Source organism: Saccopteryx leptura, chromosome 2, assembly GCF_036850995.1.
Source record: "Saccopteryx leptura isolate mSacLep1 chromosome 2, mSacLep1_pri_phased_curated, whole genome shotgun sequence".
Taxonomy (NCBI): Eukaryota; Metazoa; Chordata; class Mammalia; order Chiroptera; family Emballonuridae; genus Saccopteryx; species Saccopteryx leptura.
In genome coordinates, this window is record NC_089504.1 from 283,209,669 (window position 1) to 283,494,649 (window position 284,981).

Here is a 284,981-nt window from a genome sequence, read left to right on the forward strand (position 1 = left end):
GAGTAAAGAGATTAAATTAGAGAGGATGTGTTACAAGGTTCTCTTCTGTCTGCCCCTTTTCTACACCCCTCCCCAAGAATATGGGGAGAAGGTATCTGGGAATGCCCCTTGCTTTTTCTAAAAATGACACAAGATATCCACCTTTCTTATACTTATTTAAGAGGTCTGTACAAGGGAGCTGAAGTCCAAGTTTATCTGTGCTGTGTGTTTCATTTGTGGGGAGGTGGAGTGAGGATGTACCACTGTGTCTGACTCCAGATCGCCCAGATATTTAAACTATGAGAAGCCAGCCTGATCTCTTGCTTCTCTCTGCACACTGTGGACTCCGGCTGTGTATCCCAATCGCCGCTCTCCACCCCTCTCTCCACAGTGTGCTTATGCCGGGTGTGGTAGGTAGGTCAGGTCTGGCGCCCACGCGCGCAGCAACGTACCGAGCGAGAATGGGGATCTGCTGATGCTCAAGGAAGAATTGGTTTGGTCTCAGTCTGAGTCGCAGAGGAATCTCCTAAGGAACATTTGCTTGTTGGAACCGAGGGGAGGTCAGCTAAACAAGGGAAATCAGGATTGCAGCCTCTAGGTTTATGTGTGCATGGTTGGGGGAACGTTGGTGTCCGACGCCCCCACCCGCAGAGACTAGGCTATAAATAGCAAGGCAGAGCTCCGCCTTTCACACTCCCACCCACCCCACCCCAGCTTCTCTCCTCCCCAGCCGGCCCTGTGCCCAGGGCGCTCCGGGAGGAGGGACCAGGATCCGGTGCCCGGGCGCAGATACTGACACCAAGGGAATCAGGTGCCCCCCCACACACACGCCATGTGGGCTCCCGGGAACCTGGCTCCACCACCCCGGCTGCCTGTTGGCCCTGGCCTCAGTCCTGGCTGGGCGGAAATTCTGCGGACATTCAGGTATTTATTTGGGTGCACAGATTGGGAGGGGAAAGCGCCAGGAGTGATGGGGGCCATAGCAGGGGCAAAAGGAACCCCTGATTCACACACACACACTCGTTTTAGGTCACAAATGCAAGCTGCTTCCCTCTTCCCATTTAATTTATGGGGCTGTGGCAACCTAAAAGAGGTTAAGAATAGGAATATGAGTGTGAATGTATGGGTGCATGTGCGTGGGTGGGTGGCGTTCAGCATCCTAGAAAGGGGTATTCCAAGTGCGGATAAGAAAAGGGGGATGCTGGAAAGGTCCTGATAAGCCGTGGGGTGAGGGTGGGGATGCGGATATCTCTGAGCGTGCACGTACGCATTTGCACGCGCGCTCGTCCTTTAATGCGGGTGCACCCTTCCTACCTCCTCAGGCATGCTCTTGGGGGGAGGACGTGACTCAAGGCAAGAGTTAGAGAAAAAACTGTGTGCCGTGTCTCCCCTTCCCCAACCCAGGTCTTTCCACCGGTGCCTCAATTTCCCTGCCTGAATTCGTCAGTAACATCTCATTTTCTCGCAAGGATTGGCTTCGCCACTGAGCCCTCAGGCCTCTTCCAGCCACCACCCCACACCCCTAGCTTTCCTCAGCAGGTCCCAGTCCCGGCTCCATCAGTACTCTCACCCCTGCCGCAGCTATGCTGCACACCGAGGGTCACGCTCTTCTTCGAGCTGTGGGTCAGGGTAAACTACGCTTGGCCCGTTTGCTCCTGGAGGGGGGCGCCTACGTGAATGAGGGTGATGCCCAGGGGGAGACTGCGTTAATGGCAGCTTGTCGGGCCCGCTACGACGACCCCCAGAACAAGGCGCGCATGGTACGCTACCTCTTGGAGCAAGGCGCAGACCCCAACATCGCAGACCGCCTAGGGCGCACCGCGCTCATGCACGCTTGCGCTGGGGGTGGGGGCGCTGCAGTGGCCTCACTGCTCCTTGCCCACGGCGCAGACCCCTCAGTCCGAGATCACACAGGCGCCTCAGCGCTTGTCCACGCCCTGGACCGCGGGGACCGCGAGACCCTTGCCACGCTGCTGGACGCCTGCAAAGCCAAGGGTACGGAGGTCATCATCATCACTACCGACACTTCGCCCTCAGGCACCAAGAAGACCCGGCAGTATCTTAATTCCCCACCGTCCCCAGGGGTGGAGGACCCTACTCCCGCTCCTCCTAGCCCGGGGGTCTGCACGTCGCCTTCGGAAATCCAACTGCAAACTGCCGGAGAAAAACGAGGATTGTTGTCCCCTCGCGCCCAGGAAGAAGAGGAGAAACGAGACGTATTTGAATTCCCTCTTCCTAAGCCCCTTGATGACCCTTCCCCTTCTGAACCGCTCCCCAAACCACCCCGTCACCCTCCAAAACCACTCAAAAGGCTCAACTCCGAACCCTGGGGCCTAGTGGCTCCTCCTCAACCGGTCCCACCCGCGGAAGGTAGGCTGGGGATAGAGCGCCTGACCGCAGAATTCAACGGCCTGACCCTGACCGGCCGACCCCGTCTTTCCAGACGTCATAGTACCGAGGGCCCGGAGGAACCGCCCCCGTGGGCCGAGAAAGTGACAATTGGGGGTCCCCTCTCTCGCCGAAACACCGCGCCAGAAGCTCAGGAGTCTGGTCTCCCTTCAGGGTTTAGGCAGAAACTGAGCCGCATGGAGCCGGTGGAGCTCGACACCCCCGTAAGTCTTTGCCCTGACTCGCCGGAGTGCAGCCGCCGGTCCCTGGAGCGCCGCCGCTACAGCGCCTCCCCGCTGACTCTCCCTCTGGCCGGCTCCGCAGCCTCCCCGCGCCAGTCCCAGGAAAGTCTGCCTGGGGCTGTGTCTCCGCTAAGTGGGCGGAGGCGGAATCCGGGGCTGCTGGAGCGGAGGGGCTCGGGAACGTTGCTTCTGGACCACATCTCACAAACGCGACCGGGTTTCCTGCCCCCGCTCAACGTCAGCCCCCACCCTCCCATCCCCGACATTCGCCCTCAACCCGGAGGTAGGGCGCCTTCGCTGCCCGCCCCTCCCCAGGCGGGGGCGCCAGGCTCTCCCAGGACCAAGCGCAAATTGGTGAGGCGCCACTCGATGCAGACTGAGCAGATCCGCCTGCTAGGGGGCCTCCAGAGTCTAGGCGGACCAGGGGAGCCAGGGCGCTGAGAAGAGTGAGAGGAGCCAGGAGGGTGGGGATCAGGACCTTGATGGGACGGGTGAGAAAACCAGCTCTCTCACACACACACCACGAACATAAGGGTCTTTGGCATGTGCTCCTGGGCACAGTACACGAACATACAGGCAAATGTGTCCACAAGCACAGTTATTCTTATTCGCAGGGAAGGGTAAGTACTCTATTTACTGGGCATATAGATACATGCATTCATGCCCTGGTCACTTCACATGCATATGAGAATTACTTGTGTCTCCAGAGGTACAGCACACACAGGGCTATTTGTGCCAGGGCTCCAAATGGGTCTGAAACTCACTTGTGTTTGTTCAGAAGCAGTAGGGAACCCCTACTTATGGGTAGTCTCCAATCTCTGCCTTCCTAAAGAAGCAATCCCTAGCTTTCCATGTATGCCCTGCAACACAGCCTGCTCATGATTTTGCACACTCTATACTCTTCCTGAATATGTCACCTGGTTCTGTAGGTCTTGCTTCTTTCTCCACGCCTGGCTCCTTGTTCAGTCTCTGCTTAGAGTCCTAACCATTGTTCAAGATATCACCTTCACTCTCCTCGAGTGTTTCCTGCAGCAATCCCCAGCCTCAGTTCTATTGCTGCCCTTCTTGCTCTAAGCTTTACTTCTCAACTTCCTGCTTTTTGTTTCCACCCTGTTCCCCCAAACAATACAACAGGTTGTCTCATTTTCCCAGTGGGGGGGAGGGGCATGGGCTCTAACTGCTCTTCTCTCTCTCTGAGTCTATGAATACCCCCATGGGTAGAAGTGGGAGTAACTCCAAATCACTCTTCTCGCCACTTGACATATCAAATAAATGTGTTCAAAAGTCTCCCTTTTGTCTCTCCTGCCAAGGGGTGTGGGGAATGAGGAATGGGGAGGGAGGTTGATGCTAACTATAGCTGTAATGATTTAGGCGATACTTAGAGGTTCTACCTACCTTCTTTTCAGGAGTCCAACTGACCAACTGTGGTTGTAGAAGAAAAGGCAAGTAAGTGTCCTGTGTCCTCAAAGTTTTAAGGCATTTGACATGCTTTCATTTCCCCCAGTCTCCCCTATATCCATCCTCAAATTCTTTAACTTAAGAATCCTACAAAGAGTTCCTACCTCCACCATCAGCAGATATATCCCAGTAGATTAACTGTGTCTTTTCCGCCAGACCAGGTGGTGGTGCAGTGGATAGAGCATCAGCCTGGGATGCTAAGGACACAGGTTCTGGCCTGAGGTTGCTAGCTTGAAGCCCAGGGTCTCTGGCTGGAGCCCAAGGTCCCTGCAAGGGGTCACTAGCTTGGCTGGAGTGCTCCCTCCCCACCCCCATCAAGGCACCTATGAGATGGATGAACAACTAAGGTGCCACAACTATAAGTTGATGCTTCTCATTTCCCCTCTCTTCTTGTCTTAAAAAAAAAAAAAAATCCCTTTTTCAAGATTTCTATATCTTGACCACTCACAGGTTTTCTTCTGGTTTCTGACTTGCACCTCTCTGGGTGCATTTCATTCATTTTCTTCTACTTCTGGCTTCTATTTCCCCATTAGTTTAACTACAGTAGAGTAAAAATGGCATGATGATCAACTGACAAAGGGTGTGTTGTGTGTCTGTAAGAGTTCTTAGAGGAGCCCAGCCCAACAGGTTCTATGAACAAGGGTACCTGTCTTAATCTGCTCTCTGGACCTCTAGTTTGGTGGTTTTCTACATATATTCTAACTCTTCCTCACTGTAATAGGAAGTAAGGGAGTAGCCCATTCTACTCTTTCTTACTCCTCCAACTTAGAATAGGTGAGATCAGAAAATTACCTGACAATGTTGGTATAATGAAAAGATCAAAATATTGAGAATCAGAAGACTTATTATGTCTGAACCCCCACCCTTTGCTATCTCTTCACTATTTAATTTTGGGCAATTTATCTAGATTCTCTGTGTTTCCTTATTAGTAAAATAGTAAATTTAATGATTGTGATTATTATTATTTTTTGACAGAGACAGAGCGAGAGTCAGAGAGAGGGACAGATAGGGACAGGCAGACAGGAAGGGAGAAATGAGAAGCATCCATTCTTTGTTGCAGCACCTTAATTGTTCATTGATTGTGTTCTCATAGGTGCTGTGACTGGGGTGGGGTGGGGTGGAGTCTACAGCAGAGCAAGTGACTCCTTGCTCAGGCCAGCAACCTTTGGGCTCAGAGACCATGGCGTCATGTTCATGATCCCACACTCAAGCCAGTGACCCCACCTTCAAGCTGGTGTGCTCAAGCTGGTGACCTCAGGGCTTCGAACCCAGCTCCGTGTCCCAGTCCAACACTCTATCCATGGTGCCACCGCCTGGTCAGGCGTGATTATGATTATTAAATAAGACAATGAACTAAGTATATTGCATAGTGTCTGGCATATAGTAAATATTTTCTCATTAAATGTCTGTATCTTCCCTAGCTTTTTTTTTTCTTTCTGAAGTTGGAAACAGGGAGGCAGTCAGACAGACTCCCGCATACGCCCGACAGGGATCCACCCGGCATGCCCACCAGGGGGCAATGCTCTGCCCATCTGGGGTGTTGCTCTGTTGCAACCAGAGCCATTCTAGCACCTGAGGCAGAGGCCATGGAGCCATCCTCAGCGCCCAGGCCAACTTTGCTCCAATGGAGCCTCGGTTGCAGGAGGGGAAGAGAGAGACAGAGAGGAAGGAGAGGGGGAGGGGTGGAGAAGCAGATGGGCGCTTCTCCTGTGTGCCCTGCCGGGAATTGAACCCTGGACTCCTGCATGCCAGGCCAACGCTCTATCACTGAGCCAACCGGCCAGGGCCTGTATCTTCCCTAGTATTTTTAGCTTCTCCACCAATTGCATGTTTGTTTGGTTTTTTGTTTTGTTTGAGAGAGAGTAAGGGAGATGAGAAGCATCAACTTGTAGTTGTGGCACTTCAGTTGTTCATTGATTTCTTCTCATACGTGCCTTGAGGGGGTGGGGGGCGGTGCTCCAGCCCAGCAGTGACCCCTTGCTCAAACCAGTGACCTTGGGATCACGATTCCACGCTCAAGCCCGCCACCTTGGGGTTTTGAACCTGGGACCTCAGCATCCCAGGTCGACACTCCACGTACTGAGCCACTACTGATCAGGCTTTTTAAAAAAATAAAATATTTAAATGTTTATTTATTTACTTTTAAGAGAGTAAGGGAGAGAGCAAGAGAGAGACAGGAACATCAATCTGTTCCTGTATGTGCCCTGACCGGGGATGGAACCAGCACCCTCTGTGCTTCTGGAGGATGCTTAAACAACCCAGCTATCCCGTCAGGGCTGTATGTAATCTTGAACAAGTCACATCACTTCTCTGAGAGTTTTCGCATCTATATTTATAAAATGTATTCAGATAAATGATCTCTAAATATCCTCTCACTCTGTCTATAATTCTTCCAGCCTTGCTTCCAGGCCAATGCCCCCCAAGCCTCTCTCCAGGAATCTGGCTGGAGATGCGCCCTTGATAAGCTTCTCTTCTATAGAAGAGATGGCTTTTTTCTCTTTGCAGTTGGGTGTTCAGAACCTCCGCCCTCCTCAATAATTTCCCTACGGCAGAGCTGGAGCCCGCCAGCTCCCGCCCCCTGTCTGGTGATTGGCATAAAACCCGGCTCATCCCCGCCCCCGCTTGACTGACTGGTAGGCTTCGGCACCGCCTTTCAGTCCCTGGGCTCTAGCTGGAGGGGGTGGTTGGGACCGTTAGCTCGCCAAGCTGGCAGGCTCTGGCCCACTACTCCGCTGGCGGCACGGATGGAGACGATGCGAGCGCAGCGGCTGCAGCCGGGAGTGAGCATCAACGGGAGGGGCACTCTGCGAGCATTGCGGCCCGGAGTGACTGGGGCCGCCGCTGTCCCCGCCACACCCTCTGTAGGCTCCCAGCCGGCCCCTCCGCCCCCCGCACCGCCCCCGCCGCCCTTGCTCCTGTCCGGGGCCCCTGGGCTGCCACTGCCCCCCGGTGCCGCCGGCAGTCCGGCGGTGCTGCGGGAGGCTGTGGAGGCCGTGGTGAGGAGCTTCGCCAAGCACACGCAGGGCTATGGCCGAGGTGAGTCTGCGGGTCTGGCCTCCTGCGGGGCACCCTCTGTACCCGAGCCTTGCTCCCACAGTCCTCTGGATCGCTTTTCCTGGCTCAGAGCCCTCACATGCATTTCCTTTTGGGGAGTTTCCTTCTGGGCTACACATACACGCATACGCACACACTCATATACCTGTTTTAGCTTCCCACTCCTCCCCTTTATTGAGTTACTACTATATTCTCCAAGGACCCATTTTTACAGATACAACCCTCTTTTCTTCCCAACCTTTTCTTCAGAAATAGAATTCCTCCTGTTGCTTAACGTCTTCACATCTCTCTGCCTTTTTAAGGACGGGTCCCCATTGTGTAGGAAGATTATCCTTTAACTTCAAGACGTTTCTCAACCATTCGCTCTCAGTCTTCTGTGATCTCAGCAATTCCTGGACTCCCCTGTAAATTAACTCCATCTCCTTGACTTCTTAATTCTTTACTTATTGTCACTCTAAGTAAAACTGGGGAATTCTATAGCGCCTTCACAAGTTACTTATAATAACTGTGCTTTTCAATATGGACCCATACCATTGAGCTCACACCAGCTTCCTGTGGCTTAAAAAGACGCTCTTGTGTCTTTTTTAGTATGGAGACTTTTGAGTCTGGCCTAGCTGTCTGACTTTGTTTTCCTGGCCTTTGCCCAGGAACTGAGGATAAATCTCAGGAATCCCAGGCCTTGGCTCTTTCAATGTTAAATTCTGTGGAAATGAGCTAGGCAGAAATCCAATTTGTTAGAAATCTTCATCTTAAAGATACCTAAATTCTAGAGTTCTGAGAAGGGGAATGTGAGGATTTTCTTTGTTTTTGTTTAACCAGGGTAGAATTTCCTGAGTTTCAGCTCTAGATTTATAGTGTAACAAGGAATATATAGAGTGAAAGGTGTGGGATACAAAATTTAGAACTGGAATTTCTGAGACATCACTTTTCTCTGGTTGGCCAGGCCCTGCTGAAATTGGAAGTGACTAAATCTTTAACTTTCTAGTTTAATAATAATGCAGAAAAATGTTGCATGGATTTCTTATAGATAGTAAGGAGGTTGTTTCTCTCCCTAAGAAAGTATAGTGAAAAGAGCACACATGGGGTTTTGAGTCAGATAAATTTGGGTTAAATCTCAGATTAAATTTCTGTCACAATGTCTGCTATGTTTTGGAGGAAGTGGTTTAACCTCACTGAGCTCCAGTTATAATGTGGATTAAATGAGATATTGCACCTGACATATAATGGATACTGAAAAATGATGAGTATTGTCTCAAATTTATTGGTTCATATTTCTGGGAAGAACATGTCTCCTTTTCTCTTAAATCCTGACAGTGTAAACCTAAAAAGATTCCTATGAAAATAGATTTTTAGATTCATTTCATTATGTGTGCCTAAGGATATATTTATTGTACCATCAGTTTCCCTTTGTTCTTCAACATTTTGAATTCCTACCATGGGGCAGGCACTCTGCTAGGTGCTGGGATACAAATACATATAGTTCTGAAATTCATCATGAGGGAATATAGTTTTTTCTAGTTTAATTATTACATTTAACAGGACTATGTGATGGAACTGCCATCAGCCATTGTCCTGCTGCTTCAGGTCTCTTTATGATGAGACCAAAAGGTCTATCTCCTATGTCTGAGCATAGGAGTAGCCAGGACCAGGTCACTCTAAATCTGAATCCTTCCTCTTGGAAACTTATAGGCATTTATTAAAATTGTAGAGGAGTGTATCCTTTTTCCTTGTCTGTGTTACCTGGAAGGCCCCTGATTTGGCTAAACTAAGTATCCTGTAAAAACTTTTTCATTTCCTTAGAAAGGATGAGGGAACAAGGGGATAGTACTGTCAAAGAACAGTTAGTCAGGCTCCAGATTCTGTAGCAATTCTCTCTTCTAACCTTCTTACCTTCCACCACAGTCCTCATTATTTTTCAATTTCTCATTTCCAGTTTGGGTGTCCAGCCAGTATTTTGGGAGAGTTTGGCAGATAGTTCAGCTTCAGGCAAGCAGAATCTTGGCTGATTTGGCTCAGAAGTACTTCACCACATGGAATCACTTAATCGGCTTCAATTAATAGGCAAAGCTGCCATTGGCATGTACCCCCATAACCTTGTGACTGATGGCATGGTATTTGGGGCTGGCTCTATTCCTACGAATATAATTTACTTTGGCTTTTGCCCAGACCGTTCCCCTATCTAGCAGTGCTTTACTGCATCATCTTCAATTCGCTTCCTTCATTTTCGTCTGACTGCTCCAAAGTCACCTTTTCCAGTCATGGTCTTTAGGTTTACCTTCACACATGTAGGATCTCAGCATTTATAAAAAAAAAACAACAAATGAACAAATAAAAACTCATCTGTAATTTCACCTTTTTGTCCTATATCCTTCCCACCCCTAAATCCCTGCTCACGATACACACATAGCTCAGTATTCTGTAGGATCTTAGTTTGTAGTGCATAAGATTTGGAATTAGAGAACTTGGCCCTGTTAAACAGTGGCTGTGTGATCTTGGATAAATTGCTTAACCTCTCTAGGCCTCATCTGTTCCATTTGTTTTTCTAACGAATATTGATCACCAGATACATTGATGAACAGTACTCAGTCTCTATCTTCATGGAGTTCAAAGTCCACTTTACAGAACACGTGCAAGAACTAATGGTAAAATAAAGCAGGATAGTACAGTAGAGAGTTGGCTTTGGAAGCAAACAAACCTTGATTCTAAATCCTGGTTGGACCACTGTGGCCTGTTTTTTAGCTTGTTCACTTTTTGTAAAATGAATATTATAATACCTATCCTGATGATAGTTTTATGTGAGATAATGAATATAAGGCATGCAACAGTACTCAGTGAGTGGTTGCTATTGTTATGCATTTGGAAATGCTTTGAAAATTGTGCATACAATAGGTATTTTAGCATTATCATTTCCTTTGCCTCCCTTTTCCACATGGCATTCATAGTTTCCTTCTTGTAATGTTTGACAGCTGACAATCTCTAAACTGGCATGATCGACTGAATGACTTTCCTTGCTAGGAAACTGATGCATCGCTCTCTTTAAACCAATTTTTTTTAATTAATGCTCTCTCTTTATATCACGATATGGTTACATGATTAGACCTTCTGCCCAGCTTTCTACTAGATTGAACAAGCTAATCTTGTGTGATATTTTCTGTTTAGTTCCTTTTCCTCAGAATCCAAATAGCTTGTTTGCCTATAAGTGACCATGGAATTAAATTAATTGGTCTGAATATTTCCAACTTTTAGAATGGTACATCCTTTATCAGTTTCCTGTAGTTGCTCTAACAAATTATCCTAAACTTGGTGGCTTAAATCAACAGAAGTATATTCTCTCACAATTCTGGAGGCCAAAAGTCCAAAATCCTTATCAGTGGGACAAAAATCATGATGTCAGCAGGTCTCTACACCCTCCAGAGGCTCTAGTTCAGGGGTCCCCAAACTACAGCCAGCAGTCTGCATGCAGCCCCCTGAGGCCATTTATCTGGCCCCGCCGCACTTCCAGAAGGGGCACCTCTTTCATTGGCGGTCAGAGGAGCACAGGATGCATCCTGTGGTGGCGCCGCAAAGCGCTGCATCGCTCACATACAGTACTACTTTCGGTGACGTGGGACGCACGCGTCATGGCTCCGCACGTCATATCACTTGTTATGGCTAGCAGTGACAAATATGGAACCGGACATTGATCTCATTAGCCAAAAGCAGGCCCATAGTTCCCATTGAAATGCTGGTCAGTTTGTTGATTTAAATTTACTTGTTCTTTATTTTAAATATTGTATCTGTTCCCATTTTTTTTACTTTAAAATAAGATATGTGCAGTTTGCATAGGGATTTGTTTATAGTTTTTTTTTATAGTCCGGCCCTCTAACGGTCTGAGGGACAGTGAACTGGCCCCTTGTGTAAAAAGTTTGGGGACCCCTGCTCTAGTGGATAATCTGTTTCCTTGCCTCTGCCTATTCCTGGTGGCTGCCAGCATATCTTGGCTTGTGACTGCATCACTCCAATCTCTGCCTTCATGGTCACACTGCCTTTTCCTCTTCTGTCTTTCATCAAATATACATCCCTAAGAACATTTGTGATTGTATTTAGAGTTCACCTCGATAATCCAGGATAATCGCCTCATTTTAAGATCGTTAATCACATCTACAAAGTCTTTGCCACATAAGGTAACATTCACAGGCTCCAAGGATTAGGACATGAACATCTTGGCAAGGGGCATTATTCAGCCTACCACAGTCCTCTCCCAAAGTCACTGTAACTTTGCAATCTCCCCTCCTTCCAAAGAATCTATGCATTGTGGGCTATTCAAGAGTACCCTCTACAAACTGAAATAGGGAATGTCAGGTGAAATATTGTTCACCAGCTTCCCTCTCTTCAGACCAGCCTATTTTTGCCATCTTTAATCAGGAAGAATCTTCTCACTCACCTCTCAATTTTATTATCTATTTATTATTTATTCATCCATGTTCCCCCACCATAAAATTATATTTATTTTTATGACATAAAAGTTTTACTGTCATTTCCTGTGTTTTAATATTTTTACTCTAGTGGATATGTAATCTGTACCTCTTATCCCACTTAGATATTCATCTAATATTTTATTTCCTAAAGCAAAACAAAAATTCTTTTTGTTGTTGTTGCTATTCAACATCGTGATACAAGTAATTAAATACTTCTCACAATCTTGGTTGTTCTTCCCCCTTTCTGCCCAGCATCCATCAGTGACTTCCAAAAAGCAACTGTAGCTATCAGCTGTGTATATCTCAGTCACTGCTACACTCCCATCTCACTGTTTTTAACCATTCTTATTTAAACCATTACATCCATAGTTCCTCACTGAAAATCTTCTTTTTTTTTTTTAGTTTTATAAATAAATTTTTATTTTAATGGGGTGACATCAATAAATCAGGGTACATATATTCAAAGAAAACATGTCCAGGTTATCTTGTCATTCAATTCTGTTGCATATCCATCACCCAGAGTCAGATTGTCCTCCGTCACCCTCTATCTAGTTTTCTTTGTGCCCCTCCCCCACCTCCTCCCCCTCTCCCTTCTTCCCTCCCCCCCCCCCTAACCACCACACTCTTGTCCATGTCTCTTAGTCTCGTTTTTATGTCCCACCAATGTATGGAATCCTGCAGTTCTTGTTTTTTTCTGATTTACTTATTTCACTCCGTATAATGTTATCAAGATCCCACCATTTTGTTGTAAGTGATCCTATGTCATCATTTCTTATGGCTGAATAGCATACCAAGGTGTATATGTGCCACAGCTTCTTTATCCAGTCTTCTATTTTTTTTTACAGTGATTAAAGCCTTTAAGCAAACTCTTGGCCAATACAGCAAGAATCCATAAAAGAGTAGTGTCCTTAACATGTTCACCAAGTTCAAGTTGGCCCCAACACCATGCCAAATCCCTGAAAAATGCAACCCAACCCCAGTTCAGTCTGTTATGAGCTGTTGCAAGGAGCAGGAGTCCAGGAAAAGTCCACATCCAGGAAAAGTCCGCATGGCACTGGAATTGTTGTCACAATTCTATACTTTGCAGCTCACGTCCAAGTCCCAGTAACCACTGCTTCTAGCTCGTAATGATTCAGGTAGACTGGAAAAGCCATCTGCAGCATGTGTGGAGATGGAGCTTCTGTTCTCCTCTGCCTGGAGAGATGAGACCAGGTTGCTTTTCCCTGGAGCTCTGCGACTGTGGCATGGTAAAGAGAACCTTGGGATACACTAAGCTGGGTGGCAAAGGTAGATTCATAATAGAAGTTGGCAAAAGGGGGAAAGAGAGCTCTAAATTAGGAGTAGGTCCCAGCCTGAAATATGAGTGGGGCATTGAGGTAGGAGGAATAAAGGAAACACTATATATTAAACAAAGCAGCAGAAAATAGGACTATCAACACGCACAATAGAGATCTTCGAGGGAAGAATAAAAAACCTTACTATTCAGGCAAGACATAGTTAAGTGGCCCTTGTGCAAATGAGATCAGTTTACCTGCTTCTTGGAAGAAATACCCTAGGCTTGTCCACAGTGTCATAGATGGGGCCGACGGCCCTGGGCACCTTCAGCCTTCAGTGGCAAACCCCAGCATTCTGGGCAAGGTTAGGTCATAGGTGGCTGAAGCAGGGCTGGAAGAGACTGAACCCTCCCTTAGAGGAGCGAGGGGGAAGCCTACCTTCCAGTATCCCTGTTTCCTCACAGCAGAGGCATGTAAGTCTGGAAGGCTTTAGCTCAATGACCTTCCTTTCCACTATTGAAGCAGGACCCAGATGGCATCCTATGAGACCCCTTTGGAGCGTTGGAGCCTTTAAGTGCGTATCCTAAAAGCTGGTAGTTCCCCTGATCTCTATTGGGCTTTTTCTGCCTCTTGGTATCTTAAAGGCCATGCTCAGAAGATCTCGCTGAGGGGTTTGAGCATCCCCATCCGCCTATATAAATCTTTTCCATATATCTGGAGCTATTTGGAAAAAGACAAAACAGTGTTATTAGCTGGATCAAATAAAGAAGGTAGTAGTTTGCAGGAGAAAAAGATTTGGCGTCTCCTGTTCATCAGCATTCAAAAGAAATTAAAATTTTTTTTAAGTAAAAAGCATGATATGGTAGACCCATAGGAGTTCCAGGATATGACTCCCCCCTTTTAAATTTTTTTAAATTGACCTTAAAATATTTGCTGGGTACACTTTAATAATACCTTGACTTTAAAGATTGTAAGAAATACACATAATTCAAAAGGTTTGACAAAATACAATAAATGCTTTTGCTCCATATGCAGGAGCATTGTCAGTTTAACCAGTTTAGGAAATCCAATAGAAGAGGAGTGCATACAGACAATGGGCTATAACATGCTTAGCAACCTCTCCTGTTCTGACAGAGGTTATATAAATCCAGAATATGTATTCACTGTAATGTGGACATAGGACTGTTTGCCAAATGAAGGTATATGAGTAACCTCCATTTGCCAAAGTTGTCCTGGTATGGGTCCTTGAGGGTTAACTCCAAATGAAGGGGCAGATTGTAGTATAGGACCCCTTGGACAGGATTTCCCAATCTGCCGTGCTGCTTCCCGATAAAGTTGAAACTGTTTACACAGGGCTGCAGCATTCTGGGGATGAATAGTATGAGACTGAATTGCTCGATCTGTCATGGTTGCTCCAAATAATTTTCTTTTGGGTAGCTTGATCAACAAGGGCATTCGTAGGCCCTGGCCGGTTGGCTCAGTGGTATAGTGTCGGCCCGGCGTGCAGGAGTCCCAGGCTCGCTTCCCGGCCTGGGACTCACTGACAATCTTATAAAAACTATGGACACCCCCCCCCCACACACACACACATAAATACACATATGGGCACACACACATAATTTTCCTGCAGTTTTAGGGGACTTTTGAACCACCATGAAGCTTAACCATGAACAGGACCTTAGCCCCTGGGTTAAAATTCTCAAATTGAAAAACACTGATCTCAGGATATCTACATTCATGCCCCCAATTCTGCCACAGCTATGTGACCTCAGGCAAGTCACTTAACCTTCCTAAAGTCCATTTCTAAAAATAAATGAGTCTATGAGCATTTTCAAATGCAGATCACAATTAACTGTTTTTTTCCTGAGTGCTTGCCCAGTTTCCCATTTCATATTCACATTTATGAAATAAAGCTTCCTATTTCTTTTGGCTTATAATCATTAAAAAATAGTACTGGCCTGACCTGTGGTGGCGCAGTGGCTAAGGATCGGCCTGGAATGCTGAGGTTGCTAGTTTGAAACCCTGGGCTTGCCTGGTCAAGGCACATATGGGAAGCAACTACTACAACTACTATTATGAGTTGATGCTTCCTGCTTCTCCCTGCTCCCCTCTATCTAAAAATCAGTGAATAAAATTTTTTTTAAAACTTTAAAAAATAAATAGTCCTGTACTCTATTCCAAGAAGGATTTAACTGAATATAAAATGAATATGTTATTTTTAATAGGACCTTCCCCCTTGTGGGGCTCTCCTCCCCTTCATTTTATTTCAATATTCTCCCTGTTGTTTGCAAGTAAGGAGAGTTGTCATCCAGAGCATTCTGTTAAATTGTCTCAGAGAGGGAACTGGGCCTGAAAAGATCTCAATGGAAAGAACAAAGATGGCTACGCGTTTTTGGCAGCAGTGACCTTTGAAGAGCCCTTGACAAAACTAAGAGTGGGAAAGAGAGTTTCCTTTTCATGCTGTCTTTTAATGGAAGAATGAACATTCTGAAAAGTCATTTAAAGATAGGGTACTAGAAAAGAGCTTATACTGCTTTTCAAACTCTGGCTGGCACATGGAGTGCTTGCTTCAGTTATAGAGCCCGTGAGATAACAGTTAATTATTGGCCACTAGATTTTTAACTCCTTGCTGGCACAGAATGTGTATTGTGTTTGAATCCCTAATACCTAAAATAGAGTGTGCATCTATTACATGCTTAAATTTTTGCTTAACATATGTGTGGCAGCTATGAAAATGGTGGCTAATGTGTGCTGTTCATATCTCCTGCTGCAAGGAACATAACTGACTGACAGCCTTAAGCGGCTGTCCGCTAGGCGCACTGCATTTGCACTGAGTCTACATATCCTGTAGGCTGCTCCCAATTAGTGACTGAGCACAGCAGGGGTACTAACTCTGAGCACAGCTGTGGGACTCCTTTGGCTTAAAGACTTCCCACTGGCCTGGCCAACCCTTTCTTAGAGCTGTGCTGCAGTCTCTCATATCCAAACCTCCTTCCTCCCCTTTCTCAGAACTTCAGCATGATCCAAAGGCTCTACCTTCTTCTACTTCCTCCCCAATAAATCTCTTGCATGTCTGCCCCATCCTGATGTCCTCCCCTTGGCAGACCTGAACTAACACAATATAAAAAAATGAATGACAGAGGATGTATTATAGAATTGTACCTCTGAAACCTATATAATTTTATTAGCCAATGTCACCCCAATAAATCCAATTAAAAATAAGAATGAATGAGTCCTTGTTGTAACTGAGAGTAGAGAGTGGCCATATTGGAAGATATTGGAGAATGTTTGTGATGATTTGTTATTATGAGGTTTTAGTTAAAGCCATTTGAATGTTTGAACCCTAGAGTTAAAGTGATCCTTTCCAAAATCAAACTGATCTCATCCCTCCTTCCATTTAAAACCCTTCAAAGGCTTTCCATTGCCTTAGGATAAAGCCAATACTCTATCATGATCTGAAGAACCAACCTGGTTTGAAACCTGCATCCTGCATTATGCTTCCCCTTGCTCTCTTTTCTAGACACACTAGTCCCTTTATTCACCATAGTCCCTGCTGCTCTAGAGCCTTTGTACATGCAGTTCCTTCTGCTCAGAGCACTAGTCTTTCACCTTTTTGCCTAGTTAATTCATACTTATATCAGAGTTTAAATATCTCCTCATCAGCATAGTTTCTTAACTAGCTCAGATGTTCCTACAACATTTTCCACCATTGATACCTCCTGTTTTTGAGAGAGAGAGAGAGAAGCAGGGAGAGAACATTGAGCTGCTCCTGTATGTGCCCTGACTGGGGAATCGAACCAGCAACCTCTGTGCTCCAGGGCTACGCCCTAACCAACCTATCTGGCCAGGGCTTAATTCTTTTATTGGTTGATTTTTAGAGAGACAGAGAGAGAAAGGGAGAGAGAGGGAAGGGGAAAAGGAAGCATTCATTTGTTATTCCACTCAGTTGTACATTCATTGGTTGCTTCCTGTGTGTGCCCTGATGGGCGATCAAACCCACAACTTTATTGTTTTGGGAGGGCATGCTTAACTGACTGAGCTAATCAGTGGGGGCCCACCTAACTCTCCTTTATAGCACTTATCACATTGGCTATTTTTCATTTGTTTGAAACTATTTGGTTACTATCTCTCTCCCTGTTTAGACTGTAAGCTACATAAGGAAAAGGAACAGTATATGGTTTTTCTATATATTTTAGCCTAGCATCCAGCACAGAGTCCAGCACAGAGTAGGTACTCAATACGTATGTGTGGAATAATTGAAGACAAGTGTTGGGGGATGAGAGCAACTGTTCTGGAACACAGTGGCTGTTCTGGAGTTTGATTTTACCCTATTTATAGCTAATTAGTTAGTTGGTTACTGTTTCATGGATGCTGGCAGAAGTCAAGAAATCCTGGGTCAGAGAAAAAGAACTTTATTACTCATAGCATAGCAAGTAGCATGAGCATAATGTTTGCCTCAGTTTCCCTTGCCTCCAAAGTCCAACATGGAAGGCTTATTCTTTGTCCCATAGAAAGATATCTCATCTATCAAGTTTTCTTGTTACAAACATAATCCTGAGAAATGGCCTAAGTAAAGAGCAGTCAGGCCTGACCGGTGATGGTGCAGGGGAGGCACAGTGGATAAAGCGTTGACCTGGGATGCTGAGGTCCCAGGTGTGAGACCCCAAGGTTGTTGGCTTCAACACGGGCTCATCCAGCTTGAGTGCAGGCTCACCATTTTGAGTGTAGGGTCGCTGGCTTGGGCAGCTTAAGCATGTGATTATCGATATGATCCCATGGTTACTGGCTTGAACCCAACGTCACTGGTTTGAGCAAGGGGTCACTGGCTCAGCTGGGGCTGGAGCCCTTGGTCAAGTCACATGTGAGATGCAATCAATGAACAACTAAAGTGATTCAATTACAAGTTGATGCTTCTCATTTCCCTTTCTCTATCTTAAAATAAAACAAAACAAAATAAAATAAAGCAGTCAGGGCTTTGAAATCTTGGCATACCCAGTGAGAGTGAAAGAAGGCCCTGCTGGTTGGCTAGGTGGATAGAGCATCAGCCCAGCATGTGGACATCCATTCCATCCCCAGTCAGGGCATACAAGAGAAGTGACCATCTGCTTCTCTTCTCCTCCTTCTCCCTCTCTGTTTTCTCTTTTCCTCTCCCAGCCAGTGGCTTGGCTGGTTTGAGTGTTGGCCCTGGGATAGCTCGGCTGCTCCAAGTATCAGCCTCAGGCGCTGAGGATAGCTTGGTTGATTTGAGCATTGGACCCAGACAAGGGTTGCCGGGTGGATCTGGTCAGGGTGCATGTGGGAGTCTGTCTATCTCTTCTCTTCTCACTTTAAAAGAAAAGAGAGAGAAAGATTTAAAGAGATTGCAAGAGACCTATGGAGGAGTATCTCCCAATATAGTTTCTACAAAAATTATTTATTTCTAGGGAAAACCTAAAGAAGAGAAATTCATTTCTCTCTTTCTCTCTCTCTCTCTCTCATATATGTACACATACATATATACATACATACATATTATATATACATAATATACACATAGCATTCCAGAATGGAAGAAGCTGGCCATGGGTTTGCTTGCCAAAGCATAGGCTTGAGAATGGCTAATCTGACTATATTTCCTTGAATGGCAGTGTTACCTAATGGTTAAGAACATTGACTGCAACCAAAACTTCCTCAGTTTGAATTCTTGCTGTGCTGCTTTCTAGATATTACAGCCTTGGGCAAGTTATTTATCTTCTCTGTATCTCATTCCCCTCATTTGTGAAATGGAGGTAATAAAAGTACCTGCCTCATAAGGTTGCTGTGATTAAATGGATAAAGCATTTAGAAATGGGTGACATACAGCAAGTGTTCAGTAAATGTTAACACTTATTATTGTGATGGTTATAATAATTCTAGGGCAGCTGACCAATTGTGGAATAATCTATATATTTGCATTTCATCAGGCAGTGATAATGGCCTGCTGACCTTGGAAACTGCCTTCAATAATTAAGTTAATCTTTGGTGTCTAGAACTAATCAAAATGTGAACTAGAAAGGTGGGGGAGGAAGGCAGACATAATCTGGTCTTCTTACACAAATGGACTTAATCACAGTCTAAGTTTATTAATTTCTAAATGCTTTTAAATGGTGATATGTAGGGAGCTAAGGAGGGTAGACTCTTAAGATAGGTACAGGTTACAGATACTCTATTGAAGCAGGGGGTCATGTGGAATTGTCCTCACTGCTACACTTAATTACTTCTCTTTTTGTAGTGAACGTGGTGGAGGCACTTCAGGAATTCTGGCAAATGAAGCAGTCCCGTGGGGCTGACTTGAAGAATGGGGCTCTAGTGGTTTATGAAATGGTTCCCTCCAACACCCCTCCCTATGTCTGCTATGTTACCCTGCCTGGAGGAAGTTGCTTTGGGAGTTTCCAGGTAAGAGCTGTAAAGCAGCAGTAGCAAAGATAATTGCTTAGATGTTAGTAAAGGCTTGTCCCAGCACTTTGGCCATTAAATCTCTGTTTGAAATCCCATATTTGAGGACCTGAACCAATTCTTGACAAGTCATTCTGGTAAGCATCTGAGACTCATCTGACCACAAGAGAACCTCAGCAGCATGCTTTTCTTTTTCGCCTGCAAAAACTCAAATCCACTTTGAATTTGAACAGTGATAAAAATGCCCTTACTCAGTATTTCACACTACCAACACCTAACCACCCATGTTCATATTTTGATCTGGTTTTCTGACTTCCTGCCATCTCTTTTTGAGAACATAGAATAATATTCCTTGCCCCAAGTATGTTTTCATAGGCATTTGCTAAGGAAAGCAATATTTGAATGGGAAGGAACTCTGAATGGTGAAAATATTCATATAAGAGCTAAAGATTTAAATTTTCATTTCTTTGTTTGCCAGCGGGGTAATTCAGGTCACCTCTCTGGGCCTCAGTTTCCCCATCTGTAAAATGAAGGAGATAGGTTATATTATTTCTAACGTCTTTCTAGTACTAGCATTCTACAGTTATATGAAAGACCTGTAACATGATGAAAAGAGTGGTTGCTATTATAGGGTAATGAGAAATTTGACTAGTGTAAATATTATCATCAAAGATGGATTCTTTAAGATCTGGAAACAGCCCAAGTGTCCGTCAGAGGATGAGTGGATTAAAAAGCTTTGGTACATATATACTATGGAATACTACTCAGCCATAAGAAATGATGACATCGGATCATTTACAATAACATGGATGGACCTTGATAACATTATACGGAGTGAAATAAGTAAATCAGAAAAAAACCTAAGAACTATATGAATCCATACATAGAAGGGACATAAAAATGACACTCAGAGACATGAACAAGAATGTGATGGAAACAGGGAGGGGGGGAGGGGGGATGGGGTGAAGAAGGAGAGAGGGGTTGGGGGAGGGGAGGGGCACAAAGAAAACCAGATAGAAGGTGACAGAAGACAATTTAGCTTTGGGCGAGGGAGATATAGCACAATCAAATGTCAAAATAATCTAGAGATATTTTCTCTCAACATATGTACCCTGATTTATCAATGTCACTGCATTAAATTTAATAAAAAAAAAAAGATGGATTCTTTATATTGCAGATAGGAAGGTGGCCCTCTGAAATGTTAACTTAGAATCTGGATAGGAATTTAGTAAAGAGAATAGACACTTCTGTTCTGTTTTCCATTTGGATTGTATGAGCCTTATACAAAGTTATAACCTCTACTCTGTTCTTCCATAACATCTTGAACTTCTCCTATCACATCACTTATCATGACATATCATAATTATCTCTTCCAGTGGATGATACTCCATGGAGGCAGAGACAGTGTGTGTCTTCTTCCTTGTTCAGTTTTAAATTCCTACCCCCAGACTTAGCAGCCAGCACAGAGTAGGCGCTTAGTAAGTCTGTTACATGAATGAGTGCCAATGCAGTTCAGTTCCTGCCTCAAACTGAAACAGTCCTCAGGAAGCTTCACTTAAAATTAGATGATGGCCCAGGCCAGTTGGCTCAGTGGATAGAGCATTGGCCCGCTGTGTAGAAGTCGTGGGTTCATTCCCTGGTCATGGCAAATGAGAAGCGACCATCTGCTTCTCTTCCCTTCCTTCTCCCCCTTCTCTCTCTATCTTCCCCTCTTATAGCCAGTGGCTTGACTGGTTTGAATGTCAGCCCTGGGTGCAGAAGACAGCTCGGCTGATTCAAGCATCGGCCCCAGATAGGTTGCCAGGTGGATCCCAGTCAGGGCACATGCAGGAGTCTGTCTATCTCCCCTCTTCTCACTTAAAAATAAATAAATAAATAAATAAATAAATAAATAAATAAATAAATAAAATTAGATGACTAAATTCTTTCCCTCAGAACCCCCAGCCATTTCAGAGAAATAAATTTGTGCTCAGGATGACTGTTTATACTTTCTCTTCTACAGAATAAGATCTTTCCTTTCCTTCTCCTACCTTATCATATAGCTGAATAAGGATTTATTTTTTTTTTAGTGAGAGACACACAGGAAGGGAGCGAGATGAGAAGCATCAACTTGTCATTGTGTCACTTTTGTTGTTCATTGATTGCTTCTCATACATGCCTTGGCCATGCAGAAGCAAGCTCCGGCTGAGCCAGTGACCCCTTGCTCAATCCAGTGACTTTTGGACTCATGTCTACGGAGCCATGTCTGTGATCCCACACTTAAGCCAGCAGCCCCATGCTCAAGCTAGTAAGCCTGTGCTCAAGCTGGTGATCTAAAGGTTTCAAACCTGGGACCTCAGCATCCCAGGTCAATGCTCTATCCACTGCACCACCACCAGTCAGGCAGGATTTGATTATTTTATGATGATTCCCAAAGCTAGACCATTGTAGTAATTTGATTTCTCTTATTTTCTGAAAGAGCACAATTATCAGTTGTGGCCCCTTTTATTTTATTTTATTTTTAAATTTTTTTTCTGAAGTTGGAAACAGGGAGGCAGTCAGACAGACTCCCGCATGCACAGGACCGGGATCCACCCAGCATCTGGGGTGTTGCTCTGTTGCAACCAGGGCCATTCTAGTGCCTGAGGCAGAGGCCACAGAGCCATCCTCAGCGCCCGGGCCAACTTTGCTCCAGTGGAGCCTTGGCTGCAGGAGGGTAAGAGAGAGAGAGGAAGGAGAGGGGGAGGGGTGGAGAAGCAGATGGGCGCTTCTCCTGTGTGCCCTGGCCAGGAATTGAACACGGGACTCCTGCACGCCAGGCTGAGCCAACTGGCTAGGGCCAGTTGTGGCCCCTTTTAGCTTATCTGTTTTATAGGCACTTTGGCAGATGAAATTTCTTCCATTGATTTTCTTCATAGATGACTTTTCAGGAACAGCTCTAGACAGTAGAATGGGCAGCAGGCTAATAAATACAGAAGTAAAAACAGAGAAATTGAAGAAAACAAGAAGACTTAGGGTTAATGTACCAAGTTCTATATGCTGCCTCAGAAAGACCTGTCAGCTAAAGGAAATTGGGAATTATTGATAAAGGATGGTTAAATAGCAAACATATCCTCATCTAATTTTTAAATCATTTTCTTCCTTTCCTCTAATCCTAATCATAAATGACAAAGGGCACATTTGCCTTTGGAGCAGCCAGTGAAGATGAATCATAAAGGAATACTACAGTGACTAGAGGTCTTAAGTTGAATGATTTAAGACTTCTGAAAATCAGACTGTTCTAGAATACATTTTACATGTTGGATATGATGTAAAAAAACAAATTTTTAATTTTTCTTTGCTTTCCTCAGGTCAGCTTTCCTTCTCCGAGCCATCTCACTTTTCCTTGTTTCCACTGGGGAAAAAGGCAACTACAAATTCCTTCTTTAGACCTTACACTCTGTTCAGAGATAGCTCCTTGATTCATACATTATTGGGGGAACTGCCAGCTCACAGTTAAAATGGAAGGCGAAGAATCCCTATTGAGAGCTTCTCAGAGACACTAGAGGTCTCTGCAGAAGCAGCCTAGACACAGCTTTGCTCTAATCTTAGGTTATCTAGAGATGAAAAAAATCTTGCCTGTCTACAGAACAAGAGAACAAGATACAGATTTCCAGCAAGCTGGCCAGAATCTGCCTTTTGAGTAATTAAGTCCACTGACAGTTTAAACAGTGATATTTTTCACATCCAGTGATTATATGTTGGCTTCAGCAGCCTTCCTCATCCTGCATTCAATTTGGTATGATCTACAGCCATCTCTAGTTCTTTAATGACTTCAGGATGTTAAATCAAAATTATGTTTCCAAATGCCCCACTATTTTACAATAAAAACTTTGGAGAGAATGTTGAACGAACTGATTTATCCAGAGTGTTTTCTGTCCCAAGCATTTCCCTCCCATTGTTCCTTCTCTCTCTCAGATGCACATATACACATTTTCTTTCTCTCCACCCTGCCTAGTTTTGCCCCACAAAAGCTGAAGCCCGGCGGAGTGCTGCAAAGATTGCACTAATGAACTCTGTGTTTAATGAACATCCTTCCAGAAGAATCACAGATGAGTTCATTGAGAAGAGTGTCTCCGAGGCCCTGGCATCTTTCAATGTAAGTTACTTGGCAGGAAGGAGAGTGGGAGATGGGAGAACTGGTTGGTTGAGAATTTTTGTATATTATGGGAAACAGGGCATGAATTCTTGTTTTATTTCCTGTCTATATCTCTGTTCAGTTTTTATCTCTGTCAATCTGTTTTTAAAACTGGTTTTTAGAAAGCGATAGATATAGAAAGAGAAACATCAATTTGTTGTTCCACTTATTCATGCATCATTGGTTGATTTTTGTATTTGCCCTGATTGGGGATTGAACCCATAACCTTGGAGTATCTGGATAACACTCCAACTGAGCTACCTTGCCAGGGCTCTATCAATCTTTTATATTACATACTGCATATGTCTCAGTCTCTAAATCTATATGTGTGTTTATGTTTTTATTGCTATTTTGTTTCTTTGGTATATAGAAACCTTCATGTTGCTTTGGTATGTAGAAACCTTTAATTCAAGACTTATGAAGTTGTGTGTGTGTGTGTGTGTGTGTGTGTGTGTGTGTGTGTAAACAGAATTACCTCCTTTCTGTTCCTAAGCAAGCTTGGTCTCTACTTTTTTTTTTTTTTTTAATGTTTACTTATTCATTTTAGTGAGAGAGGAAGGGAGAGAAAGACAGGAACATTGATCTGTTCCTGTATGTGCCCTGACTGGGGATTGAACCAGCAACCTCTGTGCTTCGGATGATGCTCCAACCAACCGAGCTATCTTGCCAGGGCTAGAGATATTTCAAAACAAAAACTGAGTTTGAATTTTTTCCCCCAATTTTGGTTTTAGACTTTAGTCCTTTCTTCTTTCACTGTTCTTTTTATATGACTTTTTCTTTTATTGTCACTTGTCTCCTGCCTCCATTATTTTATACTCTTAATAAAGAACACTTTATAATACAGTGTCTTGGCTTTTTTTTTCCTTTCTAGGAGTTGGGAGGATAACCTATTTACTCTTTTTTAAAAAGAACATTTGTCCTTTCAAAAGATGATGATGATGATAACCAGAGCTAATCCTAATTATTTATTTTGTGCCAGGGTCTGTTCTAGGGATTTATATGTATTACTGTATATCTCATTTGATCTTAACAATAATTCTGTGAGATATATGTACTACTATTACCACTGTTTTACAGATGAGGAAACTAAAAACACAAAAGTGAAGTTTTTCCTAAAGTAATAGAGCTAGTAAGTAGTATAGCCAAGACTGGAACCCAAGACAACTTACAGACTTCTCTAGCTTTGGGTACATCTTAGAAGTTAACACTGCCTTCTTCCTCCCTTCCACAAGTTCACTGACAGTGTGATAAAGTAAGACCAATTTTCTGTTTATATCCTCTTTGCACTTAAGATGTAATTACTAATCTGCTTCAGTTGTCTGTTTTGTGGATTAGTGTTGAACACTTTAAATCAGGGGTCTCAAACTCAACTCAGCATGTGGGCCACAGAGCAAGATCACAGCCATTAGGCAGGCCGCACTAGGTCTACAAAAGGCAACTGTTACACAACACTTTTCTCACTGCAGTTGAAAACAAAAAAAAAAACCAGTACAACAAGCACAATCGTACATGCAGTTTACTCAGTGTCACAAAACAACCAGAAACTGTAGTTCGCATCACAACTGCTGTTAACTAAGCTAATATCTAGCTAGGATGTTAGAGAAATGAAAAATACAAGTAGGCCCCTAGGCTTACTTAATTTTATCCAAAATATTTTGAACTTTGTGGATTAGTCTGCGGGCCGCACAAAATTGTTTGGCGGGCCGCATGTGGCCCGCGGGCCGCGAGTTTGAGACCCCTGCTTTAAATCATAAGTTGGCTTCCCTCTGTTACCTAAGATCCATCTGTTTATCACCCATTTCTCTTTGCCCCAGTCAGCTGTATTTGTGGGGAATAAAAATTTTTTATATTAATCAAAGCCAATTTAAATTAATAAAGTAATTTGTCACTAATGCATTATAAAACAAAATATTAGTCATGGATTATAGAAAGCAGTGGTTGTGAACATGGGCTCTGATTCTTGTTTTAAAATTATGATTCTACTAACTATGCGACTTTGAGCAAATTACTTAAGTCTCAGTTTCTTCATCTGTAAAACAGATAACAGTTATGGTTATCACTTAGGATTATTGGATAAAAAATAATATATTCAAACACTGAGCACATGTTATCTATTTAAATTCTTCTGAGTGCAAGTAATAGAAAATATCACTTCAGTCCTGGCCAGTTGGCTTAGTGGTAGAGCGTCAGCCCAGATGTCCTAGGTTCAATCCCCAGTCACAGCACACCGGCGAAATGCCCATCTGCTTCTCCACCACTCCCCCTGCTCTCTCTCTCCCATAGCCATGGCTTAATTGGTTCTAGTGCACTGGCCCCAGGTGCTGAGGATGGCTCCAATGGAGCCTCTGCCTCAGATGCTAAAAATAGCTAGGTTGGGATCATAGCCCCTGGTGGGCCGAGCATTGACCCCAGATAGGGGATGCTGGGTGGATCCCGGTCTGGGCACATGTGGGAGTTTGTCTTTCTATCTCCCCTCCTCTAACTTGGAAAAGAAGGGAAAAAAATAGAAAATATCACTTCAAACTAACTTTTGGCTAAATCAGGGCTCTTCTCTATGTCTCAATGTTCTCGAGGTTCTCCTTTTCTAAAATAGGAGAAATCAGATTACCTTCCTGTCACCTGAATTAAACTGTGTGTTAACTTTGGAGTCCTCTAGGTCTGTGCTGATCAGCAGAATAGCCACAAGCCACAGGTAGTTATTGAGCACTTAAAATGTGTACTATGAATTGTGATGTGCTATAAATAGAAGACACCAGATTTTGAAACCTTAGCACAAGAAAAAGAAAAATATTTCAGTAATAATTTTTATACTAATTATAGTTGAAATAATATTTTGAATATATTAGGTTAAATAAAATATGCTATTAAAATTAATATATTTTATATTATATTTCTATTGGACAGTGTTGCTTAAAGTAATAATTCTTATTGAAAATCTTTATGTGTCTGTTACCAGGGCAACAGGGAGGAAGCTGACAACCCAAATACAGGGATTGGTGCCTTCCGATTCATGTTGGAATCCAACAAGGGCAAGTCAATGTTGGAGTTCCAGGTACTATTCTATTTCATTCCCTGGCTCTAATAGCCTGTGAGTGTCTGTATGCTCACACTAATCCCTAACATATTGATACTCAACTGGAAAGAAAGGAAGAACAGGAGGTTAGAATGTTTTTCAAAATATAAATACCTTTCTTCCCCCAAGGGCATATCAGAGTTGGTAAGAGATGCTTCGACAAATACATGTTGTAAAAGGTTACCCGTGTAATTCTGATGCAACCTCCCAATATAAAATCAATATCCTAGCACTTCATATTTTCTTCCCCCAGGAGCTAATGACAGTTTTTCAACTGCTGCACTGGAACGGCAGCCTTAAGGCCATGAGGGAAAGACAGTGCTCTCGGCAGGTAAGAGATCCTGCGGGTGAGGAGAGTTGCAGAGGTACTATTTTGAGAGTTGCACAGGACTAATTAGGCCTATGGACAGAGGCAGAGTAAGGTTGGTTGCGGTCCTGGGTGCAGAAGAAAATACTAGGCCCCTTAAAAAAAGAGAGACAAGGGAAATAAAAATACATGTTAACCATATTTTTAAATAAAAAACATTATGTACTATTAATGTTAAAATTGCACATATGAAACCAAACTTGGTGTCATTAGAAAAAGTGTAGAGTTGGGGTTTTGTGGGGCCCTTCAGAAGTTAGGGCCCAGGGCATGCACCCGGTTCGCCCGCCATTAAATCCACCTCTGCCAGTGGATACCAGGCTGTGAGTACTGAAAGCCTTACTTAAAGTGCCCTCTTCACTATTATCTTTCTTAAGTAATTCTTAGCTGTGATTTCTTTGCCTGCCTTGCTTCCCTCACCAGGAAGTTTCCCTTTTCACTTAAGAATCTTCTTAGGTGCCAGACCAGCGGTGGTGCAGTGGATAGAGCTTTGACCTGGGACACTAACGTCCCAGGTTCAAAACGCTGAAGTAGCCAGATTGAGCACAGGAGCATCAACATGATCTCAAGGTTGCTAGCTTGAGCCCAAAAGTTTCTGGTCTGAAGCCCAAGGTCGCTGGCTTGGCTTGAGCCCCCATCCCTGCCCCTAGTCAAGGCACATATGAAAAGCAACCAGTGAACAACTAAAGTGACGTAACTATGAGTTGATGCTTCTCATCTCTCCCTTCCTGTCTCTCTCTCTCAGAAAAAGAAAAAAAATCATTTTAGGGGACTTATGTGCTGCCTTCAGTTAGAACTCCAAGGTTAACACTTCCTAGTCCCAGTTGGGTCAATGTGGTATGAACCTTTACCTTATCCATGACCTTCACATTCCTCTCCTCCTCTAGGAAGTATTGGCTCACTATTCACACCGGGCCCTGGATGATGATATTCGCCACCAAATGGCATTGGACTGGGTGAGCCGAGAGCAGAGTGTGCCAGGGGCACTGTCTAGAGAGCTGGCCTCTACTGAGCGGGAGCTGGATGAAGCCCGGCTGGCGGGCAAGGAGCTGCGCTTCCACAAGGAGAAGAAAGATATTCTCATGCTGGCTGCTGGGCAGCTGGGCAATATGCATTCTTCCAACTGCTAGGCATCTACCCACATATTTCCCATCCTCTCCAGGCCCTTTTTAATATTTTCTTTCAAAGATTTAGTATGATTTCTGTACATACTTTCTCAATTTTATACTTTAAAATATAGTTATATATATGTATAAATTCTACACTTAGATTCCTTTTTTGCTAAGAGATCCCTTTTCTTCTAGAGTTTGGATGTAGTTTCATTTGAAACATCTCCATTTCACTTTACAAAGAGCAGGCTGTCTTTGGAGATTTTTTGGCTTTTACACTTCCAGTAACTCTGTGTAGTCATTTCAGTAGCATAAGATGATTAAGTGTTCATGTCTTCTTTTAAAATAACAGGGAGCTTGAATAAGGACTCTGTATCCACCCCCCATGCCTCCTTTCTCTTAGATTCAGACAGGTTATGAGCATGAGGATTTTGGCTTTGGTTTATCTTGAGCTGGGCCTACTTGGTACCTAGTTTTTCCTCCAGTAATAATATTTTCTAACCTATACCACTCTTCCTCACCACTATCTTACTCCACCTCTGACTCCAATTGGCACTAGGTAAGAAGTGGAGATCTGGTTTCCCATTTTTTAAAAAAATTTTGACCCTGGCTGGTTGGCTCAGTGGTAGAGCATTGGCTTGGCATGTGGATGTCCCAGCTTCGCTTTCCAGTCATGGCACACAGGAGAAGTGACCATCTGTTTCTACCCCCCCCCTTCTCCTCCCGCAGCCAGTGGCTCAATTTATTTGAGCATGGCCCTGGGCACTGAGGATAGCTCTATCAGAGTGCAACAGCCTCAGGTGCTAAAAATAGTTTAGTACTTGAGCATTGGCCCCAGACAGGGTTGCCGGGTGGATCCCAGTTGGGGCGTATGCAGGAATCTGCCTAACTACATCCCCTCCTCTCACCTAAATTTTTTTTAATGTTTATTTTATTGATTTTATAGAGGGAGGAAGGGAAAGAGAGACGGGAACATCAATCTGTTCCTATATATGCTCTGACAGGGGATTGAACTGGCAACCTCTGTGCTTCAGGATGATGCTTTAACCAACTGATCTATCCAGCCAGGGCTGGTTTCTCATTTTTAAAGTCATTCCTAAAAAAGTTCCCAGGAACAAGAGAGGAATTATAAACACAATTCACAAGGATTTTGTCATCTAAATTGCTTCTCAAGTGTTGATACCATACCACAGTCCAGATTTCTGGATGTACTCTGCAGAAGGAGTTAGGGTTGAAGTTGCTTATCTTTGAATATTCTCTTTTCAGTCCTGCTCCTCTGTTCCCCTAACTTAGTCAAGCCCTATATTTAGACCTTCCTTCCTGCAGAGATTGGTAGAAGGTAAAACATATTTCCCTCCTCTCCTATTATTTGGCTCTTTGGATAAATTATTTGTCCTATTTGGTAAGGGCCATGTTCCTCTCACTGCCACAAAGTTGCTGCTACATACCTTAGATTCACATTTGTTTTCTCTGTTTTCTTTCTTCTTTCTCCACATTATTACAGCATGAGTTGATCAGGTAAATTAGATGAGACATTGGCATTATGGCGCTTCCTAACTGGAACCCTGGGAGACTGGAGGAAGGGAAAGAAAATCAGTGATCAGCTATGTATGTTTTTAATACTGTTCCCTTTCCCCACCTCTCTCCTCGGTGGAATAGGAGAGAAATGATATGGAGTACAGGTAAAGCATTCATCTTTGGGAGAAGTTTTTGTAGGTGTTTCTAAGATAGATTTTTCCCTTGTTTCTGTAGTCTTCTAACTCAGTGCACTTTCTAAACTGAGCTTGGGAAGTTTAATGTTTCTACAGTTAGACTTTCAATTTAATGATTATACACTTTACTTTCAGAAATACATTAGAAAACAGGCCACAATTTTCTCTTTTGGATCAGATAGGGACAAGGTGAAAGTCAGCTTTCTTCCTTTTGAAATCATCTTGGTAACTAGTATATATAGGATCAAAGGTAAAGAATCTAGCAATAAATGTATCAGTGCTTGAAGGGACTTCCTTGAATTCTCCAAGCTCCTTCTCTATATTCAGTGAAGTACATGTAGGGTTGGAGCAGAGGCTCCTACATTAAACAACAGGTGTGTCTATTTAGTTTTTATTTATAATCCAGAAATCATAAACCCTTATTTCTCCTATGCTTCTTTCTCTGGGAAGTGTTAAGGGGTGTGAGTTGTGGGAAGAACTTGTCTTTGTACCTCCTGGATTTACTATTTTTTTCAAATACCAACCAGTAAGATCCCAAAGAACTTGAGAAAAATTGTTTCCTGATCTGTACACTTTTGATGTTAAAGATTTTACTTATCTTTTTAGTCCTTTCTATATATTTTATATGTATAATTTTATACAATTAAAAAAGGATGTTTGTCTGTTGTGCCAGCTTGACTTTTTGAGACTTCGGTATCAGAGGAGCAATAAAATGACCCCTTATTTTACATATATATACTAAAAATAATTTTATTAGTGTTTTTTGGGAGGTAGAAATAGGATTGTACTCCTGGGGCAAAGAATTCTACCTCCCCTTCTCCAGACATTTGAGAAGCCTGGATTTTGTCCTAATTCCTTCTCCTCAAGTTCCAACCAGTTCACTTTGCAATCTCACCCACTATGGTGGTCTCAACTCTATCATACATTCAATTCTCAAATCTATTCTTCTCCCCTGACCTGTTTAGAGCTTTCACATCTATATTTCTTTTTTTTTCTTAAGTAAGAAGCAGGGAAGCAGAGAGAATCCCACATGCACCCCAACTGGGATCCACCCAGCAAGCCCCCTATGGGGTGATGCTCTGCCCATCTGGGGCAGTTGTTTCCATTGCTTGGTGACTGAGCTATTTTTAGTGCCTGAGGCAAAGCCATAGAGCCATCCTCCGTACCAGAGGCCAACTTGCTCCAATTGAGCTATGGCTGCCAGAGGGGAAGAGATAGAAAGGAGAGGGGAAAGCATGGAGAAGCACATGGTCCCTTCTCCTGTGTGCCCTCACCGGAATTGTACTTGAGACATCACACACTGGGCTGACGCTCTACCACTGAGCCAAACAGCCAGGGCCCATCTATATTTCCACATACTGGACATCACTGTCTGATTGACACAAGTTCTTTGAACTCACATGTCCAAAATAAAACCCATTTCTCCATACATGCTCCTCTTTGATGCCCCAGATGTTATTAGAATCTACCCATGTACCTAAGCTATTGTAGAACCTGAAATCCATCCTCAACTCTTCCTTCCCACATCTAATCAGTAGTATTTATATCATATATAAACTTCCTAATCTATTTTGTCTATATTTACTGCCTTAGTTCAGTCATTTTCATCTCTTGACTGCATGTAAGGCCAGGTGCTGCCATCATGGCCATTCACATGCAGGTTCCCATTGGATTTGGGCAGACGGTAAAGAAATGGCAGAGTCGGAGGATGGTGGGCAATCCTATTTATTGGTGTCTCACCAAGACAGGCAAACCACAAAAGAAGACAAGGGAAAAGCAGAAAACCAGCTTTTCCCATGAAGGGAAAGGGATCAGGGAAGCCCCTGCAATCGTGATAGCAGGAGCTCTGTGTGCCAGCTCCTGGTCTGTCCCACTTTATAGTGTAGAAAACCAAAAACTCTTAATCCAATATACAAACAAGGAAGTCTCTGATACAAAGTCACTTATCCGAGGCATAATTGGATTCCTCATGAGAGTGCACCACCCAGATCATACAATCAGTCAAGGGTGTGGGGAAAAGCCCAGTCTTAAAACTAAACCCTAGGCTACAATGACCCTGCCTGCCCACAGCCCGTCCCCCACACCCAACACAAATCACAAGCGAGCAAACACATATATCATATTTACAAACTCGTTTGACCAACACTGCATCACTGCAATAGCTTCCTGACTGATCTTTGCCTTCATTATTTTTGTTTGTTTAAGTGAAAGAAGAGGAGAGAGTGAGACAGGCTCCCTTGTGGGACCGGGATCCACCTGACAACCCCCATCTGGAGCCGATGCTCCAATCAACCAAGCTATCCTCAATGCCTGAGGCCAATACTCTGACCAACTGAGCTATCCTCAGTGCCCAGGGCTAAGGCTTGAATCAATCAAGCCACTGGTTGAAAGAGGGAAAGAGAAAGGGGAGAGGAAGGCGAAGAGAAGCAGATGGTCGCTTCTCATGTGTGCCCTGACTGGGGATCGAACCCAGGACATCTGCATGCTGGGCGGACACTCTATCCATTGAGTCAACCAGCCTAGGTCTCTGCCTTCATTTTTTACATTTTTTACTATCATGTTTCTTTCTAAAATATTTAATAACTATACCACTCCCTTGCTTAAACTATCACTTAGCTATCTTACCGTTAGCAGCATTTCCCAGTTTTATATGTGAACCCTTGGTATTAACTGTGATGACTATTGATGATTGATTAGCAAATATTTTCCACTTTTACTCTTTATACCATTATCTGAATTTGAGTATAAGAATATAGGTTTTTCATTATGGCAGTGATATTAAGTTTAGTGTAAGTCTGTTTAAAAAGTCAGTCTATTTAAGGAAAAATACTAATAAAAATAGTATGGGGGCTATTTGCAAATGTTAAAAATCATGAGTACGCCAATACTTGATGCACAGAAATTTCTTGCCTACAGGATAGGTTCTAAATTCCTCAGCATGACATATAATTTGGCCCTAAACTATATTTCCGCTTTATTTCCTAAGTCACACAGCATCAGTCATATAGAATTTGTCATTATGATAATTTAGTCATTCAGTAAGTATATACCAGATGTCTACTATGAGCCAGGCACTTGTCGAAACTTTGCAGATATAGTTTTAAATATGAGTCTCTGCCATAATGATTACATGAGAGAAACAGGTATTAAACAAGTTAGGAAGTAAGCAAGCTGATTCAAGTTTCAGATTTAAGTTCTATGCAGGAATAAACTTCGTGAAAGGAGGATAGAGAAGAGCCCTTTGGGTGACAGTAAGTATTTTAGGGAGACCTAAAGTATGGAGTTGAACTAGCCATGTGAAGAGTTCGAGTAAGAGCATCAGGAGCAGAAAGCTGCGAAAGTCCAGAGACAGGAAAGAGTACAATACAACACACAACGTAACGGAGGGAAAGTGTAGGGAGGACCTGAGCTTAACCTGTGAGAAAAGTAATGGGCGTGAAAGGTTGGAGACATGCAGGGCAGGCTGTGAATTTAAATGTTATTCAAAGTGCAAAGATACATCAAGGAAGAGAGGTTACTGATTTTTTAAAACAAACAACGACACTACCTACTGAGGAGAGTGAATTAGTGTCTCCTACTTTCAACATAATGCCTCGTCTGGGAAACGACCCGGCCTTAAAGGCCCAGTGCAGACAGAAGCCTCCTTAGCACGGACCCTACTCCCATTCACACTAAAACTCGGCTTTGTGCTGCATACCGCTTTGTGATAGCAATGATCCCTTTCATCTGTATTGATAAGTGATTGTTGGGAATACATTTTCCTTGTATTGCTAGCACCTCCCCTAATATTAAAACATGTATAAGCAAGCATTCAAAATTGTTTGATTAAAAAATTAGGAAGTGAACTTGCAGGCTACTATTGTTTCAGGCCTACTTCAGAATTCCAGGATTTGGGGGTAACCCCTAGGTTTTTAAATGTGAAATACCGTAACATCCTCCAAGAATCTAAACCTCCCATTTTGTTTAAAGCCATGACTTTTTTTTTTTTTTTTTTAACTTCCAGAGGTGCTGGAAAAGTTTAGTTCATTTTAAAAAGAAAAAAAAAGTTCGTATCTGTCTCACCAAAAGAGTTCTTTAAGAGAGAAATTCGGTGCTGCGTTATGATCCAACTCTTTGAGCCAGCATTGCTGTCTGCACTACTTTTTTGATGCTTACATACAGACCCGGCTGCTCCTCAGAACAGGGTACAGGCCTGGAAGTTTTGAGAAAAACTTTCTTCAACTTCCACTTTCCAGTGTGGGGTGAAAAAAGATGGCAGTCCTCTACCAAACAAATTTGGCTGTGCTTTCCTGTCAGTTATTTCGCCCTAGATAAGAGGAAGCCAATGAATACGCCGAGCCCTAACGTGTCCCTCCCAGCGTGGATACTTTCAATTCACTACCTACTCAAGATGGCTACAGGAACACTTCCGGCTCTTCCCGGACTAGGCCCGCCTCTATTGCGTATTTTCTTCGCGCCGAGGACGTGACTTAGAGTAAGCTTTTGATTGGTCAACTTGACTGGAGACCTTTTCCCTCCGCGACAGTTACCGGGTTGCTTAGTTTCTGAGCAGCACCGGGGAGAGTTACAACGGAGGCAAGATGGCGGATGTGCTGGATCTTCATGAGGCCGGAGGCGAGGACTTCGCCATGGATGAGGATGGGGACGGTGAGGACAGTGGAGGCGGCTGCGGGAAGCGGGGAAGGTGCGAAAGAAGGGCGTAATGGAAACATAATTTCCCGGCAGGGAGGATGGGAGCCGAGGAATCGGGTTACAGTTGGGCTAAAGACTCCGCCCCTGTTCGGAGGCATGGGGGCGGGCCCGACGGGACTTGGAAGGTACTGGGAGTGGGAACGAGACAGTTGTTATAAATGTTATTTTATTCTTTCACTTATGGGGTTACAGAGAGCATCCACAAACTGAAAGAAAAAGCCAAGAAGCGGAAGGGCCGCGGTTTTGGCTCCGGTGAGTGTGGGGAAAATGGGGTCTGAAACTTCTGAAACTACTGGTTTTCAAGTTCTCATTCAGATTTATGGGTAACAGGGGGAGCCGGGGAATTCTGGTGATCTCGTCTATGTTTCCTAGAAGAGGGGTCCCGAGCGCGGATGCGCGAGGATTATGACAGCGTGGAGCAGGATGGAGATGAGCCTGGACCACAGCGCTGTAAGTAACATGGAGCCTGCAGGTGTCCGTTTCTGCAGAGAAATCCGGTAGGAAGGGGTCGGAGGTAGCTTAACCGGTCTCCGGAATGTTCACTCTGTTCCTGTAATCTTGCTTCAGATTTTTCTCTAATGTGCTCAGACAACCTCCCTCCCTTCCCCAATAGCTGTTGAAGGCTGGATTCTCTTTGTCACTGGAGTCCATGAGGAAGCCACCGAAGAAGACATCCATGACAAATTTGCAGAGTATGGGGAAATAAAAAACATCCACCTGAACCTGGACAGGCGTACAGGATACCTGAAGGTATCCCAAGTTATACATTACCTCTTTCCCTATAACCCTTAGCCAGCGTGGGTAGAGTTCCTGTGTTTGCTGTGGTTGGCCTTGAGCAAAGCCAAAATAAAAGGACATTGAAAATTAATTTTGTTAGACACAGCAGAGGCAGACAGAAACAGACAAACGTGTTGTATATACAGGAGGTATCTGTGGAGTACATTCATTGTTTAAAGTTGATAGATTTTCCTTTTTGAGTAGAAAATAGCTTGGTGGAACAGGAAGGTTTTGATATCTATCTTTTCACTTGCTTTAGGGGTATACTCTAGTTGAGTATGAAACGTACAAGGAGGCCCAAGCTGCTATGGAGGGCCTCAATGGCCAGGATTTAATGGGACAGCCAATCAGTGTGGACTGGTGTTTTGTTCGGGGTCCACCCAAGGGCAAGAGGAGGTAAAGTAGAGTGGCAAACACATTATCTTGGTGAAGGAAATACTAGCAAAACAGAAAAGGACATTGTATTATGTCCCTCTGATGGACTTCTCTTTATTTTTCTTGTTCCTAGAGGTGGCCGAAGACGCAGCAGGAGTCCAGACCGGAGGCGTCGTTGATGACAGGTCCTTTATTGTACAGGTGTTCTCTCCAGAGATCCCATTTGACCGTGCGGCCTTGAAAAAATAGGGCTGGGGTAGAACTCACTGTTTATATTTAATCTTTTACTCTGTTGCTTAGTGGGGTTTTGTTTTGTTATGAATAAATGTCTCGTTTTTGTTTTTTACATTTAAAATTATTTTCCTGCTCTAAATTACAAGCTCTGAAGTACAATTTACAGTAAGGCAACACTGGTCACTGTGAAGATACTTCTCCCAATAACTGAATTCTATGTGTGTATCTACATTACACATAGACTCAAGTCTCGAAGCCTCAAGATAGAAACACCTCTTACTTCTTAGTATTTCTCTTTTTTTTTTTGGAAGCTAAGGGAATGGGTAGAAGTGAGATGTTTTCAGGATATTAAGAAATAATTATTCTGTTCCTATGTAATCTGTCTTGAGCAAATGGATGTTACAGGCATGTTTCCTTTGTTTCTTCTGCCCTTACTGTCACATTTGTTTATACCTCCAGCTGTCTAAGGGCTTAAATCTCCTTGTGGATTATTCTCCCAAATCCTCCTTCCCTGAAGGAGCCTATACACCAGTGGTAGTCAACCTGGCCCCTACCGCCCACTAGCGGGCTTCCAGCTTTCATGGTGGGCAGTAGTAGAGCAACCAAAGTATAAATTAAAAAATAGATTTAACTATAGTAAGTTGTTTTATAAAGATTTATTCTGCCAAACTTAGTGAAAATCCAACATAAAGTACTTGGTAAGTAATTATTGTTATATGCTTTAACTTGCTGTAACTCTGCTTTATAAATTTTATAAAGTTACTTCCCTACTTTATGTCACCATTACTGTGGAACCAGTGAGCGGTTAGAAAATTTTAGTACTAACAGAGATACAAAAGGGCAGTAGGTGTAAGAAGGTTGACTGCCCCTGCTATACACAGTTCTTGGTACCCACTTAATCAGCCAAGCGTGAAGGCCTCCTTAAGCTGATCCCGGGGAGCATTGATGAGGCCAAAGAAGAAGAGTATGTGGTTGAGGCTGGGAGGGACTCAGCCTGGTGGAGAGAACCAGTACCAGAGACAAAGCGGGTAGTAAGGTGTCCAGCAGAGGACAGAGGTGAGCAAAACAAGCGGGGCAGGCACAAGGTATACGGACAAACATAGGGATGACTGTCTAAGGAACAGTGACAGGCAAATTCACTGCCAGGGGCTGGCCATTTAGAAAATATACTGAAATTCAAAACCATCCAGCTCCTGACCTGAGTATAGGGTGAACTGATGGGCTGGCAGTGAGATGGGACTCCTTCCTCCTCTGAGGAAGAGAATTCTGCAAACCCTGTTCTTCCCAGCTTGGGTCTGTGTGCTCACCTCCCTCTAGGAATTATAACAAACATGTCAGAGAAAGGTTTTGATTGAAATTTGAAGCTACTAAGTCTACTTGAAGACTTTGTGGTGTCCCTCCTGACCAGTTGGTGGCACAGTAGACAGAGTGTTGACCTGGGACACTGAGGACTCAGGTTTGAAACCCTGAGGTCCAGCTTGAGCATAGTGTCGCCGGCTTAAGCCCAAAGGTTGCAAAACCTAAGGTCACTGGCTTGAGCAAGAGATCACTGGCTTGTTTACAGCCTCCCAGTCAAAGCACGTATGAGAAGCAATAAACTAAGAGTGCTGCAACTACAAGTTGATGCTTCTCATCTCTCCCCCACCCCTCTCAAAAAAAACCCAAAAAACTTCTTGGTGTCCAAAGAGTAAAGGAGAATACTAATCATCTTTCTCGTTAATCCTTGCCCAGGTAACTCAATTTCAAACTATGGCTAGAAGTTGGATAGAATTGAAGGCATTCAAAGAAATTATGTGCAGTGTCAGGTACTAGAAACATAGTATCTCACTTTTGGTTTGTTAGGTAGCTATCAGATAAATGAGGCTGGAGGCAATAGTTTTAGGGTATGGATTAGGATGTAGGGATTGAGATCTCACCTTCCTTGTGGGGGACTAGACACACTGAAGACAATGTGGCTATAGCAGATGGTCATGGCAGTAGAATGGGCAGCAGAGGGTGAAGAGGTTATAGATGGTCTCTTGCCCTTGAGCCTTGAAGCTGTCTTTGGAGCCTGGGCCAGTTTTGCAGATGGTATGGAACAGGAACAGCTGGAGTGGGATAGAGGAATATTACAAGTGGTCCCATTCCACCTTCCCTCAACCTACACACCAGTGTCACACCGTCATGGTGCCAATATTTAAAAGGTTAAAAATGTATCTTGAAAAAACCACTATATTCCCCTTAGAGCTAACCATTAAGTTTGTTAACTCCTGAAACTTCAACATTTAAACAATTCTGCCTTTTCAAGTACTATTCTAAACATTATACTTTATAAAAGGATATCTCGACCACCTCATCAACATTTTTAGCTGAAATGATTTTCCTGATGTTTGTGATTAATTCTGTGGGAAAAAATCTTGTGTAAAATTGGTGCTGCTAAAATTTCAAGCCATTTTGCAGCCACTCTGAAGTGATCTTTAGTAATAATAGTCTTATGTGCAATAACTACAATGGTGAATAAAAGAAATAACATTTTCCAAATGCTATTGGCTGCCCCTCCCCCCTGCTGATTTTTTGGGTTGAATCGGTGTTTTTCAAGTTTGACCTTCAGGGTTAGTATCTTGGTTCAGGTCAGGTAGATTGAGACACTATTAGTTTGATAAAAGGAAAGCTCTGTAGGTATCAGATTCCTAGATATAAGGCATTTATTTGGAAGAGTAATTTCAGCAGGTATGAGGAACTTTTAGGAAAGGTAGATAATATCAGCCATAGACATAAAACTTTATGAACTGTTTGGAGTTATGATGAGGCTATGCTGAGCTAGTTGGACATTGGTCATTCCTCCCTCCCTTCCCCCATTTTTTTAAAATTTATTTATTGAGTTTAGAGTAAAATTCATTTGTTTCTGTATTTATTTATGCCATCATTGGTTAATTCTTTTGTGTGCCCTGATCAGGGATTAAACCTGCAACCTCAGCATGACCACTGAGCACCTGACCAGGGCCACTCTTCCCCTATCTTGAGTCTGTATATTTCTGGGCATTTGGGGTTGAAGAGGGGGGTTGCACTATTCCTAGAAATACTTGACACTGTGAGAAGGGTTTTATAAAACAGGTCAGTCTCCTGCACTTAAGTTTGATCCATAACCTGCCTCTCATTTCCCTATTTTATATGAAATATACCACCTAAAAACCTTTTTACTACTTCAGAAACTTGAGCTTACAAACTAATTTCTAACTATCCCAGTATTTATTCATCACACTAACACTACACCTTGAATTCTTTTTGACACTGGTATTTTAAATACAATATGTGGGTAATGCAGAATTATGCAAGAAGTGCTAATTTGGAACCAAAATGTACCACCTTTTTTGCACATCTAGTTTGCCAGTGAAGCAAATGGAGATTGCAATTCCTTTCAGGTCAGGCTGTAAGAAAAAATGAAATTCACTTATGTCATCATCTTTTGGCCCAAGGGTTTCAAGTGATATAGCTAAAGTCATATAGCTAGTTAGTGGTAGAGTCTAGACTAAAGTAAAACAGGCAAACAGTGCAAGAAAACAGGCTTCTGACTCCAAGTCCACGCCTACAATTTGCTTCATACAGACAGACCCATCTGTAATTTCTTTTACACTGAGGCAACAAGCTACTTTTTAAATTGTGGGGTAGCAGAGATCCTGTTTGTAACAAACTATTGGAAGATAATATATGTAGACCTAGAACTGTAGTCAGACTAACTTTTGCTTGTTATATTTCTTTTTACTTAATTGACGTATTGATTTTAGAGAGTAAGGGAGAGAAAGAAAGAGACAAACATCAATGTGTTTCTGTATGTGCCTTGACTGGGGATCAAACCTACAACCTCTGCTCTAACCAAAAACTGGCCAGGGCTGGCAGTTTTTGTTTGTTTTTGAGAGAGGCAGAGAGAGAGAGGAACATCAAGCTGCTCCTGTATGTGTCCTGGTCAGGGAATCGAACGGGCAGCCTCCATGCTCTGAGATGATGCTCCAACCAACCAAGCTATCCAGCCAGGGCTAAATTTTTAGAGACAGGAGGAGGAAGGGAAGCCCACTCATTTGTAATCCTACATTCATTAGTTGCTTCCTGTGTGTGCCCCCTAACTGGGAATTGAACCTGCAACGTTGTCATTTCGGAATGATGCTCTTAACGAACTGAGCCATCAGCCAGGGCCAGTTACATTTCTAATATTCAAGGGTATAAGGATGAAATCTTTGATTCTATAATTCATATCATTCGAGAGATTGAAAGTTTAGCCTCCTTCTAAACCTAGTCCTCGTCTCAGAGATGCTGCTCTACCTTTCCTACTTCTCCATCCCCTATGGTGGTAGTGGGTATTTTTATTTTTATTTACGTATTTTTTTTTTAAATTTTATTTATTTTTTACAGAGACAGAGAGTGAGTCAGAGAGAAGGATAGACAGGGACAGACAGACAGGAATGGAGAGAGATGAGAAGCATCAATCATTAGTTTTTCATTGCGCGTTGCAACACCTTAGTTGTTCATTGATGTGTCTTGACCGTGGGCTTTCAGCAGACCGAGTAACCCCTTGCTGGAGCCAGCGACTTTGGGTTCAAGCTAGTGGGCTTTTTGCTCAAACCAGATGAGCCTGCGCTCAAGCTGGCAACCTCGGGGACTCGAACCTGGGTCCTCTGCATCCCAGTCCGACGCTCTATCCACTGCGCCACCGCCTGGTCAGGCCGTTTTTTGTTTTTTTTTACAGAGGCAGAGATAGGGACAGACAGGAACGGAGAGAGATGAGAAGCATCAATCAGTTGCGTGTTGCGACTTCGTAGTTGTTCATTGATCGCTTTCTCACATGTGCCTTGCCCACGGGCCTTCAGCAGACTGAGTAACCCCCTGCTGGAGCCAGCGACCTTGGGTCCAAGCTGGTGAGCTCTTTTCTCAAGCCAGATGAGCCCGCGCTCAAGCTGGTGACCTCGGGGTCTCGAACCTGGGTCCTTCCGCATCCCAGTCTGACGCTGTATCCACTGCGCCACCACCTGGTCAGGCTTTTATTTACGTATTTTATTTTTTATTATTGTTTTTCTGAAGTGAGATGCAGGGAGGCAGAGACTTCGCATGAACCCAACTGGGATCCACCTGGCATGCCCACTAGGGGGCGATGCCCTGTCCATCTGGGGCATTTCTTCATTGCAACCAGAGCCATTCTAGCACCTGAGGTAGAGGCCATGGAGCCATCCTTAGTGCCCAGGCCAACTTTGCTCCAAATGGAGCCTTGGCTGCAGGAAAAGAGAAAGAGAGAAAGTAGAGGGTAAGGGTAGAGAAGCAGATGGGTGCTTCTCCTGTGTGCCCTGGCCAGGAATCGAACGCAGGACTTCCACATGCCAGGCTGATGCTCTACCACTGAGCCAACTGGCTAGAGCAGGTAGTGAGTATTTTTAAATGTTTTAATTGACTTGAAAGAGAGGAACACTGAATTGTTACACTTACTTATGCATTCATTAGTTCTTGTATGTGCCCTGACCAGGGATCCAACCTGCAACCTTGGCTTAATCAGGACAATGCTCTAACCAACTGCTTCATATTTAACTTTTTTCTATGTTCGAGTTCATTTTTATGTTGAGATTTGATATACTGGTATTCAAGTTTAGATGCTTTTTTTTTTCTTCCAGTTTTGACACCCATTTCACAATAAAACAAGTTTAAAATACAATTCTGATTATGTCCCTCTCCACTTTGTACTATAGTCTCTCTCTACTGCCCTGAGGGTAAAATAAAAATTAATATTTGTAATTTGGCTCTTCCCCTCTAGGTTCATCATTCACCATTTTCTAGCCCTTGCCTTTAGCTGCAACCACTTTGAGATCCACTGCCCTCCCCAACATTACTCCTGCTTTAACTTGTCTAACACCTGCCTTTCAAGAATCAAATTTTAACATCTTTAGGAAGCTTTCCCTGCCAAGAGTCGGTCAAACACTCATCATTGTTCTTTACCTCCTGCATAAAATTGACTGTACAGTGTTTACTAATTTATCTCCTGTACTAGTCTATAATTTTTAAATTGATTTGAGAGGAGAAAACAATGATTTGTTCCACTTTTTTATGCATTCATTGGTTGATTCTTCTATTTTCCCACATTGGAGTTTGAACCTGCAACCTTGGTGTATTGGAATGATGCTATGCTGAAACCAACCTAGCTTACCTTGTCAAGGCAGTCTGTAAATTTCTTGAAGTCAGGACTTGGTTGCTCTTTCCTTGGTAGAGCATTTGGGTGTATCTGAGGATGATGTACATTATTTTTTAAATTGATGAATGAATGTACCACAAAGTTTTAACCAAAGCCCCTGGCTTCACTGTTTTAATAGGTCTTCATATATGTTTAATAGGTCTTCATATATGTTCTGAAGCAAGATAGAACTGGGAGGATGCAAAGAAGGGGGAGCTTTAAATGTAAAAGCTAAAGGAAAAGGTGTAGGTAAAAAGGGTACTGCTTAAGAGAGAGGCTCTTAGCAGAAAAATTAACACGCAATGATCTTAACATGCAAAAGAATATCAGTTCCCCTGGGATTAATGGCTGACCACAACCAACCGCACCCTTTAATGGCTTACGTTAAGTACCCAAATTCTTGTCCAGTCTATCCTTGAGACCAGACAAGTCACTCACCTAGGGCAAGGCAAGCAAAACTTAAGTCCACAAGCTGCCTCCAGAAGTATGCTTACAGCTGAGTTAGGGTCCAAGCGCGTGGAATACTGCTGCCTGACAGTCTCGCCCAATGAGCAGAGGCAGGAAAGCTCGGCATACACGGTTATTAGTTTCAGGAACGTGAGTGTTAGATATGCGATGTCCTTGGCCAGCCATTGAACAATGATGTTCCAGTTGGCATCTAGGGGCATAACTACAAAAGTGACAAGTCGAGAGCTGTTAAATGGGCAGATGGTCCGTTCTGGAGAAGGGCGGAGCTGGCTGCCTTGCAACTCTGTCACTGACCACAGTATGGCCAGGTACACTCCTGCCTAAGAAACAAACAACACAGTGGTCACTACCACTTGGACCCTGGCTGCAGCTGAGAAGGAGGATGGCTCTGAGACCTCCATCTCCACTCCTGATCCTTCCCGGGCCGCCTCCCACGCCGCTGACCTCCAAGGGTTGCCTTGCCTGCAGACATGGTTGGTGACTTGGAAGGGAAAGAGATGGGTGTGTGTGTGTGTGTGTGTGTGTGTGTGAAGAAGTTAGCTTCAGCTACTAAATCTTCGCTCCCCTTTTTTAGTACGTGGAGCTGGTTATTGCGAATTTCATCCACACCTATCCAAACTGGTTCCTGCAGAAAACGGGGATCTGGTGCTGGCCCCTACTTCAATTGACTTAGTCCTTGGAGCCCTGGACTACCCTCGAGTGCGCGCGCGCGCCCGTGTGTGTGTGTTGTGAGAGTTCTGCTGGACCCACCCGGTGGGGTTGGGGGAGATCCTAATTGAACACCTGCAGCGAGATTTTCGGGCGCCTTCTCGCCCCGCCCCTCTTCAGCAAGCCCCGCCCTTGGGCCCCAATATTTAAATCAATGTGCGGTTGGAGGCGTGCTTAAGTAATAGAGAACCTCTGACAAGACGACGCTTTGACGGAAACACACATGAAAGCAGGCAGGTGTAGGCTCAGAGACAAGTGGTTCTTGTTCTGAAATTCCGTTTCAGGGGCTGGCTACACTCGCTTTTTCTTGATGATGTTTGTCCCTTACGAAGCACCGTTGAGTCGTCCGGGAGGCGTGGCGTAGGGCGGGAGCAAAATTGCGGAGCTTCGGCTGCCGCTGTCATGGATTCCTGGGTCCGCTTCAGTGCTCAGAGCCAGGCTCGGGAGCGGCTGTGTAGGTGCGGCCCAAATAGGAATGGGGGGGGGGGAGGGCGCGCAGATGAAGACCCTTGTGAGGCTAGGTCAGTTCACACTACGGGGGTCAAAAAGGGTCAACTCGGGCTACGGGGGCCCGGACGGACCGCGAGGCGCTAATTTGAGCCGGTTGTGAGATGATTCGTTCCTGCTCACGGGAAAGATGGTGAAACTGAGGCACGAGAGGGCCAGCAGGGTGGACGCTCAAGATTGTCTTGTCCACATAAGACCTTCCATACTGAGCAGTAGTGGATGAGGAGCGTTTGCCCCGCGGTGGGTAGGGATCCGGATTCTGTCCTCATATCTGAGGAGTTGTTCCAAGTTTCCGTGTCTCCTTACCCTCCTGTCACCAGGGAACTCCTCTACCTCTGTCCTGTCTTCTGGCCTCAGTTCATTCAAGGGCCTTGAAATATCTTAGTTCACCTATTCTGAAGAATAATCTTCCCTCCAGCTGTCCCTCAGCCCTTCACAGATCACAGACCTGCTCTCGCTGATTTGCTTGTCACGGATCCCTACTGCCTTGACCTCTTCAGCCCTCAGCATTGTCAAATCTCTAATTTTCTCAACTCTAAGTAGTGCTCCCCACCGCATTCTAGGCTCCTTTTTATCTTTATGCCTTTCCCTTGCCCTGGCCCGAAGGAGAAATGGTGAGTTATGGACATAAGAGAAAGGGAAGGGTCGCAACCTGGGAAAAGGGGAAGGTGATACTTGCCTTTCCGGGGACATTTTTGAGGGGTAGGTTGGGTGTCTCCATTTTACCTTGGCTGTCTTCTCCTCCAGGGCTGCCCAGTATGCCTGCTGCCTTCTTGGCCATGCACTGCAGAAACATGGGGCCAGTCCTGAGTTACAGAAACAGATTCGACAATTGGAAGGTCATCTGAGCCTAGGAAGAAAGCGTAAGTAACTGTGCCTTAGCCTTTATTACCCCAACACTTTCTCCATCCCCAGCTCTTTTTAAAAATTGTTTGTTACTGTTTCTGTCACTCAACTTTCACCCTCTTGCTTTTTATCTCTCTGGGTCTTGTTCTCTGTTTTCCTCTTTAATTCCAAATCTTTGCTTTTTCTTGATGATCCCCACAAGTTCTTCGCCTGGGTAACTCAGCAGATGCCCTTGAGTCAGCCAAACGAGCCGTACACCTATCAGATGTTGTCCTAAGATTCTGCATTACTGTTAGTCACCTCAATCGAGCCTTGTACTTCGCCTGTGACAATGTCCTGTGGGCTGGAAAGTCTGGACTAGCTCCCCGTGTGGATCAGGAGAAGTGGGCCCAGCGTTCATTCAGGTTTGATATCCTTTTATTCTGCAGGACCTTTTATATTCTCCATACTGCATAGTTTGCCTTTTATGAGAGAAAGATCTCTGAGTCTTTAGAGAATACATACCTTTTAATTAATCACTTGGCTTCCAATCTTCATTTAGATCTTAAATTATTAGAGAATAAGGAATGGAGGCAAATGGAAAACAAATGCTCTTCCATAATGAATGACTAAGATTGGGAAAGATATATTGCTTTAATTCAGTTTCCATTTATATCATGTTACTGATTTTCAACCTTTTTCGTCTCATGGAACACATGCACTAATTACTAAAATTCTGCAGCACACTAAAAAATATATTTTTTGCTGATATGACAAAAATAATAGGTATAATTTTGATTCATTCATACTGGATGGCTATACTGTTGTGTTGGCTTTTGCTACTTTATTATTTGACAATCTAAGGGAAAAGAGGTCAGTGTTCCCTGACTAAATAGGCAGGTATTGCATGTTTTAAAAATTCTTGTGGCACACTGGTTGAAAATTGCTGCCATGGGTTATTTCTCTCACTGCCTGCTCATGCAGTCATTTTAAAATTATTTAGTAGGTGCTTACTATGTTCCAGGGAATAAAGCAAAGAGCCAAACAGATATGGCTCCTGTTACCATGAAGCTCCTAGTCTAGTGGAATAGTCTTATATTAAAATAAATAAACACCAAACCAAGTATTTGAAAAAGTACTAGTTGTTATGAGATATATAAGAATAGGAGCTAATTTAGATCAAAAGATCAGGAAAGGGCCTTTGAGAAAGTAATACTTTAGTTCAGACCTGAAGTCTGAGGCCTTGGCAGGTTGGTTTATATTAGAGTATCAGCCTAGCGTGTGGAAATCCCAGGTTTGATTCCTAGTCAGGGCACATGGGAGAAGTAACCATCTGCTTCTCCACCTTCACACTCCCCCACACACACTTCCCCTCCTGCAACCATGGCTCAAATGGTTTGAGCAAAGTTGGTCCGAGGTGCTGTTGATGGCTCCATGGCCTCATCTCAGATGCTAAAATAGCTCAGTTGCTGAACAACGGAGCAGCAGCCCAGATGGGCAGAGCATCACCTGGTAGGGGACTTGCCAGAGGGATCCCAGTCGGGCACATGTGATAGTCTGTCACTACCTCCCTGCCTCTCATTTAATTAAAAAAAAAAAAGAGAGAGAGTGTAGAACTTAGACAAAGCAAACCGTAGCAGAGAAGATCTTTGCAAACAGAAAATAGCATGTTCTAAGGCCTTGAACCAAGAAAGTCTTTGGGGAATTAGAAAAATAAAAGAAAACCAGTATAATAGATAGTACTGAGTATAGGGCATACGTTCAAACGAGTGATAGAGGTCATATCACTCAGGAAAGACCTTTTAGACAATGATAAAATTTCTTGTTTAGGTTTTTCTTTTTTCTTTTTCAGGGACAGAGAGAGTCAGAGAGAGGGATAGATAGGGACAGACAGACAGGAACAGAGAGAGATGAGAAGCATCAATCATCAGTTTTTCGTTGTGACACCTTAGTTGTTCATTGATTGCTTTCTCATATGTGCCTTGACCACAGGCCTTCAGCAGACAGAGTAACCCCTTGCTTGAGCCAGCGACCTTGGGTCCAATCTGGTGAGCTTTTTGCTCAAGCCAGATGAGCCCGCGCTCAAGCTGGTGACCTCAGGGTCTCGAACCTGGGTCCTTCCGCATCCCAATCTGATGCTCTATCCACTGCGCCACCGCCTGGTCAGGCTCTTGTTTAGTTTTTTAAAATATTTTATCCTAAGTACAGTGGGTTCTGAGTAGGGATGTGGCATGATTCAAATTGTATTTAAAGAAGAACTCTCTTGCTGCATTGTGGAAAGTGGATTGCAGTAGGGCAAAAGAGGAGAATATGCCCTAATCTGGCCAAGAGATGTTGTTGGCTTAGATTAAGGAGCTGGCTAGTAATGCAGGTGGAGAAAAATATGATTTATGAATAAAATTATCTGTATATATATATCTGTATTTCTTGTTTTGCTATGATTTTCTTTGTTCTTTTAGATTATATTTCCATCTTTCTTCCCCCTGCCTTCTTTTTCAAGTTAGAGGAGGGGAGATAGAGGGAGACTCCCACATGCACCCTGACCAGGATCCACCTGGCAACCCCTGTCTAGGGTCAATATTCTGCCTATCTGGGGCCATGCTCGCAACTGAGCTATTTTTAGTGCCTGAGGCTGAGACTCCACAGAGCCATCCTCAGCACCTGGGGTTGATGCGCTGGAACCAATTGAGCCATGGTGGTGGGAGGAGAAGAGAGAGAGAAAGAGAGGGGAGGGGGAGGGATGGAGAAGCAGATGGTTGCTTCTCCTGTGTGCTCTGACCAGGAATCAAACCTGGGACTTCCACAAGCTGGACTGACGCTCTACCACTGAGCCAACTGGCCAGGGCCAAGCCTAGGGTTTTGAACTGGCAACCTCAGCATTCCAGGTTGATGCTTTATCCACTGTGCCACCACAGGTCAGGCTTAAAGGATTGGATTTAAATTACCTATCATTTGACTCTCTGAAACAACTGAAGTTTGGTCTTTTAAAATATTCATATTACTGTAGTTCAAGATGAATGTGTGTGTGCTAATGGGGAGAAGTGAAATTTGAGATGAGTCTTAAGGTATATATAAACATATTAGTTACAGAAAGGTGGGAGGACATTTCTAATAGAGGGATGCTAACAGTCACTTCTGGTGTTCTAATGTGTAATGTTTTGCATTACAGGGAAAAGAATGAGTGTTCTGTTGGGTATACATCCCCTTACTGATTCTTCTGTCCTGTATATCTCAGGTACTATTTGTTTTCCCTCATCATGAATTTGAGCCGTGATGCTTATGAGATTCGCCTTCTGATGGAACAAGAATCTGCAGCTTATAGCCGACGACAAAAGGGCTCTGGAGGAGGAGTCCCAGGAGGAATTGAAACTGGTGGCTCTGGGGGTCCAGGGACTCCAGAAGGAGGCCTGCCCCAACTAGCACTGAAGCTTCAGCTCCGAGTCCTGCTCCTAGCTCGGGTCCTCCGGAGTCATCCACCCCTTCTGCTGGATGTAGTCAGAAATGCCTGTGATCTGTTCATTCCACTGGACAAACTAGGCCTCTGGCGCTGCGGCCCTGGGATTGTGGGGCTTTGTGGCCTTGTGTCCTCCATCCTGTCTATTCTCACCCTAATCTACCCTTGGCTACGACTCAAGCCCTGATATTCTGATACTGAATAAGGAGGGGACCCGTATTGGTAAGATGGAATCTCAGATTGTCCCCAATGTACCAGCCTCATCCTAACTCTACTCCTTGGTTAAAGTGAAAATCAGAGGTTTAGGGGTAGAGGGAGGAGCTTTGGGAAAGATGAGGTGAGGAAAGGTGATTTATATAGTCAATAGGATGATTCTGATGTTCAGATCTTTTGTTCTTTTCTTCATTGCATTGTCTGTATCTCTTGACTCTTAACTTTTCTCTCTTTAAGTCTTATTTAAGATTCTGTCTCTCTCTCTTTTGCCTTCTCATTCCCCTGTTCTAGGAATTTAATCAGCAGCAAAATTACTTTTTCATAGTGGATGTGGAAGGTGTGGTCTGTAAGATTATAATCGCCTTCTTTTTCCTCTCAAAGGTGGCTTGTGGCAGATTTTATCCCCTTCAGACTCCAAATTATAATTTTAAAGACTTTATGTCCCAGTGACTCTTACCTCATTCAGCAGAAGTGGTTTGATGCTTCCTCTTCCTCCCTTAAGTCTACCTCACCAGCCTCCCTCATGACTTGGCCCTTACCCTTCCCTCTCCTCACATCTGCAGGTTTCTGCTTACGCTGTGATTTCAGGGCTTTGTTCATAGCCTGTTCTTACCCCTTCTTTGCCTGTCTATAATGATGCCATGTCTAACATCTTGCTGTAAATATTGTACAATGATTCTGTTTAAATAGTTAGGGCCTATACCCACAATGGAGAGTAAGCCTTAATGGTCAGCAAATTAAAGATCAGTTTGCTCATTGATGTTTGGTCTGGTCTTATGTGTTCTTGGCATCTGAGGGCCATATTTCTATCACTGTTGTTTGGATTTTCTGTGGTATTAGCTACTGCATCATTACCCACAGACTTTTATTGAGCATGTAAGCTACGCAGGACATAATACTAGGTGGTAGAGATTCAAAAAGCTTAACTCCATGGTCCCAACTTCAGACACTTACAGCCTAGTTAAGAAGATTGAATTCTGATGTTAAAGTAATTATACTGGTTCCACAAAGCACATCCCATATCAGTTCATATTTTATAGTCTCTCCAAAAACTATAGTAATGCCACAAAGCAGCATAGACTAAGAGTCACAAACAGAATTAAGTAGAGTGGGCTGGTAAGACTTATTCATGTTGGGGCTCCCCTTGGTGGATGAGGAAATAAAAACACTGTTACCAGTTCTTTTATTTTTTTCATATCTCAGGTTGAGATAAATAAGATTAGGAAATGAAAAGTATCTATCTTCCACTTCTACTTTTATTTCCAAGCCCAGATGATGCCTCCAGGGGGCAGCACCAAGGCAGAGAGCTAGACTAAGGTCACTTAGTCCTTTCCTCTGTCCGGGGCTCCCCACAGTTCCCCACCATCACTCCTCCCATTCCTTCCAACTTTATTTTTAGCTGGCAGTGGGAGGGGGCAGGATGGGAGGGAAACTAAAGAAAACAGAAAAGGAGAGGGACAGAGGCACAGAGGACTTCTCACACGGACAGAGAACAGCCAGGCATGGAGCTGCCCCTCATCCCTCACCTGTTCCTGTCCCTGATGTACCTGACAGGTGAGGGAGATTAACTTCTTGGTTTCTGATGGGAATTGAAGATACATGGGTTGTCTGGCATTGGCACCTCAGGGTTAAAATTCTTTGAGAGTTCGGGTGAGAGGTTAACACTGAGCCTCCGTTTCCAGTGTGTGTTGGTGTGTGCGTTTGCATGTTTGTATTTTTATGCCCATACCGTATGACTGCTTCAGTATTGAGACTGTCAGGGCCTTGTGTAAGAGTTGTGTCCAATTATCTAAAATCAGTGTCCTGAGCCCTGGAGAAGTGAGGGGGCCAAAAAGAAACATGATGTGACCGTCCATGTGGTTAATCTGATTCCTGTTACCCCCTCCCTACCTCTCTCCCTACCCTTGGTGGTCTCTGGGGCTTGAGGCATAACTGACTAACTGTGTGGTCTGAACTTTGGGATCATCTAACCAATGAGCTACAGTTCCTAGTCATACAGCCCTGCCAGTTTCCTGGATTCAAAAAGGCTCACATACAAAACACCTTTTTGAAAATGAGCATGGTTTGAGACAGAGCTATAGCCATTTGTGGTAATGGTAGTGGGGTAGCCCAGGAGGGGATTGCTTGAAAGAAAGAAGCAAGACACAGTCAGGGAAAGAGCCATGGAAAAGACCAGAGGCTTGGAACTTTTTCTCACCAATGCCCTATAATCTTCGTTTCCTAAAATACCAGCTCTGATTTTAAAGGGATGGGAGGGAAGAATTAGCCAGGACATGATTGGGGGTGGGGTCTTTAGAGTGTGTCAAGAGTTAAGAAAGAGATTCAAGTAGGCAGGGGGCAGTTGGGAGGGTGGGTGTGTTTAGAAAGGAAGCTGGGTGTGGGAAACTAGGATGAGGGGACCCTTGCTAAGGGTAAATGGTAAACTGTGTGTGTGGGCAGGCAAGTGGCCCCACCCAGTTAATTGCCACTGAGGTTTTCAGGGCTGAAATCAACCAGAGACTAGACATTGGAGAATGCATGTGAGCATGTAACAATGATACTGGGAGTCAAGAAGAGGAAGACCCAGACATTCAGTGTCCCTTCATTTCCTGTTCTTACGGTCCTGGTTTTGGAGAATTTGAAAGAAATCGTTGTTCTGGGGCTGCAGACAGTCTCTCTCCATCTTTTGACTCTAGCAGCTTCGAGAGGAGGATGTGTAGGAGGAATGATGTGGAAAAGAGGAACTTGACCCAGACATGTCTGTAAATGAGATTTCGGGGGTTGGAATGGGAATACAGCTGTGCACTAACATGGAAGAGGGCCACAGGCTAGATAGCTGGACCCAAATTTAGGAAGGAAATCATCTTTGCCTGCAGCTTCGAGTACATGACATTGACAGAGGCCAGGATAGCTTATAAGAAATAGACTGATATCAAAACATTTCCTTCACAGCTTCTTTCTGGTTGTGCCTCTCTAGGCATTCATTAGCCTCTCTGCTTCCTGCTAACTTTATGATCCTGGCCTCCCAGGTCTCTCCTCCCCCTTTAACCTGGATGTTCATCACCCACGCCTATTCCCAGGGCCACCCGAGGCTGAATTTGGATACAGTGTCTTACAACATGTTGGGGCTGGACAGCGATGGTGAGGAGGAAACCAGAGGATCGTGGAAGTAGGACTGTGATAGAGCTGTTAAAGGGGAGGCAAGATAGATGGGAGTCGACACTATTCTGGTCTTGTGGAAGTGGCTGGAACTCTAGATTTGCCACCCCAATGCACTTTCCCTCGGGCCCATCTCAAAGGTCATGTTCACACTATGTTGATATTCATATCCTCTCCCAGGATACTGGTGGGTGCTCCGTGGGATGGGCCTTCAGGTGACCGAAGGGGAGATGTTTACCGCTGCCCTGTAGGGGGCTCTCCCAATGCCTCATGCGCCAAGGGCCACTTGGGTAAGAAGATGCCTCCCTCTTCCACTCCTAACCCCTAACCTTTACATACTAATAATTTTGACCCTTTATACCTCACCTTCAGCCCCATAACCCACATACTCCCTGTCCCTAACTTGATCCTGATTTCTTCTTATACTCTTCCAAATTCCCAAAATCACTCTGAACTCAAGCACCTCATCTGTCACCCTATGATCTCATTCTCTTCCACCCCCTCCAACCAGGTGACCATCCACTGGGAAATTCATCTCATCCTGCTGTGAATATGCACTTGGGGATGTCTCTACTGGAGACTGATGATGATGGGGGATTCATGGTGAGCTAAGAAAAGGGTTGTGGCAGGGCCTCTGAAGGTTTGTGACAAAGAACAGTATGGTAAGGGAACCTGATCTAGATGGCAGGGTCAAGGAATTTAAAACCCTAGAAAGTAAGGAGGGGAATCTCAGGAGTGCTCTCAATGCCTCCTTGTACTAGGGGCATGTTCTAAGGGTGCCCTCCCAACTTGGGAGTAAATATCGTCCCCACCTGTCCCCAGGCCTGTGCCCCTCTCTGGTCTCGCGCTTGTGGTTCCTCTGTCTTCAGTTCTGGGATATGCGCTCATGTAGATGCTTCATTCCGGCCCCAAGGAAGCCTGGCACCCACTGCACAACGTAAGCGGAAGAGCCTGAGGATGTAGTCCTCAACTGGGTGCAGGGTGGAAAAAGATGGGGCGTTGGGATTTGATGATTGACAGGGGGCCTGCATGACCACCTTCATTGCTACCTAATGTACCTACATAAACTCCATGTTTCCTAACAGATCAGAATTCAGACTCGGCCTTGGCCGGGTAGCTCAGCTGGTTGGAGTGTTGTCCCTGTTATATGCCAGGGTTGCAGATTTGAGCCCTGGTCAGGGCACATACAAGAGTCAACTGTGAATGCATAAATGGGTGTAATGACAAATCGATGTTTTTCTCTCTTTCTCTAAAAATCAATAAATTAAAAAAAAATTTAATTAAAAAAAAATTCAGACTCTACCAGGGCATTAACGCTCCATGAACTGATTAAACCAACTTCAAAAATTCAAGTCTCACTATATCCCTGCAAACCCCTTGGCTGCAGCATTTACCTCATCTTTCTCCAATGTGTCATCTGTTTTTTGTTTTTGTTCTTGTTTTTTTTGGTAATCAAATTTTATTTAAAGTGAAGATAACACTCTATTTCAATATAGGAGGAAAAGCTGGCTGCTTTAAACTTACTGAGATATATGTTGCTTTCCAAAACAGTTCCTAAATATGAGTAATCTAAGGCATTTTCATATTTGAGTAGATTCAGTTCTTCTACCATAGAACCTAGTCCAGCATAAAATTATGTTAAATCCTTAATATGCTAAGAAAGAGGTTTGGTTAAATAAACATACTCATAATCTGGCTTTTGTGGTATAAATATGTCCTGGGTATCATCTTCCATATGTTGCAGTTCAACATAGAGGTCTGCAGTTCCATTTGCATTAAACTTTCCTTGAATATTTTGGCTGTACTGCTGAAGACGTTTCCATAAATCATTATAAAGGCGCAATAATTTAGGGTATTCTCCTTCAAATGCCTGTTTCAAAAGCATAGAAGAATTTGTTGCCATTTGAAATTGGGAATAAAGTGCTTGAGTAATTGAATTCCAAAATGTGTATAAAATTTCAGGCTGTCCATCCTTAACTATTTCTTCAGTGAAAAAAATGTGAGAAACAGGATCTCTCTTCTTGGTTAATATTTTCTGTAGATGTTGCACCTGTCCACAAACAGTACGAATCTGATCCCCTAGTTTCTCAAAGTTGGTCCAGAGGGAAGCACGAAATGCAGCCGGGTGTCCGGGGGCTGGCGTGTGGAGTGTCCTGGTCCCCCTCTGTTCCCCATCTCCTTCTCTCTGCAGAAACTCTGCACAAACTGGTTTCTCCTTCAGCACTCCGCCATCTTGGCTGCTTCTCCTCTCCTCCATGTGGCCTTTCTCTGCTCTCCTCCTGTTTTTTGTTTGTTTGTTTTTTGTATTTTTCTGAAGCTGGAAACGGGGAGAGACAGTCAGACAGACTCCCGCATGCGCCCAACCGGGATCCACCCGGCACGCCCACCAGGGGGCGACGCTCTGTTGCGACCAGAGCCACTCTAGCGCCTGGGGCAGAGGCCAAGGAGCCATCCCCAGCGCCCGGGCCATCTTTGCTCCAATGGAGCCTCGGCTGCGGGAGGGGAAGAGAGAGACAGAGAGGAAGGAGATGGGGAGGGGTGGAGAAGCAGATGGGCGCTTCTCCTGTGTGCCCTGGCCCGGGACTTCTGCACGCCAGGCCGACGCTCTACCACTGAGCCAACCGGCCAGGGCGTGTCATCTGTTTTTATACCTCCATCTCTTTTGTTTAAAGAGTTCTCCACCCAAGTGCCTATTTTTTTTTATTGTTTGTTTGTTTTTAGACTTTATCAATTTTGGGAGAGAGTGAGAGGGAGAAAGAGAAGGAGAGTGAGAAGTGGGGTGGGTGGGGGGAGCAGGAAGCATCTATTTGTAGTAGTTGCTTCCTGTATGTGCCTTGACCGGGCAAGCCCAGGGATTTGAACCGGCGATTTCAGTGTTGCAGGTCGACATGTGATCCACTGCGCCACCACAGGTCAGGCCCAAGTGCCTATTCTTACATTCTGTCTTTGAACATCTTCAATCTTCAATATCTTCTCAGTTGCTGCCTCCTTTGATTTTCCCATCGTTAGAACTGACCCTCTTTTGTTCTCCCACAGCATAAAGTAGTGCTGTGTTTCTACCTAGTGCTTAATTCCCCCCCCCCTTTTTTTAGTAAATTGCATATATGCTTATCTTTTGTTCATTATTTCTACATTTACCCAGGGCATATCAGATTACCTTTCTTGCATGTCAGAAGTACCTAATAAATGTTTAAATTGAATGTGGCCTCCTGTGATCTCTTCCCTTGTTGCCCCCATGCCCCAATATCCTGTACCCCTCTGCTCTCCATCACCACACCCCTCCTCCTAGGCTGCCCCACATACATGGATGTTGTCATCGTCTTGGATGGCTCCAACAGCATCTACCCCTGGTCTGAAGTTCAGACTTTCCTACGAAGACTAGTAGGAAGACTGTTTATTGATCCAGAACAGATACAGGTAAGAGAAGGCAATAAGGAGGAGCTTGGAGGAGAGAGACAAGAAGAGAGGAGATAAATGTAGGTAGCATCTTTGGTAGTATCCAGATGCTCATCTTCCCTCCTTCATGTACTTTCTTCTCACTCCCTGCCTTCATACACCCATTTCATTTGACTGTATACTTTATTATCAGGTGGGACTGGTACAGTATGGTGAGAGCCCTATACATGAGTGGTCCCTGGGAGATTTCCGAACCAAAGAAGAAGTGGTGAGAGCAGCAAGGAACCTGAGCCGGCGGGAGGGAAGAGAAACAAAGACTGCTCAAGCAATAATGGTGGCCTGGTAAGGCACTGGGAAGGGAATGTGGGAGGCCAGAGTGAGAAGGGTCTAGAAGGGTTAGGGGAGGGTTTAGAGCAGGGGTCGGGAATCTTTTTGGCTGAGAGAGCCATGAACGCCATATATATGTATGTATATATATATATATATATATATTTTTTTTTTTTTTTTTGTATTTTTCTGAAGCTGGAAATGGGGAGGCAGTCAGACAGACTCCCACATGTGCCCAACCGGGATCCACCTGGCATGCCCACCAGGGGGCAATGCTCTGCCCATCCAGGGCGTCGCTCTGTCGTGACCAGAGACACTTGAGCGCCTGAGGCAGAGACCAAGGAGCCATCCCCAGCGCCCGGGCCATCTTTTGCTCCAATGGAGCCTCGGCTGCGGGAGGGGACGAGAGAGACAGAGGAAGGAGAGGAGGAGGGGTGGAGAAGCAGATGGGCGCTTCTCCTGTGTGTCCTGGCCAGGAATCAAACCCGGGACTTCCGCACGCCAGGCCGATGCTCTACCACTGAGCCAACCGGCCAGGGCCAGCGCCACATATTTTAAAATGTAATTCTTTGAAAGCCATACAACGACTCGTGTACTTTATGCATTATCCAATAAAAATTTGGTGTTATCCCGGAGGACAGCTGTGATTGGCTCCAGCCACTTGCAACCATGAACATGAGCGGTAGAAAATGAATAGATTGTAACACATGAGAATGTTTTGTATTTTTAACGTTATTTTTTTTATTATTAAATATTTGTCTGCAAGCCAGATGCAGCCATCAAAAGAGCCACATCTGGCTCACGAGCCATAGGTTCCCGACCCCTAGTTTAGAGTGAAGCATGCACATCAGTAGATGCTGCTTCTTTTATCTCTGCAAATAGAACACTCTCTTTCTCTCTCTCTCCCTCCCTCCCTCCTTCCACTCCCATTTGATCTTGGCCCTTAGATTCTCTACCACTCATGTTCTAACGCACTTTCTAAACACAATTCAAACTCATCCCGGGAAGACTAGCCTGATGTGACCATCCTTCTTTATTCTATATTCCCTTAGTATTTGTCAAGGAATTAGTGCACTTTATACTTACTTGCTTTTATGATATGCTGCTCTGTATGTTCTCTGTATGCTCTATGATATTCAAGCATTTGAGCTTTAACTGTGTGACAGCTCCACGTTAGACACTGTTGGGGGGATGGTCTAAAAGACAAGATGCCTGACCTTGAGGAACTGCCGACACTGTCAAATTCCATGTGTGTGTATCTGTGTACATCTGATCACCCCTCTTTTCTCTCTCTTTTCAGCACAGAAGGATTCAGTCAGTCCCGTGGTGGCCGACCAGAGGCTGCCAGGCTTCTAGTGGTTGTCACTGACGGAGAATCACATGATGGAGAGGAGCTTCCCGCAGCACTGAAGACCTGTGAGGCTGGAAGAGTGACACGCTATGGGATTGCGGTGAGACTCTACTCTGGATCTGGAAGGATGTGGGGGAGAGGGTGATATTAAGAACTGGAAACTTGTGCCTGACCAGGCGATGGTGCAGTGGATAGTATGTCAGACTGGGATGCAGAGGACCCAGGTTCGAAACCCCAAGGGTGATATTAAGAACTGGAAACTTGTGCCTGACCAGGCGATGGCGCAGTGGATAGTGTGTCAGACTGGGATGCAGAGGACCCAGGTTCGAAACCCCGAGGTCGCCAGCTTGAGCGCAGCTCATCTGGCTTGAGCGTGGGCTCACCAACTTGAGCACAGGGTCGCTGGCTTGAATGTGGGATCATAGACATGACCCCCTAGTTGCTGGCTTGAGTCCAAAGGTCACTGGCTTGAAGCCCAAGGTTGCTGGCTTGAGCAAGGGGTCACTCGCTCTGCTATAGCCCCCTGGTCAAGGCACGTTTGAGAAAGCAATCACTGAACAACTAAGGAGCTGCAATGAATTGATGTTTCTCATCTCTCTCCCTTCCTGTCTGTCTGTTCCTATCTGTCCCTCTCTCTGACTCTCTGTCTATCTCTGTCAAAAAAAAATAAAAAAAAATAACTCAGAACTTGATAAAAATGGTCATGAACCACTTCTAGTCAGCCACATTACCCTTCCTTCACTTCAGTTGGCCATGTTCTGTACCAGCTCTGAATATCTCACTCCACACAGCTTACAGATCCTACCTTGATCTCCTGATTCCAGGTCCTCGGTCACTACCTCCGGCGGCAGCGAGACCCTAGCTCTTTCCTCCGGGAGATCAGAGCCATCGCCAGTGATCCAGATGAGAGATTCTTCTTCAACGTCACAGATGAAGCTGCACTGACTGACATCGTAGACGCCCTGGGAGACCGGATTTTTGGCCTTGAGGGTAATGATTACCCTTGAAGAAATGGAGGACTGGGTAGGGGGAGTTCTGGAGTGTAGGTAGGGTTTGGAATGAGTTCAGTAGGCTCAAAGGGAAAACTGCCTTCCCTGATGTTGCCTCAATGTTTCCTCATGCTCAAGGGTCCCATGGAGAAAACGAAAGCTCCTTTGGTCTGGAAATGTCTCAGATTGGCTTCTCTACTCATCGGTTAAAGGTTGGACAGTCTGACCCCTCCATCACCCTTCTTAACCTCTGACTCCTTCCAAGCTCTGACTCAGATAACTTCAACCCAGGGCTCTTCTGTATTTCTCCTTTAACCAATTCTGACCTGCTCATGTCTTTCAAACTGACCCAGCATACCTTCAGTGACCCTGGTCCTCTTACTGCTGGAGAGTTTTGGGTTTTTTTTAAATAATCTTTTTACCTATTGATTTTTAGAGAGAAAGAGGAAGGGGATGAGAGAGAAACATCAATTTGTTTTCCACTTATTTGTGCATTCATTGGGTGATTCTTGTATGTGCCCTGACCAGGGCTTGAACCTGCAACCTTGGCATATGGGGATGACACTCCCGGTCAAGGCAAGAGCTTTTTTTTTTTTTTCTTATTCCCTATTGTCTTTTCAGTGACTATCTGGTTCTCCCCTATAGGATGGCATCCTCTTTGGGATGGTGGGGGCCTATGACTGGGGGGGCTCAGTGTTGTTATGGCTTAAAGAAGGTCACCGGCTTTCCCCCCCACGGATGGCCCTGGAAGATGAGTTTCCCCCTGCGTTGCAGAACCATGCGGCCTACCTGGGTGAGTAGCGGAGAGCTGTGGAGGGCTGGGAGGTGGGGCAGTGCTTTCCCAGTCTGGGGTATGATGTACTACTCCCTCTTAACATATGCATTTTCTGACTGATCTCCTGTTTCAGGGGACCCTCCCACTCCGACCCCATCTTCTTTTCCTTTTACCCCTTATTCCTTGCTCACTTCTAGGTTACTCTGTTTCCTCCATGTTTTTGCGGGGTGGACGACGCCTCTTTCTCTCAGGGGCTCCTCGGTTTAGACATCGAGGAAAGATCATCGCCTTCCAGCTTAAGAAAGATGGGACTGTGAGGGTTGCGCAGAGCTTTCAGGGGGAGCAGGTAGGGTAGATGGGACCCTTGTATTCCAATGGGAATCCAGTTTGTAGGGGAAGAGAGGGGTCTAAAAGGTCTGTGCTGAATTCTGGTTGGCAGAGGCTGTCAGGGCTGTGAGGATCATACTGACAGGCTGGTTGGTGCCTCCCTCTTGTTCACAATCACCTTCCCTTTTCTCTGGGATCACCACTCCCCACCGCTCCCCAGATTGGCTCATACTTTGGCAGTGAGCTCTGCCCATTGGATACAGATGGGGATGGAACAACTGATGTCCTACTTGTGGCTGCCCCCATGTTCCTTGGTCCCCAGAACAAGGAGACAGGACGTGTTTATGTGTATCTGGTGGGTCAGGTGAGACTTATTGGGAGCCCCTAGAACTTGATTGTAGGTGGTAGAGGGAAGGAGGGAGAACGGGAAGGCACATATATATTTGAGGACTGGCTGAGAGGTCGGGACTCTCAGATCACCTCTCTTTTCTCCACCTCCACCAGCGGTCCTTACTAACACTCCAGGGAACACTTCAGCCAGTTCCGCCCCAGGATGCTCGGTTTGGATTTGCCATGGGTGCTCTTCCTGATCTGAACCAAGATGGTTTTGCTGATGTGGCTGTGGGAGCACCCCTGGAGGATGAGCACCATGGGGCACTGTACCTGTATCATGGTACCCAGAGTGGAGTCAGGCCCCATCCTGCCCAGGTCAGGAGTGCCCAAATAAGGCAGGGGCATGGTGGGAGGAAGGCAAAGGGAGATGTGTTCTTTGCTTATCATTGCTCCCCGGGACTTGAGATCCAAACTGAACAAATGCTTTTTTATCAGTACAGTAGTCCCCTCTTACCCACGGGGGGTATTTCCAAGATCCCCAGAGGATGCCTAAACTGCAGATAGTACCAGACTATATAAATACTGTGTTATGCATTTGTTCCTGTATATGCATACCTATGATAAAATTTAATTTATAAATTAGGCACTGTTAGAACAATTATAAGAATATATTATAATAAAAGTTATATGAATGCGGCATTATTAAATAAAATAAGGGTTACTAGAACACAGCAGGGTGACACCTCAGCAGTTGGTCGGAGAGCTGAGATGGCTGCTCAGTGACTGACAGTGGGGGGCACACACAGTGCGGGGACAGTGGACACAGGGATGCTTCCTGTCCCAGGCGGGACAGAGTGGGGCATCTTCAGAGTCCACCCACCTACTCAGAATGGCACACAGTTTAAAATTTATGAATTTTTCATTAAATATTTTTAGACCAGGATTGACTATGGGGAACAGTGGAAGGTGAAACCATAGATAAGGGGGGAGGACTGTGGTTAAAAAGTTGAGTTGGGGGGTAGGATACAAGTTGCTGTACTAGGGTCTCCTGAATACAGGCAAAGTTATTTCTTCCCATGCCTGATCAGAGAATTAGGAGCCATGTGGGAGGTCTGGGAAATCAGGTGCCTGAGTCCCCACCATCTCCCCTCTCTTCCTTCCAGCGGATTGCTGCTATCTCCATGCCACAGGCTCTCAACTACTTTGGTCGAAGTGTGGATGGCCGGTTAGATCTGGATGGAGATGACTTGGTAGATGTGGCTGTGGGTGCCCAAGGGGCAGCCGTCCTGCTCAGGTGTGTGGTGTCCCATCCTAGGTAATAGTGGACAACATAACAAAGCTGTTAAAAGCAAGGGATTTGGAGTCACGGGACTTAGATATGGATTTTTGATCAACTTATTCTGTGTCTCGATTTCCTAGTTTTTGTTTTTGGGGTTTTGTTTTGTTTTTTGTATTTTTCTGAAGTTGGAAACGGGGAGGCAGTCAGACAGACTCCTGCATGCGCCCGACCGGGATCCACCCGGCACGCCCACCAGGGGGCGATGCTCTGCCCATCTGAGGCATTGCTCTGTTGTGACCAAAGCCATTCTAGTGCCTGAGGCAGAGGCCATGGAGCCATCCCCAGCGCCCGGGCCAATTTTGCTCCAATGGAGCCTCAGCTGCAGGAGGGGAAGAGAGAGACAGAGAGGAAGGGGGGGAGGGGGGGAGCAGCAGATGGGCGCTTCTCCTGTGTGCTCTGGCTGGGAATCGAACCCGGGACTCCTGCACGCCAGGCCGACACTCTACCACTGAGCCAACCGGCCAGGGCCTCGTTTTCCTAGTTTTTAAAGTGGGAATAATAATAGTATCTACCTTATAGGCTTATTGTGAAGATTAAATGAGATAATCTATGTAAAGATCTAATACAGTGCCTAACACATAGCAAGTACTTATTAAATGTAAGCTGTTATCTCACTTATGTCAGCAGACTCAGGGGAGGCTGGCACAGGCACCCTAGCCCTTCGTTCCTTCCTTTGACTTCAAGGAGGCAAACACTGGGAAGTGCCTTTTTCAAGGGTTTTCCTCCTGATACTAGAATTTCTTTCTTTTTCTTTTTCTTTTTTCTTTCCCTCCCTCCCTTCCTTCCTTCCTCCCTCCCTCCCTCCCTCCCTCCCTCCCTTCCTTTTCTTTCTTTCTTTCTTTCTTTCTTTCTTTCTTTCTTTCTTTCTTTCTTTCTTTCTTTCTTTCTTTCTTTCTTTCTTTCTTTCTTTCTTTCTTTCTTTCTTTCCCCTCCTTCCTTCCTTCTTTCCTTCCTACCTTCCTTTCTTTTTTTTTTTTTAAAGAGAGGAAGGGAGGGAGAGAGAAACATCAATTTGTTGTTCCATTTATTTATGTATTCATTGGTTGATTCTTGTATGTGCCCTGACTGAGGATTGAACCTGCAATCTTGGCGTATGGCGATGCTCTAACCAGCAGAGCTACCCAGCCAGGGCTACTGCTAGAATTTTTTTTTAACTTATTGGAATGACATTGGGTCACAAAACCATACAGGTTTCAAGTGTATAACAGGGGTCCCCAAACTTTTTACACAGAGGGCCAGTTCACTGTCCCTCAGACCGTTGGAGGGCCGCCACATACAGTGCTCCTCTCACTGACCACCAATGAAAGAGGTGGCCCTTCCGGAAGTGCGGTGGGGGGCCGGATAAATGGCCTCAGGGGGCTGCATGCGGCCCACGGGGCCGTAGTTTGGGGATGCCTGTGCTAGAATTTCTTTCCCACCCCATTCCTAGCTCCCGACCCATTGTCCACCTGGCCCCTTCACTGGATGTGACCCCACCAGCCATCAGTGTGGTTCAGCAGGACTGCATGCGGAGAGGCCAGGGGGCAGCCTGCCTGTCTGCAGCCCTTTGCTTCCAAGTGACCTCCCACACTCCTGGCCGCTGGGATCACCGATTCTGTGAGTGACTACAGTACTAGGCAACCCTCCACCCCTTGCCTGCTTTGGTCTCTGGACCCTCTCCAGCCTCACTTTTCCTGGCCCATTCAGATATGAGGTTTACAGCATCACTGGATGAGTGGACAGCTGGGGCTCGAGCAGCGTTTGACGGCTCTGGCCAGAGGCTGTCCCCTAGGCGGCTCCGACTCAATGTGGGGAATGTCACCTGTGAGCAGCTGCACTTTCATGTGCTGGTGAGGAGGGGATAGGAACTGCTTTGCATCAGGGCCTGGGGCTGAGGGGAAGGCTGGATAAAAGGAGGGATTTCTGCTGGATTTTCAGAAATTCAGACTTTGGGGTCAGGATGCTCTGGGTTTGAATCCTAACTTTGCCATTTATCATCTGTGCAATCTGGAAAGTCTTGTAACCTACAAACCTCAGTTTACTTGCCTGCAAAGTGGGAGATAATAATAAATGCGTCATAGGAGCTGTATTAGAAATAAATGTGATAGTATTGATAAAAGCTTAGGACAGAGCCCACCACACAGAAAGTACTTAGTAAATGATCATTATAACTATCACATTCTGCCAGAGGCCTGGGTTGTACAACTAACTGTGGCTTCCCATGATCTTTTTCTCTGGTTTCTCTCAGGATACATCAGATTACCTCCGGCCAGTAGCCTTGACTGTGACCTTTGCTTTGGACAATACCACAAGTCCAGGACCTGTGCTGGATGAGGGCTCACCGACCTCTATACGAAAGCTGGTCAGCAGTACCAAGCCCTGCCCTGCCCCTGGATCCCAGCACTGTCCTGCTCAGTGGATTCAAGAGAAAGGGGAGGGAGGAGACCTGAGATCACAGTGAAGTCTGACCTGGGAACCCACTCTTCTCTTTCCATTTTTCTTTTACTCCATTCTTCTTGCTTTCCTCTCAGCCCTTAGCCCCTTCTCTCTCCTCTAGATCCCCTTCTCAAAGGACTGTGGCCCTGACAATGAATGTGTCACAGACCTGGTACTTCAAGCTAATATGGACATCAGAGGCTCCAGGTGGGATGGACATGAACTGGTCCAACCAGGGTGGCCCAAGCCAGACTGGAAGGGCCTAGAAGGGAACTGGAGGGTTGCTCCTTACCCAGGAAAACAGAAGTGGGGCTTTTGGTATTCCCTCAAATCCCTAGTTCTCCCTTATCCACCACTCCTAGGAAGGATCCATTCGTGGTTCAAGGTGGTCGGCAGAAAGTGCTGGTGTCAGCAACTCTGGAGAACAGGAAGGAAAATGCCTACAACACTAGCCTGAGCCTCAGCTTTTCTAGAAACCTGCACCTGGCCAGCTTCATCCTTCAGGTACCCGTGGCGGAGGGGTTTTAGGAGGGGTCAGAGAAGAAGGAAGAAGAAGATTGGGGTACTGTCCTCAGCTCTGAGGGGCTCTAGAAAAGGGCTCAGTGTTCAGAGGCTGCAGGCAGGAGAGCAGTTGCAGTCCCAGCTCCAGCTGCCACCCCCACCTCTCTGCTCCCAGAGGGACAGGCCAGTGAAGGTGGAATGTGCAGCCCCTCTGCCCCATGCCCACTTCTGCAGCGTGGGACATCCTGTCTTTCAGGCTGGCGCCAAGGTAAGCTGGGGCCCAGCATGAGGAAGGGGCTCTGAGAGCGCAGGGGCTGGAATCCGCAGGGCCTGGCAGCTTGGAGAGAGGCACACAAGGGCTCCTCTTCCTCTGTAGCTGTCCCTTGAATAGGAATCTACCATGACACTATGTCTCCTGCCTCCAGGTGACCTTTCTGCTAGAGTTTGAGTTTAGCTGCTCCTCCCTCCTGAGCCAGGTCCTTGTGAGGCTGAGTGCCACCAGGTAAGAACAAAGGGAACCTCTCCCGGCCCTCTCTCACTGGGGCGTGGTAGTTGTGGTGATGTGTGTGTGGGGGGGAGGGGAATAAATAGCACTGACCCCTCTACTCCCGAGAGGGGTGTCTGGGAAGGGGTGTGAGCCTCTCCCCACGGCTCTGCAGCAACAGCCTGGAGAGAAATGGGACCCTTCAGGATAACACGGCCCAGACCTCAGCCTACATCCAGTATGAACCTCATCTCCTCCTCTCTAGGTACGGCTCAGTTCCCCTCTGGGGCCCCCACCCCCACTCCGACCCCAGACTCACACTCTTTACATGTCTGCCTTTCCTTCCATGTGCTTCCGGGTTTCCCCAAACCCCAACCACTGGGACCGCTTCATCTTTTTGCACTCAATTCCACTCATGAGAAATGTTTTCTTTTAAGCATTTTACTTTCTCCCTAGGTATTAAGCTTTGCTGGGCCCTCGGGATTAGAACAAGGTTAGGGGGTTATGGGATATGGCAATAGAGTTTGTTAATCTGTGTCATGTCCCATTTCTGTCTTCTCTGTGTACCCCCATCTCTTTACCCGTGTGTTGTCTTGGCCTTCCCTAAATATATATATATATGCTGACCATATGCCTCTGTGTCTGTGTCATGACTGTGACCATGTACTTCCTGACTTGGTGTCCACACAGTGAGTCCACTCTGCACCGCTATGAGGTTCATCCATATGGGACCCTCCCAGTGGGTCCTGGCCCTGAATTCAAAACCACTCTTAGGGTGAGAAGCCGGAGGGGCATTCATATGAGCAGGGGGAGGGGGAGGCATCCTGGGAAAGGATGGGAGAGTCTTTCTTAGATGTGAGTCGTAACTAGGATAAAGGAACACAGACGAGGGTCTTCTGTCTCCTGCTTCTTCCCATTTCCAATTCTCCTTTCAGGTTCAGAACCTTGGCTGCTATGTGGTCAGTGGCCTCATCATCTCAGCCTTCCTTCCAGCTGTGGCCCATGGGGGCAATTACTTTCTGTCACTGTCTCAACTCATCACTAACAATGTGAGTCTCGGCTAGGGGTATGTAAAGCCCTGCCACCTTGATCCGGTGGGCTCACCAGTTCCTTATCTGCTGGGTCACTGCTCTCAGGGCTCTTCCTCTGGGGGAACTTTCTTTTGCATTTGTGGCTTCTTTGAGAAGAAAGAGATTACCCCACTACAAGAGTGGATAGAAAGCTGTGGCCCGATAACTTGGTTGGTTGGAGCTTCATCCCAAAGCACAGAGGTTGCTGGTTTGATGATCCCGTCAGGGCACGTACAGGAACAGCTCTGTTTCCGTCTCTCTGCCTTTCTTTCACATACACACAAAAAAGTGTGGATAGTATGCTGTTGCTCAGCCTGAGCGGCTGGCCTCTCACTCCCAAGAGTCCCTCAAGTTCAATCTTCCTCCAGGCAAGCTGCACAGTGCAGAACCTGACTGAGCTGCCAGGGCCCCCTGTTTATCCAGAGGAGCTTCAGCACACGAGCAGACTGGTATGAGTCACAAGAATGTGAAAAATATGTCCAGAGTAGGAGCAGTAGAGTTTGGAGCCTTGGGACTGGGATAAAACATAGATCGGGAAGTGGGGGATCTTTCCACCCCAGGTCCTAATCTGTCTCTCTCTCTCTTCTGGTAGAACGGGAGCAATACTCGGTGTCAGGTCGTGAGGTGCCGCCTCGGGCAGCTTGCGAAGGGGACCGAGGTCTCTGTTGGACTACTGAGACTGGTTCACAATGAATTTTTCCGGAGGGTAAACCTTTCATTTCCTACTACTCTCCCCTTCTGCTCCTGTCTGGAATTGACCATAGGCTTTAGAGGTAAACAGACCCATGTTCAAGTTCCACTTTGCCTCTTACTAGCTGTTGTACCTTAAGCAAATTATTTCATCTCTCTAAGCTTCTTTCTTCTCACTCTAAAATGGGGGTGATAATACCTACTTTAAGTGGTTGCTGTAAAGAATAAGTGAATAATGATGTGGACTCACTAAAAGAAGTTATTATCCTCCATTTATCATCCCTTAGTGCTATACCAATAATCAATCAATTTTGATAGGATACTTAAATTCAATCAATTTATAATCTATCAAGTGCCTACTAGGAGACACTGAGACCATCCCAACATTTAGCACCATACTTAACTCATTGTAGTGACTCAATACATTTTTGTTAAATGAATAAATAGTTGATATTACATGCAAGATATATATTATAAGGTGTTTAGAAGCAAGATTATATAATGGGAAGATCTAGACTTTCTAAAGTTCTCTAAAGCTAGGGAGATAACATTGAACTTAATATGATTGGCAGTTAGTAGTCAGTGCGAATTCCTGAGCAGGGAGATGACATTTTAATTATAACAGCTATTTGGTACTAGGGGCTTTTAACTGTGTTAAATAACACAATATCCTTGGGAGGTAGGCATATGTTTTAGGGAAGTTACCTCTCTAAGTCTGGTTCTCTCTGTATCTCTCTTTGATATCCTTTTTTCACTCATTCATCTATTCTTTTAACAAAGATTTATTGAGAAACCACTAGGTACTTGGCACTGTGCTAGGTACTAGACATTAGTATAAGACATAGCCCTTGATTTCAAGTATCTTAGAATTCAGTGGTGAAACACAGAAATGTGAACAGAATATTATAACCTTATCAGAGGTGGTGAGAGTTAGAAGGAAACACTCCCTAATTCCCAGAGGAGATGACATCTAAACTTCCACCTAAAGGAGGGGTAGGGTTAGCGAAAGAAAGGGAAGTTGAACGCATTTCAGGTAGGAGAGACAATATAACAGAAGACCAGTGGCTTCTTCTAATACCCTTCTTCTCTTTCTGCTTGGTCTCCAACCTTTTCTCCTGGTCTTGAGGGTCCTGAAAGTTGTGTCTCTGAGCCTCATCTTTGCTATTGGGGCTCCACAACCTAATGATGGCTCACTTTAAATGTCTACCTGTCCACTTGTTCCACAGGCCAAATTCAAGTCTCTGACAGTGGTCAGCACCTTCGAGCTGGGAACTGAGGAAGATAGTGTCCTACAGCTGTCTGAAGCTTCCCGTTGGAGTGAGGTGGGCTGGAGGCTGAGTTTGAGAGCTATGAAAATAGTGAGGGTGGAGTGGGGTAAGGACACCTGTGGGCTTTTTTTTTTTTTCCAGAACAGAAGTGTCTTCATTAGACTGCAATCTGGGAGTCAGAAGTGATAAATCAGAATGCTAGGATCCCGCTGCCTCCATTCCTGCCTCAGTTTCAGGCCTTTGCTATCATGTGGGGTGAGGCTGGCTGGATGAAAGGGTGCAGCTAAAAAATACAGCTCTCTGCCCCCTACAGAGCCTCTTGGAGGTGGTTCAGAGCCGCCCTGTCCTCGTCTCCCTGTGGATCCTTATTGGCAGTGTCCTGGGAGGGCTGCTGCTGCTTGCTTTCCTGGTCTTCTGCCTCTGGAAGGTAAGCACAGCTTTAGTTGGAAGTATGAGGCATGGTGCCCATGAGTTGAGGGATCCTTGGTTATAGCAGGGAAAACTGGGTTTGTGCTAGACAGGCTGTTGGTGTCGTGCCTGGGTCTCCTTCCCTGTACTCCACAAACACTGGTTGAATTAAACTAAGCCAAACAAAATAAGTTTGAACTTCATGTTTGGAAGCAGAACAAAAGTGAAAGCTTCAGATATGTCTGAGGGCTGCTGGCAAGATCCCCAGGCAGGGCATTTGACAATAACTCTTATCTCTGTCTCTATAGCTTGGCTTCTTTGCCCGTAAGAAGATCCCTGAGGAAGAAAACAGAGAAGAGAAATTGGATCAACAAATGTAGAATAAAGTCCTAGAAAGTCCTCCCTGGAAGCTTCTCCAAAAGACTTGCAGAAAACCCGGGGCTTAGGGGCTCAGATGGGACAAGAATAAGCCTCTGGACTGTCTCCCCAGACCTGAACCCTGACTTGACTTTTGAGTCATGAGGAAGCTGCTGGCAAGAGATGAGGCCTTACCTCAGACAAGAAGGGCTGGCACCCAAACTAGGACCACTCCCACTGTCTGCTTTCCTCCTTAGGATCCTGGTTCTACAGCCAACACTGGGGCCTTTTTCCCTATCCTCAGGAACCAAGAATTTTTTTTTGTCGAGGTCTCTGACTCCTTTCAGATTCCCTCTACATCCTCCTTCACAATTTAGAAAGGGTATATCTTCCTCTGTTACCTGCCTCTCACCTCCTGCCTACTCTCCACTCCACAGGAGGGAGCTGACGTTGGCTTGAAAGAAGTAAAGTCAACATCTGCTGTTTTCCTCTGAAGTCTGGTGATTCAGAAAGCCAGTTGGGGAGAGTCAACAGGAAAAAAGGAGGGAGGAGGAAAAGCCACAAGAGACATTCTGTACAATTCCAAGGAACAGAGAAGCCTTTAGACAGGCAACTGCCATCCCCCTGAAACCTGAGACTTCGTGGTACACTTGCCCGCCCTCAGGTGCTGCTAAAACAGAGCAGCCCCAGGCCTGCTGGGAGTGAGTTTCCCAACTCGCACCATTACCAGGGAGCAAAGCCAGGCGCCGGATTCTCTGGAGCCAGAGGCCCCCAGGTGGCTAGAGCTGGAATAGCAGAGAAGACTGGCTACCCCAGACAGTATTTTCTCCTTTCTCCAGCCTCACACACTCTTGAGCTCTCTATAGACTACAGAGAAGGGAAAAGATTGCTGCTGGATGATGGGAAACCCTTTCACCTTATCAGCTTTCAGGAGCAGCAGCCCCATGGAGTCTGAACGAGGGGGTACTGCACTAAGGAGGAAGTTGAAGTGAGTGGCAGGAGGTCTCTGGGGAGGAAGCCTTTCCTTGCGCAGCCCTGGTTGTTTAGCACAAATAGCTCCTAGGTAAATGTTTCTGGGGCAACTCCAGTCATACTTTGTATGGCCTCTCTGGTCAAATCACTTTTCCAGACCCTATCTGATGTTTACTAGAAATTCTCAAGTTCATTTCTATCTCTGGATCACCCTCACCGCCTCCCATTGTTTGGTCATGGACAGTAAAGAGAATTTGATTCTCATCAACAACTGGGTAACTTACATTTCTTTCTAACCAACACCTTGGATACCAAAGTCAGTTACTGGTCTCCAAAGTGCAGTACCCATGTAGAGCTGAGAAGAGAGGAGACCCGACCAGGCATCTGGCCAGCAGACACAGAACCTGTCCTCCAGGACTGTTCTTGAGGCCCCTACTTAATTTTGGCATGTCTCTGGCCTTTTGCAGAAGGCATTATCTCTGTGTCCTAGCATAGTGGACAGTATATCAGATGGCCGGAACAAATAAAGTTCAGTGTCAAATGACTTCTTGCTCTGAGTTCCCTAGGATATGGACTGCTCAGGAATGGTCAGAAGTGATTCTTGGTTCCCCTGAAGTAAGACCTTATAAGATTGAGTTCCTGGAAGGCAAAGTTATAAAATTATTTGAAATGTTTTCTGTGACTCTGTCCCACTGGCAATGTGCTCTAACCTCCTGAGTAAAATATGTAGGCTTGGGAAGTACAGAGGCCTAGATTGTTGAAACCCCATGTCTGCCATTTATTAGCTATGTGGCCTTGGGCAACTCATAGCTACCCTAAGGCTCAGATACAACAATAGGCTGTGTAACACAATAGTTAAGAATGAAAACAGGCCCTGGCCAGCTAGCTTAGTTGGTTAATGGCATCGTCCCAATACACCAAGGTGACTGGGTTTGATCCCCAGTCAGGACACATACAAGACTCAACCAATGAATGTATTAATAAGTGGGACAACAAATAGATGTTTTTCTCTCTCTCTTCCCCTTTCTCTAAAATCAATAAAATAAATTTTAAAAAACCCTGACCAGGCGGTGGCGCAGTGAATAGAGTGTTGGACTGGGATGTGGAAGACCCAGGTTCGAGACCCGGAGGTCGCCAGCTTGAGCGTGAGCTCATCTGGTTTGAGCAAAGCTCACCAACTTGGACCCAAGGTCGCTGGCTCAAGCAAGGGGTCTGCTGAAGGCCCGTGGTCAAGGCACGTATGAGAAAGCAATCAATGAACATCTAAGGTGTCACAATGCGCAACGAAAAACTGATGATCAATGCTTCTCATCTCTCCGTTTCTGTCTGTCTGTCCCTGTCTGTCCCTCTCTCTGACTCTCTCTCTCTGTCTCTGTAAATAATAATAATAATAATAATAATAATAATTAAAAAAATAAATTTAAAAAGAAAAGATGAGTTTAAGTATAAGCTATACTACTTGAAACTTGTTTGACCTTGAATAGATTAAATTTTTAGCCTGGTCAGGTGGTGGTACAGTGGATAGAGTATTGGCCTGAGATGCTAAGGACTCAGGTTCAAAACCTTGAGGTCACCAGTTTGAACGCAGACTCATCCAGCTTGAGTGCAGGGTTGCTGGCTTTAGCGTAGGATCATAGACATGAACCCATGGTCTCTGGCTTGAGCCCAATGTTGTTGGCTTGAGCAAAGGATCACTGGCTCGGCTGGAGCCCCCCAACCCTCAGTCAAGGCACATATGAGAAAGCAATCAATGAACAACTAAGGTGCTGCAATAAAGAACTGATACTTATCATCTCTCTCCCTTCCTGTCTGTCTGTCCCCCCCATCCAAGCTAAACAAACAAAAAAAATTATTTATTGCAGGAAGAGGCCCTGGCTGGTTGGTTCAGTGGTAGAATGTCAACCTGGCATGTGGATGTCCAGGTTCAATTCTGGTCTGGGAACACAGGAGAAGAGACCCTCTGCTTCTCCCCCTTCTCTCTCTTTCTCTTACCCTCCCACAGCCATCCATTGGTTCAAGTGCATTGGCCCTGGTCACTGAGAATGGCTCCTTGGAGTCTCCACCTCAGGCACTAAAAATAGTTTGGTTGCGAGCATCGCCCCAGATTAGCAGAGCATTGCCCCCAGACAAGGGTTGCCAGGTGGATCCCAGTTGGGGTGCATGTGGGAGTCTGTCTCTTTATCTCCCCTCCTCTCACATGGAAAAGAAAAAAAAATTAATAAAGAAGGAGATAGAAAAACATCAATTTATTGTTTCACCTATCCATGCATTCATTGCTTGATGTTTGTATGTGCCCCAACAAGGATTGAGCCTGCAATCTTTGCATATTGGGATGATGCTCCAATAGCTGAGCTACCCAACCAGAGCAACCCTGAACAGATTTAACTTAGCTCTAAGTCTTGGCTTAATTTTGTCTTTAAACTTACAAGGTTTGTGGGGAATAAATGAGATAATTCAAGTAAAGTGAGCCTATGGTTAGTCCTCATAAATGATCACTACTGTTTTTTTTTATTATTGTTGTTGTCTTTTGTATTTTTCTGAAGTGAGAAGAGGGGAGATAGAGAGACTCCCACATGCGCCCAACCAGGATCCACCTGGCATGCCCACTAGGGGGCGATGCTCTGCCCATCTGGGATATTGCTGCTTTGCAACCGGAGCCATTCTAGCACCTGAGGGGAGTCCATGGAGCCATCCTCAGCACCTGGGGCCAACTTTGCTCCAATGGAGCCATGGCTGCGAGAAGGGAAGAGAGAGAGAAAGGAGGTGGGGGGAAAGGTGGAGAAGCAGATGGGCTTCTCTTGTGTGCCCTGACCAGGAATCAAACCCAGAACTTTCACAATGGTCACTATTGTTATAAAAACATTTTGTTATTAAATAATGTCAATATAGGTAGTTAGTATTAATAAAGGAAGGTAGCAAAGGGAATCAGACATTAAAAAGCCTGCTTCAGCCTGACCAGGTGGTGGTGCAGTGGATAGAGCGTCGAACTGGGATGTGGAAGGACCCAGGTTCGAGACCCCGAGGTCTCCAGCTTGAGCGCGGGTTCATCTGGTTTGAGCAAAAAGCTCACCAGCTTGGACCCAAGGTCGCTGGCTCTACAAGGGGTTCCTCGGTCTGCTGAAGGCCCGTGGTCAAGGCACATATGAGAAAGCAATCAATGTACAACTAAGGTGTCGCCACGAAAAACTGATGATTGATGCTTCTCATCTCTCTCCATTCCTGTCTGTCTGTCCCTATCTATCCCTCTCTCTGACTCTGTTAAAAAATAAATAAATAGCCTGACCTGTGGTGGCGCAGTGGGTAAAAGCGTCGACCTGGAAAGCTGAGGTCGCCAGTTCAAATCCCCCGGCTTGCCTGGTCGAGGCACATATGGGGGTTGATGCTTCCTGCTCCTCCCTCTGTTCTTTCTATCTCTTTCCTCTCTCTGTCTCTTTCTCTCTGTGTGTCTCCTCTCTCTAAAAAGATGAATAAATAAAGTGTAAAAAAATAAATAAATTGTAAAAAAAAAATTATAAATAAATAAATAAATAAAACTGTCTTTAAAAAAAAAAGTCTGCTTCAGTAGGAAGCTACAGCTTTATAGCCTCCCCTGGGGACTTCTGCATTCTCCACTCTTAGACCTAATCCCTGAAGGGGGCAGAAAAAAATTGTTACTGGTCATTATCCAGGAAGAAATAAAAACAGAAGGAGAAAGTTCTCTGCAGGGTGCATGCCCTGTAGAAGTCAAGATGGTGCAGTGGGAAGTAAGCATCTGCACGGTAGGAACTACAATAAGGACCATAAGGGACACAGAACCCTGGGAAATCTAGGAAGAGGATTGGTTAGGGGGAGGACCCAATGCAAGCCCACAAAAGTTTGGAAACCTGATTGGCTCGTTTGAAAGGGATTCTGGTCCTTCCCAAGCCCGAGATAACATAATCAGAGCCTAATAAAGCTCTCCCTTGCTAGCTCACTCTCTCTCTCATTGAGTAACACATTCTTGCCCCTTGTGCTCTCGCATTCTTTCTCTATAGCAATCATGTGGCTCTAGGTGCTGCTCAGTCTCCCAGCACCAGCCTGGATATGGCAATGCAGCTCTAGCTAAAGTGCAGCCAGGAATAGAGACTGCCTCGTCTGACAGGAACAAAAGCTGAACTGGACTAGGCTTTGCCATGCACTGAACCAATGGCACATAGTTTGTGGCCCCTGGCTTTGTTCAGGGCCTGAATAAGACAAGGTTGGACTTCTTTCACAGTGAAATTGAGCTGAAACTGGGACCGTCCTTTGTGTTTGCTCCAGCTTCAATAAACCTTATTCTCCCATATATGGATTCCCGAAATGGTTTCCTCATGACCCTGTGAAAAACCCCATTTCCACTGACAATACTACCATGTATTGTGAAGATAGAATATCTTGAAGCATCAGGTAATGCTCCTGATCTGGTGACTCACATCCCCTTCACAGACCCTGAAGATTTGTTTCTTTTATGTGTTATTGTCTCCTCCCACTAACTCTTTTTTTAAATTTATATTTTATTTATTGATTTTTAGAGAGAGAGGAAAGAAGAGAGAAACATCATTCTGTTATTCCATTTATTTATGCATTTGTTGGTTGATTCTTGTATGTACCCTGATCTCAGGATCAAACTGCAACCTTGGCATATTGGGACAATGCTCTAACCAACTGCTCAGCTCTAGATTTTTGGTTTTATTACTCCCTGCTTCCACTAACTCTTTTTTTTTATTTTTTATTTTATTTTATTTATTCATTTTTAGAGAGGAGAGAGAGCGAGGGAGAGAGACAGAGAGAGAGAAGGGGGGAGGAGCTGGAAGCATCAACTCCCATATGTGCCTTGACCAGGCAAGCCCAGGGTTTCGAACCGGCAACCTCAGCATTTCCAGGTCTACGCTTTATCCACTGCGCCACCACAGGTCAGGCGCTTCCACTAACTCTTATCCTGTGCCTCATCCCCTTTGAAATAAACCCCTATTCTCACTAAGGTGATAATTAGCTAATTAAGTTAAGATTGTAATGGTAGAAATCAAATCTATTTTATTTCTTTAGACACCCAGGGTTCTTCTAATACCCTACCCTAATACCCTCTGCCTCTGTTACCTAACCCTGAGAATGGTGGCCAATCTGGCCTATTAGGCAGAGACAACTTTTTTTTCTAAATTTTGTTTTTCTTTTCCAAGTAAGGGGAGGGGAGATAGACAGACTCCCACATGTGCCCTGACCAGGATCCATCCGGCAACCCCTGTCTGGGGCCGATGCTCTGCTCATCTGAGAGCCATGCTTGCAACTGAGCTATTTTAGTGCCTGAGGTAGAGGCTCCACAGAGCCATCCTCAGCACCCAGGGTTGATGCTCTGGAACCAATTGAGCCATGACTTCAGGAGGGGAAGAGAGAGAGAAAGAGAGGGAAGGAAGAGGGTGAGAGGTAGAGAAGCATATAGGAGCTTCTCCTGTGTGCCCTGACAGAGAATCGGAAGCAAGACATCTACATACTGGGGAAATGCTCTACCGCTGAGCCAACCAACTAAATTTTAAAAGTTTATTTTACTGATTTTAGAGAGAGAGAGAGAAACATCAATTTGTTGTTCCACTTATCCATGCATTCATTGGTTGATTCACTGGTTGATTGTATGTGCCCTGACCAGAGATCAAACATATAACCTTGGTGAATGGGGACAATGCTTCTTTAACCAACAAAGCCAGGGCAGGGACAACTATTTTGTGGCAAGCTGGGGAGTTATTTTGTGACAGGAGGAGTCTATGGTGGCCCTCAGTGCACTTTATATAGTCAATAGCTTAATCAACCTTTATGGAGCATACTGTTTATGGTGCTGGGACTAAGGCCATGGTTGTTTTGACAGATTTCCCCTTTTTATTCCAGTCAACCCCAAAAGGGAGATGGATTTCCTTGAGGACTGGGTCATCTAATTCTTTATCCATATGATTAAAAGAGCACTTTTAGTATTTTTATCCACATGGAGATCCCTTTGCTCTCTCTTCCTCAGTTCCAGAATGGACTTTCTTTTTTTCTTTTTTCTTTTTCAGAATGGGACTTTCTCTAACTCCAACATATTCTTCAATAAGTCTGTTATCTCTTTCTTTGGAACCAAGCCAGTTTGAGAAACTATAGAAACTACAGGCTCTCTCGAGACACATGTGTGTTCCTTCCTTCTCAATGCTGCACCCTCATTTCTTCATTCATTCAATCATCAGACATTAAGCACCTAATATATGCCAGGCAATGAGAATAATATAAAATAGAATTTCTACCATCAAAGAACCCAGTCTAGTTGGGAAAACAGACATGTAAACAAATACTAGAAAATACAGAGAGGTGGCTGCTATAGACATAGCAGAATTACGATTGTATCATACACTATTTGGCACACTTTATTTGGGTGCGTGCGAGAGTGGCAGTGTTGTAAAGGAAAAACTTTACAGAAAAAAAACAAAACACATTTGGCTTGAGGGACCACCAAGTGTGAGAGGAGGCACTTCCAGGAGGATTAATCACCAGTCGGCAAGGAAATTAAATTAGAATAGCCTGAACATTGAGCTGCAATGTAGTGGGAGATGAGACTGCAGAAGGTTGGGTGCAGCTCCTGATGAACTTTATAAACCACGTTAAGCACTTTGAGCTGTATCCAGTAGGCTTTCTTCACTTGATCTTAGTCAGAAGGCCCAGAAGCAGTCCAGTAGGCTTTCTTATGCGTTTGAATCGGTATGCTCTGGCCACTTGGTGGAGAAAAAGGGAAAAGACAGGTAGACCAGTTGGCTAGGACTGACTGACTGACTGACTGACTGACTAAAACTGTTCAAGCTAGAATTGTTGGGTCTGAAATTAACAGGCAGTAGAATTTTTTTTTTTAAAGAATGCGGGATACTTAAAATAAAAATTCTCTCCTCTCTCTGCTCTTTTCTAACGTACAGGTGCTTAAGGAGGTAAAACCTGATGAGGGGAGGTAAATCCCCTTTCCCTCAAGTTTTGTTCTGAGGTTGGGGTGAGTCACCATCCACACTACGAAATCTCCTGCCATTTCCAAACTCTTCTCTTCAAATCCTTTTTTGTGCCTGGGTTTTTTTTTTGTTTTTTTTTCTGAAGCTGGAAACGGGGAGAGACAGCCAGACAGACTCCCGCATGCGCCCGACCGGGATCCACCCGGCACGCCCACCAGGGGCAACGCTCTGCCCACCAGGGGGCGATGCTCTGCCCCTCCGGGCGTCGCTCTGACGCGACCAGAGCCACTCCAGCGCCTGGGGCAGAGGCCAAGGAGCCATCCCCAGCGCCCGCGCCATCCCTGCTCCAATGGAGCCTCGGCTGCGGGAGGGGAAGAGAGAGACAGAGAGGAAGGAGGGGGGGTGGAGAAGCAAATGGGCGCTTCTCCTATGTGCCCTGGCCGGGAATCGAACCCGGGTCCCCCGCACACCAACGCTCCACCGCTGAGCCAACCGGCCAGGGCCTGTGCCTGGGTTTTTGGCCGGGGAATAGGGGGAGGAAGCAGGACTAATCAAGTTGGCGAAAGGTTTCTGGATATAATGAAAGCGTCGTCACCAGTGGTTAAATGCGACAGTAGGAAAGAGCCAAGCTCAGGTAGAGAAGCAGAGGCCTGCGATCTCCTGCGGCGGAAGCTCAAAGGGGCGGGGATAAAGCGGGGTTTGGGGCGGGGCTTCCACCTGGACCGGCGGGGAGGGGCGGGGCCGGAGGAGGAGTTTGAGCCGAAGCCGACCGGTTTCCTTCTACAGTTAAACTTGTAGGGGCTGAGGGTGGGTTCGGTTTGGGAGAAGGAGGTTTGAGTCCAAGCCCAAGTCGTAGCCAAAGGCTGCCAGCTTTTTGCCTCTGCAACGGAGGAGTTGGGCAGGGCCAGGGGCGGAGTTTTAAGCCCAGTCCCTAGATTCTTGTCTCTTTTTGAGTGGGGCGGGCCCAGGGCGGGGGAGGGCGGGACCGGCTCTGCTTTTTGACAGCTTTCTCCTGCACAGCGACAACTGGGTTCGGTGGGTTCGGGAATTGCGGCCCCTTTCTCCGCGCGTCTCCGTCCCCCCGATAGCTCTGGCCATGAAGCGCATCTTCTCCTGTTCCAGCTCACAGGTGGCGGTAGGTACCAAAATGTCTGGGAGAATGGCCATGGGGCTAGGGTCCAAGCCCTGTGGTGACAGAAATCCTGAATCCCACCCCCATGCACCATTTGCCTTTTCTCTTTATTGATCTTTCCAGCTCTTCTGCTCCCACAATGCAGTCAGCCAGTCCTGCCTTCCTCAAGACCCCGTCCCTCAGCCTCTGACTAAACTCTGACTTTCCTTGGCCCTATCTATCTTGTCCTCCTGTCATCTACAGCTCCAACTTCTGATGTGTTCCCTGCAGTCCTTCCCTCCTCCTGAAGGCCCTGTCTTCTACTTTTGCTCTGTCTCTCAGTAATGAACCATCACCCTCAAACATCTGCCCTGTCCCCAGCCTTTCTCAGCCCAAAGTTCCATTTTGTCTCCCAAGTTCTGCCCCACGGTCTCATTTTCCAGGTCTTCCCCTCCAATATGGTTCTATTCTTGCTGTTTCCTCTCAGCCCAACAAGAATTCCTAGCCTCGTACCAGCCCCTAACCTGTCTTCGTCGAGTCTTCTCCATCCTTGCCCCTATCTCACCCCATGCGACTTCCACTCCCATTCTCTCATCAATACCACTGGCTCTCAGACATCACTCCAAACCTCTTTCTAATTGGTGCTCCCACGATAGTAGACTTCTCCTACTCTTCCCTTCAACCTCTTCCCCTCTCTGCCCAATGGTTGTTCAATCCCACTTTCCCCACTTTTGCCCAGACCTACCTGCTCTCTGTGAGTTAATCTTGCAGTCTGGCCAGCCTGACAGGCACTGTCAGAGAAGGTACAGTTAGTTGCCTGGCTGCTTCCCATGGATCTAGGTAAGTTACCTGCAAAATTCATCCTGACCAGTTTTTGGTCAGCAGATTGGTTCTTGGGCTAGTCAAAGCCTTCTTCTGCCTGCTTCTCACCAGAGAGTTCCTTCATTCTAAACCCCCACCCAGTTGTGTAGGGCTTATACTGTCTGCTTCCTTCAACTGAGTTGGGGAAATGTGGTAGTGAGAAGAGAAGAGGAGAGTGAACTCACTCTGAGAGTTCCCAGAAGAAGTCATCTACTCTCCATATTCTCCCAGAACAAAACACAAAGAAGAAGATTACAGAAGGTGGTGGCTTAGGAAGTTTAGTATAGTTCCTTCTCTGAAGCTCTCTTACAGAGAGACCTCCTAACTGGGGATTACATTTTCTCTGGAGATTGGAATTATGGCTAATTTAGAAGTGAAGTTGCTGCCTGACCTGTGGTGGCACAATGGATAAAGCATTGACCTGGAACACGGAGGTCGCCATTTCAAAACTCCAGGCTTGCCTGATCAAGGCACATAGGAGAAGCAACTCTGTACTACAAATTAATGTTTTCTCCTCCCCCCTCACTTTCTCTCACTCTCGCTCTAAAAAATAAATTAAGAAAAAAAGGAGTGAAGTTGCCAACTACCTGTTGTAATACTGCTTAGCCTAACCTGACTTAGTCATGCCATTCACAAGCAAACATGAGAAATGTTTAGTGCACTCTGCATGGGCAGGCCACAGAAGCCTGGAGGCGAGCTATGAGGCAATAGCAGAAACTCTGTTGAGTCCTGTTCTTATCCCACTTACATTTGCTTCTCCACTTAATATCTACACACTGATCAACCAATCAAAAGGCATTCACCAAATGACTATTATGGGTACCAGAAATGGAGGGTGCTCAGACTCTGTCTTAACTCATAGTTTTTTATTTTTATTCACATAGACTCTTCCCACTTACTGAAAGTCCTCCACATTGCCCTTCCCTTTCAGGTTTGTGGAGTCTGCATGCTCCTTAAGAATGGGGAAACTATTTCATTCTTTCTGATTCTCCAATGCTTGCTCAATGCCTCCTTCCCAAATTACTGGAGTAAGCAATGAGTTGGATGTTGGAATTTGAAAGTATTCCTCTATCCTTTTTCATCCCATCTCTACAAAGGTTTGGCCATGAACACTTTCTACCCATTCTAAAGGCTTAGTATAACAAGATTATAGGAAGTACATTGGGTGGATTTAGAACTAACTAGCTGGAAAGAAAACTTTTCTCAGTCAGAGTGGGATCACAAAAAGCTTGATACTAGGCCAGTTTCAATTGCAAATTGTTTCCTAAAAAAACTTTCTCATTCTTCTTATAATACATTCCTCCACTCCCTGAGTAGCTAACCACTCTAGACCTGTTTGTCAGAAAAGTAGTGTGACATCCTTCCTGGCCACTCCCACAACCTGGCTTCCCAGTCATACTAGAAGTTTGCCCCTGTCCATTGCCACTCCTACCTCTGAGTCCAGGATCAGAGAGCCCTGTACTCTCAGACTGAGATAAGGACTGAACAATCAGTGATCATTTTTAAATTAATCTAAATTATCCAGAATATAGGAAATTCAAAAAACAGACAAAAGCCCAGCTCTTATCATCTCATTTTATTTTAGTCAAGTAGACAATATCTTTGAGGGTGTCTTACATATTAGGTTACTCTGCTTTTATAGGAGATAGACCAGAAAACTAGCTTTAAACAGTTGGAACTGAATCAATTGCATTTAAAAAAAATTTGAGAGTCAGCCTGTGGTGGCACAGTGGATAAAGCCTCGACCTGGAATGCTGAGGTCACCGGTTTGAAACTCTGGGCTTGTCTGGTCACGGCACATATGGGAGTTGATGCTTCCTGCACCTTCTCCTCCTTCTCTCTCTCTCTCTCTCTCTCTCTCTCTCTCTCTCTCCTCTCTAAAATGAATAAATAAAATTTTTTTTTAGCCCTGGCCGGTTGGCTCAGTGGTAGAGCGTCAGCCTGGCATGCGGGAGTCCCGGTTCGATTCCCGGCCAGGACACACAGGAGAAGCGCCCATCTGCTTCTCCACCCCTCCCCCTCTCCTTCCTCTCTGTCTCTCTCTTCCCCTCCCGCAGCCAAGGCTCCATTGGAGCAGCGTTTGCCCGGGCGCTGGGGATGGCTCTGTGGCCTCTGCCTCAGGCGCTAGAATGGCTCTGATTGTAGCAGAGCGACGCCCCAAGATGGGCAGAGCATCGCCCCTGTGGGCGGGCCGGGTGGATCCCAGTTGGGCGCATGCGGGAGTCTGTCTGACTGCCTCCCCCGTTTCCAACTTCAGAGAAATACAAAAAAGAAAAAAAAATTTTTTAATTGAAAATATATAAAAAATTGAGAATCAGCACCTGGTTCTTTCAGTACAACCGTTTCCATTCACCTGTCCTACAGTAGTAGCTACTCTTCCTCTACTGTTGGTGTGTTCCATCTTGATAGGAAGCTTATAGGCACACAGCCAGAGGTAAAGAGCAGCTGCAGTTACTTTTGCAAAGGTCCCGTAATTTTTTTTAAGTTGATTGTAGAGAGGAAGGGAATGAGAGAGACATCAATTTGTTGTTCCACTCTGCATTCATTGGCTGATTTTTTCTTTTTTCCCACTGGTTGATTCTTGTATGTGTCATAACCTGGGATCAAACCAAGCACCTTGGCATATTGTGACAACACTCTAACTTACTGGGCTACCCAGCCAGGGCAAAGGTCTCCTAATCTTAATTACAGAAATATAAAGCTTACTTTTGTATTTGAGTCTGCTGATTAATTTGATAATTGCTCCCTTAAGGCTGTGATGGTAATCCAGTACCTCCTTCCTGAGGTGCTAGGTGAGCAATGGACTGGATCTTGGAATTTAGAAACATCTCTCTTTATTTAGCCTAGTTCTGCAAAGATTTGGTCATGAAGAATTTCCTCCTATTCTAAATTCTTCTTAGTATAACAAGACTATAGGAAATAAATTGGGCAGATTTAGATCTAGCTAGTAAGAAAAGTATTGGCTTTGGCTGGTTGGCTCAGTGGTAGAGCATTGGCCCAGTGTGTGGATGTCCTGGGTTTGATTCCCGGTCAGGGCACACAGAAGAAACTCCCATCTGCTTCTCCACCCCTTCCCCTTCCCTCTCTTGCTCTCTCTTCCCCTCCCACAACCACGGCTTTATTGGTTCCAGCACATCAACCTCGGGCACTGAGGATGGCTTCATGGAGCCTCTGCTTCAGGTGCTAAAAATAGCTGGGTTGCCAGCATGGCCCCAGATGGGGGTTGCTGGATGGATCCTGGTCGGGGCACGTGCAAGAGTCTGTCTATCTCCCCTCCTCTCACTTGGAAAATAAGGGGGGAGGGAGGAAATAAAAGTATTTGCTCTTCTAGGAGTTACCATCTATATACAGTCTGACTGTTGTTAAGCATTGGCAGATATAAGCAAGATCCCTGCCTCTTACTTCCCCATATGGAGAATCCTGAGACCAGAAATATCCATAATGTGCCCAACAAGGTAGAAAGAATGGGTTTTGGAACTAACATTTATCGTGTACCGATTGTGTGACAGACACAGTGCCAGGTGCTTTATATGATGTTATATCATTAAAAAATTGATGTTCAGAGAAGTTGTTACATTCTGAATTGACAAGGATAAAAAGTGTTAGAATCAGAATTTTAAAAAGAGGAGTTCACACTGAGGTCAGCTGATGGCAGTGTTCTGTGCTGGAGTCATAGTTCTAGCCCTCTGCTTTTCTGAGGGTGAGCTGGCACCCAAGAGACATTGGATAATGCGTTCTTTTATCTCAGTCTGTTGGTATGTGGAGCTTATTTTGTACTTTGAAAATTAACCTGTTTGAAGATTCTTCATGCAGAAAAGTAGCATCTGAGAGTGGGCAGGCTTTGCCCTGGAGGCAATCTTCAGACTGTTTATTTGAAAATAAGTAAAATGTCTCCCATTGCTCTGTAGTAGTGTGGTCTGGTGGTAAGAACTAGGACTGGGCGTCTTGTGGCATGGGTTCTAATCTCAATTTGTCCACCATTTTGTAGTGTGTCTGCACAGTTATTTCACCTCAGTGTGCTTCAGTTACTTCTTCTGTCAAAGAGATAAAATAATATCAGCCCTAACTACTTTTACAGGGATGTTGAGAGGCTAATTGAAATAGTACTTGAAAGAGCTATAAGGAATTACAAGTGCTGTACTGGAGTCTTACCTCAGAATCCATTTACCCTCGATAATTTTATGGTTGAAACATTTAAAATCTTAACTGTTTTTGATGAATAATTTGCTCTGGATATGTAAACAATATTTAAAAATGAGTTATTTGGCTTCCATTGGCCCTATATATTTCCACCTCCTTGCATAGCCTCTTCCTGGTGGAGATTATACCTCATAAAATGCAATGTGCCACCACCAATACCCTGCCACTTCCTGTTTTGTTGTAAGGATACCCTACACTTGTATAGCTCTTCACAGTTTACAAAGAGATTTTATATACATCGGTTCATTTAATACAACATGATGAGGTACTTATTATTTCCCATATTTTATAGATGAGGAAACAGGTTAGAGGTGTTTAATGGCTTACTTTAGGTCACATAGCTGAGAAAGTAGTTGAACCAGACCCTGAACTCAGGCCTGCTGACAAAATTCCTCTGGGGCCCTTTCCAGCATATCACAAATTTTTGCATCATATTTTTCCTTTCCTTTTCCTTCTCTGGGTCAAATCAGGCTTTTCTGTGCTTTCAGTTCTGGTGTTTTAGTTTTTGTTTAGGTGAGAGGAGAGGAGATAGTGAGGCAGACTCCCCTATGCACTCTGACCAGGATCCATCTGGGCAACCCCACCTGGGGCCAATATTCAAGTACCAAGCTATTTTTATGAGGCTGTCATACTTGGACCAACTGAGCTATTCTCAGTACCCAGAGCCACACTCAAACCAATCAAGCCACTGGCTGCAAGAGGAGAAGAAAGAGAGAAGGGGAAAGGGAAGGGGAGAGAAGCAGATGGTTGCTTCTCCTGTGTGCCCTGACTAGGAATCAAACCCAGGACATCCATATGCCGGGCATATGCTCTATCCAGAGCCAATGGCCAGGGCTAGTCCTGGTGTTTTTACACAGCTCTCTCTTTCACGCCCTGTGATACGTCAATTATTGTAATTAGCCCACCACCAGAAAAAGTCAAGCTGGAATTATAGAACAAAGGATTCCCAGGTGTGGCTTTTGTCTGGGACAGCTGCTCCCTGCCAGGAAAAGAATGGGGAGTGGAGGGAGGAGAATGGGAGAGGCCACTTGCTGCCTCCTCAAACCTACCTAGGAATCTATATTTGCCTTTTGGCTGTTGCCATGAAAGAGAAGAGCAACTAGGTAATGGGCAAAGATATGAGATGGAAAAACAGAAACTGTGCTTCTCCTCCCAGTTTTTGGACCCATAGCCGATGAGTAGAGATGGTATGGCTAGGTTTTTGGACTCCTGGCTGTGACATGAAGCTAGGTGCCTTGATTTCTCAAATATCTGAAGACACAAAGCAGAGCAGCATGGGAAGCTGAGAGGCAATGGGAGCCCAATTAGGAGTGGTGAGTTTGGTTCAGTTTGCTCCAGCAAGACCTAGAGATCAAAAGGGAAAGGAGTCATGGCTAAGATTGCTCTGAGGTTGTGCACCTAACAACAATAATCATAACAATGATTAAAAAGACATCTGAGCCCTGGCCGGTTGGCTCAGTGGTAGAGCGTTGGCCTGGCGTGCAGAAGTCCCAGGTTCGATTCCCGGCCAGGGCACACAGGAGAAGCGCCCATCGGCTTCTCCACCCCTCCCCCTCTCCTTCCTTTCTGTCTCTCTCTTCCCCTCCCGCAGCCGAGGCTCCACTGGAGCAAAGATGGCCCGGGCGCTGGGGATGGCTCCTCGGCCTCTCTCTGCCCCAGGCGCTAGAGTGGCTCTGGTCGCAACAGAGCGACGCCCCCTGGTGGGCAGAGCGTTGCACCCTGGTGGGCGTGCCGGGTGGATCCTGGTCGGGCACATGCGGGAGTCTGTCTGACTGTCTCTTCCCGTTTCCGGCTTCAGAAAAAAAAAATAATAAATAAATAAATAAATAAATAAAAAGACATCTGAGGCCCGGGCTGGGTAGCTCAGTTGGTTAGAGCATCATCCTGATGCACCAAGATTGTAAATTCAATCCAGTGGTGGGATTCAAATTTAACAACCTGTTCTCTGCCCAAATGACCCTTTTAAGTATAAAAAAATGATATACCAAAAGGTAGTTTATTAGTTCATGTATTTAATACTTAAATAAGAACAATAAAAGAGGTACACTAGAACTAGAATCTATAAAAACTAGATTGTTATAAGAGTTTTAAAATATTACTGAAAAAATATTAAATAATACCTGACCAAAAACAATAAAACTGTTATTTAAGATATTTCTATATTGCTTCTTGACTGGTGTTCTCACTTGCAATTTTTTTCACCTATGGACAGAATGAACATTACTATGGGTGCTTAGAATACGCTGTTGCGCAAATGAACATTAAAAAGAGTAAGGAATGTAAATCTGTGATTTCCACATTGGGCGGCTGCCCAGGCACCAACCTTATAGAGAACCCTGACTACAAGTGCCATTTTAACAAATGGTTTGCCGAACTCAACAAAAAAATTAGGTATCTGCTGAACTGGTGCGAACCGGTTAAATCCCACCACCGGTTCAATCTCTCTGATCAGGGCACATACAAGAATCAACCAATAGGTGCACGAATAAGTGGAATAACAGATTGACATTTCTCTCTCACTCTTCCTCTCTCTCTCTAAAATCAATTAAAGAAAAAGACATTTGAAGTACTCTTTGTCCAGCAATCAAAAATGATCTTTAACTCAGTAGTCCAAGCACCTTTTCATTCAGGGCTGGCAATAACCAGAAGTAGTTCTTGGTGGCAAATGAATTGGTGACTGTGTAACTGTTCCAACTAAGAAGGACTAAATGATTTAGGCTAACTTGTGAAACATTGTTGTCAGGGTTGTCCCTTTCCCCTTGCTTGGAATCTTCTTGACCACCTTCTTCTTCTTCTTCTTCTTCTTCTTCTTCTTCTTCTTCTTCTTCTTCTTCTTCTTCTTCTTCTTCTTCTTCTTCTTCTTCTTCTTCTTCTTCTTCTTCTTCTTCTTCTTCTTCTTCTTTAGAGAGAGAGAGAGAGAGAGAGGAAGGGAGAGAGAGACAGGAGCATGGAGCTGCTCCTGTATGTGCCCTGCTCGGGTAATCGAACCAGCAATGTCTGCATTCCTGAATGGCCCTCCAACCGACCAAGCTATCAGGCCAGGACTTAATTTCTTTTTATTTTTGAAGAGACAGAGAGAGGAAGGGAGAGAGGAAAGGGGGAAGGGAAGCATTCATTTGTTTCACTCAGTTGTGCACTCATTGACTGCTTCCCATGTCCTCCCTGACCAGGATTGAACCTGCAACCTTGTTTTGGGACAATGCTCTTAACCAACTGAGCCAAGAAGCCAAGGTCTTTTTTTTTTCTTTAGAGGTTTTATTTATTGACTTTAGAGAGATGAGAGAGAGAGAGAGAGAGAGAGAGAGAGAGAGAGAGAGAGAGAAAGAGAAAGGGAGGAGCAGGAAGCATCAACCCGCAGTTGCTTCTCTGTGTGCCTTGACCAGGCAAGCCCAGGGTTTTGAATCAGTAACCTCAGCATTCCAGGTCGATGTGCTATCCACTGTGCCACCACAGGTCAGGCCCATTTCTGCCATTTTTTTTCTCCACCCCACCCTTACCTAATTCATACAATTTGTGGCTCTGGACCAGATAGAGAGATGGAACCGCCGTGATCAGAAGCTGCTGGAGGCCGTGCAGCAGGGGGACGTGGGACGTGTGGCTGCCCTGGCCTCCAGAACGTCTGCCCGACCCACCAAGCTAGACTTGAATGGCCAGTCCCCGTAAGTCCTCCTGACCCCACCTCTGGTATGTGGTTCCCTTTGAAAGCTCCAAACCCCAACATAATATAGGACCAGGGGATGCCTACAACTTCAGAGCCCTTTTTGTCTTACTAAATCTTTGCTATGTATCAAGTGCTGCACAAAGGGAGGGAGAAAGATATTGTCCCTGAGCTCCATCCACCTCACAATCCAGATCGACAAAATGACCAAAAACGGACATAAAGCCCATGAAACAAACAGAAAACTGATACATACTCTAAAAAGAGTATTTCTTCATTGCACAAAGAGGAGGAATTTTCCTAGCATGTGCTTAGGAAGTTCAGAATGAAGTGGTAGCCACGCGAGTCACAAGGCTGGAAGGAGTGAATAGGACAAGAAGGGGCTCCAGCCAAGCCAGCGACCCCTTGCTCAAGTCAGCCTTCACATGTCCAGCCCTCCGTTCTGGTCTGGCTGACTCTTTCTGTGACACTTCCTGACACCCCTGCAACAGTCTGAGATTGCTTGAAACTTGTAGCTCTTATTTTGGTGTTTGCTTCCAACTTCTTCTGACTTTATGACAGTAGGCCATACAGCTTCTCTTTCTCAGAAAGTCAGGCCAGGGTAACTTCCGTCTCTGCTTTTGGGATTGGCTTTGGGGTTAAGGAGCAGAGCAGGCAGTGATTATTAAGATTTTCCCTTTCCTCATCCCCTGGTCCTTTCATCTTTCTGCCTCGTGGTCTTGATTCCGGCAGGTTTCATCTGGCAGCCTCCAAAGGCCTGACAGAATGTCTGACTATACTGCTGGCAAATGGGGCTGACATCAATAGCAAGAATGAGGACGGTGAGTTAGACTGAGCCCTGGACCGTGCTGCTTGCTTTTCATCTACAGCAGCAGTGGGGGCCAGTGCTGGCCAGCCCCCTGCTTCTCTCCTTATAAATTCTGGCCAGCATTCTTCCAGGGGCTGCCCTTCCTGTAAGCTGGGTGTATTTTACCCACTTTCCACCTCTACCACAGGTACCAAGCACTTGGGGAACAGGAATTTCTGGCCCCAGAAAGCTGGGAGCTTCTCTCTCTGATCTTCCTCTGATTATCTGTGTGTCTCTTGCCTTCCCTCCCTGTGAGTCATTGAAATGCATGGGGCCACCTACCTCCCCTCTCCGCCTCTTTCTCTTTCCAGGAAGCACCGCCCTGCACTTGGCCACCATCTCCTGCCAGCCACAATGTGTAAAAGTCTTGCTCCAGGTAAAAGAAACCTTGATACTACTCCTGTGAAGGGAAGAAGTGGACCTAGAGTTTCCTAATTTTGTCTCAGTCACAAGCAATATTTGATGAAATATACCCTTCTTGTCCCCTATAAGAGAGCTGGTAATAATTTATTCATTAATTCACAGGTATTTATTTAACACCTACTATGTGCAGGCATCACACCTAATGCTGCTCTTGAGTGGGTAGAGTTGCAGGGGATGGACTGCCCATCAGTCAATATGCATATATTGAGCTCTGCCATTGGCAGAGCCACTTCAGGGACTAACTGCTGTGGTGATGATGGGCAGGCAGAAGGAGGACAGAGGTTTTCAAATTAAACCAAAATCCTACTGTCTGTTTTTGCAGTGTTTGTAGTCTAGAAGCACAAAGAGATGTATAATTAAAATGACACGTGGATAGTTTATAAATAAGTCTATAATACAAAAGCCACAGTTCAACAGGCCATCAGGCAAATGGCTGTTCTGCTTTTGTTCTTCCTAGCCCTTTCCAAGTTTCCTAATTATGATCCTAAAGTACCAGACATGGACTCAGGTATTATTTTCCTTAACGTGTTTATTTATCCATAATCTGATTTTTTTAGGCCCTAGGTTTATGAACCAGGGTTGAAATTCAAGGCTGCCTATCATCTGTAAGAAATGGATTGGGCTTGCCCAGCAGTTGGACAAAGCCATAGTCCTCCTACCCCTCCCCATAGAAATCTGGAAGTTGAGACCCAACAGCAGGTGTGGGATGAAAACTTTTTGTTTTAATGCCTTGACTGGAGGGGTTCCAGCCAAGCCAGCGACCCCTTGTTCAAGCCATCGATCTTGGGTTCAAGCCAGTGGCCTTGGGCTTTAAGTCAGTGACCTTTGGGTTCAAGCCAGCAACCATGGGATCATTTTAATGATACCACACTCAAACAGGTGACCCCACACTCAAGCTGGTAAGCCTGTGCTCAAGCCAGCAACCTCAGAGTTTCAAACCTGGGTCCTCAGTATCTCAGGTGGACACTCTATCTCCTGTGCCACCACTGGCCAGGCAGGATGAACACTTTAATGCCATATTCCATGCTGCTTCCCTTTGTGGCTCTTTATAGCATGGTGCCAATGAAGATGCTGTGGATGCAGAAAATCGTAGTCCATTGCACTGGGCAGGTGTGTACCAGGGGAGTGGCGGGAAGCAGGCCTATAGGGACTATAGGGTAGGGAAGGAGGGGAGGATAACATTGGCGATAAGGGCAGAGCTGATTACTAAAATGGTTGGAGAGGATGTAGGGTTAGAGTCTGACTAGGTGTACTTCCTGCTTCCACTTAACCCAGTCATCCCTCAACCCTCCCCAGCCTCCTCTGGCTGTGCCTCAAGTGTACTCCTGCTGTGTGACCATGAAGCCTTCCTGGATGTCCTGGATAATGTGAGTATCAGCTGGACCCCTGGGCAGTGCCCTACACAGAGAGTCTGCTGCTCTCTCTGAACTTGGTTGGCAAAGTTCTGTGACCAGGGGTTGTGCAGCACAGCCCCCCTCTTCCTCTTCCTCCCCCCCACCCCCCCGCTGCTCCTCCTCTTCCTCACAGAGGGGTTAAGCCTTATCTTCTGGAGAGCTTCTAACTTTGCAGAAAAGGAATATTCAGTCCAAGACTAGGTGTTTTCTGAAGAGGTGTGGGGAGAGGGGAGCTGGTAGGCTTGTGTCAAACTCATGGCTCCCTGGCTCCCTGGCTCCCTGGCTCCCTGGCTCCCCTGGCTTCTCATGAACCCTCTTCCCACAACCTGCGCAGGATGGACGCACACCCTTGATGATTGCCTCTCTCGGTGGTCACGCAGCCGTCTGCTCACAGCTACTGCAGAGAGGTGCCCGAGTTAATGTCACAGACAAGGATGACAAGTGAGCCTTCCTCTTCTTCCCACCCCAAATCCAGACCCTGACCAATCTAGGAAGCAGCCACTGTGTGTGTGTGTGTGTGTGTGTGTGTGTGTGTGTGTGTGTGTGTGTAAGAAGGTGAGTTGGTCTCTGTCTTCTCAGCCTCCTTTCTTCTGAGTGGCAGCTCTGCCTGCAGCTCCACTGCTTTCCTCCTGGGAAGTTGAGAAAAATATCTTTACCTTTTTTATTCAGCTGCTGCCACCAGCATTGTCCTAATGTAGATGAATGCAGAAGTCAAGTCAGTACCTCTGGATGCATTCATTTAATTTACTGGTTTTCAAACTATTGTTGCAGTGGAATCTTTTTGGGATAAAGGATTTATGAAGAAAAAAGAATTTATGCAGTAATTTAATATATAAAGCAGAGGAAAATGAAGCCCTTTCCATTGGTCCCCTGCTTTCTGATGTTGCAGCTCCAAGGAATGACATTTGAAAAGTTCTGGTTTGGCCTAATGCTTTGTCTTTGGCTAGTGTTGGTCCATGGTTCTCCTGCCTACACTAAATAAGGGCTGATCCTGTGAGTGGAAGTGGAATTTCTGGAACCAGGACTCCTGGATTCCAAAGGGAAAGCTGATGCTCAGATCTGTCCTAACCCACAGATCGGCTCTGATCCTGGCCTGTGAGAAAGGCAGCGCTGAAGTGGCCGAACTGCTCCTGAGCCACGGAGCCGATGTGGGGGCGGTAGACAGCACAGGGCATGATGCTCTGTATTATGGTCTGCGCACACAAGACGAGGCACTGTGGAAGCTGCTCCAGCAGGCCCTGAACTGGCGGCAGGGAGGTAAAGCCACTTCCCTTTTGACTTCAAGATGCCCCTTGATAGCTCAAAGAAGTGTTTTTTTGTTTGTTTTTGTTTTTTGCGTGCGTGCGCTTGCGAGAGAGAGACAGAGAGAGCCAGAGACAGACAGACAGATAGGAAGGAAGAGATATGAAAAACATCAACTCATAGTTGCAGCAGCTTAGTTGTTCATTGATTGCTTTCTCATATGTGCCTTGACCAGGGGGTCCCAGCTGAGCCAGTAACCTTTGGGCTCAAGCAGCTGGCGACCTCAGCGTTTCAGACCTGACTCCTTAACGTCCCAGCCCAATGCTTTATCCACTGTGTTACCACCTGGTCAGGAAAAGAAGGTTCTTAGAATCACATTTGTGACCCTGGCCAGTTGGCTCAGTGGTAGAGCATTGGGCTGGCATGTGGGAGCGCTGAGTTCGATTCCTGGTCAGGGCACACGGAAGAAGCTACCATCTGCTTCTCCACCTCTCCCCCTCCTCACTTCGCCTGGCACAGCCATGGCTTGAATGGTTCTAGCAAAGTTGGCCACTGAGGATGACTCCACGGCCTCACCTCAGGCGCTAAAATAGCTCAGTTGCTGAACAACAGAGCAGCAACCCAGACAGGCAGAGCATTGCTTGGTACAGGTTGCTGAGTGGATCCCAGCTCAGAGCACATGTGGGAGTGTGTCTCTGCCTCCTCACCTACCAGTTATTTTTTTTAAAAATCACATTTGTTTCCACAAAAATAATCTGCCTGAAAAATAATAGCCACTTTATGCAAGAGTTTATTATTTATTACTGCTACTATGAGCTGACCCCAAATTCCCAAAGCACAGTCACAAAGTTCCATAAGGAAGCCTTGTCTCTTACTAAAGGAAACTCTGGCTAGTACTATCGCTAGCATTTCTGTGTCATAATTGTACTTCTCTTTGTGTAGTTGCTGGTCAATCTCTTTCTGCACATCTAGACATAAACCCTTCAGATGACAGACCATTTCTGTTTTGTTCACCACTGATGTTCTGGTGCCTATAACAGTGCCTAGCATGATGTCCATAAAGTGAGTGGACAAAATGAATGAGCTGGCACATTTCTGGGTTAAGGAACCAAAGATTGAACAGGGGTGGCTCCCAGGTCCAGGAAGACATGTGTGGTAAGGGTTATGATACTGAGGGGTCACTCCTCTCAGTGAGAATCTGAAGAAAGAGAATGGGCTAGAAGCATCTGGGACCTATCTCTGCTCTCATTTTCCTCATGTCTTTTCATATAGGTCAGGGGCGAGTTCATCACTCAGACGTTACTTCAAAGGTAAGACCCTAAGCGCCTCCCCTTCTGACCCACCTCAGCCCACCCCACTGGGATATCTCCCAAGTACTGATCCATGGGGGCGTCAAGACAGTCTAAAAGAAGAAAAGCTGTTTAATTAAAAATATATTTTTTAAAAATAAAAGAAGGAAAGCCCTTGGTCTAGGATAGCTATCTGGCTTTACTTCACTGTTCTGTTTTCTACACAGGCATCTCCATCTGAACCGCAGGTGGGTTCTCCACCTAAAAGCTCGTGGAGAGCAGAGCCTGAGGAGGAGCAGAAGGAAGGAGAGCATGAAGACGCGTGCTCAGACGTGTGGAGGTGGAAGTATGAAGAGGAGCAAAGGAAAGTTTCTCAGTTGGAGCAGGAGCTGGTGCAAAAGACAGAAAAGTATACAGCTCAAGCCGCAGCCTACCAGGGCCTGGAGAACCAGATTCACGAACAGGTGCAGGAGCTGGGGCTCCTCCTCTCCCAAGAGCCCAGTGCTCCTGGAGGGCAGGGTTCTAGTATCTGTCTTGGAAGAGACGGCAAGAAGCAGGGTTGTCCCTTGGACCTGCTGGCTGAACACATACAAGAGCTAAAGAAACAGCAGCAGCAGGCAGTAGCATCAGCTGCAACCTCAGCCAACCTATTATCAGCTCCCCAGAAGACTGAGGAGTCAGCCCCAGGGAAGGTTCATTGTGAAGTCCAAGGGCAGTCCCAACCAGAAGAACAGGGGCCACCCCAGAGCTCAATGTCTGAGATCATGGGAAAAGCCCCAGGACAGCATCTGACCAGCAATGGTGGACAGGCCCTTGGCCCTGATGATAATGACCAGCTGCATGCTGGCCAGAAGGAGAAGCCACAGGCCCCAAGGGCGGAACCAACAAACACAGTGGCTGAATCAGTGGGCACAGCAGCCATGAACCAGCTCCTGCTACAACTGAGCAAAGAGCTGGCTGCAGTGTGGAGAGAAAAGGATGCTGCGCTGGGGGTTTTGTCAAGACAGGACCTGGAGGGAGCTTTGGGGAGATCCAGGGCTGAGGCTGCGGCAGCTGCTTGGGAAAAGATGGAGGCCAGGTTGGAGCAGGTGCTGGTGAGACTAAATCGAGCAAAGGTGGGCCTACAAGGGAAACCTGTGGGCCTTGCCCAGGAGCCCAGAGAAGGGGTCCCAAAGGCAGGCTCAGAAACCATCACCAAAGAGGATGAAGGGAAGGAGAAAAAGGCTCCTGGGGCCCACGGGGAGCCTTTAGGGGTCTCTGGCAGGGAACAGGTACCTGGAGGAGGACTGACAAAAGGACCCCTGGAGAAGGAGGTATTAGCACTGAAATTGAGCAACAGTAACTTGCTAGAGGAGCTGAGGGGGCTGGGCTGGGAGCGGCAGCGGTTGCAAGGGGAACTGCAGTCCCTGAGTCAGCGGCTGCACCGGGAGTTTGTGCCTAAGCCAGAGGCGCAGGTCCAGCTCCAGCAGTTGCACCAGAGTGTGGGGCTGCTCACAGATGAACTTGCCTTGGAGAAGAAGGCCACTGAGAAGTTGCAGAGACGCCTGGCCTCCCAGAGCAGTGGCCTCCAAGGGCTGTGGAACTGCCTGCCCCCAGACCTGGTGGGCAAGAGGAATGCCCGGGGCACAGCTACCGAGCTGGTGGAGGAGCTGCAGGCCGGTATTAGCACCCTGGTAGCCAGGCATCGCGAGGCCCAGCAGGTGATGGCTAGGCTGAAGGAGGAAAACCAGCGGCTGCAGGGACCCCCCGCCCCCCGTGGAGAGCCAGGCAACTCCTCAAAGATGCCAGCAGCCCCTGAAGTGGCTGCTTTAGAGCAAGACCTGGGGAAACTGGAGGAAGAGCTGCGGGCTGTTCAGGCCACAATGAGAGGGAAGAGCCAGGAGATCGGGAAGCTGAAGAAGCTGCTCTACCAGGCAACTGAAGAAGTGGCTGAGCTGAGGGCCCGGGAGGCGGCCAGCCTGCGGCAGCATGAGAAAACTCGGGGCTCACTGGTGGCCCAGGACCAGGCTTGGAACCAGGAGATAAAGGCTCTGCTAGAAAAGTATGACACCGCCTGCCGGGAAATAGGCCGGCTGCAGGAGGCTGTGACTGAGGAGCGCTGCAGGAGCGGGGATCTGGCTGCCCGGGCCACAGAGCAGGAGCGCCAGGCCAGCAAGATGCGCAGGCGCTCAGAGCAGTTTGAGAAAACAGTGGAGCTACTGAAAGAGAAGATGGAGCATCTTTTGGGGGCTTGCCAGGACAAGGAGGCCAAGGTGATCAAATCAGGCAGTGGTGGGGAGGACTAGGGATGGTTTCTGTGTGTTTAGGAATTTGCAATCCTGCATCTACCTGTAGTTAGTCTGATTAATACTCCCCAAACAGAACAGTCATTTGCAAGGACCACACTATATGCTCTGGGTCTGAGATGATTTGGGGTTAAGGTTGCAAGTGAGGTATAAATAGAAGACAGAGGAGGCTTAGGTATTAAAATTTGGGACCTGTATTCAGAAGCAGTGTGGTCAAGACTACCACCCCTGGAGTACCATAGTTTATTAGCATTTTGACTTAAATTATGTATTAGCCTGAAACAGGTCTGTTAATACAGTGAGTTGCTGTGGTTTTGCTAGGGTTCTGAGAGGCTGACTGACTAGGCTACAGGTCTACTTTTATCCTCCCACTTCAATCAAAGTAGGTTCTACAAAAGATTTCTATTGGCAAAGAGAGCACCAGTGCAAAGGAAAATGTTTGAAAACCACCGTGTTAGATACTTGAATTTCCTAATGATTGCTCCAAAAGTGAATGTAAGTCTACATGTTTCAATATGGATGTTTTGGCCCTGGCTGGTTGGTTCAGTGGTAGAGTGTCGGCCCAGTGTATAGCTGTCCCAGGTTCGAATCCTAGTCAGAGCACACAGAAGAAGCAACCATCTGCTTCTCCACCCTCCCCCTTTCTCTCTCTCTCTTCCCCTCTTGCAGCCATGGCTCGATTGGAGCAAGTTGGCCCCAGGTGCTGAGGATGGTTCCTTGCCTCAAGTGGCAAAATAGCTCAGTTGCCAAGCAACAGAGCAATGGTCCTACGTGGGCAGAGCATCGCCCCAGTAGGAGGCTTGCTGGGTGGATTCCGGTCAGGGCATATGCAAGAGTCTGTCTCTCTGCCTCCCTGCTTCTCACTTAAGAAAAAGAAAAGAAAAAGAAGATGCATGTTTTATGAATTCTAAAAAAAAAAAAAAAAAAAATTGCAAATAATTTTAATAATTCTAAAATGTTACCTGTGAAATAAATTTAGACTTCTTATTCAAATTTGTGTGTACATGATTAAATTTAGAATGATTAAAAAATATAGGGAGCATATGTTTTACCTAATAGATAGTGCATAAAAATAGAAGGAATGTTATACAGAATAGGAATCAGTGTGAGGTGTGGCTAATTAAAGAAAGAAGAATTCTTTGTTGATGCTGAAGAAGAATAGGAAAGAGATCAAATGGGCAAAAGAAAATAGTGTATGGATGTTAAACTGAGATCCTCTGAATTTTGATTTCAAAACTTACTGATTGAACTTGGGTGAGTTATCTAAGCCTCCAAGTCTCCACACCTCAGTTTTTCATCTATAAGATGAGGCTAATAATAGGGTTGTTGTGCGGATTACATTAAATAAAATATTATATTTAAAATACTCAGAATAATTTTTTTGAAAATGATTAAGTACTCAAAGTTAGCAATTATTATTATTATTATTATTATTATTATTATTATTATTGAGAGTAGGGGAGGCAGAGGGACACACTCCTGCATGTGCTCCTACTGGGATCCACCTGGCAAGCCCCCTAAGGTGAATGCTCTGCCCATCTGGAGCATTGCTCTATTGCTCGGCAACTGAGCTATTTTGAGTGCTTGAGGCAGAGGCCACAAAGCTATCCTCAGCACATGGGGCCAACTTGCTCAAACCATCAAGCTATGGCTGCAGGAGAGGGAGATAGAGAGAGAGAGAGAAAGAAAGGAGGGGAGTGGTGGAGATGGTTGTTTCTCCTATGTGCTTGACTGGGACTTGAACCTGGGACATCCACATGCCGGGCTGACACTACCACTGAGCCAACCAGCCAGGGCCAAAGTGAGCTATTTCTTATTATTTTTACTACCTCCATTCTATTATGCTGGTTATTATTAACCACACTTGTTGCTTAGCCTCACAAACCACCAGAATTCATCTCCATTTTGTTCAGCGGTTATCAGTCAGAAGTAGGTGAGGATCTAGTGCAGAGTTAAAAGCATGGGCTGTGAATTCAAAGAAATCTTGATTCAAGTCGTATGTCATCAACTTATTAGCTATAAGATTTACACAAATCACTTAACTCAGCCTCCTTAGCTACAAAATGTGAACAATAATACTTCCTTTAGAAAAGTATTGTTCTTCTCAGAACAGAAAGAGTTGTTTTGAATATTAAATGAGGCAGGTATGTAAAAGCATCTGGCACATACTACAAACTCAGAAGGAAGCTGACCTTGATCCTGGCTAGTGGGAGGGTGGGAAATGACTTGGACTTCACTGGTTACCTTCCCTTCCCTTTGGTTTAAGATCAAGGAATTGTTGAAGAAGCTGGAACAGCTTTCAAAGGAAGTCCTAGTAATTCGGGAAGAAAATGCTCATCTTACCCTGAAGCTGCAGGTATGTTTTGGCCCTCAGGGAAATGGACACAGCTAGAGAAGAGGGTGGACAGTGAAAATGATGTGTATGTGGGAGAGATTCTGGGAATTGCAGAGACCTGTTCAAGCAGTGGTCCAGGCTGGGCCAGAGATAGGCCAAAGGAGACTATCTGGCCCAACTGACCACTTAATTTTATTGTTTCTCATGCTTGGAGGATCAGGGTGACTATGGAGGGTAGGCACACAACCCCCATTGATGTTCATTCGCAGGATTCCCAGAAGAACCATGAAGAGATCATCTCTACCTATAGGAACCATCTGCTAAATGCTGCTCAGGTGAGTGTAGGGGGAGAGAGAGAGAGAAAATTGAGCAGGGCAATTGCATTTAGGGTTCCTTCTCTTACCTACACATTTTTATCATTTCTCAGAAAGCTAGACTTTATATCAGTGTTTTTCAACTGCCCGTCCATGGACTGGTGCTGTTCTACCAGAAACTTTGTGCCTGTCTGTGGAAGAGTTAACCACTCTGATGTTGTAGCAAGATTATAGACCCAATGATCTTAGTTGAATTCACTTCTGCTCAGAGTCATTTCTGCTTTAGTGGTCCCCAAAATAATTCTCCTATTTTTACTGGTCCCCAACAGAAAAAAGGTTGAAAACCTCTGCTTTAGATGTTCCAATGACAGGTCTTGATTTCATGAGGTACATCAAGAGAAATTGTAAAAAAAAAAAAAAAAAAAAAAAAAAAAAAATGAAAGAGAGAGAGAGAGAGAGAGAGAGAGAGAGAGAATGTGCTTGAATGTGAGGGGAGAGAGGTGTTTGCCTCTTCTTTTCAATTTCCTGATCTACTCCTGTAAAGCCTTTTCCTGTCCCTTATGTCCTTTCTCATTTCTCTCCTGAGCCAACTCATTCCTCACCAAGTGAGGCCAGGTGGGTGGTTTGTTCTTCTATTAAGAATAATAATAAGCTCTGCCCGGATAACTCAGTTGGTTAGAGCATCCTCCTGATATGCAAAGGTTGTGAGTTTGATTCTTGGTCAGGGCACATACAGGAACTGATATGTGTTTCTGTCTCTGTCTCTCTTTCAAATTAGTAATAATAAAAAAGAATAATAATAACTACAAAGAATCAAACACTTTTTGTGTACCAGGTATTTTGCTTTGCTACAGACTCAGAGTTGTAACACTCACAGCAATACTGAAAGGTATATAACATCATTATCTTCCTTGAAAAGATTAGGAAACAACCATGGAGAAGTTAAATACTGTAAGCAAACAGCATTCCACCATACCGCAGAGCCTCTCCCTCACCTGTTTCTTCCCATTTTCTGTTCTTCATCTCCCTTTATGCCACCCACAGGGCTACATGGAACAAGATGTATACAATATACTCCTGCGAGTCCTCAGCATGCAGGAGTGAGGCAGTGTGGGCTCTGAGGGGTCGTTCCTCCCATGTGAGTTGTGGGCTGGCTGACAAGGGAAGGAGCTTGGAGAAAGATGGCTTGAGGATGGCAATTGGAGTCTCCTTCTGCTCCAAATGGTGGCTGACATTGGGGGATTTTGTAAGCATTAGCAAGCTTAACTGAGAACCCACAATATGGGGAATCACTGGGTGGAGTCAGGAATCAGTGAGTAAGTAGACTAACGGGGCTGACATGGGGTGGAGACTGAAGAAAGGAATTAGTTGAGTGTCTCTTTCATGATCTGTGATAAAGAGATACCAGTGAACAATTAGTAATGGGATAGTGGTACGAAGTTGTTTCCTAGAGTAGGACTCTACAAACTCCAGAATCTCTCCTTGACTTTCACACCATTCATTCAAAGAGTAGTCTTCTCCCATTTTTCTCCCACCCCTATGTTGATAGACATTTTCTCTAGTCCAGATAGGTGAGGATCCCCTTTAGCATCTTGGCATGGGGGGGGGGACAGGATATGGAAGCATGTGCATTTCACCCTTGAATTTCTTCTTTCAGGGAATAAGAGCATCCCTGGTTGCCAGAGGCTCCATCAGGCTGTACTGGGTGGGGATTTGGCTAATAGGGATGGTGTGGGTAGAGCTTCACCTGACATTATGGATCCAGACCTGAGAACCTGAACTCTGGAATCAGCATGAGGTGATACGGATGGAAACCAGTTCTGTGGGAAATAAAGCAGGAGGCAATATGATATTGGGTGTCATCATGTTTTCAGTTTAAAGGGATGTGGGAGGCAGGGAGAAATCTTTTTCATTCCTCTTTCATCACAGCTGGCTCCATAAGCAAGCAGCTTTCAAACTTTGATTATGATCTATAGTAAGAAATATGTTTGACATCGTTTGTGGACATACCTAAAACAGCATGTACTCTTACTATTTCTATTCTAGTGTATTCTCTGCTATCATACTCCACTGAAAAAATATTGGTCACTAATGGGTCAAGACCCCAGTTTGAAACATAGCCCTCTGTGAAAATGGGGATTGACATTTTTCCTTTCTCTTTCACAAATCTGTCTCCTATGGACTTATGCAGCTCTAGTTATTTTTCCCCACCTTGGGACTCCCAAGTCTACTATTTAAGGAGGAGATATTGAGAGACGTGGATTTTTGTTGACAAGTACAATCTTTTTTTTTTTTTTTTTTTTTAATTCAGTGAGAGGAAGGGAGGCAGAAACAGACTCCAGCATGTGCCCTGATGGGGATCCACCTGGCAAGTCCACTAGGGGGCAATGCATTGCTCCATTGCTCAGCAACCAAGCTCTTCTTAGAGCCTGAGGCGGAGGCCATGGAGCCATTCTCAGCACCTGGGGTCAACTCGATCCAATTGAGCCATGGCTGCAGGATGAGAAGAGAGAGAAACAAGAGGGGGAAGGGTGGAGAAGCAGATGGGCCCTTCTCCTGAGTGCCCTGACTGGGAATAAAATGTGGGACATCCATATGCTGGGCTGATGATCCACCACTGAGCCAACTAGCCAGGGCCTAAAATATTCTATCATGTGTTAAACCGTGTGTTTAGATTTGAAGCACATGATCTCATGTGGTTAGTATTCTTTGTCCCAAGAACAAAAAAAAAGGGATGAAAAGTTTGATTCCAGGGAAAGGAGTGAGGGACACTCACAATTGGCTTTTCTGCTCCAGTTCTGTTCACAGACTGAAAAAAATGTATTTGTCTTGGCCACTTTCCATGGATCTCCTCTCCCTCCTGTCTGTCCATCATCCAGACTATGTGAGAGCGAGGCAGTGAAGCCCTCTAAAATTACACATGGATCCCTCCCTATTCCTTCTCTCAGCCTGCTCCTGCTGAGTTATGCTGGGTCAGTGGACAGTGATTTGGCAGTGAAGAAACTGACCAGGTTGAGAAAAGAGTGGAGAGGTGCCGTCATGGAAGACAGGGGGCCGCACAAGAGCTGCAGAGTCTGGCTCCAGGCTTTGGCCAGGAAAAGATCAGTGTAGACCAGATCCTAGAAAATTAAGCAGAAGGAACCTTTCTTCTTTTCCCTGTTCTCAGAGTTACCAAAGAATGTAAACATACTTTTATATTTCTTATTACATATGGGATGTGGAGTGGGAAAAATGAAGAAACTGAGAGAAGGGTCCACAGAGGGGGAGATCATTTGACTAAGTTCAAGTATGAGTCAGGAAACAGCTTTGGTAATGGCAGCTGGATTTTTGGCTTCTTATGGGGCTCCCAGTTTATTCCAGGATGGCTGAGCTATAAAATGGTCAGTGATATTAAGGTTAACACAAAAGTGGAACCTTGCTAAGCCCCTGGTCTTCCCAATCTCCCTCTATCTAACCTCATAAACTATCTCAACAATCCAAGTCCTGAAATTCTTTTTTTTTTTAAATTTTTTCATTGATTTGAGATTGAGAGAGGAGGGGGGAGAGAGAGAGAGAAAGAGAGAGAGAGAGAGAGAAGCGTCAACTCATTGTTCCACTTAGTTGTGCATTCATTGATTGCTTTTTCTATAGGCCCCAATCAGGGATCAAACCTATGACCTTGGCATACCAGGATGACGCTTTATCCACTGAGCCACCTGGCCAGGACTAAAATTCTTGATTTAATAAATCTTTCCCAAAGTAAATGTAGTCTTAATATTCTCCCATCCTTTCTGGGATTTCCATTTAATAAGGCTTCAGTTTCACATCCCCCTCGTTCCCCAATCTTTGGATGTAGGAGTTTATGGGTGAAGCTTGGTAGGCCATGATGGGGTTCAAATTGTCTTTGAATGCTCTCAATATGGAACTAGGTCCTAATTTGCAGTTTTCCTCCTTTTTATAGTAACATTAATTTATTAAACTGATATTTAAAGAGTCTGCTATGGATCCTGGCCTGTTAGCTCAGTCAATTAGACTAGTGTCATCCTGAAACACCAAGGTTGCAGGTTCGATCCCCAGTCAGGGCACAGAGAGGAAATGACCAATGAATGCACAACTAAGTAGAACAACAAATGAATACTTCTCGCTCTCTCTCTCCCTTCCTCTTTCTGTCTCTCTAAAATCATCAATAAATTAAAAAAAGAAGAAAATTAAAAAAAGTCTATTATGTGACAGGTACTGGTGATAGAGAGTGAACAGCATCAAAGAGGTTCTTGTCCTCACAGAGCTTGCGTTTAGAATCAGATTCAGATGTCCTGGTTCTTAGCCACCTATGAAAGGAGATTCCTCCTTTATGAAATCACTGGGAATCAAGATGAGGTTAACTTTCTTTTTTAAAAAATATTTTTAAAGTTTTAATGAGATCTAATTTATTTTAATGAGTGTACAATTTGGTAAGTTTTGACATACATATATACCCAAGAAATCATCACACAATCTAGGTAATGAACATATCCATCATTCCCCTCATGTCTATTTTTTAAATCCTCCTTCCCTTGAAATCACTGAAAATTCTAGAAGATACACATTAGTCCATAGTAACTTTTTTCTTTCTTTTTTAAAATTAAATGAGAGGCAGGGAGGCAGAGAGACAGATTCCTGCATGCACCCTGACTGGGATCCATCTGGCAAGACCCCTACCTGGTCATGCTCTGCCCATCTGGAGCAGCTGTTTTGTTGCTCAGCAACGGATCTATTTTAGCACCTGAGGTGAGGCCATGCAGCCATCCTCAGTGCCTGGGCAAATTTGCTGGAACCACTGGAGCCATGGCCGTGGGAGGGGAAGAAAGAGAGAGAGAAAGAGAGAGAGAGAGAGAGAAGGAGGAGGGAGATGTAGAGAAGCAGATGGTTGCTTTTTCTATGTGCCCTGACTGGGAATCAAACCTGGGACTTCCACACGCCAGGCCAACACTCTACCACTGAGCCAAAAGGCCAGGATCAGCCCATAGTAACTTTTGATCTAGAGGAATGAACAAAACAAAAAAATGAGCTCATAGCCTGATGAAGACTCAGTTTTTGGCGTGAGCGATTAGATTTAGGAACCAAATGATTGAGCTTGAGTTTAGCTAGAAGTCCTATCATTGCTGGCAGCAAAAGAGCAAAGAAAGAACCCAAGTGCCAGGAGAATGTGGACATCTTCCCTAGGGACAAAATCCACAAAGTAGTTGGGCATGGTCTAGTTTTATAGGTACTTAGGAAGGTAGGCTGGCACCTTCAGGTCTATGGCTTGGGTGGGGTCTCACGGGGAGGAGTACACTGAATGTTTAAGCTAGATGAGAGAATTACTTGTCTTTCTTTTTACAGAGACAGAGAGAGAGAGTCAGAGAGAGGGATAGATAGGGACAGACAGACAGGAACGAAGAGAGAAGTATCAATCATTAGTTTTTTGTTGTGACACCTTAGTTGTTCATTGATTGCTTTCTTATATGTGCCTTGACCGTGGGGCTACAGCAGACCGAATAACCCCTTGCTCGAGCCAGCGACCTTGGGTCCAAGCTGGTGAGCTTTGCTCAAGCCAGATGAGCCCAAGCTCAAGCTGGCGACCTCGGGAGTCTCGAACCTGGGTCCTCCACATCCCAGTCCGAAGTTCTATCCACTGCGCCACTGCCTGGTCAGGCTGTATTATTTCTTAAAGAACTCTTTTTGTATGCTGATTATAGGTTTAACTGTCTTATTACTGCTGATAGCCTGAGGACTCTCGCAAGGCTTTTATGTTCTCAGCATCTAACAATCTCTGAACAGCATTGAAATATTTATTGACCAAATACATTATCATTTAGGTCCCAGCCAATTAACTATAAAATGCTATATTTGCAGTGAGTACCTGGTTTGGGTAAACTGCCCTCCAAATTGGTGCTTTCATGAGACCTGCATGTAAGTGATTTAGCTAGGTTGATAATGAGTGCCAAGGCTGTGGAAGAAGTAAGTAGTTCAGAGAGGCAGAAAGATGCCTTTTGGTGGTGGTTGGGGGGATGATGGAGAGGTGAGAAAACTTAACGCTGTTCACCTTCAGCAATACCAAAGGTGTGGGATCTCTGGTGTCTTTGGGGTAGAGACCACAGATAGAGTCTTAGGCAGTGTTGGGATTTAGTCGGTTCGCATCGGTTCGGCAGAACTGATACTCAATTTTTTGTTGAGTTCGGGGAACTGGTTGTTAAAATGGCACTTGTGGTCAGGGTTCTCTTCAAGGTGGGCACCTAGGCAGCCGCCCAAAGTGGAAATCACAAGTTTACATTCCTTACTCATTTTTAACGTTCATCTGTGCAACAGCATATTCTAAGCACCTGTGGTAATGTTCATTCCGTCCATAGGTGAAAAAAATTGCAACTGAGGACGCTAATCAAGAAACAATATTGAAATATCTTAAATAAGTTTCATTGTTTTTTGTCAGGTATTATTTAATATTTTTCATTATTTTAAAACTCATAATCTAGTTTTGTGTACCTCTTTTATTGTTCTTATTTAAGTATTAAATACATGAAATAACAAACTACCTTTCGGTATATCATTTTTTTATACTTACAACAGTCATTAGGGAGAAGAACCGGTTGTTAAATACTTGAATCTCACCACTGGGCTTAGGTATGCTTTGGACTCTAGCAGCCCCCTCACCCCAATGTCTTATCTAAGTAGGAACCTCTTTATGCAAATCCCTGGTCCACACTCTCATTTCGAGCATGTATCCACCCTAACCCCGTACACCAGCGCAAGGGGTTAGAGCAGTAAACAGACTGCTGAAATCCAAGAATGTCCTCTCTCCAGACTCACTCACTGGAGGAGTTAACTTTCCCAGCGCCTGACTCCGGGCCCCGCCCCTTCCCGCCCCAGGCCCCGCCCCTCCCTCTACTTTGCGGTCCCCGCGGCTCACTCCGAGTGGGCGGCCCCAGCCCCTTCCTTAGGCCAGGCGGAGCTTCGGCCCAGGGGGAGCTGCGGCTGCAGAGTCCGGTTGAGGGACTGACCTTCAGCCTTGCAGCCTGAAGGAGCTGTGCTGGGCCCCTCCCCCACCTCCTCAGCCCACCCTCTGAACGCTTTCCGGGGTCCCGCAACCGTGCTGGTAAGTCACGCTTTCCGCACCAAACTTTTAGGCTGCCAAGTTGGAGTCCTCCGGCGGGAACAGGAGCTACACTGTAGTTATTGGTGGTGGTTGGGGCCCAGGGCAGGGGGGTAGAGGGGGGGAGGGGATGAAGGATTGAGACTAGCCGTCTTCAAATAAACTCTTCACAGTTCCATAGCTTCCTGAAAATGGATCGGATCTCACCCATTTCCCAAGACGGTAAAACTCTTGATTTTAGATGGTTAAACTTGTAAGAGGAAAGGAACTTCGCTCCCTCTCCCCCATTTCTCTTAGATTTAGCAGTTCTCGATACTTTTCCCTCTGTATTTCAAGTCTCTTTGGCTCCCTAATAGTTCCTCACTCCTAACTCCAGCGTGGCAAAGCCCCCCCCTCCCCAGGCACCTCTGGCCACCTCTTCCTAACCCCTGGGAGCGCCGCGATTTTCGGGCGGCACACTTCTTCCGTGCCCAGGCGTCTCGCATCCCGGCCAAAGCAGGGCGGGGGCCGGGTCGGGAGTGGTGGGCGGGGCCGAGGCTGGTTCTCTACCAGAGCCAGGCGGGCGGGGCCGGGAAGGGGAGGTGTAGGGGCCGGGCGGGGCGGAGCAGGCGGCAATTTGCGGCCGGCGCCGGGTGGTGAGTTGTGCGCCGGTCCCTGAGCCTGAGCTCAGGCTCGCGCTCCTGCGATGTCTCAAGATGGCGGAGCTGGGCGAATTAAAGGTACTGGCCCCCTTCCCCATCCCTATCTGGTCGGAGCCCGTCGTTCTGCCGAGTCAGGGAAGCGACGGAGACTGGGTGCTGAGGGCAAGGGAGGGGCTGTAGACGTGGCGGGGACCGGCTGCGGGGGGTGGGAAAGTGGTGGCGGTGGGCGAGGAAGGGGCTGCGGCGGCGCTCCGGGGGCGGGGCCGCGGGGCCACTGGAGGGGTGGGGCCGAGGGGGAATTGCAGCTGTTGGGAGCCGAGGCGCTGGGGGCGGGGACGCGGGGTAAAAGTCGGATTTGGTAGTGGAAGCAGATGTAGGTGTAGGGCCGGGGCAAAGCGGCTGTAGAGGCATAGGGACGAGTAGGTCAAGGCCAAGAGATGCGACAGTAGGGGGCAATGTATGGATGGGACTGGGGGGCTGACGAAGAGGAGGCTCCGTTGGGAAATGCCGCTGAGAGGTAGAGGCTTTGAGGCTGCTGTTTGGATCACAGCCTCGGGAAGTACCAGTGGGCGACTGAGGTCTAGGGGGCGGGGCTGTGCGGGCCTGGATCCGAGGGGCGGGAGGCGGGGCAGGAGCATCCTGCAGCCCTGAGGAAGGTCCGCTTCAGTGAGTCGGTATGTTTGGGCAGAGAACGCGTGTGAAACTATGGAATAGGAAGACGGAAGTTCTTGACGAAGCTAGTGGGGAAATAAAGAACAGACAGAAAATAAGGATGGGCAGAAAGGTTGAGGAACAAGGTGTGTTTTTTTTATTTTATTTTAATTTGATTTATTTTAGAGAGAGAGAGGAAGAGAAAGCATTCATTTGTCGTTCCACTTAGTTATGCATTCACTGGTCTCTATGTGCCCTGACTGGAGATCAAACCCTCAGTCTTGGTGCTTTGGGAGGACGCTCCAGCTTACTGAGCTAAATGGCTGTCCAGAGCCAGTTTATTATTTTTTTAATTAAAAAAAAATACTGATTTTAGAGAGAGAGCATAACATCGTTTTGTTGTTCTACTTATTTATGTATTCACTGGTTGACTCTTCCATGTGCTCTGACCAAGGATTGAACCTGAAACCTTGGTGTATGGGGAGGATGCTACCTGCTTAGTTGGGATGTTTTTCGTCATAGCCCTCAAAAGGGCCTGAAGCCATAAAGCCTCCTATAAGAGGAAGAATTGTGGAGGGTTAGCAAGGCCTGCCCCTGGCAGGGTCTCCTAGAGATTCACAGAAGGGATTATGCTTAACCACTTTGCCTCAGGTTTTGGTCTTGTTTTGCTCTCAGAAAAGTGGGACTGCCTGACCTGTGGCATCACTGTGGATAAAACATCCACCTGGAATGCTGAGGTCACAGTTCGAAATCCTGGGCTTGCCCAGTCAAGACACATATGAGAGACAACTATGAGTTGATGCTTCCTGCTCCCCTGTCCCTACCTTTCTCTCTCTCCTGGCTCTAAAATCAATAAATAAAATCTTATTTAAAAAAAGAAAAAGAAAAGTAGGACCGAGGAAGGGTGGTTATGTAAATGACATTGAGAAAGTATTTGGGGGAGTTATAAGCATTGAACCTGACCTGAAAATCCTGTCCACAAAACGTTCAGAAGCTTGGCAAAAATAGCAGAGGTGGATTGAGGTATTGGGAGCTGTGGGCCATGGGGCACAGTCCTCCAGCCACCTGGTCTTTTCTTCCCTGTGGGCTGACTGGCCTGACATCTCTTCTTCCCTTCCTCCTGTCTCCTATCCTCTTTCCAGGAGACTGGGATGGATCTGAGTCTGAAAAAGAGCAAGAGAGGAAATAAGCAGCATAAAGGAGAGTCTAGGCTGCAGGCAGGGATGGAGGTAGGAGGCTGTAGTGGGCTCAGAGGTGTGCCTGAGGATGGCTTGTTGTCTGCACCCTCCGCTTGGTCAACTTACAGGCATGGGGAGATAGGGTTGCTCAAGCTCTGAGGGTAGTGGTAAGGTGGACCTGAGTGTTGCTAAAGTGAGATTGAGATGTCCCTTTGGCCAGTTTGGCTCTCTTGCTGTCAACTACTAGCTGAAAAGCATCTTTTTGATCAATGCTGGAAAGAAAGAGGCATTACCTATCTGGTAGCGCAGCTCTAGTGTCCTTGGCAGGACAGGCCTGAGGTATGATTCTCAAGCTTCTTTGTTCTCCACAGCATATGGTGATGAGTTTCCGGGTGTCTGAGCTCCAGGTGCTCCTTGGCTTTGCTGGCCGGAACAAGAGCGGACGGAAACACGAACTCCTGGCCAAGGCCCTGCACCTCCTCAAGTCTAGCTGTGCCCCCAGTGTTCAGATGAAGATCAAAGAACTTTACCGCCGACGCTTTCCCCGGAAGACAATGGGGCTCTCTGATCTCTCCCTGCTCTCTTTGCCTCCTGGAACCCCTCCTGGAGGCTCCCCTGGTCCTCTAGCTCCCATCCCCTCGGCTCTCTTGGGCCCTGGCACACTGCTGGGCCCCAAGCGTGAAGTGGACATGCACCCCCCTCTGCCCCAGCCTGTACACCCTGATGTCACCATGAAACCATTGCCCTTCTATGAAGTCTATGGGGAGCTTATCCGGCCCACCACCCTTGGTATGGATCTTTGTGGTCCCTCAGTCTTCCTGGATTCCATACCTCTTCCCCAAGCCTACCCTAGGCTTTAGTCCTTTGGGATCATCAGCCTGGGATGGGGCAACTTCTGTGGCTGAGAATAACTGCCCCTTTGTGTCCTTAGCATCCACCTCTAGCCAGCGATTTGAGGAAGCTCACTTTACTTTTGCGCTCACACCCCAGCAAGTGCAGCAGATCCTCACATCCAGGTACAGCTCCTCAGTCCTATTGCGTCATCCTAGGGTGGTTACCTCTGGACTCTGCTCTCTGACTTCTCTTTTGCCCTGCTTTCTTTCCTGTCCATTCTCCTGCATCTGTGTGTCTTTCATCCTCTTGTATGTCTCTTTGCAATCCTCTGGACATCTAGCCTTCTGTGTCTCTGTCTGTTCATTCCTGGCCCTGGGGGCCATATATTGACGCCTCTTTCTCTCCCTCCCTGTTATAGAGAGGTTCTACCAGGAGCCAAATGTGATTATACAATACAGGTGCAGCTAAGGTGAGTTGATCTTTCCTCTCTCCCTGCCAGGCTCCCTTTGGTGATGGTAATGAACTAAGGGTATGACATATACTTCTAGGATATATCACTGCTCTTCCACGTGCACCCAACCCTGAGACTTTTGTTGGATGCTGGAGGATTGAGCTCAAGAAACTGCTCCCATCCTTTTATCTTCTGATCTCTTCCTAGGTTCTGTCTCTGTGAGACCAGCTGCCCCCAGGAAGATTATTTCCCCCCCAACCTGTTTGTCAAGGTCAATGGGAAACTGTGCCCCCTGCCGGTAAATGTTCTTCCCTTCTTCTGGCAGTAACCTGTTCTGTTTCTGTTTCTAAATGTTAACTACAAACCTGTAATGAAAGAGACATGCCTAGTACAGTGCTTGGTACGTAGTAGGTGCTGTTTACTTAACAAATCAACATAATCCAGAGAGTTCTAAGATAGTGCTGAGCAAGAGTTCTGTCAGAACCCAGAGCAGTGATGTTAGTTCAACTCAGATGTTCAGGGAAGGCTTCTCAGAAGTGATGACTCTAGAAATGAGAGTTGGACCAAGTTGGATCTCCCTGTTCTTCTTCCTCCAGAACTCAGTGGGTGGGTTCCTGTTTCACTGGTCAGTGAATAAGCTCTCCTTTTTGCCCAGCAATGAACCCCACATACAACAGTGTTCCAGTTTTGTGAATCACTGAATGGGCCCCCATGTCCTTGGTCAATGAGCAGCTGGCCTTCCCTCCAGGAAGTGGGTATAACATGAGACAAGATGTCTTGACCAATCCCTCTCTTCCCCAGGGTTACCTTCCCCCTACCAAGAGTGGGGCTGAGCCCAAGAGGCCCAGCCGCCCCATCAACATCACACCCCTGGCCCGCCTCTCGGCCACTGTTCCCAACACCATCGTGGTCAACTGGTCGTCTGAGTTTGGACGGGTAAGCATGACTGAGTCAGGAAGGGTGGAGAAGCCTGCAGTGCAGGGAGTGGGGAGGAATCAAGTGTATTGGGTTTGGGAAACATCTTCCTCTTTATGGGTCTCTGCTTTAACCTGTTGTCTCCGGTCTTCAAGAGACAAAGGGTCGGGGATTGCTGTGCAAAGCAGAGGCTGATTGTCTCCCTCCTACTTCCACGTAGAATTACTCCTTGTCTGTGTACCTGGTGAGGCAGTTGACTGCAGGGACCCTTCTACAAAAACTCAGAGCAAAGGGCATCCGGAACCCAGACCACTCCCGTGCACTGAGTGAGTAACATCCTGCCTCTCTTTCCTACTCTGATCTAGATCCAGGTCTTCCTGGCCCTCTTAGGACAGTTTACCTCATCTCTCACATTAACCTCAACTGTCTCCTTACCCTCTTTACCAGTCTTAGTGGTTGTGAAAGTTGGACCACTCCCAGGTACTGAGTGACACCCTTACATTCCCAATTATACATCTGCTTTGCACCTTCCAAACCCTATCTCTGGCTCCTCTGGAATATGGGTTCTCCAGATTGGAAGGAATCTCAAGGATCATCTACTCCAACCCTTTTGTGATGCTTCAATTCCCACTAGGTCATGTCTGCCCAAATGTCATCCAGCTGTATTTAAGCATCTTCAGGGGTCGGGAAATCTCCCCCACCCATGCACTCACCCACCCAGCCTTCCTGATCCTGACCCCAGACCACACCCATGTGACAGCCCACTGGACCCCGAAGGCTATTTACCTGGCCACCTCTCGGCCAGAGGCATATGCTTCTGACCTTACCACCTTCCAGGCATACTCTCCAGCTTTGCTGACCCCGTGGCTCTGGTTTCACTCTTGTTTCAGTCAAGGAGAAATTGACCGCTGACCCAGACAGTGAGGTGGCCACTACAAGTCTTCGGGTGTCACTCATGTGCCCGGTGGGTACAAGGGAGAAGAGAAGGGGGAGGTGTGCTGGGTTAAACCTCTGAACTCAGGAGGGCTCCTAGGGCTACTAGAGGGAGGTTTTCTGGAGACCCTGACCAGGGACCTCATCTCTCCTCAGCTAGGGAAGATGCGCCTGACTGTCCCTTGTCGTGCCCTCACCTGCGCCCACCTACAGAGCTTCGATGCTGCCCTGTATCTACAGATGAATGAGAAGAAGCCCACATGGACATGTCCTGTGTGTGACAAGAAGGCTCCCTATGAATCTCTTATCATTGATGGGTAGGCCCATTCTGCCGTTTTACCTAGGACAGTTACTCTCTTTAGGACACACACATACTCGTGTGTGTGTGTGTGTGTGTGTGTGTGTGTGTGTGTGTGTAGATATGTATATATGTGTGTATTATACATATGTGTGTATATATATGTATTATACACACATACTCTATCCCCTTTTGTAATATATATATATTTCCAACATTGAGGACTTACTGTATACTAGACATGGTGCTAAGCACTTTGCATGCTCTATCTCATTGAGTCCTCATAACTCTGTGACATAGGTACTGTCCTTACGAGTGTGGAAACAGACCTAGAGAGATTTTTTTACCCAAAGCTATATTGTTACTAAGTGGCAGAGCCACTATATCGAACTGTTATATTGCTAATAAGAACTACATAAGTTCTAGCTGAGGTAGCAATAAAGTTCCTTTGAGGGCCTGGGTGTGCTCATTTGAGTAGTCCTATCCTCCTTCCAGAGCCTACATTATGGTTCTTGTTCCAGGTGCGCTTTTTTTTTTTTTTTTTTTTTACAGAGAGAGAGAGAGAGAGAGGGATAGAAGAGGGATAGACAGGGACAGACAGACAGGAACGGAGAGATGAGAGGCATCAATCATTAGTTTTTCGTTGCGCATTGCAACACCTTAACTGTTCATTGATTGCTCTCCCATACGTGCCTTGACCGCGGGCCTTCAGCAGACCGAGTAACCCCTTGCTAGAGCCAGCGACCTTGGGTTCAAGCTGGTGAGCTTTTGCTCAAACCAGATGAGCCCGCACTCAAACTGGTGACCTCGGGGTCTCGAACCTGGGTCCTCTGCTTCCCAGTCCGATGCTCTATCCACTGTGCCACTGCCCGGTCAGGCCAGGTGCGCTTTTAAAGATGGTTTGAGTTCTGTGGAGATGCAGAACTGTCTCTGCTTCTTGTTTTGTCCCTAGTACTACATGAAATAGGTCCTTAGAACATATTTATTTTAACACTTAGCATTTAAAGTTTGCAAAGCTCTTTTACGTACTGTATTTGATTCTAACAACAATTCAGTTCAGTAGGGTGGATAATATTCCTGTTTGACAGATGAGGAGACAGAGGTTCAGGAACATGACTAGCAAATTCCCTGGCTACTGTCTCTGCCATCTCCCAGCCCCATGCATTCCCTTCTTTCCCCTCCCCCAGCTTATTCATGGAGATTCTTAATTCATGCTCGGATTGTGATGAGATCCAATTCATGGAAGATGGATCCTGGTGCCCAATGAAACCCAAGAAGGAGGCATCTGAGGTTTGCCCCCCGCCAGGGTATGGGCTGGATGGTGAGTGATCCTTTGTCCCCTAGCAGAGCCGATTCTTGAATGGCCTCTTTTCTGAGACATAGTCTTCTTACCACCCATAGGCCTCCAGTACAACCCAGTCCAAGAGGGCAATTCATCAGAGAGTAAGAAGAAGGTTGAAGTTATTGATCTGACAATAGAAAGCTCATCAGATGAGGAGGACTTGCCCCCAACCAAAAAGCACTGTCCTGTCACCTCAGCTGCCATCCCGGCCCTACCTGGAAGCAAAGGGTATGAGGAAATAGGCCGAGTCTGTAGCAGAAGGGACAGAGGAAAAAGGAAAGCTTTCTGGTCATTGGCAAGCCTTGCTGCAGAGAGGGGACGGGGAGGCTGAGCTGGGTGAGGGCGTCTGTGACTTGCTGGCTGCCCTAGCTCCTGTCTCTCTTCACAGAGTCCTGACATCTGGTCACCAGCCGTCTTCGGTGCTACGGAGCCCTGCTGTGGGCACGTTGGGTGGGGATTTCCTTTCCAGTCTCCCACTACATGAGTACCCACCTGCTTTCCCACTGGGGGCAGACATCCAAGGTAGGGCACTGACCACAAAGCAGGGCCCTGCACTGCCATGTCCTCCCCAGAACAGATCAGAATTCCTGTTCCTTTTCAAAGCTTTCTGGCCTTCTTTGCAAAGGGCCACAACCCAGGGACTTCTTTTGTTTATTTTTGGTGGTGAAGGGGACAGGAGGTTGATTTTAATTTTTTTCTCACCAGGTTTAGATTTATTTTCTTTCCTTCAGACTGAAAGTCAGGTAAGTGCTCTCTTCTCCTAGGAAGATCTCAGATTCTGAAGCTTTCTTATTAGGCTCTAAGGGGCACCCTCCCTCTCTCATTTTCCCTGGAGACCGAAATCTGCTCCTCTGTGAGGGAAGAGGGGATGGTGCAGGCAATTTATTTCCCTCTGAGGCCCCACTTGTACTTCCTCAAATTCTTACCTTATGTCTTCCTTGATCCCTGGTACTGTTTTGTTTCCAGAGATTTTAGCGCAGTTCTGATCACCCCCCACACTCATGTGCACTTGAGCACCATGCCTGCCCCAGCCGGACATTCCACACATTTCAGACTCCTGGGGCCAAGAAACTAGCAAGCTGGAATCAGGGTAGAGTGTGGGGAAGTAGGGAAACAATCAGAGGCTTTCCTGCTTTTCAGATAATTCCTTGGGATCTAGAGGGGCTGATTTATCCCAGTGACATTTCTGAAATGAGTGATGGGAAGGCAGGTAAAGAAAGGATAAATCTTAAACTGTGCCCTTTATTCCTCCCAGCACTATGGCCCCTCCGTCATCACTTCGCTAGATGAACAGGATGCTCTTGGCCATTTCTTCCAGTATCGAGGTACCCCTTCCCACTTCCTGAGCCCATTAACCCCCACATTGGGGAGCTCTCACTGCAGCACCACTCCAGCGCCCCCTCCTGGCCATGTCAGTAGCATTGTGGCTCCTGGGGTGGCCTTGAGGGAGGGGCATGGAGGATCCTTACCCCCAGGTCCCTCTTTGACTGGCTGCCGGCCAGACATCATTTCCCTGGACTGAGTCCCCTGGATTATGGAACCTTCACTGTCTTCCAACGCTGAGCAAGTATGCTGCGGAGCCCACACCCCGGAACACTGACACCTCAGGGTGGCTCTGGCCAAAGGCCTGAAAGACCTTCGTGGACACTTGTATTTGGCCTCATCTCTGTCTGAGAAGGCCAGCACCCAGAGGGTTAATGTAACTTTTTTTGAAGACATTTGGGTTCTATTTTTCAAAGTGTTCTTTCGATGGCTGGCGTGTCCTTTGGGTATGTTAACCTAGGCAGTAGGAGGCAAAGGGGATGGGATGTGAGTAGGGGGAAGACTGAATTTTCAGCCTTGACTCTCTAGTGTCATGAGGGAGGTGCCCTTCGGTCGTCCCCAGATGCCCTCGCTTCCATTCCCCAGACCGATGGCTCAGTTCTTCCCCATAGCCATTGTCTCTTCGTGTCCATTCCATTCTCTTTGGCTAGACAGGTGGAGAAACAGAGACAGATGGACACGTGGACAGAAAACTATATTTTGGGTTACAGATTTTTTGTACATAAATAAGGAAAACCAAAATACATCCAAAGAGGACTTCCCCTGCCGCTTCCTTCCCAGTATGCCTGAAGAGGAGATGAGGCCTTAGCCCTGACCCCCAGGGGTTTGGGAACAGGGCCTGGCCTATTGCCTGGGGCTCTATTTATATATTTAAATTCACAATGTTTCTTATGCTGACCAGCCCAGGGCCTGAGCTAAAGGCCCATGGCCCGGTGGTAAGGTCTGGCTCAATCTGCACCTTTCCTGGGAGGTGGGAAGATGCTTGTGCTCTCCCCGATCTCCTTTTTTAGGCTTCTTCAGGGCCTAGGACCTCTGTTGTAATTTTACTTTTTATTTCCAAAGTTGTATCAAAGTTCTTACCCATAATAAAGGTTGTGAATCTTCTGTTGTCGTGGAGGTGGGCTGGGAAGGGAATTATGCACTTGGCTTTCCAGATCCCTGGTGTTCCTTCCAGGGATCACCAAAGGAAGGTGTCCATGTTCTGTCCTTCCTTTGTAGGCCCAGGGTCCACGTAAGCTGCAGTTCCTCATGGTGGTGGGATCAAACAGGATTTCCAAGAGCAGTTGTTCTTCCGCACCAACCCATGCCCTCAAAAACACGAGTGCCTTTAGCCCAAGGTTGTGGAGCACTCCCCATCCTTCTTCACCCTTATCTGCCCAGATGTTACAGCCAGAGCACAAGGGCAAACTTAGTCCCAGTGCTTGACCTTCTGCAGTGGTGTGGGCATTTGCAAGGCCACAGGTTGAGCTCTTCTATCCTCTGGTTCCACTCACTGCATGATAACTCCTGTCTGGGTTGTCCTGTGGTTTAGCTCACTCGCATATCCATTAGGTCCTCTAATCCTCCCAGCCACCCCAGGAGAGGGGTAGGTGGGTGTTTAGCTCATTTTAAACCCAGGTCTCAGGTCAAACAGAGCAGGAACACTTGGAGTCTGATGGAGTGCTTTTGATGTCATGCGCTCTCTTCATTATCACTTACCAACTCGCTCCCTAAATCTCGTCCACCACTCAGATCACCTCCTGCCCCTGGGAGAAGATGGCAACTGAAACTTCTGAATGTGTATGTGTTGGTGTGTTAGAGGGTCAGGGAGAAGCCCTAATAGGACAGAGGGTGGTAGGTCCTGGCACAGATGTCTGGGTGTCTCTTTGTCATCTTCTGTGACAGCCACTGCAGCTGCTACACCTGGCCATATGAAGGCTCCTCATCTCACTTGGGTTTGGTTGGATCCAGGTTTGGGGCCAGACATGTTGATCCCTTTTTTATCATGACTTCTCTCAGGAGGCCTGTTCTGATCACAGCCTATCCACAGGTGGAATGGAGAGAAACTTGGGGCACGGAGGAAGGCTATTGGAATTCCCCGACTTTGCCCTCCCTGACCTTAGTCACAGTCAGAACCAGTCTTTTAGGGCCTCCTGAGCCCCCACATCGTTCCTCCACTTCTAGCCCTAACTGCAGCTACTGCTGTGACTCCTGGCAGACCACAAGTAGATAGAGAATAATGTGATGGTGTTTTGAGAAGAATCGAGCTCGGCTTAGCAGGGTAGGAAGACTGAGAAAATGGCAAAAATGAGAACTTCCTGTCTCTTTGAGACTTCATAAATAGAGCTGAGGAAGGGAAAGTAGGGGTGGTGTAGGAGGGACACAGGTTTGTCATGGGCTTGGGAACTCCAAACCACCCGTCTTCATTGTTCTCCCTGTGACCAGGTAAGGCTGATCTGTGGGTTTGGTGGGGTAAAGGTTGTTGAGGGTTCTTGGTTAAACAGGGACCTTTCCCAAGTCCCTATCTCACCTCCCATAATCCCAGAGGGACCTAAGAAACCTGGCCCTGGGGCAGTGGTATTTCATTCTCCCAAAGCTCTCAACGCCCTTCGTCCAACAGTTGGCAGTGATAAAGGGCAAGTCAGAGAGACCAGTGCCTAACCTCTAAGTCCTTTGCCCATCCCTCAGGCCACACCACGGTGGTCCCAGATAGGTCTGTGGGTTCTGTGTACCCATCTGCAACAACAGTGGGCCACTATGAGTGGTGGTGGTCTTCACCAGGGACCCCCACTATTTACATTGCCCCCTCAGGCGGGCACAGATGAACTTGCAGCCTTTTGTGACAGGACTACATTTCTGGGCCTACTCAGCCCTTGAGACTGGGAATAGCCTAGCTGGGTGAAGAGCAAGTTTCTTCCCTAGAATGGGGGCCTTGTCCTCTGGTTGCTCACCTCGGGGTACCCAGAGACTGGGGGGAAGTTCTGAGGGTGTGTATCTTCAGGCTAACAAGACAGTCTGGTCGCTGGCCTGCAGGACAGCCACACCCAGATCCACACCTGGATTTGTGGGCCGCTCGATTCCCAGAGGCTTGGGATGCTGGTCCAGGGCTGAAAAAGGGGGTTGCTGCTTGAATTAAGGTTGCAGCAGCGGCGCTGAGCTTTCAAGTCGGGCAACATCAGCACGATGTGGGAGGAGGTTGAATCGGGCAACTACCCAGTCCCCAAGCCTTTGCAACCAGTTCTCACCAGGTCCAAGGCCCAGGCCACACTTCCAGCCTTTCACTCCCCACCTCTGGAGCCCTCCTCCCAACCTGAAGTGGCCCTGGCTGAGGCACCTGGGAATGGCCTGAGATAAGGAGCTGTTCTAGCTGCATGCCTGCAGTGTGCAGGCCATGGCTCAAACCCCGCCTGGGGGCCCAGGAGGCCACACACACTGTGCTGGAAGTTCATGGACTCCAGGCCAGGGGGGAGCAACAGCACCTGCGCTGCAGCCACACTGGTTCTAGTTCAGAGTCCCGGTTGGCGCCCCCTGGTGGCCCAGCTGCACCTCCCCTCGGCTGGCAGGGACGGAAAGAAGCCAGGCTTCCTGACCTCCTTGGGAATTTAGGCATAATATTTGGTAATGACCCATGGGTGTAATGTTAAAAAATGACAAATGAGGGCACCTCTAAATCTTCAGCTCCTCTTTTCTTCCCATCTCTTTTTAGGGCAATTATCCCCAGACTGAATGATTTCCCACCAGCCATGGGCTGAACTGTATGCACCCCTCCACAACACACTGCACACCTGTTATAGTAGGTATCACCCGAAATTAGTTACATTTGTCTCCTAAAAAGACCCACGCAACATTTTTTACCTTTCTTTTGCCTCAATTCTGGCAAGACGCACGTCTTTTTTTTCTAGTCATTTCCTATTTGCAGTTCCCCCCAACACCAGGCTCTGCTTTCCTGTGGGATCCTTTCCCTTTTCCATCTGGCAAATCCTCTTTCAAACCACTGATCAAGTGTCACTTTTTCTATGGCCATTCCCCCATGACCTCTCTGTACATTATACTTTCCAGTATAGTCCCCAATACATCTTTGTACTTACTTGTCTCCTCCCACTAGGCTGTATGATCAAGGTGTAGTCATCTTTGTGTCTCTAAGGTCTGGCTTAGTACTGGGTATATAATAGGTGCTCCATAAATGATAGTGAGTAGCCTGAAGGTTGTCTTTGTATGTTATACCTAGTACAATGGCTAGCAATTAATCCACACTCAAATGTTTAACGAATGAGAACCAACATTGGTAAGGAAACTGAAGAGATTATAAAGCAACACTTAACTACTTTAAATGAACTGATGGTGCTGTGACAAATTACATCAACTATTTTAATCATGATACTGAGATAGAAAACAGAATAGCCACTTTTAAGGAGCTATGGAGAAGAGGAAGGCAGTGATTTATTGAGTCTTTACCATATGTTGGACATTGTGCCAAGTGTTTTACATGCATAATTTCAGACGTGCTAGAAGCCTAGAGCTGGCAAATGTGGCTTCTATCCATAGATTCTAGAGTGACTGCTTGGGCCAATCCACCTGCTAGTCCTGAAAATAGCATTTTCCCCTAGGAAGAAGTTTCTTCCACTGCCAAGGATGTTCAAACAGTTTGGGCTGACTTCTTAGTGGGAACTGCTGCATGTGATAGATGATTATTCTAGTTGATTTTAACTTTTTCTCTTTTTTTAAGCGAGAGAGAAGGGAGAGAGATGAGAAGCATCAACTCACAGTTGCAGCACTTTGGTTGTTCACTGATTGCTTCTCATATGTGTCTTGACTGGGGAGGAAGGGCTCCAGCCACGCCAGTGACCTTGGGGTCATGTCTGTGTCCCACGTTCAAGCCAGTGACCCTGTGCTCAAGCTGTTGAGCCTGTGCTTAAGCTGAATGAGCCTGTGCTCAAGCCAATGACCTCAGGGTTTCAAACCTGGGTCCTTAGCATCCCAGGTCGATGTTCTATCCACTCTGCCACCACTGGCCAGGCTTAACTTTCTCTTCCACAAGGGGAGAATGTAACAATGGGTCAAAGACAGGATCAACAAATTTTAAAAATATGACAAACTCTTTCTGGTACATTCTAGGACGTAGGGATAGAGAGTTTCAGTACAAGAATCTATAACTTATCCCACTGCAAAGAATGCATCCAGGCACCTCCTTTATTTTTCCTTCCAATCCCTCCAGATCTTTGAGGAAAACTCTTCTTCAGGGTCATTGTCTCTTCATGGTGCTTTCTATGTATGACTCCAGCAAGAAGATAGTTTCATCCACCTGGATCTCACTGGCATCCAACCTGAATGAAAAAGTAAAAAGTATTTGCTCAGACTGAACATTTATTAGCATATTTATGATAAGAGGCTGGGCTGGGTGTGGCCAAGGAGAATTACTTTGTTACCCTTGAGAATAATGAGTAGAAGCAGACCCAAAAGATCGTTCTCCCATTTATTGGCATCTTTTAAATGCCCGGCACTGTGGCAATTGCTGAGGATTCCAAAAGTATACCCTCCATCCTAAGAAAAGTTCAAGCTTGAATTTGTAACCAGGAGAAAGAACAGCACATGTAAATGCAGAGGTGTAAAGGGACCCAGTGTGTTTTAAAATAGAGGTTGAGAGTAGCTGAGGCTAAAGTGAGTAGTAATTAGGAACAGAAGGGAACTTCAGCATAATTGAAACCATCTTATGAAAACCTCACAGCTAACATACTTAATGGTAAAAGACTGAAAACTTCTCCTGAAGATCAGGAACAAGTCAAGGACCTCTGCTTTTCACTTCCATTCAACCTTTTACTGGAGACTGTAGCCAGGACGATTAGGTAAGAAAAAGAAATAAAAGTCATTTTGGTTGACATGATCCTATATAGAGAAAAGTCTCAGGGTCTGCAAAAATACTACTAGAGTCAACAAACAAATTTTTATAAGTTGCAGGATATAAAATCAAAACACAAAAATTAATTTTATCCCTATACATGACAATTAATTCAAAAATGAAATTAGAAAACAAAATAGCATCAAAAGAGAATAAAATACTTAGGAATAAATTTAACAAAAGAAGTGCAGGACATGAACATAAAAAACTATAAAACATTGTTGAAAGAAATTAAAGAAGACCTAAATAAATGGAAAGGCCTCCCATGGTCGTCGGTTGGAAGATTTAATATTGTTAATATGGCAATACTCGCCCTGGCCAGCTGGCTCAGTGGTAGAGCATCCGCCTGGCGTGCAGGAGTCCCGGGTTCGATTCCCGGCCAGGGCACACAGGAGAGGTGCCCATCTGTTTCTCCACCCCTCCCCCTCTCCTTCCTCTCTGTCTCTCTCTTCCCCTCCTGCAGCCAAGGCTCCATTAGAGCAAAGATTGCCTGGGCGCTGGGGATGGCTCTGTGGCCTCTGCCTCATGCGCTAGAATGGCTCTGGATGCAACAGAGCGACGCCCCAGATGGGTAGAGCATCGCCCCCTGGTGGGCATGCCGGGTGGATCCCAGTCGGGCGCATGTGGGAGTCTGTCTGACTGCCTCCCTGTTTCCAGCTTCGGAAAAATGAAAAAAAATAAAATAAAATAAAGTAGTAAGTGATTCCCTGACCAGATAGCTCAGCTGGTTAAAGCAGTGGTCCCCAACCCCTGAACCAGTACCGGTCCGTAGGCCATTTGGTACCGGTCCTCAGAGAAAGAATTAATAACTTCATTATTTCCGTTTTATTTATATTTAAGTCTAAACGATATTTTATTCTTAAAAAATGACCAGATTCCCTCTGTTACATCTGTCTAAGACTCACTCTTGACGCTTGTCTTGTAAGTTTGACAATTATAATTTTATTTTGTGCATTTATCTGTCCCAACCTAAAGGCCGGTCCGTGAAAATATTTTCTGACATTAAACTGGTCCGTGGCCCAAAAAAGGTTGGGGACCACTGGGTTATAGCGTCATCCTGAAACTCAGGGGTTGCTGGTTTGATCCCCAGTTAGGGCACATACAGGAATAGATCCATGTTCGTCTCCTTTTTCTCCCTCTCTCTAAAATCACTAATATAAACATTTATTAAAAAAACTTTTAAGCCTGACCAGGTGGTGGCGCAGTGAATAGAGAGTCGGACTGGGATGCGGAAGGACCCAGGTTAGAGATCCTGAGGTCACTAGCTTGAGCGTGGGCTCATCTGGCTTGAGCAAAAAAAAAAAAAAAAAAAAAAGCGCTCACCACCTTGGACCCAAGGTTACTGGCTCGAGCAAGAGGTTACTCAGTCTACTGAAGGCCCGTAGTCAAGGCACATATGAGAAAGCAATCAATGAACAACTAAGGCACCGCAACAAAAAACTGATGATTGATGCTTCTCATCTCTCTCCGTTCCTGTCTGTCTGTTCCTATCTATCCCTCTCTCTGACTCTCTCTCTGTACCTGTAAAAAAACAAAAACAAACAAAAAAACTTAAAAAAAAAATGATGTAGGAGAGTGGAATTATCAATCATTTTATTTTTTTCTTTTTGAGAGAACAGGAAGAGACAGAGGAACGTGGAGCTGCTCCTGTATGTGCCCTGACTGGGGAACTGAACCAGCACCTCCATACTCTGGGAAGACTGGAGCTATCTGGCCAGGGCTTAATTTTGGTTTTTTTTTTTTTTTTTTTTTTTAAGAGACAGAGGAAGAGAGAGGGGGGAGGGGGAAGGAAGCATCATTTATTGTTCCACTCAGTTGTGCATTCACTGGTTGCTTCCCGTGTGTGTCCTGATGGCAGATTGAACCCACACCCTTCTTTCCAGATGATGCTCTTTGCCAACTGACTAACCCATCAGGGCCCAATCATTTAATTAAATTAATTAATTTAAAGATTTAATTCATTTTAGAGGAGCGGGGGTGGGGGGGAGCAGGAAGTATCAACTCCCGTATGTGCCTTGACCAGGCAAACACCAGGTTCCAAATTGGCAACCTCAGCATTCCAGGTCAACGTCTTATCCACTGTGCCACCACAGGTCAGGCTATTCATTTATTAAACTTCTTTTTTTCTTCTTTTCCAAGTAAGAGAAGGGGAGGTAGACTCTGGCATTTGCCCTGTGATCCACCCCGCAACCCCATCTGGGGCCAATGCTCTGTCCATCTGAGGCCATGCTCCCAACTGAGCTATTTTTCCTGCCTGAGGCGGAGGCTCCAACAGAGCCACTCTCTCAGTACCTGGGCTGATGCGCTTGATGTGCTTGAACCACTCTAGCCATGGCTGCAGGAGGGGGAGATAAAGAGACAGAGAAAGAGAAGGGGTGCAGAAGCAGATGGTCACTTCTCCTGTGTGCCCTGACTGGGAACTGAACCCAGGACATCCACACTGCAGGCCAATGCTCTGCCACTAAGACAACCAGCCAGGGCCTCCAATCATTTTAAAGATAATAACTTTGAGAGCAGCAGAAGAGATGATTTGAAGGGGGCGGTGATTTTGAAGATCTAGGAAAGAAGGGGTGATGGTCTACACGGGGACCAAGATGAAAGGCCAGATTTGAGACATTACTGAAGTCAAGTCAACCATATAGTTAACCAAACCATGTGGTGAGTGAAAAGCGGAGGATGTCTTCAGGGTTTTCAGCTTAGGGAAATAGGTGGATTAAATTCTGTTAATTGAGCTGTAAAAGAGAATAGTGACTTTAGTGTTGCCTTGTGTTAACTTGGAGGGGTGGATCTGTCTGGAAGATATTTTGAAAAATAGGTTTGAAGTATATGATGCTTACTTGTTGACATTACGTTTTAGAGTCTCTAGCTGCTGGCGTTCAGGGGCTGTGATCATCTCTTCTATTTCTTGTAGTTGTGCCTCCTCTGCACCTGTAGCTTGCATAGATGCAATGATGGCTTCTACCCTCTGGGACTTTTCTAGTAGACGCCTGTCAGACAAACACAACTGAGGTTTGTATCCTAGCCACGGTCTTTTATCCATTAACCGTGGAGCATAACCATTACCACGTTCATGGTCAACGTGGATAATGTCACCCTCCAAGGACATTTTTTTATAAACTTAATTAGAAATGTGACTTCACTCTTATTGGTGCCAATTTGCACATTTCTCATGAATTCAATCTATAAAATTATTCCACTGGGGGTTCATTAGAAAAGTGTAAACTAATCCGTGATTTATGCCAACCTAAGCCAATAATTCATCGAAGCCAGATTGGTTATTGTCTCTATTGGTTTCTGTTTCTATAGAAAATTTCCCCTCAAGTCTCTGACCCTGAAAAAATGAGATTACTAAATTAAAATGCTACTCACTTGTTTTCTTTGGTTTCAAACTGCCTCCTTTCTATCAGGTTGGCTATGCTCTGAGGAGACACAAGGAAGAAAAAAAAATGCACATATTTCTATTTAAGCTCTGGTAAAATGGCTAAAGGGGTCCTGAAGGGAAGCCTAGTCTGTGTGGAGGGACTAGAGAGAAGGTCCGCAGGAGTTACCTTGTAGCACCTGTGAAGCAACATTCGAACAGCTGACAGGATGTTCACAGTATATAAATAGAAGGTCCTGGAGGGGGCATGATCTGGTGTTTTGGGAATTTCCTACTTGTCCATAGAAAGAAAAATCAGAGAAATTATACTGTATTTTAGAACAAGCAAAGTAAACATGTCCTGTCTGAAGCTACTACGCCCTCCTTTTCTCTTATACCTTCCTCTTCCCCAGTCATTCAGCATCTGTGTTTATGGCAAAATCTGCCACAAGTAGAACTGGGCTACCTTGTTTTTTCCACTTGACTGTCAAAGCCCTGAGTGTAGAAGAGAATGCAACTAACATTTACTGAGCAACTCTTATGTGCCAGGTAGATCGTATTTGATGAGCTTTACCACAAACTACATTATTGTTATTACCACCATTCGTTGCAATTTTAAGATGAGAAATATGATGGGTAATTTGCTCAGCATAACTAGGTAACAGGCAGAACTGTGATTCTAACTCCAAAATCCAATCACTTTCCTCAAAAGAGTCTACTACATGGCTCTGCACATAGTGAGAACTCAGTAGATGTTGTTGCTAGATTTAGTCTATAATAAACTTAAGGTTCAAGGAAAGGACAAAACACAGGGACGAGGAGCTAAAACAAAAGGGTGAGGTTATTTCTTGGCTGTATCTCTTTTTTAGTAAGCCAGTTAAAGCTCCACAATTAGCTTTCAAATGCTTGCTATGTCTTTATTAATTTTTTTTTCTGTCTCAGAGCTGGATAGTTTGCTTGGGCTTCAGGATGCATGCCTCATCAGGAGTTTCTCTCACTCAAGGCCGGCTCTGTTGGTGGATGATTATTACACCCCTGGTTACCTGGAGTGATATGAAATTTTCTGACAGCATCTTATAAAGCATATCCTTTGCTTCCTTTGCTGGAATCATTGCAAAGTCTTCTACCTGCTTCTGCTCCAGGTGTTTCTTTTGCAAAACCAGACGAAATATTCTGGCACAGTGAGACCCAAATCTAGAAAGGAATGAAGAAATCAAGTGGCATGCCAACATAGATCAGCCTTAGGTCCTAGTCACAGATGGTGGCTGCTCTGTTTCCATGTGTGGAGCCAGGACCAGAGAGGAACAGCACTCAGAGAATTCTTTCATAACTCCAGACTGATAATGGTACTGCTAATCATAAGTTAGTCACCAACAGCTAACACACCTGAGTGCCTCAGTTCCTGTCCTGGTAAGTAAAAGCTTTAGGAAGGCCAGTAAATTGGCATCATTGGGAATTAAGCAGGAAGGTATTTGGGGTGAAGAAAAGTAGTAGATGGAATCCAGTGGAAAATGGGGCAAGATATGCCAAGGCATGCCTATGCTGGTTGCTTACATAATTATCAAATTACTCACACAAATGAGGCATGGAAAAGAAGTGTCTGACCTAATGTCAATCAGATGACCCCCTTACCTCTCCTGTACAACCGACTCCAGGGTGGCTGTGGCTAGGGATCCGAGCGCCTTATGCAGGTCTTTATGTAGAGGATTAAGGTCACTCAGTAATGTTTTGGCCTGGTCATTGTGACCTTAATTTTATTCCTAAGTCTCTAATTTAAAACTAAATGTGTTATTTGTTTTTTACATTGATCACATTTATGGTAAATAAATATTTTAAAACCTCAACTATGGTGTTTAAGTCATAATTTAGCTTAACTAAAATTTGGTTAATTAAAAGTCCTTTGCCTGACCAGGCGGTGGTGCAGTGGATAGTGTCGGACTGCGATGCAGAACGACTCAGGTTCGAGACCCCAAGGTTGCTGGCACGAGCAAGGGTTACTCAGTCTGCTGAAGACCCGCGGTCAAGGCACATATGAGAAAGCAATCAATGAACTAAGGTGTCACAAAGCACAACGAAAAACTAATGATTGATGCTTCTCATCTCTCTGTCCCTGTCTATCCCTCTCTCTGACTGTTAAAAAAAAAAAAGTCCCTTTTACTTCTTTATCATCAATGTATTAGTTATATTTTCTAGCTTATTTAGTATACTAAATGCTATCAAATCTTTTATAAGTCACCACTCTCTTTCACAGTTTGGCTGCCTGAATGTAGGAAATAACTGGTAAGGATACTGATGACATACATTCCTCCACCACTGTCTCCAGACTTTCCAACAAACTCTAACTATTAAAAAAAGAGAGAGAGAATGTTAACTGAGTAGGAAAACCAGTGATTCTGTTTCCAAAGTAGCAATCTGGCCAAAGAGTCTGTAGAAGGCAACCCTCCTATCAGATGATGGTAGAGAAATTGTCTGAGTTGGCTAGGGAGATAATGAAGCTTTAGGGAGAATACCAAGTATCAATGGCAGAAATAAATAGTAAACATAGCAGAAAAAAGAAACAACAAAAAAGCAAAAACATACTTACTGGATCATCTGCCAACAGAGTAAGATACTGATCAAGAACTTGCTTAGAGATATTATAGCCAACAGGTAGGGATCTGAAGATCTATGGAGCAAAAAGAGACAGTGAAAATAGGTTTGGGAACTTAGAACTGCTGACATTAACTTGATAAAGATGTTTTAATTTTAGTATCATAGTATAAAAATTTCCAAAAATATAGCAATAAGAGTAAAAATCTAAAAATGATCCAAATGTCCAATAATACAAAATTAAAATAAAGTACAGCATAACCATTAAGTGGAATATGATATAGTCATTATAAAGAATATAAGACAAAGCCTTGGCTGGATAACTCGGTTAGAGCATTGTCCTGATAAGCAAAGGTTGTGGGTTTGATCCCTGGTCAGGGCATATACAGGAACAGATCAATGTTTCTGTCTGTCTCTCTCCTTCCCCCTCTCTCAAATCAATAATAATAAAAAAGACATCTATAACAGACACGAAAAGGTTTACATTATGCTGGCATATGAAAAATGCAATTTAGAACAAAATATCGAGTATAATCCATTATTTTTTGTTTAAAAATATACATAGATCTATGGATATGTGAGATGGTACATAAAAATGATCTGAATAAAAACACATACCAAACTATTAACAAGGATCTCTGGAATTGGGATAATGCAAAACTATATATTTAAATTGAGATATGTTACATACTGTATACAGAAGCACAGATCTTAATGGTTTAATTTGATGAGTATTGAAAATTGTATACACCCATAACAAGATATAGAACATGACCAGCATTCCTGAAACTTTGGGGAACTACAACTTTATTTTTTATTGAGTTGAGAGAGAGATAGGGAGACATCGATTTGTTTTACTTATTTATGCATTCATTGGTTGATTCTTGTACATGCCCTGACTGGGAATCAAATCTGGGACCCTGGTATATCAGGACCAACTAAGCTAACCAGCCAGGTGAACTACAACTTTTAAAAAATTATACATTTTGCCCTGGCCGGTTGGCTCAGCGGTAGAGCGTCGGCCTAGCGTGCGGAGGACCCGGGTTCGATTCCCGGCCAGGGCACACAGGAGAAGTGCCCATTTGCTTCTCCACCCCTCCGCCGCGCTTTCCTCTCTGTCTCTCTCTTCCCCTCCCGCAGCCAAGGATCCATTGGAGCAAAGATGGCCTGGGCGCTGGGGATGGCTCTGTGGCCTCTGCCTCAGGCGCTAGAGTGGCTCTGGTCGCAACATGGCGACGCCCAGGATGGGCAGAGCATCGCCCCCTGGTGGGCAGAGCTTCGCTCCTGGTGGGCGTGCCGGGTGGATCCCGGTCGGGCGCATGCGGGAGTCTATCAGACTGTCTCTCCCTGTTTCCAGCTTCAGAAAAATGAAAAAAAAAAAAATATATATATATACATTTTAATGTTGTTTGAATATAGGTCATGTAATTATTTTTGTCCTGAGAAAAAAACTTACATTTAATTTTTTATGCAAGTTAAAATTTTTTTATATAAACAATATAAAAGTTTATGCCCTGGCCAGATAGCTTGGTTGGTTAGAGCATCATTCTGATATGCAAAGGTTGCTAGTTTGATCCCCATTCAAGGCACATAAAGAAACAGACTGATGTTTCTGTCTGTGTCTCTCTCTCTCTTCTTTCTCTAAAATCAATGAAACTAACAAAGAAAACCCACAAAAAGATTAGTAAGTATATTTTATATAAATAATTATGAAAGAAACAGAATATAAACATTGATATATTAAATATTAATATTTTAAGAAACAAATACAGCAAAACAAACTTAAAATGTACAAAATTAATATATTATAAGAAACAATTATAAGGAGCCAAATGATGCCCTGAGCACCAAAGCTCTCAGATTCCAAATAGTGCATTCTTAGCATAGGAATAGCTTATACTAAGAGAGTGGTTGAGGCTTTTAAAGGCTGGATCCCAAGAGACCAAATAGTTTAGTACCTACTACCTGAAGATAATCCGTGTCTCACCTCAAACAACAAAGACTCTTTCTTTCAAGGCTCGAACTTCAACCTAATCCCATGCTGTATGTATAATTACATTATAATATTCAAGGGCCTGTTAGAAAAGTATTTTAACATTAAACTCACCTCATTAGAAGACAATGGCTGGGTGAACGGGGCACTAGAGGGAGTGGTGATCTCACTCATCCGGAGCATGGTCCTCACGATCTCGCTGCTGGTCTGGATTTAAAAAGTGAACTTGAATTCAGCATCTATTCTGCTATGCTGGCTCTGGCTAAATGTCAATGGGCACATCTGGCAAATAAGAATGCTGCCGATGGCTACCATCCTACCCACTTAGATATCACCTGGTCCATCCTGTTGGCAATTGCGCTGACAATGGCTTGGTCTCGGAAGTGCTGGTGGAATCTATCAAGGTTGGCTTGCCAATAAATTCCATCGTCTGGAATGGGCTGAGCAAAAGAAAAGGATTAGAGAGAAACACCTAGATGCCATGAAGAGTTTCCTGGTGAGGAGCGTGGACTGGATCACCATTTCTTTTCCTACACAATAGCAAAAAATTGGCTGCAGAAAAATGCATCCAGTCATGTGGACTAGTGCCTCAGTAAATTCATAGTCTCAAACTTCAAACTGACTCTCTAAGCCACCTCCAATCTTTTTCTATTTTAACTCTTCTCCAGTATCTTCAATCTCTCACTTAACCCAAACTTATCACTCTCAGCAGATGACCTCGCATCTTATTTCAGAGAAAACAGAAGCCGTTAGGCCAGAACTCATTCAACTTTGTGCACACATCACATTTCTTTTTTTAAAAAAAATTTACTTTTATCCCAGTGGAAAAAGTCCTCCCTCCCTCCCTCCCTCCCTTCCTTATTTTTTAGTGAGAGGAGAGGAAGCAGAGACAGTCTCCCACATGTGCCCCAACTGGGATCCACCCGGCAAGCCCACTAGGAGGCGATGCTCTGCCCATCTGGGGCTGTTGCTCCATTGCAACTGGAGCCATTTTTCTTAGCTCCTGAGGCAGAGGTCATGGAACCATCCTCAGCACCTGGGGCCAACTCACTCAAGAGCCATGGCTGCAGGAGGGGAGGAGACGAGAGGGAGATATGAGAGGGAGAGAGAGAGAGAGAAGTGAGAGGGGGAGGGGTGGAGAAGGAGATGGGCACTTCTCCTGTGTGCCCTGACCTGACCAGGAATCAAATCTGGGACATCCAATGAGCCAACACTCTACCACTGACCCAACTGGCCAGGGCAAAAAGTTCCTCCTTTTCCGTAAGGTTAATACCTACACCGGTATGCTAGATCTTAGCCTCTCCTGCGTTCTCAGGCACCCAGCTCAGTTTTCCCTCCTCTCTAAATCTTCAGCCTCTCTTTCCCATCAGCCTTTACCTTGTCCAAATCTCTTCTACTCTAAAATAATTCTTCAACACTGTGCCTTTTCTCCTTTTCATTTTTGACATAACCAAGGTTCTCAAAGAGTTGACCATCCCAGCTGTATCCCCATCCACAGATGTACTCAATCCATTTCCACCACTGTACTGAAATGCCAGGTACCTTAGGACCTCCTTGTTGCTAAGTTCAAAGAATACTTTCCAGGTCTGATCTTTTTTGAACTTCCTGAAGCTTATGACATGGTTGGACATATCTTCCTTCTTAACTCCATGTAGCCTCTTGGATTTTATGACACCATTCTTTCTTGGTGCTCCTTCTAACTATTCTGACTGCTCTTTCGCAGTCTGTACAGATTCCTTTTCCAGATGCCACCTATAAATACTGGTGTTACTCAGGGTCCAGTCCATAGTCATCTTTTCTTTTTACTTTACATATTCTACCTAGGTGATTTTACCTGCTCTCAAGGTTTTAACTATTGATGCACTTAGAACTCTATCAAACTCTAGATGCATAAACTCAACTGCCAATATGACACTGTGCCTGTTCCCCGGGTACAAAGTTTTTTGCTACAACCAACCCAATTTCTTCAGCTAGAAACCTGAGTATCAGCCCTTGTTCTCCCTCATCTACCATCCAATTACCAAGTTCTATCTAGTCTTTATAGTTATCAAATGTCTACTTTTCTTGACCTTGACTGTTATCTTATTTCGGGCTCTAATTATGGTTCACCTGGGTTACTACAATAGCCTCCTAACTAGTTTTCATTTTCCTTTTTAATACTGAGGATGCTATAAAAAGAGTAATTGGGTTTTCTGCTTTTAATCTTGCTCCTTTTATAGCATTCTCCTCATTACTCAGAGAGCTGTGCTTAACCTTTTTGGGGTCACAATATCCTTGAATTTTTCTACAAAAAATGCATATGCACAAATACAGCTGGACTCCTTAAAATCTATCCAAGGAGTTGTATCAGTTGTGAACCACTATACTATAGTAATCTTTTAAAAAGTAAACTGAGCCATTTCATTCCCCTGCTTAAAATCTATCAGTGGTTCCACCTGGCCTTCAGGATAAAGTCCGTAACTCTTAATCAAAAAATATGTAATGAGCCTGAACAGGCAGCGGCACAGTGGATAGAATGTTGGCCTGAGATGCTGGGGACCCAGGTTTGAACCTCCGAGGTCACCAGCTTGAGTGTAGGCTCATACAGCTGAGCAAAGGTCTCCAGCTTGAGCAAGGGATCATAGACATGACCCCATGGTCGCTAGCTTGAGCCCAAAGGTTGCTGGCTTGAAGCCCAAGGTTGCTGGTTTGAGCAAGGGGTCACTGGCTCAGTTGGAATGCACCCCCCAACCCCATCAAGGCACACACAGGAGAGCAATTAATGAACTAAGGTGCTGCAACTATGAGCTGATGCTTCTCGGCTTTCTCTCTTCCTGTCTGTCTGTCCCTGTCTGCTATCCCCCCTGCTCTCTCATTTAAAAAAAAAAATGTAATGAGCCACAACCAGTTAGTTCAGTTGGTAGAGCATTGTCCTGAAATGCCAAGGTTGTGGGTTCGACCCCTGGTCGAGGCACACACAGGAAGCAACCATGAATGCACAACTAAATGGAACAACAAATGAATGCCTCTCTCTCTCTCTAAAAATCAACTAGAAAAAATTTATTATGTCTTGCTAGTATTCCAAGTGCCAGGGTCAAGATCTTGGCCCTAGCCAACTCAGCGGTAGAGTATCAACCTGGTGTGTGGAAGTCCCAGGTTCAATTCCCAGTCAGGACACACAGGAAAAGCGACCATCTGATTCTTCTATCCTCCCCCTTCTTTCTCTTTCTCTCCCTTCTTCATTCCTGCTGCCATGGCTTGATTGATTTCAGTGCATTAGCCTTGGGCACTGAGGAAGGCTCAGTGGAGCCTCTGCCTCAGGCGCTAAAAATAGTTCAGTTGTGAGCATAGGCCACAGATGGGCAGAGCATCAGCCCAAGATGGATGTTGCCGGGTGGATCCTGGTTGGGGTGCATATAGGAGTCTATCTCCCCTCCTCTCATATAAAAAATAATTAAAAAACAAAACAAAACAAAACAGAATATGACTATCAAGGAGTTTACAGTCTACTGAGACTATAAAAACAAACACAAATAAAAAATAATTTCAGCTATTTCTTTTTTTATTTTTTTATTTTTTTATTTTTCTTAAGCTAGAAACGGGGAGAGACAGTCAGACAGACTCCCGCATGCGCCCGACCGGGATCCACCCGGCCCGCCCACCAGGGGCAACGCTCTGCCCACCAGGGGGCGATGCTCTGCCCCTCCGGGGCGTCGCTCTGCCGCAACCAGAGCCACTCTGGCGCCTGGGGCAGAGGCCAAGGAGCCATCCCCAGCGCCCAGGCCATCTTTGCTCCAATGGAGCCTTGGCTGTGGGAGGGGAAGAGAGAGACAGAGAGGAAGGAGGGGGCGGGGTGGAGAAGCAAATGGGCGCTTCTCCTGTGTGCCCTGGCCGGGAATTGAACCCGGGTCCCCCGCACGCCAGGCCAACGCTCTACCATTGAGCCAACAGGCCAGGGCCAATTTCAGCTATTTCTAAAGGCTGTGAAGATGAAATGGAAAAATGTGGTAGTGACTCAGGTAGAGGCTTGGCAATGATGTGTGATCTGTAAGAAAATAGCATTTGAGCTGAGATCTGAATGATTAAAGAGGCAACTACGTGAAGATCTGTAGGAAAAGCATTTGAAGCAGAAAAAGTACTAAAAGCAAAAGACTGAAGACTGGAAAGAGTTTGACATGTTTGAGAAATGGAAAGAAAGAAGCTGGAACATAGTGAACAATAGGAAGAGTGGAACGGAGCTAAGCTAGGATAGCCTTGTCCCTAGCAGGTCATACAAAGACCCTGCTCATACAGGCTTAATAATCCATAGTCGAGACTTGGATTTCTTCTTAGAATAATGGGAAACTATTAAAGGAGTCTAGGTCAGTGATATGTTGGAATTAAAAAAAAAACCTTAGAAAATAATTTTGGCTCTTAAGTATGTAAGAATGTAGGTGGAGAGACCATTTAGGACAGTATTGGCAAAATGTTGACTAGAGATGATAGTGGTTTGGACTAGGATGATAGCAGTGGAAACGATGAAAAATAGCTGTAGTTTAGGTAATTTTGTAAATTGGGCTGACAGGTTTTACTGGGAGATTAGATGGTTCATAGGATTTTGGCCTGAGCAAATGGTGGTGTTCTAGGTGGTGTCCTTTACTGAGATGAGGAAAGTTGAGAGTCAGTATTTGGGTGGGGGAAAACAATTATTCTGTTTCAGCCATACTAAATTTGAGAGGCTTATTACACATCTTTATAGAGATGCTGAGAAGGCATTTGAAGATAAAAACTCAGGCTTACATATATCTTTCCAGACTCATTTCTCACCATGGGCTCCCTTGGGTATCTGTGTTACCACTAGACTGAGTACCAAACTTTCTCTAGGCCCCCTTTCTTCGCATAAGCTGCTACCTCCATCCAACAAGTGAAGTAAGTTAAGCCTCAGACGGGAGACAGCAATGAAGTTCACTGTTAGTCTATTGCTGGCCAATACTTAACGAAGTTCATAATCCTACTACTTCTCAATTCAGGAACCTTTATTTCTTTTTTATTTCTTTTTTTAAATAGAGAGGCAGGGAAACAGAGACTGGAACAATGGGCTGCTCTTGTATGTGCCCTGACCAGGGAATCAAACCAACAACCTCTGTGCTCCGGGACGATGCTCCAACCGAGCTATCCAGCCCCGGCCCTCAACCCAGGAACCTTGAAAGCTTATCTTAAGAGTTTATCTTAGTACTCTTTCTGGTTTGCTTCAGGGTGAGGACTCCTAATCAAAAAGCCCCATTACCTCTTTGTTATCTGCGGTGTGTTTTGTTCTCTTGGCCTTGGGCTCCCCCATAGCGTCTTCCTCGGATGATCTCCTCCTTTTACCTTTCCCTGCCAAATAAACAGATGGAACAGTTAGGCTACATCTATCTCCTATGATGACAGGAAATGAACAGACAGGAGAGCACGCGTCTCCCTATCCCAAAGACATCTGTAGCTACCTCTCGCTTAAGAGTTGCTCAGCAGATGGAGTAGCTACAAGAAGCTCAGGTAAATGATAAACTTATCTGAAATTCAACATGTTAAAAAGAAATTCATAATCTTAATCCCTCAAACTGCTCCTGTTCTAATGTTCCCTTTCAGTGAATGGCACCATCATCTTCCCACATACATATATCAGACATATAGATGTCATTCTTGATACCTGTCTCCCTTACAACTTCTATGTCGAATTTGTTAGTGGTTTGTCTATATTTACCTTTGCCCCATCCTTTTTATACACAGAAAAATCTTTTATTTTTTTAAATTTTTAATTTTTAAAAAATTTTATTTCTTCATTTTTAGAGAGGAGAGAGGGAGAGAGACAGAGAGGGAGAGAGAGTAGAGACAGAGAGAGAAGGGGGGAGGAGCAGGAAGCATCAACTCTCATATGTGCCTTGACCAGGCAAGCCCAGGGTTTCGAACCGGCGACCTCAGCATTTCCAGGTCGAGGCTTTATCCACACTGCGCCACCACAGGTCAGGCCAGAAAAATCTTTTAAAATGCAAATTAGATTATGTCACATTGTTGGTTACATTCCTTTAGTGGTGTTCCTTTGCTCTTAGGATAAAGAATAGACACTTTATGAGGTCTTGTATGATCTAGTCTCTGCCTATCTCCCTAACCCTATTCTCATGGCTCTCTTTTCTTTGCTCACCATACTTTAACTGACTTTTCACTTTCTCAAATACCCTACTTTTTCTCTCTCACTACATACTATTTCCTTTGCCAAAAATGCTTATCCTCTGTACCCCTTCATACCTTATCTTATTAGTTTTTTTTTGGTTTTTGTTTTTTTTTGTATTTTTCTGAAGCTGGAAACAGGGAGAGACCGGGATCCACCCGGCATGCCCACCAGGGGGCGATGCTCTGCCCCCCTGGGGTGTTGCTCTGTTGCGACCAGAGCCATTCGAGCGCCTGGGGCAGAGGCCAAGGAGCCATCCCCAGCGCCCGGGCCATCTTTGCTCCAATGGAGCCTCGCTGCAGGAGGGAAAGAGAGAGACAGAGAGGAAGGAGAGGGGGAGGGGTGGAGAAGCAGATGGGCACTTCTCCTGTGTGCCCTGGCCGGGAATCGAACCCGGGACTCCCGCACGCCAGGCCGACGCTCTACCACTGAGCCAACCGGCCAGGGCCTCCTTATCTTACTAGTTGACTCCTATTTCTGCTTCAAATCTTAGCTCAACTATCATTTTCTCATATGTGCCTTGACTGGGAAAGCCCGGGGCTTTGAACTGGCAACCTCAGTGTTCCAGGTCAACACTCTATCAACTGCACCATCACAGGTCAGGCTCAAGTACCATTTTCTCAAAGAAGCATGTGCCCCAAACCTCCAGACAACCAGTTCCTTGTTATATATTTTCAAAACACCTCACACTTTTCCTTTATAGTACTTATCACAGTTTGTTAGTTATATATCTATGGGGTTATTTAATTTATGTTGTCTCCTGTTCTAGCCTTAAGACCCATAAAGGCAGGGACCACAATGGTTTTTCATATTTTATACCACAGTATCTGGCACAGAATAAATACTTGGTAAGTGTATTGACTTTATTCATTCATTTAACAATCACTGAGGAAGAATCCACAATTAAAGCAAATCACAGTTCCAGGGATCAAAATTCCTTACCTATTAAGCTCAGTTTTGGAACTAGGTACATGTCCTTTTCATTGATGACAAGAGTGGGGGCAGGTGGTGGTGGACCAGGATCTGAATTCTCAGTGGCAGGCACCAGTGGGCAACGTTGCACAAAGTGTGTGTCTGCTAGTCGCACAAATGCACTTGCTACCTCAGCATAGTCCATGGTTTTGCCATCTGTACAACAGGAGAAAAGAAGCAGGTGAGATGGCCTAGGATAGCCAAGGGTCCCCCCCTGCTAACAGCTGTTGCTAGAGTACTAACCCTCCATAGTTTCTGTAAGCCGGTCTGCCACTTTCTTCACGAGAGCTGACATTGTCATTTTGCCATTCAACAGTAGTTCCTCAACAATCAGCTCTCCAGTGTCACTGTACAGTGTTTTGGCAGTATAGATGTAACGGGGGTACCTGAGCATTCGTAACACCTGGCTGCACTGCGCTTCATACTCTACCATACCACGTTTGTGCACTTGATATATCACCAGGTTATGTTGGAGGAGGACACAAAGGGCTTTTTTTACCTAGATAAGATACAAAAGAAAGAGAGGAATGATCTGAAGATATAGCTCATTATTTCTGACAATTTTTGCCCAACAGTTTACTAAATGTCAGGAGATGGCTGGATAAGAATCTCTGTGTTGGCTCTGGCTGGTTAAATCAGGTTAGAGCATCATCCTGAAACACCATGGTTGTGGGTTCAGTCCCTGGTCAGGGTACATACAGGAAGAGACCAATGAGCACACAACAAGTGAATGCTTCTCTCTCTCCCCCTCCCATCTCTCTAAAATCAATCACTAAAAAGATTATTAAAAAAAGAATCTCTGTACTGCCTTCCTCCTTCCATTGGAATAGCTGATCAGAATTACACATCAATGGAAAAAATCTGAAAGATTCCTTGCTATGATGCTCATATTTCCGCTAATCTTTATCTTTCAAAGCACAATATACTTTAGTCCAGTGGTCCCCAACCTTTTTTGGGCCATGGACTGGTTTAATGTCAGAAAATATTTTCACGGATCGGCCTTTAGGGTAGGACGGATAAATGTATCATGTGACTGAGATAAGCATCAAGAGTGAGTCTTAGACGGATGTAACAGAGGGAATCTGGTCATTTTTAAAAAATAAAACATCGTTCAGACTTAAATATAAATAAAACAGAAATAATGTAAGTTATTTATTCTTTCTCTGCAGACCGGTACCGGTCCGTGGCCCGGGGGTTGAGGACCACTGCTTTAGTCCCTTCTATTATTCTCAGTCCTTAAAGGTAGTACTGAGATTCATAGACTCATTATGAATAAATGAGGTACAGCCTGACCAGGCGGTGGCACAGTGGATAGAGCACTGGACTGGGACGCAGAGGACCCAGGTTTGAAATCCTGAGGTCGCTGGCTTGAGTGCGGGTTCATCCGGTTTGAGCACGGGCTCACCAGCTTGAGCGCAGGGTCGCTGGCTTGAGCAAGGGGTCACTTGCTTGAGCAAGGGGTCACTTGCTCTGCTGTAGCCCCCCCAGTCAAGGCACATATGAGAAAGCAATCAATGAACAACTAGGAGCCACAAGAAAGAATTGATGCTTCTCATCTCTCTCCCTTCCTGTCTGTCCCTCTCTCCGTCTTTAACAATAAATAAATAAATAAATAAATAAATAAATAAATAAATAAGGTATAGCAAAAGAAGGGCAAACATTTGCCTAAGTAGCAACGATAAGCCAGGAACACTGAGAAGCAGAATCTTGGGGCACACGTCTCATCTTCTTTCCCTATTAATAACACTGTTTTGATCCTAGAGCAGGCTTTCTCCCTTTCTATTTCACAGGGTGAGGAATAACAATATTCAAAGGTAGGTAAAGCAATTAATGAAAATAAAGTCAAATTACAATCGTCCAAACATACCTGATCCAATGATGTTCCTGTATCATGGGCAATTACTCTTAGTGGTTGGCTGCCAGTTCTGATTAGGTGGACTCCAATTTTTTCTACGATCTCTCCAAAATGCTCTTGCAGCAACAAAGAACACAATTTAATTTCTGCTTGAGTCATTGTACTAAGAAATCTCAGAGCTAGAATAAAACAACAACAAAAAAACTATATGACGGAAAGTATTTATGGTGAGTGTAGAGCTGCTGAGTATAAATTCATGCACTTCATGGAGGACAATTTGACATTATATATCAATAGCCTTAAAATCTTGCATATCTTCAATCTAATAATTTCGTTTTGGATACTCTGATCTAAGGAAATAATTTTAAAATATCATTGTAGTTCTCTTTGGAATACTATCATATACTGGGAAAAACCTAATGTCTAACAAGCATTCATTCAATAAGTTATGGTATACCTATACAATAGAATACTACTCCAACACTTAAAATTATGTATAATGCCCTGGCCGGATAGCTCAGTTGGTTGGAGCCTCGGTCTCATACACAAGGTTGCAGGTTCCATCCCCTGGTCAGGGCACCAGAAAAAGAGCTTGGTCCTGACTCTTTATTCCCTGCAAGTAGGCTCTCTCGTTCTTTGGGCCAGAGACAGGACTGCTCCGTCCTGTTTTGTCACTAACCTCTGGGTTACTGCAGTCTAACGCCGCCAAGTTCCCCACGGCTGCTTCGTGCGGAGTCGCCAAACAGAGAAGAAGCAGAACTCTCCAGCCTTTCTCGCAAGATGGACAAGGAAGACCGGAAAAAGGAAAAATCATGTGCCGCTCTACCCCAGAGTTTCGGTAGTTTCCGGGGACGCTCTTTCTTTCTTCTCGTTGGGAAGTTGGAGGACCGACGAGGAGTTGGTGGAGGAGCTGCGAGCCGACTCTCCTTGTACCTCTTTTGATGCTGGAGGCGGGCCTTGGGGTCGTAGTCTGCGCCGCCGCCTCTTTGGGCCCGGCTGACTCACGTGACTGGCGCGGGCTCCGAAGCGGCGGGCTGCATTGAGGAAGAAGCAGCGGCAGCAGAGAGGGCGGCTACAGCTGGGAGGTAGTGGCCTGGCGAGGAACACAGGCCGGCTGCCCTCTCGGACCGCCGCGACGGAAGAGAAAAATGGCGGAAGCCTCGGCGGCCGGGACGGGCGCAGGCGCCACTGTCGCCGCACACCGGTTTTTCTGCCACTTTTGCAAGGGCGAGGTCAGCCCCAAACTACCGGTAAGAGCCCCGTGTCCCCTGCATTCAGACGTTTGCGCGGATTCTTCGTCCTGAAGACCCGGAATGGGTTTTAAGCTTCCCGCACACCCCAAAAATCGGTCCTAAATACTGCCATCCACTGCTCTCTGGTCGCTGGCCCCAGACCCCGGTGTCCGGCCCTGGTTCCCTCAACTCCCTCGGTGCCTCCGCACTTTCCCCGCTCCGCGGACGTTCCACCTACTCCTTACTCCCTCTCCTCTCTTTACATGCCCCCCCCCCCCATCTTTTTTCTTCTATAACAGGTTCTCTCCTGATAACTCTCTCCTCAATTCTCTTTCACTCTTCACCTTGGCTCCTATTCATGATGACCACCCCCACCACTACTACGACGCTCTTTCCGCTGTTGCTTTTCACCTTCCTCTATTTCCTTTTCCACTTTTCACCAGACACCTCCCTCCCCCAATCTCAGTGACTCAAAATAGTAGATTGATGAGGACGGTTTCTATTCGGTTGTCTGGGAAGGAGGAACATGGAAAGAGAGGGCTGGGAGGTAGCTGGGACGGAGGGGGATTTTGTGCCTCAGTGTTTTCCAGGGTTCTTGTGAATGTGAAAACAGCGATGTGCTAATGACTTGTAGACTGCCTGCTCTCTCTACCACTAATTGAAGGAAACAGCTTTGGGAAGAAGACAGAACGTGTTGTTTCAACTTGGTTATTTTGGTTGTCGTATTGCCAGGGTCTAAAGCGCCATCTCCCTTACCAACCTCCCTCCCTCCCTCATTCTGTCTCTTCACTTAATGAAAAGATCCAGGACAGTATGCTGGGAACTGCATCCTCTGACAGAGTAATTGGTTTTCACCAGCTTCTGACAGACTGTCTGTTAGTCCCTAGGGAGGTAGTGCTGTGGTTGTAAAGCGCTCCTGCCGCATGCTAGCAAAACCCTGAAGCTGTTTTGGGTTGGGTTATGGTTTCTGCAGGGAGACCCACCCTGGAGATTGTTAATACTGCAGGAAGACCCACCCCAGAGAATGTTATTCCTTTGGCCAGCCATCTTTAGAATTAGTTATGATTGTTCTACTTTAGAAGTATAAAGGTTCAGTCTTAAGATAGGATGGCTACCTATCTTAACTCTAGTATCTCAGAAACAATCTAAGAGAAAGCCTACTGAAGTATGGATGTGTCTTCTTAGAAACACAAATGGAGTCCCATGAATAAGCACTTAAAGGGCATTTATCACCTAAAAGTTGTGCTTTTTCAGGCTTTATTGGTATTTTCTTTCCTTTCTACTTGCCCCAACTCCAGATTCACAGTTTCATTTTATGGAACAAAACTTGAATTTGCACAACTGAAATTCTTTTTAAAAGAAAAGGTTTATTATTAGGCCATTGCTGGGCAATAAGAAGACTGGTTATGAGGCATGGAGTCTAAATCCCAAGCTTGGTAGGAAAGACAAGATGTCTGTCGTCTCAGAGTTTGCAAAGGTTTTTATCCATCAAGAAAGGTATAGGTCGACCGAAAGAATTTGCATTAGCTATAGGCAAAGACGTGGTAGAAGGTGAAGTGGGGCCAGGTCTGGGGTAGGCATAGAGTCCACAAAAAGAAATGTCACTTCCTGTAGGTTGGCTGTGGGCAGTAGTCAGGAAAGCCCACGTGTAAACAGGAAGCGGGGTCTCTTGGAGTTCTATGATGCTTTGGTAGGATAATCTGTGAAAATAGCCACCTGGAAATTAATCTGTAGTTCCAGCAGGGAATGGAAGGAATGTGAGCAGTCTTTTGGCAGAGCTGGTCCACAGCTATTAACAGGTTAATCATTCTGTCTCTTTCTTTCACTCTCTAGCCTTTGTAATTTTAATTTAGAACATCTCAGAATTTTTTCCTGTCGTTGTATATGTTACCTAGTTTTGCTTACCTATTCGTGCCCTTGTGCGTTTTGTGCCATATTTCAGTGCAGAGAAAAGCAGGTGCTTTTTCTTCCAGTGGACATCAGAGCCCCCAGGCCTCTCTTACCACAGAGAAGGAGTCCAGAATTTGTTCACTGTGTGTGTGATCATGTTGAAGAATGTCGTGCCTTGTTGAACATTGAAGCCTTAGCTCTCTGGTCTGTTTTTTCCTCCTGGAATGTAAAGCTCTTTTTAAATTATAGTTGGCATATGATATTATATTAGTATCAGGTGTATAGCATAGTGATTTGACATTTATATACCTTACAAAATGGTCCCATGGAAAGTCCAGTATACATCTGTCAGTGTATTTAGCTCTTCTGGCCTTTTAAGTCATTTACTTTTTGCCTTAAACAATCATAAAACAGTCTGACTTTGCAGAACTTATTTTATGTTTTATTTTTACCACCTGAAGTCCTCACTGCAAAGTCCTCTTGAAAAGGGATAATTTGAAAGGCTTAGATGTTTTTCTAAGCTTTAGTTTGATGCCCTGGGGCATCACATTATCTGTGATGCCTGATTTGTAAATTAAAGTGTATCACATGTCACAATTAAATATGACAGAGTACTTATACATACATACAAGGTTTTTCGCTTGATGTCCTGAAGGCAATACCTAGGAATATGGTTCCTGCTCTTAAGGAACTCACAATTTTGTTGGAAAGACAAGACAAACATGGAAAAGTTAATGTAAGGTGAATGAAGATAAATAATATGTGTGTTAGAATTCAGAGAAAGGGAGATATGACAGCATTGTTGAGGTCACGGAAACGTAAGATGGATTTAAATTGAGTTCCTCAGAACAGATAGAATCAGATCAGGAGAAGAGCATAGGCTGAGGCAGGAAAGGAAGAATGCATTGAGAAAGAAGGGAGAAACATTTAGTAAATCGTTGTGCATTTTTAGGAAAAGATGCGATGAGGTCGGGGTAAAGCTTTTACTCATAGAAAAGCCAGTGAGTTTCATGATCATTTCTATGTATATCCTTAACCCAGGTTGTAATCTTGAAAATGCTGGTTGTCAGAATGACCAGGTCAGTAAGTGGCTGATTTAGTATGAATCTGTCTCTGCTACAGGAAAACTAACTCAAACACTGGTAAGTCAGTAATATGATTTTCTGAGGATACCATAAATCTCCAAGTTACAAACATTGACATATAACACATATTTATGAACAGTGCGCCATAAGGACTATTTTTTTCTTAAAGATTTTATTTATTGATTTTTAGAGAGAGAGAAAGAGAGAAAGGGGGTGGGGCAGTGGGAAGCATCAACTTGTAGTAATTGTTTTCCGTCTGTGCCTTGACAGGGGATTCGAACTGGTGACCTCAGCATTCCAGGTTGATGCTTTATCCACTGTACCTCCACAGGTCAGACCGTAAAGGCTGTTACTAATCAATTGCAGTTGGACATCATTGAAAATGATAATAGAGTTACTCTACTCTCATGGCAAAGAATTAACCAATGAAGATCTTATGGAACCAGAGCAGATGGTAGCATTTAGGGAAGAAAACAGAGACCTAGAAACTGCAGAACTGGAAAAGTTTTCTAAAAATGAGTTAGCTGTTGCTTTTTGTCTCATGGAATCAGTAATGGCAAAGTTGGAGGAGCAAGATCCTGATACAGAGAGGTTCACCAAAGTTGACCATACAGTTACTGAAGGCCTGAGATTGCTACAGGGCCATTTATGATGAGAAAAAGAAAACCTCTTGCCTGACCAGGTAGTGGCGCAGTGGATAGAGTGTTGGAATGGGACGCGGAGGACCTGGGTTCGAGACCCCGAGGTCGCCAGCTTGAGCGTGGGCTCATCGGGTTTGAGCAGGGCTCACCAGCTTGAGCCTAAGGTTGCTGGCTCAAGCAAGGGGTCACTCGTTCTGCTGTAGCCCCCTGTTCAAGGCACATAAGAGAAATCAATCAATGGAAAACTAAGGAACCATAACGAAGAATTGATGTTTCTCATCTCTCTCCCTTCCTGTCTTTCTGTCCCTGTCTGTCGCTCTCTCTGACTCTCTCTGTCTCTGCCACAAAAAGGAAAGAAAAAGAAAAGCTCTGACCTCATCAGTAGTGGTGCAGTGAATAGAGTGTCGACCTAGGATGTTTAAGTCCCAGGTTTGAAATCCATAGGTCATCGGCTTGAGCGTGGGATCATCTGGCTTGAGCACAGGGTCATGGGTTTGAGTGTGGGATCATTGGCATGATCCCATGGTTGCTGACTTGAACAAGGGGTCACTGGCTTGGCTGGAACCACATGGTCAAAGCACATGTGTGAAGCAATCAATGAACAACTAAAGGGATTAAAGTGCTGCAACTATGAGTTGGTACTTCTCATCTCACTATCCCCCCCCAAAAAAAAGAAAAAAGAAAGGAAAGAGAGGAAGACAGAAAAGAAGAGCTCTGTACTGTATAAACCTCCGTTGATGCCTATTTCAAGAAACTGACTTCAGCAGAATCAAACCCTGACTCTTAACACCAGGCCCATCCACTCCAAGTCCATCATCTTCTGCATTATCCACTATGTTTAAGATTGTATTTGAAAATGCTTAAGTATTTATATGCATAGAAAGGTAAAAATAAATACTATGTTAAGACAAACATCTAAGTTACATTTAATAGGTAAATGTACCTTTTCCAACTTATATACAAATTCAACTTAAGAACAAACCTACAGAACCTGGGGACTGCCTGTAGCTAGATGCAGCTTATCATGATTAAAGTTTTTCTTTGTCTTGACCTATTTTACATTTTTTTTAAGTGAGAGGAAGGGAAATAGACAGATTCCTGCACGTGCCTGGGCTGGGATCTACCCAGTAGCGTCTGCAGCGTCCGTGTGTGGCTGATGCTTGAATCAACTGAGCTATCCTCAGCACCCAGGGGCTTCGATACTCTAACCAAGTCACAGGTTGTGCGAAGGGATGAGAGAGAGAAAAGGGGGAGAGAAAGGGGAAAAGAAGCAAATGGTCACTTCTCATGTGTGCCCTGACCAGGGATCGAATCTGGAATGTCGGCATGCTGGGCCGAGGCTCTATTCACGGAGCCAACCAGCCAGGGAACTATGTTGCATCTTAAGATAGTACTTACTCTACGCAAGTTTGATCACAGGAACCATCAACCAAGAGTGCTGTCCTCTCTGAACACCTCAAGCTGAGTATTGAGTTTTATATCATCTTTTAATGAGCTATTGCTAGATAGGTAGCGTTCTTTATCCAATCAGTGGGAAGGACTGCTTCACAGCTGCCTAATCTCTTGCCAATTCATTCATTACATTAGCAGAGTCATACTTATGTTTATTAGGGTAGAATTTTAAACCTTTTATTTTTCCCCCTATCTCTAGGATGTAGCATTTCTTGATACGTTTGAAGTGTGTGAAACAATAGCAATAGCTTACCCAATGTTCGCCCTGGAAGTAGCCTTAAATTTTTATCGTTTTTCTTGTTGGTCCTACTATAAAAGATTCACAGGCCCACCTAACTTTAGTGTCTGTATAAAAGAAACAGTTTTGGCTATAACTTCTAAGAGTGATTGGAATATGCCTAAAGCTATATAAATTAAGCCACTTTTGGTTGAGTTAATTTGGTAAACTGACACTCCTTACTGCTAATCTTGACCTATCCATTTTAATTTTGTGTGTCTTTGGTTTGGATCCTCTCGGATAAAGAATAAAACGTTTGACCTGTGATAGCACAGTGGATAAAGCATCAGTTTGGAGTGCTAAGGTCGCCCTTTCGAAACCCTAGCTTGCCTGGTCAAGGCACATACAGGAAGCAACCATGAGTTGATGCTCTTGTTCCCCCACCATCATCCCTTTTTTTTTTTTTTTAATTAATTTATTTTTTACAGAGAGTGAGTCAGAGAGAGGGATAGACAGGGACAGACAGACAGTAACGGAGAGAGATGAGAAGCATCAATCATTAGTTTTTCATTGCACGTTGCAATGAAACATCTTAGTTGTTCATTGATTGCTCTCTCATATGTGCCTTGACTGCGGGCCTTCAGCAGACTGAGTAACCCCTTGCTGGAGCCAGCGACCTTAGATTCAAGCTGGTGGGCTTTTTGCTCAAACCAGATGAGCCCGCACTCAAGCTGGCGACCTCGGGGTCTCGAACCTGAGTCCTCTGCGTCCCAATTCGACGCTCTATCCACTGTGCCACCGCCTGGTCAGGACATCATCCCTTTTCTCTCCCTCTCATTCTCTCCCTCCCCTCTCTATTAAAAAAAAAAAAAATTAAAAAAAAATTTTTATTTAGAAAAGACATTATGAAATGTGGGGAAGCCATGATGGCACTTTTAAAATGAAGACATATTCAATGGTACTGTTACCTATTAGGTTTCAAAAAAGAATCTCCATTCTATAAGTGACTATTGGTATGGAAATGTCTTTTTCTATTTAAGACTGTTTCCCTAGTTACAGTGAAAATAAATTCAGTATAGTTTATTGAGTACTAAACTTGGATTTTAAAATAAGTTTTGGTTATACAGTCTGAAACCCCAGGGTTTAAACTTTATATATGATGTAGTAAATGTATGTTTTTTGGTCGTCAGATGATAGAATAAATTAAGTAACTTAAAACTATTTTCAAAACATTAAAAACTTCAAGCTCACCTGACTATCCTGTTGAGAGACAATGTGAAATCAAAACTGATGTGAGTTACTATGCTACATTGAGGGCTGACTGGGTAGTACCACAGAGGGCTGTGTCATAGAATGTAAAAGTGTCATTGCATCCCCGTACTACCCTCCACCGTCTTTAAAATCAAGACCAGGGAATATTAATTACTGAAGCTGAATCTGGTTGTCATCATTAAACAGGTGAGATAAGTTATATATAGACTATTTTTGAATGAAGGTTGTTTTTTTTTTTAATTTATTGATTTTAGAAAGAGAGGAAGGGAGAGAGAGAGAGAGACAGGGAGACAGGAACATACATCTGTTCCTGTATGTGCCCTGACCCGGGCTTGAACCGGCAGCCTCTGCCCTTTGGGGCAAGGCTCTAACCAACCGGGCTGTCCAGCCAGGGCTGATGAGGGTAGTTCTTTAGGTGCTTTATGAAGATTAGAGTATTCAAATCCAGGTAAGAGACCCGTCTAATTAAGGACTGCTAGTGTATTGCTTACTTGTGAGATTTTGTTAAGGAACTAGCAGGCTTTCTCCCTCTCCCATCTGCTTATTATATCACCTTCTTTGATCTAATAAAATGTTAACCTTATCAATAATTAATGTTTTCTAGTTTAGCTTTTAATCAGATGCTCCTCAAGTTGTTATTATGCTATACTTGCAGTGGCTCTAATACAGGAAAACTTTTATAACCACCCTATAATAGTAGCTAAAAAGTAGATTTCTTAAAGATTTTGTCTTTCTTAAAGCTCTAGATTCACTAACCTTGCTTTTTAAGTTGCATGATTCTGTCCTGGCAGCTCAGTTTGTTAGAATGTTGTCCCAATACACCAAGGTTGAGGGTTTGATCCCCATTCAGGGTGTATACAATGAATACATGGAACAACAAATGCATGTTTCTCTCTGTCTGTCTCTGTGTTTCTCTCTACATCTCTCCCTTTCTTTTTTTTTTTTTTTTTTTTTTTTTGTATTTTTCTGAAGCTGGAAACGGGGAGAGACAGACAGACTCCCGCATGCGCTCGACCGGGATCCACCCGGCACGCCCACTAGGGGCGATGCTCTGCCCCCCAGGGGGTGATGCTCTGCCCCTCCGGGGCGTCGCTCTGCCACTCTAGTGCCTGGGGCAGATGCCAAGGAGCCATCCTTTGCTCCAATGGAGCCTTGGCTGCGGGAGGGGAAGAGAGAGACAGAGAGGAAGGGGGGGGTGGAGAAGCAAATGGGCGCTTCTCCTATGTGCCCTGGCCGGGAATCGAACCCGGGTCCCCTGCACGCCAGGCTGACGCTCTACCAACTGGCCAGGGCCTACATCTCCCCCTTTCTTTCCCTCTCTCTCCCTTTCTTTAAAATCAGTAAATAAAAATTATTTTTTTTAAGTTTCATGATTCTTAGGAAGACCTAGAGCTGCATCTAAGTAAGTTAATATGTTTAACTGGGGGAAGGAATTCAGTAATTTGAGATGGGTTTGAGATGTCTTTTTTTTTAAAGATTGTATTTACTGATTTTATGGGGGGAGGGCGAGAAGTATCCACTCATAGTTGCTTTACTTTTTAGTTCATTGCTTGCTTGTATGGTCCTTGACCAGGCCACTGAGGGCTTTGAACCAGGGAGCTCAGTGTTTCAGGTCAATGCTCTATGTACTGTGCCACTCACTACAGGTCAGGTTGAGAGGTCTTAATTACTAGATTATCTTAAATTGTGCTTTTGGTGACTTATCAGTTAAAGAGTCTACTTGATTATCTGGCACTGATCTGGTTCTATATAGCAGTTGCTTTTTAGAAATATTTCTTGAATGAATTAGTAATTTAATGAAATCTATCCTTTGTAATTCTTTTTTTAAAAAAGTGGCTTTAGTGTTGTGAGATCTAAATGGTGTCAGTGGTACAAAATGTAGGTCCTACTACATGAAGTTTGAATATACAGTGTTAGTAAGTATATTCCCTGCAATAATCTAGGAATAAGAAATATGTATTCTTATGGGTAGAAGGCTTGTTCTAGTCTTAATTTGACTGGTAGACATGTATATACGTACTGGGGAAATCTGTGGGACTTTTTCAGTATGGGGAAGAATAAAATCTTAAAATTAAACTCACTGAAGGTGAATTTCTTATATTTTTTGGGGGAAGTACTGATTGGATGCTTAAACTGTTTCTTTATGTTATTAGTTGGCTTTTTATAGCCTTTATTTACATTTAGGGAGAGGTCTTTCAGATGACCATCTTAGACTAGGAAAGGAGGTATGGATTGCTTATTCTCTGTAGTCAATTTAGAAGGGGTCCAATAAGAAAGAAGTTTGTAAATACTTATATCTTCTTGACCTCTCCACAGCTTAATAATAAACAACATGGCCTTGGCCGATTGGCTTAGTGGTAGAGCGTTGGCCTGGTGTGAAGGAGTCCCGGGTTCGATTCCCGGCCAGGGCACACAGGAGAAGCGCCCATCTGCTTCTCCACCTCTCCCCCTCTCCTTCCTCTCTCTCTCTTCCCCTCCCGCAGCTGAGGCTCCATTGGAGCAGAGTTGACCCGGGCACTGAGGATGGCTCCATGGCCTCTGCCTCAGGCACTAGAATGGCTCTGGTTGCAACAGAGCAACGCCCCAGATGGGCAGAGCATTGCCCCCTGGTGGGCATGCCGAGTGGATCCGGGTCGGGTGATGCCGGAGTCTGACTGCTTCCCCGTTTCCAACTTCAGGAAAAAAAAAAGTGTAGCTATCTCTAGATCAGAGTGAATGCTTTTTTGTCCATTGTAGGCCTGAACTTGTTTAAAATGGTAGGGAAAGACTTTCAGAGTAAACACACTGGCTGCAAGCTTTGGAACTAATCATAAGTTCTCATTTTACAGCTGTTACCAGCCCTTTCTATAGGTGGTTTTATTAATTTTATTATATATATAAATGTTAGAGTACTGTGGGAAAAAATGTTTTATTTTAATCTTTAAACAAATTATTGAATTTTTCAAGAGCCTCAGTTTTTCTTTTCTATAAAATTAGACAGGTTTTTTGTTTGTTTTTTTTACAGAGACAGAGAGAGTCAGAGAGAGGGATAGATAGGGACAGACAGGAACGGAGAGAGATGAGAAGCATCAATCATCAGTTTTTCGTTGCGCATTGTGACACCTTAGTTGTTCATTGATTGCTTTCTCATATGTGCCTTGACCGCGGGCCTTCAGCAGACCGAGTAACCCCTTGCTCGAGCCAGTGACCTTGGGTCCAAACTGGTGAGCTTTTGTTCAAACCAGATGAGCCCATGCTCAAGCTGGCGACCTCGGGGGCTTGAACCTGGGTCTTCTGCATCCCAGTCCGATGCTCTATCCACTGTGCCACCGCCTGGTCAGGCTAGACAGTTAGTTATGTTTATTACTATCTATGGCAGGGGTCCCCAAACTACGGCCGCGGACCACATGCGGCCCCCTGTGGCCATTTATCCGCCCCGCTGCACTTCCGGAAGGGGCACCTCTTTCATTGGTGGTCAGTGAGAATACTGTATGTGGTGGCACCGCAAAGTGCAGCGTTGCTCACGTACAGTACTACTTCCGGTGACGCAGGAATGCTCGTGTCACAGCTCCGGAAGCACGTTATATCACTTGTTACGGATAGCAGTGACAAATATGGAACTGGATATTGACCATCTCATTAGCCAGAAGCAGGCCCATAGTTACCATTGAAATACTGGTCAGTTTGTTGATTTAAATTTACTTGTTCTTTATTTTATTTTATTTTATTTATTTATTTTTTTGTATTTTTCTGAAGCTGGAAACGGGGAGAGACAGTCAGACAGACTCCTGCATGCGCCCGACAGGGATCCACCAGGCACGCCCACCAGGGGCGATGCTCTGCCCCTCCGGGGCGTTGCTCTGCCGCGACCAGAGCCACTCTAACGCCTGGGGCAGAGGCCAAGGAGCCATCCCCAGCGCCCGGGCCATCTTTGCTCCAATGGAGCCTTTGCTGCGGGAGGGGAAGAGAGAGACAGAGAGGAAGGAGGGGGGGGTGGAGAAGCAAATGGGCGCTTCTCCTATGTGCCCTGGCCGGGAATCGAACCCGGGTCCCCCGCATGCCAGGCCGACGCTCTACCGCTGAGCCAACCGGCCAGGGCTCTACTTGTTCTTTATTTTAAATATTGTATTTGTTCCCGTTTTGTTTTTTTACTTTAAATTTTTTTTTTTTTTTACTTTTATTAATTTTTAGAGAGGAGAGAGAATGAGAGAGAGAGAGAGAGAAAGGGGAGGGAGGAGCAGGAAGCATAAACTCTCATATGTGCCTTGATCAGGCAAGCCCAGGGTTTTGAACTGACAACCTCAGCATTCCAGGTCGACGCTTTATCCACTGCGCCACCACAGGTCAGGCCTGTTTTTTTACTTGAAAATAAGATATGTGCAGTGTGCATAGGGATTTGTTCATAGTGTTTTTTATAGTCCGGCCCTCCAACGGTCTGAGGGACAGTGAACTGGCCCCCTGTGTAAAAAGTTTGGGGACCCTTGATCTATGGCTTAGTGATTTGACCTTTTGGGTACTTTTGGATTTTACATAAGGGAATTTTGATCTGTAGTTCACTGAATTATTCTTACTGGATTTTTTTTTTTTTCCAGTGAGAGACCGACAGAAAGAAAGAGATGAGAAGCATCAATTCTTGTTGCAACAATTTAGTTGTTCATTGATTGCTTTCTCATATGTTCCTTGACCAGGGGGCTCCAGCCAAGCCAGTGACCCCTAGCTCAAGTCAGAGACCTTGGGCGTTCTCAGCGTCCAAGGCCAGTGCTCTATGCTACCATCTGGTCAAGCCCTTACTGGGATTTAAATTTTACTTCTGAAATGAATCTCTTCATGAGTTATAAACTATATTCTCTTGTTTTGTTGTAAGTAACAGTTTTGAGAATGTTAAGATTAAGGACATCATAATGCAAAACAATATATATATATTTTTTGACAGACAGAGAGAGGGACAGATAAGGACAGACAGATAGGAAGGGAGAGAGATGAGAAGCATCAATTCTTGCGGTAATTTAGTTGTTTATTGATTGCTTTCTCATATGTGCCTTGATGGGGGGTTGGCTAGAGCAGACCGAGTGACCCCTTGCTCAAGCCAGTGACCATGGTGTCATATCTATGATCCCACATGAAGCCAGTAACCCTGCGCTCAAGCTGGTGACCTTGGGGTTTCAGATCTGGGTCCTCCGCATCCCAGTTCCATGCTCTATCCACTGCGCCACCACCTGGTCAGGCCAAAGCAATATATTCTTAATGCTGGTAATGTTGATTGAATAAATTAAAACCTCAGTTTTTGGAAGACTTGGGTTTCAGTGACAGGTAAATTTGACCTGGGGATAATTTCCTCTTCAAGGACTGTTTTATAAATATCTGTCTTTGTTTTATTCTTAAATTAATTAACTCATTATATTTTTACTTTGTAATGGTCAGTTTGTATTTGACCTTTCCTGGCCTGAATGTCCCTGAGGTAAATTAGAGCATACTTTTTTTTTAAGCTGGTGAGGGAAGGGAGAGACAGACTGAAAGGGAAAGAGATGAGAAGCATCAACTCATCTCATAGTTGTGTCTCTTTAGTTGTTCAATGACTGCTTCTCATATGTACCTTGATGAGGGTGGGAGGGTGACTCCAGCTGAGCTAGTCATCCCTTGCTCAAGCCAGCAACCTTGGGCTCAATCCAATGACCTTAGGCTTCAAATTAGAGGCCATGGGATCATGTGTATGACCCCACACTCAAGCTGGCAACCACACGCTCAAGCCAGTGAGCTTGTACTCAGGCCAGATGAACCTGCATTCAAGCCAGCAACTTCAGGGTTTTGAACTTGGGACCTCAGCGTCCCAGGTCAGTGCTCTATCTTCTGTGTCACCACTGGTCAGGTTAGATTATACTTTTAAAGTTTTCTTACCTTATTGTCAGAAAGTCTACTAGAATTCCAAATATTATATGATTTACATCAGAGGTTCTGGGATTGCTCTGTGGGCACATGGTAGAAAGGACAGCACTGGCCCCAGCCTGTAGCTCAGGAAATAGAGTGTTAGCCCGGTGTATGGACCTGAGTTCGATTCCTGGTCAGGGCACACAAGAGAAGTGACTATTTATTTGCTTCTCTCCCCCACCCTCCACTCCCCCTTCTTTCTCTCTTTTCCTCCTGCAGTCAGTGGCTTGATTGGTTCGAATGTGGCTCCAGAGGCTGAGAATGACTTGGTTGGTCCCAGCGCATCAGCCTCAGGTGCTAAAACTAGCTCGGTACTAGAGTATCAGCCCCAGGTGGGGTTGCCAGGTGGATCTTGGTTAGGGTGCGATGGGAGTCTGTCTTACTGTCTCCCCTCCTTTCACTTAAAAAAAAAAAAAGGACATCACTAAATTATTTAAAAGTCTCTTATTTAATTTAATCTAAAGTCCTGTTCTTTATTCTTTTGTTTTAAACTGATTCTTTGACATGAAATGATGCTTATTGGTTGGTGATTTATAAAAAATATTTTAATTTGACAAAATAAAATTGACAATATTATGTGGGTTCCTAATTTTTTAATTTTATAATTTAGCTAGTATATGGAATCTAAAAGTCTGGAAATCAGTAGTCTCCTATAATGACACAGAATAGCATATTAATAGTTCTAAAAAAAGCATTTAAAAAAGTAATATGCTTAATAGTTTAATTCAGCTTTTCCCAGATTATTTATTTATTTATTTATTTTCTGAAAGGTCACTGATTAATAAAGATCTTATAGAATGTGGCTTGAGAAATGCTCCTCATTCAAATTTCTCAGAGGAATTTATTAGAGTATGTAAATTGTTGAAAACTGGTTATGTTCCAGGCACTATTTCATTGATGAAGTGACTTGCACAACATCATGCAACTGGTTTGTTACTCTGTGTTTCCACTCTAGTTTTGTTTAACTTCAGGTTTATTGCTTTTGACCACTTAGGCAGTTCTGAAGCATTGCTCATCCTTACTTAGAGGAATTAAGATTGGGATATTCAGAGAAGTTTGTTTTATGTGCATTTGCTTCCCTAAGTGTGATTTTTATCAGAATATGCACATTGTGTGTCATTTCATTGACTCTTAATCCCAGGTTATTTATCTTTCCCAATTTAGTGACACAGTGCTTGGAATATAGAGCTTAGAACAGGGGTTGGGAACCTATGGCTTGTGAGCCAGATGTGGCTCTTTTGATGGCTGCATCTGGCTCGCAGACAAATCTTTAATGAAAAAAATAATGTTAAAAATATAAAACATTCTCATGTGTTACAATCCATTCATTTCCTACTGCTCATGTTCATGGTTGCGGGTGGCCGGAGCCAATCACAGCTCTCCTCCGGGACAACACCAAATTTTTATTGGATAATGTGTAAGGTACACTGGTTGTTGTGAGGTCAGGAAATAAACTTCCCTCCTTTTAATCAAGTAGTCAGCTAGCTAATTGTAGAAACCCTTTTGGCAAAGAAGATGGCTCTCTCCTTTGTGGAGAGAGCAGGTTCTGCAGGGTGTCTTTAATATGCAATGATAAAATTGCATCGATGAAACGGTCAGATATAAAGCGGCACTTCGACACACGCCATACTACATTTGCATCAAAATATCCAGCGGGGATTCAGACTTGCTATCCACACAAACATCATAAGCCCAAGAGTAAGTTGGGATCATAGTACCAGTGTAGTGTTGTCTCACTGGCCAGCCTCCAAATTCCCACACAGAAAAAAAAAAAAAATCCAGCGGGGAACAGCAGGAAGAAACCATATCAAGAGCTACTGTGCAGAGTGCAAGCTAGTTAGCAGCAAATCCGTGTTTGGACCCAACAAGGTGACTGGAATTCAGCTAGCTTTGCTGGTGCTTTAGCAATTGTGAGAAACGGAAAGCTATTCACAGATGGGGAGTATGCCAAAACATTCATGCTTGATGTTGCCAATGAACTTTTTGACAACTTTTTGGATAAAGACAAGATAATCAAATGAATAAAAGACATGCCTCTGTTGGTAAGAACTCTTCACGATCGTACCATCATGATGGCAAATCAAATTGAGGCAAAAAGTGAAGGACATAAATGCAGCACCATTCTTTTCTCTCGCTTTGGATGAGTCAACAGACGTAAGCCATTTATCCCAGTTCAGCGTGATTGCAAGATATGCTGTTGGTGACACACTACATGAGGAAAGTCTTGCTGTTTTGCCTATGAAAGAGTCAACAAGAGGGGAGGATTTATTCAAGGTTTTCACTGAGTTTGCTAAAGAAAAAAATCTACCGATGGATAAACTTATTTCGGTGTGTACTGATAGTGCTCCGTGCATGGTGGGGAAAAACAGAGGATTCGTAGCGCTTCTTCCTGAACATGAAAAGAGACCCATCCTAAGTTTTCACTGCATCCTACATCAGGAGGCGCTTTGTGCTCAGATGTGTGGTGAGCAGCTTGGTGAGGTGATGTTGCTGGTCATTCGGGTGATCAACTTTATTGTTGCCCGAGCTTTAAATGATCGCCAGTTTAAAACACTGCTGGATGAAGTTGGGAATAATTATCCTGGTCTGCTTCTGCACAGCAATGTGCATTGGTTGTCAAGAGGGAAGATGCTCAGCCGTTTCATGGCTTGTCTGAGTGAAATCCGGACTTTTCTTGAAATAAAAAACGTCGAGCATCCTGAGTTAGCTAACAGAGTGGCTCCTGAAGTTCTCCTATCTTGTGGACATGACTGAATATCTGAACCAGCTCAATGTGAAAATGCAAGACGTTGGAAATACAGTCTTATCCCTTCAACAAGCAGTATTTGCATTTGAAAACAAGCTGAAACTTCATCGTGGACATTGAAACAGGTCGTTTACTACACTTTGAAAAACTGGGTGAGTTTAAAGATGCATGCACAGCAAGTGACCCTGCTCAACATCTTGATCTCCAGCAGCTAGCGGGCTTCACATCTAATCTCCTGCAGTCATTCAAAGCTCACTTTGGAGAATTTCATGAGTGCACTCATCTTTTTAAGTTCATCACCCCTTCACACAAGTGGGCAGTGAACAGCACCGACCTGAGTTATATCCCCGGTGTCTCCGTCAGAAATTTTGAGCTACAAGCTGCTGACCTGAAAGCTTCAGACATGTGCGTGAATAAGGTCAAGTCACTGAATGAAGATTTGGAAAGACTTACACAACAGCAAGCAGAGTTGGCGAGCAAACACAAGTGGGGAGAAATGAAAAAACTTCAACCCGCGGACCAGCTGATTGTCAAAACTTGGAACGCTCTTCCTGTCACATACCACACACTGCAGCGTGTGAGTATTGCTGTACTGACAATGTTTGGCTCTATGTATGCATGTGAGCAGTTTTTCTCACATCTAAAGAACATTAAGACCAATCTAAGATCATGTTTAACGGATAGAAGTCTCAAGGCTTGCATGAAGCTTAACCTCACCACGTATCAACCAGACTACAAAGCCATCAGCAAAACCATGCAGCACCAGAAGTCACATTAATGGTAAGAAGTACTTTATTCCTCATTGGTTAACAACAGCATAGCTATGTTATTAAAAAGAATTCAGAGACTTATTGTACTTTAAAAGTGTTGATCTTACATAAAATGCACACATTTACTTGTATTTAGTGTTAAACATAATGTATGGCTCTCACGGAATTACATTTTAAAATATGTGGCGTTCATGGCTCTCTTAGCTAAAAAGGTTCCCGACCCCTGGCTTAGAATACATTTGCTGAGTGAATGAATGTTGTCAGTTTATGTAATAAGATTTTATCAGCCTAAGCTAAAGGTAAGAAGATAAAATTTTCCTCTAGACTATGATGGTATACATTCGAGTGTTAAACAAAGAACTTTCACAGCTGAAAGTTTTTCTTAAAGAAAGATTTTATTGGCCCTGGCTGGTTGGCTCAGCAGTAGAACGTCGGCCTGGTGTGCGGGGGACCCGGGTTTGATTCCCGGCCAGGGCACATAGGAGAAGCGCCCATTTGCTTCTCCACCCCCCCACCCTCCTTCCTCTCTGTCTCTCTCTTCCCCTCCCGCAGCCAAGGCTCCATTGGAGCAAAGATGGGGATGGCTCCTTGGCCTCTGCCCCAGGCGCTAGAGTGGCTCTGGTCGCGGCAGAGCGACGCCCCAGAGGGGCAGAGCATCGCCCCTGGTGGGCGTGCCGGGTGGATCCCAGTCGGGTGCATGCGGGAGTCTGTCTGACTGTCTCTCCCTGTTTCCAGCTTCAGAAAAAAAAAAAAATAAAATAAATAAATAAAAAAGAAAGATTTTATTGAGGCAAGATGCTAACCAGAAAAGATGAGGCCAGGGACACAAAGTCTAAACCATCAGCATAAGGCTAGGTGGAAAACACTAGAATGTCTTCTGTATAAATAAGAAGTGGAGACTCCTGGGGTTCTTTGGCACTTGGCTATTCTCTCTTTTGGATCATCTTGGAAATTGCCCCCTAGAAGTTAATATGGAGTTCTAACAGACATGAATATGAGCAGTCTTTTGTTTAGCTGCTTTTCGCCTATTAACAGTATGACTGTTCGGTCCCTTTATCTCACTCCAGTTGCTTTAATTTAATGTAGAACATTTCAGAATTTCTTGTCAAGAGCTAACTGCAAACATTTTGGATCATTTAATATTTTATATTTATACCACTAGGTTGTTCCCCTTCTTGCTGCCTTTACTGTGAAGTAGCAAAGAACACTGTGACGAAAGCCTTTCTGGCTTTTGTGTTGGATGAGGCTAACTTTTTCTCTGATAATTGTTGTAGTTTAGTCTTTTTTTTTTTTTTTTTTTCTTAGAAAATTTGGCTTCTTGTCCATCTGATCAAGCTTATATCAAGTAACACTTTGTCCTGTGACCTCATTTTCTGCCTTGCTACACAATGAGCTAAAGAAGGTTGGTTGATTATACACTCCTGTTTGGAGTCACTGATAATGTCAGTGTTCAGTCATGGCTTGGAATGAAGGAACAAAATGATGAAGGTTGTGAATGTTACTATTCTTAGGAAGTGAGACCATAAAGATCAAGGCAGTTATGGCCTAGAGCCAAATCACAGCTCTTCAAAGAGTATTTAAGTTGTATATATAAAAAAATCTTTAGGCCCTGGCCGGTTGGCTCAGCGGTAGAGCGTCGGCCTGGCGTGCGGGGGACCCGGGTTCGATTCCCGGCCAGGGCACATTGGAGAAGCGCCCATTTGCTTCTCCACCCCCGCCCCCCCCTCCTTCCTCTCTGTCTCTCTCTTCCCCTCCCGCAGCCAAGGCTCCATTGGAGCAAAGATGGCCCGGGCGCTGGGGATGGCTCCTTGGCCTCTGCCCCAGGCGCTAGAGTGGCTCTGGTTGTGGCAGAGCGACGCCCCGGAGGGGCAGAGCATCGCCCCCTGGTGGGCAGAGTGTCGCCCCTGGTGGGCGTGCCGGGTGGATCCTGGTCGGGCGCATGCGGGAGTCTGTCTGTCTCTCCCCGTTTCCAGCTTCAGAAAAATAAAAAAAAAAAAAAATCTTTATTTTTGAAAGATTTCATTTTTATTGATTTTAGAGAGAGGAGAGTGAGAGAGAGAAAGAGAAAGGCAGAGGGGAGTAACAGGAAGCATTGACTTTTTGTTGCTTCTAGTATGCACCTTGACCTGGGAAGCCCAGGGCTTCAAACTGGTGACCTCGGCATTCCAAGTCAACGTTCTATCCACTGCGCCACCACAGGTCAGGCTAGGTATCTTTACCTAATATTTTAGGCCTAATATTTTCTTTATTTGTAAACTGGTTTTATTCCTGATTAATATAGCCAGGGGGAACAATTGCTTAAGATATTTTTTGTTCAGAGAACTAATTTCAAAATGCTTAAACAGGAAACTTGTCCTTTTAAATGAGTGCTGGGCCACATGAACGAGCCTGATGGCAGTTCTTGTTTTCCTGGAGAGTTGGAGATACAAGTAAATAAGGACAGCACCTGTGCTCTAGTTTTACAGATGGAGAAACAGGTCTTCACAAACACATGAAGGTAATGGTAGAACTGGGAACAGAACTCAGAAGTGCTATTTTTTTGTTTTGGGGTTCACTTGATGCTTTTGAAAAGGAAAGGAACTGTAATCTGAATTGAAAAAGGATGATCATAGGGGACTATGGGAATAGCTTTTAGAAAAAAGCAGGGTCTTTGACCTAGATTTGTGAGTTTGGCATGAAATTCAGGGTGTTTTGGGTTGGTCCAGGATCTGTGATGTGTTTTAGTTTATGCTTCTAATCCTTCTAACTAGGAGTTCCCAAACAGTTTTTTTTTCTTAAGCTAACTTTAAAATGTTTTATTTATTTATTTGAGAGAAAGAGAAGGGGAGAGAAACATTGACACCCAGGCCCCCATTCTGCCCATCCATGCATTTATTGGTTGACTCCTGCATGAGCTCTGACCAAGGATTGAGTTGATACTCCAATCAACTGAGCTTCCCAGCCAGGGCAAGAAATTCCTGAATAGTTTGGCTGTGTGATACTCAGTATGCATAAGAGATTAGGAGTAACTGTATTATCTTAGATTTTTGGCTGTCAGAAGAGACAGAAAATAGGCTTCTGTTTTATATAAAATAAAAAAAAACATGTTGATAGTGAACAGGTAGAAAAGCAAAGCTGTGGAATTAGGGAATAGTAAGTCTTGACTATATTTCATATGCTGAGTAAATAGTAGATACAATTGTCTATAAAGTTAAAAGGTATATAAGTTTCACTGGAAATTAATATATATATATAAATGGTTTCTGGTTCATTGTCCTGCCCAAACCTTACATTTTGTGATAATTGATCCCTTGAAAGATAAGAAGGGAAAAAAAAGAATGTATTAAAACCAGATGGGGACATAAAAATATATATACTTTTCCTCCCATCCTCTAAGTTCTTCTGGCTGGGCTAATAATCAAATTAACAGACAGATTAACAGGAAAAATATCCTTTTTAATAACGTGCACATGGCAAATTCACATAAGCATGGAAACTCCAAAGGTAAAATTGGATATATGTGACATTTTGGATTTTGGACAAAGGACAAAGAAGGGAAGAACTGGATTTTAGATTTCAAAAATGAGAATGAGAAGGTTATAGCAAATTGAGGAAGAGCTGAACATACCTGGCAGGTAAATTTTTGCTAGGCAACCCAGAAACAATGAGATGGGGTTGTCTAGTAAACAAGCCTGCTTCTCTCTCTCACTCTCTCTCTCTAAAACAAACAAAACAAGTCTGGTTAATACCTTTGTATCCACCTTAATTCAAACTGCAATATCTTTCTTGGAGCAGGATTTTCTCTCTGAATCACTTGGACAGGAAAGGGGGAAGACTCAAACATTCTGAGTCTTAAAATCAGTATCCTAAAAGGCACACTGTTTCTCCATCTGTAATTTGGTCCCCTTCAATTACCCCTTTCTTTTCTTTCCTGTATCACAGTAGCTTTTTGTTCTCTTGAACTGTTCTTATTAAATGGGTTAGTAGTATCAAGGGCTAAGCTATACTTACAGAGTTGTTCCTGATTCAGACTTATTAATGGTGAAAAATATTTCTGCTTGTGGGTATTTTTAGATGAAACAGGCAGTGGAACACCTGAAGTAGTTCTTTTAAGTATACCTGCTATGCGGAGTATCGTCGCTAGAGTTGTATATAATAAATTTTCATACTCTAAGGGGAAAGCAGCTTAGTTTGGTGGAAACAACTGGGTTCCAGTGATTCTAGATCAATAACTTAGGTTTGTGATACTTTGCTTTTAAACATGGGATGATAGAAATGATTTAACGAAATTTTATTGATGAGACTTTGTGATTGTGGGGCTGTATGCATTGGCAGTATTTGTGGGGGTAGTATTGAAGATTTGATGTATTAATATTAAAGCAGGGGATGCCCTGACTGGGTAGCTCACTTAATTAGAGTGTCATCCCAATTTGCCAAGGTTGCAGGTCTGATACTTGATTAGGGCAGGTACAAGTAATGAATGTATAGATGGATGGAACAACAAATCAGTGCTTCTCTCTTTCTCTGTCTCTCTATCCCCTCCTCCTTTCCCCACTTTCCTCTTCCTCTAAAATCAATTTTAAAAATATTTTAAGCAGAGGAGAAGGGATTTTCATAATGCCAGATATATGATGGATGTTTAATTTATTATTCTTGGTTTGCCCTTTCCTCTTATGCAAACACAAACCCCTTATGGTTAAAATTCAAAACTGTGTATCTGAATATATCAATATGGTATGTGACCAAGGCCTAGGTGTGGGGGGAGTGAGTGTAGAGGTAGGGAGAGACTGTTTGGTTCCCATTTTCCTTGTACAAACTTTTCCTTACTGCATAGATACTCCTCCAAGTTGAAGTTTAAAAAATTAGGAAAAAGTAGAATGTAAAGTTAGCCATCACTTAAAGCCCAATCTGGTTGCAATCTTAGTGTAGGGCATGACTAAATTTTGATTGTAATTATACTGTATAATAAAATATAGACAAGTAACGGGGTTATATTCTATTAGGAGAAAGAATGCATTGATTGTTAGAAGAAAATGTGTGAATTGTGGGTCAGCAGTGAAAGAATACGCGAGTTAGAGGCAAACAAATTGTGCTTTTCCTGGTGCTGCCTAGGGGAAACAGAATCCCAGGTCCTTGATTTTGAGGGTCTGATTGATGCTCATACCAGGGATGGATATATTAGGCTATCCTAGCATGATGACACAAACTATATATATATATTCATTTGTCTGAATACTCTGATTCTCTGCATGTTTAGCGAGTGATTATAATCTAGAATAACTATAATAGCTCTCTTTATTAAATGTCTACTATCTAATGTGCCAGTCACAGAATTAGATATTTTACAAACATCTTACTCTTTACAATAACACAGTGGTGATGCAACAGATGAAGCAGTTGAGTCTCAGAAAGATAGTGACTTCCCAAAGACTTTTTATCTAATTAAAGTCCTGAGATTGAAATTCAGATCTCTGACCCCAAAACTTTTCCCTCTATGCCAGGATAATTTTTATGTAGATTTGCTTATTGAAAAAACACTGTGCTGACAGCAAAAGAAACCAACAACAAAATAAAAATGCACCCAAATGAGAGATGATAGTCTCAAACAACAAACAGCTCCAATAAGAAGTTACTATCCAAAATATATAAGGAAGTCACAAAGCTTAGCAACAAACAAGCAAGCAATCCAATTAAAAAATGGGGAGAGGACCTGAACAGACACTTCTCCCAAGAAGACATACAAATAGCCTACAGATATATGAAAGGATGCTCATCTTCGCTAGCTATTTGAGAAATGCAAATCAAAACCACAATGGGATACCACCTCACATCTGTTATATTGGGTGTTATCAACAAGACAAGTAATAGCAAGTGTTGGAGAGGCTGTGGAGAAAAAGGAACCCTCATTTATTGCTGGTGAGAATGTATTCTGGCACAGTCATTATAGAAGACAGTATGGTGGCACCTCAAAAAATTAAGAATAGAATTACCATATGACCCAGAAGTCCCCCTACTGGGTATCTACCCAGAAAAGCTCAAAAACATTGGTACATAAATACACATGAACTCCCATGTTCATTGCAGCATTATACACAGTGGCCAAGACATGGAAACAACCAGAGTATCCCCTGATAGAGGATTGGATAAAGAAATGGTACAGATATACAGTGGAGTACTACTCAGCTATAAGAAATAATGACATTGCCATTTACAACAATATGGATGGACATTGAGGACATTATAACTGAGTGAAATAAGTAAATAAGGAAAAGCTAAGAACTATGATTTCACACATAGGTGGAATATAAAACTGAGACTCATGTACATAGATAAAAGTAAAGTGATTATCCCAGGGAAGGGTGGGGGAAGAGGGGAGTAAAGAGGGACAAATATACAGTGACAGAAAATTATTTGACTTTGGGTGATGGGCATACAACACAATCAACAGTTCGGAACGATTCTCTGGAGAGGTTCACCTGAAACCTCTGTACTCTTCTTGATCAGTGTTACCCCATTAAATTTGTTTTCAAAATAAAAATTAAAAAAAATAAAAACACTGTGCTGAACACTGAAAGTAATTGGGCCGTTTGATAACTTTTTTTATTGCAATTAAGTAAGTTGACATTCTAGGTTTTTTATATATGGCCTCAGAATTTGTTTTTTTAAATATTTTTATTTATTAGCCCTGGCCGGTTGGCTCAGCGGTAGAGCGTCGGCCTAGCGTGCGGAGGACCCGGGTTTGATTCCCCGGCCAGGGCACACAGGAGAAGCGCCCATTTGCTTCTCCACCCCTCCACCGTGCCTTCCTCTCTGTCTCTCTCTTCCCCTCCCGCAGCCGAGGCTCCATTGGAGCAAAGATGGCCCAGGCGCTGGGGATGGCTCTGTGGCCTCTGCCTCAGGCGCTAGAGTGGCTCTGGTCGCAACATGGCGACGCCCAGGATGGGCAGAGCATCGCCCCCTGATGGGCAGAGCGCCGCCCCATGGTGGGCGTGCCGGGTGGATCCCGGTCAGGCGCATGCGGGAGTCTGTCTGACTGTCTCTCCGTTTCCAGCTTCAGAAAAATGCAAAAAAAAAAAAATTTTTTTTAATTTATTTATTCATTTTAGACAGACAGACAGACAGAAAGGAGGAGCAGGAAGCATCAACTCCCATATGTGCCTTGACCAGGCAAGCTCAGGGTTTCGAACTGGTGACTTCAGTGTTTCCAGGTCGACACTTTATCCATTGCGCCACCACAGGTCAGGCAGAATTTGGTTTTATGTGAATCTTTATTTGAAGGACCAGACTGTTCTTGATCTGCTTATGTATATTTTTGGGCTGGTAAAGATGGAAGGTTTCAGACCCTAGATTTTCAGGGAGGGGCTGAATGGCAGCTGAATTTTCAATGCCTCATTTGACCTTGCCATAAACTTTTTCATTCAGTCTACAGCAAATTATATTTCCTGTTCCTTTCTCTAAAAGCAGTTATTTTCTGTTAATGTAGTGTAATGAAAAGAATGTGTTTCCCAGATCTATTTAATTGGTAGTTAAAAATATACTCTTTATAAATATGATTAGGCATTCCCTAAAATGTACTTTTTGCCCTGGCCGGGTAGCTTGGTTAGTTAGACTTAGAGCATCATCCTGATACACCAAGGTTGAGGATTCTATATCTGGTCAGGGCACATACAAGAATCAACCAGTGAATACATGAACAAATGGAACAACAAATCGATGTTCCTCTCAAAAACTAAATAAATAAATAAATAATCAATTTAAACAATGAAACCTCATGAAAAAAATAATAAAGTATAGTCTTTCTTATTAGCCCAAAGCTTGATAATGTTTATTTAAAAGAGAGATTTATGGTATGGAGGGGAGCAGTTTGTCACTTCAAGATATGCTACTTTGGAATGTTGATTATTTTAGACTAGTTAATTTTTTATGATTTTATTTATTGATTTTAGAGGAGAGAGAGAAAGACAGGGAGGGGGCTCAGAAGAGTGGGAAGCATCAACTCATAGTTGCTTCTTGCATGTACCTTGATTGGGAAAGTCTGGGGCTTTGAACTGGTGACCTCAGTATTCCAGGTCAACGCTCCATCCACTGCACCTCCACAGGTGAGGCTAAAGCTGGTTAATTTTAAGAAATGGCATACATGGGCCTGACCTGTGGAGGCACAGTAAATAAAATGTTGACCTGGAATACTGAGGTTGCCTGTTTGAAACCCAGTACTTGCCTGGTCAGGGCATGTACGAGAAGCAACTACTATGAGTTGATGTTTCCCGCTCCTTCCACCCCTTTCTCTCTCTCTCTCTCTCTCTCTCTCTCTCTCTCTCTCTCTGTCCCCTCCCTCTAAAGTCAATAAATAAAATCTAAAAAAAAAAAAAAAAAAAAAAAGGAAAGAAAAGAAAAGAAAAAAAAAAAAGGCAGACGGGAACGGGTGGTTGTGATGGATGTCATCCACACAATCGCAAAGCTCACCAGCTTGAGCCCATAGGTCGCTGGCATGAAAAACCCAAGGTCACTGGCTTGATCAAGGGGACACTGGTATGGCCCTGGTCAAGGCACATATGAGAAGCTCAACATACAGCTAGAGAGAGTGCAGCTATCAGTTGATGCTTCTCGCTCACTCTCTTTCCTCCCTCTCTTGGAAGCAATCAATGCACAACTAAAGTGAAAGCAACTATGAGTTGATGCTTCTCATCCTTTATCGCCCTCTCTTTCTCTCCAAAAAATACCTGAAAACAAAAAAAGATACTTGATGTGAGTTTTTTTGTGAACCCCGAAAGATTCATTTGGTGTAAACTCCAAAAGGATATATCTGCTGAGATGGACTCCCCCTGGTCAACCAAGGGCCCAAATTTTCTGAATAATGAGAACCTAATGGCTGTTTACTTAAAGACTTCTCATGTGCTCTATATACTGGGAAGAATCTCAGACTGAACTCTCAGCTTCCTGTATCATGCGTCACTTATTTACACAGTCTCATTGAACAACTGCAGGGAAATTGTGGTTTTGTCTTTTGACCCAAGGACTGAGACCTGTCTTGTGCAAACAGAGTTCTATAATTTGGATACCTTATTTCACCAAAATGGACCTAATTGAGAACCTGAGTGGAAACTTTTGCTGTAAAAGGTAGCCTACCCTCTGTTTCAGTGGAACACGTTAGGTTGCTACCTGAATCTGCTTTCAAGGCTGCAACTCCTTTTTGCTCAAGTAAATGCTTTTTATTCTTTATTATAGTCGATTTTCACTTAAAATTTTCTTTGGATTAATGTATTCTTTTATTCCCATTTCCCCAGCCCTCCCCTTTGGTAACATCAGCTTATTCTCTATATGAGTCTGTTTTATTCATTTATCTTGGTGGTGTTGTTTTTTTAAGATTCCACACAAAAGTGAGCTCATATGGTACTTGTCTTTGTCTGATTTATTTCACTTAGCATAGTACCCATGTTGCCGGGAATGGTGAGATTTTATTTTTTTATTGCTGAATAATATTCCTCTGTGTGTGTGTGTGTGTGTGTGTGTGTGTGTGTGTGTGTGTGTGTGTTATGGAGACTAAAAATATATTGATACTTTCCCTCCCATTGTTTAAGGTTTTCTAGTCTGGCTAAGAAATTAATATAGAAACAGATTAACAAGAGAAAATCAAGTTTTAATACATGTGCATGGGGAGTTTGGGGAAATTCACACAGGCATGAAAATTCCAGACAGTGAGGCAACATTGGGTATATAAGACATTTTGGACAAAGGGAAAGGGGTTGGGTGGGTCTTAGATTTCAGAAGTGAGAGTAGGCCATTTATAGGTAGTTGAGGGAGAGTGGAACATACATGGCAGGAAAATTCTTGCTAGGTAACTCAAACAATGGGACACAGAGGGTATCTAGCTAATAGGACCCTGTCTGAATCCTTTCTTCCTGAAGCAGGTTTCTCTGTCTGAAGCTCTTGGGCACAAAAGGGGGCAGCAGGTCAAAGTAAGTCTGTCTGTCTTTCCCTCTCTCCCTCCCTCCCTCCCTTCCTCCCTCCCTCTCTCCCTTCCTCCCTCCCTCTCTCCCTCCCTCCCTCTTTCTTTCATTCAAGATTTTATATTTTGATTTTAGAGAGAGGGGAGAGAGAGAGAGAAAGAAAGGGGTGGGGGAAGAGTACGAAGCATCATCTCAAAGTTGCTTCTCATATGTGCCTTGACTGGGCAAGTCTAGGTTTCAAACTGGTGACAGCATTTCAGGTTGATGTTTCATCCACTGCACCACCCACAGGTCGGGCGAGTCTTGTTTCTTAATAAACAGTTTAAAATCAACATCCCAAAAAGTAACTTTAGAGTGGCAGAACTTTGGTATGCACAGGCGCACACACACACCTAACCAACTCACCCCATATCTTTTTTACCCATTCATCTATGGATGGACACCTAGGTTGCTTTCCATATCTTGACTATTACTAGTAATGGTACAATGAGCATAGGGGTGCATATATCTTTTCAAATTAGTGTTTTTGTTTTTCTAAATACCTAGCACTGGAATTGCTGTATTGTATGACAACTCTATTTTTAAGTTTCTGAGGAATCTCTATACTGTTTTCCATAGTGGAAAACACGATTTACAGTCCCATCAACAGTGTACAAGGGTTTCCTTTTCTCCTCAACCTCACCAACATTTGTTATTTGTTGATTTACTGATGATAGCCATTCTGACAAGTGTAAGGTGATACCTCATTGTGGTTTTGATTTGCATTTTCCTGATGATTAGCAATAATGTTGAGCATCTTTTCATGTCTGTTGACCATTTGCATGTCCTCTTGGGAGAAATGTGTATTCATCACATCTACCAATTTTTAAAATGGATTGGTTTTTTGTTTTAGTGTTGTAAGGAGATCTTTATATAGTTTGGATATTAACCCCCTGTTGGATATATCATTTGCAAATCTTCTCCCATTCAGTAGGTTGTCTTTTCCTTTTGTTTCCTTCACTGTGCAAAAAGGTTTTAGTGTGATATAATCCATTTGTTATTTTTACTTTTGTTTCCCTTGCTTGAGGAGATGTATCCAGAGATACTGCTAATACTAGTGTCAAAGAGTTTACTGCCTGTTTTCATCTCAGAGTTTTATAGTTCCAGGTTTAACATTTAAGTCTTTAATCCATTTTAAGTTTATTTTTGTATATGGTGTAAGAAAGTGATCCAATTTTACTTTTTTGCTTGTATTCAATTTTGCCAACACCATTTATTGAAGAGACTGTCTTTACCCCATTGTGTATATCCTTGCCTCCTTTGTCATAGATTAATTGACCATGTAAGCAAGAATTTGTTTCTGGGCTCTCTATTCTGATTTTAGTATATGTGCTGCCAAAGCGAGCACTAGGTTCTCTATTTTCCATTGATCTGTATATCTGTTTTTATGTCAGTACCATGCTATTTTGATTATTGTAGCTTTGTAGTATTGTTTATCATGAGGAAGTATAATACTTCCTAATTTAATCTTTCTCAAGATTTCTTTGACTTATTTGGGTCTGAATATATTATATTATGTTTTATTTGGAATCATTGGTAGTCAAAATATAAATTAGAAATATTGTAAAAGCTCATTGTAAATTTCTAGTCTTCAAAGTGATTTATCCTGTGTTTCAGTTTATGTCTCCTATATGTACATAAAAAAATAGCAGTTTCTGTACCCATTAATATTATCTTTTATTGCTAATGGAACTTTTTCATTAGATTTGAAGAGAAAATTAGGCAATGATTTCATTCCAGTTTTTAAAAAAAATCCAAATTAAGAAAAAGAAAAAAATCTTGACACTCTCCCTTTCAGCTCTCAGTGGGAGCCACTTATGAAGCTGTTCTGCAAACATTTGTGGAATTTGTCATTTGCCAGAATACAATAGAAAAACACTATCCTGGGAGTGAGCAAGCACATAAAATATTTCACAGCATCAGCTTATATATTGCATGTTACTCTGAAACTACGTACTTAGCTTTTTAATGAAAGACTTAATTTGTTTTTTTCTTTTATAGGAATATATTTGTCCTAGATGTGAATCTGGATTTATTGAAGAAGTGACAGATGATTCCAGGTATTGTACAAGCTCATAGATAAATCAGGCAGTAGCCCTGGCCGGTTGGCTCAGTGGTAGAGCGATGGCCTGGCGTGCAGAAGTCCCGGGTTTGATTCCCGGCCAGGGCACACAGGAGAAGCGCCCATCTGCTTCTCCACCCCTCCCCCTCTCCTTCCTCTCTGTCTCTCTCTTCTCCTCCCGCAGCGAGGCTCCATTGGAGCAAAGATGGCCCGGGCGCTGGGGATGGCTCCTTGGCCTCTGCCCCAGGCGCTGGAGTGGCTCTGGTTGCGACAGAGCGACACCCCGGAGGGGCAGAGCATTGCCCCCTGGTGGGCAGAGCATCGCCCCCTGGTGGGCATGCCGGGTGGATCCTGGTCGGGCGCATGCGGGAGTCTGTCTATCCCCGTTTCCAGCTTCAGAAAAATACAAAAAAAAAAAAAAATCAGGCATTCTGTTATCAAAATTATTTTCTTTCAGCATTGACTAAATGAATAGAGAGGGATTTGTTTTGTAACTGCTACTCTCTGCTGAGGTGAAGGTAGGTGGATTTGGAGGGGGGAAAAGTGGCAGAAGGAAGACGATTTTGGAAAATTTGGAAGCTGATGTTATTGTGGGTATGATACGATGTATTGTTTCTGTTTGTGTGTGGCATTCCTTAGAAACCTGTATCAACAAAAGAATTAGTCCTTCTACAAAGTTCGTAAACATTTGCAGATTTGAATACTTAGAAATGACAGTGGTAAGCAGTGGATGATAAAGACTAATGGGGAAATTCTTATATGTAAATATTAGATAATAGGCCCCATTTGCTACTACACATTCATCTGGAGCAGGAGTCAGGAACCTTTTTGGCTGAGAGAGCCATAAACACCACATATTTTAAAATGTAATTTTATGAGAGCCATACAACGACATGTGTACGTTAGGCATTATCCAATAAAAATTTGGTGTTGTCCTGGAGGACAGCTGTGATTGGCTCCAGCCACCTGCAACCATGAACATGAGCGGTAGGAAATGAATGGATTGTAATACATGAGATTGTTTTATATTTGTAATGTTTTTTTTTTATTATTAAAGATTTGTCTGCGAGCCAGATGCAGCCATTAAAAGAGCCACATCTGGCTCGCGAGCCATAGGTTTCCGACCTCTGATCTGGAGGGACACCTTGTTAATTTTTTTAAGCTTTTTAACATTTCTAAGAACAATATGGTTGTTTTTATTATCCCTTTTCTATGATGAGCCCTATCACTCTTAAAATATACTGCTCACAAAAATTAGGGGATATTTCAAAATGAATATAAAGCCATAAAATATCCCCTAATTTTTGTGAGCACTATACTAAGAAATTTTAAGAAGAGGGGGGATGTTGAGGGACTTTTAGGGAGGAGCATGAACCCTGGACATCCATACTCCAGGCTGACGTCTATCTACTGAGCGACCAGCCAGGGCCCCACTCAACTTTTTTAAGAAGTTATGTGGTAGGTATGTCAATTACTTATTTGGCATGGATTGTAGGATACTATTGGGCTTCTTGTACCTCTGAAGTATTTTTTTACAAAAGCATTTTTAAAAACATATATATTTTAAGACTTTATTCATTTTAGAGAGAGAGAGAGAGAGAGAAGGGGGAGGAGCAGGAAGCATCAACTCCCCTATGTGCCTTGTGGGCAAGCCCAAGGTTTTGAACTGGCGACCTCAGCATTCCAGGTCACCACTTCATACACTGCGCCACCACAGGTTAAGCCTTTACAAAAACATTTTTAACTTCTGACACAAATACACATGTTTAATGGTTTCTAATGAGAATGACATTTGCTTTGCTTTTTCACTTTTAGTTCCTGATTAACCAGGGTGTGTGTTTCCTTAGTAAGCTCACTACAGTGTCTGGATTGGTATTATAATTCTGAGAATGAAAGCTATTTATTGTAGTTTGCAGACTTTATAGCATTGGGGTGAATGTGGGTACATGTTTATACGCTTAACATGAGACTCTTGAAGTAGTATCCAGTGGTCCTTGTGGTTCGTTTTCCATCCCCCTTTCCCCAAAGCCTTAGCCAGTTTCCCCTCTTTGCAAATTTCATGGGGACATTATCTCTCCCTGATTTTGAGAGTAGGCAGTTATTGTTTACACGTGTGATACTAATTTAACAACTTTTATTTTCAAGTTACAGATATAGAATATGGCATTGCAGAGCTTTGAAAAGTGATGAAGCTCTGTATGTCTGACATATAATAAAAACTGCATGTACTTGTATTAATAATATACAGTCTTTTGGTGGGGAGTATTTACATCAAGGAAATTGACAAACTACAAATCAGGGCCTCCTCCTCCTCTCTCCTCTCCCCAGACAGCCAATTTTTAAGCATTTACTAGCATATCACAATAGACATTTTTTCAAGTATTTTTTTCTTTATATGTAGAAACACTGTTGAAAACTTTAGAAGTCTATTAAATACCTTTCTTTCCCTTGGAAATAGAGAAGAAACACTCACTGACACATGTAAAATACCTTTGCCATCAAACTATTTTTTAAAACTATTATTCCTCTTTTCTCCCTCAATAACCTGCTCTCTTGATAATCTAGCCTTGTATCTAAATCCCAGTTCCTTTTAACTTGACTCTTCAAGTTTAACTGCCCCCCTATCTCCCCCATACCTTTTAAGCTTTAATAAAGAGAAAAACAGCATTTTTAATAGTAAAAGTGAACTTTTTCAAAGGTAATTACTTAATAGATAACTAAATAAGAATGGCTGGTTTTGCTTTGCCTGCTAAGCACTAGCTCATGTAAGCCTTCAACACTTTAGGTTGAGTGTCAGGAAAAAAGCAATATACTAAATCCCTTTTGTTTACACACCAGAAGATTAGGTTTTTCTTAAATTCCCAAGGTATTTTAGGAGATTAGCTTCCAGATAGGAAATTTCATAGGCTGAGCAGGTGGAGAAAAAAGAAGAAAAAGTCATATCACCTTCAAGCAATTCCATCAACAGATGATTTTTTTTTTTTAAGTGAGAGGACGGGAGGCAGAGAGACAGATTCCTGCATGAGCCCCGACCAGGATCCACCCGGCAAATCCTCTATGGAGCAACACTCTGCCCATCTGGGGCTGTTGCTCTGTTGTCGGGCAACTGAGCTATTTTTTTTTTTTTAGTGCCTGAGGCTGAGGCCAAGGAGCCATCCTCAGTTCCAGGATCACCTTGCTCCAACCAATCCAGCCCATGGCTGCGGGAGGGAGTGAGAGAGAGAGAGTGAAAGAAAGAGGTGGGAGGGAAGGGGTGGAGAAGCAGATGGTCACTTTTCCTGTGTGCCCTGACTGGAAATTAGTCCTGGGACATCCACATGCTGGGCAGTGCTCTACCACTGAGCCAACCAATCAGGACAGGGGATGAAATTTCACATCACCTATGTCTCACACCCATTTTTCAGTGCAAAATAAACCACTTGAACAGAGTGAAAGCCAATTTTTACCTCGTTTTTTTTCTTTAAAAAAAGTGAAAAGAGGGGAGGTAGTGAGACACTCCCTTATGCACCTGACCTGGATCCATCCAAACCGCCCCCCCCCCCTTCCCCACCCATCCTTCTCTGGGGCTGGGGCTGGAATCAACCTATTGAGCCACTGGCTGGGAGAGGGGAAGAGGGAGTGAAGGGGCAGAGGGAAGGGAGAGAAGCAGATGGTCGTTTCTCTTGTGTGCCTTGATTGGGAACCAAACCCAGGACGTCCATACCCTGGGAAGATGCTCTATCCACTGAGCCAACCAGCCAGGACCCAATTTTTACTTTTAATGTTGTCTTAAGGCTGTCTTTTTGAACTTCAGAAGCACACTTTGTAATTACCTATCAAAGGAAGTTCAACATTTCACACCCAATCTTCTTCAGTTTGTGTTATCAGTTTATTTGTGTATGTGTGTGTGGTGTTTTTGTTTTTTTTTGAGAGAGAGACAAGGAGAAAGACAGGAACATCGAGTTGCTCCTGTATGTACCCTGACTGGGTAATCAAATTGGCAACCTCTGTGCTCCAGGATGACGCTCCAACCAACTGAGCAATCTGGTCAGGGCTTAATTTTTATTGACATTTAGAGAGCCAAAGAGAGAGAGGGAGAGAGAGGGGAGGGGAAGGGAAGCATTTGTTGTTCCACTCAGTCGTGCATTTTTTGGTTGCTTCCTGTGTGTGTCCTGATTGGGAATCGAACCCTCAACCTTGTTGTTTCCATGAAACACTCTTATCCAACGGAGCTAACCGGCCAGGCCATGTTATCACTTTTAACTGTTAACAAACCACATTAATTTAAAACTGATCATTCTGTTTGGAAATACTACACTGAATTATAATACATATAAATGTATTTATGTACAAGCTACAGTTAAGTGGGTCTTTTTCACTACTTCAGTAGGTTTTATTTTTAGTAATTTCTGTAGTTTTGGAGATACAGCAATTCATGTCCCTTGTTTCTTAAAGGAATAGTTTTCTGGGAATGAGAAGGATAAAAAGAAGTCAGGAATTTTATCAGGGTTTTTGCCTAGCATTGATACCATTTGATTGTGGGTTGTGAGCTTGACTGCAAAGTGCTTTGTTTGTTTGTTTGAAGGAAAGTGAAGGGCTCAAAAATAATTTGCTAAACTCAGAGCACACTGTTAACTTGTATAATTCATTCAGATTTGTTTAAACCCTTCAATTTCTTAAGTTTTTCCACAACCTGGAATTAACTAGTTAAGTGCTTCTTATTATCAACCTCCCTGCTACTATAGGCACTGATCATGTCTATTTGAGAAAAGCATTTGTTCACAAACCATATTTTTCCAGCCTGGCCACTTTTCTCTCATGAGTACAAACAAAATGTTTTTGAGATGGAAGCATGCCATCTCTGTCTCCACTTCTATACTAAGCTCAGATTTCAGGAGTGGGGAAAATTTCCTGCCTGACTAAAAAGTTCTCAGAACATCCTTCTCTCCACCCTAACTGTACCCTTAGTGCTGAATCCTCCACTTGGAAGGATCTCTTCCTCTGATATGTAAGAGCAATTCTACAGCACCCTTCCCAACCTCCTGGGTGAAACTGAAGTGCCTTTCTCATGCTCCCACCAAGGAGCACCTATCACCACACCACACCCCATTATTAGCACTATCCTCATCCTCTGTCAAGGGCTTTCTGTGGTGCTAAGCACTGTTCCACATGTTTTACATGTGTTAATTTAGGTAATCCTTACCGCTATGCTATTATAAGTGCCATTATTATGCCCACTTTATATATAAGGACACTAAGGCACTGAGAAGTTGGTGCCTGAAGTCACTCAGCTGGTAGATGGCAGGTCAGGACAACTCCATTGACCTCCCTACTGCATCAAGCTAAGTTAGCTACATAGTTGTTTCTCACATGTTTACACGTGTGATGCTAATTTAACTTTTATTTTTAAGTTATCAATATAGAATGTGGCATTGCAGGGTTTTCTGAAGTGATGAGTTCTCGATATGCTCTCCGACACATAATAATAACTTTAGCTATACTTGTATTAGTAGAATACAGTCTTTAGCCTCTGAATTTGAGAGACGTCAGATTAGTGGCATAAGAGATTCCCTTGATGTCTCCCTTTGAAATGTCAACAAATTAAACAGCTGAAATTCAGGGAAGGAATCCCACGTGGGTTCACAGGCTTGCCTGGAAAGGTTCACACATGGAATTGACAGAAGGTGGGAAGGGTTACAATAGAGGGGGGATGGAGGTGGAAGATCAGAAGCATTCACTGTGTGAGTTCAGATAGGGAAGAGGCTTGGTCTGGGCTTTTGGAATGTCTGGTCTTTTGACTGCAGGGTCCCTGAAGAGAGGAGAAACCCAGAGTATCTGGGTCTCCTTTGGCCAGGTGGAGTGGAGAGGTTGTTGAAGGGCTTTTGGAGAGATACTGAACCAAAGTGGCTGCAGAGTATGGGGTCACTGCCAGTGTTCTTGCAGCCCACACTGGGGAGAGATCACAGAAATACAAAGTGTGCCCCCCCCCCCTCCGCTTCCTAGATCCCACCTCCTTTCCCTCACTGGGTATGGAGAGTGGCAGAGACATACCCCACAGTTAGTTCTACAGGGCCACACTTTCCCCTGAAGATCAGAGGTACTCTGTGTCTGGCCCCCTGGTCTGTTGAGATGCAGAGAGGAGTGCCCGGAGGCCTGAGATTGCCATTGCTAAAGCCGTAAATCCCTCATAGCATGCCCTATCCACCCTATCATCAGGACAGCAACATCTCAGGTGAGGTCAATCTCGGGATTTTACAGAGCTAAAGCTTCTAATCCAGTGCCAACTACTGGAAAAAAATAGAAAAACCTCTTGCAAATGCAATACCATTTCCTTTTGTTTGCTTGGTTTATATGGGGTTTTAGTTGTTTGTTTGTTTGTATTTGATTATTGTTTTTTGTTTCTTTGTGGGTTTGTCTTTTATTGTCGATTTTTATTTTTTGTTTTTTGTTTCATATCTTAACAATACCACTCTCAAATGACATCAAGGCAGAAAAAGCTGATACTGTGACTACCCAAGAAAGTGATGCAGTTCAGAAAGAAAATGAAAAATCTCCAGAAAGCAGTCTCTCATGGAAACCTTGGAGTTAAATGATAGAGAATTCAAAATTGAAGTTCTGAAAATACTTAACAAGATGTGAGAAAACACTAACAGGCAATTTAATTAGCTCACAAAACAAAACGAGTACTTCCTCAGAGAGAGTGAAACTTTAAAAACAGATGAAGAACTCAATACGTGAATTGAAAATTGAGCTGGCAAGTTTAGCTAATAGAACAGGTAGATAGAGGAGAGTATCAGTGATATTGAAGACAGGCAACTAGAGATGATACAAAGGGAAGAAGAGAGAGACTCAAGAATTAAAAGAAATGAGAGAGTTCCATAAGAACTGACTCCATTAGAAAGAGGAATATAATAATAATGGGTGTATCAGAAGAAGAAGACAGGAAGAAGGGAATGGAGAGCTTGTTCAAATAATTGATGAGAACTTCTTAAGCCTGTGGAAAGAGTTAGAGTCTCTAATCCAAGAAGCAAACAATGCCTAATTGTCTCAGCCCAAACAGGCCTTCTCCAAGTCAGATTAATAAAACTGTTAAAAATTAATGACAAGGAACCTGACCAGGCAGTGGCACAGTGAATAGAGCGTCAGACTAGGACATAGAGGACCCAGGTTTGAAACCCTGAGGTTGCCGGCTTGAGCTCAGGCTCATCTGGTTTGAGCAAGGTTCACCAGCATAAGCCCAAGATCGCTGGCTTGAGCAAGGGGTCACTCGGTCTGCTGTAGCCCCACGGTCAAGGCACATATGAGAAAGCAATCAATGAACAACTAACGTACCGCAATAAAGAATTGATGCTTCTCATCTCTCTTCCTTCTTGTCTGTCTGTCCCTATCTGTCCCTCTCTTGTCTCTCTGTCTCTGTCACAAAAAAACCCAACATTTAATGACAAGGAAAGAATCCTTTAGGCAGCTAGGGAAAGAAGAACGTAACAAGCAGAGAAAGACCAATATCATATTATCTCACTAATATGTGGAATCTAATGAACAGAGTGAACTGAGGAATGGAATAGAGGCAGAGGAAGGGTCACAGGGACCAGAGGGACAGCAGTCAGAGGGAAGGGGGATGAGGGGAGGGGAATCAGAAGGTGAAGGGATTAGTGAAATTATATACGTATAACACAGATACAGAGAACAGGACAGCAAATCTCAGAGGGAAGGGGGGAGAGAGTTAGGGGGAGGGTGGCAAAAGTGGTATAAATAGGAACATGGAAGTGGGAGGTGAGGGCGTTATATTCAGTGGGACACTTGAATCCATGTAAACGCAATAAATTAAAATTAATAAAAAAACAACAACAACATAACATATAAAGGAAAGCCCATCAGGTTATCACCGCACTTCTCAGCAGAAACTCGACAGACCAGAGTGAATCCAAACATTCAAAGTACTGAAAGAGGAATTCAGCCAAGAATACTATATCCATTAAAATTATCCTTCAAATATGAAAAAGGAATAAAAACATTTCCAGACATACAAAAGGTGAGGGAATTTATCACCAGAAAACTCCCACTGCAGGAAATACCCAAGGAGGTTATTCTGCCGAATACAAAGAACAAAACTACAAGTAAAAGGTTCAACAAGGTCACACTGTGAACAAGGATAATCTGTGACAACAAAAACATAAAAGGTGAGAGGCTAAAGGTCTGCAGTGGCAAAGTAAGATGGAGTGCAGAAGTCCTCATAAGACAATGGACTCTTGTATATATGAAAATATTTTTCTTAATAACCTAATGGTAACCACCCATGAAAAAACCAGTACTGAAACATATAGATTAAAAAACAAGGAAACAGGACAAGTATGGAATACCACCAAACAAAAACAACTGGCAGAAACACAAAGGAAAAAAACCAAAGAAGACACAGAGCTCCCAGATAACAAAACATAAAATGGATATAGGAAATCCTCATGTGTCAACAATTACCCTAAATGTAAATGGACTAAATTCACCAATAAAGAGGCACAGAGTAGCAGATTGGTTCAAAAAGCAAAACCCGAACATATGCTACCTTCAGGGGACACATCTTAGCTGCAAGGACAAAAAGAGCCTCAAAGTAAAAAGTTGGAAAATGATTCTATAAGCAAATAATATCCCAAGAAAAGCAGGTATAGCCAAAAGAAAGCCTCTTCAATAAATGGTGCTGGGAAAATTGGAAAGCCTCATGCAAAAGAATGGAACTTGACTATTGTTTATCCCCATGCACAAAAATGAATTAAAAATGGATCAAAGACCTAAATATAAAATCTGAAACAATATAAGATCTGAAATAATAAATTACATGGAAGAAAACATAGGCACTAAACTTATGGACTTTGGCTGCAGAGAACAATTTATGAATTTGATCCCAAAGGCAAGAGAAGTAAAGGCAAAAATATATGAATGGGACTATATTAAACTAAAAACTAAGAAGCATCTGCACAGCAAAGAAACCAACAACAAAACAAAAAGGTAGCTAACCAAATGAGATTTACAAACAACAGCTCTGATGAAGGGTTAATATCCAAAATATACTGCTCACAAAAGTTAGGGGATATTTCAAAACGAATATGAAGCGATAAAATACCCCCTAATTTTTGTGAGCAGTGTATATAAAGAACTCACAAAGCTCAGCAACAAACAAACAAACATTCCAGTTAAAAAATGGGGAGAGGATCTGAACAGATACTTCTTCCATGAAAACATATAGGAAACAAATAAATATATGAAAAGATGCTTCACTAGCTGTTAGAGAAATACAAATAGAAACTATTATTATAAGATACCACCTCACACCTGTTATATTGGCTGTTATCATCATGGTAGGTAATAACAAGTGTTGAACAGGCTGTGGAGAAAAAGGAACCCTAATTCACTGATGGTGGGAATGTAAACTGGTATAGCATTATGGAGGACAGTTTGGCAGTTCCTCCAAAAACCAAGAATAGAATTACCATATGACCTAGCAATCCCTCTACTGGATATCTACCCAGAAAACTTAAAAACATTGGTGCGCAAAGATATATGCAGCTCCACGTTCATCGCAGCATTATTCACAGTGGCCAAGAGATGGAAACAACTAAAGTGTTTCTTGATAGAGGATTGGATAAAGAAGAAGTGGCACATATCTAAAGTGGAATACTACTCAGCCATAAGAAATGATGATATATTGCCATTTACGATAACATTGATGGACCTTGAGAACATTAAACTAAGTGACATAAGTAAATAAGGAAAAGCCAAGAACTATATGATTTGACACATAAAAGGGATTATAAAACAGACTCATGGACATAGATAAAAATGAAGTGGTTACCAGGGTGGGGGGTAGGGAGGAGGGAAATAACGGACCAATATATGGTGATAGAAAATGATTTGACTTTGGGTGATGGGCACACAACACAATCAACAGTTCAAATGCCACTGTACTCTTATTGATCAGTTACCCCATTAAATTTAATTTCTTAAAATAATAAATGGATGATACAAATTCTAGATATTTAAAATACAAGGTATAATTTGACTCAAAGTCAGAATGTAGAGGTGTGTGGTGGAATCTCTTTTGGTTGGTGAGTTCAGAAAAGACTTAAGGGAGGAGGTTGCATTTGACTTGGGCACTGAAGGTTGAGTAGATAAAGTACAGGATATCCTATTAGGGAAGAAAAAAATATTTATTGAGCCCTTTTATAATGTGCTAATTATACTACATTAAATCATTCCCAGGATATATTAACTCTTGTAGTCTCAAATATGTTTATTTGGTGGTTGAATGTTTTTTTAGTGAAACACTATTTTGAGAATCTTGTTTTATTTCTTAGTCTATTTGAGAGTAAATGTTTTTCTTCTTTTGCTAAATCAAATTTGAATTGCATTGCTGGCTCTGTGGGTCCTTCTTCTCTGTCGTGGCCCTTCTCCCCAATTTTTCACTTGATTTTTCTCTGATTTTTTAGTTAACAGTTTTTTATAGATTAATCCACATGCCAGTTTGTCATAAATTTTTTTTGTAGGTGTCATGTTGGGATGAGTTACTTTTCCTTATTGGGCTTGGTTCTCATTGTACCATTCTCTATTTAGCTTCTGGGGGGGGGGGGGGGAGTTTGTTCCTGGGAATAGAAGCACTCAGTTCTTGTTCTCTTTAGTTTTTTAGGTGGTGGTGGCAGCAGCCGGATGGACAATAGCACATCAACACATTTTGCAGAGGTAAGTTTTCCTTTGGGCGGAGGTATGCTTCAGGTAGTGGGTGGATGTTAAAATCATGACATATTTTCACTTCTTGATGCAGCAAAACATCAGAGTGGATAGGGACAATATAGGCAAGAGTAGCTATTAGAATGGTTTGTGTTTTCAGCCGCTGAGGATTTGGCATACTTTGTTAAACCCTTGATTAGAGGAATAGCCTCTAGCTGTGCTGTTTTACATCTGGTAGTGTTTTCATTTCTGTTTTCTGCTTCATTGTGTATAATGATGTGAAAATAAAAAGCTTGTGTTTTTGAAATAACAGTTTGGCAGATTCTGCTTTAGTGGCATGATAGCCAAGTAAAGCAGGCTAGAATGAATTATCATATATTTTGCTCCATAAGATGCACCTGACCATAAGACACACCTAGGGTTTTAAGGAGGAAAATAAGGAAAAAAATATTCTGAATGAAATGGTGTGTTAAAATATTTAACAAGATACTGTATTTTTCGCTCCATAAGATGCACGGGCATTTTTCCCTCCACTTTTTTGGGGGAAAAATGTGTTCTATGGAGCAAAACATACGGTGTTCAAGTCACACTAAGGCACAGTCTTTCAACTTTGTACAGAAGAACTGGTTTCTAGGAATTACCTCTAATGAACTTGGTAGCTTGATATAATTGGAATTAGGGGGCCAGATTAAGATATTTACTTGTCTTCCAGATTTCATGATAGAACCTATGATTAATTTCAGTTCTTTATACCCATATTTTGATAGGAGGAGGGGATGGGAATCTTAAGTGTCATTTGAAAATAAGGTATTAGTGTGCATCCTTGAATACCATTTTATAGTTAATTCGGTTATTTTCTTTTTTCACTTTATTTATTAACTTAAAATTTTATGTTTAGTTTTTTTTGTAACCATTTTAACCAGTGGCATTAACTTAACTACTTTTGTTTTTAATCATTTAGAGCAGGGGTAGTCAACCTTTTTATACCTACCGCCCACTTTTGTATCTCTGTTAGTAGTAAAATTTTCTAACTGCCCACTGGTTCCACAGTAATGGTGATTTATAAAGTATGGGAAGTAACTTTATAAAATTTATAAAGCAGAGTTACAGTAAGTTAAAGCATATAATAATAATTATTTACCAAGTACTTTATGTCGGATTTTCACTAAGTTTGGCAGAATAAATCTTTTTAAAACAACTTACTATAGTTAAATCTATCATTTTATTTATACTTTGGTTACTCCGCTACCACCCACCGTGAAAGCTGGAACGCCCACTAGTGGGCAGTGGGGCCCAGGTTGACTACCACTGATTTAGAGCCATGATTTTCTTTTTCTTTTTTATAGATTTCATTTATTCATTTTTATAGAGAGAGGAGAAAGAGAGAGAGAGTGAGTGAGAGAGAGAGAGAGAGAGAAGATGGGGAGGAGCAGGAAGCATCAACTCCCATATGAACCTTGACCAGGCAAGCCCGGGGTTTTGAACCAGCAACCTCAGTGTTCCAGGTCAACACTTTATCCACTGCACCACCATAGGTCAGGCGCTGGAGCCATGATTTTCAACCACTGGTTCATGGATTGGTTCCAGTCCATCAGAAATTTTGTGCCGGTCTGTGAAAGAGTTAACCACCCTGATGTTGTATGAAGATTATCGACCCAATGATCTTAATCAGATTTGCTATGTTCAGGGTGATTTCTCCCTTAGCAGTCACCAAACTGATTCTCCTTATACCAGTCACCAAGTGTAAACAAGTTGAAAACCGCTAATTTAGAGTCTGCAGCCCACCAGCTCACCCTACAAACAACTGGTTTGTTTTTACTCCTATTGTTACAGAACTTACTTGTTTCTAGAAAGCTTACAAGACGCTAAAAGAAAAACCCCCCATAAATTTCATAATCAGGATTTCTTCATGTTTTAGGATTGCATTAGCCTTTTCCAGAGATAGTTCAAGTGCCTTAGCTAGCAAAAATTTTGGTATTTATATATGTGTAAGTTAAAACTTTTAGCAGTGTATTTGAAAAGCAGTGTTCAATAAGTCCATAAATCCTAAACTTTTCTCCCTTATCCTCTGAAAATTATCTTAAGACCTGTAGCCTCTTAGATTTTTATGTTGTTAGATTTATAGTCAAGAAAATTGATGAAATGTTTAGGTAATAGTCCTATTTTATTAAGGGCATTTTTATTTACTTAGCCGTTAACTGAACTGCCTTGGTACATGGGTATAAGACAGATCATGTCTTTGAATTCTTAATTTTTTCATTTGGATGGATTGAAAAACATTATTTAAAATTTATTCTGCTTGCCAAGCCTGGAAGTCTTTCTGACCTCAGTATTTTTTTCTTTTGAATGTGCTATTTCCTGATAACACAGGTTATTGCTTAGTTTATGCATACATATGTTGAAGAAACTTCATCTGAGTTTTCTTCAAGTGTTAGTTCTCTTTTAGGAAATGGAAATACATTGGCCTATCAGTTTTGTAGGTATGACTCACCAGGAGGAGATGCATTAAGAAGAAAAATAAATATATGTAGTCAGTTTCCTAACTTTAGTAATGCTAAATCTGATGCTGATGGCATGAGCTATTTTTTCAGGTGTTAAAGTAATTTTGCTGAGTCATACATAGCCTGTGACTTCATGTTAGAGTTTGTAGCAATACCCAGTTTTCTGTCTATAGAACTCCGTTGTCATCATGCCTGAGTATTTCAGTTTTCTCCTTTTTAAATGATATTTTGCATTTAAAAAAATATATGTCTTTATAATATAGAACTTGCCAGGGTTTTTTTTGTTTGTTTGTTTTTATGGGTTTTTTAATCAGCTAAGTAGTCTATATTGAATGCTTTAACAGCACTGCTGAAAGTAAGAGCAAGAAGCAAATACCATGGCTGCCTTGCCTAAGAGGAGTTTGTAATTTAGTTGGGGAAGAAGTGCAAGAACATGTGAAACAAATAAGAAAACAAGAAAGAGTATAGAGAGTTTAATAATATTATTGTGGAGTTTATGTAACAAGCACTGTAGGGAGAGATTAGATTAGGTGAGCTGCAGTCTTTGGAAGGTCTTCAGTAGGAGAGGGAGGGGTCAAATGACCAAGTGATAGACCTGGAATCAAATTGCCTGAGTTCAAATCTTAGATCTACCACTTATTTACTGACTATATAACGTGGATAAAATTACTACAGACTCTTTGTGCATCTGTTTTCTCATCTATAAATTGGGGGAAATAATACCTCATAGGATTGTTGTGATTGTTAAGTGTGTTAATACATGCCAGGTATATAGGCCAATGTACCTGCAATATAGAAAGTGCTTTATAAGTTTTCGCCATCATTAAGATTTCATGGAGAAGGTGAAACTGCTTCATGGAAAGGTATAACAAGGCTTGTTCAATTACTGGAGCCTTGAAGGGTAGGTGGAATTTAGCTAAGCAAAGAGATAAGAAAAAGATAATGTTTATAGGCTATAACGTTTTATACTCATGCCCCTCGAGAAAAACACTTAGAAAGAAAATTATATGTAGAAACCAAAGTTATTTTTCTTTCCATATTTTATTTTGTATGTTTGATTGCTTGATTGATATTTTTAGAGAGAAAGAAAGGGAGGGGAGGAGAGAAACATCGATTTATTGTTCACTTATTTATTCATTCATTGGTTGATTCTGACTGGGGATTGAACCTGCAACCTTGGCGTACCAGGTCAATACTAAACAATTGAGTTGCCTGGCCAAGTCTTCTTTCCCATAATTTAGTTGGTAATTTCAACAAAAGCTTATGTTTAATTTTGCTCTGTTTTTCTTCAGTCAGAGCTGTTTGTGCAATAAAAAATTCATTTTCTATCATTAGCATTTACTAATAGCTGATTTCTTAAAATGCTAAGATATATTAGAAAAGGCTTAGTTCTAAGCAAAATTTCTTTTTTTCTTTTTTTTTTTTTTTGCGACAGAGAGAGGGACAGACAGGAAGGGAGAGAGATGGGAAGCATCAATTTTCCATTGCTGCACCTTAGTTGTTCATTGACTGCTTTCTCATATGTGCCTTGACCAGGGGAGTGGGCTACAACAGGCTGAGTGATCTCTTGCTCAAGCCAGTGACCTTGGGCTCAAGCTGGAGACCTCGGGGTTTCAAACCTGGGTCCTCCACATCCCAGTTGGACGCTCTATCCACTGCACCACTGCCTGGTCAGGCTAAGCAAAATTTCTAATAGAATCAGTATTGATTTTTTTTAAGTGGCTCTGAAGTAGGGAGATGGCATAGGTGAGGATTGAGTGAAGGTGGGAGGAGGCCGGATCCAGTTAATGTGTGAGGTTCAGTGGAGAGTGAATATAAAAATGTTGCTAGCAGTTTGTAGAAAGGGAATATTGCTCTCCTGAGGTCCCTGATAACCTGAGGAATTGAGCCATGGTTACTTGAGGGTTTCATTGATTATTTGGAACTTCTTACCATGTTCTGGTGCTAGTGAGACATATCTGATCCAAGAATCCCAGTTTACCAGAATGGATCATTTTAATGCAGAAGTGGCTGTGACTGCTGCTGCTTCAAATTAGCAGAATATAAGATAGATAGATGGCTTCCTAGAAGAGTACCCAGTGTACACAGAAGGTTAGGGTGCTTTGAGCAGTCTGGTATATATGCATTTAAGTAAACTTTGTTTTGGTACATATGTAGCGTTATAGTGATAATAAAAAACAGTATTAAAAAATATCTGGAGTCCCACAATTCTAGGGGCTTCCTTTCTTCATACTTTTTATTCAGGTTTTCTCCTGAGGCATAGGTAGATACTGAAACATATTATGACAACATTAAGATTTTTTAAAATGAAAACCTCCATATTCTCATTACGTTATTTTAGCTTTATGTTTTTTATGTAATACTTTCCATTTCTCACATGTATGCTTTATAGCTGTTTTTAGATGCAAGCGTAGGAGTATACCATATTGTATTTCTGCTTTTTAAAATTTTACCTAGGATTATATTAGATCTTTTTTCTTGTTTCTCCATAGTTTAAAAGAATTATATTTTATGATATCATCCTTTCATGTTTATACTATATTTATTAAGCTTTTATCCTGTGTTAAGCATGTCTGGTTATATGGGATGGTTGATACTTCTTCCTTATACCTCTGAGTCTAGAACATATTGAGAAATAAAATATAGAAGCCAGACAGATGGAAATAAAAATTTAGTTTTTATTCAGCCGAATTGGAGAATACAGTTGATCTGTGGCCAGATAGTCATTCTAAGTCTGTATAGCAGGAGAATTAGAGACTGCAGAGCCAGCACACATATTTACAACCATTTCTTTTGCATTTGTGCAGCTTCTTAGTGCGTGAACTCCATGTATGGGAGAAATGTGATTTCAGCAGGGGTTAGGCTCTTGCCACTCACTGCTCAGGTGCATTCATTGCTCCTTAGGTAGGGAAAAGTAGTGAGGTCAGAGGTGGAAAGGAGACATCTGTTTCTTCCCTGCTCACTTACGGGTTTTGTAATTCAAGCCTATATAGGGGCCTGGGAGTAGTTTCTGTGGAAGTTGGGTAGGTGGTTAGTCAGTAATCTGTGAGGACTGTTTTGCTTCTACCTTCATAAAGACACTCTCTAATATAAATTCATTCTCTTTTGTGTGTGTTCCTGGGACCTGTGGAGATGGTTTTGAAATAATCAAGAACAAAATAAAATAAATTGGACTAAATAAAATTCTACCAATTTTGACCTACAAAGATGACAATTTTAAATGATTAGACATAGTAAGAAGAAGCTAAAGATTTTAAACTATCCTTCCTGTTTGCTGTTCTTCTCAGTCTTAGACATAAGTAGCACCCACATTGGAAAGGAAGAACTGAAACTGTCAGTTCACAGTTGACATGATCTTTTATGTAGAAAACCATTGAAAAGCCATTAGAAATAATGAATTTGAGAGCAAGGTAGCAGAATATAAGAAAGCATACAGAAATATTTTTACATAGTTGCAACAGAGAAATTAAATTTTTTAAATTATTATTTACAGCCCTGGCCGGTTGGCTCAGTGGTAGAGCGTCAGCCTGGCGTGCAGGAGTCCCGGGTTTGATTCCCAGCCAGGGCACACAGGAGAAGCGCCCATCTGCTTCTCCACCCCTTCCCCTCTCCTTCCTGTCTGTCTCTCTTTTCCCCTCCCGCAGCCAAGGCTCCATTGGAGCAAAGTTTGCCTGGGCGCTGAGAATGGCTCTGTGGCCTCTGCCTCAGGCGCTAGAATGGCTCTGGTCGCAACAGAGCGACGCCCGGGATGGGCAGACCAATCGCCCCCTGGTGGGCGTGCCGGGTGGATCCCCGTCGGGCGCATGCGGGAGTCTGTCTGACTGCCTCCCCATTTCTGACTTCGAAAAAATACCAAAAAAAAAGAAATTATTATTTACAATAGCATAAAATTATGAAATACTTTAACTTTCAAAAAAGGTATATTAGGCCCTGGCCGGTTGGCGTTAGCCTGATGTATGAATGCCCTGGGTTTAATTCCCAGTCAGGGCACACAAGAGAAGCTTCCCCCCCTTTCCCCTTCTCTCCTCTTCCCCTCCTGCATCAGTGGCTCTTGATTGGTTCGCGTGTCAGACTCAGGTGCTAAAATAGCTTGGTTGATTCAACCATTGGCAGGGGTTGCCAGGTGGATCCTGGTCAGGGTGCATGCGGGAATCTGTCTCATGATCTCCCCTCCTCTCACTTCAAAGAAAAAGAAAAAGGGGAAAATAAGTTGTATAAGACCTAAGCATGGAGAACTATAAAATATTACTTGAAATTAAAGATTACTTAAATAAGTGGAGAATTATATCCATCCTGCCTGTGGAACAAAAGACAGTGTAGTTAGGATGCCATTTATAGAGTCAGTATAATTCCAGTCAAGATCCTAGGCAGGGTTTCAATAGAAATTGGAAAGTTGATTCTAAAATTCATATGGAAATGCAAAGTATATAGAATAGTTAACACAACCTTAAAAAAGAAGAAAAAGTTACAGGGCTAATACTACCAGATTTTAATATTTATTATGAAGCTACAGTAACCAAGACTGTGGTATTGCCATCAAGATAGATAGATCAAAAGAACAGGACAGTCCAGAAACAGACTGCCATGCACTGTGGACACCTGATTTTGACAAAGGGACAGAGGCAGTCAAAAAGAAAACATTCTTTTAAATTCTTGCTGAAACAACTGGATATCCACAGTACAAAATATGAACTTTGAAATATATACTTTAAACCAGTATTTTTCAACTGCTAGTTTGCAGACTGGTGCTGGTCTGCAAAAGAGTTAACTGCTCTGATGTTGTCTGAAGATTAGAGACCCAATGATTTTAGTTAAATTCACTTATGTTCAGGGTGATTACCACTTATCAGCCTGTATCATCTATGAAAATAGTATTGAGGTTGTCTTTGATATCTTCGGAACTTGTTGAAAAGCACTGCTTTAAACCGTATACCAGAATTAACTCAAGGTGAGTATAAACTTAAATGTAAAACTTTATATAAAATTTGAAAACAACCTTTGAGACTTTGAGTTAGGCAAAGATTTCTTATCTATGACACCAAAATCACGATCCATAACAGAAAAAAATTGATAAGTTGGACTTCATCAAAATTAAAAACTTGTGTTCTTTGTAAGAATGAAAAAACAAGCCACAGAAGAGGAGAAGGTACTTTCAAATCATCTAATATAAAGTATGTATCCAGACTCTATAAAGAACTCAAAATGGAGCCCATTTTTAGAAAATGGCAAAAGATTTTAATAATCTCCTTCGCCAAAGAAGATAAACAGATGGTGAATAAGCATGCCAAAAAATGTACAACATCATTAGTCATCAGCAAAATGCAAATTAAAATCTCAGTGAAGTACTACTTCACAACTATTAGAATGGCTAAAATGTAAAAGACTGACATTGAGCAGAAAAAATGATACAACCAATTTAGAAAACAGGTTATGTGGGGTTTTTTTTATTATTCATTTTTAGAGAGGAGAGAGAGAGAAGGGAGAGGAGCTGGAAGCATCAACTCCCATATGTGCCTTGACCAGGCAAGCCCAGGGTTTCGAACTGGCAACCTCAGCATTTCTAGGTCGACGCTTTATCCACTGCACCACTACAGGTCAGGCCTTGTATTTTGGGTTTTTTTTAAAGATAAAGATACAACTCTGGCAAAATAGCTCAGGTGGTTAGAGAATTGTCCCAATATATCAAGGTTGTGGGTTTGATCTTCACTCAGGGTAAATACAGGAGTCAACCAATGAGTGCACAAATAAACAGAACAACAGACTTCTCTCTCTCTCTCTCTCTCTCTCTCTCTCTCTCTCTCATTAATAAAAAAAGATAAAAATAAATCTGCAGCCTGACCAGGCAGTGGCACAGTGGATAGAGCGACAGACTGGGTTATGGAGGAGCCAGGTTCGAGACCCTGAGGTCGCCAGCTTGAGCGCGGGCTCATCTGGTTTGAGCAAGGCTTGCCAGCTTGAGACCAAGGTCGCTGGCTCGAACAAGGGGTCACTCAGTCTACTGTAGTCCCCCGGTCAAGGCACATATGAGAAAGCAATCAATGAACAACTAAGGAACTACAACGAAGAATTGATGTTTCTCATCTTTCTCCCTGTCTCTCTGTCCCTCTCTCTGACACACTCTCTCTGTCTCTGCCACAAAAAAGAAATAAGTAAATAAATAAATCTACCATGTGATCCAGCCATTCTACCCCACTATTTACCTAAGAGAACATATACATCTACACATATGCATAGGTAGACAAATGTTTATAGCAACTTTATTCATAATAGCCAAAAATTAGAAACAAATGTCATCAGTAGGTGGATGGATAAACAAATTGTGATATATCTCTACTGTGGAATACTAAGCAACATAAAGTATGTGGAATATTACTCAGCATAAACCATTGATACATATAAAAATATGGGTGAATCTTGAAATAATTAAGCTGAGTAAAAGAAGGCATACAAAGAGCACATACCAATATGATTCCTTTTACATGAAATTCTGGAAAATATAAATTCCAAGAAAAAATGCAACTACAGAATGCTCAGTGGTTTCTTGGGTACATGGAGGCACGGAGGGAGGGATTTCTAGGACACTAGAAATCATTTGAGGGTGAATACCTTGATATGTTTTCATGAAGCTTTTCATCCTCAATCAACACAGCTTTGTAAACTATAATATTTTTTTGAGATATACTTCACATATGTACTTTATCCCTTAAAGTGTACAATTCAGTAGTTTTACTATATTCATAAAGTTGTACAGGCATCACCACTGTTAATGCTAGAAATTTTTCATCGTCCCTAAAAGATACCCTGTACCAATTAGTCTTTTCTTTTTCTCTCCAATTCCCACAACCCTGGGCCACCACCAATTTATTTCCGTCCTGTGGATTTGCCTATTTAGAACATTTGATATAAATGGAATCATACAATATGTTACCTTTCTGACTGACTTCTTTTGCTTACCATGTTTTAAAGGTTCATCCATGTTTTAAAGGTTCATCCATGTTTTGAAGGTTCATCCATGTTGTTAGCATGTGTTTAGTCCTTAATTCTTTTTTATGGTTCTTCAGTATCCCATTGAATGGATATATACTGTATTTTGTTTATCCACTCATCTGTTGATGGACATTTGGGTTGTTTGTGCTTTTTAGCTGGTACAAATATTTGTGTACAAATTTTTGTGTGTTCATCATTTTTAGTTCTCTTGAGTCTGTAAGAGTGAAATTTCAGGGTCATATGGTAACTCTAACTTTTTGAGCAAGAGACCATAATATATATTTTAAGAAGTGCTGATGTGATCGTGGTTAACTTAAAGCAAATTCTGCTAAATGGAAAATATTGCCATCCTGTTTTTTATATTGAAGTATGTAAATATTTTAGCCCACATATTTTCAGAGGCATTGTCTTGTTCCTCCAGGGTAACATTTTCAGTTTTTCAAGACAAACCTTGTCAAATAAACTCTCTGTGAGCTTTTGACTGTTGCACTGACACATTATAATAATGTTCTCTATTTGTTTTTACTTACATAAGCCATGTCCTGAATACCCAGTTTGTTGTATAAGCTATTTTTTTCTCATATGCTTGTCTCAGTTTGCTCAGAGGCAAATGACCTCAAGCAGTTCTTTACCTTCATGTTGATTTAGTTTGAATTTTTCTTTTATTTTTGAGAGAGGGGAAAGGAGGTGGGGGGAGATAGAAGAACCAATTCATTGTTCCACTTAGTTGTGTACCCATTGATTGCTTCTCATATGTGCCCTCATGGGGCTTGAACCAGCAACCTTGGGGTCGAGCTCGTGACCTCAGGGTTGGGCCAGTGACCCTGGAATCAAACCTACAACCTTGATGACATTATATCCACTGCACCACTGGCCAGGCAGATTTGGTATAAATTTTGTGGTGTGTTGTACTTTTTATGCTCTGTTCTTTAGTCAGGTGCATCATTATTTTTGGACAGATGCATTCACTATTAATATTCATTTGCTGTAATTTGCAGTTTGCAAACAACAGAATGCCTCATGCTGATGTTGAAGCTGCTTCTCAGCTCATGTTCCTTCAGAATTCTTAGGTATATTAAGTGTGATAATTTATGTAATTATCAATGCAGATTACTGATATTATGAGCTTCGTGATTGATTTTTCTTCTAGTTAAACATTTCAAATATTTATTTTTTACTTTAATTATAATGAAAATAAGATTGCTTTGAGAGATCTTTTCTGTGAGCAAGTGTTGTGGAACTTTATCTAGTAAGGAAATAATAGATTTTTTTCTGTAGTTTATATAAGTGAAATAGATGAAGAACATGAAGGTGGCTGCTCATACTTTCTCACTGAAACTATGTTGTAGTTTCTTCTAGACTTTTCAGACTAGAAGTCGTTTCTAACAGATAAAAGCTGTTGCTAGAAAGTAAAGGTAAATAAGTCTGATATAATAGAGAAGTACAATTGGCAGTTAAATGAAAAGGTACATTATCTCACTGGTGTATTGAGAACTTTTATTGCTTTTAGTATGCATATTATTTTTTGCTCCCCTGAGATTGTATGTTAGAATTTTAAAAAATTTAACTGGGTTGTCAAGAGTATGGAAGAATGGAAGCTCTTAAACAGTGCTAGGAGTATAAATTGGTATAGCTCTTTGGAGGGTAGTTTGCTCTGTCTAGTGAAATTTAAAATACTTATATTCTGCAATTCTGTTTCTGGGCTACAGGATATTAATATGAAAGAGAAGGAATACTTCTCCATATATTTTATGGGGCAAGTACGACCTGATACCAAAACCAGATGAGGATAGTACACCAAAGGAAAATTACAAGCATCTCATCCATGCATGTAAATATAGAAGGTCATGTAAGACACCGAAATGGAATTCACCAATATATCATAAGCAAAATTGTTTTTGTCCTAAGACTTCAAGATTGGGTTAATATTGTAGGATAGAAGGCAGTGGGATGACATACTTAAAGGGCTGTGGGGGAGGGGGGACTGCAAACCAAAAATTCTTACCTGGCAAAACTGTCCTTCAAGTACAAAGGAAAAATTAAAACATTTCCCAGATAAACAATACCTAAGGGGGTTTATTTCTACTAGACTTTCCATATACAAAATGCTGAAGGAGTCTTTTAGGCTCACTGCTGATTAATTGAATTTACTTCCTGGAGTAGGGTAAAAAATATGCATTTTAAATAAACCCTCTTATGGATTCTGATAAACCAAAAACAGAAGAACAAAACAAATGAAAACCTCACAGTGAAATAATGTTTTCCATCCAGCAGACTGGTAAAAACTTAAAAAAAAAAAAGTCTTATGATAGCAAGTGCTCCATGATTTGGTATAGTCTTCTTGGTGGATGTATAAATTGGTATACCCACTTTGGAAAACAAAGTTGAAGATGTATACACCATATAAAGTTGTATGAACCACTAGCAGAACCTATTCTATTTCTGTAGCAGAAAGCATGTAAGAGTGTTTACCCTGGTTGGTTGTAAAAGCAAAATACTAGAAACAGTCCATGTGTATTGAGAGGAAGAAAGATTTAAAAATGTGTGTGAAAATCAACCTTGAAACCATAAAGTAAAGTGCTTTCATTATTTATGAGGCACATAATATTTAGGGATGTATACATTTGTAATAAAACTATAAAGAAAAGGGAATGATAAATAATTGAGTGCATGCACTGGTTAACTCTGGAGGTTGGGGATGAGAGGGCCACAGTTTCAGTGGCTTTGTTGACGTGTGTTAAGAGATGATTACATGAGTATATGTTTTCTTTTTAATAAATTTTTATTTTTCAATTATAATATTAGTTTGAGGTATACAACCCAGTGATTAGATATTTGTATAACTTAAAAAGTGATTACCTCAATAAATCTAGTACTTATCTGACACCGTACATAGTTACTACAATTTCATTAACTATATTACCTATGCTGTACTTTATATCTCCATGACTAAACTGTAAATACCAATTTGTACTTCTTAGTCTCTATGTTTTTCACCCATCTTCCCCAACATCCCTTCCATCTGGCAACTGTCAAAATGTTCCCTGTTTCTAGGAGTCTCTTGCTTGTTTGTTTATTGTTTTCTAGGTTTCACGTACAAGTGAAATCATCTGGCATTTGTTATTCTCTGTCTGACTTATTTTACTGACTGAGACCACAGTGGATGATCTACTGTGTGGGGGTTGACTCTGTAGGAGCCTCACTGCTGTGTTCTGTGAGTTTGTCCCTTGTGTGTGTTACTCAGGGAGGTGGTTTGGTGGTGCTTCAGCGTGGTATGAAGCTATCCACTAGATGCACTAGCTCTGGTGCCTCCTTGGAGGGCAGGTTAGTGGTTTTCAGCCTTTTTACATTTGGGGACTGATGAAAATAGAATCATTTTGGGGATGGCTAAGGCAGAAGTACTCTGAGCTCAAGTGAATTTGACTAAGATCATTGGGTCTGTAAACTTTATACAATGTCAAGGTGATTAACTCTCTTGTGGACCGACATGAAATTTCTGGTGGATTGGTGGTTGAAAAACACTGCTGTAGGTCCATTCATTCAATGCAGATGGCAAAATTTCATTTTTATTTTTTATGCCTGAATCATATTCCACTGCATGTAGGTATGCACCACATTTATTTATGGACACTTAGGTTTCTTCCATATCTTGGCTATTGTAAATAATGCTGCAATGAACACATGGGTGTATATATATATCTTTTTTTTAGTGTTTTGAATTTCTTCAGATAAATACCCAGAAGTGGAATTGCTGAATCCTTCTCGACTCTTGTTACAGCCTTTGTTTAAAAGTTTGTACTGTCTTGTATAAGTATTGCTACCCCAATTTTTTATTTATTTATCCATTTTAGAGAAGAGAGAAAAAGAGAGAGAGAGAAAGAAGGGAGGGAGGAGCAGAAACCATCGACTCTCAAATGTGCCTTGACCAGGCAAGCCCAGGGTTTCGAACCAGTGACCTCAGCATTCCAGGTCAACACTTTTTCCACTGTGCCACCACAGGCCAGGTGCTACCTCATTTTTTTTTTAAATTTTTTGTTTCCATTCTATCTGAAGTGAATCTCTTATAGATAGCATATGTAAAGGTCTTGTTTATCTCTTTTTCCTTCTTCTTTCTTCTACTTTCTTCTTTTTTATTCTTGAGCCTTTAACATTTCTTGTAATACTGGTTTGGTGCTGATGAACTCCTTTAGCTTTTTCTTGTTCAGGAAGCTCTTTATTTGTCCTTTGATTCTAAATGGTAGCTTTGCTGAGTAGAATAACCTTGGTTGTAGGTCCCTGCTTTCCATCACTTTGAATATTTTGTGTCAGTTCCTTCTGGCCCTAAATGTTTCTGTTGAGAAATCAGCTGACAATCAATGGGCTCTCCCTTGTAGGTAACTAACTGCTTTTGCACTTTTAAGATTTGCTCTTTGGGAGCCCTGGCCGGTTGGCTCAGTGGTAGAGCGTCAGCCTGGTGTGCAGAAGTCCCCGGTTCAATTCCCAGCCAGGGCACACAGGAGAAGCGCCCATCTGCTTCTCCACCCCTCTCCCTCTCCTTCCTCTCTGTCTCTCTCTTCCCCTCCCGCAGCCGAGGCTCCATTGGAGCAAGGATGGCCCGGGCGCTGGGGATGGCTCCTTGGCCTCTGCCCCAGGCACTAGAGTGGCTCTGGTCACCACAGAGCGACGCCCCGGAGGGGCAGAGCATCGCCCCCTGGTGGGCAGAGCGTCGCCCCCTGGTGGGCGTGCCGGGTGGATCCCGGTCAGGCGCATGCGGGAGTCTGACTGTCTCTCCTCGTTTCTAGCTTCAGAAAAATACAAAAAAAAAAAAAAATTTAAATCAGTACTAGAATTAATCTGAACCTCGTGTCTTTTATTGGTTGTTAATATTAAACAATTAGAAGTTCTGATTTATCTTTAAAAAAAAAAGATTTGCTCTTTGTCTGTAACTGTTAGCATTTTAATTACTATGCGTCTTGGTGTAGGCCTTCGGGCTCATCTTGTTTGGGACTCTGCACTTCCTGGACTTGTACATCTTTCCTTCACCAGGTTAGGTTTCTGTTGTATTATTTATTTGTTTGTTTGTTTGTTTGTTTATATTTTTCCAAAGTCAAAAACGGGGAGGCAGTCAGACAGACTCCTGCATATGCCCGACTGGGATCCATCTGGCATGCCCACCAGGGGGCGATGCTCTGCCCATCTGGGCCGTTGCTCCGTTGCAGTGGAGCCATTCTAGTGCCTGAGGCAGAGGCCATAGAGCCATTGGCAATGGAGGCGTCCTCAGTTGCCCAGGCAACTTTGCTCCAGTGGAGCCTTGGCTGCAGGAGTGGAAGAGAGAGACAGAGAGGAAGGAGAGGGGGAAGGGTGGAGAAGTAGATGGGTGCTCTCCTGTGTGCCCTGGCCAGGACTTCCACACGCCGGGCCAACGCTCTACCGCTGAGCCAACTGGCCAGAACCCCGTCATTATTTTTTCACGCAGGTTTTCAACTCCTTGCTCTCTCTCATATCCTAGCATCCCCATGATATAAATGTTAGTATGCTTGAAGTGGTCCCAAAGGCACCTTACACTGTCCTCATTTTGGGGGGGGATTCCTTTTATGTTTGTTTGTTTGGGTGTTTTCTGCTCCCTTATCTTTTAAATCACTGATTTGATTTTTGCTTCATTTACTTTGCTGTTGATTCCCCGTAACGTATTCTTCATTTCAGTTCATGTATATTCTTCATTTCTGACTGGGTTTTGTTTGTTTTCTATCTCTATTTTTATGTTTCCTATCTTTTTGTTGAAGTTCTCACTATGTTCATCTACTCTTCCCTTAAGTTCATTCAGCATCTTTATAACCAGTGCTTTGAACTCTGCATCTAGTAGATTGCTTATCTCCATTTTGTTTAGTTATTTTTCTGGAACTTTGTTTGTTCTGTTCTTTCATTTGAAACATGCTTCTTTGTCTCCTTATTTTGGCTGCCTCACGTGTTTGTTTCTATGTATTAAGTAGAGCTGCTACATCTCCTGGTCTTGGTGAGTGGCCTTGTGTAGTAGGTGTCCTATAGGTCCCAGAGGTGCAGCCTCTCCATTCATCTGAGTTAGGCACTCCAGGAGAACCCCACCCCTTCCCATGTAGGCTGTTGCACCCTCCTGTTGTAGTTGAGCCTTGATTGCTGTTGTCACATCAGTAGGAGGCTGAATGGTTGCTAGGACTGACTGAGACCACAGTGGATGATCTGCTATGTGGGGGTTGACTCTGTAGGAGCCTCACTGCTGTGTTCTGTGAGTTTGTCCCTGTGTGTGTTACTCAGGGAGGTGGTTTGGTGGTGCTTCAGCGTGGTATGAAGCTATCCACTAGATGCACTAGTTCTGGTGCCTCCTTGGAGGTGCAGGCCAAAATCATCCACTGCCTCTGCCTTCTGGGGCTATTAGGCTAAGCAACAACGTCATCTTCAGATGGTTTCTAACTTGTGCTGGGCTTGAAGGTATCTGGGAGAGGCAAAGCTGCAAATCAAGCCTGTTGCTGCTAGTTTTGTGCCTGGGACCAACCACATAGCAAGATGTATGGGGCACACCAAGGCCAGAAGCTTTTTAAGATTTGTGAATCTTCAACAGATTTTTGGAAAGTCTAAAGCATGAGTCAGGACAGGCAGTTTGTGTGGAAGTCACTGGAAAATGCTGGAGTGGGCTTGCAGATGGGTGCCACAGGGTCTCAGAGAATCAGGGCAGGATGAATAGTGTTACCGGGTTGAGGGAGACTCAGATATGGCAACCACCTGCTGGCTTTGTGTGGGGAGTGTTCAACAAAGGAACAATGGCCTCTGCCTGCAATTCTGTCTGGGAGAGAGCTGCCCCTCCAGCCCTTGCTGGACAGTTCACTTCTTCGCCACATGTCCCTGGTGCCTTTTGAGCTGCTGCCCCAGCACTGGAGCTCAGAGTGAGTTAAGTCTGAGAGGTTCATGAGGACCCTTTAAGAGGAACACTTGGAACTCTAGCAGCCCTCCATCTCACTCAGCCACAATCTCTACTGATTTTTACGGCCAGAAGTTATGGGGACTTCTCTTCCTGGCACGGGAACCCTGGGCTGGTGGGCCTGGTGTGAAGCTGGGATGCATTGCTCTGCAGGGGTTCCTTCACAGCTAGATATCCCTCCTGATTTTTAACCACCACACATGGGTATGGAGTCAGCCTGTTTTGCATCGTGGCCCCTCCTGGCAGTCTTGATGTAGCTTTTTTATATCCTTAGTTGTAGGACGTTTGTTTAGCTAAATTTTAGGCGGTTCTTAGAGATGATTGTACTATATATATACTATAGTTTAGTTGTAATTTTGATGTGGTGTGGGAGGAAGTGAGGTTGCATTTATCTATCCTCCATCCTGTGCTTTCGTTCTTTTTTTTTTTTAATGTTTATTGACTTTAGAGAGAGGAAGGGAGAGAGACAGGAACATTGATATGCTCTTGTATGTGCCTTGACTGGGGATTGAACCAGCAATCTCTGTACTTTGGGACGGCACTCTAACCAATCGAGTTATCCCACCAGAGCTATGTTTTATTTTCTTAATACCGCATTTATTTTATTTTACATGTATCAAATAATAAAAATGTTTACAAGTATGTAAAATATAAAATACCCATGCTATGCTACTGCTGGAAAGAACTGTATGAGTACATATGTTCTGAGTCAGTGCAGACCTTTTTACCTCCAAAACATTTATTCCTATCTAACATACAGAGTTTTCTTTTTTCTTTTTCTTTTTTTTTTTTTTGGAGGGTGGGATGCATATCTGTCTCTTTCCACGTGAAAATGAAATCCATTAGGGCAGAGGTTTCTGGTTTTTTAACATTGTGTTCACTGCTTATCCTAACAGTTTTCAGAAAGTGATTGGGCCCTGGCTGGTTGGCTCAGCGGTACAGTGTCAGCCTGGCATGTGGAAGTCATGGGTTTGATTTCCGGTCAAGGCACACAGGAAAAGTGACTATTTGCTTCTCCACCCCTCCCCACAATCTCTCTCTTTCTCTTCTCCACAGTCATGGCTTGAATGGTTCAAGCAAAGTTGGCCCAGGGTGCTGTGGATGGCTCCATGGCTTCGCCTCAGGTGCTAAAATAGCTTAGTTGCTGAGCAACAGAGCAGCGGCCCACACAGGCAGAGTATGGCCTGGTAGAGGGCTTGCCGAGTGGATCCCGGTTGGATGCCATGTGGGTGTTTGTCTCTGCCTTCCATCTCTCACTTAAAAAAAAAGTGTTTGGGACATAGTACATGCTCAATAAATGTTTGTTGAATGAATGAGTGTGTATGTATATTATGAAAACTACTGTGTATATAAACACAGATATAGATTTAATGATCTGGGGAAAAAAAGATCTGGAATTCACCACCAAAAAATTAAACTCTTGCCTGACCTGTGGTGGTGCAGTGGATAAAGCATCAGACTGAACGCTGAGGTATCTATCTGGTTAAAAACCTTGGGCTTGCCTGGTCAAGGCACATATGAGCAGCTACTACTAGTTGGTGCTACCTGCTCCTTCCCCACCCCTTTCTCCCTCCCCCTCCCCCTTCCCCTCCCCCTCTCCCTCCCCCTCCCTCTCCTCTCCCTCTCCCTCTCTTTTCTTCCCCACCCCTTTCTCCTCTCTTCCCCTCCCCCCTCCCCTCCCCCTCTCTTTTCTCTAAAATCAATAAAAAGTCTTAAAAAAAACCCTCTCATCAGAGTAGAATTAAGGGTAGGGATTGGTCACATCTGAGTGAATAGAGAATATATTGCACTTTATATATTGTTCATCTTTTAGTTAAAAGGGGAAGAAACATCTCGAAAATTAAGAATGAAATTATAAAATAGAAAAAAATTAGAAAAAGTTAACATTATTGATGAACCAACCTAAACAAACTCTTTAATTTTAATTTTGAGAATTGATTTGACAAGTTACTGAATTGAGACTACAGTGGAGTCTGGAATCACCTCAGCGTAACATGTAACTAGGCTGGTCCATTCTCTTGAGTGTTTATATAGGAGGCTATTGCTGGTATGGGTCTCTGGAAGAAAGGATCAGTCTGGACGGGGAGGGGGGCTGTGAATACTTGAAGAGCTAAGATCATGTGTTGAATAGTTTTGTGTCCCGCTTAATATCTATCCATTAATTTGTTTCATTTTAAAATAAAACAAAAAGACTGGGATATGACTAGGGTTATATACTTGGTTGAATAGTGTAAAATAAGTAGTGTTCTTTGGAACTCTTTAAATACTTATTTCAGAGATAATTTATTTTTTTCATTCCAGTCTTTGTTGTGTTTCTTTGACCAAACCCAACAGGCACACTCCCTCACATTTTTGCCCACCACTAACCATCACCCTTTTAGTGATAAAAGTCTGTACAACAAAATGGTATTATCAGACATTCCCGTACTGCTTTGATACAGCTTTGACACTATTGGCTTTCTGATGTAGCTTCTAGATCAAGAGAAATATTTTATAGACATCTGCCTCCTTGTGGTGATGATGCTCTTTTTACAAGTGTGTAAATCCATATGTTTTATTTTAAATCTTCGATTTTATAGTGAAAATACGGATGTCATTAAAACACCGAGTTATGCCTGACCAGGTGGTGGCGCAGTGGATAGAGTGTCGGATTGGGATGCGGAGGACCCAGGTTCGAGACCCCAAAGTCCCCAGCTTGAGTGCAGGCTCATCTGGTTTGAGCAAAGCTCACTAGCTTAAACACAAGGTCGCTGGCTCAAGCAAGGAGTTACCTTGGTTCTGCTGAAGGCCCACGGTCAAGGCATATATGAGAAAGCAATCAATGAACAACTAAGGTGTTGCAACAAAAAACTAATGATTGATGCTTCTCATCTCTCTCCGTTCCTGTCTGTCTGTCCCTATCTGACTCTCTCTCTCTGTCTCTGTAAAAAAAAAAAACAAATAAGACCCTGGCCGGTTGGCTCAGCGGTAGAGCGTCGGCCTGGCGTGCGGAGGACCCGGGTTCAATTCCCGGCCAGGGCACATAGGAGAAGCGCCCATTTGCTTCTCCACCCCCCCCCCCTTCCTCTCTGTCTCTCTCTTCCCCTTCCGCAGCCAAGGCTCCATTGGAGCAAAGATGGCCCGGGTGCTGGGGATGGCTCCTTGGCCTCTGCCCCAAGTGCTAGAGTGGCTCTGGTCGCGGCAGAGCGACGCCCCGGAGGGGCAGAGTGTTGCCCCTGGTGGGCGTGCCGGGTGGATCCCGATCGGGCGCATGCGGGAGTCTGTCTGACTGTCTCTCCCCGTTTCCAGCTTCAGAAAAATACAAAAAAATAAAATAAAAAAAATAAAAAAAACACACCGAGTTATAACGTTGATTTAAATTATTGATTGTCCCTGACCAGGTGGTGGCACAGTGGGTAGAGCGTTGACCTGGGCCGCTAAGGACCCAGGTTTGAAACCCTGAGGTTGCCGGCTTGAGCACAGGCTCTTCCAGCTTGACCGTTGGCTTGAGCCATTGGTCGTCGACTTGAGTGTGGGACCTTAGACATGATGCGATGGTCACTGGCTTGAGCGGGGTATCATTGGCTCAGCTGGAGCCCCCTGGTCAAGGCACGTATGAGAAGCAATCAGTGAACAACTAAAGTGGGGCAGCTATGAGTTGTTCTTCTCATCTCTCTCCCTTCCTGTTTGTGTGTCCCTTTCTGTCTGTCTCACTAAAAAAAAAAAAGGAAGAAAGAAAAAGAAGTTATTTATTGTGCTTAGGACAGAAGTTCATGATCACCTTTGGCTCATGTTTGTATTTCAGAAGGGAAAACCGGCGGTCAGAGGCATGTGGATAGGAGCTCAGTGTTAAGAAACGGTTTGGCCATTAGCCTTTTGTTTCTTTATGAAGGAAATTAAGTTTTGTGGTATATAAGGTGTCCGTCCTGTCGTCCCCCCCCCCCTTCATGCACTTGAAAGACTTCTATTCATAAAATTGGAGAAACCTATAGTTTGGAGCTGCTGAATATGGAAGTGTTAAATATTATTTTTCTCTTTTTTTAATATATCTTCTTCCTGTTTCCTCTTTTCCCTGTTCTTAAACTGTAACATGGTTTATTTCTGTTTTTTATTAGTTCTGGCGCAATTTGGACCACACGATGATTATACAAGATTTTAGACCATTTTTAAGTAGCAATCCACTGGACCAAGATAATAGAGCCAATGAGAGAGGTCACCATACTCATACTGACTTCTGGGGACCAAGTCGACCTCCACGGCTGCCAGTGACTCGGAGATACAGATCACAAGGAAATACTCGTCCTGATAGATCACCGGCTATTGAAGGGTAAGGGCACAGTTACTGTTTGAAATTCTCTTTAGGGGTAGTCTCAACGAAAGACATTGGCTTAGCTAATGTTTATAAGGTTCTCAAGGGTACTATGTAGACAGAATGAAAATGAAGCTAAATTGAATGTATTCAACTCTTACTAGTTAGTGAATGATAAACTAAAAGGTGATAAAACTAATGATATAGGTCTCTGGTAAATGTTTTTATGAATGTCTCAGATTAATATATATTTGTTTATTAAAATTTCAGAAGAAACTGAAAGGGATATCAAATATGTTGGATAACATTAGGAGCAATGGGACTTAATATGAAATTAATAGGAATAAACGTAGAGTCTTGTGACTGCCAAATTCATGCAACAAATGCCTGTTGAGTCTTTATTCTAGGGCTGTGATGGTGAACCTTTTTATAAAAACCGCCCACTTTTACAGTGCCAGTCAACCTGGTCCCTCCCGCCCACTAGTGGGTGTTCCAGCTTTCATGGTGGGCGGTAGCGGAGCAACCAAACGGTGCCACGATTGGCCCACCATGAAAGCTGGAATGCCCACTAGTGGGCGGGTGGGACCAGGTTGACCGGCACTGTAAAAGTGGGCGGTTTTTATAAAAAGGTTCGCCATCATGGTTATAGACCTTAAAACAGGGGTCCCCAAACTATGGCCCGCGGGCTGCATGCGGCCCCCTGAAGCCATTTATCCGGCCCCTGCCGCACTTCCGGAAGGGGCACCTCTTTCATTGGTGGTCAGTGAGAAAAGCATAGTTCCCACTGAAATACTGGTCAGTTTGTTAATTTAAATTTACTTGTTCTTTATTTTAAATATTGTATTTGTTCCCATTTTGTTTTTTTACTTTAAAATAAGATGTGTGCAGTGTGCATAGGGATTTGTTCATAGTTTTTTTATAGTCCGGCCCTCCAACAGTCTGAGGGACAGTGAACTGGCCCCCTATGTAAAAAGTTTGGGGACCCCTGCCTTAAAAGCCATGCTCAGAAGATCTTGCTGAGGGGTTTGAAGGTCCTCATCTGCTATATAAACTTTTTCCGTATATCTGGAGCTATTTGGAAGAAGACAAAACAGCGTTATTAGCTGGATCAAATAAAAGAGAGTAGAAGTTTGCAGGAGAAGCATCTCCAGAGTCTCTCAGCTGCTGAATAACCCTGTACATCAGCATTCAAAAGAAGTTTTTTAAAGTAAAAAGCATGATAAAGTAGATTTGCAGGAGTTCCAGGATATGACTCCCCCTTTTTTTAATATTATTTACAATTAAGTTTTAAGCATTTGTTGAGCACACTTTATAATACCTTGACTTCAAAGATTGTAAGAAATACTTGTCTTTATGTTAACTTCTAACAAAATATAGTAAATGCATTTTCAAGTAATATTACTTGAAAATACTTATCAAAACATTTCTACCCCATTAATTAACAATTTAAAGAGTATATATTAAGGCTAGAAAATTCCAGTGTGACTTTCCTATAGTAAAAAATTCTTTACACTTTTATTATGCAAATCTATGCTGCTTCAAGCTTCGCAGTGTTCAGCTTGGAGCAGATTGCAGCTTGGAGCAGTTTGGCCAAATTAGCAAGTCTTTAGGATCCACATTCTATTTTATTTAAATTTAAATGAGTGTGCTTTACTTGTTCCAATTAAAATTATGTATTTGTAGGGATGAAATCATTTTATTTTTTCAATATTAGAGCTGGCATTTTCAATTTTTGCATGCAAGAACTTAATTCAGGCCTTAAAAACAGCCACATTTAGACAATATTAAACAAAGACTTCACATACAATCACACAAATCAAGAGTGAAACCCAGGATTTTAGAGATTAGAATGTGGCCTGCTTGATCTTATATAGGGCTATTTTAATAGGAACGTGATAAGGATAAAAACTAAACAGAAATCTCTCTTGAAAAATCTCAAGTCAGCTGTATGAGATCTCTGTTTAGCCATATCCAAACAGGCGTTCCCTTTGCCCTCATTCCAGGCATAGAACAGGAAAGAAATAAAATGATAGTTAAGAGAAAGAGAATAACGGGAAAAAGCTATAATTTTCCCAAACTCTTAAGTCTTTTTATTTACTAAGGCAAATCAGATAATAATACAACTTTAAAAAGCATCTGAGTCTTCTAAACATTCTTAGTTCTAATAGCTGCTGCGTCTGGCAGCCTAAATCCCTCCATTTCAATCTCCGTGGAAAGGCAGATTCAGCTTACTTGGGAGGGGTATGTTTTTCCACCTCTCCGGGTCTGCCCTGCCCATTGCAGCCTGGAGTCTGGGACCAGCCCTGTAGCGGCACTCTGCTCCACACATCTACCGCTGCAGCTAGCACTTTTAAGAGGGGACCACGAGCAGCCCTTGCTGGTGGCCGCTTCTCTGAATTCTTTACTCCTCGGCATTATATCTACACTTACACTCGTTCGCCCAGTGTGTTTCCCTTTTTTACAGTGTGGGCAGAAGTCCGGAGTTTTAGGACCTGGCTTCCCTTGAAGAGGAGGCTGAGACTGATATCCATGGGGAGTAGGGCAACTTTTAGCAAAATGTCCCACATCCCCACATTGGAAACAAGGTTCATGAGCAGCAGTACTTTCCTCACCTTCCTTTTTTCGTTTGTCTTGCCTTTTATCAAAATACCTTGGAATTCTTGCCTTAACACCTGTTGCAAAAGCAAGACCTTCCATGTATAAAGGCCTAATATCAGTACATGTTCTGATATAAACTTCTTTTTTTACTGCTATTCCTTTAACTTCCGGAATCAGCTGTGAAACAAATTCTGATATTGCTCATCAGGACCTTGCCTAATATTGCTGAATTCCTCCATTTCTTCTTTGCATCTCGAGTCTGATCCAAAGCCTGTTGGAGTGGGGATCTCCAGGGGTCTGAGACAAAGACCTTGGGAGCAGAGGGTGGCGGAGGCGCAAAGTTTAAAATGGCCACAGCCATGATACTCTCATCTCCCGAGTTATTCTCAGACTCCCAAGTTCTTCTCATATTGACCTTCCACCATTTCTACCTCATTCTGATCAAACAACTTATTCTCAAATAAAAACATTTGTACAAAAGAAAAAGGTCTCTCACTTTTGAGCCTATCTGTCCCATGGTTGTTTACTCCCAAATTACTTTATTATTATACTCTCCCCCAAACTCTGCTTAAAAGCTTCACTCCCTAAAAGCTTTATACTTACTTCGTGTGCACACTTCTGGGGGGGTTCCATTACCTCTCTTTTTTCCCTTTTTCGATGGCCACACATATGGGTGCCAATTGTCGTGGTCCAGCCACGATGAGTCTATTACAGGGTCTCAAACGGGAAAAGGTATGGAATTGAATAAATGATAGACAGAGACTTAAAGATATATTACATACAGATGGGTTCGGGAGGATGGCATGGAGAACAGTCTCTACTGTTCCTGAGCCATAACATGGCTGCTCCCACAAGCGCATTCGCATCCGTCTTTATTTAGGGAAAAACATGGCCATCAGCAATTCAGTTGTTTCCAAGACAACTCAAAGACAACCCCCACCATACCATTCACATCTAACTTTATACCAATAAAAAACTAGCTTCCAATCTCTTCCGGAGAACATGGGTGGGAAAAGCGAGAATCAGGTATAGCTCTTTATTAACTAGGCAGATGAGGTGGGGGGTTAGGCCCAGCACCTCTGTCCCCAGGATATCCAGATTGTAAAAACACCCTGTTTATATTTCAGTCCCCAACAATTCTTCCTTCTTAGAATCTGTTAGTTATCTGATGTTGCATAAGAAATTACTCTAAAACAGTGTTTCCCAAACTTTTTTGTGCCATGCCCCACCTTAACCTTTCTAAAATTTTTATGTCCCCCCCTATGTAACATACATAATTTTTAACATTAAAAAATTGATTTGTTCACTTAATAAACATAAATGATAGGTTCTAGGAAGAAATCACTATGAAATTGTTAACAAAACACAGTAAGTAAAATTTCAAAACATATAATGAAAAACAAATTTAAATTCCAAATAATTTTAATACAGATTTTTCTATATTAATTTATTATTTTAATTTAGTGTGATCCTTGCACTTGATGCTTGCTGCACAGAGATTTTATATTAGGTTCCAATTTGGTTAGCTTTAGTCTCAAGTCTCCACGTTGTGTTATATCCAGCCGATTTCTTTTTTTTAACCAGTAAATCATTTACAGCACTAAATCCACATTCAGCTAAAAATGAAGATGGAAACGGTAGCAATAGTTTTCTTGCACATTTGGTTGAATTTGGGTATTTGATTTCTGTTTCCTCACAAAGCCATGCCATCGCTCCTTTGATATTAAATAAAGCTTTAACTGACTCATCATTTTGCAATTCTGCGAGTTCTTCTTGATACTGCATATTTGGTATATCGGACAAATCTACTAACATTGGCTGCATCATCCATGTTGGGAAATCAATTTGTTTTAAATCAGAAAATCTTTCTTTTAAATCAGTCGATAGAATATTCAAATGATTGACAATAACAAGTAAAGCGGTATCAGTTACTTCACACTTTTGGAGCCAATGAAACTGTTTAAAGTTTTTGTTGTTAATATGTTTCTGACATAACTCAATATTGGTAATGAAACCAAATATCTTTGCTTTTGCATCAAGAGTTTTATTTGTTCCTTGAAGTTGCTTATTTAATATATTTAGTTTTTCAAAGATATCAGCTAAATAACTCACAAATGCTTTACCATCTATTGTTAACAGATACTTCATTTCAGGTTTGTCACTTAAAAAATCACTAAGAGTATCAAACAGTTCCATAAATCTTTTCAAACAGTTTCCTTTAGATAGCCATCTTTCTTCAGTATGAAGTAAAAGTCTCACATGGTCTTCATTTTGTTCTTCACAAAATAGCTTGAAAAGACGCTCACATTTGGCACTAGCTTTAATAGCATTAACACACTTTATTACTGTATGTAATACTTCATTCAGAACAGGCGAGATGTTTTTAGCTACCAAGTTTTCCCTATGAATAACACAATGCACAAGAATCATTTCTGGATTTGCATCTTTCATCAATTTTAAGCAGCCATTTTTCTTGCCCATCATATTGGGAGCACCATCTGCAGCACAAGATGTTATATTTTTCATTGGTATATCATTGACATCTAAGTAGTTTTTTAGCTTATTATATATATCTTTGGAGGTAGTGGTGCTTTCTAATCTTTTACAGAACAACATTTCTTCAGCAAAATGTCCTTTATCAGTATATCTTATGTAAGTTATCAATACTGCCTCACTGTCTCTCAAAGTTGATTCATCCATTTGCAAGGAGAATTTTCTTGTGTTCAGCTTTTCAATAAGTTGTTTTTCAATATCCTCACTCATTTCGTCTATTCTTCTGCTAACAGTATTGTCACTGAGTGGCATAGCTTTTACATCTTTGTCATCTTTTTCAAGAACCGTTTTAAGAAATGCTGATATTGACGGTTTTATTAAATTCTCTCCTATAGTGTGATTTTCTCCAGTTTTAGCGATGAATAAAGAAATTTGATAACTAGCCTCAAGAACACGATTATTAGTTGAAGTATGAGCAGTAAATAGAGACTTGAATGTTGTTCTTTTTTCAAAATTTTTCTTTAAAGTTTTAAAGTAACTCAAATCTGAATTAATATGAGCACTATGTTTCGCCTTCAAATGCGCTTCAAGACGACCTTGTTTCATTGATTCGTTGGTCAAGCATTGCTGGCATAAAAGACAAAAAGGAATCCGCTCATCGTGAACAGCGGGTATGAACCCAAATTTTAAATATTCCTCCGAATATTGACGAGTTTTTTTTTTGCTTGCACCACTCATTTTACTATGGGCTATAAGAAATAAAAGTAAGATCAATTAAAAACTAATATTAAAATATGTGTTAAAATATATTCAGTGTGACATAGAGTAAACGTATACTAAAAATTCATATTTATTTAAATGTATATAACACATTTACTACACTACCACCGCAAATCAAAAGGTATCTATATTTTTTCCACTTCACAAAATTTTCTGGAAAGTTATGCTTCTAAAATTAAAATTGTCATGCATGCACTATTATAGCCCCAATAATATTTATAAAATATTAGTGCTTTCTAGCCCCAGTGCAAGAAGTACTTAATAAAGAGTTTAATATTGATAAAAATAAAATCAAATGCTTACCAATTATATCTATACAATATATATATGTATATTTATTAAATCAACGAGCTTTTACAACAGTTTTGACTGACACTTATTTCAAATTAACACCAACTGAATGATGTGAAACACTACAGAAGTTGCGATGGGCCAATTAGGTGAGAATAACTGCGTTGTTTAGCGAGTTTTTAAAACGTCCGGGGTTCCCCGCGGCAGACGGCACGCTCTGCGGTAAACCCAGGACGCAGTTTACTTGACGACGCCAATCACCCAGTTGATATTTTGGTCTCGTCAAACGAAATTATACTTAATAATTATTTACCGCAATTATTTAAGAATTGCATTTTTTGTTAAATTTGGTACCGATATCTAGCATTGCATTTAAATGGCCCGGGGCGAAAGAGTTTAACTCGTGTCGAGTTTAACTCGAGTCGAGTTTAACTCGAATTTTCAAATTGCCCCCCTTAACTATCGAATTGCCCCCCTGTGGGGCGTGGGCCCCACGTTGGGAAACACCGCTCTAAAACTTGGTGATCTATGACAGTAATTAATGTACTATCTCCCACAGTATCTTTGGATAGGTTATGGGGAGATGGCTTTCTGTATTATGTCATAGGATCACAGCTAGAAGGACTAAAGCCTGATAGCTGGAAGCATCTGCACTTATTTGCTTGCATGTGTTGCATGTTAATGCTAGCTGGTGACTGTGGTTCCAGTTTATGCTCTCAGCTGGAAAACCAACACGTGATCTTCCTTAGTTTTGAAACTCAAGCCTTGTTTTTTGTGTTTGTTTTTTTTAAGATGTTTGTTTATTTGGATTAGTGTGATTGTTTCTTCATTCTGACCAAATATCTGGGCAAGAATGCTGAATATGTGATGTATCTATCTATTGTATCACAGCTAAGGGGCACAAGATGTCAGCTTGATTAATCATGGGTTTGTTAAGGCAGTATTTGCCAAGTTGTCCTTATAAATGTATCCTTTGTCCTTTGTGATTAATAAATAATCTGAGTCATATTGTAGATTGAGTGACTATCTTGTGTCTTAACAGTTTTTTATCTAATGATACTAGTATCCATTAATGATTCTTACCTGAATTAATACTATAATGGCTGTAAAATAAGTTTTCCTTTTCTATGATTCCTCCTATAGGTAATAAACAATCTTCTGTAAAAAAAAAAAAAAAAAGATTTTGTCTTCTCCCCGCCCTACCTTATTTGTCTGTGTGTTGACTTTTTAGCTTGGACTCATGGACTTAATTTTAATTATTATTCATTTTGATGCTCATATAATCTCAATTTGGTCAGATTATTTGTATCTATGCATTTTAGGTAGCAGCTCTTGTTCGTAGTCCTTAAATTAGTAAGAGAGTTGGGCATCAGAATTAAGTAATCGACTTGTGTGTCTTTGATTATTAGCTGATAATTTCTGTCCTGTTGGACTAATAAAGTGTCTGCTGAGTTTCCTATAATGGAAATAAAATGCTTTCAAGAAGATTTTCTTTTTCAGTTGTCAAATAATGAAAAGAGTTACCACAATTTGTTCTTTCTACTGTGTGAATGCTTAAAAACACAAAATGAATATCCTTAGGCAGCATTACAGCCTGTCTGCAATCTAAGAGAGCAGAAGGTAAACTTTATCAAATGTCTCGAATTTTTCAGGCACTAGGCTGTCTACATTGTTTTCACATAGCCCTTGAGCTGGGCCACATAACAGTTCAAGTAGGCAGGGTTCAAATTTTAAAATCCTGCTTCTAAATTTCTTGTCGAACTAATAAAATATCAATATGAACATATTGGCTTCAATCAGTACTCCTTGGTTGCTTTGCCTTTTTATTCCATAGGAAATTGTATGACTAGTCCAGTCATTTTTAATCTTTTTATATATGGGGGCCGGTGAAAATAGAAGAATTATTTTGGAAACTGCTAAGGCAGAAGTCATCCTGAGCATAAATGAATTTGACTGAGATTGTTGGGCCTAGAATTTTCATACAACATCAGGGAAGTTAACTTTAATTCTTTCATGGACTGGCACAGAATTTCTGGCAAACCAGTCAGTGGACCAGTGGTTGAAAAACCCTAGTCTGGTCTATTACTACATTTTCCTTTTGACTAATGGCCAACCAGCCAGGGCCAATAAATTAAATTTTTTAAAAAAATTAACAGTATTGCCCTTCTGAAAGACTGGTGCTCTTATATGCTCATCAATAGTATTTGAAAGTACACCCTACAAATTAGATGTTATCAACCTTTATTTTTTCTAATCTGATAGACAAAAATAATACTTTTGTTTTAATTTATGTCTTTTTGATTTTTCACTTAAACTTATTTTAATATAATTATTAGGTATCTACAGAGTGAAAGAGCCATGGCCATAGAAAGGAACACAGATCCCACCACACTATTTGTTTCTTGACCATTTTTATGTGTGTTATACTTGGGTTTCTGTATAAGATACTACTTAACGGGCACTTTAAGAAATTTTTTTGAGAATTCACTTTACAAACACATATCAACATGATGCAAATACTCATAAAAAACACACTCACACTTAAAACTTGTTTGAATACTTTAAGATATCACATCTAACCAGTACTTTATACTAATGAGTTGGTCACTGTTACTCAAGAGACAATGGTGTATTGTCTCAGGGGAAAAAAAATCAATGCACAAATTTTGCCCCTAGGTTTGTTTTCTGAATGATAAGCACTGCCCCCACAAACTTTATTGAGATATATATAATAATACTCCTGTGGCTTGGAGAAGGTGTATTACTCTCCAGTTTCACTATTACTGCCAATATAAGTAATGTGTGTAAAATCCTTATTAATAAGCAAGTTAGGATGGTCATGTCTGCTTTAAAGTATTTTTTTTGCCCTGGCTGGTAGCACAGTGGAAACTCCTCATCCTGGAGCACATAGAGCTTGCCAGTTTGATCCTCGGGTCACCTGCTGGATTCTGAGGGCTCTGATTCTAGTCCCGGTCAGGGCACATATGAGAAGCAATGAGTGGGTGCACAACTAAGTGGAACGAGTTGATGCTTCTCTTTTCCTCCCTCCTTCTCTCTCACCATCTCTCTCCCCCTGCCCCTGCCCCCCTTAAACTGGGCATGGTAATGAATGTTAACTAGTGTTATTGTGATAATTTGCAATATACAAACATCAAATCATGTTGTACACCTGAAACTAATATGTCAGTTATGCTGCAATAAAATTAGAACTCACTAAGCCCTGGCCAGGTATTTCAGTTGGTTAAAGTGTTCCAATACACCAAGGTTGCCCATTTGATCCTCTGTCAGGGCACATACAAGAATCAACCAATGAATGTATAGATAAGTAGAACAACAAATTGATGGTTGGCCTGATAAGTAAAGTGGGAACGAGGCAATTGAAAGTATAGGGGGCCCTGGCCAGTTGGCTCAGCAGTAGAGTGTTGGCCCAGCATGTGGAAGTCCCAGGTTCGATTCCTGGCCAGGGCACACAGGAGAAGCACCCATCTGCTTCTTCACCCCTCCCCCTCTCCTTCCTCTCTGTCTCTCTCTTCTCCTCCTGCAGCCAAGGCTCCATTGGAGCAAAGTTGGCCCGGGCGCTGAGGATGACTCTGTGGCCTCTGCCTCAGGAGCTAGAACGGCTCTGTTTGCAGTGGAGCAACACCCCAGAGGGGCCCGAGCATCGCCCCCTGGTGGGCATGTCAGGTGGATCCCAGTTGGGATCCCAGTTGGGCATGTGGGAGTCTGTCTGTCTGCCTCTTCCCCACTTCTCACTTCGGAAAAATCCCCCACAAAAAAGTACAGGAGGTCCATGGGGTATGACAGTCTCAACATATGACATTTTGAGTTTATGATGCTCACTCCCCATTAAAACTAAAAAAAAAAAAGTTGAGATGTGTTTCAGCTTATGCTTATGAACTATGTGGGCAAACTTGTTTGGTAGCACATGGCAGAAGAATATGCAGTACACTGTACAGTATATTTATATCTTTTCCATTTTCTGTGGCTTAGTTGTGTTTTTATTATGATTTTACAACTGTGTTAGGATAGGTAAGTGACTTAGGCTAGGGTGTGTTTCAACTTACACCAAAATTTGGGTTACATCACTGTTGTAGGAATGGAACTGTGTCCACTCAAGGACCCCCTGTACATATCATGTGAATTATATCTCAGTAAAGTTTGTGGGGGCAGTGCTTATCATTCAGAAAACAAACCTAGGGGCAAAATTTGTGCATTGATTTTTTTTTCCCCTGAGACAATACACCATTGTCTCTTGAGTAACAGTGACCAACTCATTAGTATAAAGTACTGGTTAGATGTGATATCTTAAAGTATTCAAACAAGTTTTAAGTGTGAGTATGTTTTTTATGAGTATTTGCATCATGTTGATATGTGTTTGTAAAGTGAATTCTCAAAAAAATTTCTTGAAGTGTCCGTTAAGTAGTATCTTATACAGAAACCCAAGTATAACACACATAAAAATGGAACTACCCTTATTACAGGGAGATGGGCCCGGAATCCCGTTGGCTTAGCATCTTTTTCAGTTTCCTCATATTGCTGCCATGGATTGAAAATAACACCGTACAGTCAGATTCCTTTCCAGCCTAATTCACAAAAATCTGTTACTCTACTAGGTAGCAGACTGAGTCTGGTGTTATCCATTATATAATAATAAAAAGCCATAGTGGCTTGAGGAAGGAGTCGGAGTGATTGGTCAGCCACAGGTATTTGTAGAGTACTTTCATTAGTCTGTTGTCTTACCTCGTTTTTTGTTTCCCAACAGAATAATACAGCAGATCTTTGCAGGGTTCCTTGCAAATTCTGCAGTTCCCGGTGGATCCCCACACCCTTTTACCTGGCAAGTAACTATCTACCTTTTGTTTTATTCTTCTGGAGTAGCATCATTTTAGCAACTAGAGTCTGTGCCATGGTAAGAAAGAGAAAAAGCTACATCGGTGAGTACACAAATGTGATTGGCAGGCCATTATTTGCTGAGCCCAAACTTAATTATAACTTATTTTTTCCTGGCTGGGTAGCTCAGTTGGTTAGAGCATCATCCTGATACACTAAGGTTGTGGGTTCGATCCCTGGTCAGGACACATACAAGAATCAACCAATGAATACATTAATAAGTGGAACAACAGGTTAATGTTTCTCTCTTGCTGTTCTCCCTATCTCTCTCTCTCTAAAATAAGTTTTTTTTAAAGAATGAGGACTAGCCTGACCAGGAGGTGGCGCAGTGGATAGAGCATCAGACTGGGATGCAGAACACCCAGGTTCGAAACCCCGAGGTCACTGGCTTGATCATGGGCTCATCTGGCTTGATCACAGGCTCACCAGCTTGAGCACGGAGTTGCTGGCTCGAGCAAGGGGTCACTTGTTCTGCTGTAGGACCCCCCCCCCCGTCAAGGCACATATGAGAACGTAATCAGTGAACAACTAAGGTGTTGAAACAAAGAATTGATGCTTCTCATCTCTCTCCCTTCCTGTCTCTCTGTCCCTATCTGTCCCTTTCTCTGACTCTCTCTCTCTGTCAAAAAATTAAAAAAAAAAAAAAAAGAACTAATTTTTATTGTTCAGGCTCACGAGGGTCTTCCTGGTCTCCAGGATGTCTGGGCACTGGATGTGTCTGATTCCAGGTTGTATAAAGTAGTCTCTGCCAGGCTTGGTATCTGATTTGTGGGTTTCTCTTTATTATATGGGAAGATTTTATTCCTTAAGATTTTCTGAAATTGAAAACATAATGTTTCACTTCCTTTTTTCAAAGGAAGAAGGTTCATCAAGAAACAAAAGTTATTCAGTATCAGAATAACTAACTCACACTTACTTATGGTTGGGGTTAAAGATAGAATTTCCTTTTGTCTGGACAATTACTTTGTCCTTTTTGACTGCCCCAGAAGGCTTTCTTTGCTCAGAGGCACCTCAGTTCATTCACACAGTTACCCTGTTTTCCAACCTCTGTTTTCTATAAATATGTTCTCTAAGTCAACAAGGGCAGTCAGTGCACAGCAGCTCCAAAAAGAGATGCTGCTGAATCTCTTTGTAATTGTCTTAAGTTGTGATTCAGAGAGACTGCTATGGCTAGTTCTGTATGTGAAAGCTCCACTTTCCAGTATCACAGGCAACCGTTTTGAATGAGCGAGGTCTGCTGTATATAGACTTTCCCCAGTCTTGAAGGGAAAGCCGCTCCATCTATATTTAATTTAAGTGGTCACAGAGAAGACAATAAGTTTTAGTCTAGAATATAAAACAGGGTGCTAGCTTTGACCTCAGTGTTAGTACATTTGTAAAGACAGTTTTTCTTAACCAACAGATAATAAGTCACTCCTTTTGCTCTTGTATGTCATGTGGTATTTTAGGTAGCTTCACATTTTATATTCCATTCAGTTTAGGAAAAATTCCTAGAGAATGGGAAACTATCTGGATAATCTGTTTGACTCTCAAAATATCGAGAGATTCTTTGCCATTTGATTTTAGAGAGCTAGTGACTTTGCAGGTCTGAAAGAGACTACAGGATCTCTCTGCCAGTTTTTTCTATGGTATAAGACCAAGCCTGGTCACTGCATCTAATGCTGTCTGTCTCATCTCATGTACAGGAGCGGGATGCTGCACTCCAACCCTGGGGACTATGCCTGGGGTCAAACAGGGCTTGATGCCATTGTAACCCAGGTGAGAAGTTACCTTTTCAAGGTCTCTGTTCAGTGTGTCTCATCGTTCCACAGGCTTCCTGCTTTCCTTCTACTTTCTGAAAGTCTGTCACTCTGCTTTCCTTAATATTTTGAGTTTGTGGGTTTGCATTTTACTAGAGTGATAAATGGTTTATTGGTTTAGTTCAGCATCCACGTATCTTCAAGGTCTTAGGGCCTTTTTAGAAGATTAGAAGATAGCTTTACCTCTATAGGAAGCGGATACTTTTCTTGTAACAGTATTTTGTGTTTTCGGCCTCTTGTTTAATACTATTAACAAGTTACTTCACAAAAAATGGAGGGTCTCCTCATGTGCTGAAGCAGGGGTTTCTGCTAGATGAAGCTAAGTAGGGACCTATGCTAGGTATAATTGTTTTCCCTTGTTAATGTTAATTGGTTTTTTATTTCACTTGTGGATTGCTGAGAATAGAAAGCATGTTTATATCCAAGCTTATAGGCAGTAATTTAGCTATTTCTTGGCTTTGTGCTACTTTCCTTACTCCCACCCTTTTATTCTTTCCAGCAAAATGAAGTTTTTAAATCAGTTAAGTATTACTTTATGTTAAGTTTTAGTTTTGTTCCGACATCCCAACCCTTTTTCTGCCTCTAAAGTTGCTTTGTGCCCAAAAGTGGGTCTTGTAATGATGGGTCTCTGTAGACTTACACAAATATCACTCTGAAGTTGAAGAGCAATTATGAGTGTTCTAGCAGCAGGGAAGAGGAACCTGTGCCTCTCAGAGCCTCACAGAAGTAAGAGCAGCTAACATTTCTAATATCTGCACTGTTTGTTCTCAGCTAGAGTAGTTTATTACCCAGGGATGGTTAGATGTCTACCACTTCTTTTCTTTTTTTTTTTTTTTTTTTTGTAGCTTTTAGGTCAACTGGAAAACACAGGGCCTCCCCCAGCGGACAAGGAAAAGATCACATCTCTTCCAACAGTGACAGTAACTCAAGAACAAGTTGGTAGGTCCAATTCTGTCATATTCTGATCTCTGTTCAAAATTCCAGTGCCATCCTATACTGAGGATCTTCAAGTAAAGCTATAGCACTCCTAAAATTCTTACCAGGGTGCCAGCTAAGGAAGGTACCTACCTTCTTCATTAAGGTTAGTCAGCAGGTATTTCCTGAGCAATTAGCATGCCACTTTTATTAGATGACTTTCAGGAAATAAAGGTACAAAAATACATGACGATTTCTTGAAGAATTTACTAGGAGAAGCAAAACTCCAATTAGATACCAGTATAAAAAATATTGTTGAACACATACTATTTAGTCTGCAGAAATAGCAAAAGATATAAACGAAAGGTTGGGAATTTGTTTCTTCTTCTTCCTTTTTTTTTTTTTTAGTGAGAGAGAGGCGGGAACAGACAGGAAGTGAGAGATGAGAAGCATCAGCTGATAGTTGCGGCACCTTAGTTGTTCCTTGATTGCTTTCTCATAGGTGCCCTGACTGGGTGGCTCCAGCCGAGCTGGTGACCCCTTGCTCAAGCCAATGATTTTGGGCTTAAACCAGCGACCCTGGGGGTCATGTCTGTGATCCCACTCTCAAGCCAGCAACCCTCTGCTCAAGCTGGTGAACCCATCCATACTTAAGTCAGATGAGGCCACACTCAAGCTGGTAACCTTGGGGTTCATCCCAGGTTCAACATTTGATCTACTGTGCCACTGCCAGGTCAGGCAGGAATTTGTTTCATGTCTTCTCTATAGTTAGGTACATTAGAAATAGATATTTAAGCCTGGTCTGTGGTGGTGCAGTGGATAAACTGTCAACCTGGAATGCTAAGGTTGCCGGTTCAAAACACTGGGCTTGCCCAATCAAGGCACATACGATAAGCAAGTAATGAACAACTAAAGTGAAGCAACTATAAGTTGATATTTCTCGCTCCTCCCACCCTCTGTAAAATCAATGAAAATAAAATCTCAAGAAAAAATTAAAATGATATTTAAAAGCACTGGAGGAATTTAATGATAAAAGTACATTATTTTGGACTTGGAGTTTCTCCACACATTTTATTTATTTATTTATATTTTTTTGTGACAGAGAGGGACAGACAGGAAGGGAGAGAAATGAGAAGTTTAAGTCTTTGTTGTGGCACCTTAGTTCATTGATTGCTTTCTCATATGTGCCTTGACCGGGGGCTACAGCAGAGCGAGTGACCCCTTGCTCAAGCCAGAGACCTTGGGCTCAAGCTGGTGAGCCTTGCTCACGGGCTCAAGCTAGTGATTGGGGTTTCGAACCTGGGTCCTCCAGATTCCAGTCTGACGCTCTATCCACTGCGCCACTGCCTGGTTAGGCAGAGTTAGAGATTTTAAAAACAGGATGGCTCATCTTATACAGTGGTTCTATTTAAGGAAAAGTATGAACCAGTATAAAAATGTCAGTATGGACATGGTGTGTCTGAATCAGATATAAGGAGATTGACTTCATTAGACCTGAAGTAGAATCTGGTTTGGGTAATAATAGGAGGTATAACTGGATAGGAAGGGTGGGGCCTTGTTATAGAGGACATTGGAACTGTGGCAGAGTAGTTGGGGCTAAGTATTTTGAGAGTAGGTAAAATTTGTAGGACCCCAAATGGAGGAATAAGGAAATTTAAGTGGTATTTAGGGTAGATTACAGTACTTTGGAGGTAGTGTCTAAAGTAGATTGAAAAAGGATAGATGCAGAAGACAAAAGGCTTTCATCACTGATTGCATAATGGGATGAAGGAGGGCAAAGGTCAAAGATTATTCTAAGATAATATAACTTTGTAACTACAGCAGTGGTGCTGCCATTATCAGGAGGAGGTGATGTAGTAATGTAGTAATTTTGAAGTTGTTGAGTTTTGAGGCACCAGCTGACAATCTTAAGTGAAGATGACCTGGAGAGTGCTATGAAGCTGGTATGAGGGGAAATGAGTAGGAACCAAAATGAAGGACATATTTGTGAAGTTGAAGGCCTGGTGTTGGGAGCGCTACCTGGGAGCCTGTTATAGTAGACTAGAAATGAGAAGTAAAAGCTAGAATTAGGGTGAACATAGTGGGAATGGGAGGAAGGAGTGAGTCTACTAAACTGTAGTCTTACTCCAACTGCCTTAAGTGTTGTGGGACATGATGCAGACAGACCCCTGCCGCTGGAGACGTAGACTAGCTGCTATTCTCCTAGAAGGAGGCTTTCTGTCTGAACTTGGAGCCTGAGCTACCCCAGAGCTTTGCAATTCTGCAGCGCCACCTGCTGGCACAACTTTTGATTACAACTTATTCTGAAGACTTTAGGGCAACTGTGCTGGAAGAGGATGTGTAGTGTAGAAAATAGTAGGGTAAAAGTCGCTTCAGGCACTAATGTGAAGAGCTAAGATTTCTGAGATGAGTGTTTGATTGTGGTGAACAGATTTTTAGTGTTTCCTAAGTAGAAACTACCAGAAATCTATCACAAACAGGAAGATGTTGTTCCTGTTTTACCTAACAGATAACCTAAGCCCTAGTTTATTTCTCCCAACTTTTACATTGAAAAGTAGGCCTTATTAGTTCCTATCAAGGTCTTATCAGAATAGGCCCTTTCATCAGTTCTTTTTTCATATCCCAGTCTACCACCACTTCCAACCCCGTTTTGAAATAAAGTTGATGCTTCCATCCTGACTGAATAACTCGTTTGGTTAGAGCGTCATCCTGATATGCCAAGACTGTCGGTTTGATCCCCAGTCAGGGTTCCTATAAGGATCAGCCAATGAATGTATAAGTGGAACAACAAATCAATGTCTCTCTCTCTCTCTCTCCTTCTTAAAATCAATCAATCAATCGATTGTTTTTCTTTTTTTTAAATCATGCTTCCTTATCTGCCTCCACCTTGGGTGTCCTTTGTGTATTTTCTTTATGCCTTCCTTTAGTTGTTAAAGCAGGCTAGTTTGTTCTTTTTGCTTGTTCACGGTAAAAGGCATTTCATCCCCCAACAGATACGGGTTTAGAGTGTCCAGTGTGCAAAGAGGATTACACAGTGGAAGAGGAGGTCCGGCAGTTACCCTGCAACCACTTCTTTCACAGCAGCTGTATTGTACCGTGGTTGGAACTGGTGAGTACAGACCTCTCATCTGTGACGGGGCACTGATGCCCGTGACACCACGTCATGGGGATAGTTCAGAGTGAGGGTATAGTTAACAGTTAATGAAGGTTAGAGTTTAGTCCCCAGCTAACTCCTAGTAACACCATTACTGTTTCTTAGATTACTGTCTGGAACTTCTGACAAGGGGTTAGCAAACTATAGCCCACAGGTCGCAGTGGCTGCCATCGGTTTTTGTATTTGAAGTTCTATTGGAATACAGCTGTGCTTATTTGTTTACAAATTGTCCCTGGCTACTTTTGTGTGACATCAGCAGAATTGAGTAGTTGCGACATGGGTGGTATATAGCTTGCAGAACCTAAAATATTTGCTACCTGTCCCTTTACAGAAAAGGTTTGTTGACCCCTGCTCTAAATCATCTCAGGTCACTGCTCTGGTTAGTTCTGTTCAGTGGTATGTGTTAGCTATTGTTAAGAACTTTCTCTCTTAGGGAGATATCCTGGTGATATACCTTGGAACCCTGTGTGCACTGTGTGAGAATGCATACCCTTTTTGTTTTTCTGCCTGCCAGCTCTCAGGATTTAAGTGTTTCATACCTGTAACTTTTCAGGTCAAGCTGTTTACATGGACTGATATCTTTCTGTTTCAGCATGATACATGTCCTATATGTAGGAAGAGCTTAAATGGTGAGGACTCTACTTGGCAAACCCAGAACTCTGAGGCCTCTGCAAGCAACAGATTTAGCAGTGACAGCCAGCTACATGACCGATGGACTTTCTGAAGCTAAAGACCACTTCTGAGCCAGGGGGTGTGGTAGTCTACTTACCACAGCTGTAAATTGTATCAAAACAAAAAAATAGTAGATTGATTTAGGAATCGTGTAAGAAACCCCAACCCATAATATTAATGCAGAATGTTCTCCTTAAATTTAAAGTTAGTGTCTATAGATGGAATTGTGTTTACAACCAATGCTTCTTATTCTTGATTTCAGAGTGATAATTTTATAAGTATGAAACTTAATTATGTGGGTTTCCACCAGCCAGAATAGAATTAGTTCCTTAAAGTCTAGCTAGGGCCCTGCTATCTGTCATGTTACCTTGTAATGGATGTTTTCACCTTCTTGCCCAGCCTCCACCCTACCGTAAGTGTATTTTACGGTAAATACAGTGGAACCAGAGCACTAAAGTCCTACTGATGTAAAGTCATTCTCTCTCAATTGTGCAAAAAGCATATGCTCTTGGCCACATTAGCTCTTAATTAAGGTCAGATTAATTCAGGAATCTGAGACTAATGATTTTGTTTTATCTTGAACCCTCAGACAGCAAGTCAAAGAAAAATTACAGTGGGAAGGAGAAAGCGGCTTATTATATTCTTTGGTTTTCTCATTTTAATTTTTAAAGATTACTTCAAAAGATGCAGTGTCCACAGAAACCAACATAACATGTCCTAGGGGTCATTTGTTGGTAGGAATTTAATTCTGGTTCCTTTTTGTGAGGGCTGGGCAGCATGCAGTTAAAGAAGGACAGATGTTTGAAATCCTGGGTTCTGAAGTTTTTTCATGATCCCCAACTCGCCATTTACTGTCTTTTGTCCTGTGGACCTTAAAATATTTTCCTCACAGAAATAGAATGACTTCTTAGTCATCTCTGACACCTTTCTGTTCGCTTGGTTCTGGCTGTACTTGAAAGCAAACTGATCATTGTGATCATGCCCCAAACAACTTGATCTAGGAGAGGTAGGCCTTATTTGTTTTAGCCAGTGTCCCAGGTACATGCACTTTCTGTTTGGTGCATTTTAAGATCATAAATGCCCCTGGGACCTCAGTCTCACAAAGAAATGATAGGGATCTGTAATCACTGTTGGAGCACCAAAAAGAGTGACAGAGGGGCATTATTTGTGTGGTCGTATCAGCCCTTCATAGTTTGCAATAACCAGAACAAGACCACTTTTTGGTGAGTCTCTTTCTTGGCTAGGGGCCAAGTTTTGTTGACTGGCATACACTATATTCTGATTTGGGGAGTGAAGGAAGGGGTTTAGAGATATCTTGGTACTTTAGTAGATGATAAAGGAGTAGTGGAGGAAGAGAGAATGTGGAAAAATGGCCTGCTGCATTAATAGCAGTTGTGACCATAAGATATGATTCAGGTTGGACCCAGAGGAAATAAAAGATTTTTTTTCATAGCTTTTAATTAAGGCTATTGAAATGTACCCTTCCCCATACACATTGCTTTTGAATGGGAGGTAAAGAAGGAGAGAGCCTGACCTGTGGTGGCGCAGTGGATAAAACATCAACCTGGAACATTGAGGTCGCTGGTTCAAAACCCTGGGCTTGCCTGGTTAAGGCATATATGGGAGTTGATGCTTCTTGCTCCTCTCCCTCTTCTCTCTCTCTCTCTCTCTGTCTAAAATGAATAAAGTCTTTAATTTTAAAAAAAAAGCTGGTGGGAGGTATATTGCAAATATTTAATGGCCACTGTTCACTTGTCTCAGAAAAATTGTGATAGCCTGGAAAATTTTATCTGCCTATTAAAATTTCTGGAGGTTCCAGGAGAGCCATTTGTATTTTTTACTTAAAACTAGAGAACTAGGAAGGATCTGAGTAGCTTTATGAAAGGATGGAAATGAAGTATTGGAATAGGGATTTACCTTTTCAATATACAGAGTAGCAAGTAACATCCATCTAAATTATCTGAAATTTTTACTTTTTTTACTCAGAGGGCATGGCCATTTCCCAGACATCCTCCCACTTAAGGAATCTGTGGTGTTTCTTTCTAGATCAGGAGGCATCTCAGACTTCCAGGTTAATTTAAGGAGTGTATTCAGGTTTTCTAGAGAAGCAGGACTAATAAGGTGTGTGTGTGTGTGTGTGTGTGTAGATCTCTATATATATACATACTTACACATGTATAGATTTATAATGAATTTGCTCATGTGATAGAGAGGCTCAGATGTCCTAAGATCTGCAGTCAGCCAACCAGGAGAGAGACAATGGTATCATTCCAAAATATGATTCCAAAGACCTGATCATAGGTGAGTTGATGGCGAAAGTTCTAGTCCAAAAGCCAGAAGGTTCGAAACCCAAGAGGAGCTAATGTTTCCATCTGAGTCCAAAGACAGGAAAGTACTGATGTTCCAAGTCAAGCAGTCAGGTAGGAGTTCTTCCTTACTAGCAGGACTGTCAGCCTTTTTGTTCTATTCCGGCGTTCAGCTGATTGGATGAGGCTCACCGATATTATGGAAGGAAATCCACTTTATTCAGTCTACTGGTTCAAGGTATTACTCTTATCAAAAAACTATCCTCATGGACACACTCGGAATAATGTTTGACCAAATATCTTGGTATCTCATGACTGAGTTAGGTTGACACATAAAATTAGTCATTACAAGAAAGAAAAATAGAAATGATGTACACGGCACAATGATCCTTATCTTACTTGTTTTGCCAAATTAACAGTCTGTCTCTAGAAATAGCTGTCTTGCTTAGAGACCTCAACACTAGGGTTAAACAGTAGAAGAAAAATATGGGACGAGAACCAGTTTGCTGTGTGCATCATAGCTATTATTCCTCTTCAGTTTCAATTAACGTAGAAGTCTGAGATGTTTTTCATTCTAGGAAGGAATGGAGGAGATTCATTGGTCTTAACACCACAACATGTCTGGGGTTAAGAGTTTGTTTCTAGGAATCCTTGCTCTTAAATGAATCAAAAACACCTTTAGATATAGTGCCTAAGGCAGAGGGCTGTATACCCCAGACTTTTCAGATGTTTCATTCTTTTATTACTGGAAGGCTTACAGACTGAGGAATCTTGGGGCCTTAATAGAAGTCAAGGGATGACTTAGCTTTCTTGCTGGTCAAAGAGAAGAGAAAACTCGTAACTTAAGAGCTTGAACTCTTAGACTTGAGGCCTTACATTCATATTAAATGACCTACCCTTAGAGTCCCATGCAGAGCTAAACAGATTGTTTTCTTCATCTTCTAGCACATAAATCGGAGAGACTTCCTAGAAATTGGTAGACTTCAAAGTTGAGAGGTTACATAGGGCAACTCTTTGTAGGCCTCCAAGTGATTATTGTTTCTCAGGTAGTTTCCAGGTGGATTAGTATGTCATGTTCATACGGATTAATTCTGGCTGGCCAGAATAGGTGACTTCTAGATGATAAAGTTCCAACATCTTTAAAGTTTCTAAGCTAATGAGTTTAGGGATAAGGAATAATACTGGTTATAAACATTTCACCTTGAAGTTCCTACAGCCAGTTCTTGGAAGAGTTGAGGAACTTGCAGAATCTAGAATGACATTTTGTCTATATTGGTATAAGCTCCCTGATTCTTTTCTTACAATATTAATTTTTAAGAAAAAGAAATTATAGGTGGAGTATGTGGAAATGGCTATAAATCAAATAGCTTCCTTAGCTTACTATAAATTTTAGTTGTCAACATTTGCTTATAACAATTGAGCAAGTGCTTATTAGATGTTTTCCTTGAGCAGTACTCTCTCCCTCTGGTGCAATAAACTCAAGTTAGAAGGAAGATTTTTGGGAAATACTTTTCCCCCAACAAGTATCATTTTGATAGTTATTAGAAAAATTATTTATGTCTTTGTGTTGCACATTTGTATACATGGGTGTGTAGATATGTATATATTCACAGACATATATATGAACATTTCACTGTAGAAGAAGAAAGGAGCTTGACCAGGCGGTGGCGCAGTGGATAGAGCATTGGACTGGGATGCAGAGGACCCAGGTTCGAAATCTGGAGTTTGCCAGCTTGAGCATGGGCTCATCTGGTTTGACCGAGGCTCACCAGCTTGAGCCCAAGGTAGCTGGCTTGAACAAGGGGTCACGTGGTCTGCTGTAGCCCCCCTCCTATCAAGGCACATAAGAAAAAGCAATCAATGAACAACTCAGATTCTGCAACAAAGAACTGATGCTTCTCATCTCTCTCCCTTCCTGTTTGTTCCTTTCTGTCCTCCCTCTCTCCCTGTCTGTCACAAAAAAAGAAAAAAGAAAGGATACGATGGACACTGAGGTAAAGTGAACAAGGGCACAGCAGAGGACCTGAGCCTTAGTCAGATTCTCTCTTTGTATGTACGTACCCTCAGGCCCTTGTGTTTCTGTAGATCTCTGTTGTGAGACACTGTTGGCCTGGGCAAACACCCTGTTATATGGTGTGGTAAAGGGATTCATTAGAGGTAAAGTCTAGTCGTTTATGAAGTTGAGAATAAAAGGTTTTGAGGAAAAGGTGTTCATCATTCATTGCTTCTGTATTATATTAAGTTGAACTCAAATATAATTGGGAGGTTTTTTCTTGTTAAATTATTGCTGCAAATTGATTTCTCTTATGACTTCCATGCTTCAGTTTCTTTCTTTCTGGTGTCCATGTGCTGTCTCCTCAAGGAATACTACTTAAAAATATCAGTCTAATGATGAGGGAAACATAGGCTGTTATAAAAAACAATCAAACAGTGTCTGGGGTTTTTGGAGGTGAAGGGCAGTTAAGAGTTGATTTTAGAGCTGATCTAGGCAGGCTGCTGCGCTCTGTGAAGGAAGACAGAGTTTTAGGAGGAAAAGGAACAGGGCTGGTAAATAGATAATGCTGGGGAAACCCTCCTTGGCCTCTAGTGGAGAGACGGGACAGCTACAGTGCTGTTTACAGGAATAAACTAACCAGTGGAGATTTGGAAGTAGGAGGATTAGCAGGACAGAGTTCTCTCTCTTTTTTAAAAATATTTATTTTATTGATTTTAATGAATTTAGAGAGACAATCTCTCTAAATTCCTATATGTTCCTATGTGTGCCCTGATTGGGGATGGACCGGCAACCTCTGCTTCGGGACAATGCTCTAACCAACTGAGCTATCCGGCCAGGGCAGGACAGAGTTCTCTCATTGAGTTTCCAAAATGAATCTTGCATAAATTATAGTATAGGGAGTTAGGAGAAAGATTTGTTGGGGTAAACATCACAAGTGGCTACCCTGTGGGAGGAAATTGTAGCTTATAGTAATGTCAGTGTCTCAGCACTCAGGCTGGGAACACAGGGCTGCTCCAGGTGTTCAAAATAGAGTGGGTGGCCCTGGCTGATTAGGTCAGTCAGTTAGAGCGTTGTCCTGAAACACCAGGGTTGTGGGTTCCATCCTTGGTCAGGGCACATTAAGAGAAGTGGCCAATGAATGCATAACTAAGTGGAACAACAAATGAATGCTTCCCTCTCTGTGTCTCTCTAAAATCAATAGGTAGGTAGATGGATAGATTAGATGATAGATTAGATGCAGTGGGTAGAATATAATGTGCACAACTGGAGATTTTCTAGGATCCAACTAGAGCCCTTGTCTGATCCAAAGACATTGAGGCTTTCATCTCTTACCTGCCAGACAAATGGAATTATATGCATTCAACTCGAAGATCTTATATACATATAAACCTTGATTTTACTTAGAAGGTGTCCACAGAAGTGGAGTCTAGATGTTGCCTTTTCTCTTTTAGCTAGGACACTTATATCTGAATTATGGGATTTAGGTGTGTGGTTCTTCACATTTTCTAATAAGATGTATCATTTTTTTAAGGTCAAAAAGTTATTAGGCTTCTTTTCAACAAGATGATAGTTGTAATTTTAGTATCTTGGTGAAAAAACCACATAACAGAAAGCTGCTATGGTTTCACTTATGCTTTTAAATCAATTTGTATTTATTAGTCACACCAGATTCTACATCTAGTTGAAATATAGTGTGCACTTAATTTGTGAGATATATTTGAAAACTTAATTTGCCCAAGGACACATAGCTGGTATGTTGCAGAGCAAATTCCTTTGACTTTGTGCCCCCTTTTTTTTTTAACCTCCATAAGAGCAAATCAAAAATTCTTTGAGGTTCAAGACCATCACTAATAAGGGTCTTACCCATCTCTTTCAGTCTCCTCTCTCTGTTCCCACAAACCTTAGCTCCCACGTCTGGCAGGTCCTGGCCAAGGATCACAGGTAAGGTGTCTTGTTTCCTTTGATGATTTGCTATTTAGTTCCAGTTAAATTGTCTGTGTTCCCATATCTTTATATTCATGTAGTTCTTCCTGTCAGGGATATCCTGTCCCCTCTTCTCTGCTTATCTATGACAAGAGGTCATCTGTTTAAAGAGAAAGGATTTATGGATTTAGGAGAAAAAAAGGGTGCAAATACTGCTTTGGGCATTTATTTAAAAAGAGAAATGACCGAAGATGTTGACAGGTACTTAGTTGAAGGTAGACAATTGTGATCTGTGGTGCACCTGGTTTGCATAAGTCATCCTATAGCAGTGCTGTGTGGATTGCTGTTGAACACCAGACGTTCTCTGTGTCCTCTATTTTTATGCCGAGTCAAAACACTGGGTCTGGGTCTCTTTCTCTCCGATCCTACATATCTTTGCTTGTTTCCTCTTTATTCTCTAGTGGTAAATAAAAATTTCTTCCAAAAAAAAAGGTGTTCTTACTTTGTTGACGTGCTTGTTTATTTTATTATTGTTGGAGGGGAGGGAGGAAAAGTTCTCCTGGGATACAAAGACACATGCACTCAATGTTTAAGTGAGAGCTGCTTACTGGTGACTGATTTGGGAAGAAAGGCAGGTTTGCTCTGGCAGTGAATAGGGAAGGTCAAGGGATATGTCGTTTGCCCCATTTTATATTCCCCAGATTCTTGGCATATTCCCTGTGCCCTTTTTTGTTTTCCTCTGTACATATTGTATTGTGAAAGATACCAAGCTTAGAGAGTCATATTTATCTTGCTGTAACTTTAAAAAAATGTTCCTTCTGGCAGGAAGTTCTTACAGAGCTGTAGAAGGAAAAAAGTTTATATAACTGCCGCAATTTAGAATAGCAACATAATACCTCATGTAATTAATCCTGAGATGTGTGTTTGGTTTGGTGCTGATGACTAGAGAAGAAATGGAAAAGGAAGAAATAGAATGTATTTGGGTTGGGGAATAAGTTCGTAGGTTTTTTTTGTGTGTGTGTGTTTTTTTTTTTCTGAAGCTAGAAACGGGGAGAGACAGTCAGACAGACTCCTGCATGCGCCCGACCGGGATCCACCCGGCACGCCCACCAGGGGGCGTCGCTCTGCCGCGACCAGAGCCACTCTAGCGCCTGGGGCAGAGGCCAAGGAGCCATCCCCAGCGCCCGGGCCATCTTTGCTCCAATGGAGCCTCAGCTGTGGAAGGGAAAGAGAGAGACAGAGAAGAAGGAGAGGGGGAGGGGTGGAGAAGCAAATGGGCGCTTCTCCTGTGTGCCCTGGCCGGGAATCGAACCCAGGACTTCTGCACGCCAGGCTGACGCTCTACCACTGAGCCAACCGGCCAGGGCCAAGTTCGTAGCGTTTTTACCGAAGACTTTTATTTAAACAAAAAACAATAATTATATCAATAAGTTAATCAATTATATATTCGCCGTTGCTGTTTACAACCTCTTCCCACCTCTCGACCAATTTGTTGATGCCGTTCCACCAAAAATCACCTGGTGGCCTGACCTGTGGTGGCGCAGTGGATAAAGCATCGACCTGGAAATGCTGAGGTTGCCGGTTCGAAACCCTGGGCTTGTCTGGTCAAGGCACATATGGGAGTTGATGCTTCCAGCTCCTACCCCCTTCTCTCTCTCCTCTCTCTCTCTTCACCTCTCTCTCTCCTCTCTAAAATGAATTAAAAAAAAAAATTGCCTGGTCTGGTGTCAAAGAAGTTGTTGAGCCAGTTTTTAAGGACCTCTTTGTTATCGAAGGTAATGCCCTTCATATGGTTTGACAGGGAGCGGAAAAGATGATAATCGGTCGGTGCAAGGTCCGGAGAATATGGCGGATGCTGAAGGACCTCCCATTCGAGCTCTTGGAATGTGGCTTTGACGACTTGTGCAACATGGGGCCTGGCGTTGTCATGAAGGAGTATGGTTTGACCATGTCGATCAGGTCCTTTCAGTCAAATAGCCTCATTCACGCGGTGTAGCTGGGCAATGTAGAGCTCCTTGTTGACCGTGGCATTCTTTTCGAGCATTTCCCAGTTCTTCATCGAATTCAGAAGGCCTTCCGCTGTGGCACGTGTCATCGACGTCAAAGTCGCCATTTTTGAACTTTGCAAATCATTTCCGTGCTGTAGACTCGCCTATGACACCTCCTCCATACACGTCGCAAATGTCCCGGGCTGCTTCGGCAGCTTTTTGACCTCGATGAAAAGCAAAGAAGAGCAGGTGTCGAAAATGTTGATTTTTGCCTCCTGGGTATTCCATTTCTAAGCCTCAAAACTAATAAAAAATTAAATAACTCAAAAATACAATTAACATAGTTTTGTAGAGCAGAAAGAGTTTTATCGAACGAATACTTACCCTTTGCCAAACAGCAAACAAATCGTTGTAAAATAAAAGAAAATATAAAAACGCTACAAACTTATTCCCCAACCCAATATTATATGTTGTTTTACTGCTGAAGTTGCAGTTGTAATCTTTAGCAAGTATAACATCCTGGTGGAATCGGAGAGGGAGCTAACCATTGATCTCTTCTTGCTGGAAGATAGGATAATCAAAGAAATAGATGCCTGTCAAAGTTCAAGGTAGGTTTTCCATGTGTAGCACTGAATGATTGGCATGGTGACAGCACAGGGGTACTCACTGAAATTAGTTGAGCTGAGGAAGGCACAGATCCAGAAACTCCATCATCCTTTTTGTCATGTGTAAGCATGATAACAATCTATATAATCCCCATATTCCTCAGAAAACGTACTTTTGTTCTACTGAACACTACCTCTTTAATATTCTAGTAAGCCTTGTTTGGGCAGGGAGGATAAAGAAAAGGAATGAACTTTCCTTTTTTTTTTTTTTTTTTCTATTAAGTGAGAGGTGGGGAGACAGAGAGACAGACTCCTGCATGTACCCCAACTGGGATCCACCAGCAAGCCCCCTATCAGGCTATGCCCTGCCTGTCTGGGCATCTTCTCTGTTGCTCGGCAACCAAGCTATTTTAGCACCTGAGCCAATGCCATGGAGCCATCCTCAGTTCCTGGGGCCAACTTGCTTGAGCCATTCAAGCCATGGCTGCAGGAGGGGAAGAGAGAGAGAAAGGGGAGGGGTGGAGAAACAGATGGTCGCTTCTACACACCAGGCTGACACTCTACTGCTGAGCCAACTGGCCAGGGCATGAATAAGCTTTCAAAAGTTCATTTTTTTTCACCTAGCTCAGAGAATGTAAAAGAGCTTAGAGATCTTTTTACTCTGACATAACTGGGGAGTCAGGTAGTAAGTAATAGATTGAATGGCTAAACTTAATTTTCTCAGAGTTTTTATTCTGTATAAAGGAGTAAAGTTTATTTTACTAACAGAATAACCTAGCCATCTGATGGAATTTAGATTTAAAAAAGAATATGTCTATCCTGACCAGGCAGTGGTGCAGTGGATAGAGTGTCGACCTGGGACACTGAGGACCCAGGTTCGAAACCCCGAAGTTGCTGGCTTGAGTGCAGGCTCATCCGGCTTGAGCAAGGAAAGGGTCACTGGCTCAGCTGGAGCACCCCCCCCCCCCCCCGCTCCATCAAGGCACATATGGGAAGGCAATCAACAACTAAAGTTCCGCAACTATGAGTTGATGGTTCTTATCTCTCTCCCTGTCTCTCTGTGTCCCTAAAATACGTCTAAAAGGTCAGACTGCTTGATCTGCAAGGATCATAGATACAGTCACATTTCCTTTGATAGTTTGCAGTTAAAGAGTTTGATAAGAGTTAGGTGGTCCTGTTTCTAGAAACGGGAGGAGGCAGTCTCAAAATGGCCACTGCGCCTGACCGGGTGGTGGCGCAGTGGATAGAGCGTCGGACTGGGATGCGGAGGACCCAGGTTCGAGACCCCGAGGTCACCAGCTTGAGCGCGGATTCATCTGGTTTGAGCAAGGGCTCACCAGCTTGAGCCCAAGGTTGCTGCCCCCGAGCAAGGGGTTACTGGGTCTGCTGAAGGCCCACGGTCAAGACACATATGAGAAAGCAATCAATGAACAATTAAGGTGTTGCAACGCGCAACGAAAAACTAATGATTGATGCTTCTCATCTTTCTGTTCCTGTCTGTCCCTGTCTATCCCTCTCTCTCTCTCTCTGTAAAAAAAAAAAAAAAAATGGCCACTGCGAGGGGCTGCCACGAGAAGAGGTTTTCCCGTGCCTGTATGCTCACCTGCTGTTGTGAGAATCTAATAAATGGGAATGGCCCAGCGCTTTCCAGCTCTGCAGTTCCTCTACCATCTGCCAGAAACTAATGTGAGTCTGCCTGGCCTTGGCCACCAGCATACAGGTTGCATGAGGTTAGAATCGCCATGTAGCCTGACCTGTGGTGGCGCAGTGGATAAAGCGTCGACCTAGAAATGCTGAGGTTGCCGGTTCAAAACCCTGGGCTTGCCTGGTCAAGGCACATATGGGAGTTGATGCTTCCTGCTCCTCCCCCTTCTCTCTCTCTCTCTCTCTCTCTCTCTCCTCTCTCTCCCTCTCTCTCTCCTTTCTAAAAAATGAATAAATAAAAAATAATAATAATAAATAAAAAATAAAAAAAAAGAATCGCCATGTAAAGCCTAGGCCATCATACAAATTCTTCAAACAAATTTATTAAGAGCCTACATGTGCCTGGTACTTTTCTGTAGTTACTAGGGTAAACAAGAGAAAGTCCCAGCATTTACAGACCTTAACTTCTGGTGGCGTTCAAACTGGTTACTGATTTGAGGAATGCCTAAATAAAATGGAATTACAGTGTCTAGGACAGGCAAAAATCTATTGGTTTCTGATTATACAAAAATGTAATGGCAAAGCATTGTGAACCCTGGTTCATGTTGATGAATGGTGCTCAGAGGACTGAGCTAGACGTGTTGAGTTTAATCATTCTGAACATCAGTTTGCTGAAGAGCAGCATTGTTCATACCTCACCCCCAAACCACGTCTGTCTCTTGTTCATTTGCACATACTAACTTCAGCTTGTAGCTCTCTGTTTAGTGAGTAGAGGCAGCTCTATTTACTTGCCTCACAGGCCTTTTCTAATAAGTCTGACCTACCCAAAGGAAAGTCTCATTCATCCATCTTTCCCTAGTTAGTATGAAATCTTTAGTCCCTTTGGATCAATTTTGCCCTCATTGGTTACATGTTTTTCTGTGGACAGTAGGGGTTAAGAAGTATTTCCCTCTCCCACTCAGCTTCCTTTCTACCCTTTTGCAGAATTACCTAGATGTCCCTGCTTGGCTTGTTTAAGGTTTATCAGAACATACCTCCAAGGGCTACCGGTCTGGTGACCTGTTGTAGGAAGCTTGAACTGAGTGTGCCTTTACTATGACTGAACTCACGGCATCCTGTTTGATTTAGTCCCATCACTGTGTAGTTAGTTCCCTGTCTCTGGTTCAAAAGAGAATCGGGATCAGGCACAAAGATTTCAGAAATCATCAGTACTTCCTTTTGCATCACCTCAGAACATGCTTTGGTATCAAAGTATATCTCAGCATAATTCATTGCCCAAATAAGTTTTTTTTTTATTTATTATTTATTTATTTATTTATTTTTCTCTTTTTTCTGAAGCTGGAAACAGGGAGAGACAGTCAGACAGACTCCCGCATGCGCCCGACCGGGATCCACTTGGCATGCCCACCATGGGGCCACACTCTGTCCACCAGGGGGCGATGCTCTGCCTATCCTGGGCGTCGCCATGTTGCGACCAGAGCCACTCTAGCGCCTGAGGCAGAGGCCACAGAGCCATCCCCAGCGCCCGGGCCATCTTTGCTCCAATGGAGCCTTGGCTGCGGGACGGGAAGAGAGAGACAGAGAGGAAGGCGCGGCGGAGGGGTGGAGAAGCAAATGGGCGCTTCTCCTGTGTGCCCTGGCCGGGAATCGAACCCAGGTCCTCCGCACGCTAGGCCAACGCTCTACCGCTGAGCCAACCGGCCAGGGCCCAAATAAGTATTTTTAAAAAGCCTTTTGGGTGATGATATACTTTAGCAGCAATAAGTAAATAGGGAATCTACTGTTTGTCACACTGGGCGTGCAATAAGCCTACCTTGAAGGAACTCTAAAGTTATGCCAGAGAGATGGATAAAATAGCTTAGTCACCTGAACGTGGATGTCACCAGTTCTCATTTAAAAACTGTTGGAGTGAGTTAATCCTAAAGTTAAAATCTGGGCTTTGGAATAGATTTAGATTTTTATCCACTCCCCTATTTACTACTCGCTGAGTGAATTTACACAAATTTCTCTTTGAGTTTAAGTGACAAGAGTAAATAGCTTTCTCAAAAGACCATGAGGGTTAAATGAAATATCACTAATGCCTGGCACAGTGAGCACTCAGTAAGTGGTAGACATTGTTTATTGATTCTGTTACCCATCTGGCCTCAATTCATCTTCCAAAAGAACCTTATTTCCGCCTGACCAGGCAGTGGCGCAATGGATGGAGCATCGGACTGGGATGCAGAGGACCCAGGTTCAAAATCCTGTGGTCGCCAGCTTGAGCGTGAGCTCATCTGGTTTGAGCAAAAGCTCACCAGCTTGGACCCAAGGTCGCTGGCTTACTCGGTCTGCTGAAGGCCCGTGGTCAAGGCACATATGAGAAAGCCTTGTTCAACTAAGGACTCGCAACAAAAACTGATGATTGATGCTTCTCCTCTCCGTTCGTGTTTGTCTGTCCCTATCTATTCCTCTCTCTGACTCTCTGTCCCTGTAAAAAAAAAAAAAAAAGAACCTTATTTCCATGTTTGGTGAGCATCCATATGTGCTAATACTTAAATATACTGAGACAATGAGAAAGCATTGTATCTTACACAGAACCTTCACAAGTAGAAATATTAGGACATGAGTACCAGATTACAAGGAACAAGAGAACATTCTGTTCTCCAAGACTTAGCGCTGTGCCTGGGGTATACAATACTTACTTGTTAGACGAATGAAAGGGGGGTTTCCACTAGTGAGTGAAGTTAACTGGAATAGTACTAAGTAGTGCCAGGCTAAAGTATATTAGGTTTTGTCCCATACACAGTTTAAGGCCATTAAAACTGAATGGTGGTGTATTGTGTACAAATCAGTATTTTAGATGTCTGGTGGAAGTATGGATTGGAGCCAGAGACCATATTTTAGAGGTGATGCACCATTTTCAGGCACAACTCAGTGCCAGGCCCTGAGGTTAGTGTGGGAGATAAAGATGAGTAAGATTGTTGGATCTCAAGGGGCTTAGCAGTTAGGAGACTACTGGAATGTTTTAAGTGTAAGATTATGACCTGGGAAGTACTTGGAAAGAAACGAAAAAATGTGGGAAAGAATTAGCAGTACTTATTAGTAACTGGATGGGGGAAGAGGAAAAAGGAAGAACCAAAGTTTTGACTAAATTATGGACAGAAATACAGTATCGCCTGACCTGTGGTGGCGCAGTGGATAAAGCGTCGACCTGGAAATGCTGAGGTCACCGGTTCAAAACCCTGGGCTTGCCTGGTCAAGGCACATATGGGAGTTGATGCTTCCAGCTCCTCCCCCCTTCTCTCTCTCTGTCTCTCTTTCTCCTCTCTCTCCCTCTCTGTCTCTCTCTCCTCTCTAAAAATGAATAAATAAATAAAAATTAAAAAAAAAAAAAAAAGAAATACAGTATCAGGAGGTTAGGTTTGAGTTTGAGGAGATGGTAGAGCATTCAGGAGTTTAGAACCCATTTGTTAGTGGGAATGTTTAACTGAAACTTGAAAGAGTTTAGAGCTGAAGAAGTTGATTTGTGGGTCAGTTGTAAGGAAGTGCAGATTTAAATCATGAGGTTGGATGAGAACTTGTGTGCGATAAAGTGAAAAGATAGAAGAGGGGATGTGTCTTGGAGAATGAATTCTCTTGTTTGAGAAGTGGAAAGAAGAAATAGAGGCATAGAGGAGAGAAAAGAACAGCCAGAACCTGACCAAGCAGTGGCACAGTGGATAGAGCTTTGGCCTGGGACTCTGAGGCCCCAGGTTGAAACCCCCCAGGTTGCTGGCTTGAGCGTAGGGTCATAGACATGACTCCATGGTCGCTGGCTTAAGCGAAGGGTCACTGGCTCTTTTGGAGCCTCTGGTCAAGGCACATATGAAAAAGCAATCAATGAACAATTACGGTGCTACAACTATGAGTTGATGCTTCTCATCTTTCTCCCTTTCTCTCTTTTGCTAAAAACAAAAATAGCCAGAAAGGTAGAAAAAAAAACAAGAAGCACAATCACAGAAGTGAATGGAGATGGGAGTTGATAGGATGGGAATGGAAGAGCTCAATGCTATAGCTAAGTCAGAAGAAGACATACTGGGAAGCAAGGAAGAAAAATACGTATCAACCTAGACTGAAGTGGAAAATTTGGATTAACTACTAACCACAAGAGAGGATGAAAACATTAGTTAAAAGCTCTGGGCCAGTTTTCTATTTTAGGTGTGTATGCGATTTACACCTAGTTTTGTTTGTTTGTTTTTGAGAGAAAGGGATAGACAGGGACAGACAGGAAGGGAGAGAGATGAGAAACAACTATGTGCCACCTTAGTTGTTCATTGATTGCTTTCTCACATGTGCCTTGACTCAGGGACTCCAGCCAAGTCAGTGACCATTTGCTCAAGCTGGCAACCTTTGGGCTCAAGCCAGCGACCATGGGATCATGTATATGATCTCATGCTCAAGCCAGGTGAGCCCGTGTTCGAGCCGGAGACCTCAAGTTTTCAAACCTGGGTCCTCAGCCTCCCAGGCCAATGCTCTATCCACAGTGCCACCATCTGGTCAGGCTATACTTAGTTTTCTTAAAAAGTAACATACTAGACTGCTCACAAAAATTAGGGGATATTTTATAGCTTCATATTCATTTTTAAATATCCCCTAATTTTTGTGAGCATCTTTCAAAAATCATTATATTACAAAATTTAGTTAATGTTTATATAACTTGTATTCTGTAAATGTTACTTATTACAGAGTCATGTTGTGTGCTATGATTGTTTCCTTTGGTAAAATTCAATGTTTTCCCTGGAGATAATGATCACCTCTTTTTTGAAACAAGTAGTTTTCAATATTCATCTCTTTAGACCTTCATTTGATCTGTCATAGCCCTCAGAGACAGAATTCCACTTTTACCCCTAGGGAGTTTCCTTCTGGAATCCCCTTTCCCTTGCTCTCTTTTAGACTAATTGTTCTTTTTTGGCCCTTTTCATTCTAGAATTTCCTCCTCTCCTTTCCTCTATTATATTCCTTGTTTCCAGGATCCCATTTTATACACTACCAATTCACTTCCTAGTTTTGCTGAAGCACATTCTCTGGTAGCTTCTTTTAAAAAAGGTCACATAGAAGACACATTTTTTTTTTTTTTTTGAGTCTTTGCATGCCTGACAGTGTCTTTGTTCCTCCCTCGTATTTAATTGGGAGTTTGGTTAGGCATAGAATTCTAGGTAAAACATAGTTTTCAGTTTTGAAGGTTTGCTCCATTGTCTGGGCATGTAGGAACAGAGAGTCACTCTGCTGCGCATATGAAGAAGTGTGTGAAGCTGAGACTGGAGTGGTCATATTTAGGTTGTCCCAAAGTAGTAACATCAGGGGAGCACAAAATGAAGGTGATCTGCTGAGATGCGAGGCTCTGCTGCCCCAGGGAGATTGAGACTAACTGGGGTTGTGTTGGCTTTTTGGTTTTTGTTTCTGGAACTAATGAAAGCTGTCTTCATTGCTGTATTGTTTTCCCCCTTTAACCTATGACAGCTTGAATAGTTTTTTTGTTTTGTTTTGTTTTTGTTTGGGGGTTTTTGTGACAGAAGGACAGACTGGGACGGACAGGCAGGAATGGAGAGAGATGAGAAGCATCAATTCTTCGTTGCAGCTTCTTTAGTTGTTCATTGATTGCTTTCTCATATATGCCCTGATGGGGGTGGGGGCTATAGCAGAGCAAGTAACCCCTTGCTCAAGGCAGATACCTTGGGCTTCAAGCCAGCGACTTTTGGGCTCAAGCCAGTGACCATGGGTTCATGTCTATGATCCCATGCTCAAGCCAGCAACCCCACGCTCAAGCTGGTGAACCTGCACTCACGCCAGCTGAGCCCACGCTCAAGCAGGTGACCTTGGGGTTTTGAATTTGGGTCCTCTACGTCCCAGTCCGATGCTCTATCCAGTGCGCCACCGCCTGGTCGGGCTTGAATGGGTTTCTGTTTCTTACAACTAAATGGTCTTTAAGACAACCATCTTTTTTTTTTTTAATCTCAGATCTCTCTCTCTCTATCCTTGCCTGAAGGCTCTGTATCTATATTGAGAAATATAGCCACATCTCAGAGCTCTGTTGGGAATCAGGAGTTTGAATTATAGACCTCTGTCTGCATTTACTGCCTGGTCAGTGAGTAGCATTAGACAAGTTGCTTTATCTCCTTGTGACCCAGTACAAGGATAACATGCAAATTCATGAAGTGTTCCATGTTTTTTGTGGAGTTGGGCACCTTAAACCTGTATAATAATTATGTTAACCAGTGTCACCACAATAAATTTAATTAAGAATAAAATAAGCCTGACTGGTGGTGCAGTAGATAGAGCACTGAGGTCACTGGTTCAATTCCTGGCCAAGGTACATATGAGAAGCAATCAATGGAAGCACAACTAAAGTGGAGCAATGAGTCTCTCTTTCTCTCCCCCCTCTCACTCTCCCTACCTCTATTTCACTAGATAGGTAGATAGATAGATAGATAGATAGATAGATAGATAGATAGATAATAAAAGGAGAAACAGTCAATGGGTACATAACTAAAGTGGATGAGTTGATACTTTTTTCTCCCTACCTCTCTATCACTAAGTGAGTGAGTGAGTGAGTGAGTGAATGAATGAATGACTAAAAAGATGTTTCAAATTTAACTACATTTTAGCTAATGTGCCTAAGGGAGAAAAATCATGGGATCCATTACTTCTCACAAGTCCAGGATTCTCCCTGATGGCTGTGTCTGCTCAGGGTAATTGGGGAATCCTCACCACCAAGCTCATGTCTATAATTGCCAGCAAAATGACCAGGGCAAAGCAGCCTCTGTCTGATGCCATCAGTGTCCTGCATGTTGTCAGCGGCTCCAGGAACTCGAAACATATGTTGGCTCTGATGATTTCCTTGGCCTCACTTTCCTGAAAGCATTGGGAGTCCTAGATAAGGCCTTCAGGGCTCCAAGACCATTTCCCTGCTCAAAGCAGTAGCTGCTGCCGCCTTGTATTTGTTTGCTTGTTGATTGCTTTTAGCAAGAGAAGAAAGGAGAGAGAGAGTCAGGAACATCGATCTGTTCCTGTATGTGCCCTGACCAGAAGTAGAACAGGCAACCTCTATGCTTTGGGATGATGCTCTAACCGGCCAAGCTATCTGGCCAGGGCAGCACTAGCTTCTGTTGGCTAGAGTCTAATGGAGGTGGATGAATGTTTGGGTATGATAAGTGAAGTGAGATAATAAATCAAGTGAGATGTACTGGAGAGAAGAGATGGGTAAATAGAGATGAGACACTCTAAAAGTGTTTTCAGATTATTTTTTTCTAAATTAAATAGGATTTCTGGGTCAAAGAATAGGAACATTAAAACCTATATATATTTTAAAAACTATTTTCAGAACCTCCTCTAAAAAGATAATTAGGATTCAGATGTTCAACAATAATATTTGAAAATGTGCATTTTTTTTTTTTTTTAGTCAGAGGAGGGGAGGTGGAGACAGACTCTCACATGCCCCCCAACCGGATCCACCCGGCAAGCCCACCAGTGGACAATGCTCTGCCCATCTGAGGCTCTTGCTACGTTGCAACTGGAGCCATTTTAGCACCTGAAGCGGAGGCCATGAAGCCATGCTTGGTGTCAGGGGCCAACTCGCTCTAATCAAGCCATGGCTGCAGGAGGGAAGGAGAAGAGAGAAAAGCGAAAGGGGGGTGGTGGAGAAGCAGATGGGCACTTCTACTGTGTGCCCTGACTGAGAATCAAACCCAGGATATTCACACACCGGGCTGACTGGCCAGGGCTTGAATATGTGCATTTCTTTATGCTCTTGCTAGCACTGGATATTATATATCTTTTATAATTTTGCCAATGTGAAGGATGAAAAATTAGATAGGTTTTACTTTGCATTTCCATGACTAGTGAGGGTGAAGATCTCTTCAGATGTTTATTGGTCATGAACATTTCCTTTTTTATAAATTGCTTGTTCATATTCTTAGCATGTGTATTTTAAAACCAACTTTTAGGAATGTTTTCAGTGTCAGGGATAATCTGTCTGCCATTTTTTAAAACAAGTATTTCCTCCAGTGTGTTGTTTGTCTCTTGACTTTTCTTTTCCATAGGAAAAAATTTACATTTGTATCTTTTCTTTTAAACCTTTGTTTTCTGTATTAAAGTTTTCCTCAGGCTGACATTATAATTTTCTTCCAATATTTTTATTATTTTACCTTTTATGTTTATATCTTCTAACCCTAGCTAAAAAAAATTATTGCCATATCAAGAAAAACACAAACTGAACAAAAACCAAGATAAAAAAGATATCTAAATTTTCATCAATAGGCAAATGGTTGAATAAATTTTGACTCACCCATACAATAGAATATTATAGTATATTATTAAAAAATGAGTTCTAGCCTGACTAGGCGGTGGCGCAGTGGATAGAGCGTCGGACTGGGATGCAGAGGACCCAGGTTTGAGACTCCGAGGTCGCCAGCCTGAGCATGGGCTCATCTGGCTTGAGCAAAAAGCTCACCAACTTGGACCCAAGGTTGCTGGCTTGAGCAAGGGGTTACTCGGTCTGCTGAAGGCCTGTGGTCAAGGCACATATGAGAAAGCAATCAATGAACAACTAAGGTGTCGCAACGAAAAACTGATGATTGATGCTTCTCATCTCTCTCCGTTCCTGTCTGTCTGTCCCTATCTATCCCTCTCTCTGACTCTCTCTGTCCCTGTAAAAACAAACAAACAAACAAAAAATGAGTTCTATCAATATGGGCCTAATGGATGTCCATAATATACTATTATGTTTTAAAAAGACAAATTTTAGAGCTATGTATATAAAATATATATTATTGTACATAATTAAAGAAGTATTGATTGATTTAAGAGAGAGTGGAAAGGAGAGAGAAACACTCATTCCTGTATGTGCTGTGACCAAAATTGAACCCTCAACTCAGGTATATTGGGATGGTGTTCTAACCAAGCTATCCAGCCAGGGCCATTTTTATTTTGAAAAATTTCCTCTGTAGATGTTTTTAAAAATATATTTAAATACTTTTGTAGTTTATAACTTTTTGAATAGGTAATTATACTCACAGAGTTCAAAATTCAAAGAGAGGGATACACATTAACCTGGGATGCTGAGGTCCCAGGTTTGAAACCCTGGGGTCACTGGCTTGAGTGGGGGCTCATCTGACTTGAGTGCAGGTTTACCAGCTTGAACATGGAATTGTAGACATGATTTTATGGTCTCTGGCTTGAGTCCCCTGGTCAAGGCACAAATAACAAGCAATCAATTAACAACTAAAAGTGATACAACTATGGGTTGATGCTTCTCATCTCTCTCCTTCCTCTCCCTTCCTGTCACTCTGTCTATAAATAAATAAAATAAATAAATATTCCTTACCCAGAGTCAAACAATGTTGCCTGATTATGTGGATCCTTCTAGATATATTCTGTGCATATATAAATAGTTCCATATTTTCCCCCTTTTTAGAGAGAGACAGAGATGAGAAACATCAACTTTAATTGTCTATTGATTGTTTTCTCATATGTGCCCTGATTGGGGGGGAGGGTGAGTGCTTCAGCTGAGCCAGCGACACCTTGCTCAAGCCAGCGACCTTGGGCTCAAGCCAGCAACCTTGGGGTTTCAAACCTTGGGTCCTCAGCATCTTAAGTGAATACTATCTACTGTGCCACCCACCACCTGGTCAGGCAATATTTTCCCTTTTTAAAATAAAGAATATACTGTGTACTATATTTTGCTTTTTTTCACTTACATATATATCCTGAAGACCACTCCATACCAGTACATAAAAATTGCTGCACAATATTCATAATTATGTGACTTCATTGATACAGATTCATATTAATGAGCATTTCAATTATTTCTAGTTTTTTCCAAACTCTACTGCATGAATAATCATGTACATACATCATTTTACAAATGATGAATCTCTAGAAGAGGCATTATTGGTCAAAGAGTATATGCATTTGGTATTTTGAATAATGTTGCCATATTGTCCTCCATAGAGGTTGCATTAGTGTACATTTCCTCACACCCATAACAGTAACATGATAATTTTAGAGGTTTTAAAATGGTCTCAGTGTACCCCTAGCTGGGTCCCAATATGCCAAGGCTGTGGGTAGGTGGAACAACAAGTTGATCTTGGTCTCTCTCTAAAATCAATAAATTTGCCTGACTGGGCAGTGGCGCAGTGGATAGAGCATTGGACAGGGATGCAGAGGACCCAGGTTCGAGACCCTGAGGTTGCCAACTTGAGTGCAGGCTCATCTGGTTTGAGCAAGGCTCACCAGCTTGAGCCCAAGGTCGCTGGTTCAAGCAAGGGGTTACTCAATCTGCTGTAGCCCCCCCCCCCCCAGTCAAGGCACATATGAGAAAGCAATCAATGAACAACTAAAGTGCTACAATGAAGAATTGATGCTTCTCATCTTTCTCCTTTCTTGTCTGTCCCTCTCTCTGTCTCTGTCACAAAATAAATAAAATTAAAATGCTTTAAAAAAAAGAATTTTAAGGCCTGACCTGTGGGTGGCACAGTGGATAAAGCGTCGACCTGGAAATGCTGAGGTCGCCGGTTCAAAACCCTGGGCTTGCCTGGTCGAGGCACAAATGGGAGTTGATGCTTCCAGCTCCTCCCCCTTCTCTCTCTCTGTCTCTCGCTCTTCTCTCTCCCTCTCTGTTTCTCTTTCTCCCTCTCTCTCTCCTCTCTAAAAATGAATAAATAAAATAAAAAAATTTAAAAAAATTGCCTGACCTGTGGTGGCGCAATGGATAAAGCATTGACCTGGAAATGCTGAGGTCGCTGGTTCGAAACCCTGGACTTGCCTGGTCAAAGCACATATGGGAGTTGATGCTTCCAGCTCCTCCCCCTGTCTCTCTCTCTCCTCTCTCCTCTCTCTGTCTCTCTCTCTCTCTCTCTCTCTCTCTTTGTCTCTCTCCCTCTCTCCTCTCTAAAATGAATAAAAAAAAATTTTTAAAAAAATAAAGAATTTTAAAATGAATAAATTTAAAGAAGAGTCAACCAATGGGGGGAGAGAGAATCAACCAATGAATGCATAAATTAGTGGAACAAGAAATGGTTCCCTCTCTAAAATCAATAAATTGTTTTAAATGGTCTCAGTGTTGTTCTAATTTATAGTTCTCATCATGATGGAGGTTAAGCACATTTTTATGTGTTCAAGAGACAGTTCTCCCCTTTCCATGAAATTACCAGTTTTTCTATTGAGTTGGTGTTTTTAGATTGTTTTGTAGGAGCTCTTTATGTACTCAAAAATTAGTCTTTTGTGATAGGAGGTAGAAATACTTTTCTAGTTTCTCCTTTGGCTTTCCTGTGTTTTGGATTTTTTAAATAGATTTTAAGGAGAGACAGACTGACAAACAGAAACATCAGTCTGTTTCTGTGTGTGCCCTGAACTGGGATTGAACCAGCAATCTTTGCGTAATGGGTTGACACTCCAACCAACTGAGCTATCTGTCCAGAGTTCTACAGTGGCTTTTGTTTTGCAGAAATGGTTTTTGTTTTGTTTTGTTCTCATAATTAAATGTATCATTCTGTTCTTTTACTTTGATGGCTTTCAGGTTTTATTCTCCCAAGGTTTCTTACAGTACTTTTATTTTTTCACTTATTACAGTAAAATTTTGAGTCTTTATAGAATTTACTTTGATAGAAAGTATAAGGTACAGCCATAACTTAGATTTTTTCAGGCTAATCACAGTGATTCTATGGTAGGCAGTTAGATATGAGCAGAGTAAGGACTACAGGCCAGGCACTGACATCAGGGCGGGAAGCCCCAGGTGCCTAGCAACAGCCAAAACTGGGAAAACAAGGATCTCGCCCCCAGGGTGACCTTTCCTCCCTAAATTGGTTATGTGGTTTATATCCCCTGATTTCATTTCACTGGTTATGGAATTTGGACCCTCCCCTGACATATTGCTAGTCATGTGGTGTTAGACCCCCATGAGAGGAAAAACAAACAAGAACTCTGGAGAATAGTCCTTAAGCATTAACCCTCAGAGGTAACATCTAGGCCGTAGTTGTGTTTCAGCTCCAGGCCCAGAAAAGCAGAAAAACCAGATAAAGGAAAGCCAAGGCTGATCTCAGGACTGGATACATTGATTGGCTCCCTTGGCACCGACCAATCAATGAAGACCACGACCCTAAAAGACACACTGGAGAGCTGATGAATATTCTATTGAGATCCTCTTGGGACCTCCCCTAGAACCCCTTCCCTTAAAATTCCTTAGGATAGAGGTCCCAGAAAGCTCTCCCTCCCAGGAGCGCACCCTTGTTTCCCACCTTCCCTCACCCTCTTTCCCGAAGGTGCATTTTTCTTGCCCCTCTCTCCTAATCTCAAGGCACCCCACAAGATGTGCAATCAGGGGAGCCCGTGGTCAGCGGCAGCTCATCCTGGGCTAAACTCTTGAACCTGTCTCTAAGGTTCCCTTTCCTCTGCATGGCTAATAAATTCTTTCTTTACTTGCTGCACTTTGTCTCTTGATTGAATTCTCTCTTACAAAGACAAGAATTGAGGTCTTATTGTTCCTCCTGTAACAATTGCAATACCTTTATTTGAATAAAACTTCTTCTCATCATTGACTTGAAATGCTTTGTCATACACCTATGTCTGCATGCCTATTTCTGAATACTTATTCTGTTTGTATATGTGCCTGAAAAATTAGTAGATTGATATATTAATTCTAAGAAAATAATACAGCCTGACCGTCAACCTGGGATGTTGAGGTCCCTGCTTCAAAGTCCTGAGGTCACCCGCTTGAGTGTAGGCTTGCCAGCTTGAGTGTTGGTTCGCTGGTTTGAGCACAGAGTCACTGGCTCAGCTAAAGCTGCCCTCACCAGTCATGTATGAGAAGCAATCAATGAACAACTAAAGTGACTGCAACTATGAGTAGATTCTTCCCATCTCTTTCCTCCCTTCCTGCCTCTTGCTCTATCAAAAATCAATTAAAGCCTGACCTGGCGGGGCACAGTGGATAGAGCATCGGACTGGGATGTGGAGGACCCAGGTTCGAGACCCCGAGGTCGCCAGCTTGAGTGCAGGCTAATCTGGTTTGAGCAAGGCTCACCAGCTTGACCCCAAGGTCGCTGGCTTAAGCAAGGGGTTACTCGGTCTGCTGTAGCCCCCTGGTCAAGGCATATATGAGAAAGCAATCAATGAACGACTAAGGAGCCACAACGAAGAATTGATATTTCTCATCTCTTTCTGTTCCTGTCTGTCTGTCCCTATCTGTCCCTCCCTCTGTCTCTGCCACAAAAAATAAAATCAATTTTAAAAAATGTGTACATTTATTAATATTTTATTTTAAAATGTGTAATCATTTTTTATAGATTTAGAATGTTTGCCACTCCAAAATATGTCACTTCCTGATTACTTTAGACTGGTTAGCTTTTTTCTTTTTTCTTTTTTTTGACAGAGACAGAGAGAGGGACAGATAGGGATGGACAGACAGGAAGAGAGAAAGAAGCATCAACTCTTTGTTGTGGCACTGTAAAGCCAGTATCCATCACTGCCGCCCGGCCCATGCAGGTTTGCATTGGATTCGGACAGACAGTAAAGAAACAACGGAGCTGAAAGCTGATGGGCCATCATCTTTAATCCTAGCTTGCACCCGGTGGGCAAGTAAAAACACACACTGGGCTCCAAAACTCACTCATTCAGTGCTCACAAAGCTACTGATTTTATCGGAGTTTCCTAGAATCAAAAGTTTCTAGCTCACCAGACTTATTCACCTCTGTTCCCCATCTCCTTCCTTCTCCCTGCACAAACTGCACAAACTGGCTTCTCACTCAGCACTCCACCATCTTGGCTGCTTCTCCTGGCTTCTTCCACATGGCCTTTCTCTGCTCTCCTCTCTAATGCTAATCTCAGGAACCAAGAGAGCAAGCTCCCAGTCTGCCTCATTTTATACTGTAGAAATCAAAACCTTTAATCCAATATACAAATAAGGAAGTCTCTAATACAAAGTCATTTATCTGAGGCATAAATGAGATTTCTCATAAGAGTGCACCACCCTACATCAAAAAGGGTGGGAAAGGCCTTAGTCCCAAAACCAAGCCCCAGGCTACAAGGATCCTGCCTGCCCACAGCCCGCCCCCAACACACATTAATATAATTACGTCCATCCCAATAAGGGCAACTAATATCACCTGGACAAGGGGCTTCCACGTCGTGGGCAGTGCCATCTTTAACAAAGTGAGCATAATATATTTTATCTGCCCAACAATCCACCCCTATGCTCACTTTACTACCCATAATCTACACCACCGGCATCCCTGAGCAAGGAAATTAGGCACATTACATAAATTACAACAACATGACAAATCATACAATTTCAACAATTAAAAAGGTACATTTCACCAGTCTTTGAATACTTTGTCAAAAGCACAAAATGTCCTTGGCCTTCTTTCTGATAGATACATGAATTGAATTGACCAGAAATTACAACTGGCCTTTTCTGTTCCACTTGTCTGCCTGAGTCCATCCTTAATTACTGGACAATCACCCCTGGGACAGAGGGGTTCCAGGAAGCTGGTCTATCGCCCCAAGGAAGAGTATTCCAGAAAGCCGAACATACCAGCACACCCTTGCTCGAGGCTATTCCCAACCCTATAAAATTTTGCCTCAGTCTGTTTTGGGGGCCCTTCTTTTGAAGAAGTGCCCTGGCAGGTCTTTCTTTCTCCTCTAATAAAGCCTGCACACCTGGAGTTTGAGTGCTGTCTCATTCTTACACTTTCTAGCCATGGGAATAGCTTCCCAGGGCAGGGGAGTGCTTCCAGCAAAGCTGCCCTCCACCCTCATCAGGGTGTTTCACATTGTCCAAAATCTGTAAGTCCATCCAACAAAGGAGCCAGTGGCCACTCGGGTTGTAGTCCAGGAAATTAGTCCACACACATGGGGCCTCAGCCACCCCCCTCATTCCTGCTGTCCTGGCAGGTCTTACACTCTCCCAAAGAGGAGCACGTGGCAATGGCAGTCAGCATTTCCATCTCTGCTCCGGAGAGCATGATGGCATTCACCCCTATGTCCCAAAATTGCAGACCTACCAGGGGTGTAGTAGGTACTCCTTGCTTCTGTGCTCTCACCTTCTGGAGACTATGGATCGCCACTCTAGCCCGATTCTCCTCATCCTCCAAAGAGGAACTGGAAACATCAGCTCCCACTGCCGGCCTCGAGCCCTGGGCTGCCACAGTCTTCTGCTCCGCAGACCTTGCAGCTCCAGACCCAACCTCAGCCTTAGCCCCGGCCTCCTGCCACTACTGGCTCTCCACAATGTCTAGGGCAAGCTGCAACTCATGAACCTGTGATTCCTTCTTCATCGTCTGCTCCATTTCCAAACAAATATCACAAACCTGGTCAGCCTCGTCTGGTGCTTGCTTCAGCTCCAGGGTTGGCATCTTTTTCTCCCACATTTGCTCCAGCTCCTTCCACTGCTTGGTTTGCAGGTCCCAGGCAGCCTCTTCCACAGAGCTCTTTGTTTCCTCTTGCATGGCTGTAAAAGTCAGCCAGCCTATGGCCTTCAAAAGGACAGCCATGGGGAACCATAACAGCAGCCCGTCCTCTACTTCACCATACTCATCTGTATCGAATCCTGCCACAGACTACACCAAATGGGAAGCCAGTATCCACGGCCACCATCACAGCTGCCTGGCCAATGCAGGTTCGCATTGGATTCGAAAAGACAGTAAAGAAACAACGGAGCCAACGGGCCATCATCATTAATCCTAGCTTGCACCCGGCAGGTGCAAGTAAAAACACACACTGGGCTCCAAAACTCACTCATTCAGTGCTCACAAAGCTACTGACTTTATCTGAGTTTCCTAGAATCAAAAGTTTCTAGCTCACCAGACTTATTCACCTCTGTTCCCCATCTCCTTCCTTCTCCCTGCACAAACTCTGTACAAACGGCTTCTCACTCAACACTCCACCATCTTGGCTGTTCTCCTGGCCTCCTCCATGTGGCCTTTCTCTGCTCTCCTCTCTAATGCTAATCTCAGGAACCAAGAAAGCAAGCTCCCAGTCTGCCCTCATTTTATAGTGTAGAAATCAAAACCTTTAATCCAATATACAAATAAAGAAGTCTCTAATACAAAATCACTTATCTGAGGCATAATGGGATTCCTCGTGAGAGTGCACCACCCTACATCAAAAAGGGTGGGAAAGGCTTAGTCCTAAAACCAAGCCTCAGGCTACAAGGATCCTGCCTGCCCCCAACACACATTAATATAATTATACCCATCCCAAGAAGGGCAACAGGCTTCCACATGGGCAGTGCCATCTTTAACAAAGTAAGCATAATATATTTTATCTTCCCAACAGGCACCTTTGTTGTTCATTGATTGCTTTTTCATATATGCCTTGACCAGGGGGCTAAAGCAGAGCAAGTGACTCCTTGCTCAAGCCAGTGACCTTGGGCTCAAGTTGGTGAGCTTTGCTCAAACCAGATGAGCCCACACTCAAGCTGGCGACCTCGGGGTTTCTAACCTGGGTCCTCTGCATCCCAGTTTGAGGCTCTATCCACTGCGACCTAGGCTAGGCTGGTTAGGCTAGGCTAGTTAATTTTAAGAAAGGGCAGACCTGGGAGAAGCTCTGAAAACCAAGAGGAGTTGACTTTTGTTAAAGGACATTTACATTTGTAAAGGATATCTCCATTTGTACAGTTGTTTCCTTCACTGTAGCAGACCTCTTTCACTATCTGTGGAGAAGGTTTGGAGTTAAATTTGCACAAGAATGTAAACCTTAAATGCTGTGCTTTTCCTTAACTAACTCTAACCCCAACCTGAAAAGGGGCATCTGTGGTGGGGCCTCCTGCTGATTATCCTTTCCCACCTTAGAAAAGAAAGGCAGACCTCTCACTCATCTTGGCTTTTATTTTGGAACAGAGACCTGGGGTATAAAAACCTCCAGGAAATCACAAGGATGATTTGAATTATTAAGCCTAAATGCAGGTAAAAAAGCAATTTTAATTCTTTTTTTTTTTTTTTCATTTTTCTGAAGCTAGAAACGGGGAGAAACAGTCAGACAGACTCCCGCATGTGCCCGACCGGGATCCACCCGGCACGCCCACCAGGGGCGACGCTCTGCCCACCAGGGGGCGATGCTCTGCCCATCCTGGGCGTCGCCATATTGCGACCAGAGCCACTCTAGCGCCTGAGGCAGAGGCCAAGGAGCCATCCCCAGCGCCCGGGCCATCTTTGCTCCAATGGAGCCTTGGCTGCGGGAGGGGAAGAGAGAGACAGAGAGGAAAGCGCGGCGGAGGGGTGGAGAAGCAAATGGGCGCTTCTCCAGTGTGCCCTGGCCGGGAATCGAACCCGGGTCCTCCGCACGCTAGGCCGACGCTCTATCACTGAGCCAACCGGCCAGGGCCTTTAATTCTTTGCTTTCAACAAATTGCAGAAATAACTAATGGCATTGTTAGCCATGGGATAGACTACTATTCTCTACCAGTGTTTATTTCCCCTATACTTCTGTTTTGTTGTTGTTGTTTTTTTGTTTTTTGTTTTTGCATTTTTCCGAAGCTGGAAACGGGGAGGCAGTCAGACAGACTCCTGCATGCGCCCAACTGGGATCCACCGAGCATGCCCACCGGGGGCGATGCTCTGCCCCTCTGGGGCGTTGCTCTGTTCCATCCAGAGCCATTCTAGCGCCTGAGGTAGAGGCCACAGAGCCAACCTCAGCGCCTGAGCCATCTTTGCTCCAGTGGAGCCTCAGCTGCGGGAGGGGAAGAGAGAGACAGAGAGGAAGGAGAGGGGGAGGGGTGGAGAAGCAGATGGGCGCTTCTCCTGTGTGCCCTGGCCGGTAATCGGACCCGGGACTCCTGCACGCCAGGCTGACGCTCTATCACTGAGCCAACCGGCCAGGGCTTATACTTCTGTTTTTAAGAAAACCTCTTGTCTGACCAGGCGGTGACACAGTGGATAGAGTGTCGGACTGGTACGCAGAGGACCCAGGTTTGAAAACCTTGAGGTCGCTGCTAGAGCACGGGCTCATCAGTTTGAGCACAGGCTCACCAGCTTGAGCGCGGGGTCTCTGGCTTGAAGCCCAAGGTCACTGGCTTGAGCAATGGGTCACTTGCTCTGCTGTAGCCCCCCAGTCAAGGCACATATGAGAAAGCAATCAATGAACAACTAAGATGTCACAAGGAAGAATTGATGCTTCTCCTCTCCCTCCCTTCCTGTCTGTCTGTCCCTCTCTCTGTCTCTCTCTCTCCCTGTCTCTGTCACAAAAAAAAAAAAGGAGAAAAAGAAAACCTCTTGCCTACCTCCACTGTATTTTAGCAGAGAACATGATTGCTTAGCTGGACACTGTTAGGTACAGCCGGAAAGAAGTTGTGGGGATCAAAACTGATTAGGAAGAATATTAAGGTGACCAACTTTTTTACAATGAAAAGATCAAAAATAAATTGAAGAAGACAATATCATAAATAAAATTAACATTTTATTCATTGCAACAATAATACACTATAATATGATAAATGCATTGTTGGGCAGATAAAATATATTATGCTCACTTTGTTAAAGATGGTGCTGCCCACGTGGAAGCCTGTTGCCCAGGTGATGGTATTGGTTGCCCTTCTTGCTTGGGATGGACGGGATGGACATGATTGTATTGATGTGTGTTGGGGGCAGGCTGTGGGCAGGCAGGATCCTTGTAGCCTGGGGCTTGGTTTTGGGACTAAGCCTTTCCTACCCTTTTTGATGTAGGGTGGTGCACTCTCATGAGGAATCCCATTATGCCTCAGATAAGTGACTTTGTATTAGAGACTTCCTTATTTGTATATTGGATTAAAGGTTTTGATTTCTACACTATAAAATGGGGGCAGACTGGGAGCTTGCTTTCTTGGTTCCTGAGATTATTATTAGAGAGGAGAGCAGAGAAAGGCCACGTGGAGGAGGCCAGGAGAAGCAGCCAAGATGGTGGAGTGCTGAGTCAGAAGCCAGTTTGTGCAGAGAAAAGGAGATGGGGAACAGAGGTGAATAAAATTGGTGAGGTTAGAAACCTTTGATTCTAGGAAACTCATATAAGTCAGTGGCTTTGTGAGCACTGAATAAGTGGGTTTTGGAGCCCAGTGTGTGTTTTTACTTGCTCGCTGGGTGCAAGCTAGGATTAAAGCTAATGGCCCACCAGTTCTTGGCTCTGTTGTTTCATTACCATCTGTCCAAATTCAATGCGAACCTCCATGGGCCAGGTGGCTATGATGGTGGCTATGCCTACTGGCTTTACATGCATAATAAAAACATTTGTAATATTTTATATTGTAATTATGCTTACATGTCTATTATTTTATAATAATAATTGTAAGAAAAAGTACTCATTCAGATACAAATATGTCACATCACACACAATGGATTGACTCTGCATCAATTGAATATGGACATTTACAGATTAGTCTTTTAATATCAAAAAGGAGGAGATGTAGGAGGACACTTTTTGAGGGAGGATGAAACTTACAAAAGAAGGACTGTCCTCCCTACAGGAGGACGATTGGTCACCTTAAAGAATATATACTTGAGGTTTGTTTGAGTGGCTGTAGGTCATGCTTAAGGACAACAACCTCCCTGAGGAAAGGTAGGGGAGGTTATATAGGGGGTGACATAGGGGAACTGTCGGCACAGGTTGCTGTCATCCGATTAGGCTTGTCCATCAGTCTGGCGGACGTTCTCATGGATGTTCTTTGTTTCATGGTTCCTTTGTGCCCTCGGGGATGGAAGGTTCCTTCTATAGCCTCCAGTTAGAACCTATAGAAGTTATCATGATTTATGTTAGTTAGTTATTTTTACAACTTGACTGAAAGTGGCTTTGTTGTAAGGTCCCAAAGGCTACAAAATTAATATTTTAGGAAGCTTAAATAACATTTTATTAATTTGGGCTAGGCATACAGAGAGATTTTGTAAATAATCTCTGTACTTGTGTGATTAGCATAAAACCAAGATGGCCGATGACATTGTATTGTAAATACAGAAAGAGAAAGGAGACTTGGATTCTCTGACCTTCCCCCCATACCTATAGGAAAAATAGGTGAATAGCTAGCCAGGTGTAGGGAGAGAAAAGATTAAGTTAAACTTTTTCTTATACTAATGGACCATTTACAGGCATTTGTCTCCATGGAAACTACCTCTTTCTTTCTGAAAACATGTAGTTAATGTATATATCTCTGGACAAAGGAATAAATAGCAAATGAACACTAGAAAATATAGGAATGTCTTTTAGTATGTAGAGTAACATTTTTACTATTGTGTTGCCTTGTAAGTTTTAATGTGTAGAAGCATCTTTTTGTGAACCCTATAGACGAATGTTATAAACTTGCTAATGAATTGTGTCCCATACCCCCTCCCTTCATCCTTTTCCCAAACCTGTGTAAGTGAAAACAAAGCTTATGCCATGATGTCATGTTTTTTCTTCTGCCCATTTATAATTAAGAGTATATAAACAGGCTCTAAACTATTTTGGGGGACTGCACGATTTGGGCCTGCAAATGCCCTGTGTCAGCCATATGTGGCCGGCATATTTAATAAATCTCCTCCTCTAATAAAACTCTTCAAATTCATCTGGACTGGGTGTCTCTACATGAACTCGATGAAATGAGGTACAGTGCCTTTCAGAATTTGGGGTGCAGTACTTTATAACAGCTTGTTAGTTATTGTTGGGCAAACCAGTGTGTTAGGTTTGCTTGCTTATATTTTGCCTAATTGTTGCAGTGGCTCAGGGTAGCGTCCTGTGTGTGTAGTCTATGGAAGGCTGCGGTGCTTGTCCTCAGGGCAGCAGATTGCAAATTGTGAATTGCCTTCCTGCTTGGGAGGGGCCATTGTTTGCTGGAGAAGGGTTTTTACTCTCCCAGCCTGTTTTGCTGGAGAGTGGAGAGAGAGAGAGAAAGAGAGAGAGCTGAGGGGCTTGGGAGCCCTGAGATTTCAGCCTGACCTGTTTGGCTGGGGAGTGCTGAGGCTGGTGGGGGCCTGTTTTGTGCTGTGAGTCCAGGAGAATCTAGAGAGGAAAAGGGAAGCTGTCATCTCTGTCTGTTTGCTCATCTGCCATTACGAGACTTTAATACATGGAATGACCCACCATTATCTGGCTTCGCTATTCCTTTACCATCTGCCCAAATCCAATGAGAACCTGCATGGCCATGGCAGCGGCCACTGGTCTTACAGTTATTTTTACAACTTGACTGAAAATGTCTTGGGCCTAGGCTATTGTGTTGTAAGGTATCAAAAGTTACAGAATTAATATTAATATTTTAGAAAGATTAAATTACATTTTATTAATTTGGGCTAGGTGCAGAGAGAGATTTTGTAGATGAGATTTCTATGCTTGTGTGATTAGCATAAAACCAAGATGGCCGATGGCATTGTGTTGTAAATGCAAAGGGGAAGGAGACTTGGATTCTCTGACCTTCCCCTCATGTGTCGGAAAATGGGTGAATAGTTAGCCAGGTGTAGGCAAAGAAAAATTAAATTAAACCTTTTCTTATATTAAGGGCCATTTACAGGCATTTGTCCCCATGGAAACTACCTCTACCCTTCTGAAAGCATGTAGTTAATGTAAGTATCTCTGGACAAAGGAATAGCAAATGAACTCTAGAAAATATAGGAATGTCTTTTAATATGTAAAGTGACATTTTTACCATTGTGTTGCCTTGTAAGTTTTAATGTGAAGAAACATCTTTTTATAAATCCTATAGATGAATGTATAAACTTGCTAATGAATTATGTCCCATACCCCCTCCCTTCATCCTTTTCCCAAACCTGTGTAGGTGAAAACAAAGGTTATAAGCTTATGCCATGATGTCAGGCTTTTCCCCTGCCCATGTATAATTAAGAGTATATAATATTCCCAGCCCCTAGAATATTATAGACACACATGATTTGGGACGGCAGCCCTGTGTAAGCTATATGCAGCTGGCATATTTAATAAATTTTCTCCTTTAATAAAACTCTTCAAAACTTATCTGGACTGAGTGTCTCTACGTGAACTCGATGAAATAAGGTACAGTGCCTTTCAGAATCTGGGGTGCAGTACTTTATAACATGTGGGGGCTCATCTGGGATCCAGTGTTTTGTGTCATTGGCTAGAAACACCCCGAATCGGACAGACTCTTTGCTGAGCTGCCCGGCCCCGCTTGAATTTTGAGGAGAGGTGCCTCCTGAGACGTTCCAGGGCTCCTGGTCTTCCTGTGGGGTCTGGACAGTTCTCTAGTAGACACCCCTGGTCCCCAAATTTGACAATCTGGATAATTCGACAGAGAAGTCGAGGAGGTAGGTAAAGCAACTCTTTTTGCTTTACTGAATTTTCTAGCTTTCCTCTGAACTCTTGCTTTTGCTTCTTTATGTTTTGGGGTATGGAAAAATAGATCAGACGTGGTCGGCATGTTCGCTGTATGCGCTCCAAGACTGAGACGTTGGTGGAGAGTTTCTAGGTCCTACCTAGGACTCTGCTCGTACTCTGGAGGAACATTAGTGAGAACTGATGAGTGGACTAGGCCCACCAGTTTTGTCTCGGGCCTTCAGAGACATCAGGTTCTCTAGAGAACTATTAGTGGGGACTTCGTTTGTGCTCTAGGAAGGCATAGTGGAGATTGGGTCCGTCCGGGATTAGTCAGTCTTGCATCGCACTGAATCAGTGGAGACTGAGCTAATCTGGATTGATTAATCTCTCCTCAGACTTCCGAAGACTTCTCTGTGTTTGTTGAGATCTCAGTCTTTGTTTTAATGTTACTGTCTAAAACCCCTGGTTAAGAAATCTCTGGCTAACACCAGAGAGGCCTCAAGGAGGAGCCCTTCCTCGTCTATGAAAGCACGCTCGTGTGTGTGTGTGTGTGTGTGTGTGTGTGTGTGTGTGTGTGTGTGTGTACTTTTGTTTAATGTCGAAATGTGTCTGTTTTAAAGCCTGGCTTAGGTCATTTGTATCAAAATTGGAAGCTTCTGATGAAAAAGCAATCTTAAGTGGCAAATCGTTGTTCTTAAGTTAGCTTTGGGACGTCCTGTTAGGTTTCTTCTCTGAAAGAAAATATTCTCTTCTGTTGGCTTCTTCCCTTGGTCTTGTGTAATAATTCATACCTCTATAGTCAAACACCCTTTTATTCTGGGTCCTAGTTAATTATCTGTCTTATCTTTCTTGTTTTATCAGTGCACTAATTTTTGGATTTTTCTGAAGTAGTTTTAATTCTGTAATTGGTGGCCTTGGCTATTGAATTTGGGACAAGGGGCCAGTTCACAGAAGATCACATTAGTTGCCTTTTAAAGCACTTTCAAGAAGCTTATGAAGACAACCATGGGTATGGAATTAAGTGGTCTAAGAGAAGGCTCTTCACTATCTGTGAATCAGAATGGCCAACTTTCATGGTTAAATGGCCGAAAACGGGGACTTTTAATCCCCAGATAGTAAAAGCAGTCTGGAATATAGTAACTGGGAATCCAGGCTGTCCCCATCAGTTTCCATACATTGATCAATGGCTAAATTTAACATTAAATCTGCCACAATGGCTAAAAGCTTGCTCGATACAAAGAGGGTGCCATGTCTTCCTAGTCAGGCCAGATTTGGGTCTAAAGCAAGAAGGGAATATAAAAAGTGCCCCAGGACTTCCTATCCTTACAGAGCCTCCTGAGGAAACTGAGCTGCCACCCTTCTATAGGTCAAAACTAGAGCCCCTGAGCCTACAAGCAGCTATAGGAGGAGGCTATAACTTCCTCTGTTACATCCCCTTCCCACACTCGGAGTGGATCAGAGTACGGGCAGGGAAGGGATCCTATCTTACCACTCAGGGAAGAACCCCTTTGGGAACTGACCCCAACCATGAAGAAAGGCCCTTCCTTGTGTATGTCCCATTCTCCACCAGTGATCTATACAATTGGAAAAGCCAAAATCCTCCATTCTCGGAGAAGCCTCAAGCTCTGATAAGGCTTATAGAATCTGTCTTACAAACTCATAGACCTACCTGGGAGGACTGCCAGCAACTTTTAAATACCCTCTTCACTTCAGAAGAGAGGGATAGAATTAGACAGGAAGGTAAAAAGGCAGTCCTAGGGCTGGAAAGAGGATCAATAGAGGAAAATAGGGACCACATCGAGGCAGCTTTCCCTTCCATTAAACCTAAGTGGGGTCACAACTCCCAGGAGGGAAAAGCCTTGTTGGACGCTTTTCACTGGTATCTCTTAGCGGGACTAAAGGCTGTGGCCCAAAGGTCCACCAACCTCTCGAAGGTTGCTGGAATTATCTAGGATCTGCAGGAATTCCCTGCTGCATTTTTTGAACACCTTTGTGAAGCATACCGGGTGTATACCCCCATAGACTCGGATGCTACCGAAAACAGCATGGCTATTAATTTGGTTTTTGTGATCCAGTCAGCCCCAGATATTAAAAAGAAACTTCAAAAACTAGAAGGGTTTGAGGGCATGAGTAAATCCCGGTTAATTTCAATAGCTCAGAAAATTTTTCATAATAGGGAGACAATTGAGGTAAAACAGGATAAAAGAATAGCTAAAGTAGTAGTAGCAGCGCTCCAAGGACGAACTCTTTTAAGGATAAGGGGCCCCCATGGGAGCAAATAAAGATGGAAGTAATTCGAGGAAGACTAGGACTAGGCTAGGAAAGAATTGATGCGCTTATTATAAGAAAGAGGGACATTGGAAAAATACATGTCCCACATTACAAACAGCCAAGAAAAGTTCTAAGGTCCTAAATCTTGAGGACTGAAGGGGCCAAGGTCTTTTCTGTTGAACCCCCGGGAACCCTGAGAAAGTTGGGTGTTGCTTTGGGACTAAGCCGGAGCCTTGCCACTGCTGCCATCCTGTGCTTGTCCAGGCTAGGGTTCAGTCAGCCCTCTGGTTGTGCAAATAGGGACAGGCATGTCGGACGACTCCTCCTTTTCCCCCTCTCCTAAGAACCCTGGTCAACAAACTGCCATTTGCAAACAGCTCGTGGGCCTTTTGCCTTCTTAGGTATAGCTCTCTAATGGAGTGCCAAGTGTAGGTGCTGTCTCAATAAGGAAGGTGCCTACATATATAGTATAAATTTAAAATTTGGCTCCTAAAAGAAAATTTAGTTATTATACTATTAGTAATTGGCTCTATTAACTAATAGGTTTTCCAACCACTGGGTTAAGAGTGGTGACTTATTGTTCCCCCACTATTGTGTAAAAAGTATTTTCCATAATAAAATGTATATGTTATTTCAAAGGCCTTTTGTTAATTTTTTATTTCCTGTTTTATAGCCTTGTAATATTAAAATCTTACTTCAAATATTAGAAATTTTTAATAATGTCTTTTATGTAATGTTTAGTTTATTATCATTTTGCAACAATACTGTTAAGTGCTAGGTAATCTAAAAAAAAAAAAGGGAGTCATATCCTGGAACTCCTGCAAATCTATTTTATCATGCTTTTGTTAAAATTTCTTTTGAATACTAATGTACTGAGTTATTCAGCAGTGAAGAAACTCAGGAATTCTAAAGGAGACACCAAAACCTGTTTTTCTTGAATTGATCCAGCTAATAACACTGCTTTTGTCTTCTTCCAAGAGTTTATATAGATAGAAAAGGGCTCTCAAGCCCCTCAGTGAGATCTTCTGAGCATGGCTTTTTTTTTTTTTGTATTTTTCTGAAGCTGGAAATGGGGAGAGACAGTCAGACAGACTCCTGCATGCGCCCGACCAGGATCCACCCGGCACGCCCACCAGGGAAAATGCCCTGCCCATCAGGGGGCGATGCTCTGCCCCTCCGGGGCGTTGCTCTGCCGTGACCAGAGCCACTCTAGCACTGGGGCAGAGTCCAAGGAGCCATTCCCAGCACCCGGGCCATCTTTGCTCCAATGGAGCCTTGGCTGCAGGATGGGAAGAGAGAGACAGAGAGGAAGGAGGGGGGGTGGAGAAGCAAATGGGCGCTTCTCCTATGTGCCCTGGCCGGGAATCAAACCCGGGTCCCCCGCACACCAGGCCAATGCTCTACCGCTGAGCCAACTGGCCAGGGCTTAAGGTCTATAATGACCAAAAAAGGAGATGAAAAAGGCAAATAAGGCCCAAAAGAGATCAGGAAAATACTGGCTTTTGGCATATACCCTTAAAAGCTCCAGCGCCCCAAAGGGGCTTCATAGGATTCCATCAGGGCCCTGCTTCAAGAGTGGAAAGAATGGTCATTGAGCTGAGGCCTGCCAGGCTTCTCAGCCCCACCAAGGGACATGCCTTTGCTGTGAAAAAAGGGAGATGAGAAGGTAAGCTGCCCCCTTGCTCCACGGAAGGAGGATTCAATCTCTTCCAGCCCTAATCCAGCTACCTGTAACCTGACCTTGCCCAGCCTGCTGAGACTTGCCACTGAAGGATTAAAGGTTGGCCCCTATCTCACGACACCATTTACAAGCCTAAGGTAGGTATTTCTTCCAAGCAACAGGTAAAACTGATCTCATTTCTTTTAAACACAAGGGCCATTTACTATGCCTTGCCTAAATATTTGAGTTTTATTTATCCCTCGAAGATCTTTACTGGGGGTAATGACAGTCTGATTTTTGTTGCTTTATTTAATGTATAGTGTCTCCTTTATTCCTCTTGTCTCAATGCCCCATGCCTATTGTACACTGGGACTTGATCCTAATTCTAATTAAAAGCAATAATCATTAGGACTTAAACTCTAGCTGCAAAGTGTAGAAATGTGACCATGATTCCAGTGCCTTGTAGATTTTTTCTTAATATGTATAACTCATGCTCTTTAAGACATTTCTTAGACTGAAATAGAAATTAAGTTATATTTATGAATAATATAAAGCAGCAATAGTGTCAACATAGATTTAGTGAAATTACATTAATGTGTTAAGAACATTTGTGACTTTAAAAATTTTATTTTGAATCCTGTTATATTAGTTAGAATTTTATTTTTGTTTAATAATCTAGTAGGCTTTACTCACTTTATTGTATTAAGACACTTGTTATAATATTCGTTACCATTAGCTATTTGAATTTTATTATTATTGTAATTCAAATGAATAGATGCCACCCAAAAACAGTGGAGTTTTGGGACCCTTATTGCCAAAGATTTATTAAAGATTTAAAAACAGGAAAGAAAGGAATTTTCCCAAATAAACATTTAAAATAGACTTTAATAAAATAATTGACAATTGTTAGGAAATTGTTATTTAGAATTCTTTCCAGGTTTAGCTTACCCATTCTAGTATTGGACCTGCATTTTTGTCCACAGTCTCAAAGCTAGTAAAAAAAGAACTCAATATTAATTAGAAGCTAATTTAAAGTTACATTGTTCCGACAGGTACCCAAAGGTTCAGGGCAAGTAAATTACATGAATCAAATAATAAAAGAAATGTAACCACCCCTTCCTTAAGTACTGGCAGGATTTACAGGTTACTCAGCAAAATGTTCAAAGACTGTCCAAGAGGCACTTCCAGCATTACCAGGAGATCAAGTACGTCACTCAAGGACTGACTCTCATGTGTATGGGTCCATACACCATGATCCTGACCACTCCCACTGCTGCTAAGGTAGAAAGATGGCATGCCCTACTTCAACCACACACCGGAAGCTGGTTGGTTTATGTATAGCAGATGTATGAAGAAACCCACTATGGACTCTTTTTAATCAAACTTTGGGAAAGGGGAAACTAGGGTAAAATAAAAACCAACTTAATTGTCACTAAAAGTTAAAGTTTTTAAAATTAAGAGTTCTGACTAAAAGTAAATTGTTATAAAAGCCAGTTAATTTTATGTAAGTTGCAAAAGGTTTGTGCAGTTTATAGGAAATCAGTCAGTAATATTTGTTTCTTTAGTAAACTATTAATGCTGTTTGTTAAATATCTGTTGCATGTTATAAATTAATATTCCTAGACAACAGCCTTATGCTCTTCAGTAAACTAAGTCAAGGATTTGACTTAGGAAATAAAAACAGTGGGAATTGGTGTAAGGTATTGAAAATTACAGAATTAATATTAATATTTTAGAAAGATTAAATTACATTTTATTAATTTGGGCTAGGTGCAGAGAGAGATTTTGTAGATGGGATTTCTATGCTTGTGTGATTAGTATAAAACCAAGATGGCCGATAGCATTGTGTTTTAAATGCAAAGGGGAAGGAGACTTGGATTCTCTGACATTCCCCCACACCTGTGGGGAAATGGGTGAATAGCTAGCCAGGTGTAGGCAAAGAAAGATTAAATTAAACCTTTTCTTATATTAAGGGCCATTTACAGGCATTTGTCCTCATGGAAACTACCTCTCCCCTTCTGAAAGCATGTAGTTAATGTATGTATCTCTGGACAAAGGAATAGCAAATAAACACTAGAAAATATAGGAATGTCTTTTAATGTGTAAAGTGACATGTTTACCATTGTGTTACCTTGTAAGTTTTTTTTTTTTCAACATCTAGGCCATGTATGCAGAAGAGATTTGAAATGGTTATTCCATCTCAATTTACAATGGCCCAATGTTATTTTATCCCATGCTATAACTGCTTATATAACTGAAAAGACTATAGCAGCAAATAAATGGGAAGTACCTTATAAGTTTCAATGTGAAGAACCGTCTTTTTATAAATCCTATAGACAGATGTTATAAACTTGCTAATGAATTGTGTCCCATCCCCCCTCTCTTCATCCTTTTCCCAAACCTGTATAGATGAAAACAAAGGTTATAAGCTTATGCCGTGATGTCAGGCTTTTTCCCTGCCCTTGTATAATTAAAAGTATATAACCAGCCCCTAGAATATTATAGACACACACAATTTGGGACAGTGGCCCCGTGTAAGCTACATGTGGCCGGCATATTTAATAAATTTCCTCCTTTAATAAAACTCTTCAAAACTTATCTGGACTGGGTGTCTCTATGTGAACTCGATGAAATGAGGTACAGTGCCTTTCAGAATCTGAAAGTACTTTATAACAATTGCAATCTTGTTAGGGTCAATTATTTTCATAATCTTTTTTTTTTTTTTTCTGTATTTTTCTAAAGCCGGAAATGGGGAGAGACAGTCAGACAGACTCCTGCATGCACCCAACTGGGATCCACTCGGCACGCCCACCAGGGGGCGACACTCTACCCACCAGGGGGTGATGCTCTGCCCCTCCGGGGCATTGCTCTGTCGTGACCAGAGCCACTCTAGTGCCTGGGGCAGAGGCCAAGGAGCCATCCCCAGCTCCCGGGCCATCTTTGCTCCAGTGGAGTCTCAGCTGCGGGAGGGGAAGAGAGAGACAGAGAGGAAAGAGAGGGGGAGGGGTGGAGAAGCAGATGGGCGCTTCTCCTGTGTACCCTGGCCAGGAATCGAACCCGGGACTTCTGCATGCCAGGCCGACGCTCTACCACTGAGCCAACCGGCCAGGGTCTATTTTCATAATCTTAACTGAAACTAGCAGCTAATGGCAACAACTTTTAGCTTATGCCTAACAATTTTCCCCTGTTGTCTGTGGAACTAATCTTAGGAATATGGCCAAAGGCTGACTTCTATAACTTCTTCATGCTGGGTTATGCATGTAGAGCTGTCCCTCTTTGAGGAGGGTTATTATCTGGCAGGTGCTGGGACTGCAGACGATGAATGGTATTGGTAAGGGTAGGACCACATCACTAGGGCTAGAGCAGTCTTTTGTTAAGGCTTGTCCTATGATTTGGATGCAGCTTTGGACAATGGGTAAGAGAAAGTGGAAAACACAAGGCCCAAAAGAGTAGCAAGTGGATTAAAACAGTAAGAAAATTAGAACAATAAGAGGTCCTAGCAGGGGTAGGAACCAGGTGGTGTTAGGGAACCAAGAAGTGAGAGTATTTGTGGCTTCTTGGTGTCTTTGGTTATATTTATGTAACCATTTAGCCTGATTATTGATTTTTTGTATGTTATTTTCTACAAGTCCTGAGTTTATCTATATGCAGCAGGTCTGTTGATGACTGCACACACCCCACCCTATTCAGCTAGGAGATAGTTGAGAGCCAGTCGACCGCTCATTACTACTTTGGCTAATGCATCTAGTGGTCTTGACAGCCATGCCACAGCATCTGCCATACAGGTGGAAATCTCTTCTGCTGATAGAGTATCGATATAGTATACAATCAATAATACACACACACACACATACACATATCTATGATTGCTATTGCACCACATGTAACTTATTTCCTAGCTTGTCCTTAGCACCCCCACCAGGAATGCAGGAGAATTACTGAAGCCAGATGTTCCCATACTCTTGAGGAGATGACTGGCACCCAAGAAGCAATCAAGACTGTGATTAGATCGGAATGCCATAGAGAAGAAATTACAATCCGGGGAACTGGCCATCCTGCTTGATGACTCTTACAATGCTGGGAACCAGCTATCCTGCTCTATGACTAACTGCATGCCTCCCATTGTACTAACCTCCCCTGAAAAAGAATATAATCAGCCCTTGCAACTGAGAATGTAAGGCAGGCTTTGGGCTCGGATATGCCCCCTGCCTGTTTTCCTCTCAGACCCAGTCTCTGCTTATTGGCTATTGTGGCGGCAGGTGACCTGAACTCCAGACCAGCTGTAGTCCAGTAAAACTACCTTTGAGAGTTCTGTTATAGCATGTTCATGATATGTAAATCCACCCCAGGGAGCTATAGCCACTATGGACCCAATCGCCCCTGCAACTATGAGCCCTAGTGCATGTTTGTAACATGAGTATGTTTAGTTCAGTTCTGATTGTGTCTTGTGCCAGACAGTAATGCCAGTGGGAGCAAGGACTGCTAGGGTGTACTGCCTCTCCCCACCCCTGTGCTGTGAATTGTCCAGGTGGTTATAGGCTATGACCTCCTGTTTTTCTGAGCTGGTAGTGAGAAAGTTGTTTGGGGTCCTGCATAGCCAGAAGAGGCCCCCAGGTGTGAGTATGATAGTTGTATTGGTAAAGTTATGGTTTCTGAATAGAGTGTAGTCTGGTGGGGGGCTGGAAACTATGGAAGGGGCTGAGCCTGGCTATATTAGAGGATGTTCCTGCTGGGGCTGGCAAGAATTGAGACAGGGTCCCCTGTAAAGAACTTCCCGGAAGCCACCCACTGCATTGTGACTGGTGTTTGTAAATGGGATCGGAGAGATTAAAATAGCAATGGGTCTTATTTGGAGTACAGGGGCTGTCAAAGTTGGGTTGTCAGACTACATCAGTCCAGGTGATGGGCTGAAATATATCCTCTTCTGTTAATGAGTGAAAGTGTTCAGAGGCAGTGAGTCTTGCTAGGGCAATGAATGGGTCACCGGCCTCAGTGTGAGTTTCATTCCAGCATGGAGTGCATCCCTTAGATTTGTTACACATTAGGGAGGTTTTGGAGAAATGAAAGGGCTCAAATGTTAAGTCATTAAGTGAAAGAATAAAGGAGGTTTTTACTTCCATATAACTCAAAAACAGAGGGAGAGTCGAGGAGGGTTATCTGAGGAACTTAGGGCCTTGAGTGGAGAGCTATTGGAAATAGGCTATGCTTGTAGGAGAGTCCTGTACCTTGAGGGGTTTCAGGGCTAGGATGGCAGATCCAGCACTGAGTTAAATTTTCCCTGTTGCTATAACCCAGGAGGCATTTACTAGAAAATTAGAATCCCATTCCCCAAAGCAAGGCATGAGGAGGTGAATAATAAGTAAAAATATGGGTAGAGGGGTTTTCATTTCTGTTTTTTTCTGGTTTTTCTTGGTTTCAAGATATGTATAAACAGAGTCCCTGATAGGTGTAATCTTGAAAGTCCCACTGGAGGAACTTGTCCCAGGCTAAAGTTAACCGAGAGCACTGGTTTTCGGTTAGCCTTTTAAAGTGTCTGAGGGGTCGTTTTGGAGATCCTCTAGTAAGGAGTCATAGGATTTCCCTTCCCTAGATACCATATGGAATTAGCAATCAGGTTGCAGCTGATTTTTCCCATGGTCAGGCCCCACCCCCCCATAGGGTCCCCTCTCACAGTTTTGAAAATCTTGACTTTGGTTTCCCCTGTCCTTGCGCAGGTGTCTTCTTCAGTTGGTCTCCCTTCTGGTTCTTGGGGCTCCTTCAGGGAAGGTTATTCTGTCTTCTTTAGCCTAGAGAGATGGACCCAGGAGAGGACTTCTAGTAATTTGGCAGCTGTAGGGGTGATAAGGATTATTTAGTATGGGCCCTCTCATTTTGGGTGTAAGGGTCATGCTTGTTCTGGTAGGACCTTTAAGAGAACCCATTCTCCTGGCTCTAGGGGTGTTTGTTGGTTTGCGTTAGTGGAAGTCAGCATGTTGTTGGAGGAGATGTCATGTGAGAGATAAAGCTGGGAGATAACCTCCTGGAGGGGAATATCAGTGGAAGGTAGAGGAAAGTTGAAAAGTAGAAAGGGGCAACAACACATGAGTTCAAAGGGACTGAGGAAAGTTGGAGCTCAAAGTGCCACATGAAGGCAGGGCAGGGCACTGGGGAGAAGACAGGCCCAGTCTTGCTTAAGTTCAATGGAGAGTTTGGTTAGTTGTATTTTGAGGGTGACACGAGCTCCTTCAACCTAAGCAAGGATTGTAGTTAGTAAAGGATGTGTAGGTGCCAAGTGATACTGAGGGAATGGGAACCTGTTGAGTAATTTGGGAGATGAAGGTGGGCCTACTGACACTTTGGATAGAAGCCGAGAGGCCAAAGTCGGGGATTAGATGGTGGGTGATGGCAGAAGTGACCTCTAAGGCTTTTCCAGAAGAGGTGGGGAAGGCTTCTAACCAGCTGGAGAAAGAGTCAAGGAAGGTGAGGAGGTAACAGCAGAAATGGACCCAGGGCATATGAGTAAAGTCAGTTTTCCAGTCCTTTCTGGGAAATATGTCCGCGGGCCTGATGGGAAGGGAAGAAAGGGAGTGGCCTGAAGCCTTCTTGTGGGTTAGAAGTTTTGCAGATCTGGCAAGACTGAGTAATTTGGACAAGGAGAGATGACAGGATAGGGTGAGTAATGAAGTGTGGAAGGAAGACAAGTAGAGGTCGGTGGCTGAGGTGAAGGGAGTTACGGAAGGAGGTGAGGAGATTGAAGGCCTGCTGAGTGAACAAAATGACTACTCTGGGAAGTGAGCCAGGGCTCTTCCCAAATGGCACCCTGTTATAGGAGATTTTTTAAATGGGGGGGGGGTGTATAAGAAAGCTGAATGTTGGGAATGGGTGGGAGCTAGTAATCAGTTCCTGAAGAAGGGCAGCTCGGCATGTCTCTCGGCCTCCCTTGTTGTTGCCAGGGCATTAGGTCCTGAGCTCTCTGGTGTCTGCAGCAGTGCAGGATTGTGACTACTGGGTACTTGTAGGGCCTCAGTAAGGCAGAGGACAAAGGAGGCATGTGCAGTTGGGGAGTCTTCAGTGGTAAGAAGGCCGGGTTTAGCCCAGATGGTAGCATGGGAAAGGACTATGTGAAAAGCGTATCTGGAATCAGTACAGATATTGACAGAATGGTTCTTAGCTAGAGTTAGGGCACAGGTGAGAGCAATGAGTTCAGCCGTTTGGGCAGAGGTGTTGGGAAGTAGGCGGTATGCCTCAGTTGGGTCATAGGCTGAGGTGACAGCATGGTCAGAGTGTCGTTTGCCATTTCAAACTTATCTAGAGCTGTCAACAAACCAGGTGAAGTCAGTATGGGGAGGGGGAATCAGAGAGAACGCCACAGAGGGAGCAGGAGGCCTGGAGGCTCATGGGTGTAGATAATAAAGGGTGTGGTGAGGTTAGGGAGTGTAAGGGTGGGTGCTGAGGTGAGAGTGGCTTTGAGTTGAGAAGAAGCTTTCCTGGTGAGGAAGGAGGGTCAGATAGGCTCTTGCAGGGGTTCACATGTGGCCTTATTTAAGGGTTTGGCAATGAGCCCGAAGTTGGGTATCCAAATGTGGAAATAATCTGCGAGACCGAGGAAAGATAGGAGGTCCTGCCTAGTGGTGGGGAAAGGAGCAGAGTCTGTGAGGTATTTTCCCTGAGTGGTGATTTCCCGTTGCTTGGGGACAACCAGAAACTGAGATAGGTAGCTGTGCGGGAGCAGAGCTGGGCCTCACTGTGGGAAACCAGTAGCCACGGGAAGGGACAGCCCCACACCTGGAGGGGCTTGTGGGCAGTCTGATTTACAGTGGCCCTTAGGACCACAAAGGGGGCGGGGTTTTGTTGGTGGCCTAGGATTGGGGCAGGCGTGGCTCCGTTGTCCCTCCTGTCTGAATTTAAAGCAGGCCCCTGGAGGAGGGCTGGAAAATCCCTGCTGGGATTTTGCGGGGGTGGGGGGGTGGGGGGGGGAGGCTTTGTGTGGTTTTATGGTTTGGGCGACTGCTCAGCAAACATCTGTAAGGGTCTGGGTTGGGCTACTCTCTGTTCTTCCTACTGATTATTTTTATTTTTTTTTAAGATTTTTTTTTTAGATATTTATTTATTTATTTATTTATTTATTTATTTATTTATATTAGAAAGGGGAGGGGAGATAGAACAGAGAGAGGAGCAGGAAGCATCAAGTCCTCTATGTGCCTTGATCAGGCAAGCCCGGGGTTTTGAACCAATGGCCTCAGCCTTTCAGGTTGGTGTTTTTTTGTTTGTTTGTTTTTAATTTTTTTTAACTATTTTTTCTTTTTTTTTAATTTAAAATTTATTTATTTATTTATTCATTTTTAGAGAGGAGAGAGAGACAGAGAGAGAGAGAGACAGAGAGAGAGAGAGACAGAGAGGAGAGAGAGACAGAGAAAAGGGGGGAGGAGCTGGAAGCATCAACTCCCATATGTGCCTTGACCAGGCAAGCCCAGGGTTTCGAACCGGCGACCTCAGCATTTCCAGGTCGACGCTTTATCCACTGCGCCACCACAGGTCAGGCCAGGTTGGTGTTTTATCCACTGCGCCACCACAGGTCAGGCCAGGTTGGTGTTTTATTCACTGCGTCACCACAGGTCAGTCTCCTCCTTCCGATTATTAAAGACTTTAAAGACCAGGTTTAGGAGTTCTGTCTGGGGAGTTTGAGGGCCTTTTTCTAGTTTTTGAAGTAATGTCTAGTATCAGGGGCAGATTGAGAGATGAAGTGCATAGCCAAAATGGATTTTCCCTCTGGAGACTCAGAGTTGAGGGTAGTGTAAGTTTGGAGGGCCTCCGAGCAGCAAGAAAGGAAAACAACAGGGTTATCTTGATTAATCTGGTAAACCTGCCAGAGTTTTTCAGAACTGACTGGATTTTGGATGGCAGAGTGCGGGAGGCAAACTACCTTGTGATCACGTTTGCAGTGACTGGCATGACCTTCCTGATAATTCCAATTGGAGCTCTGTGTGGGGACAGCAGTTTCACTGGGGGCCATTTTCTGCTACTGGAATGTAGTTAGGGTGCTAGTGAATTGGCTTTAGCTATTCAGCAAAGGGCAGTATTGTAAGGACGGGAAATGCAACAGTCCTTCTTGGAAAACGTCAGGGAGCAAATAAAGTATCCTACCTATCCTCAACCGCTTAGGACCATTATATGCGAGAGAAGTAAGTTTGTCTTGATAAGCTGCTGCAGCTTTCCCCCACGTTATTGTTACAGGGGCTTAGATAGTAATACATACAGGGGGTCCTTGGGTTATGACAGTCTTGACATACAGTGCTTCGAATTTACAACACTCATTCCCATAAAACAAAAAAAATTGAGATGTGAGTGTTTTGGCTCACACCTTTAGCCTTGTACTTACCGACTACGTGAGTGAACTAGTTTGATTGCAAGCAGTGGAAGAATTCACCGTCATGCGGCACATGAGTGAGGGAGTTGGCATCCCCCAGTAGGCTTACCTATGCCATTTTGGACTGTTAAAAGTGCAAGCGTTCTGTTTGTGTTTGGCTAGGGTGTGTTTCAACTTACACCAAATTTCAGGTTACATCACTGTTGTAGGAACGGAATTGTGTCATAACCCAAGGAACCCCTATATATAATACATGAGAAATATTATAAAGTAAATTCATAACACATCAGCTAAAATATAATCAAGTTGATTGTTAAATATATTTTGGTGATTAATTACTGTGGGGCAGCTGTATTAGGCTTGCTTGCGCGGGGGGTGGGTGGTACCAGCTGCAAGCACTTTGCCTGATGGGTGCGTGAGTGCGTGGCTGCACCACGTGTGTATGGCCTACATAAGGCTACGGGTGCTTGGCTCCAGAGAGATTGGGGACTGCGGATGCGCAGATTGCGTGCCCGCCACTGTGAGGGGCCATTTGTGGTTTGTTTGCCTGAGAGGCGGTTTCCCCTGCCTGTGTGCCTATCTGCCCTTGTGAGACTTTATTAAAGGGAATGGCCTAACCCTTTCTGGCTCCACAGTTATTCTACTGTCTGCCCAAATCCAATGTGGACCTGCCTCGCCTTGGTTACTGACATTATAATTACCTATGGTTTTTGTGGTATGAGATAGAAATTTGAATAGAGGCCTGAGCTGTGGTGGCTCAGTGCATAAAGCGTCGATCTGGAACTCTGAGGTTGCCAGTTCGAAACCCTGGGCTTGCCCAGTCAAGACACATATAGAGGTTGATGCTTCCTGCTCCTCCCCCTTCTCTCTCTCTCTCTCCCTTTTTCTCTCCTCTCTCAAATAAATAAGTAAAATCTTTTTTAAAAAGTTAAAATTTAAATAGAGTGATATTGCTGTTAAAAAATTATTATTTTTGTTCTCATCTACTTATGTGAACATTATCTCAACAAACATCTAACTAAAAAGAAAAATAGAATTGAAGCTAAACTCTTTTCAGTAAAAACTAATATTCATCTATAGACAAAACTAATTTTTAAAATATGGTTATTTTTGTTGACTGATTTGAGAGAGAGAGACATTGATACACTGCTCCACCCATTCATACATTCACTGGTTGACTCTTGTATGTGCCCTGACCAGGGATCAAAGCCACAACATCGGCATATCCAGAAAATGCTCTAACCAACTGAACTACCCAGCCAGGGCCAGCCCAAAATTTTTTAAAAAGCGAATCCATTATCCTAAGAACGTGTAAAATGTTGAAATACTATGTTTAATAATTGTTTACCAAAATTTGTTATTTGATCAATCATAAATTAATAAAGGAATTTTTAAAAAAATGTATTTATGCTGTGCCCTGACTAGATAGGTCAGTTGGTTAGAATGTGGTTGTCCTGATATGCAAAGGTTGCAGTTTGATACCCGGTCAGGGTCAGGGCATGCAGAAGCAGATCAATGTGTGTTTTCTGTCTCTCTCTCCCTTCCTTCCTCTCTTAAAAAAATCAATCAATAAATTAAATATATATATATTTATAATGTCTGACATGTTAAAGTTGTGGGTTCAATCTCTGGTCAGTGCAAATACAAGAATCAACCAATGAATGCATAAATAAGTAGAACAACAACAAAAACAAATATATATATACATATATATGTATGTATATAATATATAACTTTATAGTCACAGGATGGTTAAAAACATATAATTTCAGTTTACATATTTTATTACAGAGTTGTATAATGGGATATTTAAAATGCTTTTTTTAAAATTTTTTTTTGTATTTTTCTGAAGCTGGAAACGGGGAGAGACAGTCAGACAGACTCCCACATGTGCGCGACCGGGATCCACCCGGCACGCCCACCAGGGGCGAGGCTCTGCCCACCAGAGGGTGATGCTCTGCCCCTCCGGGGCATTGCTTTGCTGTGACCAGAGCCACTCCAGCGCCTGGGGCAGAGGCCAAGGAGCCATCCCCAGCGCCCGGACCATCTCTGCTCCAATGGAGCCTTGGCTGCGGGAGGGGAAGAGAGAGACAGAGAGGAAGGAGGGGGGGTGGAGAAGCAAATGGGCGCCTCTCCTATGTGCCCTGGCCGGGAATCGAACCCGGGTCCCCCGCACACCAGGGCGACGCTCTACCGCTGAGCCAACCGGCCAGGGCCTAAAATGCTTTTAATCATAATATATTAAGATAAAATTTTGCATGAGAGGTGGAATAGACATATACATTAAAAAAGAAAAGAAAAGCCCTGGCTGGGTAGCTCAGTTGGTTGAAGTGTCATGCCAATACACTAAGATTGCAAGTTTGATCCCCAGTCAGGTCACATACAAGAATCAACCAATGAATGCAAAAATAAGTGGAACAACAAATCAATGTTTTTTCTCTCTCTCTAAAATCAATAAATAAAAAAAATTTTTTTTTCCCTGTATTTTTCTTAAGCTGGAAACGGGGAGAGACAATCAGACAGACTCCCGCATGCGCCCGACCGGGATCTGCCTGGCACGCCCACCAGGGGGCGATGCTCTGACCCTCCGGGGCGTGGCTCTGCTGCGACCAGAGCCACTCTAGCGCCTGGGGCAGAGGCCAAGGAGCCATCCCCAGCGCCCGGGCCATCTTTGCTCCAATGGAGCCTTGGCTGCGGGAGGGGAAGAGAGAGACAGAGAGGAAGGGGGGGGGGTGGAAAAGCAAATGGGCGCTTCTCCTATCTGCCCTGGCCGGGAATCGAACCAGGGTCCCCCGCACGCCAGGCCGACGCTCTACTGCTGAGCCAACCGGCCAGGGCCAATAAAAATTTTTTAACAACAAAAATAATTCTCTCAATTCAAATATCAGTTAAAAGACAAATTGGCAGATATAATTTAATATAGTGTATGCAAAATATACTGAATGTAAAAGAAATGTTTAAAGAATAAGGACATAGAAAGTTGAAAATAAAAGGACGGAAAAACATGAGTTAAATATGAAACAGCAAAAAGAAAGCTGGCATATTTATTAATATAAGACAAAAAAGAAAACCATTTTTTTTGTGTGTGTATTTTTCTGAAGTTAGAAATGGGGAGGCAGTCAGACAGACTCCCGCATGTGCCCGACCAGGATCCACCCAGCATGCCCACCAGGGGGCAATGCTCTGCCCATCTGGGGCATTGCTCTGCTGCAACCAGAGCCATTCTAGTGCCTGAGGCAGAGGCCATAGAGCCATCCTCAGCGCCCGTGCCAACTTTGCTCCAATGGAGCCTTGGCTGCGGGAGGGGAAGAGAGAGACAGAGAGAAAGGAGAGGGGGAGGGGTGGAGAAGCAGATGGGCACTTTTCCTGTGTGCTCTGGCCAGGAATCGAACCCGACACTCCTGCACGCCAGGCCGATGCTCTACCACTGAGCCAACCAGCCAGGGCCGAAGAAAACCATTTTAGAAACAGAGTTACTATATGGTGATAAAAAAATTGAACCAGGACAATATAATAATTAGAATCATGAATGTACTTAATAAAATAATCTCAAACTATATAAAGCAAAATTTGAAAGAATTACAAGAGGAACCACCATAATGCCATGTTTTCATACCCTTTTCCTTTAAAAAATTTTTTTTATTGACTGATTTTAGAGAAACAGAGAGAGGAAGTGGGGAGAGAGACAGAAGCATTGATTTGTTGTTCCACTTAGTTGTGCACTCACTGGTTGTTTCCCATGTGTGCCCTGACTGGGGATCAAACCTGCCACCTTGGTGTTTAGGGATGACATTCTAACTGACTAAGCTCACTGGCCTGGGTTCACACCCCTTTTTCAATTATTGATAAGCAAGCAAAAAGATACAGAAGATTTAAATAATGATAAGTTAATCTAATGGACATACAGCGTTCTCTCCACCTAACCATTAGAGGATTCATATTATTTTCAAACACACATGGAAATTAAATTGATCATGAACTACTAGCCAATAAAACAAGTCTCAGAATCAGTATCAGAAAGACCACAATCTCTGACAATGCAATTAGCATAGATGTCAAAACAAAAAGATACTTTATAAAACTACTATTTTCCATAAGTTGCATCTTTTATTTTGCTTGTCCTTCTTTGTCAGTAACATGGTGCAGGCAAGAGAATACATAGGTAGAAGATGCTAATTTCCCCTATTATTTTGTAGTGTTCTGGAAATGTCATTGCATTTATACAAGAGAATAAAGTGAGGGATATAAATATCAAAAACCTCGAGGCATAATTACTATTATTTATATATGATGTAGTTTATACTTGGAAAACCCAAGATAATTAATTAAGAATATTAGACACAATGAAAGATAAAATATATGGATAGACAGTTCACAAAAAAGGAAATGCAATGAAAAGTTGTTCAGTCTTACTTGTAATCAAAGGAGGGCAGGTTTTTTGAAATTCAGAGTTCAGAATTACTATCCAATAGATAAACAAAAAATGAAAAATATTGATAAATCCAAGTCTGGTAAGAGTATGAGGAAATAGGCACAGCCATTTACTCTGAGTGGAAATGTACTCTGTATCTTTGACTCCATGTTAGAGAAATAAAAGCATGAGTGTACTGAAACACGTGTATGAGGGTATTTATTGCCAGAGTGATTATAATACCAAAGTTAGAAAAAGATAAAAAACCATTGGTAAGAGAATGCTTGAGTGAATTATGACATATCCATTATATGAATTATTATGTAAGTATAATTTATATAAAACAAATTAATATATAAACATAACAAAAATAAAATTACATAAGTATTCACTTATACAATGAAAATATAACATTACTGTTTCTAGATACTATTTTTTTTTTTTTTTTTTTTTTTTGTATTTTTCTGAAGCTGGAAACGGGGAGAGACAGTCTGACAGACTCCCGCATGCGCCCGACCGGGATCCACCCGGCACGCCCACCAGGGGCGACGCTCTGCCCACCAGGGGGCGATGCTCTGCCCATCCTGGGCGTCGCCATGTTGCGACCAGAGCCACTCTAGCGCCTGAGGCAGAGGCCACAGAGCCATCCCCAGCGCCCAGGCCATCTTTGCTCCAATGGAGCCTCGGCTGCGGGAGGGGAAGAGAGAGACAGAGAGGAAAGCGCGGCGGAGGGGTGGAGAAGCAAATGGGCGCTTCTCCTATGTGCCCTGGCCGGGAATCGAACCCGGGTCCTCCGCACACTAGGCCGACGCTCTACCACTGAGCCAACCGGCCAGGGCTCTAGATACTATTGATAGAAAATATATTAGAAGAAAAAAATCTATGCATTATAGCAACAATAAAAAAAATTTATAAAATACCCAGGAATTTAAAATGTAACAAGATTGCTATATAGGACCTATAGGATAAAAGCTGTAAAGTGCTGTTAAGGAACATAAAAGAGAATCTAAATGGAGACAATGGTTAATTTTCTTTCTTTTAGCTATAAGTTTGTTACAATCCTAATAAAGCCCAGCAACAACACAGTGGTCTGGCCCCAAAGCTTGTGCCCTCGCCTTGACCTCTCGCTTCCTCTCCTGTGTTGTCATACCTTCATGCTGCATCATGTCTCCACCAGAATGTCCTGCTGACTCTTGAGACAAAACATTGAAGATTTATTGATATGCTTTTGTGCTAGCTACAAAGCATCATCATATTTCAAAGAAAAATAAAGAAGGATTGCATTTATTCATTCAGACTAGATTGTGGAGCCAGGCTGCTTGTGTCCAAGTCCTGGTCTCAAACCTTAATAGTGGTGTGATGGGCAACTTTCTTAGGCTCCTGGAGCAATAACTACACTTGGCTCTTAATAAATGGATATATTTGACCAACACTGAGCAACTATGATGTTTCAGGCACCATAAGACACAGAGCGATGACTAAATTAGCAGACTATGTTAGTAGTTAATTTCAACCTTTAGAGTCGGAAGACAGGCTTGTAACCTGACTTTGATATGTATTACCTATTTACGGCTGGGCAAGTTTCTTAACCTTTGAAAATTAGCTTATTGATCTATAAAAATGGTGCTATTCTCTTCCCAAGGTCATTATGTGGATTAAATGAGGCAACTGATGTAAACTGCTTACATATCATAGTGCCAGTGTCGGGCCTGGTACAGAGAAAGGGCTAAGTAAATATTAGAGTTATTTTTATGGTTCCTCATATTTGAGGCAATTTACAGTGTCCGAAGTGCATCCACATACATGATTGTATTTAGTTCTGAAACACTTAGCTATTATGGTTATTTTTTATTTTTATTTTTTATTTATTTATTTATTTTTTTGTATTTTTCTGAAGCTGGAAATGGGGAGAGACAGTCAGACTCCCACATGCGCCCGACCGGGATCCACCCGGCACGCCCACCAGGGGCAACGCTCTGCCCACCAGGGGGCGACGCTCTGCCCCTCCGGGGCGTCGCTCTGCCGCGACCAGAGCCACTCTAGCACCTGGGGCAGAGGCCAAGGAGCCATCCCTAGCGCCCGGGCCATCTTTGCTCCAATGGAGCCTTGGCTGCGGGAGGGGAAGAGAGAGACAGAGAGGAAGGAGGGGGGGGGGTGGAGAAGCAAATGGGCGCTTTTCCTATATGCCCTGGCCGGGAATCGAACCCAGGTCCCCCGCACGCCAGGCCGACGCTCTACCGTTGAGCCAACCGGCCAGGGCAATGATTATTTTTAAATTGTTATTTGTACTAAGCATGTGGAAGCTTAGCACCATTGTGATTGACTAGATTGAAATCACAGCTTGTAAGTGGGGGCACTAGGATTCTAACTCCCAAGTTATGCAAGTCTTTCTCTGGGAGTTTTGTGAAAGTAGGTAGGTAGGTAGCTAGATACTGATGGGGAAAGGAAGCAAGGGAGTTGAATATTATATTTAATAAAACTGGAAATCCTGCTTCAGTAAAAAGATCTAGCATTCCATTTACTAGGAAGCTATAACATTTACAGTTCCAGACACCCCAGAGGATTGCACTCCTAAAAGACATCAGCACTCCCTCCCTCAACTGTCTAGGGAGGAAGAACAGGGTTTTCCACTTCCCCTGGGTATTCGGGAAGGTGCTTCTGTGAATCCACTTTAAGGCATGTGCAGCAGAAGCCAAGATGGCATCCACAAAGGCCTGTCAGTCTAACCTAGCAGAAAGATCTGATTGGTTAATGGGAGGACAGCCTGTGAAATTTTAATGAAACCAATTGGTGGGCTTAAAGGAAAGCTAGTTCTTTTCAGCCCACAGATAAAAACACAGGCTTAGTAAAGCTCTCTCTCTCTTATTCCTGCTTGAAAATGCAGGCTTATGGCCCTGGCCAGTTGGCTCAGTGGTACAGTGTCAGACTGGCATATGGATGTCCTGGGTTTGATTTCTGGTCAGGGCACACAGGAGAAGCTACCATCTGCTTCTCTATCCCTCCTCCTCTCTCTTCTATCTTTCTCTTCCCCTCCTGCAGCCATGCCTCAGTTGGAGCAAGTTGGCTCTGGGCTCTGAGGATGGCTCTATGGCCTTGCCTCAGGCACTAAAATAGCTCAGTTGCTGAGCAACAGCCCCAGATGGGCAGAACATCCTGGGTATGGGGCTTGCCAGATAAATCCTGGTTCAGGTGCATGCAGGAGTCTGTCTCTCTGCCTTCCCAACTCTCACTTAAGAAAAAAAGAAAAAGGAAAAAAGAAAATGCAGGCTCACCCAGTTTGTTTGTGAGTTGTCCCAAGCAGCCATGTGGTCCTAAAAGCCACACTGGCTGGTCACAGCTATGTAGACTCCAAGCCAGGACATAGTGCCACCAAGGCACAGCCAAGAACAGAATATGCAAGCTGGATGAGGACTTACTGGACTGAACCATGGCACAGAATATCTGCACTTTGGTCTTTTTTTATTTTTTAAGTGAGAGGAGGGGAGATAGTGAAACAGACACCTGCATGTGCCCTGACTGGGATCCACCTGGCAACCCCTATCTGGGACTGATGCTTGAATCAACTGAACTATCCTCAGCTCATAAAGCTGACACTCAGACCAACTAAGCTATTCTCAGTGCCTGGGGCCATGCTTCAACCGACTGAGCCACTGGCTGCAGGAGGGGAAGAGAGAGAAAAGGGGGAGAAGGAGGGGAAGAGAAGCACAAGGTCGCATCTCATGTGTACCCTGACCAGGGATCGAACCTGGGACATGCCAGGCCGACACTCTATCCACTGAGTCAACCAGCAAGGGCCGGACTTTATACTGGGCTTAATGAAGATAAGACTGAACTTTTTTTGGTTGGGACAGATGGAAATGAGACACTAAAGACCTATGGGCAACCCTCTATTATTAATTTTTTTTTTTTTTTTTAGAGAGGAGAGAGAGTGAGTGAAAGAGAGAGAGAGAGAGAGACAGAGAGAGAGAGAATAGGGGAGGAGCAGGAAGCATCAACTCCCATATGTGCCTTGACTGGGCAAGCCCAGGGTTTTGAACAGGCGACCTCAGCATTCCAGGTCGATGCTTTATCCACTGTGCCACCACAGGTCAGGTGGGCAACCCTCTATATCAGCGGTTCTCAACCTGTGGGTCGCGACCCCGGCAGGGGTCGAACGACCAAAACACAGGGGTCGGCTGTGTTTTGGTCGTTCGACCCCCGCCGGGGTCGCGACCCACAGGTTGAGAACCGCTGCTCTATACCAACTCCGAATAAATCTTACTGTGAAAGCCTATTCTCTAAATGTGGGTCTTATAAAGTTCCTTTTCTGCAACTCCATACAAAATTCCACCACCAACAGTTTAATTTTCTTTGTTCCTTTTTTCAGACCCATCAGGTCATTCAGTATGGATGCAATACAAGGACTGTGATCACAATAATAAGGCCATCTTCTTTATTATATGTGGTTTAAGTGTCTGTTTGTCGCCGATAGCTTATTGGTTGCTTGCGTAACTGTACTAGCCAATGGGATGAAGTTGCCATGGCTGAACGCAAATTGAGCGTGTCAGGAGGAAGGTGAACATTTGTTTGCATTGGCAATCATCTATTTTACATAAAAACTACGTCTTAACGTAATTTCTTTTAAGAATGCCTCCTAGAAAATACAGCACTGAAGAGGAGAGAAAAGGAGCTAAAGCTGCACAAAAACGGCTTTCTCGACAAAAAGAAACCACTGAGCAGAGAAAGACAAGGCTTGCTTCAGTCGCAGAGCAAATGTGTCTTTCTTGGCAAAATGAGACTGATGAGCATAGAGAAACAAGGCTTGCCTCAGATGCAAGACAAAAAAGCCTGTCTCGACAAAATGAGTCCCTTGAACAAAGGCAGGAGAGAAATGCAAAAAAACGACAGAGTAATGCTGACCGAAAAGCAAAAAGGATTAAAACAGTTTCAAACAGAGAAACTTTAATTTTTGAGCATTCCTCTGGTGACATGAATATTAAATGTGAACACTGTCACTGTCAGTCCTTAAACTTCAAGTTAGAAACTAATCGATTTGACCTTGGCAAGAAAGAATTTTCTCAATGTTGCAAGTATGAAAACATTGTAGTTCCACTAATTGAGAATTATCCACCACTCTTGAATAAATTATTGACTAATCAGCATCCAAATAGCAAACAGTACATGGATAGCATTCAATCCATTAATAGTTCATTTGCTTTTGCGTCCATGGGAAACAAACCAATTGACTTGCCTGGACCAGGACTTTATTGCTTTCGACTTCATGGTCAAGTTTACCATCAAACTGGAACTTTGCATCCTTCTGACGGGAAAAGAAAGTTTGCTCAATTATATATACTTGATCCCTCAGAAGCCAGTTCAAACCATGCTTTGGATACAACTGACAGGTTGTTAAAAGAAATCATGAAAAATGATTATCCATTTGGAGGAAAAGTTTTACTTCTTGGAAGTGACTTTAGACAATGTCTATCAGTATTGCCTCATGCTCCACAAGCCGCAATAATACAAAATAGCATAAAATTTGCAAAATCATGGGATTTATTTAAGAAACTCCCACGGACAATGAACATGAGGTCAAATGACCCCGAATATAGTGAGTGGCTTTTAAAACTTGAAATGACCTCGAATATAGTGAGTGGCTTTTAAAACTTGGAAATGGAACTCTTTCTGATGATAATGGATTGAGTGAAGACATTGTCGAGATTCCTTTGTCAATGATATGCAAAGATAGTTTAGTGGATTGGGTTTTTGGTAATAAAATCCAGCCTGGAAACATCAGTCAAATTAGTGAAAGGGCAATATTGTGTCCTAAAAATTCTGATGTAGACAAACTAAATGATGATGTCTTAAATATCATAGAAGGGAATGACATGACATATTTAAGTGTTGATTCCATTGTAGCTGATAATAAAGCGAGTGTCAACAAATTTCCAACGGAATTTTTATATAGTCTGTCGCCTTCTGGCATGCCACTTCACAAATTGAGGTTAAAGATTGGAACAATTATTATGCTGTTAAGAAATCTTAACACCAGAAGGGGTCTTTGCAATGGTACAAGACTAGAGGTTCTCCAATTGAAAAATAATGTCATAATAGCTAAGTCTTTGACTGGCTCCTCTAAAGGTGAAATACATGTCATTCCAAGAATTGATTTGGCTCCACCTCAAACAGGGTTGCCGTTTCAATTGAGACATAGACAATTTCCTGTAAAACTTGCCTTTGCTATGACCATCAGTAAGTCTCAGGGCCAAACGCTTAAGCGTGTTGGCATTTTTTTACCTGAGCCTGCATTTGGACACGGTCAACTTTATGTTGCCTGTTCAAGAGTTTGTGAAAGAACGGACGTAAAATTAAAAATAATTGATGGTCCTCTGCAAGGCGAGCTTAAAAATGATGGAAAGATCTACACAAGAAATGTTGTGTACAAAGAGATCTTTGCATGTGAATTAACATTTTATTATTTAAATCACCTTTATTTATTGAGCTAGCGGTGGCTCTTAAGAAATGTACCGCCAGTGGTTTCCTTCATTGCACTCTACTTTAAGCAATTAAGCAAGTAGAAGGGGGAAACCCCATGGGACACTAAGCAAAGGGGCGTCCTCGCCACCTGCCCTGGGTAATTCAGTTTGAATTAGCAGACACCTTTGCACAAATCATTTTAATTACAATTTATAATATCTAGAACAGCGGTCATTTCGTATGACTGCCGGGCTTTCTAGTAAGTATATTAAAAGGAAAGAGGAAGGAGAAATTCTGAATGAGGGATCTTGAAAAGACTGCAAGATGACTGTGGAGTTAGTTAGGTCTTGACAGATGTTTGTTGACTTTGGAGAGCTGGTACCTGATGGATACAATGGTGAGGAAAGGTGGGAATGGGCTGGGGAGATTTGGTTTCCAGTCCTGGCTCTGCATTAGCTAGCTGTGAGATGTTGAAAAGCTCATGCCCCCTATCTAGGCTTGTTTCTTAAGGGACTAATGCAGCAGAATGGGAGAGGTCAGGTAGGGACTGCTTTCAAGAAGAGAGTGGCAGATAGGCTGGTCTGCTCTCAGGCGCTGGAATGCAGGAATGATTTGTGGTGCCTCAGCTGAGCTGGAGCAGAACATATAAGTCTGTTGTGGGCCATTAAGGAGAGCTGGGGAGGCAGTCAAAGGCCATGGGGAAAGGTTGCTCATGGGATATGTGACCCTGGTTCTGCACTCTGACCGCTAGAGGGTGCTGCCTTCCCCTTGAAGCCCAAGATAACCTTCCACCCCTCCTCACAATCCATCAACCCGAAGTTTGGCTCCTTGAACCACCAGGTGCATGTGCTAGGCCTTGTGGGGCTAGCTTGGGAAAACCTAAACTAGTAGTGGAGGTGTGGAGTGCAAGATCAGATCTGATAGGTTCTGAAGATGAAGGCTGTATAACAGTTGCATCTGCTCCTCAGTAAACAGAAAAGGTGGTTGGGGAGGAAAGTCTGGGGACTTTCTGGGTCTACCGAGTGCCAGTGGTAGGCCTCCTCTCCCTCACAGAATGTGGCAAACCCTGCTGTGGACAAGGATGGGGGTACAGATTAGGCTGACACCCTCACCCTCTGACTTCCCTGGGACTATGTTGGCTGCCTAGGGCCTGTGGACTCTTCAGGATAAAGAGATTGCAGCTGGCAGTAAATATCCCTTCTCCCTGACATTTTATCTTATTTTATTATTTTATTTTATTTATTGATTTGAGAGAGAGAAACACCCATCTGTTCCTGTATGTGCCGTGACTGGGATGGCGCTCCAACCAACTGATCCATCTGGTCCGGGCTCTCCCTGACCTTTTAAAGTGGGAGGCACCTGGAGTCCCAATCCAAGTCTTGTGGGATCTCAGGCATGTTAGTAACCTTGCTCAGTCTCACATTTATGCGAATATTGTGACAGTTAAATGGCACATACAGTTGTGCCAGAGGTTTACTGGGAGCGTGGACTGTTGCTGGTGGAGACAAGATTGTAAGGAAAAGAACATTCCATTCTCTCCATTCTCTCTGCCCCCAAAGCCCAAGTCTTAACCTCTAAAAGGACCTGGAAGGACTAGGCGGTGGCACAGTGGATAGGGCATCGGACTGGGATGCAGAGGATCCAGGTTTGAGACCCCGAGGTCGCCAGCTTGAGCGTGGGCTCATCTGGCTGGAGCAAAAAGTTCACCAGCTTGGACCCAAGGTCGTGTTGGCTCGAGCAAAGGTTAACTCAGGCTGCTGAAGGCCCACAGTCAAGGCACATATGAGAAAGCAATCAATGAACAACTAAGGTGTCACCAACAAAAAACTGATGATTGATGATTCTCATCTCTCTCTGTTCCTGTCTGTCTGTCTCTATCTATCCCTCTCTCTGACTCTCTCTCTGTCCCTGTAATAAATAAAAATAAATAAATAAATAAATAAATAAAGGACCTGGAAGGTTAGCAACCAGCCCCACAAATACATCTGTCTGCAGATCTCCCACAAAACTAAAAAAAATGCCCAGGACCAGAGATGGAATCTCATCAATGTCGCAAACTCAACTCCTTAAAGTAGAACCATTTGGAAGGAAACCAAACTTTGGGCCACGAGACCCGTGGAGCACTGTCTGCTTTCTCAGGCTTCCAGCTGGGACTGCGCACACACCAGAGCAAGGCCCGTCAACCTTGACGTAAATGTGCCATGGACACTTCTGGTCTTCTGGTGAAGTCTGTGAATCCTCTTCTCAGGATAACATTTAAAATAAATAAAGTAAAATAACTTATATCAAAGCAGTTGTCCAAACATTAGAAGAATGTGTGATAAAATGGTATATGTGTTTTTTTAGATCCAGCATCAGTCCCATAATTTGTAATTTCATACTAGTGATAATGGTATATGACATTTTGAGAAATCTGTAACAGCTGTAATGAGATTTGAAAATGTATATGATTTCTATTGATGGCAAATTCTATTGTGGTTTGTTGCCTACATTCATAATTGAGCAAAATACTAACTTTCAACTAGAGACTGGTGAAAATAAAGATAAAATGTTTTCCCCAAATTCACAAATTTTATGAATAATCTATGGCCCCTATGTAAGAATCTCTGGTAACAGTCTTCTCAGTTTGCAACTTGGGAAACTGAGGTCTCCTCATTCCTACTTAGGTCAGAGGTCTTCCCATTATAGTGCATAAGTTTGAACCTTGGGAAAACTATCTCTACACCATTATTTTCATCCTGTAATTTTCAAATTTACTCTGCCAAAAACACCCCAGTGGCCCGAAGCCTCCCTTGTTTGCATCACCCTCTGAGCATACACCTGGGGTGTGAACTTCCCTCAGGGCTGCCTCACAGCACCAGCTCCAGGTTTCCGTGAGCCCAGTGGCTTGTCCCAGGAGGCTTTGAGGAATAAAGTGGAAAGTTGATTCAACCCTGGTAGCTTTCCTCTAGTAACTATCTCCTTTTAATTGATAAGAATGGCCCTTTGTCATTCATCCCCTAGGACACCAAACAAAACAAAGTAGCCTGGAGGATTTAGGACAGTATGAAGGATTTAGGCTTTATCACAGGGGTCCCCAAACTATGGATCCCCCCATCCTCCCCACCTCTGGGCCGCATGCAGCACCCTGAGGCCATTTATCCCACCCCACCGCACTTCCGGAAGGGGCACCTCTTTCATTGGTGGTCAGTGATAGGAGCATAGTTCCCATTGAAATACTGGTCAGTTTGTTGATTTAAATTTACTTGTTCTTTATTTTAAATATTGTATTTTTTCCCGTTTTGTTTTTTTACTTTAAAATAAGATATGTGCAGTGTGCATAGAGATTTGTTCATAGTTTTTTTTATAGTCTGGCCCTCCAACGGTCTGAGGGACAGTGAACTGGCCCCCTGTGTAAAAAGTTTGGGGACCCCTGCTCTATCGGGTACAGTTACTCCAAGGAGCTCACCTGGATTTCCCTTCCATGAACACACAGTGTGATTCTTTTCCATTGAAGAGAAGTATCTGAATGCCTGAATCCCTGAGAAGAGTGAGCATGCTTGCCCAGCTGGTGCAAGTTATACCTCTTTCCCAGGCTCCTGAGAATAAAGGGCATTCTCAGTGATCCTACTGGAAGCTTGTCAACTGTCTCATTCTTGCTCCTGGACCCCAGGTTCTCAGTGGGTCTCTTTACCGCTGGACAGAAGTTCTTTCCTGTTCTCAGGTGGGGGTTTTGGTGAAAGCACTTTGAATGAACTCTTAGCTTTTGACTTGTTCTTTGGTCTTGTTAAAATCGCATCTGTCCCTGTCATTGCTCTGCCTTTGTTACTGGTATAAATGATCTTTGAAAACCACAGAGTATTTTTGTTGTTGTTGTTTTTAGCAACCTAGGACCTTTCTGCCTCTCTCTCCTCCACCCCCACCATGACTCTTTTTCTCCTCTCTCTCTCTGCCTCTGCTGATTTCTCCTTTTCGTCTTCTTTTTCTTGTATTAAAAATAGACTATGGGCCCTGGCTGGTTGGCTCAGCGGTAGAGCGTCGGCCTGGCGTGCGGGGGACCCGGGTTCGATTCCCGGCCAGGGCACATAGGAGAAGCGCCCATTTGCTTCTCCACCCCTGCCTCCTCCTTCCTCTCTGTCTCTCTCTTCCCCTCCCACAGCCAAGGCTCCACTGGAGAGAAGATGGCCCGGGCGCTGGAGATGGCTCCTTGGCCTCTGCCCCAGGCGTTAGAGTGGCTCTGGTCGCGGTGGAGCGACTCCCCAGAGGGGCAGAGCATCGCCCCCTGGTGGGCAGAGCATCGCCCCTGGTGGGCATGCCGGGTGGATCCCGGTTGGGCGCATGCGGGAGTTTGTCTGACTGTCTCTCCCCGTTTCCAGCTTCAGAAAAATACAAAAAAAAAAAAAAAAAAAATAGACTATGGTGCTAAGAGGGCTGAGAAAAATCACCCTTGGAAATTGTTTTCTTCACCTTGGAGGATACAGATTTTTCACTTGACAAGGATAAGACTGATAATAGAATAACTAGAAGATATAAGGACATACTGTGCTCTTAAATGCAAAGAAAGGCACCAAGTCTTTTTCCTGAGAGAAGGTTTTACTTTAGAGTAAAAGGCAGGGAGCTATTAAGGGAGGCTGGGGGAGCAGAAGCGAGGAGGAGTGTGGACAGCAAAGTGGTCCTGTATGTAGCAGTGAGAGGATGGATGGCTGACTTTATTTCCTCACCTATGACGCCCCTTACCCATTTCTGTTCTGTTCCTCCTGATTGTTGATGATTAGGGAGATCGTGGTGACTATTTCTAAACTCTGAGGTTGTTCACTTTGGTGGGAAGAGTATTGGTCTGAGAATTAGAAGCTTTGGGTTCTAAATTCTGCAGGCAACCCTGGTCTTGTGCCAGAGGGGACCCAACACAACAGGAAGCCTTCTGGTTCTGGAACAAACACCTGGCATGGCTGCCAACCAGCACTAGGCTAACCAGGAACCCAAAGGGGTGTCATAAAAGGTGGGGTTGGGGAAAATTTTTCATGACTAATCTAGAGTCTCTCTCACCCTTGTGTGACAAGGAGTTGCTGTTGTATTTTTTAAATTTTATCTATTGATTTTAGAGAGAGTGGAAAAAAGAGAGAGAGACAGAGAAATATCAATTTGTTATTCCGCGTATTTATTCATTTATTGGTTGATTCTTGTATGTGCCCGGACCAAGGATTGATTTTTTTTTTTTTTAATTTAAAAAATTTTAAATTTATTTTATTTTAGTGAGGAGAGAGAGAGACAGATAGAGAGAGAGAGAGAGAGAGAGAGAGAGAGAGAAGGGGGAGAAGCAAGAAGCATCAACTCTCATATTTGCCTTGACCAGGCAAGTCTGGGGTTTCGAACCAGCAACCTGAGCATTTCAGGTTGACCCTTTATCTACTGTGTCACCACAGGTCAGGCATTGGTTGATTCTTGTATGTGCCCTGACCAAGGGTTGAACCCCAACTGAGCTATCTGGCCAGGGCCGGGAATTCTTGTTTTGTAGTACACGATAGTCCTTGAAACAGTAAGGTGCTCAGGGGTTTGAGGTCCTTTTAGGTGGCTGCACCAAAGCCATCTTAATAACTGTTGTTAGGTGAGATGGACACCAGTAACATCTCTCTATTCTGTCAAATTGTTCAGTTTTCACAACAGAATAAGTCAATTCCAGGAGCCTGGGACATAGGAACACATGTTGGGAAGGGGAGGCTTTTATTTCATTTACATGTCTTTCACCACCATCCTGGTCACAGGACCAGGCCACTACAGCCCACGGGATACCTGGTCACACAGACATAAACTGCTAAGCTGGGCCTGGTATCTGGTAACCCAGTATTCTTAGTGGTCAAATATATGACTTCCCTATTCCCTGAAATGGAGATTTGTCCATGCTTGTCTCTGTAGGATACTTTTTTTTTTTAGTGCGTGCGAGAGAAAGAGGGACAGATAGGGACAGACAGACAAGAAGGAGAGAGATGAGAAGCATCAATTCTTAGTTGCAGCACCTTAGTTGTTCATTGATTGCTTTATTATGTGTACCTTGACCAGGGTTGGGGGTTACAGCAGAGTGAGTGACCCCTTGCTCAAGCCAGTGACTTTGGGCTTCAAGCCAGTGACCTTTGGGCTCAAGCCAGTGACCATGGGATCATGTCTATGATCCCACGCTCATGCCAGCGACCGCATCCTCAAGTTGGTGAGCCCGCACTCAAGCCAGATGAGCCCATGCTCAAGCCAGTAACCTTGATGTTTCAAATCTGGGGCCTCTGCATGTGAGTCCAATGCTCTATCCACTGTGCAACTGCCTGGTCAGGCTCTGTAGGATACATTGAAGGGTATTCATCATTTCTTGTCAGCCAGAGGCTATATAGCAATGATTATAAACATAAAGAGGAGTTGAAGACACGGGCTGTAGTTGTGCAAGGGTGGGGCCACTACAGCATCAGCAGCTGTTCACACTGGTAACTGCAAAACTCAAAGTTCTACAGAGACCTCAGGGCTTGAGATTGAACCAAAGAGAGCTTCTCAACTGTTATGGAGCATCTGCTCATCCTGCAAACAGTTACATACATACTTTTTAATTTTATTTATTTTTAAAAAAATTGTATTTGTATTGATTTAAGAGAGAGAGGAAGGGAGAGAGGGAGAGAGAGAGAGAGAGGAACATCGATCTGCTCCTGTATGTGCCCTGACTGGGGATGAAACTGGCAGCCTCCGTGCTCCGGGACTACGCTCTAACCAACTAGGCTATCTGGACAGGACCCAATTCCTTCCCTTCTTATTTATTTATTTATTTATTTATTTATTTAGTATTTTTCTGAAGTTGGAAACGAGGAGGCAGTCAGACAGACTCCTGCATGCGCCTGACCAGGATCCACCCGCATGCCCACCAGAGGGCGATGCTCTGCCCATCTGGGGCGTCGCTCTGTTGCAACCAGGGAGAGGCAGAGGCCATGGAGCCATCCTCAGCGCCCAGGCCAACTTTGTTCCAATGGAGTCTTGGCTGTGGGAGGGGAAGAGAGAGACAGAGAGGAAGGAGAGGGGGAGGGGTGGAGAAGCAGATGGGCGCTTCTCCTGTGTGCCCTGGCCGGGAATCGAACCTGGGACTCCTGCAAGCCAGGCCGACGCTCTACCACTGAGCAAACCGGCCAGGGCCCTTCCGTTCTTTATGGCACAGTTTCAATATTTCCTTCATCCTTGTCACTCTTCTTTGGTCCAGTTCCCTTGTCAAGTGTGGGACTGGCCTCCGCGTAGTGAGAGCTTTGTCTATTTACTGCAGCCAAAGATCACTTTAGCTTTTGTGACTAATGTCCACATTTCAGTCAACCATATCAGTCTTTCAGGCCATGTCTGCATATAGAAAGTTTTGTTTTTGTCACATTTCCCGTTGGAGCTCCCCTGGCTGCATCCACACATGGCTCTTACTGAGTGTGAGTTTGTGGGTGTTGGTTAGGGAGAGTACATCTGATCATTGGTTAGATTTGGAGCTCACAGCTGCTTTGTGACGACCTGACAGTCACCATCTCAGGTGACTGTGAAGAAGCATGTCAGAGGCTGACAGAGAAGAGAGATCTACTCCCCTTCCCTGCTTTGGCCTCAGCCCCTCCTGGCTCCTGGTGTTTCCCCTGGAGAAGGGTGAGCTAACCCCTTTGGCACAGCGAACCGTGTTCTGGATGGAAACCGAACTTCAGAGCCAGAGAGTAGTACAGTACTTAAAGCAAAGCTGTGTAGGCATTTCAGTTCCCACCCCCAGCTGGTGCTCCTACTGGCCTTGTGCCTAGAGTCATTGACCATATCATACGAGAAGTGAGTCAGGGCTGTTTATTGTAGATAATGGGTGGTAGCTTCAGGGTTTGACTATCAAGATGACAGGGCAGGTCCAGGGAAGAATGCCTTTCTTAGCCTCAATTCTAATTTCCAGTCTGTAGTAAAAGGCTCATGAGCCACATTGATCTCAAGTTCCATCTTTTAAAATAGAAGACAGAGAAAAATCGATCTGTCCAAGTCACTGTGGCATCCTAGAGAGTCTGCCTGGCCCCTGCCTGGTCATGGAAGGTACCAGATTCCTTTGCAGCCCGGCCTCTGCTGACTGGTGGCCAGGCCTGTGAGGCTGCTACCACCTGCTGAGCAGTGTCACACACTGATCTGTATGGGGATCACCTGAGTTTCTCTAGGACACATCAGTCTGATGGCAGAAATGGCTTCAGTCACGGCCCCGTCTGTCTTCAGGGCTGGGAGGCCACCCTGTGCTGTGTAAACATACACCCCTCTCCCTATCTCAAGGCGACACTGTCTTCTGGACACCAAACTCACACAGAACATGACCCTGTAGCTGAGATCCCACATTCCCCTCTGCCTATGGCCTCCAGACAGCCACCAGTGCTGAGTTTCTTGCTGACTCCTGCTGAGCTCTCTCTTTGGCCAAAGGAGTTGAGGAAAGGAGCCTCCCATAAGTTGTGGAATCTCTACTTCCTCAGCCTTCCCACAGCCCCAGGAATCCCAGGTCTTCCTGATGTATATTCTTTTTCTTTTCTCTCTCTCTCTCTCTCTTTTTTTTTTTTTAGGTGAGAGGAGAGGAGATAGTGAGGCAGACTCCCACATGCACCCTGACCAGGATCCACCCAGCAATCCTGTCTGGGGCTGGTGCTGAATCAATGAAGCTATTTTTAGCACCTGAGGCAGATACTCTTGGACCAACAGAGCTATCCTCAGTGACAGCCAATGCTCGAACCAATCAAGCCTCTGGCTGCAGGGCAGGGAGAGGGAGAGAAAGGGGGGGGGGAAGAAGCAGATGGTTGCTTCTCCTGTGTGCCCTGATGGGAATTGAACCCGGGACATCCTTACACAGGGGCCAATACTCTATCCACTGAGTCACCAGTCAGGGCCTTTTTTTTTTTTTTTTTTTTTTTTTTTTTTTTTTTTTTTTTTTTTTTGCGTTTTTCTGAAGCTGGAAGGGAGAGACAGTCAGACAGACTCCCGCATGCGCCCAACCGGGTACCACCCGGCACGCCCACCATGGGGCGATGCTCTGCCCACCAGGGGGCGATGCTCTGCCCATCCTGGGCGTCGCCATGTTGCGACCAGAGCCACTCTAGCGCCTGGGGCAGAGGCCACAGAGCCATCCCCAGTGCCCGGGCCATCTTTGCTCCAGTGGAGCCTTGGCTGCGGGAGGGGAAGAGAGAGAGACAGAGAGGAAAGCGCGGCGGAGGGGTGGAGAAGCAAATGGGCGCTTCTCCTATGTGCCCTGGCCGGGAATCGAACCCGGGTCCTCCACACGCTAGGCCGACGCTCTACCGCTGAGCCAACCGGCCAGGGCAGGGCCTTTTTTTTTTGAGGTGTTCATGTTTAATTCCAGCAAAACCACACCATGAAACTAGAGCACTCTGAAGGATGGCTGACGAGAGGAAAAGGGACTGAAAGCCCTCACATGTAGTTGATACACACATGAATCATATTCAGTATTTGCCAGTAGAGGAAATATCTTCTTGACTTCATTGTTACCACAAAGAAGTGGATTTCTAATCATGTGGATCATGATATAAAGTCAGACACTCTTACTCCAAGTGGGTGGATACTTTCTTTCCCCCAGACCAGGTCTTTAAGTGCCAGTACAGAGTGGTCACTAGCAAGGACACTTTCTTAACCTCTTGTAGAGACTAAAACCAAGAGATGGATGACTAATTCTTTGACTTAGAGATTTAATATTTTGCCCTCCAGGATATTTTCAACATGATTTAGGAGAAAGGGAAAGAAAATGTTTAGCAAAAGATCCTCTGTGGAAGGTAGAATTGCAGGCATTCCCGTAGCTGCAGGGGGGTTGGGGAGCCAGAGGCTGCATTAGAGCTGAAGGCAGATTCTTTTTCCTGAGAAGAAAAATGTATCTTTTTCAGTGGATAATGAAAGAAGCATCACCCCCACCCCCCAGTAGGGCATGTTAGAATTCTAAGCAATGGGGAAACGCAGGGTGAGCATGAATTAATTTGCTCTCAAAACAAGAATGCTAGGGGCACTGGAACCATTCTGATGGGAAATACTTTGAGGCAGGAATATACTTTAAATCATACCACCGATCTGGAACCACTAGGTTTGCTTCTCTCTCACTGGCCATTCACCCCTGGATGGGGAGGTCCCCAGTCCCTCTGTGAGGACTGCAGTCAGGCTGTGGCTGTGGTCCTGAGAAGTCTGGCACTTTGCTGTTCTCCTGTTCTTAAACTTGTCCCACTGCGGGCCTGAGAAGTTGGCCCTTTAAGACAGGGTCCAGCCCTGGCTGGTTGGCTCAGTGGTAGAGCGTTGGCCTGGCGTGCAGGGGACCCAGGTTCGATTCCCGGCCAGGGCACACAGGAGAAGCGCCCATCTGCTTCTCCACCCCTCCCCCTCTCCTTCCTCTCTGTCTCTCTCTTCCCCTCCCGCAGCTGAGGCTCCATTGGAGCAGGGATGGCCCGGGCGCTGGGGATGGCTCCTTGGCCTCTGCCCCAGGCGCTGGAGTGGCTCTGGTCGCAACAGAGCGATGCCCCGGAGAAGCAGAGCATCGCCCCCTGGTGGGCAGAGCGTCGTCCCTGGTGGGCGTGCCGGGTGGATCCCGGTCGGGCGCATGCGGGAGTCTGTCTGTCTCTCCCTGTTTCCAGCTTCAGAAAAATACAAAAAAAAAAAAAAAAGTGAAAAAAAAAAAAAAAAAGACAGGGTCCAAACTCATAGATACAGAGAAGAAACTGATGGTTGCCAAATGGGAGGGGACTGGGTGAAAAAGGTGAAGGGATTCAGAAGTACAAATTAGTAGTTACAGAACAGTCATAGGGAATATAGTCAATAATATAATAAGTATGTATGGTGCCAGGTAGGTACTAGAATTATTGGGGAAATCACTTCATAAATTATTATATATAAATGTCTAACCACTAAGCTGTATACCTGAAACTAATATAAAATAATATTGAATGTCAACTGTAACTAAGGAAAAAAAAGACAGGGTCTAAATTTCCCAAGGACCACTGATCTTTATATCTGTGGTTCTCAGACAGAAGCAGATGGAGACTCTAATCTCTCTTGCAAGGTGCCCAGACTTTCACACATGCAGGAACCAAGGACATAGTCTGTTCTTGCTCTGTACCTTTTGGAGGAAAAGGATTGTGTATTCTGACACTTCAGCAGGAAAAAAGGAAGAGGGAGAGAATGACAGCTAAAGTATCTTTTGGCCCAGGCTGTGGTGCAGTGGTTAGTGTCGTCCCGGAACACAGAGGCTGCAGGTTTGATCCTGGGGTTGCCGGCTCAATCCTGGGGTAGCTGGTTAGCACCCTGGTCAGGGCATGTATGAGAAGCAATCAATGGCTGCACAACTAAGTGGAGCATCGAGGTGATGCTTCTCTTTCTCTCCCTTCCTCTCTCTCATATCAATGGAAAAAATAAAGTATCTTTTTCATCAGTTTGCAATTGTTAATAATTTACCACTCTCCAGGGGTTCTCAAGACTCCCCTGACCTGCCATCTGGTTGCTGAAGAAAAACTAGATCAGCAATCATGCGGGGCCACAATGTGTGAAGCAAGAAAGGAGAGTGGTTTTGCCCTTCCTCTCACCAATCACCTTGCACAGCTGTAAAACATTTATCTCAGGTTTACGTATGAACGTTGGGCTAACAAATTTCTCCAAAGACATGCAGACTACAGAGACTACTTCTTCAGGTGGTGGATGAGGCAGGAGCAATGTGGAGAGGGAAAGGGGAGACTGTCATAAACAGAGAATCAGGACAGGGTCAGAAAACCATTGGAGTTTAAAATGCCAGGCTCTGAGTAAGTTAATGAGCTACTAGAAAGACAAGGTAATACTGGGATGATCAGATCTGAAGCTGGAGTAAAAATTTGGGGATATCAGAGATGGGTCTCAGATGTGAAGGGTGGAGGCTGGAACCTCATACTGTGCCCGGCAGGCTGTTGTAGCAGAAAGGGCACTGGCCTTGGTAGTGAAAGCACAGAGTTTTAGGCATGGCTCTGCTGTGAACTTGAGTGACTTTGACTAAGCACTTCACTTCTCAAAATCTTTGTTTCATAATCAGAAAACTGAGGAGGTATACAATTCAACAAGAAAAAATTAAACAACCTGATTAAAAAATAGGTAAAGGACTTGAACAGATACCTCTCCAAAAAGATGTACAAAAGGTAAATAAGCACATGAATAGATGTTCAACATTATTAATTTGTAGGAAAATGCAAATTAAAGTCAGAAGATGTCACCTTATACCCATTAGGATGACTATTATAAAAACAACACCCAGATAATAATAAGTGCTTTTGAGGATGTGAAGACACTGGAACTTTGCACATTGTTAATGTAAAATGGTGCAGCTGCTGTGAAAAACAGTATGGAAATTCCTCAAAAATTAAATATAAAATTACCATATGATTCAGCAGTTTCACTTCTGGATTATACTCAAAAGAAAGCAGAGACTCAAACAGATTTTTTAAAAAAATTTTGGCATGAGAGAGAGAGAGAGAGAGAGGTGGGGAGACAGACGGGGACAAACAGACAGGAAGAGAGAGAGAGATGAGAAGCATCAACTCATAGTTGCAGCACCTTAGTTGTTCATTGATTGCTTTCTCATATGTGCCTTGACTGGGGGGCTCCAGCTGAGCCAGTGACCCTTGCTCAAGCCACCAACCTTTGGGCTCAAGCCAGCAATCATCGGGTCATGTCTATGATCCCATACTTAAGCCAGCAACCCTGTGCTCAAGCCAGTGAGCTTGGGCTCAAGCTGGCGACCTCAGGGTTTAGAACCTGGTACCTCAGCATCCCAGGCTCTATCCACTGTGCCACCGCCAGGTCAGGCTCAATCAGATATTTGTACACTCATGTCGATAGCAGTATTATTCACAATAGCCGAAAGGTGGAAGTAATCCAGTGGTGAGATTCAGCCAGTTTGCACCAGTTTGGCAGAACCAATACCTAATTTTTTGATAAATTCAGCGAACCAGTTGTTAAAATGGCACTTGTAATCAGGGTTCTCCATAAGGTGGGCATCTGGGCAGCCACTCAATGTGGACATCACAAATTTACATTCCTTTTTCTTATTTAACATTCATCTGAGCAACAGTGTATTCTAAGTGCTCATAGTAATGTTCATTCTGTCCATAGGTGAAAAAAATTTGACAAAACTATGCTTGTAATATTTATTCATTTCATAAAACTCATAATATTTTTGATGAAATACTACCTTTTAATTCCCTGCATTTGTTACTTCAGTAAACAAACATATAATGTAAAGAGAAAAAGTGCCAAACAACCAGGGGGTGACAACTTGTACTGTTTTTTGTCAGGTATTATTTAATACTTTCTCATTAATATTTTAAAACTCTTTCTTATAATATAATCAGGTTTTGTGCACCTCTTTTATTGTTCTTATTTAAATATTAAGTTCACCTTTTGGTATATTGTTTTTTTATACTTAAAACAGTCATTAGGGCAGAGAACCAGCTGTTAAATTATTTGAATACCACCAGTGAAGTAATCCATTCATTGCCAGATAAATGTATAAATAAAATGTATTGTATACATACAATGGAATATTATTCAGCCTTTTTTTTAACATTTTTAAAAAATTTATTTATTTATTTATTTATTTATTTATTTATTTATTTATTTTATAGGGACAGAGAGAGAGTCAGAGAGAGGGATAGACAGGGACAGACAGACAGGAACGGAGAGAGATGAGAAGCATCAATCATCAGTTTTTCGTTGTGAGACCTTAGTTGTTCATTGATTGCTTTCTCATATGTGCCGTGACCGTGGGCTACAGCAAACTGAGTAACCCCTTGCTTGAGCCAGCGATCTTGAGTCCAAGCTGGTGAGCTTTTGTTCAAACTAGATGGGCCTGCACTCAAGCTGGTGATCTCGAGGTCTCGAACCTGGGGCCTCTGCATCCCAGTCCAATGCTCTATCCACTGCGCCACCGCCTGGTCAGGCTATTCAGCCTTTTTTTTTTTTTTTTGTATTTTTCTGAAGCTGGAAACGGGGAGAGACAGTCAGACAGACTCCCACATGCGCCGGGCCAGGATCCACCCGGCACGCCCACCAGGGGCGACGCTCTGCCCACCAGGGGGCAATGCTCTGCCCCTCCGGGGCGTCGCTCTGCCGCGACCAGAGCCACTCTAGCGCCTGGGGCAGAGGCCAAGGAGCCATCCCCAGCGCCCGGGCCATCTTTGCTCCAATGGAGCCTCCTTGGCTGCGGGAGGGGAAGAGAGAGACAGAGAGGAAGGAGGGGGGCGGGGTGGAGAAGCAAATGGGCGCTTCTCCTATGTGTCCTGTCGGGGAATCGAACCCGGGTCCCCCGCACGCCAGGCCGACACTCTACTGCTGAGCCAACCGGCCAGGGCCTATTCAGCCTTTTAGAGAAAGAAAATCTGATATATGCTACAACACAAATGAGCCTTATAAAAATTTTGCTAAGCCTGACCAGGCGGTGGCATAGTGGATGGAGCGTTGGACTGAGATGCGGAGGACCCAGGTTTGAGACCCTAGGTCGCCAGCTTGAGCATGGGTGGGCTATCTGGTTTGAGCAAGGCTCACCAGCTTGGCCCAAGGTCGCTGGCTCCAGCAAGGGATTACTTGGTCTGCTGAAGGCCTGCAGTCAAGGCACGTTTGAGAGGGCAGTCGATGAACAACTAAGGTGTCGCAACGAAAAAGATTGATGATTAATGCTTAATGCTTCTCATCAATTCATTCCTGTCTGTCTGTCCCTGTCTATCCCTCTCTCTGACTCTCTCTGTATCTGAAAAAAAAAAATTGCTAAGTGAAATAAGCCAGTCACAAAAAGACAAAGACAGTGTGATTTCACTTATATGAGGTATTTAGTCAAATTCATAAAGACAGAGAGCAGAATGGTGGTCACCAGGACAGTTGTTTAAGGACTCTAGAGTTTTAGCTTGGAAAGATGAAAAAGTTCTGAAGATATATGGTGATGACGGTTGCACAACAATGTGAATGTACTTAATGCCTCTGAACTGTATACTCAAAAATAGTTAAAATGGTAAATTTTATGCCATTAAAAAATATTGAGAGAGCAAAGATTCCTGCCAAGAGTGCCAAGGTATGCCATTGCCAAGATACTGATCCCATCTAATTTACCACCAGGCAGGGCTGAGGGTAACTGAAACCATTAGGTATGCCACTTCCAGCCTTGAAGAGCTTCTTCTAAACATACCCTCGTATGTTATACACATATCATAACTATTAAAATTTCTTATTTCTTAAACTCATTGATTGTCTGATATAATATATATACAGAAAAGTGCATAAAACTAAAAAGCATAGCTCAAGTGTAATCATAAACATTTGCGTAGCCTCCATTCAGCCAAAGAACTAGACTCTTGCCAGCATCCCAGAAGTCAGGACAGTGTCTTACCACCTAGTAGGCATCACCCAAAGTTCTGCTTGGTATTTGAGCATTATACAGTGGTAGGCAAAGTAGGTTTATAGTTTGAGCACACAAAACAGTTTATTCTTCTATTATCATTTATTATTGTATTATTCATTTGTACTATTTGTCTTATTATTATTGTTATTATTTCACATCCTTACTTATAGTTTATCTTTTAGATAATGATGGCTGGTAATTTAACTTAATTTTGCCCCCACCCCTATGTAAATGGAATCCAAGAATGAAAATAAGTGAACAACCGCACGTAGCAACACGGATGAATCTCACACATGTCATACTGAACGAAATAAAACCGATCCAAGAGGAACGCACCAGAACAATTTATTGAAAAAGACCACCTTTCCCTTTGTTCTTTGTCATAAATCAAATGTTTTATTTGAATAGGTCTGTTTTGGGGTTTTCTAATCTATTCTATTGATCTATTTGTTTATCTTTTTTTTTAAAAAAAAAGTATTGATTGAGTTTTGAGAGAGAGAGGAAGGGAGAGAGACATCAACCTGTTTGTGTATGTGTCCTGACCAGGGATCAAACTGACAACCTCTGCACACTGTGATGATACTCTATCCAGTCAAGCTCTTTGGCCAGGGCCACTTGTCTCTCTACCCATCCCACACTGTAGTGATCACTGCCACTCTATTGTCTAGTTACTCAGTAGAGCACCTACTTCCTTATTCCTATTTTTCAGAACTAGCTCATCAAGGCCCACCAAAAACCAAATAAACAAACAAACCCTGTTGGAAGTTTGATTGGAAATACATTAATCTGTAAATCAGTTTGGAGAGGATTCATACTTTAAAAAAATTTTATTGATTGATTTTAGAGAGAGAAGAAAGGAGAGAGAGAGATAAAGACAGACAGAAACATCAGTCTGTTCCT

General features: G+C 43.5%; 10 protein-coding genes, 2 non-coding genes and 1 pseudogene across 21 annotated transcripts; 9 read left to right on the forward strand and 4 right to left on the reverse strand.

The window, feature by feature from the left end:
* The first annotated feature begins 745 nt into the window (after positions 1-745).
* On the forward strand, positions 746-3,856 carry ANKRD34A (ankyrin repeat domain 34A). The gene is made up of 2 exons (XM_066362072.1): positions 746-903; positions 1,384-3,856. The coding sequence occupies exon 2, from the start codon at positions 1,563-1,565 to the stop codon at positions 3,048-3,050; it is 1,488 nt and encodes a 495-aa protein (XP_066218169.1). The 5' UTR covers positions 746-903; positions 1,384-1,562; the 3' UTR covers positions 3,051-3,856.
* A 2,863-nt stretch (positions 3,857-6,719) lies between these two features.
* Positions 6,720-30,352, forward strand: LIX1L (limb and CNS expressed 1 like). Its single transcript, XM_066362074.1, has 6 exons — positions 6,720-7,103; positions 19,103-19,266; positions 23,243-23,383; positions 26,379-26,474; positions 26,749-26,826; positions 27,747-30,352. Exons 1-6 carry the CDS (start codon positions 6,812-6,814, stop codon positions 27,987-27,989), a joined length of 1,014 nt encoding a protein of 337 aa, XP_066218171.1. The 5' UTR covers positions 6,720-6,811; the 3' UTR covers positions 27,990-30,352.
* A 3,818-nt stretch (positions 30,353-34,170) lies between these two features.
* Positions 34,171-35,870, forward strand: RBM8A (RNA binding motif protein 8A). Of its 2 annotated transcripts, none has more exons than XM_066362075.1 (6): positions 34,171-34,327; positions 34,565-34,624; positions 34,745-34,822; positions 34,986-35,122; positions 35,409-35,545; positions 35,658-35,870. In XM_066362075.1, exons 1-6 carry the CDS (start codon positions 34,261-34,263, stop codon positions 35,701-35,703), a joined length of 525 nt encoding a protein of 174 aa, XP_066218172.1. In that variant the 5' UTR covers positions 34,171-34,260; the 3' UTR covers positions 35,704-35,870. The 2 variants fall into 2 exon arrangements, with proteins under 2 accessions (XP_066218172.1, XP_066218173.1); XM_066362076.1 differs by having other exon boundaries at positions 34,748-34,822.
* Positions 35,871-43,434: 7,564 nt separating this feature from the next.
* Positions 43,435-48,880, forward strand: PEX11B (peroxisomal biogenesis factor 11 beta). Its single transcript, XM_066362081.1, has 4 exons — positions 43,435-43,579; positions 44,376-44,491; positions 44,677-44,878; positions 47,689-48,880. Exons 1-4 carry the CDS (start codon positions 43,524-43,526, stop codon positions 48,092-48,094), a joined length of 780 nt encoding a protein of 259 aa, XP_066218178.1. The 5' UTR covers positions 43,435-43,523; the 3' UTR covers positions 48,095-48,880.
* A 133-nt stretch (positions 48,881-49,013) lies between these two features.
* On the forward strand, positions 49,014-67,777 carry ITGA10 (integrin subunit alpha 10). Of its 3 annotated transcripts, XM_066362077.1 has the most exons (30): positions 49,014-49,674; positions 51,129-51,240; positions 51,439-51,548; positions 51,770-51,861; positions 52,081-52,195; positions 54,548-54,675; positions 54,848-54,996; positions 56,282-56,432; positions 57,157-57,322; positions 57,460-57,533; positions 57,967-58,114; positions 58,294-58,442; positions 58,644-58,787; positions 58,928-59,131; positions 59,920-60,050; positions 61,525-61,691; positions 61,782-61,924; positions 62,323-62,436; positions 62,632-62,717; positions 62,873-63,014; positions 63,187-63,279; positions 63,437-63,513; positions 63,671-63,760; positions 64,186-64,270; positions 64,431-64,544; positions 64,934-65,014; positions 65,158-65,271; positions 66,482-66,577; positions 66,837-66,950; positions 67,240-67,777. In XM_066362077.1, the coding sequence occupies exons 1-30, from the start codon at positions 49,623-49,625 to the stop codon at positions 67,309-67,311; spliced, it is 3,513 nt and encodes a 1,170-aa protein (XP_066218174.1). In that variant the 5' UTR covers positions 49,014-49,622; the 3' UTR covers positions 67,312-67,777. The 3 variants fall into 3 exon arrangements, 2 of the variants coding, with proteins under 2 accessions (XP_066218174.1, XP_066218175.1); XR_010748791.1 differs by lacking the exons at positions 64,186-64,270; positions 66,482-66,577; positions 66,837-66,950; positions 67,240-67,777 and having other exon boundaries at positions 65,158-65,267; XM_066362078.1 differs by lacking the exons at positions 49,014-49,674; positions 51,439-51,548; positions 51,770-51,861; positions 52,081-52,195 and having other exon boundaries at positions 49,702-51,240.
* Positions 67,778-75,982: 8,205 nt separating this feature from the next.
* Positions 75,983-97,019, forward strand: ANKRD35 (ankyrin repeat domain 35). 3 transcript variants are annotated; one of them, XM_066362083.1, is made up of 15 exons: positions 75,983-76,004; positions 76,231-76,345; positions 84,911-85,041; positions 85,773-85,861; positions 86,199-86,263; positions 87,363-87,420; positions 87,607-87,677; positions 88,039-88,145; positions 88,780-88,961; positions 90,219-90,256; positions 90,463-92,487; positions 94,787-94,876; positions 95,125-95,190; positions 96,214-96,307; positions 96,827-97,019. In XM_066362083.1, exons 2-14 carry the CDS (start codon positions 76,307-76,309, stop codon positions 96,271-96,273), a joined length of 3,021 nt encoding a protein of 1,006 aa, XP_066218180.1. In that variant the 5' UTR covers positions 75,983-76,004; positions 76,231-76,306; the 3' UTR covers positions 96,274-96,307; positions 96,827-97,019. The 3 variants fall into 3 exon arrangements, with proteins under 3 accessions (XP_066218180.1, XP_066218183.1, XP_066218181.1); XM_066362086.1 differs by lacking the exons at positions 75,983-76,004; positions 84,911-85,041; positions 85,773-85,861; positions 88,039-88,145 and having other exon boundaries at positions 76,106-76,345; XM_066362084.1 differs by lacking the exons at positions 75,983-76,004; positions 76,231-76,345; positions 84,911-85,041; positions 88,039-88,145 and having other exon boundaries at positions 85,789-85,861.
* Positions 97,020-102,093: 5,074 nt separating this feature from the next.
* On the forward strand, positions 102,094-111,926 carry PIAS3 (protein inhibitor of activated STAT 3). Of its 4 annotated transcripts, none has more exons than XM_066362088.1 (14): positions 102,094-102,259; positions 105,098-105,515; positions 105,658-105,742; positions 105,979-106,029; positions 106,219-106,309; positions 106,813-106,947; positions 107,147-107,252; positions 107,817-107,890; positions 108,016-108,176; positions 109,345-109,478; positions 109,559-109,727; positions 109,888-110,021; positions 110,205-110,242; positions 110,755-111,926. In XM_066362088.1, the coding sequence occupies exons 2-14, from the start codon at positions 105,101-105,103 to the stop codon at positions 111,019-111,021; spliced, it is 1,860 nt and encodes a 619-aa protein (XP_066218185.1). In that variant the 5' UTR covers positions 102,094-102,259; positions 105,098-105,100; the 3' UTR covers positions 111,022-111,926. The 4 variants fall into 4 exon arrangements, with proteins under 4 accessions (XP_066218185.1, XP_066218186.1, XP_066218184.1 ...); XM_066362089.1 differs by lacking the exon at positions 102,094-102,259 and adding an exon at positions 102,406-102,478; XM_066362087.1 differs by lacking the exon at positions 102,094-102,259 and adding an exon at positions 102,892-102,975.
* Positions 111,927-112,554: 628 nt separating this feature from the next.
* NUDT17 (nudix hydrolase 17) lies at positions 112,555-115,911 on the reverse strand. The gene is given in 7 exon segments (XM_066364047.1): positions 112,555-112,739; positions 112,967-113,057; positions 113,059-113,091; positions 113,332-113,435; positions 113,753-113,927; positions 114,209-114,302; positions 115,898-115,911. Coding segments are annotated over 7 exon segments (696 nt in total).
* Positions 115,536-134,464, reverse strand: POLR3C (RNA polymerase III subunit C). Its single transcript, XM_066362091.1, has 15 exons — positions 134,310-134,464; positions 133,643-133,809; positions 132,019-132,274; positions 131,746-131,931; positions 129,883-129,971; positions 124,973-125,077; positions 124,752-124,844; positions 122,640-122,720; positions 122,346-122,397; positions 121,688-121,748; positions 121,099-121,249; positions 120,246-120,347; positions 120,067-120,116; positions 119,535-119,684; positions 115,536-116,125 (listed from the first exon to the last, which is right to left on the reverse strand). The coding sequence occupies exons 2-15, from the start codon at positions 133,787-133,789 to the stop codon at positions 116,044-116,046; spliced, it is 1,605 nt and encodes a 534-aa protein (XP_066218188.1). The 5' UTR covers positions 133,790-133,809; positions 134,310-134,464; the 3' UTR covers positions 115,536-116,043.
* A 63-nt stretch (positions 134,465-134,527) lies between these two features.
* Positions 134,528-220,087, forward strand: RNF115 (ring finger protein 115). 2 transcript variants are annotated; one of them, XM_066362093.1, is made up of 10 exons: positions 134,528-134,880; positions 162,806-162,864; positions 173,513-173,573; positions 194,075-194,286; positions 205,193-205,267; positions 207,006-207,078; positions 207,965-208,058; positions 211,028-211,143; positions 218,039-218,103; positions 219,887-220,087. In XM_066362093.1, exons 1-10 carry the CDS (start codon positions 134,779-134,781, stop codon positions 219,900-219,902), a joined length of 873 nt encoding a protein of 290 aa, XP_066218190.1. In that variant the 5' UTR covers positions 134,528-134,778; the 3' UTR covers positions 219,903-220,087. The 2 variants fall into 2 exon arrangements, with proteins under 2 accessions (XP_066218190.1, XP_066218189.1); XM_066362092.1 differs by lacking the exons at positions 218,039-218,103; positions 219,887-220,087 and adding an exon at positions 211,781-216,842 and having other exon boundaries at positions 134,535-134,880.
* LOC136396052 (small nucleolar RNA SNORA23) lies at positions 148,984-149,088 on the forward strand (annotated as a pseudogene).
* Positions 220,088-250,634: 30,547 nt separating the features above from the next.
* LOC136396090 (small nucleolar RNA SNORA20) lies at positions 250,635-250,770 on the reverse strand. The gene has a single exon (XR_010749512.1). It is a non-coding gene; the product is annotated as a small nucleolar RNA SNORA20 (small nucleolar RNA).
* Positions 250,771-263,003: 12,233 nt separating this feature from the next.
* On the reverse strand, positions 263,004-263,079 carry TRNAT-AGU (transfer RNA threonine (anticodon AGU)). Its single transcript has one exon. It is a non-coding gene; the product is annotated as a tRNA-Thr (tRNA).
* Positions 263,080-284,981: the final 21,902 nt, after the last annotated feature.

Excerpts from the sequence above, each read along its gene's own strand:
- ANKRD35 (XM_066362083.1), top strand. The coding sequence starts at position 76,307 with ATGAAGCGCATCTTCTCCTGTTCCAGCTCACAGGTGGCG. Across the intron at positions 87,678-88,038 it reads TCCTGGATGTCCTGGATAAT|GATGGACGCACACCCTTGAT; the intron begins GTGAGTATCAGC and ends CAACCTGCGCAG. Across the intron at positions 88,146-88,779 it reads GTCACAGACAAGGATGACAA|ATCGGCTCTGATCCTGGCCT; the intron begins GTGAGCCTTCCT and ends CCTAACCCACAG.
- ITGA10 (XM_066362077.1), top strand. The coding sequence starts at position 49,623 with ATGGAGCTGCCCCTCATCCCTCACCTGTTCCTGTCCCTGATGTACCTG. Across the intron at positions 63,280-63,436 it reads TCTTTCAGGCTGGCGCCAAG|GTGACCTTTCTGCTAGAGTT; the intron begins GTAAGCTGGGGC and ends TCCTGCCTCCAG. Across the intron at positions 63,761-64,185 it reads CCTCATCTCCTCCTCTCTAG|TGAGTCCACTCTGCACCGCT; the intron begins GTACGGCTCAGT and ends GTGTCCACACAG.
- ANKRD34A (XM_066362072.1), top strand. The coding sequence starts at position 1,563 with ATGCTGCACACCGAGGGTCACGCTCTTCTTCGAGCTGTGGGTCAGGGT.
- RBM8A (XM_066362075.1), top strand. The coding sequence starts at position 34,261 with ATGGCGGATGTGCTGGATCTTCATGAGGCCGGAGGCGAGGACTTCGCC. Across the intron at positions 34,328-34,564 it reads CATGGATGAGGATGGGGACG|AGAGCATCCACAAACTGAAA; the intron begins GTGAGGACAGTG and ends ATGGGGTTACAG. Across the intron at positions 34,823-34,985 it reads TGAGCCTGGACCACAGCGCT|CTGTTGAAGGCTGGATTCTC; the intron begins GTAAGTAACATG and ends CTTCCCCAATAG.
- RNF115 (XM_066362092.1), top strand. The coding sequence starts at position 134,779 with ATGGCGGAAGCCTCGGCGGCCGGGACGGGCGCAGGCGCCACTGTCGCC. Across the intron at positions 173,574-194,074 it reads CATCAACACATTTTGCAGAG|TTCTGGCGCAATTTGGACCA; the intron begins GTAAGTTTTCCT and ends GTTTTTTATTAG. Across the intron at positions 211,144-211,780 it reads TTGTACCGTGGTTGGAACTG|CATGATACATGTCCTATATG; the intron begins GTGAGTACAGAC and ends TTTCTGTTTCAG.
- LIX1L (XM_066362074.1), top strand. The coding sequence starts at position 6,812 with ATGGAGACGATGCGAGCGCAGCGGCTGCAGCCGGGAGTGAGCATCAAC. Across the intron at positions 7,104-19,102 it reads CACGCAGGGCTATGGCCGAG|TGAACGTGGTGGAGGCACTT; the intron begins GTGAGTCTGCGG and ends CTCTTTTTGTAG. Across the intron at positions 26,827-27,746 it reads AAAGACAGTGCTCTCGGCAG|GAAGTATTGGCTCACTATTC; the intron begins GTAAGAGATCCT and ends CTCCTCCTCTAG.
- POLR3C (XM_066362091.1), bottom strand. The coding sequence starts at position 133,789 with ATGACTCAAGCAGAAATTAAATTGTGTTCTTTGTTGCTGCAAGAGCAT. Across the intron at positions 121,250-121,687 it reads GAGTCGGTTGTACAGGAGAG|ATTTGGGTCTCACTGTGCCA; the intron begins GTAAGGGGGTCA and ends ATTCCTTTCTAG. Across the intron at positions 120,117-120,245 it reads TGCTTCACAGGTGCTACAAG|AGCATAGCCAACCTGATAGA; the intron begins GTAACTCCTGCG and ends GTGTCTCCTCAG.
- PEX11B (XM_066362081.1), top strand. The coding sequence starts at position 43,524 with ATGGATTCCTGGGTCCGCTTCAGTGCTCAGAGCCAGGCTCGGGAGCGG. Across the intron at positions 44,492-44,676 it reads TCTGAGCCTAGGAAGAAAGC|TTCTTCGCCTGGGTAACTCA; the intron begins GTAAGTAACTGT and ends GATCCCCACAAG. Across the intron at positions 44,879-47,688 it reads TGGGCCCAGCGTTCATTCAG|GTACTATTTGTTTTCCCTCA; the intron begins GTTTGATATCCT and ends TGTATATCTCAG.
- PIAS3 (XM_066362087.1), top strand. The coding sequence starts at position 102,952 with ATGGCGGAGCTGGGCGAATTAAAG. Across the intron at positions 106,948-107,146 it reads GGTCGTCTGAGTTTGGACGG|AATTACTCCTTGTCTGTGTA; the intron begins GTAAGCATGACT and ends ACTTCCACGTAG. Across the intron at positions 109,479-109,558 it reads GCCAGGGTATGGGCTGGATG|GCCTCCAGTACAACCCAGTC; the intron begins GTGAGTGATCCT and ends TACCACCCATAG.